Here is a 288,358-nt window from a genome sequence, read left to right as displayed (position 1 = left end):
GCCATTCCAGAACGTTGTACTTGTTCCTCTGCATAAATGACTTAGTGGATTTTGAGCAGTGTTTAGGGTCGTTGTCTTGTTGAAAGATCCAGACCCGGCACAGCTTCAGCTTTGTCACTGAATCCTGGACATTGGTCTCCAGAATCTGTTGATACTGAGTGAAATCCATGTGTCCCTCCACTTTGACAAGATTCCCAGTCCCTGCACTGGCCACACAGCCCCACAGCATGATGGAACCACCACCATATTTTACTGTAGGTAGCAGGTGTTTTTCTCGGAATGCTGTGTTCTTTTTCCTCCATGCATAATGCCCCTTGTTGTGGCCAAATAACTCAATTTTAGTTTCATCAGTCCACAGCACCTTATTCCAAAATGAAGCTGGCTTGTCCAAATGTGCTTTTGCCCATCTCAAGCAGCACTTTTTGTGCTGTGGGCGGAGAAAAGGCTTCCTCTACATCACTCTCGCATACAGCATCTCCTTGTGTAAAGTGCGCCGAATAGTTGAACGATGCACAGTGACTCTATCTGCAGCAAGATGATGTTGTAGGTCTTTGGTGCTGGTCTGTGGGTTGACTCTGACTGTTCTCACCATTCGTCGCTTCTGTCTATCCGAGATTTTTCTTGGTCTGCCACTTCGAGCCTTAACTTGAACTGAGCCTGTGGTCTTCCATTTCCTCAATATGTTCCTAACTGTGGAAACAGACGGCTGAAATCTCTGAGACAGCTTTCTGTATCCTTCCCCTAAACCATGATGGTGAACAATCTTTGTCTTCAGGTCATTTGAGAGTTGTTTTGAGACCCCCATGTTGCTACTCTTCAGAGAAAATTAAAAGAGGAGGGAAACTTGCAATTGACCCCCTTAAATACTCTTTCTCATAATTGGATTCAACTGTGTATGTAGGTCAGGGGTCACTGAGCTTACCAAGCCAATTTGAGTTCCAATAATTAGTTCTAAAGGTTTTGGAATCAATAAAATGACAACAACAACAGTGACCACATGTCTGCACCTGCCTAATTTTGTTTAAACAATTATAGCGCACGTTCTGTAAATCCAATAAACTTAATTTCACTTCTCAAATATCACTGTGTGCGTCTCCTATATGATATATTTAACTGACTTTTTTTTATCATAACAACCAATGATTTATACAGGAAAATCATGACGATTAACAAGGCTGCCCAAACTTTCGCATCCCACTGTATATATATATACTACTCTCAAAAAGTTAGAATAGTGTATATTTGGCTTTCAGGAGAAATTTATGGAAAACATAAAAAGTTCCGGTTACAGTGATATTATACCAGGAAAGTCGGGTATTTAAGTAGAAACAGTAATGGTGATTTCCTTATCTCAAAGAATTTCTTGAAACAAAAGCGGACCCCAGTGCTGGGTATACCCCACCAATTGTCAGTGTCTCAATAACTTGTCATGTGGCCTTGAGCATCAATCACAGCTTGACAACGATGTCTCCTTCTGTTCACAAGGCAACTTATTGTCTGCTGAAGCATGGCATCCAACTGTTCTTGAAGGGTGGCCCGCAGGTCATTGAGATTCTGGGGTACAGAGTTCTGAGCCTCTACACAGCGACTCAGCTGATTCCATAGGTTTTCAATGGGATTCAGGTCTGGAGAAAGTGCAGGCCACTCCATTTGAGGTCCCCCAGTCTCCAGCAGCCGTTCCCTAATGATGCGACCTCAATGGACTGGAGCATTATCCTCCATGAAGATGACATTAGGCCTGTGTTGTTCCTGCAGAAGCACAATGACTGGATTAATGATGTTATTCAAGTAGAATGGGCTTGTCACTGTACCATTCACAAAGTGTAGGACAGTTTTGTATTGACTAGACACACCTGCCCACACTGTAACACCACCACCGTCAAAGGTTCTTCTGGTGACAACAGTGGCGCATAGCGTTCTCCTTGACGTCTGAAACATCGCTGGTGGCCATCATTTCTGCTCAGCATGAATCGAATTTCATCAGTGAACAGCACCAATGCCCTCTGGTCCCTGGTCCAGAGTAGATGCTCCCTGGTCCATGCAAGATGATGACGCCTGTGCCTGGTGGTGTGGTCAGGTACCCTTGCAGGTCATCTAGCACGCAGACTGCGCTGATGTGAATGGTTTTGAATGATCTGCCTTGACACTTGGGTGCCTCTCACCTCCCTTAAATGTGCCTGCAGTTGGGCGGCATTCATCATTCGGTTCCGCAGGGCATTGTTCACAATAAAGCGGTCATTAGTGTGGGATGTGGCCAAAAGATGTCCACTTCTCTGCCTTTCTGTGACTCTTCCAGTCTCTCTGTATCTCTGATACAACCTACTTATGACACTCTGTGACATTCTGAGCTCAGTGACCACTTCTGTCTGAGAACATCCTGCTTTAAGCCTCGCAGTGGCGAGGTACTGTTCATCAATTGCCTTGGAAAATGTCTTTCTCCTGTTCAGCCTGCTGGGTTACCCTGGCTACCACCAAATCTTGAATATCTGCCTTCAGCATATCACGCCTATGCCGACGTCTTCGATAAGAAGGAGGCTGAGACGTTACCTCCACACAGGCCCTATGATTGTCCTATTGACCTGGTTCCTGACCTCCCCGTGGTCGTATTTATCCCCTGTCGCCAGCAGAGACACAAGCCATGTCTGATTATATTAAAGAAAATCTTGATAGAGGATTTATCCGGAAATCATCTTCTCCGGCTGGTGCTGGCTCGTGATGAGCGGGAGGTGCCATATTCAATTTCGCAATATTTCACGAATATTCGATTGAATATTCGTCTTATATTCGTTGAAATCGAATATTCGTCATTATTCTATTTACTGCAAATAATATAATTTAATTATTCGCGTATTGCGATTTTCTTTTAACTGTATAAGGCAACTTTCCTTTCCTATTGGTTGGCTATTTAGAATATACGCATTTTTTTTTCCAATCTATACAGTTGTTCGCATACTCCTCCCCGACAAGCGCCCCCGTCACCATGGGAACGCCTGTGGGTTAGAATATACCATCGGATCTGAGTTTTCACGATCTCAGGGAAAACTCAGATCTGATGGTATTTTCTAACCCACAGGTGTTTCCATGGTGACGGGGACGCTTGTCGAAGAGTAGTATGCGAACGACCGTACCGATTGGAAAAAAAAAGACGAATATTCTAAATAACGAATATATTCCCAATATTGCTATATATTAGGTTTTTTTAGAATATTGGTCATTTTATTTTCCATATAAAAAAACATGATTCCTTCCTGCTTAAGTTGCTTGTTGGCCAATGACTCATTGACCCACAAGAAAGAAGCAGGGAGGAATCATGTTTTCAGATGTTAAAAAATGACGAATATTCGATATAGCGAACATATAGCACTATATTCGTAATGTTTGCGAATTTGAGAAGTTGCGATATTCGCGATTAATATTCGCTATTTGAATATTCGCGCTCAACACTAGTGCTGGCTTCTTCTTTGTGAAGAAAAAAGACGGTTCTCTCCGGCGAAGCATCGATTATAGGGGTCTAAATAAGATCACAGTCAAGAACAAATACCCTCTTCCCCTTATTCCAGAGTTGTTAGACCATTTTAGAAGGGCCAAGATCTTCTCCAAATTAGATCTGCATGAGGCCTACAACTTGATCCGAATTCATCAAGGGGATGAATGAAAGACCGCCTTTAACACCTGTGACGGTCACTATGAATATCTAGTGATGCCGTTCGGGCTAAGCAATGCCCCAGCGGTATTTCAAGAATTCGTCCATGATATCCTCAGAGACTTACTCTATTCCAGTGTTGTGGTCTATCTTGACGATATTCTAATCTTGTCTCCGGATTTGTCTACCCACCGGAGGAAGGTTCGTCTGGTTCTTCAAAGGCTAAGAGAGAATAATCTGTACACCAAATTTGAAAAATGTATCTTCGAACAATCCTCGCTTCCATTTCTGGGGTACATAATATCTGATACTGGCCTGCAGATGGATCCTGAGAAGCTGTCCGTGATTTTGAAGTGGCCTCGTTATTCTGGTTTAAAGGCAATTCAACGTTTCCCGGGGTTCGCCAACTACTACTACCAGTTTGTGCCACACTTCTCTTCTTTGACAGCTCCCATCTCAGCCTTGAAGCGCAAAGGGGCAAATCTCAAAAGTTGGACTGCTGAGGCTTAATCAGCCCTTCAAGCCTTGAAGCAGGCCTTCTCTAAGGCTCCAGTATTCCATCGTCCTATTGCCAGAAAGCAATTTTTTCTGGAGGTGGATGCATCGTCTATTGGAGCTGGGGCGGTGCTTTCACAAAAGTCTCCCTCAAGAGACCTTTGTTGCAGAGTCTCTCAGAAAGCAGGTCTTACTATGGGGTCATTCATCTAAAGTGGTGGGTCATGCCGGTCAGCGAAAGACCTTTAGGTTCATTGCGCAGCGGTACTGGTGGCCGTCCATGCGATAAGACATCCAAGAATTTGTTGCTGCTTGCCTGTCCTGTGCACAAAATAAGACTTCCAAACAACGCCCAGCTGGCCTTCTGCTTCTTGTTCCTGAGGTTCCCTGGCAACAAATAGCCATGGACTTTATTAGGGATCTACCCACTTCCTCTGGTTGTTCTGTGATTTGGGTAGTGGTAGACCGCTTCTCTAAAATGGAGCATTTCCTTCCTCTGCCTGGACTCCCTTCTGCTCCCCAACTGGCCAAGAAATTTATTGAGCGCATTTTCCATCTCCATGGCTTCCCAGAAAATAGTGAACATGAATGCCTCTCTTCTTCTAAAATTAAGGCCAGGCTTCAGGAGAGGGGATGTAAGGGTGGGGGGGGTTACTCTTAGCCCAGCGGTCTGTGCCGGCGCTGCTGCCCCTACCCGCGGGCACGGCTCCCTCTTTCCCTCCTGCTGCCATGTTGACAAGTGCTGGCAGCTTAACTGTTGTATCTGTGCTCCATGCCAGAGTTTACTTTCTGCTGGAGACCTGTAGTGTTGTTAGGGCTTGTATGGGTGTGTGTCTCCTCACTTGTGAGGCAGCACGTACAAGCCCTCTGTCTCACCAGCCTATGGCTCGATTGCAGGAAGTATGTAAAGGCGCATCCTACCCCAGGAAGATGCCTAAGCAACTCATGGTCACTAACTTGTCTAGTTCTGCTTTGCTGTGTACCAGACCCTGCTTTTGGAACTATCGGATTTTGTCTGTTTGCCACCTGCCTCTGACTTCGTTTACAGACCTTGCTTATTTGCCGCCTACCTCTGACCTTGGACTTCGTTTAAAGACCTTGCTTGATCGCTGCCTGCCCTGATCCTGGACTTCCTAACCACGTACTTAACCTCGGTGCTTGCACCGGTATATCTGACCCCCCTCTCTAAAAGACAACTTTTCCAATTTTTTTATACAAAGTTGTCATTTGACAGAGATATTTATCTCACCCAGCATGGGTATATGTAAAAAGACACCCCAAAACACATAGCCCTACTTCTTCTGAGTACGGCGATACCACATGTGTGACACTTTTTTGCAGCCTAGGTGGGCAAAGGGGCACACATTCTAAAGAGCACCTTTAGGATTTCACAGGGCATTTTTAACACATTTGGATTTCAAACTACTTCTCACGCATTAGGGCCCCTAAAATGCCAGGGCAGTATAAATACCTCACAAGTGACCCCATTTTGGAAAGAAGACACCCCAAGGTATTCCGTGAGGGGCATGACGAGTTCCTAGAATATATTTTTTTTTTTGCACAAGTTAGCATAAAATGATGATTTATTTTTTTCTTACAAAGTCTCATATTCCACAAACTTGTGACAAAAAATAAAAACTTCCATGAACTCACTATGCCCATCACGAAATACCATGGGGTGTCTTCTTTTCAAAATGGGGTCACTTGTGTGGTAGTTATACTGCCCTGGCATTTTAGGGGCCCTAATGCGTGAGAAGTAGTTTGAAATCCAAATGTGTTAAAAATGCCCTGTAAAATCCGAAAGGTGCTCTTTAGAATTTGGGCCCCTTTGCCCACCTAGGCTGCAAAAAAGTGTCACACATGTGGTATCGCCGTACTCAGGAGAAGTAGGGCTATGTGTTTTGGGGTGTATTTTTACATATACCCATGCTGGATGAGAGAAATATCTCTCTAAAAGTCAACTTTTCCCATTTTTTTATACAAAGTTGTCATAGAGTGCAGAGAAAAAAGGGGGTCAGTCAGCACATCCCAAAGCGCAGGGGCACGTTGCTATGGCTGAGAACAAGACTGTTAAACAAAACAAGGAATGCAACAGCTCACTGCAAACCAAATAAAGTACAAAATTGCATCATAATATCAAATACTGAACTAATAAGTTAGAGATATTTGGCAAATCGTTTTGTACAAAATTATTTGAGCCCGTCTGCCGACCGTCAAGGCAATCTCTAGTTGTCATAGAGAGATATTTCTCTCACCCAGCATGGGTATATGTAAAAAGACACCCCAAAACACATTGCCCTACTTCTTCTGAGTACAGCGATACCACATGTGTGACACTTTTTTGCAGCCTAGGTGCGCAAAGAGGCCCCATTTTTAGACATTTGGATTCCAGACTTCTTCTCACGCTTTAGGGCCCCTAAAATGCCAGGGCAGTATAAATACCCCACATGTGACCGCATTTTGGAAAGAAGACACCCCAAGGTATTTCGTGAGGGGCATGGCGAGTTCATAGAAGTTTTTTTTTTTAGGCACAAGTTAGCGGAAATTTTTTATTTTATTTTTTTCTCACAAAGTCTCCCTTTCCGCTAACTTGTGACAAAAAGTTCAATCTTTCATGGACTCAATATGCCACTCAGCGAATACCCTGGGGTGTCTTCTTTCTGAAATGGGGTCACATGTGGGGTAGTTATACTGCCCTGGCATTTTAGGGGCCCTAAAGCGTGAGAAGAAGTCTGGAATATAAATGTCTAAAAAAATTTACGCATTTGGATTCCGTGAGAAGTATTGTGAGTTCATGTGAGATTTTATTTTTTGTCACAAGTTAGTGGAATATGAGACTTTGTAAGAAAAAAACAAAAAAAGAAATTCCGCTAACTTGTGCCAAAAAATCTTCTATGAACTCGCCATGCCCCTCAAAAGTGATCTTTTTATAGCGCCGCAGCGATTTTACAGTGTTTTTGCAGTGATCAGAAAAAAAAAATTCTGCCACTGCGGTGGGGCGGACTGAACGCAAGTGTGCGCACAAGATCAGGCCTGATCAGGCGAACACTGCATTTTTTGTAGAGCCTATACAACATGTCCCTATTCTTGTCTGCAATTGCGGACAAGAAAAGGCATTTTCTATATAGTTCTGGCAATGTGCGGATATGCAAAATGTGGAAAGCACATTGCCGGTGTCCGTGTTTTGAGCATCCGCGGTGTCCGTGTTTTGCGGATCCACAAAACACATACGGACGTCTGAATGGAGCCTTACAAAGGGGTGATCAATGACAAGGGGGTGATCAGGGAGTCCATATGGGGTGATCACCACCCTGTCATTGATCACCCCCTGTAAGGCTCCATTCAGACGTCCGTATGTGTTTTGCAGATCCGCGGTGTCCCTGTTTTGCGGATCCGCAAAACACATACGGACGTCTGAATGGATCCTTACAGGGGGGTGATCAATGACAGGGGGGTGATCACCCCATATAGACTCTCTGATCACCCCCCTGTCATTGATCACCCCCCTGTAAGGCTCCATTCAGACGTCCGTATGTGCTCTACGGATCCACGGATCCGCAAAACACATACGGACCTCTGAATGGAGCCTTACAGGGGGGTGATCAATGACAGGGGGGTGATCAGGGAGTCTATATGGGGTGATCACCCCCCTGTAAGGCTCCATTCAGACGATCCGCAAAACACGGACACAGTGGATCCGCAAAATACATACAGATGTCTGAATGGAGCCTTACAGGGGGCTGATCAATGACAGGGGGGTGATCAGGGAGTCTATATGGGGGTGATCTGGGGGTTAATAAGTGACAGGGGGGGGTGTAGTGTAGTGGTGTTTGGTGCTACTTTACAGAGCTGCCAGTGTCCTCTGGTGGTCGATCCAAGCAAAAGGGACCACCAGAGGACCAGGTAGCAGGTATATTAGATGCTGTTATCAAAACAGCGTCTAATATACCTTTTAGGGGTTAAAAAAAATTGCATCTACAGCCTGCCAGCGAATGATCGCCGCTGGCAGGCTGTAGATCCACTCGTTTACCTGCAGTTCCTGTGAACGCGTGCGCCTGTGTGCGCACATTCACGGGAAATCGCGCGTCTCGCGAAATGACGTGTCGGTGCGTCCAGGAGGAATAACAGGGCCGCCGCCAGGTTAAACCTTAAGGACCAGGCCATTTTTTGCAAATCTGACCAGTGTCAATTTAAGTGCTGATAACTTTAAAACACTTTGACTTATCCAGGCCATTCTGAGATTGTTTTTTCATCACATATTGTACTTCATGACACTGGTAAAATGAAGTAAAAAAAAAAAACATTTTTATTTATAAAAAAATACCAAATTTACCAAAACATTTAAAAAAATTGCAAATTTCTAAGTTTCAATTTCTCTACTTCTATAATACATAGTAATACCTCCAAAAATAGTTATTACTTTACATTCCCCATATGTCTACTTCATGTTTGGATCATTTTGGGAATGATATTTTATTTTTTTGGGGCTGTTACAAGGCTTAGAAGTTTAGAAGTAAATCTTGAAATTTTTCCGAAATTTTCTAAAACCCAATTTTTAGGGTCCAGTTCAGGTCTGAAGTCACTTTGCGAGGCTTACATAATAGAAACCACCCAAAAATGACCCCATTCTATAAACTACACCCTCAAGGTATTCAAAACTGATTTTACAAACTTTGTTAACCCTTTCGGTGTTCCACAAGAATTAATGGAAAATAGAGATACATTGTCAAAATATTACTATTTTGGCAGATTTTCCATTTTAATAATTTTTTTCCGGTTACAAATCAAGGGTTAACAGCCAAACCAAACTCAATATTTATAGCCCTGATTCTGTAGTTTAAAGAAACACCCCATATGTGGTCGTAAACCGCTGTACGGGCACACGGCAGGGCGCAGAAGGAAAGGAATGCCATACGGTTTTTGGAAGGCAGGTTTTGCTGGACTGTTTTTTTTGACACCATGTCCCATTTGAAGCCCCCCTGATGCACCCCTAGAGTAGAAACTCCATAAAAGTGACCCAAGCTAAGAAACTACACCCCTTAAGGTATTCAAAACAGATTTTACAAACGTCGTTAACCCTTTAGGTGTTCCACAAGAGTTATTGGCAAATGGAGATGAAATTTCAATTTTTTGGCAAATTTTCAATTTTAATCAATTTTTTCCAGTAACAAATCAAGGGTTAACAGCCAAACCAAACTCAATATTTATAGCCCTGATTCTGTAGTTTACAGAAACACCCCATATGTGGTCGTAAACCGCTGTACGGGCACACGGCAGGGCGCAGAAGGAAAGGAATGCCATACGGTTTTTGGAAGGCAGGTTTTGCTGGACTGTTTTTTTTGACACCATGTCCCATTTGAAGCCCCCCTGATGCACCCCTAGAGTAGAAACTCCATAAAAGTGACCCCATCTAAGAAACTACACCCCTTAAGGTATTCAAAACAGATTTTACAAACGTCGTTAACCCTTTAGGTGTTCCACAAGAGTTATTGGCAAATGGAGATGAAATTTCAATTTTTTGGCAAATTTTCCATTTTAATCCATTTTTTCCAGTAACAAAGCAAGGGTTAACAGCCAAACAAAACTCCATATTTATAGCCCCGATTCTGTAGTTTACAGAAACACCCCATATGTGGTCGTAAACCGCTGTACGGGCACACAGCAGGGCAAAGAAGGAAAGGAATGCCATACGGTTTTTGGAAGGCAGATTTTGCTGGACTGGTTTTTTTTGACACCATGTCCCATTTGAAGCCCCCCTGATGCACCCCTAGAGTAGAAACTCCCAAAAAGTGACCCCATTTTAGAAACTACGGGATAGGGTGGCAGTATTGTTGGTACTAGTTTAGGGTACATATGATTTGTGGTTGCTCTATATTACACTTTTTGTGAGGCAAGATAACAGGAAATAGCTGTTTTGGCCCCGTTTTTATTTTTTGCTTTTTAAAACATTCATCTGACAGGTTAGATCATGTGATATTTTTATAGACCAGGTTGTCACGGATGCGGCGATACCTAATATGTATACTTCTTTTTTATTTATGTAAGTTTTACACAATGATTTCATTTTTGAAGCAAAAAAATCATGTTTTAGTGTTTCCATAGTCTGAGAGCCATAATTTTTTCAGTTTTTGGGCGATTACCTTGGGTAGGGTATGATTTTTGCAGGATGAAATGACGGTTTTATTGGCACTATTTTGGGGTGCGTGTGACTTTTTGATCGCTTGCTATTACACTTTTTGTGATGTAAGGTGACAAAAAATGGTTTATTTAGCACAGTTTTTAAAATATATATTTTTTTTATAATTGTATATTTATTAAAGAGTGAAGAAATGACAAAGCATATCCACAACAGATCTATGCACACTAGTACAAAGTAAGAGGTATAACATGCGAAGCACCGAATTCACAGTAACTTAGGCAGTAATAACAGTCAGTATTATTCTACAATAGAAAGAGGAATGTCAATCATTAATATGACAATAAAGTGCACAGAAGAAAAATAAACTGTGTCTGTCTTTAATTAGTCCATTATAGGACCACCGAATAACAACGAAACAAGACAAACGACAAGAACAAAGACCCAAAAGGGAGGAGGGGGGATACACTATTCTCAGCAGCTCTCTAAGGATGTCTCGTAGCCCAGTAAACGTCCCAGGGATCCCATATGGCATTGAAGAGAGCAATTTTGTCCTGAAACATAGCTGTAGAGTATTCCAGGGTTCGGACTTCCGTCACCCTAGCATACAAATCAGAAACCCTTGGTGGTTCGGGGCTTTTCCAACATCGAGGTATTAGACAACGGGTTGCTGTAAGTATCATTAGTAGCAACTTAAGTGAGTGTTTTTTAACTTGACAAGGTACCACATTGAGCAGGAAGGACATAGGGTCAGGCTGGATCTCCACTGCAAAAATGTCACTTAGAAGGGTGCCCACTCCAGTAGGGGCGTATCTTGGGACAGTCCCAATAGTGTACCCCTATGTAACCCGCACCTCCAGCACTCACTCGGAACTACCGGATTCATTCTATGAAGGAGGTCAGGAGTGTGATACCAATGCATCAAAATTTTATACTGGTTCTCCTGATGCAGTACCGCCATTGAGGATTTCGCTGCCCTCCTCCATATAAGGTGCCACAGTGTGTCCGGTAGAGTCATCCCCAGATATTCCTCCCATCGAACCATGTAGGAGTGCTGTTGGACCCGATCAGGAAAGGGGGTCAGTAATATGGAATAGATTTCAGAAATCAAACCTTTCGTGTGTACCCCTTCCCTACAAAGGCGTTCATAGGCAGTCGGGAGAGAGACTGTAACCCCTGAGAAAATGGACCGGGCAAAGAGACTGATTTGGATATGAAAGTAATTGGAGGAGGGGGGCGGGGGGGAGATCATATTTAGTCTGGAAGGTCCCTAGTGAAGGGGTCTACAATATCTACAAACCTAAACACCCCTCGTTGGAACCATGGTCTCGTCGTGGATGCAGTAAGACTAGCGGGGAGGTTAGGGTGATATAGAAAGGAGGTCATGGCGGAGTGGGTAGACACTAGAGGGAACCGACCACTACATAGCTGCTGGATCTAGTGCAGGCCATGGGTCCTAAAAGATCCCTATTTGGCAGGGCGCCATTAAATCCTGACCATAGCATAGAGTTGGGATGAATCGGGCTAGCCAGAGTCTTTCTATCTGGACCCAGACTGAGTACGGGTGCAGAGAAGCCCAGGCCGTGACATAGCGTAATTGGGCTGCCCAATAATATTTGGACAGATCCGGTACCCCTAACCCACCCTGGTGCTTACTTGATAGGAGGACTGACCTTGGGATTCTATGACGTTTCCCCGCCCATATGAATCTAAAGAGCTGAGATTGGGTGGATCTCAGGTCCCTAAGGGGAACTTCAATCGGAAGAGTTTCAAAGAGGTATAGTAGCTTGGGCAAAATTGTCATTTTAGTCGCAGCAATGTGTCCCAGGAGAGATATCGGGAGAGAGTGTCACTTATCCAGTAGACCCCTGATTTCTGCGTACATGCGTAGGAAGTTGGCTTTATAAAGATCCCCATATCGGGGCGTAAGATCAACACCCAGGTATCGCAAGGAATCCCTCTTTCATTGGAACGGGAAGTTCATCTTAAGAGAGTTCAGGACCGCCTGAGGAACATTGAGGGGGAGAGCCTCAGTTTTATGGGTGTTGACCTTATACCCCGAGAGCCGACCGAATTCCTGTAAAATGGAGTGGAGATTTGGTAGGGAAACATGAAGTTTGGTGAGTGTAAGGAGGATGTCGTCCGCGTACAGAGACAATTTGAATTCCTTGTCCCTAACCTGAACCCCTCTAACATCCGGGCAGGATTTGATTTTGGCCGCCAGGGGCTCAATACACATAGCAAATAATAGAGGGGACAAGGGGCACCCTTGTCTCATCCCGTTGGCAATGCATATGGGGGGAGACTGGGCATGAGAAAGTTTGATTGTCGCTGTGGGGGAGGAGTATAAGCTACGTATGGCGTGAACGAAGGGGCCAGAAAGACCGTATGCTTGCAGTGTAGCAAAGAGGAATGGCCAGCCTAAATGGTCAAACGCTTTTTTGCGTCTAAACTAAGAAGGAGCACCTCCTCCCCCGAGTGAGATACAACATCTATCAGGTCAATGCTTCTGCGGGTGTTATCAGCTCCATGGCGGCCTGGGACAAACCCCACCTGGTCTTTATGGATCAGGGCGGGGAGGAAAACATTTAGTCGGGAAGCCAAGACTTTGGTATAGATCTTAAGGTCCGAGTTAAGCAGGGCAATAGGTCCTGGGGATTTAACTTCAGGCAATTGGTCTACTATTTCCCCTATCTCTTCAGGAGTGACCGGACCATTAAGGGTGGAGAGATCGGAGGCCGTCAGGGTAGGAAGGTGACAGGAGGCTAGATACAACTGGAGTGTACAGTGTCTGATTCCCTCATCTCAGGGGAGGTCGGAGGGTATATTGTACAGGGCAGTGTAGTAGGACGAGAATCTCTCTGCTATCACCCTAGGGTCATCACTTGAGGAGTGCGGTTCCTGAGTTGTCTGGCCAGCAGCGTGTGTGGTTTGTTCCCCCAGGCATAGTAACGCTGTTGTGTGAAAAGCAATAGCTTGTTGACACAACCTAAAGCTAGACTCTTCAGTTGGGGTCTAGTGTCTACAATTCGTCTGAGCGTGGAGCACGAGGGAGAAGCAGCCATCTTGCCCTCTAGGGTTCGCAGGCGGGAGGTAAGAGTCTTGACCAGGGCAACCGAATACCTCTTTAGTCTAGAGCTTATCCCAATACAGTGACCCCTCATGACCGCCTTATGGGCCTCCCACAGAGGACGAACATCACTCACTGACCCCTCATTCAAAGCAAAGTAGGACTTCAAATGCTCCCGAAGTTCCTCCCTTGTAATAGGCTGCTTCAAAAGGGAGTCGTTAAGTCTCCAGTGACATTGGCGAACATGACCCAATCCACTACTAATGTCAATTATCACTGGGGCATGATCGGACCAGGTGATTTGGCCCATATCTGCCCCTTCCAGTAACCGGAGGGTCGAGATTTTACCAAAAAAATAGTCGATACGGGTGTGGGATCCGTGTGGGGCAGAGTAAAAGGAGAAGGATCTGTCAGTTGGGTGGGAGAGACGCGAGAGGTCATACAGGGAATACTTCTGCACTAATTTACGAAAGTCCCTAGCCAAGCACTGCTGTGTAGCGGGCACCGGCCTACCCGGTAAAGCTAGGAGACCCATTGAGTCCGAGAAAACGGCATTAAAGTCCCCGCCCAGAAGTACCAAAGGCTCCGGAGAGTCCGCTCCTTCAACAAAAACCTTGCGGAAAATTCCGCAGAGAAAGCGGGTCTGCAAAGTATTTGGGGCATAAATGTTACATAAAGTGATGGGTTTATCTGCTAAGTGACCGCGGAGAATAATATAACGCCCCTGGGGGTCCAGCGTTGAAGATTCAACTCTGAGGGGACACTGCGTGGATATCAAGATGGCGACCCCCGCCTTCCTACAGCAATGAGTAGCCGAGTAAGCAATAGGGTACAAGTGAGAGGCAAAACGGAAGGCGGAGCCGCCCATCAAAGTGTGTTTCCTGTAGGAACACAACGTCTGCTTTAAGGGATTTCGGTTCCAAATGCCAGAGATTCCTCTTGGCATTGGAATTGAGCCCCTTGACATTGAGAGTTACGCACTTCACCATGAGGATATGTGATGGTATATATTATATGCAAGATACAGCTCACCAGAATATTCCGTGTGCGTCAGTGGTGTCACACTAGTGGAGCAACAGGTCACGGGTTAAATTGAGGTGTACGATCCCCACAGGCAAGGGAGTTCAGGCACCTATAATAGGAGAAAAATGGGAGAGACAAGAAGGAGGGGGAGGGAGACAGGACAAGACAACACAGAATCAGACAAATAAGTAACAGTAAAGACCTATTCCCAGGGAGGGAGTCCCTGCCAGGGGAAAACAAAAATCCCTCAGGGGGTAAGAGTGTCAGAGACCAGCAGGTCAAGGCCGATCAGACAGTAAATAAACAAAGAACTATAAGGGCCCTACGGAGAGCCCGCACCGTAAAGGAGCAGAAAAAAGTAGTCAGCAACTGGCCAAACAATACTGATAGACGACCCGTATACTGATTCATCAGAGTCCTATGTCCCTGTGAACCTAGAGGGGGTAAGAACATGGCTCAGGACAGCCATTGTCTCCAGTCCAGGAGCGGTCAGGCAGGCGGACGTTGTCCTGACGACAGAGGAGACTGCGGGGAAGAGGACGCACTTGAACTTGGTTTTCTTTACCCGGCGACAGGTGACCAAGTGCGTGGTGGCGGAGGCGCTGGGGACTCAAACTCCCAATCAGAGATGTCCGGTATAGGGATTCCCAACTACTTGAAAAAAGGGTGAAGATCCGTGAAGGAACGGAGAGTCTCTGTTCTTCCCTGATTCCGGACCACCAGGGCAAAAAGGGAATCCCCAGCGATAGGTGATCTGACGGTTCCTGAGTGATGCAAGAAGAGGTTGGAAATGTCGCCTTTTCTGGAGCGTAAACCAGGACAGGTCAGGAAACAGCTGCATAGGAGCGCCATAAAAGTCAAGGTTGCGCATGGATCGTGCTTTAGCCATGATGGCTTCTTTAAGGGCAAAATCGTGGACGCAGCAAATTACGTCCCTGGGATGGGCAGCGGAGCCCTTGGGCTTGAGTGCCCTGTGCGCCCTGTCCAGCTTGATCTTATGCGAGGGCGGGCGTCCCAGGACCATATTAAACATGGCTTCATGGTGTTCATCTGAGGGGTTAGGTCATGTGATATTTTTATAGAGCCGGTTGATACGGACGCGGCGATACCTAATATGTATACTTTTTTTTTATTTATGTAAGTTTTACACAATAATATAATTTTGAAACAAAAAAAAAATCATGTTTTAGTGTCTCCATATTATGAGAGCCATAGTTTTTTCAGTTTTTGGGCGATTATCTTAGGTAGGGTCTCATTTTTTGCGTGATGAGATGACGGTTTTATTGGCACTAATTTGGGGTGCGTGTGACTTTTTGATCACCTGCTATTACACTTTTTATGATGTAAGGTGACAAAAAATGGTTTATCTAGCACAGTTTTTATTTTTAACTTTTTACGGTGTTCATCTGAGAGGTTAGGTCATGTGATAATTTTAGAGAGCCGGTCAATACCAAATATTTATACTTTTTTTTTATTTATGTAAGTTTTACACAATAACAGCTTTTTTCAAACAAAAATAATGATGTTTTAGTGTCTCCATATTCTGAGCCATAGTTTTTTTTTTTTTTGGGTGATTGTCTCAGGTAGGGGCTCATTTTCTGCGGGATGAGGTGACGTTAGATTGGTACTATTTTGGTGGGCAAACGCCTTTTTGATCACTTGCTGTTGTACTTTTTGTGATGTAAGGTGACAAAAAAATTGTTTATTTAGCAGTTTTAATTTTTTACGGTGTTCATCTGAGTGGTTAGGTCATGTGATATGTTTATAGAGCCGGTCGATACGGATGCGGCGATACCCAATATGTATACTTTTTCTCCCCCCTATTTTTTACCAATTTTTTTAACTTTATTTGGGGAAAATGAAGTTTTTGTTCATTTTTACTTTAAACTTTTAATTTTTGGGGGGGAAAACTTTACTTTTTCAACTTTTTTTCTTCACTTAATTTTTTGTCCCACTTTGGGACTTGAACTTTTGGGGGTCTAATTCTATACAGTGCATTCCAATATTTCTGTATTGGAATGCATTGGCTGTATGAGTAATACTGTGTGTATTACTCATACAGCTTCCGGGGCCTGTGAGATCCAGGGGACTGGATCTCACAGACTTTTCACCGGAAGGCAGCGCCTTCCATGCCATCGGGTCCCCCCCACAGCCCCATGGGGACCCGATGGCACCGCCGCTGCACTATAGATAGCCACAATGACCTGCGGTTTGCGGCGATCTCCGTTATGGGGGGGAGGGGGAACAGCTGAGGCGGCGATCGCTGGGCGGCGGTGAGCGGAACAACACATGACGTATCGGTACATCATGTGTCCCTAAGGGGTTAAAGTGCAATAAAGTAAAGAGTTGATGACTTTGCATAGAGGAAACCGGGGAAAATGTCCACAAACGTCCAGACTACAAAGTCCCTCTGCTGGAGGCCTCTACCAACAGGTGTGTGATACTCCACCCAACAGCTGGTGCCAGGTGGCCTCCTCCCGAAGAATAAAGCACAGTTTAATCAATGATCTGCAGATGGTATTTTTTCTAGGGAAGGGACAGCCTTCTCGCTCCAGTCGCCCTCCTGATGTCCAACCCATTTAGGTTTCCTGTAGCAGGGAATAGTAAGGCCTGAGTGTAACAAGTAGACGCAGGGGTAGGCAACCCCCGGCACTCCAGCTGTTGGGAAACTACAACTCCCATCAGGCATACTTGCTCTGCTCTTCTAAGAACTCTCATCGAAATGAATGGAGCATGCTGGGAATTGTAGTTTCACAACAGCTGGAGTGCCGAAGGTTGCTGATCCCTGTAAAGAGGATAGCCGTCTACCGGAGAGACGGGAACATTCCGATTAAATAACTTTCTGTAAAAAAAACAACACAATTATTACACTGCTCCCCGAGCCAAGAGTTTCTTGCAGTTCTTTCTGATCTCAGCTATCAGAGCTACTGAAAACTCCCAGACCTCAGACTGACGGGGAGAAGGGGTCCGCCATCACACCTCTCTGGCAGATCTGAAGGCAGAGAGAGGCCGCCCCATATACCTGACAGCCGGCGGGAGGAGGCTGACCCTTCCCTCCAACAACTACCATCTGCAGATCATAGAGTCCTGCAAACTGCGCACGGCTGTATGATAGAGATCCGTCCTTCCCGCTCCTCCGCCTCTCATGTCACATGACCATCATCATAACCCTTTCCCCACCTCTCCTCCTCTCCACTGCTGAGCCCCGACCCCTGCACTGATCACATGATGGTGACGTCACCCCAGGTCCTTTCCCACCTCTCCACTGCTGAGCTCCGCCCCCTGCACTGATCACATGATGGTGACGTCACCTCAGGTCCTTCCCCCACCTCTCCACTGCTGAGCCCCGCCCCCTGCACTGATCACATGACAGTGACGTCACCCCAGGTCCTTCCCCCACCTCTCCGCCTCTCCACTGCTGAGCTCCGCCCCCTGCACTGATCACATGATGGTGACGTCACCTCAGGTCCTTCCCCCACCTCTCCACTGCTGAGCCCCGCCCCCTGCACTGATCACATGACAGTGACGTCACCCAGGTCCTTCCCCACCTCTCCTCCTCTCTACTGCTGAGCTCCGCCCCCTGCACTGATCACATGATGGTGACGTCACCCCAGGTCCTTCAGCTCTGGCATGCAGCAGATACTGGGCAGGTCCTGGTCGGTAGTCAGGGCTCTTGTTCTCTCTGGTATCAGCCATTCCTCCAGCCTGCAGGTAAGATGAGCTGTGAGGAGACAGTGTGGTGGAGAGCTCAGACATGTCACCTCTGGAGATTCTCCTCCATTACACACAAGGAATCCTTCTCTGCTCCTCAGCTTAGTATGATGGGGGGAGTAGTAGTGGGGAGAGTGGGGGTTGTCATCATTCTGTGCTGGATGAGAGAATCTGCTCCGTATGAATGAGGGAAACACTTCCAGGAGCTTAGATACACATGGAGCTCAGAGTCTCCTCCCTCCACACACCGCACTGCCAGGAGCTTAGATACACACTGCACTGCCAGGAGCTTAGATACACACTGCACTGCCAGGAGCTTAGATACACACTGCACTGCCAGGAGCTTAGATACACACTGCACTGCCAGGAGCTTAGATACACCCGGAGCTCAGGGTTTTTCCCGTCAGTGCAGCTTTATGAGGGTCTGAGATTTGCGGGATGAGTTGTACTTTTTCTCGGCCTTATTATCGGGGACATGGGACTCACTGATTAACCTGTATTCCTTTTATTTGGAGGGAGGATGAAGAAAACCAGCAATACGAGCCTTCTCCTGAATGAGCCACCAAGGATGGACAGGAAGGAGACCAGCAGAAGAATATTAGACCTCACCTTGGAGATCATCTCCCTGCTGAGCGGAGAGGTAAACTTTTCTAGATTTCTCTCCTCTTTATTGTATTCTGTAACAAGTCAGACATCGGGAAGGAGAATCCATCATAGGAAGTGGTAGGAAGAGTCCAGGGTCCTAACGGCCTCCAGACCTTCCAAGTGATGAACGGCCTCCAGACCTTCCAAGTGATGGAGACCCTGAAGATCAGCCCCCAGTATGGTGAGTGATGTCTCATGTGACCAGTGACCAATAGTCATGTTGTAGGACCCATGAGAAGGTAAGTAGGCACGTTGTACCAGGAGAGAAGGGCTGCTGTGTGCTGCTAGTGGCGTTACAAATACATTGTTAAAAGCAGGATTTAAAATCCTAAGAACAATTACTGTTCTCTGTTGTATCTGGGGTAATCGCCAGCAGGACTGGAGACTTTCTTCGGTGCACACAGTCATATGTTAAAGGTATACAGAACTGGAGCAGGAGGTCTGAATACCGCTGGGACAGGTGGGAGCATGCTGCCCATCTGAAAGTTCACATTAGAGTTCAGAATGAGAGAATTGGTAATCTGGAGAGGAGCATGCTGCTCATTGAGGAAGCATTCAGTGGAGTAGAAATGACAGCTGGAGATAAGGGTCAGGAGGAGCAGGTAGGTAGCTGGGTCAATGTATACAGGGGGAGTAGAAAGGGATCCAAGGAAAGAGAGGCTGATCCTATTACTGTGCATCTAAGCAAAATTGCCAGGTTGGGTAATGATACAAGGGTGTCGGTCCCAGAAATGGCAACCCTAGAGGATACTGCTCTAACATCCAGGATGGGGGAGGGGGGTGCAAGTACAGGTGGGCCTGTACAGTTAGGTCTTATAAGGGATTTTATTATCAGGACGGCGGATAGTATAACTGAATGGTTTGACATCTCCCTCGTGCCAGGGTTCGGCAAGTGGTGGAACAGGCGGATATGTTACTGGGAGGAACTGGTGATGACTCAACTGTCTTGGTTCATGTTGAAACCAGATTACATGGAATTTGAGAGAGGGTCCTTAAGAATAATTTTGAAGAAGTAGGTTGCAAACTTAAAGGGGTTCTGCACTTTCAATTAACTGATGATCTATCCTCTGGATAGATCATCAGCTTCTGATCGGCGGGGGTCCGACACCCGGGACCCCCGCCGATCAGCTGTTTGAGAAGGCATCGGCGCTCCAGCAGCGCCGCGGCCTTCTCACTGTTTACCGCCGGGCCGCCCGCCCACTGACGTCACGACTTGTATCAACTAGAGTGGGCGCGTCTAAGCTCCATTCAAGTGAACAGAGCTTAGCCGCGCCCACTCTAGTTGATACAAGTCGTGACGTCAGTGGGCGGGCGGCCCGGCGGTAAACAGTGAGAAGGCAGCGGCGCTGCTGGAGCGCCGATGCCTTCTCAAACAGCTGATCGGCGGGGGTCCCGGGTGTCGGACCCCCGCCGATCAGAAGCTGATGATCTATCCAGAGGATAGATCATCAGTTAATTGAAAGTGCAGAACCCCTTTAAGGGAAGGACCTGAAAGATGGTAATCTCTGGAATACTGCCTTTGCCATATGCAACACGGGAACCACAGCGGGTCCTCAGTGAGCTAAATGCATGGCTGAAGTCCGGGTGTAGGGCAGAAGGGTTTGGGTTCTTAGAGCACTGGGTCCACTTTTTATTTGGGTACAAACTGTATTCTATGTATAATATGCCCCTTATTGGAAGGGGGTCTGCTGTGCTGGGAGATCATTCCATAGACATGTGGGGGTGAGACAGAAAATGAAGTGATAGATCGGTGACAGAGGGGTCAGAATATATTGGAGGGTGGACAATCAATTATGGGGGATTATTAAGGCAGTGGACAGGGAGATCCACATGTTACCAACCACCAATAAAAAACAGAACCTGAATGTGGAACATTAAATAGTAACTTTAAATGTGTGTTCACAAATCCAAATCTACATGCATCCTTACTACATGCGAGTAAGGAGCTCTCTACATTTCATTGGTGCAGCCTCATCCGGAACATGCAGTTCAGTTCTGGGCATCAGTTTATAGAAAGGATGCCCTGGAGCTGGGAAAAGTACCTAAAACAGCAACTAAACTGATAAGGGGTATGGAGGGTCTTAGTCATGAGGTGTCGGGGATATAAAGCAAATGGCTTTATATAAAAGGATCAAAGAAAAAAATTCAAAGGCAGTTGATCCTTGAGGTGGACATATACAGGTCCTTCTAAAAAAATTAGCATATTGTGATAAAGTTCATTATTTTCTGTAATGTACTGATAAACATTAGACTTTCATATATTTTAGATTCATTACACACAACTGAAGTAGTTCAAGCCTTTTATTGTTTTAATATTGATGATTTTGGCATACAGCTCATGAAAACCCAAATTTCCTATCTAAAAAAATTAGCATATTTCATCCGACCAATAAAAGAAAAGTGTTTTTAATACAAAAAAAGTCAACCTTCAAATAATTATGTTCAGTTCTGCACTCAATACTTGGTCGGGAATCCTTTTGCAGAAATGACTGCATCAATGCGGCGTGGCATGGAGGCAATCAGCCTGTGGCACTGCTGAGGTGTTATGGAGGCCCAGGAGGCTTCACTGCGGCGTGGCATGGAGGCAATCAGCCTGTGGCACTGCGGAGGTGTTATGGAGGCCCAGGATGCTTCGATAGCGGCGTGGCATGGAGGCAATCAGCCTGTGGCACTGCTGAGGTGTTATGGAGGCCCAGGATGCTCCGATAGCGGCCTTAAGCTCATCCAGAGTGTTGGGTCTTGCGTCTCTCAACTTTCTCTTCCCAATATCCCACAGATTCTCTATGGGGTTCAGGTCAGGAGAGTTGGCAGGCCAATTGAGCACAGTAATACCATGGTCAGTAAACCAGTTACCAGTGGTGTTGGCACTGTGAGCAGGTGCCAGGTCGTGCTGAAAAATTAAATCTTCATCTCCATAAAGCTTTTCAGCAGATGGAAGCATGAAGTGCTCCAAAATCTCCTGATAGCGGCTGCATTGACCCTGCCCTTGATAAAACACAGTGGACCAACACCAGCAGCTGACATGGCACCCCTGACCATCACTGACTGTGGGGACTTGACACTGGACTTCAGGCATTTTGGCATTTCCCTCTCCCCAGTCTTCCTCCAGATTCTGGCACCTTGATTTCCGAATGACATGCAACAGTCCAGTGCTGCTTCTCTGTAGCCCAGGCCAGGCGCTTCTGCCGCTGTTTCTGGTTCAAAAGTGGCTTGACCTGGGGAATGCGGCACCTGTAGCCCATTTCCTGCACACGCCTGTACACGGGGGCTCTGGATGTTTCTACTCCAGACTCAGTCCACTGCTTCCGCAGGTCCCCCAAGGTCTGGAATCGGTCCTTCTCCACAATCTTCCTCAGGGTCCGGTCACCTCTTCTCGTTGTGCAGCGTTTTCTGCCACACTTTTTCCTTCCCACAGACTTCCCACTGAGGGGCCTTGATACAGCACTCTGGGAACAGCCTATTCCTTCAGAAATGTCTTTCTGTGTCTTACCCTCTTGCTTGTGGGTGTCAATGATGGCCTTCTGGACAGCAGTCAGGTCGGCAGTCTTACCCATGATTGCAGTTTGGAGTAATGAACCAGGCTGGGAGTTTTTAAAAGCCTCAGGAATCTTTTGCAGGTGTTTAGAGTTAATTAGTTGATTCAGATGATTAGGTTAATAGCTCGTTTAGAGAACCTTTTCATGATATGCTAATTTTTTGAGATAGGAATTTTGGGTTTTCATGAGCTGTATGCCAAAATCATCAATATTAAAACAATAAAAGGCTTGAACTACTTCAGTTGGTGTGTAATGAATCTAAAATATATGAAAGTCTAATGTTTATCAGTACATTACAGAAAATAATGAACTTTATCACAATATGCTAATTTTTTTAGAAGGACCTGTATAACACCTCAAAACGAGTTTAATCAGTTATTTAATTATATTGTGCAATCATAAAAACAAGGTACAGGCATCTGTGCAAAAATATAAATTATTTATTATACGATAATTTAAAATACAAAGGTTAATCAACTCAATAATCTGCAAAGATACACAATGATATGCAGTACCCAAAATTCACCACTAGATAGCATCACACAAATACCAGCATATACACAGTACCTCTCAGACAGAAGAATATAATACAATCCGCCTCGACCACAATTTTTAGATATAAAAACTCAATAACGTTAATATAAGATATGAATCCTTGCTCTGCACCCAACTATGACAAATCACGGATAATGGGGTAGCAATATAAATTATCAAGCCTGGTACTGACTATAGAATGAGATTATTCCAATCAGAGAGTTTCCTCTGAAATAAATATTTAGGTATTTTATTCAGTAATAATATAATATATATAATTTTATTTTATTCAGTAATATGCATTGATACTGAATAGTGACAATATTGATGTAGCACTTTTAACAACTATATATCCGCCAACATGATGCCCGCTCGCACGTGCAAGTCTCTGCTGTTTCAAACAGCAATGCAATAATGCCGATCATGGTAATTTAAATGCTTGAGATGCCGTGATCAAGTGAGATCACGGCACCTGAATGCGCAAAAATTTAGTACTGAAGCCCCTGTGCGTCCAATCAGGACTTTAGGATTTCAGTACATGCGCTGAATGCTCCGAGTCTCTATGAAGAAATTCGGAGCATTAATGCTGCAATTCTTATTTTGGCCAATATAAGAAATGCGCAAAAGGCAAAGAAATTGTCTTTTTTTTTTTTTGCCATTATATGTCAAAATGAAAAATGTAAAACATCATTTATAAGGTCATTTATGAGCCTTAAAATGATTATAAAAAAAGTTGCAAAATATATTTAAAAATATATAAAAGTTTAAATCACCCCCCATTCCGTATAATAACCCCCCCCCCCCCCACCTAAATAACAATAAATATAAACATCCTGGGTATCACTGAGACCGAAAACGCCTATAATATAAAAAATTCAATAAAATCCAATACGGCGAATGGTGTAACGGAAAAAAAGGGTCAAAATGGACGATTTGCCATTTTTTCATTGCTTCTCTTACCCAAAAAAATTAAATAAAATGAGATCCAAAAGTCATGCACACTCCAAAATGGTATCAATAAAAACTAAGAATTGTCCCACAAGAAATGAGCCTCTAAAGCTCAGTAGACATAAGTATAAAAAAGTTATGGGGGTCAGAATATGGTCATGTAAAAAAAAAAAAAAGTCTCAAAGTTTAAATGTATTTTTACACTATTTACATATAAAAAACCTATACATATGGGGTATCGTTGTAATCCTACTGACCCAGATAATGACGGGCATAGGTCAGTTTTGCCATAAACAAAACCCGTAAAACAGTGGAGGGATTGCGTTTTTTTTTCCATTTCCACCCTATTTGGAAATTTTTTTTTTATTCTAGCTTCCCACTACATTTTATGCCATAATTAATGGTGGCATTAGAAAGTACAACTTGTTCTGCAAAAAATAAGCCCTCATATATCTATCTGACTGGAAATATAAAAACGTTATGGCTCACGGAAAATAGGGAAGAAAAATGAAAACGCAAAAATGAAAAAAATAAATTCCGGTGTCTAAAGGGTTAATAATACGTAACAATATAAAACTATACATATGTCTTATTGATTTTCTTATACAAAACTAATGTCGATTATAAGCGTATATAGACATCACAGATTTTCGGCTTCATTAATAAACACCAAACTGTAGAGGTAATTAGCACCAGCTGCATCTAGAGACCACCCTTATCTCCTGTCATAAATCCATAAGGAGACAAGAAGGCCTCTGTTCAGACTGGTGCATCCATGAGAAGAAATCTTATTAACGGTGACTTTTCCATGAACTTCTCTCGGCCATCTTTAAAATACATACATATAACAATATGGCCTCTTATAGTTATATATAATCAAATCCACTATAACTAGGATACTTAGATAAATGTTTTATACACTTATGAAAAAGCACAACAGAGGAAAGATTTGAAAAAATAATGTTTTTTCATAATCTTGCATAGAGGCGTCTATGACGGGACATGTTTAACCTATATGTATAAATGTGCCACAAGCCAGGCACTCCCATTCTCAGCTCTGAGGATGGGAGTGGTAGTGATTCTGGCTGCAACAGTTGTTCACAATGGCAGTTCTCACACTGATGCTCCCTGGGGCCACGGCAGTGATAGGAGGGCTCACCCTTTGTTCCCTCAGGTCACACCCTGAGGTTGGGAGTCCTGCTTGATGGTAGTTGGGGTCCCCTTGCTATTGTGAGTTTGATGTGAGTGCATGACCGAATATGTAGGTGCAGTGGCCGGCGAATGGAGCAGGAATCAGTACCCGGGCCAGTTGTAGAAAATAAACAAGTCTCTCATTACTGAATTGTAAAATGAGGGTTCCAGTGCATCCAACGGTACCAAACAAAGTTCCCAACAATATGTAAAGCCTCATTCACACGTCAGGGTTCGGTCAGTGATTGTGAGCCAAAACCAGGTGCGGCTCTAAATACAGAACAGGCGCCGATCTTTCCCTTATACCTTATGTCTGTGGAGGCTCCAATCCTGGTTTTAGCTCAGAGGCAGAAAGAGAATTTGTGGGAAGCTTGGCTGCGAGTTGAATTATATCACCTTCAGACCGTGTTCACACCATAGTTAGAGCAGCGGTTAGGACCCCTTGCCATACTGAGAACCGTGACGTGGTGCATGATGGGCTCCGATATATCCATGACTGGAATATATTGGCTAAAGTCTCAGCTTTTAATACCTTTATTCATGTCTTGCCAGCATAGTCAGTGTTATATCTGTTTGGTGCATTCTCTCTGTGTGTTAGCTATGTAACTAGTTGACCAGCTATATAGACATCTAGAAGATGACAATAGGAGGAAAGCTCATGGCTACCTTATTAATCGGTCATACTGCCTGGTTGGGTTGATCCTGCTAATTAAAATGACTTCCCGCGTTCATGAGAACAAAGACGTTTATTATTTATGCAAACGAGGTCTTCAGTGCACAGAGGGGCGGAAATACTGCACTAAATTTTTCACAAGACAAGTATTATTTAAGTTAGCAGGGTCATCCCTACCAGCCAGTATACCTGGAGTAGTAGTATTGAGCCTGCTGACAGATCTTCTGTAAGGATTGTTTTCCTCTTCATCCACAGGAGTACACAATAGTGAAGAAGACATCGGGGGACTGTGTGACTCCCATCATCCATCTCCAGGAGTCAGGAGGGCGGAGCAGGACCCCTCACCCCATCACAGAGCCTCCCCCTCACCCCCTGATACATGAGCAGAAGATCCTAGAACTCACCCACAAGATGATGGAGCTGCTGACTGGAGAGGTGACACTGCTGGGAATGCTGGGAAATTCTCCAGTAACAGCACTGGAGGGGTCTGGGTGATGACGGTGTCATTGTGTTGTCAGGTTCCTATAAGGTGTCAGGATGTCACTGTCTATTTCTCCATGAAGGAGTGGGAGTATATAGAAGGACACAAGGATCTGTACAAGGAGGCCATGATGGAGGAGCACCAGCCTCTTATATCACAAGGTAAGAGCCGTCATGTGCAGTGTATACACGTGTGTGCAGTGACATGTAATGGAGGAGCACCAGCCTCTTATATCACAAGGTAAGAGCCGTCATGTGCAGTGTATACACGTGTGTGCAGTGACATGTAATGGAGGAGCACCAGCCTCTTATATTATAAGATAAGAGCTGTCATGCAGTATACACACACGTGTGCATGTAATAGAGGAGCTACACAAATCTACAGGCTCCTTTAACATCATGTTAGGGCCCTGCATTTGCCTTAGAAGTTAAACCTAATCATAGGGCTTTATTCACCTGACAGATAGTAAATAGGTGTCGTATTGGCACTGCAATATTCGTGTAGACTGCTTAATGATGACATCATGCACCAGACCACCGCAGCAGGACGCATGTGTTACTGTGAGCTTAGGCAATTGCAACTTATCAGGGACATGTGTCGAGTTCTCCGGCCTCTCAAAGCTACCGCCAGATGTGAGAGTAGAGAAAACATGGAGATCAACTAGGTCATCCCTGATCTTGATTTTGGAGCAAAAGCTCATACTGATTCCACAAGAGATGTTGAAAGTAGAACAGCTTACACCTCTTGATCACCGCCCTGTAGCTGTTGAGGACCCACATGGATGAAGTTGCATGGAGAAGGAAGGTGGAGGATGAGGAGCTACGACTGGTGGGGGAGGATGTTTAGGAGAAGTTTCTGGTGCAGGGGGAAAAGGAGATTTTTGTATAACTTACCAGTTAAATCTTTCTCTCTCTTTATTGGGGGACACAGGAACCCTGGGTATAGCTATGTCCTCTAGGAGGCTTTGACACTAGTAAAAGCTGTTAGCTCCTCCCCTGGGAGCTATACCACCTCCAGCCTGGAGAGAGAGCTGCAGTTTGTTTACAAGCAGTAGGAGAAGCAAGCCAACCAAAGAAAAACACGTGGAAAACCAACCATGTCAAAGAACCCAACGGGGTTCAAACCAGCAACAGCCACAACAGTGGCCGGACAATAATACTGGGTGGGTGCTGTGTCCCCCAATGAAGAGCGAGAAAGAGATTTTACTGGCAAGTTATACAAAAATCTCCTTTTCTCGCCCATATTCATTGGGCGACACAGGAACCGTGGGACGTCTAAAAGCAGTCCACAGGGAGGGAAAAATCACAGACCCATGGAATCAAGCGTCCCTGCAGGCATCTAGGAACTGTCGCCTGCAAGACCACGCGGCCCAAGGCAGGGACCGCCGATGCATAAGTATGCACCTGGTAAATTTTTGTGAACGTGTGTATGGAGGACCAGTAGCCTCCATACACAACTGAGCAGTCAAAGCATGATTCCCCCCGAGCCCAAGAAGCGCCCACCGCTCATTGGAGTGAGCCGTGACACCTAAGGGCGGAACCCTGCTCCGGGCGCGGTATGTTTCAGCAGTTGCAGAACGAATCCAACGTGCAATCACCACCTTGGAGGCCGACAATCCCTAGCGAGGACCCTTTGGAAGACAAAAAGGGGTTCCGTACGCCGGAAGAGACTGGAGGCTGCCAAATAATGATCGGAGCTCTGACAACGTCCAATAATCGAACTCCCTTCCCTAGGGTGTGAAGGGGAGGGACGGTGAAGGAAAGGCAATGTCCTCATTGATATGGAAGTCAGAGACCACCTTTGGGAGAAGAAGGAATGAGCCGGAGAACCGCCTTATCCTTGTGAAGAACCAGGAAGGGCTCTCTGCAAGAGAGCGCCCCCAACTCAGACACCCGTCAGATAGATGTGATAGCCACAAGAAAGGACTACCTTCTAGGACAGGAGCCGGAGTGAGATCTCCCGCAAGGGCTCAAAGGGAGAAGACTGGAACGCTGAGAAAACTATATTCGGATCCCAAGGCGGTAAAGGACGGTACGGAGGAACCTTATGTGCCACTCCCTGAGGAAGGTTTCCATGGCACCAGGGAAACAAGAGTACACTGGAAGCCGCCCCAGGATAGAAGCGCCAACACCTGACCCATCAAGGACTAAGGTCTAAACCGGGTCCAACCCTGATAGTAGAAAGGATAGGATGGCGGGGAGAGAAAAAACGGAGTGAGGGGATGTCCTGGCTTTCACAGAATAATAGATCCTGGGCGATGCAGGCTTCCTGGCCTGAACCATGGTGCGAATGACATCCGCCGAAAACCCTCTCCACGTCAGAATGGCGGTTTCAATAGCCACGCCGTCAAACAAGACCCTAAATGCTGGTGTAGGACCGCACCCTGTGAAGAAGGTCGTCTCTGAGCGGCAGTGACCAAGGGACGTCTCCTAGAAGGAGAACGAGGTTGGTGTACCACGTGCGACAGGGTCAATTCGGAGTGACTAGGATTTGTCGGAATGTCCTCCAGCTTGAGATTTCGTTGAACCCTGGGAAGGAGGGGAAGTAACACGTAAGGAGGGAGAACTCCCGCCAAGGAGAAATCAGGGTGTCCACGTCGCATGCTTCCGGAACACTGGCTCTGGAGAGAAGGTGGGAAGCTTCGTGTAGATACCGTTAGCACACCCAGACCAATGGAAGAGTCCCTGTAAAAGGAGGGATGTGGGGGGCGCCACAGCCCACCAGTCAGGACCGGTGCATGCCTGGAATGGAAGGCCACCAAACGAATACCCCATGCAAATGCAGATGAGGGAAGGTAGTAATGTAGGAACTACTAAGCCATGCGGGGTGGCTATGAACCATGAGCCAGAGGAGAAAAAGACAGGAGAAGGATAGGTTAGGTCTAAGCCCATTCCCTGTCTGAGACCGGCGCTATACAAAGTGGCCAGGATTAAGCAAAGGCACCCAGAGCCGTGGCCCCGCAGAATTGCAGCATCTGAGGATGTTTAGTTATTCCCCCGCTAATAATCCTTGTGGAAGGGGGTAATGCAACAGAAAAACACGGTGATGTGCAACACTCCGCCTATGGAAGGATAGCGCGACAATCGGAACCGTATTCAATGGTAGTGCAATTACCTACCTAAGGAAGGTGGAAGCATACGGCAAGTACTAGCCAGTGATAGGGAGAATACTCCTTCTATGCAGGGGGGCGAATGCCCACAGCGAGAACTAGTGCATAAGGCGAGTCCTGTACCCCGTGGGAGTGCAATTGTTGCACCTAAGTAAGGGGGTAATGCATACAGCACACAATATAACCAGTGATAATGTCATCGCGCCATCAATGGATATGGATATGCATATGGCAGGTCCCGAACCCCATGTCATTGTGCTTAGTCCACCTATGGCAGGGGACAATGTATGAGGCAGGTACTGTATCCCGAAGTAGTGCAGTTACTCCACCTAAGGAAGGGGTAATGCATAGGACAAGTACTGCTGGCCACCTTAGACGCAACCTCAGGAGATTGCTTCGGACTCATGTCAGGGTCTGAATCAGTGATTCCTCCCTCCTGATGGGTCCTCCCATGTGAGGGAGGATGTGTCTGAGCGTGACCCAGGGAGGAAGGGTGGGGGTGCGAGACATTCGAGGAGAAAGATGTCCTGCTGAGGTACGCTTGCGCGTAGGGCCACCCCTCAGAATTTTGCCCCTGGCAGTTATGGACTGCACAGGTGGGGACTTATCAACCGAACTACCCAGAGGGTAGAATGGGACCTTCTAGAGGTCTCTCCACCGGATCGCGAAGGCGGTGCATTATCAACCAAACAACCCCGGAGGGTGGATGGGAGGTTCCAGCGGACCCCCCACTTGATTGCGCAGGCGGAGAATTATCAACCAAACGACCCCAGAGGGTGGACTGGGAAGTTCCAGCTGTCCCCCACTGGATTGCGCAGATGGAGAATTATCAACCAACGACCCAGGAGGGTGGATTGGGAATGTCAGAGGTCCTCTATTGAATTGCGCAGGTGGAGAATTATCAACCAAAGACCCAGGAGGGTGGATTGGGAATTCCAGAGGTTCTCTACTGTATGGCACAGGCGGAGAATTATCAACCAAACGGCCCCAGAGGACGGATTGGAAATCCTGCAGAGGTCCTTCACTGGATTGCGCAACCAAACGACCCGGAGGGTGGATTGGGAATACTTCAGCTGTCGACCATGGGACTTGCGAAGGTCGGATTGGGAACTATGCGAGGTCCTCCTAATCCGAAAAAGGACACGGGCCCAGGCTGGGACCACACAGACAGGATGGCCTGCGGTGATGAGGGCTGAGGAGGGGGACCCGTATGAACGCACATTTCATTTTTATTTATTTATTTATTTATTTTAAAAAAACTAGGAAGCCGGCCTCAATGACAGGAGGCAGGAAGGGGTTAAATTTCTCCACAATTAAGGCGCACTGTACTAGAGGTAGAACCCAGGTAATCAGGTGCTGGCCCAAAGAGGTGGCTGGCCCTGAAGGGTTAAGGCTGTCTTGAGGACCTGGGGGCGGAGCTCAGCAGATGTCTCGGGGAGGGGGAGGTAGGGCAGGAAGAATTCACGCCAGAGTGCCCCCCCCGCCCCCTCCCCCAGGGACGAAGACTGCGGCTCAGCCGGCTGCTATTGGCGATCCAAAGAAAGTGACCCCCCTTCCTGCGCACAGCCTCAGGAGAGATTGCGCAGGAGGGGAGCCACCGAATTATGCGCCGGCTGGGACACATAGGGGCCGGAGCAGCGCGTGGGCCGGGACACATAGGGGCCGGCCGTACGGGTGCGCCCCGATATCAACGCGGTCCGGGCAGACAAAAAGCGCGGGCCGGAACATCACGCTGCTGTTAACCCCCTCTGGAGCGGTGTGCTCACACTGCAGCGCGTCTGCTCCTGAAAGGGGTGGATGATGGCGGTAGGTGTGGGGAGCGGGAGCCTCTTCCGCTCCCCCTCTGCATGCCTGACCGAGCGCCCCGGTCCACAGCGGTGCGCTCGGCCTCCCGCTGTAGAACAGAGGAATTAACCCCCTGTGTGCCTTGTAAGGAACTCTGCCTGAGGTGGGATGTTATGGCACACTGTACTTGCGACCTGATGGTGAGTCCAAGTGATGATGGTGAGTCCAAGGGCTGAGGAGGGCCTATTGATTTACACAGACGGCGTGTCCCACCAAGGCCAGGTCCAAGCCTGATTAAATTATGTAACCATTGACCATCATGGGGTCTTGAACCCCTGAGTATAGGCTGGCCCTGCTGACAATGATGATGATGAGGGAGGGGAGGGTTGAACATACTTACCTAGTCCCGTGTACTCACCTCATCTTCTGTCCTGCCGCCATCTTCACCCTTCCTCTGGTCCAGCAGGGTCACCCCTTCAGCTACTGGCACCGTAGTGGCAGGACGCTGGAAAGGGGGCTTGGATGGGTGACCCTTCTGCTGGCAGGATGCAGGGGGAGGAGGCAGCGTGGCGGACCAACAGGAGAACAGGGAGGCGAGGCGTCCACTGTTTCCTACCTTAAAGAAGGAAAACAAGAAAATAAAATAAAAAATCTTCTGGAGCTACCCTGTTAGCTACCTCCTATTGACACTAGAAAAAACGGAAGCTCTCTCTCCAGGCTGGAGGGGGTATAGCTGCCAGGGGAGGAGCTAACAGCTTTTACTAGTGTCAACACAGTTTCTGGGTCCCCCAATGAATATAAGCGATAAATTTTTCCAGAGACAGCTAGGGGATGAGGCTGATGATGATAATGACGATGACACTGGCCGTGACCAACCATCTCAATGCAGCTCGGAATATAAAATCTGTTTGCTTGGTTGCTGGCATACTCTCAAGTGTTTTGTTATCATCCAGTTAAATGATGACTACTGCTTTTAGACCCTCGCTATAGAAGTTAAACGGGGGAATGTTTTCCTGGTACTGAAAGAGGCTAAATTGTTGGATTACTAGGATATGCTCATTACCCAGCTTGCCACCGGTTTTTCTGAGCAGATGCCTCCCACCAGGAGGCCTCTTTCTGCTGACTTCCCACCGTCTTCAAGTAGCAGAAGCCACAGTAATTGTTTTTGAACAAAGCAGGTGATTAAATTGAACTAAAACCCCATTTATTGCCCCGATTCTGCAGATTGTAGAAATATCCCATATGTGACCCTAGAGTTCTACTTTACTCGAATACGAATCTCAGAATTGAAGGAGCACCTTGTAGATTTTAGGGGTCATTATTTTGTAGGACATTTTTCAGGCACCATTTCAGATTTGCACAGGCGTTGATGTGCTAAAGCCTAAAGAAACACCCCCTAAAGACCACATTTTGGAAACTATACCTCTTAAGGAATTAATATAGGGGTTTTGGTCGTTATTGGCTTTTCTCTTTGGCAACCGGCTTACTTTGTCCTGCCGATAATCCTTCTGGTAGTGCCTTTACTAGCGGTATTGTGGGAAGCGCAACTTGCTCCTTCTTTCCCTGAGTATTTTGTTTTATCGAGCTATTCCTTTTCTTTCTTTCTTTTTTTTTTTTTTGCACCAGGAATATATTTTACTGGTGCACTCCACTTGCAAGGCAGGGTGACGCTGGGCTGTGATAGGCGGTGGAATTGGTGCCTGATTCGGTGATGTTAGATGGACATTTGGGGTTTACTACATTTACTCTTTGATGTACTTTCTGGTCTGACTATTTTTCAGCTATCAAGGACTTTCAGACCGTTCCATGGAGCTGGATTCTTCTTACTACAGCAAGTTACTATTTCTAGGGTGACTTTATACTTTTGGGGGGCAGTGGTGGTTTCTTGCCATCCCGCTCTTGTTTACTTTCTGATGGTTTCCCCTATAAGGGATACTGCTGTTCCCAAATGAGGTGTGGGACCCACTACAGCCTTCTTTCTTTTTCTTTTATATTTTTTATTTTCCTTATATATATAGCTTTCCCACCTTTCCATGCCAAACTATCCAATATACTTCTCTTTATACAGAGCAGTTTGTTGTTGTTTTTTTCCCTTTCTTATTTATCATATATTTCTCATGGCACGGATCCGGATTCCATTATCTTCCCACGCCTAGGGCGTTTCAGGGCACGATATTAGCAAACTCTGTCTGATACGTGGCTCCAAACAGTATCTATGTTTATACTGTTTTTGTTTATTAGGATTGATGTTCCACTCCTATGACTGATTACATGAGTACTTTTATTTCCCTCTTGGCATGTGAAAGATTATCTTTCATAATGTTAGGAGGTTCAACTCTCCTCCTAAGAGGCAAAAAGCCTTCTTACAATATGACCGCCTCAACGTTCAGGAATCGTACTTTACCCACTGCTCTTGTCCTCGATACTTCCATAACAAGTATACGTTACTGGCTCATGCTCCACACCAGTTTACATACACTGCAAAACATAGCTGATTACTGGCAGAAGCCTGACACAGCGGGTCAATGGATGGAGAGGTACCTGCTCCGGAGTAGCAGGTGCGGACCAATACAACCAAGAGATAAGATCGTGGTCTTCAGCCAAGGTGGTGGAAGCAGCTAATGTAAAAGGAAGTGACGCATGCTGGCAACTCTCTTTTACTATGAGAGGAGGACCAGGAGTGGGTGGACTCGGGCCCAGCGGGCATTATGGTAGACTATATAACTGGCTATTAAGATAGCAATAAAACTTACTCCTGATATCAAGTAAACCATTACGACCACCAGATGGAGGTAGTGGCTCATGCTGGGAGATTGGAGGAGTTATAACATTGAGTGAATATGCTGGAGTCTGAGTCGGGAGACACCCATGCCCATATAAGACAGCTACAGTTGGATAACTCTGTGTTGAAGGACAAGCTGATTGGCCTTGAAAATAGGTCAAGAAGAAACAACATGAGAATTTTGGGGTTGCCTGAATATATTAAACTGCATTTGCTCCACAAGCATTGTGAGGAGAAAATACCAGAGACCTTAGCCTTACAAGGTACCAATAGGGTGGAACGGGTCCACCGGATAGGTCCCCTGCAGGGAAATAACAATATAGATATGGACAAAGCAGGGAGGCCTAGACAAGTGATTGTCTGGTATCTGGACAACAACCATAAGGAAGAGATTTTGCACAGTTTTCATGCAAGCAAATTGCCCTTACTCGTACGGGGAGCTGAGGATCTAATATTTGTGGATTACTACTTTGAGGTTACTCGAAGGCAGAGCATTCAGCTCTGTGTGCTCCACTCTGTATGCAAAGCGCATCAAGTTTAATTTACAATATGCTGCTATCCCCAGAATTTACTCAATCTACCAGAGCAGTGGTGACCTTTAGCTCCCCAGCAGAGACAGATTCTTACTTAGAAGATGAAGGTCTGATGCCGAGTAACTGGGAGACCCAGGCTCACTCTCCCAGGAGTGACCTTGGCAAGATTGCTGGGTGACATATTGTAGATAATTGTGAGAGGGTCCCCGGTCCATGGAATCAACCATCTCCAAGTTATGGGCTACAGTCGCTGTGCCCAACTGCAATACTTCTTTCCTGAAAGAGCAAAGGCACGAAAACAAGTCGTCATGAGATTGTCCAGACGAATGGCTGAACGGTTATGTAACATATCTTCTGGTTCTCTTTGATATCATAATAGACTTTTGATAGGCTGTTTGTCTTTCTTTGAATACTGGTTGGACTTCTCTTTAGGAATATTCAACCCCTAAGCTTTAAGTTTGCTATGCCAATCTGCACAGGTCTTTCTGCAGGGGCTTGACTAAATGAGCAATGTTACTTCTCCTTAGAGGTGAATGGAAAGGGGGCATCTACTCCCAGAAAAAAGGGAAGTCTTTTGGTACAATAAATGCAGTCCGAAATGGAGGGAGAGATGTGTACTGTGCTAGTTTTACCTCGTACATGTTTTTTTGTTTGGTTATTTTTATTTTCTTATGTTATATTTGAGATGTTGATTGCTGTATGCTGCGATAGAGCACTCGGACTTAGATTTTGAGGCAAATGTCCATTCCCCCTGATGGTCTCCTATGTTGGAATATATCTCCTCTATTGCACCGCCATTAGGCAAGTAATTTCTTGGAATGTTAAGGGAATTAGATCCCTTTTAAAGAGAAATAGCTGAAAACGGACATAGATTTGTTACAGGAGACTTATTTGTGTAAATTGTGGGTAGGCTCTGTTTATGGCTCACCAGCTTGCGGTAAAAAGGCAGTGGTGTTGATCCTGATTAACAAACCCCTGACACATGAGATACGACATTGATGGAAGATTGCTTCATATGCTCGTAAATACCCCCTGTGGTTTGCTAAGCTTCTATAATGTGTTTGGACCCAACTCTACTAATGATAACTTATTTTCTCTCCTGGAATCTCAAATCTTGGCAATGACCGTTTGTAAAGTAGTCAGGGGGACTTTAACTCTGTGATAGATCAAAAGGAAAGGCAGGAGACAAGGAGATATAGTGATGGGAACACCACCCCCTCGACTGCATAACAAGGTGTCCTCCTAGAAAATACACCTATTTGAGACCCCAGCGGTAAAACAAAGACCTCTGGGCAGCACCACCAAACCAACGTATAAACTGACTGCTAGCGGTTGGTGGCGTTGATCCTACCACCCATGCATCAATAAAAATAAGAGTACCGCGGCACATCCATCAAAGTGACATGTGCTTTATTCACAAAAATGCAACGTTTTGATTCACTCCATGGAACCTTGAAAAAAGTTCCATGGAGTGAACCGAAACGTCGCATTTTTGTGAATAAAGCACATGTCACTTTAATGGATGTGCCGCGGTACTCTTATTTTTATTGTATGTGAGACCCTAGAAGATATCATAATCCTGCAGTCGTGGCCAAAAGATTTGAGAATGACACAAATATTAGTTTTCACAAAGTTTGCTGCTAAACTGCTTTTAGATCTTTGTTTCAGTTGTTTCTGTGATGTAGTGAAATATAATTACACGCACTTCATTTCAAAGGCTTTTATCGACAATTACATGACATTTATGCAAAGAGTCAGTATTTGCAGTGTTGGCCCTTCTTTTTCAGGACCTCTGCAATTCGACTGGGCATGCTCTCAATCAACTTCTGGGCCAATTCCTCACTGATAGCAACTCATTCTTTCATAATCACTTCTTGGAGTTTGTCAGAATTAGTGGGTTTTTGTTTGTCCACCCGCCTCTTGAGGATTAACCACAAGTTCTCAATGGGATTAAGATCTGGGGAGTTTCCAGGCCATGGACCCAAAATGTCAACGTTTTGGTCCCCGAGCCACTTAGTTATCACTTTTGCCTTATGGCACGGTGCTCCATCGTGCTGGAAAATGCATTGTTCTTCACCAAACTATTGTTGGATTGTTGGAAGAAGTTGCTGTTGGAGGGTGTTTTGGTACCATTCTTTATTCATGGCTGTGTTTTGGGGCAAAATTGTGAGTGATCCCACTCCCTTGGATGAGAAGCAACCCCACACATGAATGGTCTCAGGATGCTTTACTGTTAGCATGACACAGGACTGATGGTAGCGCTCACCTTTTCTTCTCCGGACAACCCTTTTTCCTGATGCCCCAAACAATCGGAAAGAGGCTTCATCGGAGAATATGACTTTGCCCCAGTCCTCAGCAGTCCATTCACCATATTTTCTGCAGAAGATCAATCTGTCCCTGATGTTTTTTTTGGAGAGAAGTGGCTTCTTTGCTGCTCTTCTTGACACCAGGCTATCTTCCAAAAGTCTTTGCCTCACTGTGCGTGCAGATGCGCTCACACCTGCCTGCTGCCATTCCTGAGCAAGCTCTGGACTGGTGGCACTCCGATCCCGCAGCTGAATCCTCTTTAGGAGACGATCCTGGCGCTTGCTGGACTTTCTTGGAGGCCCTGAAGCCTTCTTAACAAGAATTGAACCTCTTTCCTTGAAGTTCTTGATGATCCTATAAATTGTTGATTTGAGGTGCAATCTTAGTAGCCACAATATCCTTGCCTGTGAAGCCATTTTTATGCAACGCAATGATGGCTGCACGCATTTCTTTGCAGGTCACCATGGTTAACAATCGAAGAACAATGATTTCAAGCATCACCCTCCTTTTAACAGGTCAAGTCTGCCATTTTAACCCAATCAGCCTGGCATAATGATCTCCAGCCTTGTGCTCGTCAACATTCTCACCTGAGTTAACAAGACGATTACTGAAATGATCTCAGCAGGTCCTTTAATGACAGCAATGAAATGCAGTGGAAAGGTTTTTTTGGGATTAAGTTAATTTTCATGGCAAAGAAGGACTATGCAATTCATCTGATCACTCTTCATAACATTCTGGAGTATATGCAAATTGCTATTTTAAAAACTTAAGCAGCAACTTTTCCAATTTCCAATATTTTATGCAATTCTCAAAACTTTTGACCACGACTGTACTAGTAGAGAGTTTACTTTTTATTTCTCTGCTCAAAAATCCTGGTCTAGCAGAGATTATTGCTTATAGTGATATCTACAATGGTAATTTAATACCACCCCCCAATCTCCTTGACACTGAGTCCTATGAGAAAGGCTCTGACGTTTTATGGTGGTTTCCCCCAAAATTGACCAATGATGAGACATTTGCTGGAGTACTGGTGGGAAGAATTTGCCTCCACTAATGAGGAACATCAGTGTCAGCCCTTGCTTTATTGGGACACCACTAAGGCTGTTCTACGGGGCCCATTATTGCATATGTCTCTGGTTGACCGAAAACATTGCTGGAGGGTTATATATCAGCCAGTCTGTTAGTCAGATCCATGATTAGAGATGTTCCTTCTCTTTTGAAGTTGACAGCATGGTGTGAAGCACAGCAGGCTTTTAATGACTGGACACTGCAACGCGAACCGCACTACAGCTCGGGCCTGAAGGCTTCCCTTTTCAGATATGGTAATAAGTCAGGCAAACTATTAGCGACCCTAGCACAAAGCAGATTTCAAACTACATACTTTAATAGTTTACTTTCTTGAATGTAGATGCAAAAATCCTCTCGCAGCTTATAGCAGATAGACTAGAGAATGTTATGCCTACCCTTCTTGGCCCAGAACAAGTAGGCTATCACACAGGGAAGGTCTGCTATCACAAACATCAGGATGGTGTTGTCTGTTCTCGACCTTGTTTACCATCAATGCTGAAAAGGCTTTTGACAATGTCCGATGGGTTAAAATAGCCCCGTTCACTGATGATATATTATTTCTGTTAGATCCAGAGAAGGGAGTCCCGGTGATATTGTAGGCACTCAGAGATTTTGGAATGTATTCTGGATATCGTGTCAATATCTCTAAATGCGAATTGCTGTGGATAGGGGGAAAACCTAAAGTATCCTCTGTTTCTGTTCATGATCTCGGTTTATCTGTAGTTCAGGAAAGCGGGACATACTTAGGGGTGAAGATAGGGGCCACTCTCTGTACCAACCGAATTACTCTCCTCTCATCCATAGGATACAATCTGACCTGTTGAGATGGTTAGGACTACCTCTGAATATAGAGGGTCGATGCCATCTGGTCAAAATGTCATGCTTTGCACAGCTTCTCTATCCCTTCTCTACTGATGAAGAACGCAGACGTGCAATATTTACACTCCAGTTTCACCAAGTTTATCTGGCCTAGGAGGAAGCCTAGGATAGGTTTATCTAAATTAATGTTGTCTAGAGAGGAGGGAGGTGTAAATTTCCCTAATCTCAGAGGGTACGACTTAGCCTGCTGATTTAGACACCTCCTTGACTGGACACATGGTACTTCCTTTTATTCCAACACCACGTTGGAGCAACAACTTGCCTTTTCCTGGGCTCTTATGGCCCTGGCTCATTCAAGGTTGGCAACTCTCCCTCTATAAAGGGTTCTGTCCTTAGGGATACCCTGGTGAAATGGAAAATCTCGCACCAACATTTTAAGTTTTCTTATCAATGCTCTAGACACTTACCTCTTTGAAACAATGCTGACTTTCAGGTTAAAATGAGAAGCATTTTGTTTAGGGATCGGAAGGCGAAAGGAAATTGCCGTCCTGGGAAGTTGAGGCATAATGTGGAGGCAGGAGTTGTGCACCCTAATTAATTTGCAAGGAGTTTACTTATACCTGTATCAGCAGGTCAGACACTTATCTCGTAATCTAAATGACATTACGGGGGAAGCCTGGACGAATCCCTATCCATATCTATTTCTCAAATATATGGACAATTATGGAAATCCATCTCTCCCATACGACCAGAAATGGCATTCAGAGGATGGGTTAAAAAATTGCAGTTCTCTGAGGTCCTTCCATGCATTCTCATTGGATGGGCTGATTTCCAAAAACACCTAACTAATGTGGGTTCGAGACACAACGCAAAATACTTCAGAGAGCAATATAGCATCTCCAACCTCCCCAGACAGGAAAACTTCTTGTCAGCGATGTGGGACGCCAGAAACAAATTTATATCATAGACTGTGGGACTGCCCTAAACTTGTGTCCTAGTGGGTGGAGGTTTTAGACCGGGTGCACCAAATCAGTAGATTTAAGGGAGCTCTAGGTCCAACGCAAGTACTATTCCACTCTTGGCAAAGGCCACTTATCTCTACCAGAAAACCCGCTCATCTACCTCCCATAGTTTATGCTGTTATTTTTCTAGCTAGAAGTGTCTGCTATCAGAGTGGTTGACATCTCGTTTCCCAAGTATGCAGCAGTTAATCTCCAGGCTCACCACTCTTTTTTTTATCTGGAGAGATTGGAGACAATGAGACAAAGAAAAGTGTTTACTTAAGGTCCATTCACATGGGATGATGTACAAGCAGATTGTCGGGAAGGAAGCGTTCCTTCCCGACAATCTGCTGATTGCTAGCAGTGCATTTACATGCATCGATCAACTACAGCTAATGCCACCACTCTTCCCCATACTGTCTCGTTGTTCCCTGGCAGCAGATCATGTTTACACAGCACAATCTACACCGGGAAACAAATATTTTTTTGTGCTGCACAAACAATCCAATTACCTGATCAACGAGCATTCCTCTCGTTCATCGGGTATTTAACGGTGCATTCACACCACCAGATCATCACTAACAAGCATTCACAGTAATGATCTGTTCAATTCTCGGCCCGTGTATAGGGTCCTTTAGACGCTCTATGGGAAGGTGGAAGTTTTTCCTAACTCACATTTTTTTCTAATACTGAGCTGGAGGAGGCGATGATACCCAGTGGTAACAGAGAAAGAGACAAATGTACGCTGGGACGTCTGACAGTGTCCTGACGGATGTAAACGGTTTACGCTTGACCTCTTTTACTACAAGGTTACAGTTCTTATATCTGGTAACGGAGGGGATATATTTTTGGAGGCTTCATTGTAGGCACATTGCTATTACTTTATAATTGTTACTTTCTGTATGTTGAATGAGGATGATATGAGTCCTCATTGCTTGCACCTTTTATTGAAAAATCCATTAAAATATTTTAGAAAAATCAAGAACATAATAAGGTTCAGAATGAAAACTATTCAGACTGGCACTAGCTAATCAAAGACAACCTTCACTATATCTCATTTAATCTTTTTGTGATTTTAAACTACAGCTGGATGCCACCCTCCTATACCGTTTTGAAAAGGCGCATGGATGGACCCAGGTGAAATTTTATAAATTAGCCAACAAACTGGATAAAATGCTTACAGTGCAGCTTTGCACCTGCCAGCAAATTAATATCTCTATCAAATTTGAGACGAGAGAGGTCAGGTCACATCCAATCCTGTCAAGATACGGTATATCACCAATTCCATGCATTTTGCCAAAAGCTGTATTCTGACCCTACGGATGCTCCTGTTTGAGGTGTCTTAAATTTTAGCTCATTTACCAATTCCAAAACTGTTGCCTTCGGACACTGCAACTCTTAGGCCTCTTCCGCACAAGTGCAAAACATTGTAGTGCGTTTTGCACTCGTGTGAGAAAAATCGCTTGGGATCGGTGTTCTGTAGATTGTATTATTTTCCCTTATAACATGGTTATAAGGGAAAATAATAGCTTTCTGAATACAGAATGCATAGTAAAATAGCGCTGGAGGGGTTAAATTTTTTTTAAAAAATAATAATAATTTAACTTGCCTTAATCCACTTGATCGCGCAGCCCGGCAACTCCTTCTGTCTTCATCTTAGCTCTGTGCAGCAACAGGACCTGTGGTGACATCACTCCGGTCATCACATGATCCATCGCATTATCTTTTACTATGGTGATGGATCATGTGATGACCGGAGTGACGTCACCACAGGTCATGTTCCTCCACACAGCACAGAAGACAGACAGAAGAGATGCCGGGCTTCACGATCAAGTGGATTAAGGGGAGTTAAATTATTTTTTATTATTTTTTAACCCCTCCAGCGCTATTGTACTATGCATTCTGTATTCAGACTGCTATTATTTTCCCTTATAACCATGTTATAAGGGAAAATAATAATGATCGGGTCTCCATCCCGATCGTCTCCTAGCAACCGTGCGTGAAAATTGCACCGCATCCGCACTTGCTTGCGGATGCTTGCCATTTTCACGGAACCCTATTCATTTCTATAGGGCCTGCGTTACGTGAAAAACGCAGAATATAGAGTATGCTGCGATTTTCACGCAACGCACAAGTGATGAGTGAAAATCACCGCTCATGTGAACAGCCCCATAGAAATGAATGGGTCGGTATTCATTGCGGGTGCAATGCGTTCAACTCGCGCATCGTATCCGCGCGGAATACTCGCCCATGTGAAAGGGGCCTAAATCTCCCCATCAGTGATGAGGAACTAGAATCAACCATACACTACGTGCAGAATTATTAGGCAAATGAGTATTTTGACCACATCATCCTCTTTATGCATGTTGTCTTACTCCAAGCTGTATAGGCTCGAAAGCCTACTACCAATTAAGCATATTAGGTGATGTGCATCTCTGTAATGAGAAGGGGTGTGGTCTAATGACATCAACACCCTATATCAGGTGTGCATAATTATTAGGCAACTTCCTTTCCTTTGGCAAAATGGGTCAAAAGAAGGACTTGACAGGCTCAGAAAAGTCAAAAATAGTGAGATATCTTGCAGAGGGATGCAGCACTCTTAAAATTGCAAAGCTTCTGAAGCGTGATCATCGAACAATCAAGCGTTTCATTCAAAATAGTCAACAGGGTCGCAAGAAGCGTGTGGAAAAACCAAGGCGCAAAATAACTGCCCATGAACTGAGAAAAGTTAAGCGTGCAGCTGCCAAGATGCCACTTGCCACCAGTTTGGCCATATTTCAGAGCTGCAACATCACTGGAGTGCCCAAAAGCACAAGGTGTGCAATACTCAGAGACATGGCCAAGGTAAGAAAGGCTGAAAGACGACCACCACTGAACAAGACACACAAGCTGAAACGTCAAGACTGGGCCAAGAAATATCTCAAGACTGATTTTTCTAAGGTTTTATGGACTGATGAAATGAGAGTGAGTCTTGATGGGCCAGATGGCTGGATTGGTAAAGGGCAGAGAGCTCCAGTCCGACTCAGACGCCAGCAAGGTGGAGGTGGAGTACTGGTTTGGGCTGGTATCATCAAAGATGAGCTTGTGGGGCCTTTTTGGGTTGAGGATGGAGTCAAGCTCAACTCCCAGTCCTACTGCCAGTTTCTGGAAGACACCTTCTTCAAGCAGTGGTACAGGAAGAAGTCTGCAAGGTAAGAAAAACATGATTTTCATGCAGGACAATGCTCCATCACACGTGTCCAAGTACTCCACAACGTGGCTGGCAAGAAAGGGTATAAAAGAAGAAAATCTAATGACATGGCCTCCTTGTTCACCTGATCTGAACCCCATTGAGAACCTGTGGTCCATCATCAAATGTGAGATTTACAAGGAGGGAAAACAGTGTCTGGGAGGCTGTGGTTGCTGCTGCACGCAATGTTGATGGTGAACAGATCAAAACACTGACAGAATCCATGGATGGCAGGCTTTTGAGTGTCCTTGCAAAGAAAGGTGGCTATATTGGTCACTGATTTGTTTTTGTTTTGTTTTTGAATGTCAGAAATGTATATTTGTGAATGTTGAGATGTTATATTGGTTTCACTGGTAAAAATAAATAATTGAAATGGGTATATATTAGTTTTTTGTTAAGTTGCCTAATAATTATGCACAGTAATAGTCACCTGCACACACAGATATCCCCCTAAACTAGCTAAAACTAAAAACAAACTAAAAACTACTTCCAAAAATATTCAGCTTTGATATTAATGAGTTTTTTGGGTTCATTGAGAACATGGTTGTTGTTCAATAATAAAATTAATCCTCAAAAATACAACTTGCCTAATAATTCTGCACTCCCTGTAATGTCCTTGAAAAGTGGGAAATCACTGGAAGAGGACGGGTTCTCTTCACTTTTTATTTAAAAAAATTTAAAGATTCTTTTGCCACATTTGAAGAGTTTCTATGATTATATGGTGCAGGGTGGTCCACTACTTTCAGATCTTTAAACTGCATTAATTACAGTAATTCCTAAACCTGACAAAGATCACTCACTCCCGGGAAATTATAGCTCAATATCCCTCCTTAATAGTGATGAGCGGCAGGGGCTATATTCAAATTCTCGATATTACAAATATTTTGTAGAATATTCGTCATATTATCGCGAATTTTGAGAATTCGAGATTATTTTATCGGATGCGATAAATCAGCAATGTAAAAATCGCGTAATGTGAATTCATAACATGAAATACAGGCGTGGGTTACTTTTGCTACATTTTTCAAGCTGGTATAAGTTTCCTGAGACTGGAGAAAATGGTTGGCACGGCAGAACATTATAATAGCTTTATATGCAGATAGTCAAGTGCTCCAATATATTCGCGATTGCGCTAATCGGCAGTGATTTGAATTTTTTTTCACACTACGTGCAACTTCACATTTTAGCAGGTCTGACTACAGATTACTGATTGGTGCACTAAGTATTGTTGTGAACTTGACATTGCTTCCTTCTCATTGGCCCGCAAGCAAGAAGCAGAGAGGAATTATGTGTTCCGATGGAAAGAAATGCTAAATATATGGCACTATATTCTAAATATTCGCGAATTCTCGAAGTGGCGATATTTGCGCTAAAAATTTGCTATTTCAATATTCGTGCTCAAAACTACTCCTTAACATTGATTTGAAAATCTTCACCTCCATATTGGCTACCCGCCTAAATCGTTTCCTCCCCTCTTTAATACACGCTGACCAGGTGGGATTCATCCCTGGTAGAAAAGCCCCTGATAATCGGAGGAAAATATGTAACGTTATCTAGTGGGCTAATACAAAGTCTAAAGCCTGTATTACACTGCCCGATTTTTCGGCAGATAATCGCTAACGAGAGTTTGCATGAAGTTAATCTTTTTGCGGATGACATGTTTACCGTTCCTAATCCAGTGACCACGTTACCCAACTTATTAGATAGGCTCACCGTTTTTGGTCATATGTCAGGACTACATATTCAAACTTCTAAATCTGAAGTTTTACACTGTAATAAGCCATCCCAGACACAAAGAGTTGATCGCTGTTCATTTTGGATTCAAAACTTAAGATGATTACTTAACATATTTGGGGGTAAATATACCTAACTCTCTTGATTCCATTTTTAAATGGAAATATGTTCGCCTTATACCAAAATTAGGTCAAAAATTTATTTCCTGGAATTTTCTTCTTGGTTGGGCAGAATCCATATTGTGAAGATGGTTACACTGCATTGTATCCTACATTATTTTAGAAACCTTCTGGTACCTGTTTCGGATTCTGCACTGAAGCTCCTTCAAAATGAGATTTTCTGGTTTAAATGGGCATACATTCGCCCCTGGATCTCCAGATGAATTATGCACCTCCATAAAAAAAATAGGAGGATTCTCTATGCCTCACCTCTACAGGTATTATTATAGCGGCTTGGTTATCTCAACTGGGGATGACACCTGCAACTTCTAATCCCCCACAATGGGTGCTTTTAGAGTCTGATCTCCTAGCACCAGTGAGTCCACTAACTTTGATGCGGGCCCCAGACATTCCCCTAGCGGGGCAGACATTCCATTTCAAATATAAAATAAAGGGTACAACATCAACGATGCTCCCTATATTCCAGAACTGCCTTTTTCTACCTAGATTATCTTTCTTTGGTGGAAGCATGCCAAACTACGCCAGATTGGAGATTTCATGCTCAACTCAAAACTCACATCCAGGGACTATTTTCTTTCTTGCTTTTCTCCCCCACCCAGTGAACTTTTCCATTTTTTTTAACATCCTTAGTTCCAAGAGATAAGATGGTTGAATATACCTCCTTTAGAGGTTTGGTCAGTATAGAGCAGTAGAAAAAGGATCCCTTTCTTTCATTTATTCCATGGTCAATTCAACTCTTTCTAAAACTTGTATGTATTGATGGAAATATGGGGGACACTCTTACTCTGGAACAATGGAATGAATGTTGTACAGTGATCAGCAATGGAGGTTGGCAGGTGATGTTGACGGAAACATTGCTGAAGGTACTTCATAGAGTGCAATTGGTACCTTCCAGATTGCATATTATATATCAGTCATTCTCTTCTTTATGTTTTAGAGCAGGCATGCTCAACCTGCGGCCTTCCAGCTGTTGAAAAACTACAACTCCCAGCATGCCTGAACAGCTATCGGCCTACAGCAGAGCATGGTGGGAGTTGTAGTTTTACAACAGCTGAAGGGCCGAAGGTTGAGCATCCCTGTTTTAGGGGATGCCAAGAGACAGGTAATACCCTTCACATATGATGGACCTGTCCTATAGTTCATTAATTTCGGGCCACTATTCAGAAAGGACTGTTTGAGGTCGTTCATATATGTCCCTCTGTCTGCTCCTGTCTACCTATTAGGTCTTATATATTAATGCAATGTATAAATTTTTACTATATATTTTGATGGTTGCGTGCATACATGTTGCTTCCAGATAGAGGCCCCCTATTTATCCATCTTAGAAGTTATCCAGAGAATTAACCAAATTATGAAAAGTGACCCTCTCGGAAACTAGAAAACAGTTCTCTAAGATATGGAATCTATGGATGATTTGTGCTATGTCCCCTACTTTTTGTCCCCATGACTGTAAGAAGGGGTGGAGTTTTTTTCTTCTTTCTCTCTCTTTTACATATATCCCTAGTCGCCGAGGGGTGGGAGGAGACAGCCCCTATCATTATTCTACAGATAACCCCTTTATTTGCTTTCTTTATTGTACTTTATTGCTTTATCCACTTGCATATTTATGTATTTCCGTTCAACATTACCAGTAAATACTTTTGAAACATAATTAGATTTTTTGGGAGGTGAGATGGGACAAAAATTGCAATTCTTTCAACCACCAAATGAAGCCTTAACTGGACACAGTTAAGAAAATATGTGCGGGGCTAACTAGCAATCAGTCTATAATGTTAGCGCCAACCACACAGAACATCTTCATGTTGGCCCCCGTGTCAGGACTGTAGAGGAGAAAAGATGTCATGGAGTGACATGGCAATGATAAGTCATACAGATTAAAGAGCCTACCACAGGCAGCAAATCATATAAATTACAGGGGCCACCAGAACTGGCAACTCACTTAAGTTCCAGACAACACAGCCCACTGGGAATTTGCTGCTGATATTTGACACATGCTCAGTACAGGCTGCAGGAAAATAAGCAGTAGATGGAATTAGAAGCTGCAATTCCAACTGAAATGGCTGCTGGAAATGGAGGATCTCAGTGCAGAACCAGGAAAAATGAAGCTTGTACTGAGCATGTGTGAAAGTTCAGTAGCAGCAGTGGAGTAGGTGCACTGAAAAGTGCTTGACAATTAAGCTCTAGGTGGGCATTATGACTTTTTTTTTTTTTTTTTAGCGAATCCACCTAAGAAATCTAGTCAATGCAGTTTGTGTTGAGGAATGTGGGGACTGATCAGAATCCTGAACTTTGTCAGTGTATAGAAAGCTTTATAAGGCTGAAATTACATGTGTATTTTTTTTTAACCTGTAGTAACTTCTGGATCTAATTCCAGCCTAATAGGAATGTTATATGTTTTTTTTGCAGTTTGGAAAAAAATATATATATTTTTTTATCTTAACAGAAAATCCCAGTAAGAATTCTGAAGAAAACATCATGTTATCACAAAATTATAAAGCAGAAGATGAAGATATCATGCAGGGCTCTTCAGGAGAAAACGTCAATGTACATTTAGGACTTCACAGTACAGATCTGTTATATAATCCCCCTAATCATGAGGAACCGTCTCCTGACCGATCACAGATTGTTACGCCAAGTACAGGTCAGAAAGGGGGTAAAAGGTTCCAGTGTGGTAAAGAGTTTTCAGAAAGCTCAGGCATTTATACATACAGAAGAATTCACACAAGCGAGAAACCATATTCATGTTCAGAATGTGGGAAGTGCTTTACGGAGAAATCAAATCTTCTTAGACATGAGAGAAGTCACACAGGAAAAAAACCGTATTCATGTTCAAAATGTGAGAAATGTTTTTATCAAAAATCAGATCTTGTTAAACATGAGAGAATTCACACAGGAGAGAAGCCATACTCATGTACAGAATGTGGGAAATGTTTTAATCAAAAATCAGATCTTGTTAAACATAAGAGAATTCACACAGGAGAGAAGCCATATTCATGTTCAAAATGCTGGGAAGCGCTTTACAGAGACGTCAAATCTTCTTAGACATGAGAGAAGTCACATAGGAGAAAAAACTTATTCATGTTCAGAATGTGCAAAATACTTTATGGATAAACCAAGTCTTCTTATTCATGAGAAAAGTCATATAGGAGAGAAACCACATTCATCTACACAATATGGGAAAAGTTTTACACAAACATCAGACCTTGTTGCCCAAGAGAGAATTCACACAGTAGAGAAGCCATATTCATGTTCAGAATGTGATAAGTGTTTTACAGAGAAATCAAATCTTCTTAGACATAAAAAAAGTCACACGGGAGAAAAACCATATTCATGTTCAGAATGTGGGAAATGTTTTGCACAAAAATCAGATCTTGTTAAACATGAGAGAGTTCACACAGGTGAGAAGCCGTATTCATGTTCAGAATGTGGGAAGTGCTTTACAGAGAAATCAAATCTTGTTAAACACGAGAGAATTCACACAGGTGAGAAACCATATTCATGTTCAGAATGTGGGAGATGCTTTAAAGATAAAGCAAGTCTTGTTATTCATACGAGAAGTCACATAGGAGAAAAACCATATTCATTTTCAGAATGTGGGAACAAAAAATCACAAACATCAGACCTTGTTGTCCATGAGAGAATCCACATAGGAGAGAAGCCTTATTCGTGTTCAGAATGTGATAAGTGCTTTACAGGGAAATCAAATCTTCTTAGACATACGAGATGTCACACAGGAGAAAAAACATATTCATGTTCAGAGTGTGGGAAATGTTTTGCACAAAAGTCAGATCTTGTTAAACATAAGAGAATTCACACAGGAGAGAAGCCATATTCATGTTCAAAATGTGGGAAGCGCTTTACAGAGACGTCAAATCTTCTTAGACATGAGAGAAGTCACATAGGAGAAAAACCGTATTCGTGTTCAGAAAGTGGAAAATACTTTATGGATAAACCAAGTCTTCTTATTCATGAGAAAAGTCACACAGGAGAGAAACCACATTCATCTACACAATATGGGAAAAGTTTTACACAAACATCAGACCTTGTTGCCCAAGAGAGAATTCACACAGTAGAGAAGCCATATTCGTGTTCAGAATGTGATAAGTGTTTTACAGAGAAATCAAATCTTCTTAGACATAAAAAATGTCACACGGGAGAAAAACCATATTCATGTTCAATATGTGGGAAATGTTTTACGCAGAAATCACATCTTGTTAAACATGACAGAAGTCACACAGGGGAGAAGCCATATTCATGTTCAGAATGTGGGAAATGTTTTAATCAAAAATCAGATCTTGTTAAACATGAGAGAATTCACACAGGAGAGAAGCCGTATTCCTGTTCAGAATGTGGGAAGTGCTTTGCAGAGAAATCAAATCTTCATAGACATGAGAGAAATCACACAGGTGAGAAACCATATTCATGTTCAGAATGTGGGAAATGCTTTATAGATAAACCAAGTCTTGTTATTCATGAGAGAATTCACACAGGAGAGAAGCCATATTCATGTTCAGAATGTGGAAAGTGCTTTACAGAGAAATCAAATCTTCGTAGGCATGAGAGAAGTCACACAGGAAAAAAACCATATTCATGTTCAGAATGTGAAAAATCTTTTACACAGAAATCTAGTCTTGTTAGTCATGAGAGAATTCACACAATGGAAATGCCATACTCTTGTTCAGAATGTAGGAAGTGCTTTTCAAATAAATCTCATCTTGTTACACACAAGAAACATCACACAGCAGAGAAAACATACTCGTGTTCAGAATGTGGGAAATGTTTTAAACAAAAATCATATCTTATTACACATGAGCGAAATCATACAGCTGAGAGGCCATTTTCATGTTCAGAATGTGGCAAATGTTTTAAACAAAAATCAAATCTTGTTACACATGAGAGAATTCATACAGGAGAGAAACCCTATTCATGTTCAGAATGTGGGAAAAGTTTTACAGATAAGTCAAATCTGGTTAGACATGAGAGAAGTCACACATGAGAGAAGCTATTTTCGTGCTCAGAATGTGGGAAATGTTTTATATCTAAAGCAGAACTTAAGGAACATCAGACAAGTCACACAGGAGAGAAGCAGATTTGATGTCACTTCCGTATGCCTCAAAGCTACTTGAACAACATGTCCATTCGAAACTGTCCTCTCACCTTTCCTCCTGCCCCCACCACTCGACTTCCTGCTCCCACCACTCGACTGAGACTGCCGTTACCAAAGTCATTAATGACCTACTAACAGCCAAAACCAAAAAACATTACTCTGTACTCCTTCTCCATGACCTGTCCTCTGTCTTTGACGCTGTCGACCACGCCCTTCTGTTGAAACTCTCTCATCTCTTGGCATCACTGACCTGGCCCTCTCCTGGATCACATCATACCACACATACTGGACGTTTAGCGTCTCCCACTCTCACACCACCTCCTCGCCTCATTCCCGCTTTGTTGGTGTCCCGCATGGCTTTGTCCTAGGACCCCTGCTCTTCTCTATTTACGCTTTTGGCCTGGGACATCTCATAGAGTCCTATGGCTTTCAGTATCACTCTTATGCTGACGACACACAAATCTACCTCTCTGGTCCAGACATCACCACCTTATTATCCAGAATCCCATAATGTCTATCTTCTATATCATCCTTCTTCTACTCTCACTTCCTAAAACTTAACACGGATAAAACAGAATTCATTGGATTCTGCCCTCTCATTCCAACTGCACATCCAAGCCCTTTCCACCACCTGCTGCCTCCAACTAAAAAACATCTCCCGCATCCGCGCTTTCCTTAACTTTGAATCTGCAACAGGGGTGTGGAAATTTTTAAAAAAACTACTTGTCGAAGGACTAAAGCGGGGTCTCAATCTACTTGTCCCTCATGACAATCTACTTGTCCTGATACAAAAAGTAATTTTAAATCAAAACCATATTTAAGTGAATCCCTTTAATGTACATGCCATACTGGGGCAGTGAATCCCTTTAATGTACATGCCATACTGGGCCAGTGAATCCCTTTAATGTACATGCCATACTGGGCCAGTGAATCCCTTTAATGTACATGCCATACTAGGCCAGTGAATCCCTTTAATGTACATGCCATACTGGGGCAGTGAATCCCTTTAATGTACATGCCATACTGGGCCAGTGAATCCCTTTAATGTACATGCCATACTGGGCCAGTGAATCCCTTTAATGTACATGCCATACTGGGGCAGTGAATCCCTTTAATGTACATGCCAGTATGGGGAAGTCTCCCCCCCCCCCCCTATTCATGGAGGGTGAGTGGCTGGAAGTTGGAACCTGGCAGCACTCCTATTGACACTTCAATGCCAGGGAGAAGAAGCAGAGCGGCAGCCTGACAGCAGAGCATAGCTGACCCAGAGCAGTCACCACACACACTACCTGCTGGGCTATCTATCACGGCACAGGCTGCCACCATGACAGGAGCTCCTACTACAGCCGCTGACTAACGTGTGCCTCCGCTGGGAGCTGACTTCCGGCCCGTGGCGCCCGACTTCCGACCTGCACAGGAGCGCTGATAACTAGTGATGGGAAGTTCGGATCTTTTAGGTGAATCGGTTCATTTGAATCAGCTCATTCAAATGAACCGATTCATGAATCGGATCTTCGGTTCACTTGCTGAGTCACTGACTGCAGAGCTGACTCGCAAGTGAACCGAAGACTCTAGGTGCCGATGCGCATGCGCAGATGCTATACAGTCGATTCACAATCACTTGCTGCTGCTGACTCAGTGCAGTCGGCTCTTCAGCTCTCTAATTAGTAATGAGCGAGTCAGGATCAGGAAGAGTGATTTATTATAGGGATAGTGAAGGGAAGCTGAGGCTGACGCTGGACAGGAGGACTCAGGAGTCAGAAGCTGTCACTGTGGTGTGCAATGTGCATTGTTACCCACAGTGACAACAGTCTGACACTGATATTAGTACAATGAACCAAGTGAAGTGATGTGAACCCACCCTTAGCTATATAGCTACTTAACTGAATGAGATGCCTTTAACATATATATCTCCTGACAAGCCAATTTGATCCTAAAGGGTTAATTTAATTCAACCTGTAATGTAAACTCTTGTGTCATCTGTCACTTCTCCTATCCCTTAATCTTATCACTGCTGCAACAAAAGCAGCCAGCCTCAGTGTAAACTGCTCTACACTCTGACTCACGGCTCTTGGCTCTTTTAACTCAAAGAATCGAATGAGTCACAAACTAAGTCGGATCTTTAGATTCTTTTAACTTGTGACTCATTCGATTCATTTCTATTCTTAGACTCCCCTGTGTGACTCAGACGACTCAGAGCTGCTAGTGTGCTTGCCCTGCCCCCTCAGCTCTGGTCGGTGATTGGTTGGTGGGCGGGGAGGGGAGGGGCTGGCAGAAGCCAGCTTCCACTCTAAGATCATATTACGCTCCTCCCCGTCCCTCCCTCAGGCTCCTCCCTGCTGCCAGCGTCTCTGCATTGTCTGTGTGACTGAGCTGAGCCGTTTCAAACGGATCGGATCAGTCAGCCCTGCTACTTGCCCGCAGGGCTAAGCTGCCTGCACAAACTACCTGCCCGGCGCCCGGAACTGCATGTCCCGGGCGTCGGGCGATAGGAATTCCACACCCCTGTGCAAAAATGTTTGTACATGCCCTCATCATCTCCCGCCTAGACTACTGCAACATAATCCTCTGTGGTCTTCCATCTAGCACTCTCGCGCCCCTCCAATCTATCCTTAAGGCCGAATGCACACGGCCGTTTTTCACGGCCGTGAGCGGTCCGTGGAACCGCGGCCTGGATTCCTGCTGAGAGCAGGAGCGCACGGCGTCATTGGTTGCTATGACGCCGTGCGCTCCCTGCTGCCGCCACAGTACAGTAATACACTGGTATAGATCATACCAGTGTATTAATGTAGTGCGGCGGCAGCAGGGAGCGCACGGCGTCATAGCAACCAATGACGCCGTGCACTCCTGCTCTCAGCAGGAATCCAGGCCGCGGTTCCACGGACCGCTCACGGCCGTGTGCATTCGGCCTAACTCTGCTGCCTGACTAATCCACCTTTCACCCTGTTACTCCTCTGCCAATCTCTTCACTGGCTCCCCACTGCCCACTGAATTCACTTCAAAATACTAACAAATACATACAAGGCCGTCCACAACCTGTCCCCTCCCTACATCTCTGAGCTACTTTCCCGATACATCCCCACATGCATATCCGATCCTCACAAGACCTCCTCCTCTCCTCTTATCACCTCTTCCCACAATCGCCTCCAAGATTTCTCCCTATGCATCCCCCCACACTCTGGAACTTGCTACTTCAACATATCAGACGCTCACCTAATGTGGAATCCTTTAAAAGAAACCTAAAAACCCACCTCTTCAGACAAGTCTACAACCAGTGACCCTGCTGCCTCTATACCGCCATGACCAACCTTACCCTCACCTACTGTGTCTTTCTCCCATTCCATGTAGATTGTAAGCCCTCATGGGCAGGGCTCTCTCTCCTTCTGTACCAGTTTGTGACTCGTCTTGTTTATGCTTAGTGCAATTGTCTGTATTATGTATGTCCATGCCCCTTATCATATGTACAGCGCTATGGGAATGAATGGCACTTTAATAATAAATAATAATAATATGGGAAAAATGTTTTGTAAGGAAATCAAATTCTAAAACTTAGATAAAAGGAAACCATGTTAGGGTACATTCACTTACGTTAAACTATTCCGGTATTGCGTTTCATCCTAGGGGCTCAATACCAGAAAAAAATGATCAGTTTTATCCTAATGCATTCTGAATGTAGAGCAATACGTTCAGTATGCATCAGGGATGTCTTCAGTTCAGTCACTGTACAGTTTTTGGATGGAGAAAATGCCACAGCATGCTGCAGGTTTTTTTCTCCTTCCAAAATTCCAGAACACTTGCCAGAATTCCGTATCCGGCAGTTATTATACATTGAAATGCATTAATGCCGGATCCGGCCACAAGTGTTCCGGTAAAACGGATCCAGTTTTGCGAAAAAGTTAAATACGGTATTGCAATGCATTTGTGAGACGGATCTGCTTCCGGGATCGTCTACAAATGGTATCAGTTTGCATACAGATTGCTGGAATCTGGGAAATGCTATAGGAGCAAAAACTAAATTTTAACTCCAGTTATTCACAGATATTCGGGTTTCATGGAATCGATCTATTCTCAGGATCTTCAGACTGGTAGGTGGTCTGATTCTTGACTCCCTTGGCATACTGAAAAAAGATCAACATACATAGTAATGTAGTAATATAGCTTGTAAGTCTGAAGAAAGACATATGTCCATCCACTTGAGTCAATTTTTTCTACAAAATGCATCTAGAGGAAGGCAAAAAAACATGGTAGAAGCCAATTTTTCTAATTTTAGGGGCTACAATCAGGCAGAATAACTTCCTTGATCAACTACCAATCACCAGAATACTAGTGTGTATAACCTATGATATTATTTAACTCCAGAAATACATCCAGGCCCCTCTTAAACTCTTTTAGTTTGTTCAAGCCCCCCTTCCCCCGTGGCAGAGAGCTCCATAGTCTCACTGCTCTTACAGTAGACATAGATAAGTCCCCTTGTCACAGCCATGGCATACAAATAGATGATAGGGGTGATCTCTGCATTGACCCCTGATATATTTATACATGGTTATTTGATCTCCTCTCTGGTATCTTTTAACCCTTTCAGTACCGGGCCACTTTTCACCTTAAATCCCAGGCTGATTTTTGCAAGTCTGACATATGTGACTTTATATGGTAATAACTTTAGAACGCTTTTACTTATCCAAGCCATTCTGAGATTTTTCTTGTGACACGTTGTATACTTCATGACAGTGGTAAATTTGAGTCGATATATTTTACCTTCCTTTATAAAATAATCCAAAATGCACAAAAAATCAGGAAAAAGTCAAAATTTACAAAATTTGTTTTTTTTTACTTTTAAGTTATACCTCCATAAAATGGTTATCAGTCAACATTGCCCATATGTCTGCTTTATGTTGGCATAATTTTGTAAATGTAATTTTCTTTTTTTAGGACGTTAGAAAGCTCGGAAATTTAGAAGCTTTTTTTTTTTTCATTTTCAACAAAATTTCCCAAACCATTTTTTTAAGCACCAATTCAATTATAAAGTGATTTTGAGGGGCTAACATAATGGAAACCACCCATAAATGACCTCATTTTAGAAACTAAACCCCTCAAATTATTCTAAACTGATGTTACAATCTTTAACCCTTGAGGTGTTCCACAACAATTAGGCTAGGTCTACACAACGACATTTGTCGCACGACAATTTTTATAATGATAGTCTATGGTGTCGCACTGCGACATGCTGCGACGCGACAGTCGCAAAAAATCTATTCGAGTGCGACACCATAGACTTTTATTATAAAAATTGTCACGCGACAAATGTTGCAGTGTAGTTCTGCCCTATCTGTCGTGCAGACCTAGCCTTAAAGGAAGATGGAGAGGAAATTAAAAATTTTTACTTTATTGGTAGATTTTTTTATGTTAATCAATTTTTTCTTGCAACACAGCAAGGGTTAACAACAAAATAAACGTCAATATATATCACGCTGATTCTGCAGTTTACAGAAATTCCCCATATGTGGTAGTAAACTGCTGTCGGGGCATATGTCAGTGGTCAGAAGGAAAGGCGCGCCATATGGATTTTGGAGGTAGATTTCGCTAGACTGTTTTTAGGCGACATTTTGTATTTGAAAAGAACCTGACGTACCCCTACAGTGGAAACCCTCAAAAAGTGATCCCAGTTTGAAAACTACACCCCTTATATAATATAATAGAATATATTAAGGGGGTACTAAGCACTTTGAACCCCTAAGCGGTTTACGGAATTTGGAAACTCTTGGCTGTAAAAATGAAAAGTTTTGTTTCTTCCAATAAAATGTTGCTTTAGCCCTAAATTTTTCATTTTCACAAGGGGTAACAGGAGAAAAAGCACCCCATGATTTGTTACCCATTTTCTCCTGAATACAGCAACACCCCATATGTGGTGGTAAACTGCTGTGGGGGCACATGGCAGGACTCAGAACGGAAGGAAAGCCATATGGCTTTTGCAGCGCAGATTTTGATGTATAGAATTGTTTTATGTGGGGCCCAGTTTTTTACGAGATGATATGACAGTTTGATTGGTACCATTGTGGGATACATAAGACTTTTTGATTGGTTGGTATCGCTAGGTGAAAAAAATTGCATAGTTTTTATGTTTATTTTTTACAGCATTTACCTGAGGGGGCATATAATGTGATATTTTTTATAGAGCAGGTTGTTACGCATGGGGTGATACCTAATATGTCTATCATTTTTATTTTTGTTAAGTTTTACACAGGGAAATCATTTTTGAACAGAATCAAATCTTGTTTGTGTTGATATTTTCTGAAAGTCCTATTTTTATTATTTTTTGGGCAATTGTCTTAAGTAGGGGCTCATTTTTTGTGGGATGTGATAACTGTTTGGTACCATTTTGGGGTACATAAGACTTTTTGATCACTTAGCATTACACTTTTTGTGGGGCAAGGTGACCAGAAAATGGCTTTTATGACACTGTTTTCATTTTATTTTTTTATGGCGTTCACCTGATGGGGTGGATCATGTGATATTTTTATAGAATCAGTCAATACGGACATGGCAATATCTAATATGTCTACTTTTCATTTTTTTTCCCTTTCTTTGACAATTTTTTTTTACTTTCTTTTGGAAAAAGGATGCTTTTTTTTTTTTACTTGAATTTTTTTGTAAAACTTTTTTTTTTTTTTACTTTTTTTCACCTTATTTTTGTCCCACTCTGGGATTTCAACTTTTGGGGGTCTGATCCCCTTTACAATGCATTACAATACTTCTGTATTGTAATGCATTGGCTGTAAGTGTATTACTCACTGTAATACACTTACAGATTCCTACCTGTGAGCTCCAGGGGGCTGAATCTCACAGGCTCTGACGGAAGGCAGCCACGATGCCTAAGGAAGGGTTAAGGTGCCGGCATTGGTGTTTTCACTGATGCCGGCGCATAAGCAGGTGTTCGGCTATCCGTGACTACCTAACTCCTGCAGCTGATCGGATCACCGTAGCTGTATGGCGCTGGGATTTCTGTCCCAGATTCCAGTGCCTTACATGTACAGGGCTGGTATCCTACGGGTTTAAGAGGTTTTGTCAGCATGATTAACCCTATTATACCTGGCACACTGCCTGGTAAGGGCCATTATGCTGATTAAAACAATACTTTTCTTTTGTCTGTACGCTAAACATAGATAAGATATCAGCATTTTTCTATTTATATGCAAATTAGTAACTTTGAGCACCAGAAGGCAGGGCTGAGTCCTTGGAGCACTGCTTTGTCACATTCCCTTTTGCTTTGCACACTTCCCCTCCTCTTTATCGACAGGGCTAGATATCAGCATGCGGAGGGCAGAGCTATCTCCTAGCATCTACATATCATATACACTATGTACTATTAGGGTAATTTACAATTATAAATATGTCCTAATTGTGGCACACAAAGATTGCGGCACAAAGGTTATTTGCACCGCAATCTGTGATTTTGTTTTTCCCCTACTCACACCAGGTCTAAAAAAGTTGGCGTGGTGTGGGTGGGGATGGGCAGTCCTGATTTTAGCATGTAGAGATCGTTGGATGGAATCTTGGGAGAGATTTTCAGATTTTTCTTTAGATAATTTTTCCCCCACATTTTACTCATAATAAATGTCTAGATTGTTATGATATTGAGAATAAATAAATATTGCCGGTTTCTTTATAATCATATATTGTCTGTAAATAAAGCAGTGATATGTAGATGAGCTTTCTGAGCAGATCTCAGTGTGGTAAGGTTAGTAGTATATATGATATGTAGATGCCAGGACACGGCTTTGCCCTTAGCATACTGATGTCAATCAAAGGGAGGGTAGAGTCTGCATAGCGCAGGGGTTGTTACGAAGCAGTGCTCCAAGATTATGTCCCCTGGTGCTCAAACCTACTGATTGCATATGAACAGATATCTCTGCAGCTATTTAGCATACAGACAAAAGAAATGTATAGTTTTAATCAGCATTATGAGCCCCACCAGGCAGTATCTGGTTTAATGGCATTGATCATGCTGTCAGAGCATCTTTAAACAATCCTAATTTTGATAGTCTCTGGGTCCTGTAGTCCACCTATTCCAGATATTACTTTAGTTGCCCTCCTCTGAACCCTCTCTAGCTTTGCTATGTTTGCCTTGTTCACAGGAGCCCAGGACTGTACACAGTCCCCCATGTGTGGTCTGACTAGTGATTTGTAAAGTGGTAGGACTATGTTCTCATCACTGCCATCTATGCCTCTTTTGATGCAACCCATTATCTTATTGGCCTTGGCAGCAGCTGCCTGACACTACAGCTTTGTGTGCTGTCTACTAAAATTCCTAAGTCCTTTTCCATGTCAGTGTTACCCAGTGTTTTACCATTTAGTATGTACGGGTGACTTGCATTATTCCTTCCCATGTACATAACCTTACATTTGTCAGTGTTAAACCTCATCTGCCACTTCTCTGCCCAAACCTCCAACATAGCCAGATCCATCTGTAGCAAGTATACTGTCCTCTGTAGTATATATACAGTATACTGTCTTCTGTAGTATATACAGTTGTATGAAAAAGTATGGTAATACTTTGGAATGATATGGATTTCTACACAAATTGGTCATAAAATGCGATCTGATCTTCATCTAAGTCACAACAATAGACAATCACAGTCTGCTTAACTAATAACACACAAAGAATTAAATGTTACAATGTTTTTATTGAACACACCATGTAAACATTCACAGTGCAGGTGGAAAATGTATGTGAACCCCTAGACTAATGACATCTCCAATAGCTAATTGGAGTGAGGTGTCAGCCAACTGGAGTCCAATCAATGAGATGAGATTGGAGGTGTTGGTTACAGCTGCCCTGCCCTATAAAAACACACACCAGTTCTGGGTTTTCTTTTCACAAGAAGCATTGCCTGATGTGAATGATGCCTCGCACAAAAGAGCTCTCAGAAGACCTACGATTAAGAATTGTTGACTTGCATAAAGCTGGAAAGGGTTATAAAAGTATCTCCAAAAGCCTTGCTGTTCATCGGTCCACGGTAAGACAAATTGTCTATAAATGGAGAAAGTTCAGCACTGCTGCTACTCTCCCCTATGAGTGGCCGTCCTATAAAGATGACTGCAAGAGCACAGCGCAGACTGCTCAATGAGGTGATGAAGAATCCTAAAGTGTCAGCTAAAGACTAACAAAAGTCTCTGGCATATGCTTATATCCCTGTTAGCGAATCTACGATACGTAAAAATCTCTAAACAAGAATGGATTTCATGGGAGGATACCACAGAGGAAGCCACTGCTGTCCAAAAAAAACATTGCTGCATGTTTATAGTTTGCACAAGAGCACCTGGATGTTCCACAGCAGTACTGGCAAAATATTCTGTGGACAGATGAAACCAAAGTTGAGTTGTTTGGAAGAAACACACAACACTATGTGTGGAGAAAAAGAGGCACAGCACACCAACATCAAAACCTCATCCCGACTGTGAAGTATGGTGGTGGGGGCATCATGGTTTGGAGCTGCTTTGCTGCGTCAGGGCCTGGACGGATTGCTATCATCGAAGGAAAAATGAATTCCCAAGTTTTCAAGACATTTTGCAGGAAAACTTAAGGCCATCTGTCCACCAGCTGAAGCTCAACAGAAGGAGGGAGTTGCAACAGGACAACGACCCAAAGCACAGAAGTAAATCAAAAACAGAATGGCTTAAACAGAAGAAAATACGCCTCCTGGAGCGGCCCAGTCAGAGTCCTGACCTTAACTCGATTGAGATGCTGTGGCATGACCTCAAGAAAGCGATTTCACACCAGACATCCCAAGAATATTGCTTAACTGAAACAGTTCTGTAAAGAGGAATGGTCAAGAATTACTCCTGACCGTTGTGCACGTCTGATCTGCAACTACAGGAAACGTTTGGTTGAAGTTATTGAGGCCAAAGGAGGTTCAACCAGTTATTAAATCCAAGGGTTCACATACTTTTTCCACCTGCACTGTGAATGTTTACATGGTGTGTTCAATAAAAACATGGTAACATGTAATTCTTTGTGTGTTATTAGGTTAAGCAGACTGTGATTGTCTATTGTTGTGACTTAGATGAAGATCAGATCACATTTTATGACCAATTTGTGCAGAAATCCATATCATTCCAAAGGGTTCAGATACTTTTTTTTGCAACTGTATACAGTATTGTGTCCTCTGTAGTATATATACTGTATATTGTCCTCGGTATTATATATATATATATATATATATTCACCAAATGAAGAGGCAGCACTTCCAGTTATTGGTGATAGGGTGACGACCCCAAACTTTATTCCCAGCAACGTTTCGGCCTTCTCACTGAGGCCTTTGTCAAGCCTCAGTGAGAAGGCCGAAACGTTGCTGGGAATAAAGTTTGGGGTCGTCACCCTATCACCAATAACTGGAAGTGCTGCCTCTTCATTTGGTGAATATATATGTTGGAGGATAAGCCAGCCTCTCTGAGGAATATTGCACCCAGTGCACAACGTCTGACTGTGCTGCTGCACCATTTGCGGTATTATATATATATATACAGACGTGGACAAAATTGTTGGTACCCTTTGGTCAATGAAAGAAAAAGTCACAATGGTCACAGAAATAACTTTAATCTGACAAAAGTAATAATAAATTAAAATTCTATAAATGTTAACCAATGAAAGTCAGACATTGTTTTTCAACCATGCTTCAACAGAATTATGTAAAAAAATAAACTCATGAAACAGGCATGGACAAAAATGATGGTACCCCTAACTTAATATTTTGTTGCGCAACCTTTTGAGGCAATCACTGCAATCAAACGCTTCCTGTAACTGTCAATGAGACATCTGCACCTCTCAGCAGGTATTTTGGCCCACTCCTCATGAGCAAACTGCTCCAGTTGTGTCCGGTTTGAAGGGTGCCTTTTCCAGACTGCATGTTTCAGCTCCTTCCAAAGATGCTCAATAGGATTGAGGTCAGGGCTCATAGAAGGCCACTTTAGAATAGTCCAATTTTTTCCTCTTAGCCATTCTTGGGTGTTTTTAGCGGTGTGTTTTGGGTCATTGTCCTGTTGCAAGACCCATGACCTGCGACTGAGACCAAGCTTTCTGACACTGGCTAGTACATTTCTCTCTAGAATTCCTTGATAGTCTTGAGATTTCATTGTACCCTGCACAGATTCAAGACACCCTGTGCCAGACGCAGCAAAGCAGCCCCAGAACATAACAGAGCCTCCTCCATGTTTCACAGTAGGGACAGTGTTCTTTTCTTGATATGCTTCATTTTTTCGTCTGTGAACATACAGCTGATGTGCCTTGGCAAAAACTTCGATTTTTGTCTCATCTGTCCACAGGACATTCTCCCAGAAGCTTTGTGGCTTGTCAACATGTAGTTTGGCATATTCCAGTCTTGCTTTTTTATGATTCGTTTTCAACAATGGTGTCCTCCTTGGTCGTCTCCCATGTAGTCCACTTTGGCTCAAACAACGACGGATGGTGCGATCTGACACTGATGTTCCTTGAGCATGAAGTTCACCTTGAATCTCTTTAGAAGTCTTTCTAGGCTCTTTTGTTACCATTCGGATTATCCGTCTCTTAGATTTGTCATCAATTTTCCTCCTGCGGCCACGTCCAGGGAGGTTGGCTACAGTCCCATGGATCTTAAACTTATGAATAATATGTGCAACTGTACTCACAGGAACATCTAGTTGCTTGGAGATGGTCTTATAGCCTTTACCTTTAACATGCTTGTCTATAATTTTCTTTCTGATCTCTTGAGACAGCTCTTTCCTTTGCTTCCTCTGGTCCATGTCGAGTGTGGTACACACCATATCACCAAACAACACAGTGATTACCTGGAGCCATATATATAGGCCCAATGGCTGATTACAAGGTTGTAGACACCTGTGATGCTAATTAGTGGACACACCTTGAATTAACATGTCCCTTTGGTCACATTATGTTCTGTGTTTTCTAGGGGTACCATCATTTTTGTCCATGCCTGTTTCATGAGTTTATTTTTTTACATAATTCTGTTGAAGCATGGTTGAAAAACAATGTCTGACTTTCATTGGTTAACATTTATAGAATTTTAATTTATTATTACTTTTGTCAGATTAAAGTTATTTCTGTGACCATTGTGACTTTTTCTTTCATTGACCAAAGGGTACCAACAATTTTGTCCACGTCTGTATATACAGTAAATTGTCCCCTGTAGTGTGTGTGTGTGTGTGTATGTATATATATATATATATATATATATATATATATATATATATATATATATATATATAATTCCAGGAAATCCACGGCACTTCCTTCGGTAAAAACGTAAGTGTTTATTCACCAGAAATACAACGTTTTGGTTCGCACACTGGAACCTTTTTCAAGTAGTGATGTTATACTGCTTGAAAAAGGTTCCAGTGTGCGAACCGAAACGTTGTATTTCTGCTGAATAAACACTTACGTTTTTACTGAAGGAAGTGCCATGGATTTCCTGGATTTATTAGTTTTTGAAGCCTGGATTGCTTTATCAGCCGCTGGCACCCGCCATTACAGACTAGTGCTGTGCTGTTCACAGCTACTGAACACTTGCTAGTAGACTGTGACAGGAAAGGTGAAACTACATAATAAATTAGTAATATTTCAGAACATAAATATCCATAGTACATGGCATGAATAAAGAATATATGTTATACACACAGTACATGAGGTAATAAAATAATATTGAGCTATCAAATACAAGAAACATATAATAAACTACAGTAAATGTCACATGTCGCTGCAAGATGCTGTGGTAGCCATGCTGGTTCAGTATGCCTTCAATTTTGAATAAATCCCCAACAGTGTCACCAGCAAAGCACCCCCACACCATCACACCTCCTCCTCCATGCTTCACGGTGGGAACCAGGCATGTAGAGTCCATCCGTTCACCTTTTCTGTGTCGCACAAAGACATGGTGGTTGGAACCAAAGATCTCAAATTTGGACTCATCAGACCAAAGCACAGATTTCCACTGGTCTAATGTCCATTCCTTGTGTTCTTTAGCCCAAACAAGTCTCTTCTGCTTGTTGCCTTAGCAGTGGTTTCCTAGCAGATATTCTACCATGAAGACCTGATTCACAGAGTCTCCTCTTAACAGTTCTTCTAGAGATGTGTCTGCTGCTAGAACTCTGTGTGGCATTGACCTGGTCTCTAATCTGAGCTGCTGTTAACCTGCGATTTCTGAGGCTGGTGACTCGGATGAACTTATCCTCCGCAGCAGAGGTGACTCTCGGTCTTCCTTTCCTGGGGCGGTCCGCATGTGAGCCAGTTTCTTTGTAGTGCTTGATGGTTTTTGTGACTGCACTTGGGGACACTTTCAAAGTTTTCCCAATTTTTCGGACTGACTGACCTTTATTTCTTAAAGTAATGATGGCCACTCGTTTTTCTTTACTTAGCTGCTTTTTTCTTGCCATAATACAAATTCTAACAGTCTATTCAGTAGGACTATCAGCTGTGTATCCACAACGCAACTGATGGTCCCAACCCCATTTACAAGGCACGAAATCCCACTTATTAAACCTGACAGGGCACACCTGTGAAGTAAAAACCATTTCAGGTGACTACCTCTTGAAGCTCATCAAGAGAATGCCAAGAGTGTGCAAAGCAGTAATCAAAGCAAAAGGTGGCTACTTTGAAGAACCTAGAATATGACATATTTTCAGTTGTTTCACACTTTTTTTTGTTATGTATATAATTCCACATGTGTTAATTCATAGTTTTGATGCCTTCAGTGTGAATCTACAATTTTCATAGTCATGAAAATAAAGAAAACTCTTTTAATGAGAAGTGTGCCGGCATACATACATAATTCCTCTGGGTAGCCATCTTATATGCTTCTGGCCTATGTAAAAAACCAGTGAACTCTCATCTTCTTGAAGCCTGGGTTACCTATGATATAGATGGACACTTTTATTACCACTACTCTGTAAGGCCAGCAATAAAAGGTCATAAAGGCTATACCAGGCCCAGCTCATCCTGTCCCTTGAGATAAGATAAGCTCGCTGTCAAGCCTGGCTGGAGCGTGACGTCATTAATTTCCAGGTCTGGTTTGAGGAGAGCTAATAGCCCTTAATTAGCTCTGGGCATAAAACCAGTCCACTTTCATATTTCATTTATGAATCAACTTATGCCCATTCTGACACCAGATCCAGGCTCTACAGACTATTGTGGTTAATTTGGTATCAAATATGACTAGAGGATGTGATTCCTTAGCTGACCTATGGGTGGTAGAAGAACTAAAGGTCCCAGCATTACCGTGTGTGGTCTCATTCTGTAGGTAAATAAATAAGGATCGCAAATATGTATTCTGTATAAAAATATGCCGATGTATCAAGGAGATACGGGCTTAAGTATAATCCTCATTGTAGGAACTGAACTTTGATGGGGTCATAAAACACTTGGGGGCAATCCCTAGGATTGACAGTCACTCTGCTGCCATTGGCTGACAGGAGTAAGTCTCCTGCCCATGGCAGAGTTCATAAAAATCAATGCACAAGGACAGAGGAGAGAGACCCATGGAACATCACCAGACACTTAATTGGACATTGACGGCATATCCCTGTATCAGAAGAACTTTGAGGGTCTCCCCTGATACATACTGCACAGGGTTTGCAAGGATTCAAAAAGGACATATGAACGACCATCTGAAACCCTCCAGAGAAACTAAGTATTCTTTCATCTTTTTCCCTTTCATTTGAACTGTCGTGATTATTTATATTGTTATTATTATTCTGTAGATTTATAGTCATTTTCATTAGACTTGTATGCACTGCTTTTTACCGCTTATTAAAGATTATAAAATCTAAATGGCCAAGTCTTCCATATTCTAAGCTTCTGAACAACGTACCTTGCCTTTGAAGAGACGTTACCAGGTAGTTAGTTAAATTGCATTTAGGAATTGTACTTGGGGGTGATTGACTGCGGTTGGTCAGTAAGTGATATCCGGTTCATCCACTGATCTGTGTGATAGTGAATGACCCGGATAGTCGGCTCGTGGACCGGGAACCCACGTGGTGGCAGTTACCGAAGTGTAGTGGGGGGTGTTAGCCGAATGGTAATACCCCGGTCACGTGAAGTCTCTGTGTGTGCGCAGACTCCGTCACAGACCACTACGTCACAGCTGTGGGATCCGGAGCGGTCGGATCCATAGATCGTGACATTTTCTGGTGGCAGCTTACGGGATTCTGTATGCTTAGAATATTAGTGCATGAAGTTATGTCCATAACTCTGTACTAAAGGATTGAAAAATTCTGGAAGACGAAGCACAGTGCATTAGTTTTGATAGAATAATAATTCACGACAGTACCCTCCCCTCTCTCTTGTTTTCTGTCCTATCTTTTATTTGGCAATAATGTCCGAATCCGTGAATTATGACGTCCTGAGTGTGGCTGATATCACAGCTCTGTGTGAGCACAAAGGCATCCAAGTATATGGGAAAAATAAGACTGTCCTCATCCAGGAGTTATGTGCACGGAGGAGTCAAGAGTCATCCCTGCAGGATTCAGAGAATGGAGGAGACTCTGGGGCCCCTGAGCCAGGTGACCCCTTCCAGAATGAGGATGATGAACTGGGAGGAGGACAGCCTGCTGGGGCTTGCAGTCCTCTAGCTGGACATAACTCTGTCTCTATGCCATCCCAAAATGGTCTGGACCAACTAATGCTCAGTAACCCGGACTTATATTTTCGGCTGCTGGAGGCACGTCGTGCAGAGCGTAAGGCTGAGCTCGAGGCTGCAGAGCGCAAGGCTGAGCTCGAGGCTGCAGAGCGCAAGGCTGAGCGCGAGGCTGCAGAACGAGAACGGGAAGCTGTCCGCAGGCATGAACTGGACCTGGCCCGAGTACAGCTTCAGGGGTCCGACCGGCATGCCACATCCACAGGTCCATCCCTGATGGTCAAGCCAAAACTGCCTGTGATGGAGTCTGAGAACTGTGACATTGATCTTTTCCTGCATGCTTTTGAAACCTCATGCCAGCCGTACCAGGTGCCAGAGCCACAGTGGGCGGGACATCTAATGTCCGCACTGAAGGGCAAAGCTATGGAGGCCCTGGTCGGACTACCATTAGCAGAGCGTACCAGTTACGCGGTCATCAAAAAGGCTATTCTGGTCAAGTACCAGCTGACTCCAGAGACTTACCGTTTACGGTTCCGGTCCCTGCGGAGAGGGCCCGGAGATACTTTTATGGACCATCTGGGCAAGTTGCAGACCACCTTCCAACAGTGGTCTGATCCCCTCACAGAGGACACCAAGCAGTCCCTGGCAGATCTGATGGTCCGAGAACAGTTTGTCTCCAATTGCCCCACAGATGTGCAAAAATATGTATGTGAGCACAAGCCGAAGAGTGCGCGAGAGGCGGCTGAGCTAGCCGATGAATACATCGCCATGCCCAGCACTCGGGCATTCAAAGACACTCTGTCCCGTCTGGGAGGAACCTCTTCATCTGCTTCTTCCTCCCGGCCAGCTTTGTCGATTCCTGTCCAGCGACCCTTTCACAGGCCTGCACAAAGACCGGAAGGAGTCAAGCCAGCACCGACAGACGTGCGCAAGTGCTATGCGTGCGGCAAGCCAGGACACCTCAGCCACTCGTGCCCGGAGAAGAAGACAGCACCCCCTGGCAAGCTTGCCCGCAACCCATCATCTGTGCTGTTCGTGAATGGAGCTGCAAGACACACCGCAGACAACCTACAGTCGGTTACTGTGGGCAACCGATGCACCACAGGCTTCCGCGATACAGGAGCCGAAGTCACACTAGTTCGGCCTGAACTAGTGGATGACACAGACCTTATTCCCGGCAAAAGCCTCACCATCACGGGAGTTGGGGGGGTGAGCCCTAATGTTCCCCTAGCTCGTGTTTTCCTTGATTGGGGGGCTGGGAGTGGAGTAAGGGAGGTGGGAGTCTCTGCGGAGATCCCCACAAATGTTTTATTAGGCACTGACCTAGGACGATTGGTCTCGTGCTACGTGCCCCCTGGAAGCACACAGGACTCACCCGTCCCTATGGAGGTCCCTGGACATTCCGAGGTACTGTGCAAGGATGTTTGCGTAACATCAGATAACCTTGGGGATGGACCGCGGGAGGTGGGGTGTGTGGGAGCAGTTCTCCTATGACAGGGGATGTAGAGGGGATGGCGGGTGTATGTACACAGGTAGCAAACATGTGTTTAACTGATTCAAGTTGTGCAAATGTTAAATGTGATGACATTATTGTGCCTGTGTTGCCCGTCACTCGCAGGGCTGCAAAAGCCGCAGCGGAACGCTCCATTGGGGAAGAGCAAGTGGAAGTGTCCCCTTCCACCGGTTCGGACCCCGTGGACTTAACCGCGTCAGAGCCTCAGCCACTGTCCCTGTTCGCCACAGGACAGCTGGCTGGGACTTGTAGTGCCGCCTTTGAGAAGGCCCTGCGAGATGACCTTACCTTGGAGCAGCTAAGAGGGTTAGCTGCCAGCCCTCCCACTGAGGGAGACAAATACCGAGTGTGTTGGGACAATGGGAAACTGTATAAGGAGGACATCTCCCACAGTGACAGTAGGGTGGGGCCACTCAAGAGGCAGCTCATTGTACCTGTGCAGTTCAGGGAACAATTACTGCAAGTGGCTCATGAGATCCCCTTAGCTGGTCACCTGGGAATAACCAAAACAAAGTCCCGGGTGATGCAGAATTTTTTCTGGCCTGGCCTCGGGGCAGATGTCGCCAAGTACTGCAGGTCCTGCGACATCTGTCAGCGAGCTGGCAAAGCAGGAGACCGTCACCGAGCTCCATTGAATCCCTTACCAATAATTGATGAACCCTTCAGGAGGGTGGCCGTGGACATCATTGGTCCACTGGCCATCCCCAGCAGTTCGGGTAAACGGTTCATATTAACCCTGGTGGATTACGCGACGCGCTACCCGGAAGCAGTGGCGTTATCCTCCATTAGGGCGGACAAGGTTGCAGACGCCCTGCTGGGGATCTTCACGAGAGTGGGGTTCCCAGCTGAGCTTCTCAGCGACCAAGGACCTCAGTTCATGTCTGAACTAATGCAGGGGCTCTGTAGGAAAATACAGGTGAACCATATCGTAGCCAGCCCTTACCACCCACAAACAAACGGCCTCTGTGAGCGCTTCAACGGGACGTTGAAGCAGATGCTGAAGACGTTTGTGGAGGCGCAAGGGAAGGACTGGGAACGATATCTACCTCACCTGCTATTTGCCTACAGAGAGGTTCCCCAGGAGTCAACCGGGTTTTCGCCCTTCGAACTCCTGTATGGTCGACGAGTAAGAGGTCCCCTAGACCTAATCAGAGAGTCTTGGGAAGGCAAGGTTGCCGGAACTGAAGTCTCTGTAGTAGACTATGTCCTCAGGTTCCGAGACAAAATGGAGTCGCTGGTAGGTCTGGTACAGGAGAATATGGTGCAGGCCCAAAGCAAACAGAAGCAGTGGTATAACCGCACTGCCCGAGAGAGAATCTACCAGGAGGGGCAGAAGGTCTATGTCCTGCTGCCAATGCGGCAAAACAAACTGCAAGCTGCATGGGAAGGGCCGTACCCCATTGTCAAATGTCTGAGTAAGGTAAATTATGTGGTGGGCCTTGGAGAGGGAGGTAGGAGACAGAAGACGTTTCACGTCAACATGCTCAAGGAGCATCACGAGAGAACGCCACATGTTATGCCGGTTTGCAGCCTGCCCGAAAGGGAGGAGGCCGACCCCCTACTAGATCTGCTAGCTGACACTCGAGAGTTGGAGGTGGACTTAACCCTCAACTCTCGTCCCAGCAGAGATCTCAGCTCTTAGAAGTGTTGACGGCTCACCGTGACACTTTTACAGGGAAACCCGGGAGAACTCACCTTGCAGTCCATCATGTGGACACAGGTACACATGCTCCCACAAAGCAGTCCGCCTACCGTGTCTCACTGGAGGTCCAGGCAGACCTCAGGAGAGAGATCGAGGAGATGAAGCAGCTCGGGGTCATTCAGAAATCCCACAGCGCTTGGGCCTCACCGGTGGTTCTGGTCCCGAAGAAAGATCAGACAACCAGGTTCTGTGTGGATTATCGGAAACTGAATGCCATCACAACCTCGGATGCTTACCCCATGCCCAGGATTGATGAACTGTTAGATAAGTTGGCAGGAGCCAGCTACCTGACAATCATGGACCTGAGCAGGGGGTATTGGCAGATTCCCCTGACCTCGGAGGCTCAGGAGAAGTCGGCCTTCATCACCCCTTTCGGCTTATACGAATTTACTGTAATGCCGTTTGGGATGAAGAATGCTCCAGCCACCTTTCAAAGGCTTGTGAATGACTTGCTGGAAGGACTAGAAGAATGTGCTGTCGCCTATTTAGACGACATTGCCGTGTATAGCCCCACGTGGAAGGAGCATCTGGTGCACCTGTCGCAAGTACTGGACAAACTTGCTGCGGCTGGACTAACTGTTAAGCCTAGCAAGTGCCAGCTGGGCATGAATGAGGTCACTTACTTAGGCCACAGAGTAGGAGGAGGCACACTGAGGCCTGAAATAGAGAAGGTGAAAGCCATTACGAGATGGCCAACACCTCTCACCAAGAAGCAGGTCATGTCTTTCTTGGGAACGGCCGGGTACTATAGGAAGTTCATCCCGAACTATAGCGCCCTGGCCAAGCCTCTGACAGACTTGACCAAGAAGAAGCTGCCCAGGACGGTGTCATGGACGCCGGAATGCGAGCAAGGCTTCCAGGCCCTGAAGGATGCACTAGCCAGTGCTCCTGTGCTTCAGGCCCCAGATTTCACTCGGAAGTTTGTGGTCCACACGGATGCTTCCGCCTTTGGTCTGGGTGCAGTCCTGAGTCAGGTGAACCAGGCCGGGGAGGAGCATCCTGTACTATACCTGAGCCGTAAGTTACTGGCCAGGGAGACCAGCTACTCCACAATAGAGAAGGAGTGTTTAGCTATTGTGTGGTCCCTGCAAAAGCTACAACACTACCTGTATGGACGCAATTTCACAGTGATCACTGATCACAATCCCCTCAGCTGGTTGGCACGTCTCGCAGGAGACAATGCGAAACTGCTGAGATGGAGCCTGATTTTGCAGCAGTACAACTTCACCGTGCAGCACAGAAAAGGTAGCTTACATGGAAATGCCGACGGGTTGTCGCGGCAGGGAGAATCGGCCGGAGACGGCTGGGTTGCTGTGGAATAGGCTTGTGGCCATTTCCCCAGGTAACCTTTTAAAAGAGGGAGGTGTGCCGGCATACATACATAATTCCTCTGGGTAGCCATCTTATATGCTTCTGGCCTATGTAAAAAAACAGTGAACTCTCATCTTCTTGAAGCCTGGGTTACCTATGATATAGATGGACACTTTTATTACCACTACTCTGTAAGGCCAGCAATAAAAGGTCATAAAGGCTATACCAGGCCCAGCTCATCCTGTCCCTTGAGATAAGATAAGCTCGCTGTCAAGCCTGGCTGGAGCGTGACGTCATTAATTTCCAGGTCTGGTTTGAGGAGAGCTAATAGCCCTTAATTAGCTCTGGGCATAAAACCAGTCCACTTTCATATTTCATTTATGAATCAACTTATGCCCATTCTGACACCAGATCCAGGCTCTACAGACTATTGTGGTTAATTTGGTATCAAATATGACTAGAGGATGTGATTCCTTAGCTGACCTATGGGTGGTAGAAGAACTAAAGGTCCCAGCATTACCGTGTGTGGTCTCATTCTGTAGGTAAATAAATAAGGATCGCAAATATGTATTCTGTATAAAAATATGCCGATGTATCAAGGAGATACGGGCTTAAGTATAATCCTCATTGTAGGAACTGAACTTTGATGGGGTCATAAAACACTTGGGGGCAATCCCTAGGATTGACAGTCACTCTGCTGCCATTGGCTGACAGGAGTAAGTCTCCTGCCCATGGTAGAGTTCATAAAAATCAATGCACAAGGACAGAGGAGAGAGACCCATGGAACATCACCAGACACTTAATTGGACATTGACGGCATATCCCTGTATTAGAAGAACTTTGAGGGTCTCCCCTGATACATACTGCACAGGGTTTGCAAGGATTCAAAAAGGACATATGAACGACCATCTGAAACCCTCCAGAGAAACTAAGTATTCTTTCATCTTTTTCCCTTTCATTTGAACTGTCGTGATTATTTATATTGTTATTATTATTCTGTAGATTTATAGTCATTTTCATTAGACTTGTATGCACTGCTTTTTACCGCTTATTAAAGATTATAAAATCTAAATGGCCAAGTCTTCCATATTCTAAGCTTCTGAACAACGTACCTTGCCTTTGAAGAGACGTTACCAGGTAGTTAGTTAAATTGCATTTAGGAATTGTAGTTGGGGGTGATTGACTGCGGTTGGTCAGTAAGTGATATCCGGTTCATCCACTGATCTGTGTGATAGTGAATGACCCGGATAGTCGGCTCGTGGACCGGGAACCCACGTGGTGGCAGTTACCGAAGTGTAGTGGGGGGTGTTAGCCGAATGGTAATACCCCGGTCACGTGAAGTCTCTGTGTGTGCGCAGACTCCGTCACAGACCACTACGTCACAGCTGTGGGATCCGGAGCGGTCGGATCCATAGATCGTGACAAGAAGGTATGTCCAAACTTTTGGTCTGTACTGTATATATTTATATGAGGAAAATCGAACAGCACTCCATTTTTGTTCACCCATGTGGCAAAAAAGAAGCACCATTTCGGCTCAACAAAAGAGCCTTTCTCAAGCATTGAACACAACTGCAAAGTGAAATATATATAGGTCAAACAAGTAATCAAATCAGTGAACATTATGCAAAAAAGCCACGTGCAATTAATGACATAATTGTTCAATATATAAATAAAAATATTATATACTGATAAAAACAGTGATCGATATCATATCATATAATAAGGTGATAAAACAATGTAATAAAAAATAGCAGTGCTACATAGTATACAAAATTCATGAATGTATAGATAATAAAGTGCATATGTGCTTAATAACAAAGTATGTAACCCAATTAAAAACACCAATAAAAGCATGATCAAGGTGCGGAGAACCAAACATATAGCCATACCCAACAGGTGAATCAGATGTATCGTATATTGTAGCGCCGTTAGTGCCATACGCATTGAGTGAGTATGCCAAGTGGTTGTCACGGCGGGAATGGGGAAAACCCCCCACGGTGCAAAAGCAGAGACTGCAATGCCAGATAGGAAGGAACAGGGAGCAAGTCACCACCTAGTGCAACCCTGAACTCACCTTAGACTCCTACCGCATGAGCCGCCTCAGAAGGTAAGGGGGCTCATGCTCACCAACCTTTGACCCTGCTATCCCTACAAAGCCTTAGGCCTAATGACAGGGCAGAGACCACCCATTCATCCAACACCACGGATGAATGCTGTCTCAAACGGCCCAGTGGCAAGCAGGATAGAAGGCCATGGACTAAACAGTACGGCAGGTAAGTTACACAGTAACATATCTATGCAATCCTCATGATGGAAGGTGGCTCCAAGCTGGAAAAGCCCACAGGCGAGTCTTCGCTTAAACCCCTCTGGGAAAGCACGCCCCTTGCGGAGCCTCATACAACAATCAAACCTCCCAGCAAAACCTGCACCATAACTACATACACCAGGTGGGGGAGAAATGACAGAAACACACCGGAGGGGACAACAGACAAAGCAATAAATACAAAATAACAAATAAGGATAGCTCACACAGACAGTATCATTCAGCCCAGGAGCAGAGCTCCACACCAAGCTGACAAACAAGCCAAACTGACACTCAGGCTCCACCACACCAACATATAGGAGGCCTGAGGTCACACCCACCACACCTACCAAGCAAACTTTAACTCCGTGCACACCAAAGCAGGGAAAGGAAACATCCTAAAAGGGAAAGCACACACACATGCATAAAAACAAGTTGCCACCGGCAACCAGCATGCACGGCGAAAATGTCGCGGCACACACTGAGGCCGTGACATTCCCACCCCTCAAAGCCCCTCGAACAAAAAAGGGGAAGTTGGTGGGGCACAACAAACAATGGGAGGGGGGGTAGGGAATGAAGGGTCAGTGTTAGCATGTCCCTCCTAGACTGTCGCCAGCAAGCCAGGACCATCACCTAGGTCCCTGGCCACCAGCCAGCAAAGCAGTCAGAAGGACACACTAAACACCGCGTCCGACTCAGAAAACGCTCCCACTCCAGGTCACTGCCAGCAGCCACTCCCCAACCATCACACAGCCAGAACACTAAAGGAATGCTGCCAGCAAGCGACCATAGATAGGAACATAGAGAGGGACGAGGGGGCACGGACACGGTTAACAAGGTGGCGGGGAAAAAGCCACCAACCACGCCGTTAACGGTGAACCCCTTAACACTCTCCGGAAAACGTGCATGTATGCCGAAACGGCTGGCAATACATGCTGCACCCTCTTTCGAAGGCACCGCGGCTGCGGAGCTGTTATTTGTTATTATGTCACGGCGTGGAATGGGGAAAACCCCCCACCGTGCAAAAGCAGAGACTGCAATGCCAGATAGGAAGGAACAGGTCACCACCTAGCGCAACCCTGAACTCACCTTAGACTCCTACCGCATGAGCCGCCTCAGAAGGTAAGGGGGCTCATGCTCACCAACCTTTGACCCTGCTATCCCTACAAAGCAGTAGGCCTAATGACAGGGCAGAGACCACCCATTCATCCAACACCACGGATGAATGGTGTCTTAAACGGCCCAGTGGGCCAGCGCTGCTGCCCCTACCCGCGGGCACGGGCTCCCTCTTGCTGCCATGTTGACAAGTGCTGGCAGCTTAACTGCTGTATCTATGCTCCATGCCAGGGTTTACTTCCTGCTGGAGACCTGTAGTGCTGTTAGGGCTTGTATGGGTGTGTCTCCTCCCTTGTCTCACCAGCCTATAGCTGGATTGGAGGAAGTATTTAAAGGCGCTTCCTACCCCAGGACGATGCCTGAGAACTAGCTTGTCTAGTTCCTAGTCTGAAGGTGGGTTTTGAGTTCTGCTTTGCTGTGTACCGGACCCTGCTTTTGGAACTATCGGATTTTGCCTGTTTGCCGCCTGCCACTGACTTTGTTTACAGACCTTGCTTATTTGCCACCTGCCTCTGACCTTGGACTTCATTTACAGACCTTGCTTGATCGCTGCCTGCCCTGACCCTGGACTTCCTAACCACGTACTTCCTCTTGGTGCTTGCACGGGTATATCTGACCCCCTGGTCAGCTGCCACTGACTGGGGGACTGTTCTGGAGTGACACATGGCTACTACCCTAACAGCCCAAGCCTATCCTCTCCATCAGAGGCTCTAGTGAAGACCAGGTAGTTGCTTAGTCACACCCCTCCAGAGTATACCCAGTCAGAGGCGCAGTGGGTTCACACCCGCTTGCATAACAACATGCTCTTCTTTAACCCTTATGGTAACTGTGGAATATTATTAGCGTCTCGTTATTAGCTAGAAAGTCTAAAAAGTCTCTCAGTATTCATTAAATAAAGAGGATATATATCGTTAGCTAGGCCAGTGTTCTGTGTCCACTCCAGTCCTCAAAGACTCATCTAATTTGCTGTAAGGACAGCGTCCTGACAGCACCCCAAAAAGCCCTTTTTAGGGCTAGTACATCAGTCTGCTTTTTTTTTTCTTCTCTGTAATATAATTGCAGTTGCCTGCCAGCGTGTGTGTCAGGTCCACAGTGTTGGGGCAAGGGTCCATCTGACCACTGATACCTGGTCTGCAAAGCATGGTCAGGGCAGGTATCTCACGTACACTGCGCATTGGGTAAACCTGCTGACAGCTGCCAAGCATGGAATGCGTGGCTCTGCAGAGGAGTTGGTGACACTGCCACGACTTGCAGGCAGGCCTGCTGCCACTTCCTCTACTCCTCCTACTCCATCCTCTTCGCTAACCTCCTTGGCTGAGTCCTCTTCTGCTGCTGCGTCTTGCTCCACATCAACTGCACCCCCCCAGCTCCCCAGGGGCTATTCCACATCCCGGATACGACAGTGTCACGCCGTCTTGGGGTTGACTTGCCTGAAAGCAGAGAGTCACACCGGACCAGCACTCCACCAGCGTACCAGGTGGATCAGTGGCTGACTCCGCACCAACTGGAGATCGGCAAAGTGGTGTGTGACAACAGAAGCAATTTGTTGGCAGCATTGAATTTGGGCAAGTTGACACATGTGCCGTGCATGGCAAATGTGTTGAATCTGATTGTACAACGCTTTGTGCATAAGTACCCAGGCTTACAGGATGTACTCAAGCAGGCCAGGAAGGTGTGTGGCCATTTCATGCGTTCCTACACGGCCATGGCGCACTTTTCAGATATTCAGCGGCGAAACAACATGCCAGTGAGGCGCTTGATTTGCGACAGCGCGACACGTTGGAATTCAACACTCCAACAAGAAAAAGCCGTCAACGAGTATTTGTATGAGTATGTATGCTAGGACAGACTCTGCGGAGCTGCATATTTTTTTGCCACGTTACTGGACGCTCATGCGCAATGCCTGTAGGCTCATGCGTCGTTTTGAGGAGGTGACAAACCTAGTCAGTCGCACCAAAGGCACCATCAGCGACATCATCCCATTTCTTTTCTTCCTGGAGCGTGCCCTACGAAGAGTGCTGGATCAGGCCGTAGATGAGCGTGAAGAGGAAGAGATGTGGTCACCATCACCACCAGAAACAGCCTTATCAGCTTTGCTTGCTGGACCTGCGGCAACGCCGGAAGAGGAGTGTGAGGAAGAGGAGTCAGAGGAGGAATGTGGCTTTGAGGAGGAGGAAGACCAACCACATCAGGCATCCCAAGATGCTCGTTGTCACCTATTTGGTACCCGTGGTGTTGTACGTGGCTGGGAGAAGAACAGACCTTCAATGAGATCAGCGAGGACGAGGAACGGGACATGAGTAGCTCGGCATCCAACCTTGTGCAAATGGGGTCTTTCATGCTGTCAGGCCTGTTGAGGGACCCTCGTATAAAAAGGCTGAAGGAGAACGACCTGTACTGGGTGGCCGCGCTACTAAACCCCCGGTAAAAGCAGAAAGTGCCTGAAATGTTACTGAATTACCGGAAGTCGGAAAGGATGCAGCAGTTCCAAACAAGTTAAAAAGTATGCTTTAAACAGCGTATAAGGGGGATGTCACAGCACAACGGGAATCTAACAGGGGAAGAGGTGAAAATAATCCTCCTCCTACCACGACCACGTCGGCAAGGACAGGACGCTTTACAGACGTGTTGTTGATGGAGGACATGCAGAGCTTTTTAAGTCCTACGCATCGCCACAGTCCTTCGGGGTTAACCCTCAGAGAACGACTCGACCGACAGGTAGCACTACCTCGCCTTAACTGCAGATATCGACACTCTGAGGAGCGATGAACCCCTTGACTACTGGGTGTGCAGGCTTCACCTGTGGCCTGAACTAACCCAATTTGCGATAGAACTTCTGGCCTGCCCCGCTTCAAGTGTCCTGTCAGAAAGGACCTTCAGTGCAGCAGGAGGTATTGTCACTGAGAAGAGAAGTCGCCTAGGTCAAAAAAGTCTAGATTACCTCACCTTTATTAAGATGAATGAGGCATGGATCCCGATGCGACTGACAGTGGGGGGGGGGTGCATTTGACTAAAAAAGGCCTAATGAGATGCCTTGGGCTAAAAATGGTCCACACACTGCTATATTTAATCTCTGCATGCCGGATGACTTGCGTGACTTCTCCGCCACCAACTAGGGTTCAAGCTGCAATGTTTTAGTGCACTTTCTGCCTGGAAAACATCAATTTTTTCGTCCGCTGCTACAGCAGCGGCTGCAACAATGCCAGATTTTTCAGGCATGTGTACATGCCTAATTTTTCTGGCCTTTGGTGCTGCACTGTGGCTGCAAAAACAAAACAAAACGGCACATACATGTGTCAATTCCCCTTCGTGATCGTTACCTTGTTGTGGTGAAGGGGCTTGCATATCACAATGAAGCGACCACCTCTATGAGTGTGTTGGCAATGGCAATGTTGGCACACCCCAGATGATATGGTCGTTGCTTCATTGTGAACAGACCAAAAGCGATCGGCTGGATAATTTTGCATAGAAAAAACATTAATTTTCTTTGTGATCATCTAAGGTGATCATTAAAGCCTACTAGGCCAACAATGGGCCCACACTGCAGAATCATTGTTTTCTGGGTCACTTAACTGTCACTGAACTAACTCAGCACGACCATAGGCTTTGAAAAACCCCATCGCCGGCAATCTCCCAAACGTGCGCACAAGCACAGTCATCACTACACCAAGATTGACGCATAGAGGAATAAAATTTATGTCATGAGTGTGTCAACTATTGACAACTCTTTGCGGTTGTCTAAAATCTATTCCATACACGTCCCCTGATATGGGACGTAACAGGGATTAAACTGATAGGAATAGTACTACTTAACACACCACACATATAGGGTAGCACAGTACATTGCACAGCTCACGCTCAGTGCCCCAAATTGGAAGTAAAGGAACCAACCAAGCATCTTTTTCTATCTCCCGATTCCTAAAATCTATTCCATACACCGGCTCCTGATAGGGGACAAAACAGAGATTAAACTGGTAAGAACAGATTTTTTTAATTTAAAAAAAAGAGGACAGCCTCTGCAGAGCTGGGTATTTTTTGGCCGCGTTACTGAAAGCTCATGCACAATGGCTGTAGGCTGATGCGTCCTTTTGCGGAGGTGACAAACCTGGTCAGTCAAACCCAAGGCAACATCATCGACCTCATCCCATAGGCGTTTTTTCTGGAGCGTGCCCTGCGAAGAGTGCTGGATCAGGCCGTAGAAGTGCATGAAGAGGAAGAGTTGTGGTCACCATCACCACCAGAAGCAGCCTTGTCGTCGTCGATTGCTGGACCTGCGGCAACGCAGAGAGAGGAGTCTGAAGAAGAGGATTCAGAGGAGGAAGGTGGCTTTGAGGAGGTGGAAGACCAACCACAGCAGGCGTCCCAGGGGGCTAGTTGTCACCTTTCAGGGACCCTTGGTGTTGTACGTGGCTGGGTGGAGGAAAAGACCTTCAATGACGTCAGTGAGGACAAGGAACGGGACATGGCTAGCTTGGTTTCCAACCTTGTGCAAATGGGGAGTTTGCGGTTGTGCAAATGGACTGTTTGCGGTTGTTTGCGGTGCGTTAAACGGGGAGTTTGTGAAGTCACTGTGAAGCGGGAGTAACCCTTACACTACCTGATCGATACAACATCATACCTGATGTTTTAAAGCACGTTATTCTAAACAATTTAGGAATGTTAGGTGATTTATGCCCTTTATGGATTAAACCCCGACTCTGCGTCAACTGTGTAATTTTCCATGGGAGTTTTGCCATGGATCCCCCTGCCGGCATGCCACAGTCCAGGTGTTAGTCCCCTTGAAACAACTTTTCCATCACTATTGTGGCCAGAAAGAGTCCCTGTGGGTTTTAAAATTCGCCTGCCTATAGAAGTCTATGGCGGTTCTCGAACACTTGCGGAAATTCGCGTTCGCTGTTCGCGAACGGAAAATTTTATGTTCGCGACATCTCTAGCAGGGAATAGTAAGGCCTGAGTGTTACAAGTAGAGAATAGCTGTCTACCAGAGAGACGGGAACATTCCGATTAAATAACTTTCTTTTCAGCGTCAGATAGAGAAAACTTTATTTCTCCCTGAGCCAACAGTTTCTTGCAGTTCTTTCTGATCTCAGCTATCAAAGCTACTGAAAACTCCCAGACCTCAGGCTGACGGGGAGAAGGGATCCGCCATCACACCTCTCTGGGAGATCTGAAGGCAGAGAGAGGCTGCCCCATATACCTGACAGCCGGCGGGAGGAGGCTGACCCTTCCCTCCAACAACTACCATCTGCAGATCATAGATTCCTGCAAACTGTGCTGCACGGCTGTATGATAGAGATCCGTCCTTCCCGCTCTTCCGCCTCTCATGTCACATGACCATCATCATAACCCTTTCCTCACCTCTCCTCCTCTCCACTGCTGAGCCCCGCCCCCTGCACTGATCACATGATGGTGACATCATCACAGGTCCTTCCCCACCTCGCCTCCTCTCCACTGCTGACCCCGCCCCCTGCACTGATCACATGACGGTGATGTCACCGCAGGTCCTTCAGCTCTGGCAGTGCAGCAGATACTGGGCAGTTCCTGGTCGGTAGTCAGGGCTCTTGTTCTCTCTGGTATCAGCCATTCCTCCAGCCTGCAGGTAAGATGAGCTGTGAGGAGACAGTGTGGTGGAGAGCTCAGACATGTCACCTCTGGAGATTCTCCTCCATTACACACAAGGAATCCTTCTCCGCTCCTCAGCTTTGTATGATGGGGGGAGTAGTAGTAGTGGGGGTTGTCATCATTCTGTGCTGGATGAGGGAATCTGCTCTGTGTGAATGAGGTAAACACTTCCAGGAGCTTAGATACACTGCACTGCCAGGAGCCTAGATACACTGCACTGCCAGGAGCTTAGATACACACAGAGTTCTCTTACCCCTATAAATACCCCATTGGACAGTGACTGCAGTCATTACCTGAAGGAGCAGTGAAGTAGCCGGGGGTTATGCTAGCAGTCTGTAGTGGGCTGTCCGTCACAAAGGGCGACGCAGATGAAAACACCATCAATGTAAACCATCAGTCTACCGGAGCCCAGTACACAGGATATATACAGATCTACACGTCATGTATGTACACAGCGACATCTCTATTTATATACGTATCACATCACAGGTGGACACTGGAGTGAAGACACATGCGTTGGTGACACATATTAAAGAGGACCTTTCATGGGTCCAAAGAATATGAACTTAGTAGCAGGCTGCATAGAGCGGCGCCCAGGGATCTAAGTGCACTTACTATTATTCCTGGGCGCCGCTCCGTACGTACGCTGTGGCCCCCGGTAATTTTTTTTTCTCCTTGGCTCTGAGCTCTGCGCTGTGATTGGACAGCGCTGCTGTCAGGGAGAAGGAGAGACACTGGCGTCTCCTCCTACTTGCACCGAATCTTGAGAAATTACCGGGGGCTACAGCGGGCGAACAGAGCGGCGCCCAGGAATAATAGTAAGTGCACTTAGATCCCTGGGCGCCGCTCTATGCAGCCTGCTACTAAGTTCATATTCTCTGGACCCATGAAAGGTCCTCTTTAATACAAAGTCTTGGTAAAGTTGCAGCAGATGGCAGCAATATCACTTACTGCTTTATATGTTGGCCGCCCCATGGCTCAGAGAAAAGTCTATTTGTTAGGTCCCACCGAGTTCTAGTCATATGTCGCTCAAACTACTGCACTGACCAGAGGCGGAGGAGGAGCATAGCAAGGTGAAAGGCGGCGGCTGCGAAGCACCAGACCTGTGCGGCAGTATATGACAGGTTTATATAAAGTGAAGAAAGAAAATAAATAAAGCCTGCTCGTCCCTGCAGCCAGGTTCAGCCCTCCGCGTGCTAGTAGTAATGCAGGAGGCAGAGGCCAGTGACCGGGGAACATAAGCAGGTGGAATCGGACATTTTAGAAGTAGGTCAGCACACATGCGACCACTCCTATGATGTCATTAAATACCAAGGTTTTTCGGAAACGGTGATATCACCATATCGCCGTGTTTTAATATCGTGGATACCGGTATATCGCTCAACCCTAGTCTGAGTTTTGCAGGATGAGTTGTACTTTTTATCGGCCTCCTTATCGGGGACATAGGACTCAGAGCTGAACCCGGACATACCTCCATTTTCACCCCGGCAGCCCCCGTGACTTGAGCATCGGAGCAGTTTATGCTCCGATGCTCTCCTTTGCCCTGCGCTAAATCGCGCAGGGCAAAGGCATTTTTCGGAGATCCGGTGATGTACCGGAGCTCTCCATGGGGCTGCCAGGAAGCCCGGTGATGTCACCGGCACTGATGGGCGGGGTTTAGTGCTGCCCTAGCCAGTAAAACGGCTAGGTCAGCACTAAAGCCCGCCCATCAGAGCCTGTGACGTCACCGAACACACTGACGGATGGAAGTTTCCGCCCGGCAGTGTGTTATTAAAAACAAAAGAGACCTAGCCCTGCACGATTTAGCGCAGGGCAAGGGAGAGCATCGGAGCATGAGATGCTTCGATGCTAGCCTCAGGGGGGCTGGCTGGGTGAAAATAAGGGTATGTCCGGGTTCAGCTTTGAAGAAGGATGGAGGGAGGATGAAGAAAACCAGCAATACGACCCTTTCCCGTCAGTGCAGCTTTCTGAGGGTCTGAGTTTTGCAGGATGAGTTGTACTTTCTCTCGGCCTTATTATCGGGGACATAGGACTCACTGATTAACCTTTATTCTTTTTTTGGAGGTGTCATGAAGAAAACCAGCAATACGACCCTTCTCCTGAATGAGTCACCAAGGATGGACAGGAAGGAGATCAGCAGAAGAATATTAGACCTCACCTTGGAGATCATCTCCCTGCTGAGCGGAGAGGTAAACTTTTCTAGATTTCTCTCCTCTTTATTGTATTCTGTAACAAGTCAGACATCGGGAAGGAGAATCCATCATAGGAAGTGATGGGAAGAGTTCAGGGTCCTGGAGAACGGCCTCCAGACCTTCTAAGTGACGGAGAACCTGAAGATCAGCCCCTAATATGGTGAGAGATGTATCATGTGACCATGTTGTAGGAGCCATGAGAAGGTAAGTAGGCACGTTGTACCCAGGAGGGAAGGGCTGCTGTGTGCTGCTAGTGGCGTTACAAATACATTGTTAAAAGCAGGATTTAAAATCCTAAGAAAAATTACTGTTCTCTGTTGTATCTGGGGTAATCGCTAGCAGGACTGGAGACTTTCTTCGGTGCACACAGTCATATGTTAAAGGTATACAGAACTGGAGCCGGAGGTCTGAATACTGCTGTGACAGGTGGGAGCGTGCTGCCCATCTGAAAGTTCACATTACAGTTCAGAATGAGAAAATTGGTAATCTGGAGAGGAGCATGCTTCTCATTGAGCAAATATTCAGTGGAGTAGAAATGGCAGCTGGAGATAAGGGTCAGGAGGAGCAGGTAGGTAGCTGGGTCAATGTATACAAGGGGAGTAGAAAGGGATCCAAGAAAAGAGAGGCTGATCCTATTACTGTGCATCTAATCAAAATTGCCAGGTTGGGTAATGATACAAGGGTGTCGGTCCCAGAAATGGCAACCCTAGAGGATACTGCTCTAACAGCCAGGATGGGGGAGAGGGGTGCAAGTACAGGTAGGCCTGTACAGTTAGGTCTTATAAGGGATTTTATTATCAGGACGGCAGATAGTATAACTGAATGGTTTGCCATCTCCCTCGTACCAGGGTTCGGCATGTGGTGGAACAGGTGGATATGTTACTGGGAGGAACTGGTGATGACTCAACTGTCTTAGTTCATGGAATTTGAGAGAGGGTCCTTAAGAATAATTTCGAAGAAGTAGGTTGCAAACTTAAGGGAAGGACCTCAAAGATGGTAATCTCTGGAATACTGCCTTTGCCATATGCAACACGGGAACCACAGCGGGTCCTCAGTGAGCTAAATGCATGGCTGAAGTCCGGGTGTAGGGCAGAATGGTTTGGGTTCTTAGAGCACTGAGTCCACTTTCTATTTGGGTACAAACTGTATTCTATGTATAATATGCCCCTTATTGAAAGGGGGTCTGCTGTGCTGGGAGATCATTCCATAGAGATGTGGGGGTGAGACAGAAAATGAAGTGGTAGATAGGTGACAGAGGGGTTAGGATTAGAGTTGAGCGGACACCTGGATGTTCGGGTTCGAGAAGTTCGGCCGAACTTCCCGAAAATGTTCGGGTTCGGGATCCGAACCCGATCCGAACTTCGTCCCGAACCCGAACCCCATTGAAGTCAATGCACTAAAAAGGCTGTAAAACAGCCCAGGAAAGAGCTAGAAGGCTGCAAAAGGCAGCAACATGTAGGTAAATCCCCTGCAAACAAATGTGGATAGGGAAATGAATTAAAATAAAAATTAAATAAATAAAAATTAACCAAAATCAATTGGAGAGAGGTCCCATAGCAGAGAATCTGGCTTCACCTCACCCACCACTGGAACAGTCCATTCTCAGATATTTAGGCCCCGGCACCCAGGCAGAGGAGAGAGGTCCCGTAACAGAGAATCTGGCTTCATGTCAGCAGAGAATCAGTCTTCATGTCATAGCAGAGAATCAGGCTTCACGTCACCCACCACTGCAACAGTCCATTTTCATAAATTTAGGCCCAGCACCCAGGCAGAGGAGAGAGGTCCCGTAACAGACAATCTGGCTTCATGTCAGCAGAGAATCAGTCTGCATGTCATAGTAGAGAATCAGGCTTCACGTCACCCAACATTGGAACAGTCCATTGGCATATATTTAGGCCCAGCACCCAGGCAGAGGAGAGAGGTCCCGTAACAGACAATCTGGCTTCATGTCAGCAGAGAATCAGTCTGCATGTCATAGCAGAGAATCAGGCTTCACGTCACCCACCACTGTAACAGTCCATTTTCATAAATTTAGGCCCAGCACCCAGGCAGAGGAGGGAGGTCCCGTAACAGACAATCTGGCTTCATGTCAGCAGAGAATCAGTCTGCATGTCATAGCAGAGAATCAGGCTTCACGTCACCCACCACTGTAACAGTCCATTTTCATAAATTTAGGCCCAGCACCCAGGCAGAGGAGGGAGGTCCCGTAACAGACAATCTGGCTTCATGTCAGCAGAGAATCAGTCTGCATGTCATAGCAGAGAATCAGGCTTCACGTCACCCACCACTGCAACAGTCCATTTTCATAAATTTAGGCCCAGCACCCAGGCAGAGGAGAGAGGTCCCGTAACAGAGGATCTGGCTTCATGTCAGCAGAGAATTAGTCTGCATGTCATAGCAGAAAATCAGGCTTCACGTCAGCCACCACTGCAACAGTCCATTGTCAGATATTTAGGCCCAGCACACAGGCAGAGGAGAGAGGTCCCGTAACAGACAATCTGGCTTCATGTCAGCAGAGAATCAGTCTGCATGTCATAGCAGAGAATCAGGCTTCACGTCAGCCACCAATGCAACAGTCCATTTTCATAAATTTAGGCCCAGCACCCAGGCAGAGGAGAGAGGTCCCGTAACAGACAATCTGGCTTCATGTCAGCAGAGAATCAGTCTGCATGTCATAGCAGAGAATCAGGCTTCACGTCAGCCACCAATGCAACAGTCCATTTTCATAAATTTAGGCCCAGCACCCAGGCAGAGGAGAGAGGTCCCGTAACAGAGAATCTGGCTTCATGTCAGCAGAGAATTAGTCTGCATGTCATAGCAGAAAATCAGGCTTCACGTCAGCCACCACTGCAACAGTCCATTGTCAGATATTTAGGCCCAGCACCCAGGCAGAGGAGAGAGGTCCCGTAACAGACAATCTGGCTTCATGTTAGCAGAGAATTAGTCTGCATGTCATAGCAGAGAATCAGGCTTCACGTCACCCACCACTGCAACAGTCCATTGGCATATATTTAGGCCCAGCACCCAGGCAGAGGAGAGAGGTCCCGTAACAGACAATCTGGCTTCATGTCAGCAGAGAATCAGTCTGCATGTCATAGCAGAGAATGAGGCTTCACGTCAGCCACCACTGCAACAGTCCATTGTCAGATATTTAGGCCCAGCACCCAGGCAGAGGAGAGAGGTCCCGTAACAGACAATCTGGCTTCATGTCACCAGAGAATCAGTCTGCATGTCATAGCAGAGAATGAGGCTTCACGTCACCCACCACTGCAACAGTCCATTGTCAGATATTTAGGCCCAGCACCCAGGCAGAGGAGAGAGGTCCCGTAACAGAGGATCTGGCTTCATGTCAGCAGAGAATTAGTCTGCATGTCATAGCAGAGAATCAGGCTTCACGTCACCCAACATTGGAACAGTCCATTGGCATATATTTAGGCCCCGGCACCCAGACAGAGGAGAGGTTCATTCAACTTTGGGTAGCCTCGCAATATAATGGTAAAATGAAAATAAAAATAGGATTGAATGAGGAAGTGCCCTGGAGTACAATAATATATGGTTATGGGGAGGTAGTTAATGTCTAATCTGGACAAGGGACGGACAGGTCCTGTGGGATCCATGCCTGGTTCATTTTTATGAACGTCAGCTTGTCCACATTGGCTGTAGACAGGCGGCTGCGTTTGTCTGTAATGACGCCCCCTGCCGTGCTGAATACACGTTCAGACAAAACGCTGGCCGCCGGGCAGGCCAGCACCTCCAAGGCATAAAAGGCTAGCTCTGGCCACGTGGACAATTTAGAGACCCAGAAGTTGAATGGGGCCGAACCATCAGTCATTACGTGGAGGGGTGTGCACACGTACTGTTCCACCATGTTAGTGAAATGTTGCCTCCTGCTAACACGTTGCGTATCAGGTGGTGGTGCAGTTAGCTGTGGCGTGTTGACAAAACTTTTCCACATCTCTGCCATGCTAACCCTGCCCTCAGAGGAGCTGGCCGTGACACAGCTGCCTTGGCGACCTCTTGCTCCTCCTCTGCCTTGGCCTTGGGCTTCCACTTGTTCCCCTGTGACATTTGGGAATTCTCTCAGTAGCGCGTCTACCAACGTGCGCTTGTACTCGCGCATCTTCCTATCACGCTCCAGTGCAGGAAGTAAGGTGGGCACATTGTCTTTGTAGCGTGGATCCAGCAGGGTGGCAACCCAGTAGTCCGCACACGTTAAAATGTGGGCAACTCTGCTGTCATTGCGCAGGCACTGCAGCATGTAGTCGCTCATGTGTGCCAGGCTGCCCAGGGGTAAGGACAAGCTGTCCTCTCTGGGAGGCGTATCGTCATCGTCCTGCCTTTCCCCCCAGCCACGCACCAGTGATGGGCCCGAGCTGCGTTGGGTGCCACCCTGCTGTGACCATGCTTCATCCTCATCCTCCTCCACCTCCTCCTCATCCTCGTCCTCCTCGTCCTCCAGTAGTGGGCCCTGGCTGGCCACATTTGTACCTGGCCTCTGCTGTTGCAAAAAACCTCCCTCTGAGTCACTTCAAAGAGACTGGCCTGAAAGTGCTAAAAATGACCCCTCTTCCTCCTCTTCCTCCTCCTCCTCCTCCTCCTCCTGGGCCACCTCCTCTTCCATCATCGCCCTAAGTGTTTTCTGAAGGAGACATAGAAGTGGTATTGTAACGCTGATAACGGCGTCATCGCCACTGGCCATGTTGGTGGAGTACTCGAAACAGCGCAACAGGGCACACAGGTCTCGCATGGAGGCCCAGTCATTGGTGGTGAAGTGGTGCTGTTCCGTAGTGCGACTGACCCGTGCGTGCTGCAGCTGAAACTCCACTATGGCCTGCTGCTGCTCGCACAGTCTGTCCAGCATGTGCAAGGTGGAGTTCCACCTGGTGGGCACGTCGCATATGAGGCGGTGAGCGGGAAGGCCGAAGTTACGCTGTAGCGCAGACAGGCGAGCAGCGGCAGGATGTGAACGCTGGAAGCGCGAACAGACGGCCCGCACTTTATGCAGCAGCTCTGACATGTCGGGGTAGTTGTGAATGAACTTCTGCACCACCAAATTCAGCACATGCGCCAGGCAGGGGATGTGCGTCAAACCGGCTAGTCCCAGAGCTGCAACGAGATTTCGCCCATTATCGCACACCACCAGGCCAGGCTTGAGGCTCACCGGCAGCAACCACTCGTCGGTCTGTTGTTCTATACCCCGCCACAACTCCTGTGCGGTGTGGGGCCTGTCCCCCAAACATATGAGTTTCAGAATGGCCTGCTGACGTTTACCCCTGTGCTGAAGTTGGTGGTGAAGGTGTGTGGCTGACTGGATGAGCAGGTGGAAGAAGAGGAGGAGGAAGCCGAGAAGGAGGAGGTGGCAACAGGAGGCAAAGAATGTTGCCCTGCGATCCTTGGCGGCGGAAGGACGTGCGCCAAACAGCTCTCCGCCTGGGGCCCAGCTGCCACTACATTTACCCAGTGTGCAGTTAGGGAGATATAGCGTCCCTGGCCGTGCTTACTGGTCCACGTATCTGTGGTTAGGTGGACCTTGCTACAGATGGCGTTGCGCAGTGCACACTTGATTTTATCGGATACTTGGTTGTGCAGGGAAGGCACGGCTCTCTTGGGGAAGTAGTGGCGGCTGGGAACAACATACTGTGGGACAGCAAGCGACATGAGCTGTTTGAAGCTGTCTGTGTCCACCAGCCTAAATGACAGCATTTCATAGGCCAGTAGTTTAGAAATGCTGGCATTCAGGGCCAGGGATCGAGGGTGGCTAGGTGGGAATTTACGCTTTCTCTCAAATGTTTGTGAGATGGAGAGCTGAACGCTGCCGTGTGACATGGTTGAGACGCTTGGTGACGGAGGTGGTGGTGGTGTTGGTGGTACATCCCCTGTTTGCTGGGCGGCAGGTGCCAACGTTCCTCCAGAGGCGGAGGAAGAGGCCGAGGCGGCAGCAGCAGAAGAGGCCGAGGCGGCAGCAGCAGAAGAGGTAGCAGGGGGAGCCTGAGCGACTTCCTTGTTTTTAAGGTGTTTACTCCACTGCAGTTCATGCTTTGCATGCAGGTGCCTGGTCATGCAGGTTGTGCTAAGGTTCAGAACGTTAATGCCTCGCTTCAGGCTCTGATGGCTCTCGGGTCTTGTCGTCAGCACATTGTTTGAAGAAGTGCCATGCCAGGGAACTCCTTGAAGCTGCCTTTGGGGTGCTCGGTCCAAGATGGCGGCGGTCAGTAGCAGGCGGAGTCTCTTGGCGGCGGGTGTTCTGCTTTTGCCCACTGCTCCCTCTTTTGCTACGCTGTTGGCTCGGTCTCACCACTGCCTCTTCCTCCGAACTGTAAAAGTCAGTGGCACGACCTTCATTCCATGTGGGGTCTAGGACCTCATCGTCCCCTGCATCGTCTTCCACCCAGTCTTGATCCCTGACCTCCTGTTCAGTCTGCACACTGCAGAAAGACGCAGCAGTTGGCACCTGTGTTTCGTCATCATCAGAGACATGCTGAGGTGGTATTCCCATGTCCTCATCATCAGGAAACATAAGTGGTTGTGCGTCAGTGCATTCTATGTCTTTCACCGCTGGGGAAGGGCTAGGTGGATGCCCTTGGGAAACCCTGCCAGCGGAGTCTTCAAACAGCATAAGAGACTGCTGCATAACTTGAGGCTGAGACAGTTTCCCTGGTATGCATGGGGGTGATGTGACAGACTGATGGGCTTGGTTTTCAGGCGCCATCTGTGCGCTTTCTGCAGAAGACTGGGTGGGAGATAATGTGAACGTGCTGGATCCACTGTCGGCCACCCAATTGACTAATGCCTGTACCTGCTCAGGCCTTACCATCCTTAGAACGGCATTGGGCCCCACCATATATCGCTGTAAATTCTGGCGGCTACTGGGACCTGAGGTAGTTGGTACACTAGGACGTGTGGATGTGGCAGAACGGCCACGTCCTCTCCCAGCACCAGAGGGTCCACTAACACCACCACGACCATGTCCACGTCCGCGTCCCTTACTAGATGTTTTCCTCATTGTTATCGTTCACCACAACAACAAAAATATTATTTGGCCCAATGTATTATATTCAAATTCAGCTGAATATAAATTTGAGGCCTAGTATTTAGGCGCTGGGTGACCGGTATGGATTTACTAACAGAATTAGACTTGGAAATGCACAGTAGCGTGTGTGTGAAGTTATTCTGAATGACCCTATGTGCACCTTGAATATTATATACCCTTTTAGGGATAGATTTCAAATAGCTCTGATATAGCAGAAACCACTAAATTAGGAAATTGCTAAATTGGGAATTGTATTTCAACCCAGAACAAAAAATGTGCTTTGACGGACACTAAATAACTTGCCCAGCCAGAACAGTACAGCGGTAACGACAGATTTAGCGGGATATAAATTTGAGGCCTAGTATTTAGGCGCTGGGTGACAGGTATAGATTTACTGACAGAATTAGACTGAGATATGGCCAAAAAATAACCACACTATTGCTGGTTAAATGCACTTGGTGTGACAGCTTGACCAACCACACTACTGAGGGTTAAATGCACTTGGTGACGGGCGCAGCTTGCCCCTGATGTAGTATATGGCCAAAAAATGAACAGACTATTGCTGGTTAAATGCACTTAGTGTGACAGATTGACCAACCACACTACTGAGGGTTAAATGCACTTGGTGACGGGCGCAGCTTGCCCCTGATGTAGTATATGGCCAAAAAATAAACAGACTATTGCTGGTTAAATGCACTTGGTGTGACAGCTTCACCCTGATGTAGGCTTTAGCCAAAAAACAACCACACCATTGAGGGTTAAATGCACTTGGTGACAGGCGCAGCTTGCCCCTGATGTAGTATATGGCCAAAAAATAAACAGACTATTGCTGGCTAAATGCACTTGGTGTGACAGCTTCACCCTGATGTAGGCTTTAGCCAAAAAACAACCACACCATTGAGGGTTAAATGCACTTGGTCGCAGCTTGTGCTGGGGCACCACAAGACACAAAATGGCCGCCGATCACCCCAGAAAAAAGTGACTGACAAACGGTCTGGGCAGCCTAAAAACAGTGAGCAATTGAGTATCAGCAGCTCAATGACCCACAGCTGCAGATCGATCAATAATCAAGTCCTTTGGAGGAGTTAATCTGCCTAATCTCGCCCTACTGTCGCAGCCGCAACCTCTCCCTACGCTAATCAGAGCAGAGTGACGGGCGGCGCTATGTGACTCCAGCTTAAATAGAGGCTGGGTCACATGGTGCTCTGGCCAATCACAGCCATGCCAATAGTAGGCATGGCTGTGATGGCCTCTTGGGGCAAGTAGTATGACGCTTGTTGATTGGCTGCTTTACAGCCTTTCAAAAAGCACCAAGAAAGCGTCAAAAAGCGCCAAGAAAGCGACGAACACCGAACCCGAACCCGGACTTTTACGAAAATGTCCGGGTTCGGGTCCGTGTCACGGACACCCCAAAATTCGGTACGAACCCGAACTATACAGTTCGAGTTCGCTCATCCCTAGTTAGGATATATTGGAGGGTGGAGAATCAATTATGGGGGATTATTAAGCCAGTGGACAGGGAGATCCACATGTTACCAACCAACAATAAAAACCGTAACCTGAATGTGGAACATTAAATAGTAACTTCAATGTATTGTCACCACCAGACATCTGAGAAGCTCTGACAGACGTCCTTCAGAACCTCCTCCTTGAGGTTCCTTTTGTTTTGCTTTCATTTTCTCATCTCGTTAGCCTCTCTCAGCTGTCATGTAGTTGCACTGATTGCATCCCTTTAAATCCCTCCCCATACTGCATCACTTTGCGGTTTATAGAATTTCCTGGAGTGTGTGCATGTTGGATGCTACTACTGAGTCTTCTACAGATAAGTTTTGTTCATTCATTTGTATTTTCCTGTTTGCTGGATCCCAGGTGACCCTGACTCCCTCCGTATCAAGTGTAGGGAGCCGGTGGTCGTGTCCCCTCACTATTATAGGGTGTTCAGGTGTTATACAGTCGAGGAACGAGGATATGCGATCATCTACCATTGAGATTTTTGCATAGGCTGAGCAGTTAGGGAGAGAGCCAGGTCTGTTGCAGGGCTATCCCTTTGGTTCCTTAGTTTTGGATCCAGTCAGTCGGATCTTCATTTTGTGTCTTCTAGTTTTCTGTACACCTTCCGTGACATGTATGTTCACAAATCCAAATCTACATGCATCCTTACTACATGCGAGTAAGGACCTCTTTACATATCATTGGTGCAGCCTCATCTGGAATATGCAGTTCAGTTCTGGGCATCAGTTTATAGAAAGGATGCACTGGAGCTGGAAAAAAGTACCAAAAACAGAAACTAAACTGATAAGGGCATGGAGGGTCTTAGTTATGAGGAAAGATTTGAAAAAATGCTATTTTTATAGTCTTGCAAAGAGGCGTCTAAGATTGGACATGATTAACCTATATGTATAAATAAATGTGCCACAAGCCAGGCACTCTCATTCTCAGCTCTGAGGAGCTGAGGATGGGAGTGCTAGTGCTTCTGGCTGCAACTGTTGTTCACATTGGCAGTTTTTACAATGATGTTCCCTGGGGCCACGGCAGTGATAGGAGGTCGCACCCTTTGTTTCCTCAGGTCACACCCTGAGGTTGGGAGTCCTGCTTGATGGTAGTTGGGGTGCCTTTGCTATTGTGAGTTTGATGTGAGTGCATGACAGGAGATGTAGGTGCAGTGGCCGGCGAATGGTGCTGGAATCAGTACCCTGGCCGGTTGTAGAAAATAAACAAGTCTCTCATTACTGAATTGCAAAATGAGGGTTGTAGTACATCCAACGGTACCAAAGTTCCCAAAATTTTCAGTACAAATCTTCCCAGATATCGATGTATGGATATAAGCAGGAATGGGGATTGTAGTACTCATTCCCTCTATCTCTACAATGTTTCCATCTCTGCAGAATCTAAGGCTGGCAATAACGTTGTTGACTGGCACAGGATTAAGATACAGTGGGCCAAGACCTTGTTAAGTGAAGGGTGTTTTAGCAATATCTCACTCTCTGCAGTAAAGGCTCTATCAGGCTTAAACAACAAACACCTTACTGACTGACTCCAGTGCTCTGCTGTGCAGACTCTGGATCTGCTGGTTCCTTTCTTTCTGCAGTACTGTGTAGTACTGATAGCTTTCTTTTGATGCAGATGCCTCAGATATAGTCATTCTCTGGGATGTAGCACATGTAGCTTCCTCTCACTTCCTCAAGTAACACACAGGGGAAGAGTCAGGACTGTTAACCTCAGATCCATACAAAACTATACTGGGTTGTACAAAGCATTAAATAACATTACATAACAATGACTATTTCCAAGAACCCTATTCTGGGATCCTGCAAATGTCCTGTACAAAAATATGTTGAAAAGCTGTTCCATGTAAAATACCCTCAAAAGACAAGGGGGCATTTGGAGAAGAAAAAGTTAAGTCTCCAGAGGCGACAAAGCTTCTTCGCCGTAAGAACTGTGAATCTGTGGAGTAGTCAACCTCAGGAACAGTGGATGGTTTTAAAAAGGTCTTAGATGTAGTTACAATAGTGATTCCTGGCCTCCGCCGCCCGCTGTCACGGCTGAGGATGGGGAAAACCCTCAGCCGTGCAATGCCAGAAGATAAGGTCGCTGCAAGGCCAGGACAGAGATCAGGGAGCAGGTCACCTCCTATCATATCCCTAACTCTGACCCTGACTCCTAGCTGTGTGAGCCGACCCTGATGGTAGGAGGGCTCATACTCCGGAACCTTTAAGTCCCTACTAGCCCTCAGGGTTGCCCTCAACTAGGTGCAGGGTAAGACGACCTGTTCCTCCTAGGCACGGAGGAACAGGAGTCTCACAGGCCAGGCTACAATAAAGGGGAAACATAAACAACTTATGGCAATGGCAGGTAAATGCAACAAGTATAGCACCTACCTGCCACAGACACAAAGCCTGGAACCCATGCAGACGCGCTGCTGTCCAAAGAACACACACGGACACAGCACACACCACACAACACACAGGAACACAGGACCATAAGCTACAATAAACAAGCATACCAAAAACACACCTTCATAACATCATGTGTGACATAACTTATGACCACAAGGGAGGCCCCCACTGGCAGATGGTGAATTACCAGGAGGATGTCTCCAGCAAAGCATGGCTGAAGAACCCTTCAGCTTCAGGTCTCCAAAGAGGCTTTATAGCCCAAAGTGGCCACACCCACACAGGAAAGGGAATTAACCCTTCCAACACCAACCATGGAAGTGAAACCACTTAAAGGGGAATACACACACAAACACACTGGAGCTGTTACCGCGGCAACGACAAGCGTGGCAACCATGTCCTGGGAGTCAGCCAAAAGGCCGAGACACTGTACAATATAGAACACGTTGACACGGGCAGCCACCAGTGAAGGGAAGTGTCACAGTGCACACACCTAAACCTCGTGCACACCAAACACATAAAAGTCACATCTACAAAGACAGGTAGCCAGGTGCAACCGCATACACAAACAGCAAGCTGCCACATAAAAATGTTGCCAGTGGCAACCACAGGTGAGGCAACATACTTCAGCCCTCACCTGTGAGGCAACTGCATGCGGTTACAGGAGTCACGACCATGACCATGGTCGTGACACCCGCTTCCTGTGTGTGAATAAGGGCACGGCTACACTGGTCACGCTACAGCTTCCACAGCCATGATGACCGAGTAACTGTGATCCTATAGAAATGAATGGGATCGCCATGCCAGTCGCAAGAAATCCAGAAGTGTTGGATTTCATGAAACTGCCGTGCAATCCCATTAATGTCTATGGTATCACCGCTACTCTGCGATACTGGCTGCGACAGCTGACCAGCGTAGCCGTACCCTTAAGGCTATTCATTGTATCTCACCTCAGTTGCAGTACTGCAAGGGTTAAAGGGGTTATCCGGGAACAAATATTCATGACCTATCCCCAGGATCAGATCAGTCCCACAGCCTCTTCCTATTCCATATGACATCGAGCTGTAATACCATACACAGCTCCTGTAATAACGCTGTGCTTGGAAAACTACCGGGAGGCAGCTGCACTCTCCAGAGCTACGGGGAGTGCGACTGCCTCCTGTAACAGCTGATCGGCGGGGGGCCGGGACCTGAGGATAGGTCATCATTATCCTTTACTGCAGGCATGCTCAACCTGCGGCCCGCCAGCTGTTGTAAAACTACAACTCCCACAATGTCCTGCTGTAGGCTGATAGCTGTATGCTTTTCGGGCATGCTGGGTGTTGTAGTTTTGCAACAGCTGGAGGGCCGCAGGTTGAGCATGCCTGCTTTACTGGATAACCCGTTTAACCTTTTCTTGATCTGTAAGCTGCTGTGAGGCGGTTTCCAGTTGCTCTTCAGCCCAGGCTATATATACAGGGCTTGTTGTTCCATCCCTTGCCTGAGCTATAGATCTCATTAGATCTCGCTAGGTCTCTAACTTGCTAGAAGCTGTTCAAGAACTATAATCTGTTTTGTTTCTGCCTGAGTACTGACTTCTGCCTGATTCCTGTATTCTGACTCTCTTCTGCCTCATACTCAAAGCAAAACGCCCGATGTAAAGCTGTCTGTTAAGACATTAGCAATATACCCCAAAGCAAAAGAAAACAGAACAGCCATTGTATATTATAAAGGATAACAAACTTTATTAGACATATAGTTTAAAATAGAGTTTCATATACGTTAGCAGCTTTACATTTACAGGTAAAGCACTGGACTGTGAGACTTTGTCCAAATGACGGCACACCATTGTAGGGAACTATGGCCGAAAGAGATAATTATGTGGGGGTATTCAGGTGAAGAAAAGCTATATAAATAAATAAATAAATACGGTGAAGGGTGTAATCAAAAGAATAAAATTAAAGGTGACAAAACACGCCAGGTGAAAAAAGTGTAAGTGCAAACCAAAGAAAAAGTGACAATAGGTGAAACAAAGGTAATTAGAATAAATTCAATTGTTGTATCCTACAAGGTAAGATATCCTAATTTTACACCTCAGATTATCAAATGTACAGTAAAACTTCCATAAACACATCCCACAAGGTAGACACAGATATTTTCCATCCTCCTATAGATGCAAACATTTTCATCCTCATATACCAAGGACTCCTCCTTGATGTTTGAATGATCCTACACCAGTTACTTTATTAATGCACATAGAATGTATATCCATGTAGATTGGAAGGACAACCTAATGAAACAAAACTAAAAAATATATTGAAGCCAACATAAAAACTGTTTAAAAAGGTCAAAACAGATGATAACACCACTAAGACCAGTAGAGGATGGAAAATGCAGAGACCTATCTAAGAAAAGGGGGAAAACTGAGGGCCTCATTCATACCCAATGGCATTACCCTATTCAGTACAAAAATCCACTTGACTTCCTTCTGTGCTAGAAGCTTTTTCCAGTCCCCACCCCTCCCCCCTATCAGAACTATATCGATCCCCCTTACCTTAAGGAGTTAACCGTTACAGTTAAAGTGCCGGGGGTGGTTTTCAGAATCAAGAGGTCTTCTTCATCTTTCGCTCCAATGATGCCGAAGATATGTTCTCTCGTACGTCTTTTCAGTTGTCTTGTAGTCATGCCTACGTAGAGAAGATTACAGGGACAGCTTGCTACATATATTACACCTATCATTGTGCAGGATATTGTGTGTGTGATCTCATAAGATAATATCTGATTGAGACTATTGGTGAAAACAGTCCCACTGATATTTCAAGATTAACAAAGCTCTGAGTGGCCCACAATATAAGAATTGTGGGGAAATATCCTTATTTAAAAATTAGCTTTTATACGATATACGTTAAAATATACACCTAAGGATGTATCACAAAACAAAACATGTAATCAAGGGGTTCTATGGTGTCGACCCCACTGCTGGCAGAAAAGAAAAGGTACTCGTTTACACTATTGCACCTGTGAGTGCACTAAAGTGTTACCCAGCTAACACACACAAACGACAATGTATTGAGGTTCAATGGTAGGTACCCCACTTCTGGTTGAACAAGAATAAATGTTACTGCTGCGCCACTATGGACGCAAGCAGTCTTACCTTACCCACCAGGTAACAGGGATCAGCGCAGCAATGGACCAGGCCTGATGGAGGGGAGTGTAGACAGGGGATGTAGTCATGAAAATATCAGTTCTGTGCCCTGTAACACCCTATATTCTTGGTAGGAGTGGGGGCCTATTTTCATGCTACCTGTCTAAACAGAGCACTCGCCCTAAGAAGGGCGACCCCGTCCGGATGCCTGTCCCTAGTTCGGACCTGAACCCTATAATACAAAACAAAACAAAAATAGATACTATAGTGACTACAAGCCTCCCGACGTGGCACGTTTCTGTCGTGTCGACTCCTCAGGGGGATTTAGAACATGTAGAGACAAAAAAGCAAAAAACCGGGCTATGACCACAGGTAACAGGTGAGTATACACTGCGGTTATGCGGTTATATGAAATACTAGACTAACACAATATTGATAGAGGTCAAAGTCTAGGGGCAGGCATCCGTGGTGCTGGATCGCCATGCTGCAGAGGAATAGATGCTTCTCCGCTTCTTAGTGTGAGAGGATATGGTGGTCCTCAGTACGGTGGTGTCCCTATCATTAAGGGGGTTCCTCAACCTATACCAGCCACCCTGACACATACCTTAGTGGGATTTAAATACATCCCCAGCGCGCCTCTTCTTGTGAGACCGCCCTGTCAGCACCTGCGTCGGCGTGTGACGTCACGCGCATGCGCCACGACGCACAACACGCCGCTGCCTGTGCCACATGATTACGGCGGCCAATCAGATCCGGAGGCGGAACGGGATGGCGGTTACCTAGGAGAGTATGTCAACAGGAAGTAACCTCACAGTACGTCCCCTGATGGAGGCGTCCGTGACAGCGCTGCGATATAAAGTCGCAACAAAGTAAGACCGATATTTCTTGCACAATACCAGCGACATGAATACAACACAGAGAACTGGACGCGAAACAAAGCATTTTATAAGTATTTTGGAGTGGAAAAACGTCTCATATATTAGCGTATTATCCAAGGGGAGAAAATGCCATCAATGATGTAGGCACAGACTCCAGTGGAGGAGAATATAGATTGCCATCACCACTGTGGGAATAATCACTATTATTGGAGAGAACATTCCACACATTTATATGAAGCACCCAAAATCCAGCCTTTCATTTAGGCCTAAGGGTGCAGATGTTTTGAGTTGGAAAATCCATCGAGATTCCTGTTGCAGCAGGCACCTGTCCCAATTGCCCCCTCTCACAGGCGGTTTGACCAGGTCAAAACCCAAAAATTTCAAGGAGGCTTTACCATTGTGTACAGTATGTACATGTTTCGAGATTGGGGTATCTCGTTTATGAGAGATATCCCCCAAGTGCTCCCCTATCCGCCTCCTAAATTCACGTATTGTTTTACCAACATATTCAATCCCACATTCACACCGGATCCGATAGATGACCCCTCTAGATTTGCAATTAATGAAATGTGGGATTGAATATGTTTTGTTGGTGACATTGCTCACAAACGTCTTGGTGACGTCTATACGTTTGCATGCAATACAGTTTCCACATCTATAGCATCCCACACTCCTAGATCGCAACCAGGTGGTGTTGGTGCGACCCGGTGCGTAGTGACTATGTACTAACTTATCGCGTATGTTCGATCCTCTACGGTAAGTGATTTGTGGTTGGTCACCCAGGACGTCTTGTAGGTCAGGATCCATTTTGAGAATTTGCCAATGGCGTCCTAAAATCTGTCTCACTTGTTTGGACCCCCTATCGAAATTGGCAATCATTCTCATGACCCTAGTTGGTGGAACAGAGGTTTGATTCGGAGTGAGCAATGGGCCTCTTGGTCGGGACAGAGCTGTCTGATATGCCGATCTCAAAACATGGTCAGGGTATCCCCTGGACAAGAATCTACTCCTCATATCCGCTGCTTGATGACAAAATCACGTTTATCAGAGCAATTTCGTCTAAGACGCAGGTATTGGCCTCTAGGAATTCCTGTCCTGAGTGGGAGAGGGTGGTTGCTCTCCCATCTCAGGAGGGAATTCGTAGAGGTGGCCTTCCTGTAAATAGAGGTGTCTAGCTCCCCCCTCCCATTCTTAGAGATTTTTATATCAAGGAATGGTAGAGTGGTGGGGTGGGACTCACTAGTGAAGCACATACCAATATTGTTACGATTGAGATGCTGGACAAAGGCTTCAAAAGTCCCCCGATCACCATTCCAAAGAATGAAAATGTCGTCGATGTATCGCGCCCACAGACCAATCTCGTAGGTGTCCAGAGCTTCATCCTCCTTAAATACGATGGTCTCCTCCCACCAGCCCAGGAATAGGTTAGCATACGATGGGGCACAAGGGCTCCCCATCGCTGTACCCCTGAGCTGGTGGTAGGTCCTCCCATCGAAGGTGAAAAAATTACGTGTGAGCGTAAACTCAAGTAGACGCAGGACAAATTGGCTGTGGGCGCGATACTGACAACCCCGTGATCGGAGAAAGTGTTCAACTGCGTTGAGACCCAAATTGTGTGGTATAGATGAATAGAGGGCCTCAACGTCAATACTGGACAAGAGACATGTCTCCTCCAATGTCAGCCCCTCAATAGGTCTGCACTACCTCTGTGTGTTCTGTGAGTTTCTGACTAAGGGTGGCTAGGTTAGCTCTCTCCTCAACCTGATGAGGCTTCTGTTGGATGAGGAGAGAGCTAACCTAGCCACCCTTAGTCAGAAACTCACAGAACACACAGAGGTAGTGCAGACTTTTTCACAAGAAGCGGAATTTCAGAACAAAGAAAAGCAGCTCCATCTCACTTTAGAAAAATACCAATACCATCTTAAAGAAAGGAAACATCGACAGTTTATTAGAGATCTCTCAGACTTCAAAGAAAACCGTATATATTCCTCTCTTGGTAACACCAGAAGAGACACTGTACCAAGCAATTCTGAGAGATCTTCTACTGAAACTGATTTATCCGACTCTGAGAGAGAAACTGCCCCTAAAACGAGTCAACACCCCAACAGGGGTAGGTATAGGAGGGGTAGACGTCGGGGCGCTTATAGAGGCCAGGATAATCGTTTTTTAGGCCAGTTCAACCAGAACGTGGAATATCCACTACGCAATCGCATACAGAAACCTCCGAATTAGTCTTGGGACCACAAATCCTAAACCTTTCCTCACGTGTCCTCAACACTGATGAGATTAAAGCCCTTGAATTAGGTCTGAGCTTTGTGCCTACCCCAAAATTTGATAGATTTTCGTCTGTTAAAGACGTCAATCTATTTATTCGCAAATTAAGGTGGCACAAACACTTTAGACTGATGGACCGTCGCCAATGCCTTGAGTTAGGGATCCCGATTGAACTACTTAGGGATGTAGAACTTCTGCAGTCCCTAGATTCCAATAGGGACAACCCTCAGGGTAACGGTCCCTTTACAAACTTAAAAGTAAAGAGTACAAAGATGCCACCCACTGCGAATGAACTGTCATGCTTAGATGTATTCCTTAATATGGTCACTAAGGACCTGGAGGATCTCCAGGTGTCCACACATCATTCCAACTGCGCCGAGTCTGTGACCACTGCTATTTCATCACTAGCCGACGACCACCAAATCGTCATCAAACCCGCTGACAAGGGGGGGAATGTCGTGGTCATGGACTCGGAACAGTATGTGAATATGTGTAGGAATATACTATCTGACTCAGGAACGTATGAAGTACTATATAGTGACCCCACTGAGGGTTATAGGCGTGAACTTAAAAATATTTTGGAAGAAGCGAAAACCAATAATATCATTTCCGCTGAGGAATTTGCCTTCCTTTTCCCTCTGCATCCTCGGAAATCTACCTTCTATAGTCTCCCCAAGGTGCATAAGGGGGTTAGTCCCCTAAAGGGGAGACCCATTGTATCGGGGGTGGACAACCTTAACCAGAATCTGGGAATTTATATTGACCGGGTACTGGCACCGTTTGTCACGGCTCTCCCCTCCCATGTCAGAGATACCACTGATCTCCTCAAGCGTATTGAGGGGCTGACATTGGAGGAGACATGTCTCTTGTCCAGTATTGACGTTGAGGCCCTCTATTCATCTATACCACACAATTTGGGTCTCAACGCAGTTGAACACTTTCTCCGATCACGGGGTTGTCAGTATCGCGCCCACAGCCAATTTGTCCTGCGTCTACTTGAGTTTACGCTCACACGTAATTTTTTCACCTTCGATGGGAGGACCTACCACCAGCTCAGGGGTACAGCGATGGGGAGCCCTTGTGCCCCATCGTATGCTAACCTATTCCTGGGCTGGTGGGAGGAGACCATCGTATTTAAGGAGGATGAAGCTCTGGACACCTACGAGATTGGTCTGTGGGCGCGATACATCGACGACATTTTCATTCTTTGGAATGGTGATCGGGGGACTTTTGAAGCCTTTGTCCAGCATCTCAATCGTAACAATATTGGTATGTGCTTCACTAGTGAGTCCCACCCCACCACTCTACCATTCCTTGATATAAAAATCTCTAAGAATGGGAGGGGGGAGCTAGACACCTCTATTTACAGGAAGGCCACCTCTACGAATTCCCTCCTGAGATGGGAGAGCAACCACCCTCTCCCACTCAGGACAGGAATTCCTAGAGGCCAATACCTGCGTCTTAGACGAAATTGCTCTGATAAACGTGATTTTGTCATCCAAGCAGCGGATATGAGGAGTAGATTCTTGTCCAGGGGATACCCTGACCATGTTTTGAGATCGGCATATCAGACAGCTCTGTCCCGACCAAGAGGCCCATTGCTCACTCCGAATCAAACCTCTGTTCCACCAACTAGGGTCATGAGAATGATTGCCAATTTCGATAGGGGGTCCAAACAAGTGAGACAGATTTTAGGACGCCATTGGCAAATTCTCAAAATGGATCCTGACCTACAAGACGTCCTGGGTGACCAACCACAAATCACTTACCGTAGAGGATCGAACATACGCGATAAGTTAGTACATAGTCACTACGCACCGGGTCGCACCAACACCACCTGGTTGCGATCTAGGAGTGTGGGATGCTATAGATGTGGAAACTGTATTGCATGCAAACGTATAGACGTCACCAAGACGTTTGTGAGCAATGTCACCAACAAAACATATTCAATCCCACATTTCATTAATTGCAAATCTAGAGGGGTCATCTATCGGATCCGGTGTGAATGTGGGATTGAATATGTTGGTAAAACAATACGTGAATTTAGGAGGCGGATAGGGGAGCACTTGGGGGATATCTCTCATAAACGAGATACCCCAATCTCGAAACATGTACATACTGTACACAATGGTAAAGCCTCCTTGAAATTTTTGGGTTTTGACCTTGGTCAAACCGCCTGTGAGAGGGGGCAATTGGGACAGGTGCCTGCTGCAACAGGAATCTCGATGGATTTTCCAACTCAAAACATCTGCACCCTTAGGCCTAAATGAAAGGCTGGATTTTGGGTGCTTCATATAAATGTGTGGAATGTTCTCTCCAATAATAGTGATTATTCCCACAGTGGTGATGGCAATCTATATTCTCCTCCACTGGAGTCTGTGCCTACATCATTGATGGCATTTTCTCCCCTTGGATAATACGCTAATATATGAGACGTTTTTCCACTCCAAAATACTTATAAAATGCTTTGTTTCGCGTCCAGTTCTCTGTGTTGTATTCATGTCGCTGGTATTGTGCAAGAAATATCGGTCTTACTTTGTTGCGACTTTATATCGCAGCGCTGTCACGGACGCCTCCATCAGGGGACGTACTGTGAGGTTACTTCCTGTTGACATACTCTCCTAGGTAACCGCCATCCCGTTCCGCCTCCGGATCTGATTGGCCGCCGTAATCATGTGGCACAGGCAGCGGCGTGTTGTGCGTCGTGGCGCATGCGCGTGACGTCACACGCCGACGCAGGTGCTGACAGGGCGGTCTCACAAGAAGAGGCGCGCTGGGGATGTATTTAAATCCCACTAAGGTATGTGTCAGGGTGGCTGGTATAGGTTGAGGAACCCCCTTAATGATAGGGACACCACCGTACTGAGGACCACCATATCCTCTCACACTAAGAAGCGGAGAAGCATCTATTCCTCTGCAGCATGGCGATCCAGCACCACGGATGCCTGCCCCTAGACTTTGACCTCTATCAATATTGTGTTAGTCTAGTATTTCATATAACCGCATAACCGCAGTGTATACTCACCTGTTACCTGTGGTCATAGCCCGGTTTTTTGCTTTTTTGTCTCTACATGTTCTAAATCCCCCTGAGGAGTCGACACGACAGAAACGTGCCACGTCGGGAGGCCTGTAGTCACTACAGTATCTATTTTTTGTTTTGTTTTGTATTATAGGGTTCAGGTCCGAACTAGGGACAGGCATCCGGACGGGGTCGCCCTTCTTAGGGCGAGTGCTCTGTATAGACAGGTAGCATGAAAATAGGCCCCCACTCCTACCAAGAATATAGGGTGTTACAGGGCACAGAACTGATATTTTCATGACTACATCTCCTGTCTACACTCCCCTCCATCAGGCCTGGTCCATTGCTGCGCTGATCCCTGTTACCTGGTGGGTAAGGTAAGACTGCTTGCGTCCATAGTGGCGCAGCAGTAACATTTATTCTTGTTCAACCAGAAGTGGGGTACCTACCATTGAACCTCAATACATTGTCGTTTGTGTGTGTTAGCTGGGTAACACTTTAGTGCACTCACAGGTGCAATAGTGTAAACGAGTACCTTTTCTTTTCTGCCAGCAGTGGGGTCGACACCATAGAACCCCTTGATTACATGTTTTGTTTTGTGATACATCCTTAGGTGTATATTTTAACGTATATCGTATAAAAGCTAATTTTTAAATAAGGATATTTCCCCACAATTCTTATATTGTGGGCCACTCAGAGCTTTGATCTCATAAGATCTCTGACCTGTGTAATCTGTAAAAGTAGTCGTTCTCAGAATGTTCGGACAAGCTACGCATTCGCCACCAGGGCGACAGCCCCATTTTGGGCCTTTGGAACCGAATAATTTGTTAGGGTTTTTTCCTTCATAGTGACTGTGGACCAGGATGTCTTTGAGATTTTTTTCCCATCTGAATGTTAAAGAAGGATACATAGGCAGGTAGCGTCACAGAGTGTGGTCCATTTGTAAGATGTTCCAATGCTTCCAGAGTATGGAAACAACTTCTCCGTGCCCGGAGTTATATAAGGTAATCTATCTCACTACTTTGTCGTCTTCCTTATGTCTGATCTGATTTTGTAACAGTTTGTCTCTCTTCGACTGTTTGGCACGTAGATAACCTCGTCTTACCGATCGATCACTGTAGCCACGATTTTTAAATCTCTTATTTAGATAGTTGGCCCACCTCTCTAAATCATCATCTCTAGAACGGATTCTTCTCAGTCTCAGGAATTGTCCAATAGGAATTCCGTCAAGCAATTTTTTGGGATGGAAGGAGTTGGCGCGGAGGAGACTGTTCACCGCAGTAGGTTTTCGGAAAAGATCTGTGTGGACAAGGCCGTCCTTATCTACGTGTAGAGAAACATCCCGAAAATCCATCTTTTCCCTTCCCATCTTATATGTGAGATGAATGTTCATGTTGTTCTTATTAAGAGATGCCATGAACAAACTCAAATCCTCTACACTGCCCTGCCATATCATGAGAACATCATCTATGTAACGGCACCATAGATGAACTTTCTCAATCTGGTTAATGGGGTCAGTTAGAAAGATCCTCCTCTCCCACATCCCCAGGAAAATATTTGCGTATGAGGGCGCACAAGATGCCCCCATCGCAGTTCCCTGGAGCTGTAGGTAATACAACCCTCTAAAGATAAAGAAGTTATGCCGTAATGTGAAATCAAGAATTTCAAGAATGAATGACCCATACTCACTTTGTATATTGGAGGTCATCAGGAAGTGTGTTGCGGCCAGAATGCCGTCCTCATGACGGATGGATGTATAGAGTGATTCGACATCACATGTAACGATGAGCATGTCTTCATCCAGCTGGAGTCCATTCAGTTTCGGTAATAGGTCGCCCATATCTTTGATATAATGGGAGGATTTCAACCAATGGTCTCAATACATGATCAATTAACTTGCTGATTATACATATGGGTAGGCCAAAGGATGACATTGCCCCCTTTATCAGAGGGTTTAATTACTATGTTTTCCATTTTATTAAGTTGTTTCAACGCTAAGCGTTGTCGTCTGTTAAGGTTGTCCCCTGACGTAAACTTCTGGACTGACCTCAAATCCTCCGTCACTACTTTGCCAAAGATGTAGATGTTAGCAAATAGTGACGTTGGTGGAAATTTTTGGGATTTGGGTACCAACGTTTTTGGTAATCTACTCACCGATGTCTTGTCCACTTGTTACTCCATGAGTTCATTTAAAGTCTGTATTGCTTCCAATTCTACCGCCGTGAACAGTGACTCCTCCGCACTCTCCTTGTGATACAGTTTCTTAAAAATTAAATTGCGTGCAAACATCTGTAGATCCTTTACCGCTGTGAAGAGATTAAAGCCAGTTTTGGGGATAAAGTTTAGACCCAAACTCAACACTTCAAGTTGTTCGTCACTCAGCGTCTGATCAGATAAATTATTTACCTGTAGGCTTTGACCATTGGAGTCACCCGTACCCTGAAATCTCTTGGTTGGGGGGGGCGGTTCCTCACTGTCTCCTTCCGTTTCCTCCCATGCCGTGAGGTATACGATCTTGTATTGGTATCAGAATTTTTCCCTTACCCTGTTGAGAAGAGCGAAGATACCGAAGTGCTTCTACTACGTGTTTCATGTTTCTTCTGTTTCCACTTGTACTTCCTACTCAGTTTAATGTCCTGTAGATCTCTTTCGTCTTTCGTTCCTTTATTTGTTTCTCCAATACTTTATAGGCTTCATCAATTTTACCCTTAAACTTATCACGTTCGGTGTCCTTCAATACTTGATTCAACTGTTCATCTAAAATTCTAAACTCCTAATCAACTTCAGAAAGCATCATATCATTAGTGGGGATGAGTACCTGAATAAATGTCATGGAGCAGAGGTTGCAGGCTTCCTTCCATTTTGTGTTTAGCTGTTCCATACCCAAATTATGTGAGGGAAAAACCTGCACCCTCAAACCACGAGGGATCAAATTCCTCAAAATATATTGCTCCAGTGAGGTCCTGTTCCACCAAATCTTTAGACGTATGTGTAAAAGATTCTTAAATTTCACCTTAATTTCCCGTGAATTCCTCTGTTCCACATCCTGTGAACTACTGCTGCCTCCATTGAAAATGGCTTCCGTCTGGGACTTCCACGAGGCCTCCCGGGCTAAAAAATCCATGATTATGGAATCTACACTTTTGCAAAAAGAAACAAATCTTCTTAGGCAGGTAAACACACACCCAATACTCAAAGCAAAACGCCCGATGTAAAGCTGTCTGTTAAGACATTAACAATATACCCCAAACCTAAAGAAAACAGAACAGCAATTGTATAATACGAAGGATAACAAACTTTATTAGACATATAGTTTACAATAGAGTTTCATATACGTTAGCAGCATTACATTCACAGGATAAATGCCCACAGGACCACTATTCATGATACATACAGGTTAAAATTTCTCCTATTGATAGGGGATATCAATAAACCCCAACCATAAATAAAGTACAAAGTGCCATAGAATGGCTCAATACATACAGGAGACCTGACCTGACCCAAGCCTGCTGTCACCGCCAGTTCTGTGAGAAGGTCTGCCAGACGTCCTTCTATACCTCTTGCATGATGTGGTTTCACTTTGTCATCTCCTTTCCTTCTCCCAGGTGTCACCTATTTAGACTAATTGTCTCCCTTTACATTCCCTCTCATACTGCCTCACTTTGCGGTTTATACTACTTCCTGGATGAAGTGTTCACTGCTGGAGGCTGCTGCTGTGTACTCAGATAAGTCTTTTTATGTATTGTGTTTCCTTGCTGACTTGATTCTAGGTGACCCTGACTCCGTCCGTATTAAGTGCAGGGAGTCGGTGGTCGTGTCCCCTCACTATTATAGGGTGTTCAGGTGTCACACAGTCTTAGGTACGTGGGCATGCAATCGTCTACCATTGAGACACTTGCATGGGTATAGCAGTCAGGGAGAGCTCTTAGGGTTTTATAGGACTCACCTATATGCTCCTTAGTTTGGGATCAAGCCAGTCGGACGTTTATTCATAAGTTCCAGCAATCTGCAACATCATCCATGACACCTGCTTACCGTACTGACCCTGTGCCTTCTGCCCTGACCTGTGGACTGTCTCATGGATTCACACATAGACTGCCCACTCTGACCTCAGTCTGTTATTGACTAGAAGATTTGCCTGTTCGCATATTGTCTATGATCTTTGTTGGTCAGCAGCCAACCACATTGAGACTACTCCATGAGGTAGCAGCCCGGTGCATTCTCTGCAACGAAGAACAGATCCCTGTATAGAGGTTAAAGTGTGAATACCAGGGAGCCGCCAGGATAATGCCCTTAGGTTCAGCCCTAAGTCACGTCCATTGGTTTGAACAGCGGTTCCACAACTATTTTTTGTAACACATTAACGCTTATGTAAAGCCTCATTCACATGTCAGGGTTCGGTCTGTGATTTCCATCAGTGATTGTGAGCCAAAACCAGGTGCGGCTCTAAATACAGAACAGGCGCCGATCTTTCCTTTATACCTTATGTCTGTGGAGGCTCCAATCCTGGTTTTAGCTCACAATCACTGATGGAAATCACTGACCAAACACTGACGTGTAAATGAGGCTTATCTGTGTAAACTGTGTAGAAGTCTGGTTCTCACTCCTCTTTCCTAAAATTCAGTTCTCAACCCATCCCTTGGTTGAACTTCAGGGACTTATGCTGTTTTTTTTTTTTTTTACCATACTAGCTATGTAACTAGTTGACCAGCTATATAGACATCTAGAAGATGACAATAGGAGGAAAGACCATGGCTACCTTATTAATGTCACCGCCAGATCTTTGAGAAGCTCTGACAAATGTTCTTCAGTACCTCTTGCTTGAGGTTCTTTTGTTTTGGTTTAGTTTTGTCATCTCGTTTCCCTCTCTCAGCTGTCATCTAGTTGCACTGATTGCATCCCTTTATATCCCCTCCCATACTGCATCACTTTGCGGTTTATACAACTTCCTGGATTGTGCTCACTGCTAGATGCTGCAACTGCTGTTTCCTGAGATAAGTCTTTTCCTTTATAGACTGGATAGAACCGGCACTCAAAACAATTGGATTGCACGTGGGAATTGAATAAAAAGTTTATTAAACCATCAACGCTATATACTGAGTGCACCAAGATAAAATTCATAAAATATAAAACAAATAAAAAGCATATAATCTCAGTGTCAGCCAAACGAGTAGAATTTTCTTAGGGCACAGAGGTCTGAATGCTACGCACAGAGGGCTGCATCCGTGTCCCCCCGATTGGGTAGGCTATTGGATCACAGTCGTCTGTGACGGAGCAATACAGAGCTGGTTGAATATTGTGCTTCAAGTATATTCGCAGGTAGTATTCACATATAGGTTTCACATAATCTTAAATGCATATAAATATAATCTTATGCCACCGTGTAGGGTATGGGAAAAGATATTTGAAGATGAACTGTGTTCATTTATCCATCACCTATAGTGGTCTCGAATTCTTAGTGAACTGTAGGTGAGAAAGTCACTAGTCCAGCACGTCTAATGTCACCGTGCTTATACCGCCTTGCGTGCAGCGGTTCGGTATAATTCCACTTGAGTTAGTATTACTCACTGTGTCCCGTGTGAATTCACTCGGTTAGGTCTGCGGGAGGTTTTCTGTCGTGGCGTCCCACGCTTCAGTCTTTCTCCGCTGTATTTGTATCGGGTCCGGTTATCTGTTTGGATCCCGTCTGTACTCTCGTGGGAGACCTATGTCAGCTGTTTCACTTCCGTGAATTTTACAGCGCTTCTTGGTCTTACGTGAGTAAGTGGATAAGCTTTAGTACATGGCCATGCACCGCTGCGGTGGTTCTTTCACAGGTAATACGCCCAGACGCGTTTCGAGATATCTTATCTCTTCTTCAGTGGGTATGACCTGTGAGCACTGGTCTCGCATTTTATATGTTCTCATCTCAATTGGCTAATTGATTTCACCTGTTTCAAAGCTTGTATGGGAAAATGGAGCCTTGCTTTTCGTTGACCTTTGTTTTTTCCATATGTTGTTTCTACCTAGATCCCCTCTTTCGGTGGCAATTTAGCGATACCTTTCTGATAGTGTCAAGTCTCTCTGTATACATATACGCATACATGTATCAGCTATATAATTGAATATGAGAGATATATGACTACATAAAATACATAAAGCTAAATAGAATACATAAAATAAGGATGTGTCAAAAAAAGGGGACACCTCTTTCCAAGTCTTTTCCTTTATTTGTGTTTTCCTGTTGGCTTGATTCTAGGTAACCCTGACTCCCTCCGTGTCCCCTCACTATTATAGGGTTTTCAGGTGTCACTCATGCATGCAATTTTCTATCATTGGGATCTTTGCATGGGCTGAGTAGTCAGGGAGAGCTCTAGGGCTTTTATAGGGCTTACCCATATGTTCCTTGGTTTGGAATCAAGTCAGTTGGATCTTTATTTGTGACTTCTAGTTTCCTGTAACACCATCCGTGACAATAAATCAGTCATACTGCCTGGTTGGGTTGATCCTGCTAATTAAAATGATGTTTGTCTTGTGAAAATCACTTCCCGCGTTCCTGAGAACAAAGACGTTTATTCTTTATGCAAACAAGGTCTTCAGTGCACAGAGGGGCGGAAATACTGCACTCGATTTTCACAAGACAGGTATCATTTTAGTTAGCAGAGTCATCCCTACCAGCCAGTATACCTGGAGTAGTAGTATTGAGCCTGCTGACAGATCTTCTGTAAGGATTGTTTCCCTCTCCATCCACAGGAGTACACAATAGTGAAGAAGATATCGGGGGACTGTGTGACTCCCATCATCCATCTCCAGGAGTCAGGAGGGCGGAGCAGGACCCCTCACCCCATCACAGAGCCTCCCCCTCACCCCCTGATACATGAGCAGAAGATCCTAGAACTCACCCACAGGATGATGGAGCTGCTAACTGGAGAGGTGACACTGCTGGGAATGCTGGGAAATTCTCCAGTAACAGCACTGGAGGGGTCTGGGTGATGACGGTGTCATTGTGTTGTCAGGTTCCTATAAGGTGTCAGGATGTCACTGTCTATTTCTCCATGGAGGAGTGGGAGTATATAGAAGGACACAAGGATCTGTACAAGGAGGCCATGATGGAGGAGCACCAGCCTCTTATATCACAAGGTAAGAGCCGCCATGTGCAGTGTATACACGTGTGTGCAGTGACATGTAATGGAGGAGCACCAGCCTCTTATATCACAAGGTAAGAGCCGTCATGTGCAGTGTGTACACGTGTGCGCAGTGACATGTAATGGAGGACCACCAGCCTCTTATATCACAAGGTAAGAGCCGTCATGTGCAGTGTATACACGTGTGTGCAGTGACATGTAATGGAGGAGCACCAGCCTCTTATATCACAGGGTAAGAGCCGTCATGTGCAGTGTGTACACGTGTGTGCAGTGACATGTAATGGAGGAGCACCAGCCTCTTATATCACAAGGTAAGAGCCGTCATGTGCAGTGTATACACGTGTGTGCAGTGACATGTAATGGAGGAGCACCAGCCTCTTATATCACAGGGTAAGAGCCGTCATGTGCAGTGTATACACGTGTGTGCAGTGACATGTAATGGAGGAGCACCAGCCTCTTATATCACAAGGTAAGAGCCGTCATGTGCAGTGTATACACGTGTGTGCAGTGACATGTAATGGAGGAGCACCAGCCTCTTATATCACAGGGTAAGAGCCGTCATGTGCAGTGTATACACGTGTGTGCAGTGACATGTAATGGAGGAGCACCAGCCTCTTATATCACAAGGTAAGAGCCGTCATGTGCAGTGTATAATGATTGTAGTGGATGGCACTCCTGTTTATGGTAGTCGGTGCTCAGCGGAAGAGGTCTGTCAGAATATACTTATATAAACCACGGCACTCGATATATTGCAAAATAAGATTCTTTTTTATTTATTGTCCATCCCAAAAGGATCTTTTTGTAAATGCACTGGCCAACGTTTCGGTCTGTTATGACCTTGATCACGGCCTGAAAAATATATAGGTACAACATTTTTTAGTACCTCATAGGTACAATATTAATGGACAATAAGTGGTACAGAAATTGTCAGAGCAAAATAATAGAAAAGTTATATTACAACTTCAGTAGATGTCTATCACAAGTATATAGAATCAATAGAATAAACGAATTAAGTGCGCCATATGGGGCAGGTTGGATAGTGCTTGGCAGAACGTAGAAGTTGTCCGTGTCTTCTTTGTGAGAATTATTGTGGGACCTGTATATAAAAGGGTCATAGAGTATGTAAGTACAGGTTACTCTAATACTGCAATCGACGATGTTGGTTAAAGCAGAACATACTTGTATGGTCATTGACTAGCCTATGAGGGAAATTCACAGAATAATCATGTCAAGGAGGTTTGCAAGTATACAAATGTCATAGGTTTGACATTAAATAGGTAGATATAAATTCTTGTTGTGGGGAACAGTGCAATCGAGCCATATTAATGTAGCTACATATTAGTGTGCCTTGTGGTCAGGATTCACAGAGATAGGTAATAGGGATCAGCGACAAAGCAAAGTATAATTTATCCAGGAAAACACTAATATTGAGCATATATATATATACACAGAGAACGGCTAACAGCGGTGCGTCTGGCATAATGATATAGTATAATATGAGATGTCATGGAGACAGACCTTAGTGCAGGAGACCGGAGATATCAGGGAGGACCTGGTGTGTCCGTGCTCATGTGCAGTGTATACACGTGTGTGCAGTGACATGTAATGGAGGAGCACCAGCTTCTTATATCACAGGGTAAGACCCGTCATGTGCAGTGTATACACGTGTGTGCAGTGACATGTAATGGAGGAGCACCAGCCTCTTATATCACAGGGTAAGACCTGTCATGCAGTATACACACGTGTGCATGTAATAGAGGAGCTACGCAAATCTACAGGCACCTTTAACATCATGTTAGGGCCCTGCATTTGCCTTACAAGTTAAACATAATCATAGGGCTTTATTCACCTGACAGATAGTAAATAGGTGTCGTATTAGCACTGCGATATTCGTGTAAACTGCTTAATGATGACATCATGCACCAGACCACCGCAGCAGGACGCATGTGTTACTGTGAGCTTAGGCAATTGCAACTTATCAGGGACATGTGTCGAGTTCTCCGGCCTCTCAAAGCTACCGCCAGATGTGAGAGTAGAGAAAACATCGAGATCAACTAGGTCATCCCTGATCGCAAAAGCTCATACTGATTCCACAAGAGATGTTGAAAGTGGAACAGCTTACACCTCTTGATCACCGCCCTGTAGCTGTTGAGGACCCACATGGATGAAGTTGCATGGAGAAGGAAGGTGGAGGATGAGGAGCTACGACTGGTGGGGAGGATGTTTAGGAGAAGTTGCTGGTGCAGGGGGAAATGGAGTTTTCCCAGGGACAGCTAGGGGATGAGGCCGATGATGATGATGATGATGATGATAATGACGATGACACTGGCCGTGACCAACCATCTCAATGCAGCTCAGAACATGAAAGCTGTTTGCTTGGTTGCTGACATACTCTCAAGTGTATTGTCATCATCCAGCACAATGATGACTACTGATTTTAGACCCTCACTATAGAAGTTGAACGAGGGAAAGTTTTTCTGATACTGAAAGAGGCTAAATTGTTGGATTACTAGGATATGCTCATTACCCAGCTTGCAGGGCCGGCGCTTCCATAGAGGCAAGGGGGGCAATTGCCCCCGGGCCCCTGAATCCTTAGGGGCCCCCAAGCCCACCACCCGATACCGGCAGGTCACAGGGAGATGAACGCTTCCATTGTGGAAGCGTTCATCTCCATAGTCATCTCCATCCACAGGACAGCGCTACAGATGCCTGGGGAGGGAGAGGCGTCTCCGTTCCCTGTTCCTCTGACCCGCAGCCTATCAGAGGCCGATGCAGGCGGCGCGATGAAGCCTGAGCCGTACAGCGCGGGACATAGGCCGGAAGAGGCCTGCATCGCATCGCTGTGTGATGGAGGTAGGTATAAGTGTTTTTTTTTTTTTTTTGTTTCGCTTTTTTAATACTGGACTTTTACTGCCACATGGGGGGAGCGGAAGTCACTTGATCCTGGCACATAGGTCTGGGGGGTTTGGCACTTGATCCTGGCACATGGATGTGGGGGGTTTGGCACTTGATCCTGGCACATGGGGGGGGGGGGTTTGGCACTTGATCCTGGCACATGGGGGGGTTTGGCACTTGATCCTGGCACATGGATGTGGGGGGTTTGGCACTTGATCCTGGCACATGGGGGGGTTTGGCACTTGTTACTGCCACATTATTATCCTACTCAGGCCACAAAGAAGGGGTATTTTATAAGGGGTACTCTGTGTGGTACTAGTATTATCAGGGGTATTATCTCTTTCTGCAGTATAGTATTGGGGAGCACAGCGGCACAGTATTGGTGGTAGTAGGATGATTTGTCCAGAAGATGGGAGGATGATGGAAAAGTAGTAAACTAAGATATTTTTTTTGTCAAAAATGGCGACAAAATGGTGGTGTGGTCTGAAAGGAGAAGACGAGGACAGAGAACATCTACATCAAAGGAGACGTCACTGGATATAAGATGTATGAGGCACTGTATTTCTGTATTGATAGGGGGGGACGTTAAAGTCAGCAAGTGTCGTGTGCGGGGGCCTTATTGTTTTTTCGCCCCAGGGCCCCATTTCACCTAGAACCGGCCCTGCCAGCTTGCCACCGATTTTGCTGAGCAGACGTCTCCCACCAGGAGGCCTCTTTCTGCTGACTTCCCGCCTTCTTCAAGTAGCGGAAGCCTCATCAATTTTTTGGAACAAAGCAGGTGATAAAATAGAACTAAAACCCCATATTTATTACCCTGATTCTGCAGATTGTAGAATTATCCCATATGTGACCCTAGAGTTCTACTTGAGTCCAATACGAATCTCAGAATTGAAGGAGCACCTTGTAGATTTTAGGGGTCATTATTTTGTAGGACATTTTTCAGGCACCGTTTCAGATTTGCACAGGTGTTGAGGAGCTAAAGCCTAAGCAAAACACCCCTAAAAACCACATTTTGTAAACTATTCCTCTCAAGGAATTAGAATAGTGGGGGATTCCTACCACAGTGGACACCTGAAGCCTATCTACACTACTGGGAGTAGCTATTAGCACAACAGTACTGCTGGACCAGTATTTGGACATTCTCCTTTCCCAACACCCGAAATCGCCCTCCGCTAATAAGAGAATAAGGAAGGAAAACGAGCCCTTATAGCTACTGACTCGGATTCAGCTTGTTTCGGTTGGCCTTTTGTTTTTCTTGGCCATCCTTTGGAAGCTCCAGTTTCAGTGGAAATAGTGCAAAAAAAGTCTGTGTCCCCAAAGGTCTTTTATGGACCTTTTGGGGACAAATTATGTGGCAAATATACCATATTTTTCGCGCTATAAAACCCACCCCCCCCCCCCAAAGTGGGGGGAAAAATAGCAGTGCGTCTTATGGGGCGATTGCTGCGACGGTCCTGTGAATATGCTGAGAGGGAGGAGGGGCTGGGGGCCGGCATCTGTTTCTGTAATGGCAGCGGGGCCCGATGCAGTCACTGTATTCTACTACACCGGGCCCCGCTCACTGTAGTACAGGGGTGTCAAACTCAAATTCATCGGGGGCCGCATCAGCAGTTTGGTCACCCTCAAAGGGCCGGTTGTATCTGTAGGACTATGTGTCCACTCTTTATTATCATAAATTATTGTCACTGCATTCAATTATTACAGTTTTTTTGTAATAATGTAAGTAATAACTAGCTCTGAAAGCCTGACCTGCAAGCGCTGACTGGGGTCACATAGCATTATACTGATTTATGATGCTATGTAACCCTTACAGTTCTGGAATGTGTTGGATAACACTGACATAATGCTGTCAGTGTTATCCAACACATTCCAGAACTGTAAGGGTTACCGTATTTTTCGCCCTATAAGACGCACCGGCCCATAAGACGCACCTAGGTTTTTGAGGAGGAAAGTAAGAAAAAATATATTTTGAACCAAAAGGTGTGCTTTTGGTGGGTTTTGAACTAATTGTGGTCTGTGGGTGGCACTGTTATGGGGGATCTGTGGATGGCACTGTTATGGGGGATCTGTGGGTGACGCACTGTTATGGGGGATTTGTGGGTGACGCACTGTTATGGGGGATCTGTGGGTGACACTTATGGAGGATCTGAGGGTGACACTTATGGGGGATCTGTGGGTGACACTTATGGGGGATCTGTGGGTGACACTTATGGGGGATCTGTGGGTGACACTTATGGGGGATCTGTGGGTGACACTTATGGGGGATCTGTGGGTGACACATATATAGCATCTTATGTTATGTGTCATCCACAGATCCCCTCCATAAGTGTCCCTGTAGTAGGCATCTGCTTTTATAATGACAGCGGGGCCCGTGCAGTGACTATTCTACTACACGGGCCCCGCTCACTGTATAATCGTATCTCTAATAGTTAATGGTTATCGTATGTATATAATCGCATAAGGAGCGCTGTGTATTACCGGTACTTACAACTACAAGCGCTCGCCGAGAGGAGGGAGGAGGCAGGCCGGGAGGACAGGCGCTGGCAGCGTCAGTCATACGTCATGCGCCCACACCGCCTGCTTCATTCATAAAGTGGGAGGCACAGGCGCGTGACGTATGACTCACACTGCCAGCGCCCGTCCTCCCAGCCTGCCTCCTCCCTCCTCTCGGCGAGCGCTTGTAGTTGTAAGTACCGGTAATACACAGCGCTCCTTATTATGCAATTTATTATCACTTCCTGCAGGAAGTGATAATTATTATTATTATTATTATTATTTATTATTATTTAAGCGCCATTCATTCCATAGCGCTGTACATATGATAAGCGGTGCACATACATAACAGACAATTGTACTAATCATAAACAAGATGAGTTACAAACTGGTACAGAAGGAGAGAGGACTCTGCCCGTGAGGGCTTACAATCTACATGGTATGGGAGAAGGACACAGTAGGTGCGGGTTGAGTTGGTCATGGCGGTATAGGGGCAGCAGGGTCACTGGTTGGAGGCTTGTCTGAAGAGGTGGGTTTTCAGGTTTCTTTTGAAGGATTCCACTGTAGGTGAGAGTCTGATATGTTGGGGTAGCGAGTTCCAGAGTATGGGGGATGCACGGGAGAAATCTTGGAGTCGATAATAAAAGGCGAAGGCTGGCGGCGGCCACACGGGCTACGCGGGCCTTGTGTTTGACACCCGTGCTATAATATAATCATATCTAACTTGTGGCTATTGTTAAAGTATTCCAATCATCTTAAATCTTGCGCTGTACTACTTACAACAGACTTCTTGGCAGTCAGGAGGCCGGGCGGGCGGGCACTCGTAGCATAGCTCACTACGCTCACTGCGCCGCCATTTTTTGAATGAAGCAGGCGGTGCAGGCGCAGTGAGCTACGCTACGAGCGCCCGCCCGGCCTCATGGCTGCCAAGAAGTTCGTTGTAAGTAGTACAGCGCTAGATTTAAGATGATTGGAATACTTTAACAATAGCCACAAGTTAGATATGATTATACTACAGTGAGCGGGGCCCGGTGTAGTAGAATACAGTGACTGCACCGGGCCCCGCTGCCATTACAGAAACAGATGCCGGCCCCCATTCACTACACAGGGACACTTATGGGGGATCTGTGGATGACACATAAGATGCTATATATGTGTCATCCACAGATGCCCCCATAACAGTGCCATCCACAGATGCCCCCACAATGATCCCCCATAACAGTGCCATCCACATATGCCCCCATAACGGTGCCATCCACAGATCCACCCATAACGGTGCCATCCACAGATCCCCCCCATAACGGTGCCATCCACAGATCCCCCCATAACGGTGCCATCCACAGATCCCCCCCATAACGGTGCCATCCACAGATCCCCCCATAACGGTGCCATCCACAGATCCCCCCATAACAGTGCCATTTACAGATCCCCCCTATAACAGTGCCATCCACAGATTCCCCCATAACCGTGCCATCCACAGATTCCCCCATAACCGTGCCATCCACAGGTGCCCCATAACAGTGCCATCCACAGACCACCATTACGGTAGTTCAAAACCCACCAAAAGCACACCTTTTGGTAAAAAATTTTTTTTCTTATTCTCCTCCTCAAAAACCCAGGTTCGTCTTATGGGCAGGTGCATCTTATAGGGCAAAAAATACGGTATATATTAAAAGGAAAAAAAAAATCTAACACAATAAAAAATAAATACAAATAAAAGGGAAAGAAAGTGTAAAATATAAATAAAAAAACAAGTCAGTGTCCCCCAGAGGTCTTTTAAAGACCTCTTGGGGGACATATAGTGCTGCAAAAATATATTACATTTTCTTTTTTTTTTCTTTTTTAGCAAAAACATAAATAAATAAATAAAATGCAAGTAAAAAAAAAAACTATAAAAAGGAAACAGTGCAAAATGAAATTGTTCACTGTTATACAGGTCCTTCTAAAAAAATAGCATATTGTGATAAAGTTCATTATTTTCTGTAATGTACTGATAAACATTAGACTTTCATATATTTTAGATTCATTACACACCAACTGAAGTAGTTCAAGCCTTTTATTGTTTTAATATTGATGATTTTGGCATACAGCTCATGAAAACCCAAAATTCCTATCTCAAAAAATTAGCATATCATGAAAAGGTTCTCTAAACGAGCTATTAACCTAATCATCTGAATCAACTAATTAACTCTAAACACCTGCAAAAGATTCCTGAGGCTTTTAAAAACTCCCAGCCTGGTTCAAACGGCAATCATGGGTAAGACTGCCGACCTGACTGCTGTCCAGAAGGCCATCATTGGCACCCTCAAGCAAGAGGGTAAGACACAGAAAGACATTTCTGAAGGAATAGGCTGTTCCCAGAGTGCTGTATCAAGGCCCCTCAGTGGGAAGTCTGTGGGAAGGAAAAAGTGTGGCAGAAAACGCTGCACGACGAGAAGAGGTGACCGGACCCTGAGGAAGATTGTGGAGAAGGACCGATTCCAGACCTTGGGGGACCTGCGGAAGCAGTGGACTGAGTCTGGAGTAGAAACATCCAGAGCCCCCGTGTACAGGCGTGTGCAGGAAATGGGCTACAGGTGCCGCATTCCCCAGAAACAGCGGCAGAAGCGCCTGACCTGGGCTACAGAGAAGCAGCACTGGACTGTTGCATGTCATTCGGAAATCAAGGTGCCAGAGTCTGGAGGAAGACTGGGGAGAGGGAAATGCCAAAATGCCTGAAGTCCAGTGTCAAGTACCCACAGTCGGTGATGGTCTGGGGTGCCATGTCAGCTGCTGGTGTTGGTCCACTGTGTTTTATCAAGGGCAGGGTCAATGCAGCCGCTATCAGGAGATTTTGGAGCACTTCATGCTTCCATCTGCTGAAAAGCTTTATGGAGATGAAGACTTCATTTTTCAGCACGACCTGGCACCTGCTCACAGCGCCAACACCACTGGTAAATGGTTTACTGACCATGGTATTACTGTGCTCAATTGGCCTGCCAACTCTCCTGACCTGAACCCCATAGAGAATCTGTGGGATATTGGGAAGAGAAAGTTGAGAGACGCAAGACCCAACACTCTGGATGAGCTTAAAAGGCTTCTGTCACCCCACAACAGTCTTTTTTTTTTTTTGGCTAGTTACATTCGTTATAGTGCGATATATGAGAATATAATCTTGTCACTTACTTTCATGCGGCCGTTTCTTGAGAAAACAAAGTTTTATAATATGCAAATCCGGTCTCTCAAATGCTGGTAGCCGCCGCACAAAACCGCCCCCTCGTCGTGTTGATTGACAGGGCCAGCCGTGATCTCCTCCTCCGGCCGGCCCTGTCAGTATTTCAAAAATCGCGCGCCTCTGTTCATTCGGCGCAGGCGCTCTGAGATGAGGAGGCTCGTCTCCTCAGAACTCCCTCACTGCGCCTGCGCCGATGACATCACCGAAAGAGAAGACGTCATCGGCGCAGGCGCAGTGAGGGAGTTCTGAGGAGACGAGCCTCCTCATCTCAGAGCGCCTGCGCCGAATGAACAGAGGCGCGCAATTTTTACCAATCATTCCCTTGCCGATTTTTTCAAGAAAAAGAAATCGTGCATTTTCGAATATGACCCCTGCCGCTCATCACTACTCCTAAAGTCAAGTATATTGCAGCCTTCTTATTGGCCCACAAGCTAGAAGCAGGAAGGGATCATGTGTACTGATTTAAAAAAATTAAAAAAAATCGGAAAGAAAAAAAAATCTAATATTCGAAATTGCGAATATATATTTATATATATATATATATATATATAACTATATTCGAAATATTTGCAAATTTTCGAAGTGCCTATATTCGCGATAAAAATTCGAAATTCGAATATTCGTGATTAACACTATAAAAGAAAAAAAAAATGTTAAAAATCCCTGTGTTATGTAATGAAAAGCTGCAAAAGTTATTTTGGTAGTTGAAAAAATAAAAAAGTTACAAGTGTTTGAACCACGTGCTCTAAATCGCAAAAAGTGACTGGTCATTAAGGCCTTTTCAGTCCTGGTCATTAAAGGGTTAATCAATAAGTGCTTTCCCGGCTAGAAAGGCCTCATACACACGCCCGTACCTTTTCTTTCGGTCCGCAGGACACCAGCCATGTGTGTTCTGCATTTTGCAGAACGGAGTAACGGATGCGGACAGCACACGGAGTTCTGTCCGCATCTTTTGCGGCCCCGTTGAAGTGAATGGGTCCGCACCCGACCTGCATAAAAAAATGTGGCTCAGATGCGGACTAAAACAATGGCCGTTTGCGTGAGCCCTCAGGAAAAGTGCTTACTGGTTATTGCAGGGACCTGGGGGTGCAGGAGGTGGTAATAACCAGTAAGTGCCGTCCTCGGCAGTGTAAAGCACTCATTAGTGAGTAGGAGGCAGGAAGGAAACGTCGCCACTTAAAGGGGTTCTGTCACTTAAAAAATGGTTATTAACCTGGCTGACACTAGCGATGTGCTAATGTCAGCTGAACATAACTATATTAGCGCCATCTCACTGCCTGAAGCCTTTATTGAGAAAAACAAACTTTTATAATATGCTAATTAGCCTCTACTTGCAGGGGGGGGACGTTGCCCCTGCTCCTAAAGGCTCCGTTCTCCCACCTCTGGCCATGCACTGCTACGCTAGAATGGCAGGGCCAGGCAGCGTTGGTCTCCTAACTCCGGCCCTGTCTGCAGTGTAAATCTCGCGCCTGCGCCGTCCCGTTCAGTATACGGAACAGGCGCAGTGAGTGAAGGGCGCTCGCCGGCTGCCAGCTTATTCACTGTGCCTGCGCTGAATACCGAACGGCGCAAGATCTCCCCAGTGCACAGGGCCGGCACAGGAGGAGGTAAAGGCTGCCTGGCCCTGTCAATCTAGTGTAGCAGGGCGTGGCCAGAGGTGGGAGAACGGCAACGCCCCCCTGCTCCTAGAGGCTAATTAGCATATTATACAAGTTAGTTTTTCTCAATAACGGCGGCAGGCAGTGAGATGGCACTAATATACAGTTGCAAGAAAAAGTATGTGAACCCTTTGGAATGATATGGATTTCTGCACAAATTGGTCATAAAATGTGATCTGATCTTCATCTAAGTCACAGCAATAGACAATCACAGTCTGCTTAACTAATAACACACAAAGAATTACATGTTACCATGTTTTTATTGAATACACCATGTAAACATTCACAGTGCAGGTGAAAAAGTATGTGAACCCTTGGATTTAATAACTGGTTGAACCTCCTTTGGCAGCAATAACTTCAACCAAACGTTTCCTGCAGTTGCAGATCAGACGTGCACAACGGTCAGGAGTAATTCTTCACCATTCCTCTTTACAGAACTGTTTCGGTTCAGCAATATTCTTGGGATGTCTGGTGTGAATGGCTTTCTTGAGGTCATGCCACAGCATCTCAATCGGGTTGAGGTCGGACTCTGACTGGGCCACTCCAGAAGGTGTATTTTCTTCTGTTTAAGCCATTCTGTTGTTAATTTACTTCTATGCTTTGGGTCGTTGTCCTGTTGCAACACCCATCTTCTGTTGAGCTTCAGCTGGTGGACAGATGGCTTTCAGATCTCCTGCAAAATGTCTTGATAAACTTGGGAATTCATTTTTCCTTCGATGATAGCAATCCGTCCAGGCCCTGACACAGCAAAGCAGCCCCAAACCATGATGCCCCCACCACCATACTTCACAGTTGGGATGAGGTTTTGAGGTTGGTGTACTGTGCCTCATTTTCTCCACACATAGTGTTGTGTGTTTCTTCCAAACAACTCAACTTTGGTTTCATCTGTCCACAGAATATTTTGCCAGTACTGCTGTGGAACATCCAGGTGCTCTTGTGCAAACTGTAAACGTGCAGCAATGTTTTTTTTGGACAGCAGTGACTTCCTCTGTGGTATCCTCCCATGAAATCCATTCTTGTTTAGTGTTTTACGTATTGTAGATTTGCTAACAGAGATGTTAGCATATGCCAGAGACCTTTGTAAGTCTTTAGCTGACACTCTAGGATTCTTCTTCACCTCATTGAGCAGTCTGCGCTGTGCTCCTGCAGTCATCTTTACAGGACGACCACTCCTTAGGAGAGTAGCAGCAGTGCTGAACTTTCTCCATTTATAGACAATTTGTCTTACCGTGGACTGATGAACAGCAAGGCTTTTGGAGATAGTTTTATAACCCTTTCCAGCTTTATGCAAGTCAACAATTCTTAATCATAGGTCTTCTGAAAGCATTTTTGTGCGAGGCATCATTCACATCAGGCAATGCTTCTTGTGAAAAGCAAACCCAGAACTGGTGTGTGTGTTTTTATAGGGCAGCTGTAACCAACACCTCCAATCTAATCTCATTGATTGGACTCCAGTTGGCTGACACCTCACTCCAATTAGCTCTTGGATCTTGGAGATGTCATTAGTCTAGGGGTTCACATACTTTTTCCACCTGCACTGTGAATGTTTACATGGTGTGTTCAATAAAAACATGGTAACATTTAATTATTTGTGTGTTATTAGTTAAGCAGATTGTGATTGTCTATTGTTGTGACTTAGATGAAGATCAGATCACATTTTATGACCAATTTGTGCAGAAATCCATATCATTCCAAAGGGTTCACATACCTTTTCTTGCAACTGTAGTTATGTTCAGCTGACATTAACACATCGCTAATACCCATTTTCAGGTGACAGAAACCCTTTAAAGGAGTTTCCTAGTTAAAATGATTTTTACCTAGTTCCTGCATCATGGTCCCTGACACAGAAGATTCCTACTTTCCTGCTCTATGCTGCTCTCGCTGTCTCCATCCTCCGGTCTCGGAGCACCTCTCCGGCAAATGACTGACTTTAGCGGTGACACGCTGCTTGTGGCCACATCACCACTGAAGCCAGTCATTGGCTAGAGAGGTACAAGTGACTATGCCCATAACCAGCCGGATGTAAACAGAGCCGGGAGCAGGAAAGTATGCATCTTCTGTTTCAGGCCCATGCTGCAGGAACGTGTTAAAAATCATTTTTTACCAGGAAATCTCTAAGCCCCTGTTACACGGGACAATTACTGGGAACAAGTGTTCATAGGAGCGCTCATTCCTGATATCTGATGGTATAATCAGCTGCTGATCAGCCGAGAAACAAGGAATCACTCATTTGTTGACTGATTTGCCTATTTTATCAGGATGAAAGATGTACAATTATCATCGGCACATCCACCTGTGTAGTCAGGAATAGGCTACCGATAATCGATAGAAGTGAATGAGGGAGGAATGACTGTGGTAGCGATCATTCCTCCCCAGTCACTTTGCAGTAGCCTGTGTAATAGGTTGATGCAAACAAGCGCTGATTAACAGGTTTTTTTTGTGGCCCCTTGAAATAGTGCAATGTGACAATGCGGCCCCCAGACCAAAAAAGGTTGTGCACTTATGATCTAGAGTCACAAGTACACTGCTCCTTTCCCTTACTGGGAACTGCTTCCATCTAATGCTCATATGCCATATATCAGCTCAGTGGTCTACTTGGAATGTTTTTCCTTTGACAGCTTCCTGTCACGGAAGGTGTACAGGAAACAAGACAATACAAAATGAATATATGACTCACTGGATCCAAAACTAAGTAACAAAAAGGGAGACCCCTGCATAAGACCTGGCACTCTCCCTGACTGCTCAGCCTATGCGAACATCCCAATGGTGGATGATCGCATATCCTCGTACCTCGACTGTATAACACCTGAACACCCTATAATAGTGAGGGGACACGACCACCGGCTCCCTACACTAGACACGGAGGGAGTCAGGGTCACCTGGGATCCAGCAAACAGAAAATCACAAATGAATGTACAAAACTTATCTTGTAGAAGACTGGGAAATAGGATCAGCATGCACACACACTCCAGGAAGTTGTATTACCCGCCCACTAATGCATTATGGGGAGGAATTTAAAGGGATGCAATCAGTCCAACTACATGACAGCTGAGAGAGGCTAACGAGATGAGGAACTGAAAACCAAAACAAAGGAAGCTCAAGGAGGAGGTTCTGAAAGGCATCTGTCAGAGCTTCTCAGATGTCTGGTGGTGACAGTACCCCTCCCTCTACGAGTGGACTCCGGACACTCAGAGCCCACTTTCTCAGGATGGGACCTATGGAAAGCCCTGATGAGACGAGTGGCCTTAATGTTCGTCACTGGGACCCACATCCTCTCCTCAGGACCATAACCCTCCCAGTGAACGAGGTACTGGAGAGAACCGCGGACAACAAGAGAATCCACAATCCTAGAGACCTGAAATTCAAGATTACCATCAACCATAATCGGAGGAGGAGGCAAAGGCGAGGGTACAATGGGTTGAACATAAGGTTTTAATAAGGACTTATGAAAAACATTATGGATCTTCCAAGTCTGAGGAAGATCAAGACGGTAGGCAACAGGATTGATGACAGACAGGATTTTGTAAGGCCCAATAAACTTAGGACCCAACTTCCAGGAGGGAACCTTCAATTTGATATTCTTGGTAGACAACCACACCAGATCGCCAACATTCAGGTTCGGACCAGGCACACGTCTCTTATCTGCCACACGCTTATATCTCTCACTCATGCTCTTTAGATTATCCTGAATCTTTTGCCAAATAGATGACAAAGACGAGGAGAATCTGTCCTCATCAGGTAAACCAGAAGACTCCTCTCCCCAGAATGTCCCAAACTGCGGATGAAACCCATATGCACCAAAAAATGGTGACTTATCAGAGGACTCCTGACGACGGTTATTTAAAGCAAACTCAGCAAGGGACATAAAAGAACACCAATCCTCCTGATTCTCCGCCACAAAACAGCGCAGATATGTCTCCAGATTCTGATTGACGCACTCTGTCTGGCCATTCGACTGCGGGTGGAAAGCAGAAGAGAATGACAACCGAACCCCCAAGCGAGAACAGAAAGCCTTCCAGAATCTGGAAACAAACTGCGTGCCCCTATGAGAGACTATGTCTGAAGGAATACCATGCAATTTGACAATGTGATCAATAAATGCCTGCGCCAGCGTCTTAGCATTGGGCAAACCAGGAAAAGGGATGAAATGCACCATTTTGCTAAAACGGTCCACCACCACCAGAATCACAGTCTTCCCCGAGGAACGAGGCAGGTCCGTTATGAAGTCCATGGACAGATGTGTCCAAGGACGGGAAGGAATGGGTAAGGGAAGGAGAGGACCTGATGGCCGTGAATGAGGGACTTTGGCACGAGCGCAAGTCTCGCAGGCTGCCACAAAACCCTCAACCGACTTACGAAGCGCAGGCCACCAGAATCTCCGAGCGATGAGATCCACTGTGGCTCTTGCCCCCGGGTGCCCAGCAAGGACAGTATCGTGGTGTTCCTTTAAAATCTTGTGTCTTAAAGTGAGAGGCACAAACAACCTCCCAGGAGGACAAAGATCAGGAGCCTCTGACTGGGCTACCTGCACCTCTGCCTCCAATTCAGGATAAAGAGCAGAGACCACCACACCTTCAGCCAAAATGGGACCCGGGTCTTCAAAATTCCCACCTCCCGGAAAACAACGTGACAGGGCATCTGCCTTCACATTCTTAACCCCAGGGCGGAACGTGACAACAAAATTAAACCTTGAAAAGAACAAAGACCATCTGGCCTGTCTCGGGTTCAGACGCTTGGCTGACTCCAAGTAGGCCAGATTTTTATGGTCAGTAAACACGGTAATAGGGTGTCTGGCTCCCTCTAGCCAATGGCGCCATTCCTCAAAAGCCAACTTGATGGCCAACAACTCCCTATCTCCCACATCGTAATTTCTCCCTGCGGAGGAGAGTTTCTTCGAGAAAAAGGCACACGGTCGCCATTTGGCAGGAGAGGAACCCTGAGACAAGACCGCACCCACACCCACCTCAGAAGCATCAACCTCAACTATGAAGGGTAGAGAAATATCAGGTTGTACCAAGATGGGAGCGGAAGCAAAACTTTCCTTGATATTAGAAAAGGCCAGGAAGAAAAATCTACCCCCTTTCTGGTCATATCAGTGAGTGGTTTAACAACAGAGGAATAATTCAAAATAAACTTCCTGTAATAATAGGCAAAGCCCAAAAAACGCTTCAGCGCCTTCTGATTCCCAGGAAGCTCCCACTCAAGCACAGCGCGGACCTTCTCGGGGTCCATGCGAAAACCAGAAGCGGAGAGAAGAAACCCCAGAAATTGCATTTCTGGAACCGCAAACACACATTTTTCCAGTTTCGCGTATAATTTATTCTCCCGCAGGATGAGCAAGACCTGACATAGTGTTCCTTATGAGTTTTGAAATCGGGAGAAAAAATCTAAATGTCATCCAAATACACTAATACAAATTTTCCCATTAAATGATAAAAAATGCTGTTCACGAAATGCTGAAAAACGGCTGGGGCATTCATCAAACCAAAAGGCATAACCAAATTCTCAAAATGGCCCTCAGGGGTATTGAAGGCCGTCTTCCATTCGTCTCCTTCTCTGACCCTGACCAGGTTGTATGCCCCTCTTAGATCTAATTTGGAAAATACTTTAGCCCCAACAATCTGGTTAAACAGGTCCGGGATCAGAGGAAGCGGATAAGGTTCACGAATAGTGATACTGTTCAGCTCCCTGAAATCCAGACAAGGTCTTTAAAGAACCATCTTTTTTCTTAACAAAGAAAAAACCAGTGGCAACAGGTGACTTCGAGGGTCGTATGTGTCCTTTTCTCAGAGTCTCAGAGAGATTGTATAAACGAGATTTAGGCATCTTGGCGCCTGGGATGAGATTAATAGGGCACTCGTACTCCCTGTGCGGCGGCAAATCCTGAACTCCACTCTCAGAGAAGACATCCGAAAATTGAGAGAGAAAAGGTGGTACAGTCTTAGAAGAAACCTCAGAAACAGATGTCGTGAGGCAATTCTCTCTGCAAAAGTCACTCCAACCATTTATTTGCCTCGCTTGCCAATCAATGGTGGGGTTATGTTTAGTGAGCCAGGGTAGCCCCAACACAAGAGGAGTAGGCAATCCGCTAAGGACGAAACATGACACATCCTCAACATGAGCATCACTCACAATTAAACGGATATTGTGAACTATGCCGTTTAATGATTTCTGAGAAAGTGGAGCGGAATCAATAGCAAAAACAGGAATATCCTTTCCCAAAGTGCATACCTGGAAACCATGAGTTATTGCAAATTGATTATCAATGAGATTGACAGCTGCTCCACTATCTACAAAAATCTCACAAAAAATGTTCTTGCTCTCTAGCGCCACCCTGGCAGGCAGGACAAAGCACGAACTACAAGCAAACGGATAACCTTCAATTTCCGCCTCAACCCTGCCAATAGTAACAGATGGAACATTTTTAAAAGATTTTTTCCTTTTTGTTTCTTTATTACTCCCAAAAAACTGGCCGAATCTCCTAGAGGGACAAACATTTGCCAAATGATTTATACCTCCACAACAAAAACAAACCTTCCCATGCAGGCTGAATCTTCTATTGTCAGAGGCAATCAACCCCAGCTGCATGGGCTCCTCCTCAGAAGGGGCTGACAGCGACTGAAACCCCTGCGCACAAAATGAGACCGCTGCACTGTCCTGGGATTGAGCATGACAGGAAGGAGAGATCTCTCCTCTCTCTCTAAGACGCCTGTCAATACGAACGGCCTGAGACATAGCAGAGTCCAATTAGATAGGCCTCTCATGAAAGGCAAATGCATCTTTCAATCCCTCTGAACGACCATGGCAAAATTGACTTCGGAGTGCAGCATCATTCCAACCAGTATCAGCTGCCCATCTCCGAAATTCTGAGCAGTATATCTCTGCGGATTGTTTACCCTGGCATAACAGACGTAGTCTAGACTCAGCCAAAGCAATACGATCCGGATCATCATATATCTGACCCAGGGCTAAAAAGAATTCATCCACTGAACGGAGGGGCCGTGCCCCCACCGGCAGCGAAAAGGCCCAGGACTGAGCGTTATCCCTGAGCAGCGATATAATGATCCCCACCCTCCGTTCCTCATCACCAGAGGAATGGGGAAGAAGGCGAAAATGGAGTTTGCAAGCCTCTCTAAAACGCACAAAATTCTCACTACCCCCGGAGAACGTATCCGGGAGCGAGATCTTAGGCTCAGAACAAACTCCATGAACGCAAGCTGAACCGGTCACTTGAAACTGAGAAAGAGTCTTACGGAGTTCTGCTATCTCCAATGAAAGACCCTGCAAGCGTTCAGTCAAAGGTGAAACCGGATCCATGCTTGAGACGGTTTTGGCGGTTTATAATGTCACGGAAGGTGTACAGGAAACAAGACAATACAAAATGAATATATGACTCACTGGATCCAAAACTAAGGAACAAAAAGGGAGACCCCTGCATAAGACCTGGCACTCTCCCTGACTGCTCAGCCTATGCGAACATCCCAATGGTGGATGATCGCATATCCTCGTACCTCGACTGTAACAAAAAATCACAAATGAATGTACAACACTTATCTTGTAGAAGACTGGGAAATAGGATCAGCATGCAAACACACTCCAGGAAGTTGTATAAACCGCCCACTAATGCATTATGGGGAGGAATTTAAAGGGATGCAATCAGTCCAACTACATGACAGCTGAGAGAGGCTAACGAGATGAGGAACTGAAAACCAAAACAAAGGAAGCTCAAGGAGGAGGTTCTGAAAGGCATCTGTCAGAGCTTCTCAGATGTCTGGTGGTGACACCTCCTATCCATTGTGTATTATAGAGCCTAAGCCTTCTGCGGCATCGGGCCCTTTTTGTCAACCAGTCTGGCTTAATTGCGTAATTGTTTCTATTACGTAGCCTACAAAGTTGCAAAGAAGAAACTCAAGGAGAAGTCTCCTTCATGGCAAACTGTACCTAAGCTTTTCCGTAGACCTCAACCACCTGAAATGGAACAACCAGACTCTCCCAGCGGGAGTTCGAGTTCTTTGATACCATCTGAGCCTGACCCAGCTATAGGGTCCCTCGCACCAGCATTTGACCCTACTAAACTATATGCTAATATTAAAACGCTTTTCACTTCGGAGTTATCCAATGCCGTTGGGAACTTTACCATGCAAATGCAGGAATTGGGTACCTGAGTATCTGATCTAGAGGATAGGATGAATTCAGTGGCAGATGCCATGGAAGAAGATAAGTCTCGCCTGCAGGATCATGTTTATAGCCTGGAAGCCCTTGAGTATAAACGGGAGGACTTGAGAAATCGTAACCGGAGAGCTAACATTAGGATTAGGGGTATGCCTGAATTTATTATGGCATTGCGACCCACTGTTTTTAACCTCTTTCAAACTCTATTGCACCAGGCAGACCCTAATATGTTCAGAATTAATCACGTGCATAGAGTACTTGAAATCTTAATGTTCCTCGGGATATTGTGCTTTGGCTACACTACCCTTAAATGAAGGATCAACTCTTACCAGTGGCTCGAAATTTGCAACCCCTCCCCTGTGTGGCTCCATCTGTACAACTGTTCGCAGACCTGGCTCCTGCTACCCTAGAACGTCATAGAGCAATGAGTCCTGTTGCTATGGGTCTGCAACGAGCTCAAATCCGCTATCAATGAGACTTCCCTTTCCATGTGGTGTGTAGATTGGAAACCATCACTTCATGATCAAGGATCTTATGGAAGGCTATGAGATTCTGCTACAGGAAAGAGTCTCTTTTGAACCACCAGTTGATCCTGCTCCACTGCTGCAGAGACCAGCCAGATCGTGGCAGGTTTAGAAGAAAGAATATTCCTGCCCTTCTGGAATCCCCAGGGTGAGCCTAATGGAGATCTTATAGTTAGACCCCGTACCACAGAGGACTTGGCTTGATGAAACGGTATGTTTCTGCTGTCTATCTCATGATCTTTGAGGCTCTTTACTTCTGAGGCTTCCATTTTTTCTATTTTACTTTGTTCTGATGGTGCTCCCTACTGACTGCTGGGATGGTTTTGGTCATTATTGGCTTTTCTCTTTGGCAACCGGCTTACTCTGTCCTGCCGATAATCCTTCTGGTAGTGCCTTTACTAGCGGTATTGTCGGAAGAGCAAACCTCCTCCGTCTTCCCATGAGTATTTTTCTTTTTTTTTACCAGGAATATATTTTACTGGTGCTCTCCACTTACAAGGCAGGGTGACGCTGGGCTGTGATAGGCGCTGGAATTGGTGCCTGATCCGGTAATGTTAGATGGACATTTGGGGTTTACTACATTTACTCTTTGATGTATTTTCTGGTCTGACTATTTTTCAGCTATCAAGGACTTTCAGACAGTTCCATGGAGCTGGATTATTCTTACTACAGCAAGTTACTATTTCTAGGGTTGGGCTGGTGACTTTATACTTTTGGGGGGCTGTGGTGGTTTCTTGCCATCCCGCTCTTGTTTACTTTCTGATGGTTTCCCCTATTTGGGATACTGCTGTTCCCAAATGCGGTGCAGGACCCATCACAGCCTTCTTTCTTTTTCTTTTATATTTTTTATTTTCGTTATATATAGCTTTTCCCTCCTTTCCATGCCAAACTATCTAATATACTTCTCTTTATACAGAGCAGTGTGTTTGTTTGTTTTTCCTTTCTTTTTTATCATATATTTCTCATGACACGGATCTGGATTCCATGATCTTCCCAAGCCTAGGGCGTTTCAGGGCACGATATTAGCAAGTTGTGTCCGATACGTGGCTCCTGATTGTTTTAGTATCTATGTTTATACTGTTTTTGTTTATTAGGATTGATGTTCCACTCCTATTACTGATTACATGAGTACTTTTATTTCCCTCTTGGCATGTGAAAGATTATCTTTCATAATGTTAGGAGGTTCAACTCTCGCAAAAAGCCTTCTTACAATATGACCGCTTCAAAGTTCAGGAATCACACTTTACCCACTCCTTTTGTCCTCGATACTTCTATGACAAGTATACATTACTGGCTCATGCTCCACACCAGTTTACATACACTGCAAAACATAGCAGCTGCAACTGGCAGAAGCCTGACACAGCGGGTCAATGGATGGAGAGGTACCTGCTCCGGAGTAGCAGGTGCAGACCAGTACAACCAGGAGATACGATTGTGGTCTTCAGCCAAGGTGTTGGAAGCAGCTAATGTAAAAGAAAGTAACGCATGCTGGCAACTCTCCTTTACTACGAGAGGAGGACCAGGAGTGGGTAGACTCGGGCCAAGCGGGCATTATGAGAGACTATGCAACTGGCTATTGAGATAGCAATAAAACTTGCTCCTGATATCAAGTAAACCATCACGACCACCATTTCAGCCTCACTGCAGTTACTACAGATGGAGGTAGTGGCTCATGCTGGGAGATTGGAGGAGTTATAACATTGAGTGAATATGCTGGAGTCTGAGTCGGGAGACACCCATGCCCATATAAGACAGCTACAGTTGGATAACTCTGTGTTAAAGGACAAGCTGGATGGCCTTGAAAATAAGTCCAGAAGAGACAACCTGAGAATCTTGGGGTTGCCAGAATACAATAAACAGCATTTGCTCCACAAGCATTGCGAGGAGAAAATACCAGAGGCCTTAGCCTTACAAGGTACCAATAGGATGGAACGGGTCCACCGGATAGGTCCCCTGTAGGCAAATAACAATATAGATATGGACAAAGCAGGGAGGCCTAGACAAGTGATTGTCTGGTATTTGGACAACAACCATAAGGAAGAGATTTTGCACAGTTTTCGTGCTAGCAAATTGCCCTTACTCATAGCTGAGATTCTAATATTTGCGGATTACTACTTTGAGGTTACTCGAAGGCAGAGCATTCAGCTCTGTGTGCTCCACTCTGTATGCAAAGTGCATCAAATTTCATTTACAATATGCTTCTATCCTTAGAATTTACTCAATCTACCAGAGCAGTGGTGACCTTTAGCTCCCCAGCAGAGACAGCTTCTCACTTAGAAGCTGAAGGTCTGAGGCCGAGTAACTGGGAGACCCAGGCGCACTCTCCCAGGAGTGACCTTGGCAAGATTGCTGGGCAACATATCAGTAGATAATTCCGAGAAGGTCCCCGGTCCATGGAATCAACCATCTCCAACTCATGGGCTACAGTCGCTGTGCCCAACTGCAATACTTCTTTCCTGAAGGAGCAAAGGCATCTGAAAACAAGTCACCATGAGATTGTCCAGACAGACGGCTGAACGGTTATGTAAGATATCTGCCGGTTCTCTTTGATATCATAATAGACTCTTGAAAGGCTGTTTGTCTTTCTTTGAATACTGGTTGGACTTCTCTTTAGGAATAGTCAACCCCTAAGCTTTAAGTTTGCTATTCCAATCTGCACTGGTCTTTCTACAGGGGCTTGACTAAATGAGCAATATTACTTCTCCTTAGAGGTGAATGGGGAGGGGGCATCTACTCCCAGAAAAAAGGGAAGTCTCTTGGTGCTGTCCGAAATGGAGGGAGAGATGTGTACTGTGCTAGTTTTACCTCGTACATGTTTTTTTGTTTGGTTATTTTTATTTTCTTATGTTATATTTGAGATGTTGATTGCTGTATGCCTGCGATGGAGTACTCAGACTTAGAAACTGATTTTGAGGCAAATGTCCGTTCCCCCTGATGGTCTCCTATGTTGGAATATATCTCCTCTATTGCACCGCCATTATGCAAGTAATTTCTTGGAATGTTAAGGGAATTAGATTTCCCTTTAAAGAGAAATAGCTGAAAACGGACATAGATTTGTTACAGGAGACTAATTTGTGTAAATTGTGGGTAGGATCTGTTTATGGCTCACCAGCTTGCGGTAAAAAGGCAGTGGTGTTGATCCTGATTAATAAACCCCTGACACATGAGATATGACGATGAGGGAAGATTGCTTCATATGCTTGTATATACCCCCTGTGGTTTGCTGAGCTTCTAATGATAACTTATTTTCTCTCCTGGAATCTCAAATCTTGGCAATGACAGTTTGTAAAGTAGTCAGGGGGACTTTAACTCTGTGATAGATCATAGGGAAGACAGGAGACATGACGATATAGTGATGGGAACACCACCCCCTCGACTGCATAACAAGGTGTTGGGTCCTCCTAGAAAATACGCCTATATGAGAGCCTAGGACAGTGATGGCGAACCTATGGCACGGGTGCCAGAGGCGGCACTCAGAGCTCTCTCTGTGGGCACCCGCACCCTGGAAAAAGTCTGATGTCCTAATATACTCTGGACTTTACCAGCCATTCATCAGCGCTGGGCGCACTATGAACAGCACGGACAGCACATTAAATGTAGGCAGGACATTAGACTTAAATGATAAAGTACATGGAAAATATACTATACTGGACTGGAGTATTCCGGTTACATTGCTGTGTTGGCACTTTGCGATAAATAAGTGGGTTTTGGGCTGCAGTTTGGCCACCCGGTCTCTAACAGGTTCACCATCACTGGCCTAGGAGATATCATAATCCTACTAGTAGAGAGTTTACGTTTTATTTGCCTGCTCATAAATCCTGGTCTAGCATATATTATTGCTGAGAGTGATATCTACAATGGTAATTTAATACCACTCCCCCACTAGCTGAGTTCTATAAGAAAGGCTCTGACATTTTATGGTGTTTTCCCTCAAACTTGACCAATGATGAGACATTTGCTGCAGTCCTGGTGGGAAGAATTTACCTCCACTAATGAGGAACATCAGTGTTGACCCTCGCTTATTGGGACACCACTAAGGCTGTTCTACGGGGCCCATCATTGCATATGTCTCAGGTTGATGGAAAGCCATTGCTGGAGTGTTATATATCAGCCAGTCTGTTAGTCAGATCCATGATTAGAGATGCTCCTTCTCCTTTGAAGTTGACAGTATGGCGTGAAGCACAGCAGGCTTTTAATGGCCGGACACTGCAGCGCAACCCGCACTACTGCTCGGGCCTGGAGGCTACCCTTTTCAGATATAGTAATAAGTCAAGCAAACTATAAGCGACCCTAGCACAAATCAGATTTCAAACTACACACTTAACTTTCTTGAATGTAGATGCGAAAATCCTCTTGATGCTTATAGCAGATAGACTAGCGAATGTTATGCCTACCCTTCTTGGCCCAGAACAAGTAGGCTTCACACAGGGAGGTCTACTATCACAAACATCAGGATGGTGTTGTCTGTTCTCGACCAAACCTGGCGCCGGTCCCAGCCTGGGCCCTACTCTGCCTTATTTACCATCAATGCCGAAAAGGCTTTTTGACAATGTCCGATGGGTTAAAATAGCCCTGTTCACCGATGATATATTATTTCTATTAGATCTGGAGAAGGGAGTCCCGGTGATATTGTAGGCACTCAGAGATTTTGGAATGTATTCTGGATATCGTGTCAATATCTCTAAATGTGAATTGCTGTGGATAGGGGGTTTATTTGTAGTTCAGGACAGCGTGACATATTTAGGGGTGAAGATAGGGGCTCACCTCTGTACCAGCTGAATTACTCTCCTCTCATCCATAGGATACAATCTGATCTGATGAAATGGTTAGGACTACCTCTGAATATGGAGGGTCGATGCCATCTGGTCAAAATGTCATACTTTGCACGGCTTCTCTATCCCTTCTCAACTGATTAAGAACGCAGACGTGCAATGTTTACACTCCAGTTTCACCAAGTTTATCTGGCCAAGGAGGAAACCTAGGATATGCTTATCTAAATGAATATTGTCTAGAGAGGAGGGAGGTGTACATTTCCCTATTCTCAGAGGGTATGACTTAGCCTGCCGATTTAGACACCTCCCTTGACTGGACACATGGTACCTCCTTTTATTCCAACACCACGTTGGAACAACAACTTGCCTATCCCTGAGCTCTTATGGCCGTGGCTTATTTAATGTTGACAACTTTCCCTCTCTCTATAAAGGCGTCTGTCCTTCTTAGGGATACTCTGGTGACGTGGAAAATCTCACATCAACATTTTAAGCTCTCTTATCAATGCTCCAAACACTTACCTCTTTGAAACAATCCTGACTTCCAGGTTGGAATGAGAAGCATTTTGTTTAGGGATCGAAAGGCAAAATTAATTTATTGTCCTGGGGAGTTGAGGCATAATGTTGAGGCAGGAGTTGTGCACCCTAATTAATTTGCAATGAGATCACTCATACCTGTATCGGCAGATCAGACACTTCTCTCGTAAATGAAATGACATTATGGGGGAAGCCTGGACCAATCCCTTTGACGGCCTTTTGGGGGTTGCCTCTAGAAAATCTATTTCTCAAATATACGGACAATTATGGAAATCCATCTTTCCAATGCGACCAGAAATAGCATTCAGAGGATGGGTTAAAAAATTGCAGTTTCCTGAGGTCCTTCCATGCATTCTCATTGGATGGGCTGATTTCCGAAAACACCTAACTAATGTGGGTTCGAGACACAATGCAAAACACTTCAGAGAGCAATATATCATCCCCAACCCCAGACAGGAAAATTTATTGTCAGCGATGTGGTTCGCCACAAACAAATTTATATCATAGACTGTGGGACTGCCCTAAACTTGGGTCCTAGTGGGTGGAGGTTTAAGACCATGTGCACCAAATCAGTAAATTTAAGGAAGCTCTAGGTCCAACGGAAGTACTATTCCACGCTTAGCAAAGGCCACTTATCTCTCCCAGAAAACCCGCTCATCTACCTCCTATAGTTTATGCTGTTATTTTTCTAGCTAGAAGTGTCTGCTATCAGAGTGGTTGACATCTCATATCCAAAGTATGCAGCAGTTAATCTCCAGGCTTACCACTCTTTTATCTGGAGAGATTGGAGACAATCAGACAAAGAAAAGCATTTACTTAAGGTCCCTTTACATGGGATGATGTACAAGCAGATTGTCGGGAAGGAAGCGTTCCTTCCCAACAATCTGCTGATCGCTAGCAGTGGAGACCGGGGCATGTACACGCATCGATCTCCTCCAGCTAATGCCACCGCTCTTCCTCATACTGTCCCGTTGTTTCCTGGCAGCAGATCGTGTTTACACAGCACGATCTACCAACAAAGATTGTTTTGTGCTGCACAAACGATCTAATTACCTGATCAATGAGCATTCCTCTCGTTCATCGCTAACAAGCGTTCACAGTAATGATCTGTTCAATTCTCGGCCCGTGTATAGGGTCCATTAGATGCTCTATGGGAAGGTGGAAGTTTTTCCTAACTCACTTTTTTTCTGATACTGAGCTGGAGGAGGCAATGAAACCCAGTGGTAACAGAGAGAGAGACAAAGGTACGCTGGGACGTCTGACAGTGTCCTGACGGATGTAAACGGTTTACGCTTGACCTCTTTTACTACGAGGTTACAGTTCTTATATCTGGCCACGGAGGGGATACATTTTTGGAGGCTTCATTGTAGTCACATTTCTATTACTTTATAATTCTTTTTTTCTGTATGTGGAATGAGGATGATATTATAAAAAATCCAATAAAATGTAAAAAAAATAATAATAAGGTTCAGAATATAAACTATTCCGACTGGAAATAGCTAGCGTAATCAAAGACACCCTTCACTGTATCTCATTTAAGCTATTTGTGATGTTAAACTACAGCTGAATGTCCTCCTCTTATACCGTACCGATATACTGAAAAGGCACTGGGATGGACCCAGGCGAAGTTTTATAAATTAGCCAACAAACTGGATAAAATGCTTACAGTGCAGCTTTGCACCTGCCAGCAAAGTAATATCTTGTATATATCTAAAATTATATCAAATTTGGAAAGCAAGAGGTCAGGTCACATCCAATCCTGTCAAGATACAGTATATCACCAATTCCATGCCTTTTTCCAAAAGCTGTATTCTGACCCCACGGATGCTCCTGTTTCTGAGGTGTCTTCCATTTTAGCTCATTTACCAATTCCAAAACTGTTGCCTTTGGAATACTGCCACTCTTAATCTCCCCATCAGTAATGAGGAACTAGACTCAACCATAATGTCCTTGAAAAGTGGGAAATCACTGGAAGAGGACGGGTTCTCTGCGCTTTATTTAAAAAAATGTAGATTCATATGCCACATTTGAAGAGTTTCTATGATTATATGGTGCAGGGTGGTCCACTACTTTTAGATCTCTTAACTGCATTAGTTACAGTAATCTCTAAACCTGATAAAGATCACTCACGCCCAGGAAAATATAACTCGATATCCCTCCTTAATAGTGATGAGCGGCAGGGGCTATATTTGAATTTGCGATATTTCACAAATATTTTGTAGAAAATTCGGCATATATTTGCAAATTTCGAGAATTCGAGATTATTTTATCGAATGCGATAAATCGGCAATGTAAAAATCGCGTAATGCGAATTCGGAACGTGAAATACAGGCGTGGGTCACTTTGGCTACATTTTTCAAGCTGTTATAAGTTTCCAGAGACTGGAGAAAATGGTTGGCACGGCAGAACATTAGAATAGCTTTATATGCAAATAGAGTCAAGTGCTCAAATATATTCATGATTGTGCTAATCAGCAATGATTCGAATATTTATTCGCACTACGTGCAACTTCCCATTTTAGCAGGTCTGACTACAGATTACTGATTGGTGCACTAAGTATTGTTGTGAACTTGACATTGCTTCCTTCTCATTGGCCCGCAAGCAAGAAGCAGAGAGGAATCATGTGTTCAGATGGAAAAAAATGCAGAATATTCGATATAAGTTGGTAAGACTGATTAGTCAGCCTGCATTTGTGGGAGGGGCGGAGGCTCTTCATATACGAGCCACACCCTCACTCACAGGTGTGTGTTTTCAGGTGCCCCACTAACCTCCGACTCCCTACAACCACGGTGAATCGGATTTTGGACAAGGTCCAGCATTTTCTCACGGTAGAAGATTCAGATAGTAGGTCGGTCTTCACGTCTCAAGCGTTAAAACAATTCTCAGGGGCGCACAGTAGAACAAAGCGCGGATAGCTGTTGTCTGGGTAACTATTCAAGGATTCTCTTCCTATCTACATGGTTCTTTTTGGCCCTCATTCCTGCATAGTCTAGGCAGTTAGACTTTGGTCCCACGATCTCCTGACGCTAGGGCATTGCCAGTACTCGCACTAGAACCAAACTTTACAAGTTTCAGTTGGTTTTATGATCCATTTCACAACGTATTCTCGGTCCTCCATTCCGCTTTGGTGCAGTATCCGCAATATTGAGCATCATGTCTCTGGCCTTGTCATCCACAAGATGGGTTGTAGGTTTCCTACTGGTCTTGCCTCACATACCCTGAATTTTCGCTCTAGATCCCGGATGCCTTGCAGTTGGCTTGGGGATTAGTTTGTACATGCCATTCAAATTCCTTTTCTATCCTACTTGGCTTGGTTTTTGCCCACTTATAGGCCTACCCACGATCATGGCTTAGGGCACACAACAAGCCATTTAGTCAGGTCAGCTAAAACACACCTAGCTGGGTTAGGTTGTTCCTGTCGTTTTCTCCCTAGGGTTTTTCGGATACCTCTTGGCCGTAGCCATGACCACAAGTTGGTAAGGCTGATTAGTCAGCCTGCATTTGTGAGAGGGGCGGAGGCTCTTCATATACGAGCCACACCCTCACTCACAGGTGTGTGTTTTCAGGTGCCCCACCCTCCCTCCCTTATCTTCTCATTTCCACAGGGTATGCCCACTTATAGGCCTACCCACGATCATGGCTTAGGGCACACAACAAGCCATTTAGTCAGGTCAGCTAAAACACGCCTAGCTGGGTTAGGTTGTTCCTGTTGTTTTCTCCCTAGGGTTTTTCGGATACCTCTTGGCCGTAGCCATGACCACAACTAATATATCGCACTATATTCTAAATATTTGCAAATTCTCGAAGTGGCGATATTTGCAATAAAATTTCGCTATTCGAATATTCGTGCTCAACACTACTCCTTAACATTGATTTGAAAATCTTCACCTCCATATTGGCCTCCCGCCTAAATCGTTTCCTCCCCTCTTTAATACACGCTGACCAGGTGGGAATTCATTCCCTGGTAGAGAAGCCCCTGACAATGTGAGGAAAATATGTAACGTTATCCAGTGGGCTAATACGAAGTCTAATGTATTACAGATAATCGCTAACGAGCGTTCGCATGAAGTTAATCTTTTTGCGGATGACATGTTTACCGTTCCTAATCCAGTGACCACGTTACCCACCTTATTAGATAGGCTCACCGTTTTTGGTCATATGTCAGGACTACATATTAAAACTTCTAAATCTGAAGTTTTACACTGTAATAAGCCATTCCAGATACAAAGAGTTGATCGCTGTTAATTTTGGATTCAAAACTTAAGATGATTACTTACCATATTTGGGGGTAAATATACCTAAATCTCTTGATTCCATTTTTAAATGGAACTATGTCCGCCGTATCCCAAAATTATGTCAATAATTGATTTCCTGGAATTTTCTGCTTGGTTGGGCAGAATCCATACTGTGAAGATGGTTACACTGCATTGTATCCTACGTTATTTTAGAAACCTTATGGTACCTGTTTCGGGATCTGCACTGAAGCTCCTTCAAAATGAGATTTTCTGGTTTTAATGGGCATACAATCACCCCTGGATCTCCAGATCAATTATGTACCTCCATAAAAAAGTAGGAGGATTCTCTGTGCCTCACCTCTACAGGTATTATAGCAGCTTGGTTATCTCAACTGGTGATGAAACCTGCAACTTCTAATCCCCCACAATGGGTGTTTTTAGGGTCTGATCTCCTAATACCAGTGAGTCCACTCACTTTGATTTGGGCCCAAGACATTCCCCTAGCGGATATAGACCCTTCTGTGAAAGTCTGTTTCTTTATGCTTCAGCTATGGCAGACAGTCCATTTCAAATATAAAATACAGGGTACAACATCACTGATGCTCCCTATATTCCAGAAATGCCTTTTTCCACCTGGATTATCTTTCTTTGGTGGAAGCATGCCAAACTACGCCAGATTGGAGATTTTCTGCTAAACTCAAAACTCACGTCCAGGGACTATTTTCTTTCTGGCTTTTCTGCCCCACCCACTGAACTATTCAGAGTCAATCAGGTTTTCCATTTAAAAGGTTTCCAGGTTAAAAATCCTCCTTAGTTCCGATAAGATGGTTGTATATACCTCATATAGAGCAGTAGAAAAAGGATCCCTTTCTTTCATTTATTCCATGGTCAATGCCACTCTTTCTGATACTTTTATGTATTGATGGGAATCGGATATGGGGGACACTCTTACTCTGAAACAATGGAATGAATGTTGTACGGTGATCAGCAATGGAAGTTGGCAGGTGACGTTGACGGAAACTTTACTGAAGGTACTTTATAGGGTGCAATTGGTACCTTCCAGATTACATATTATATATCAGTCATTCTCTTCTTTATGTTTTAGGGCAGGCATGCTCAACCTGCGGCCTTCCAGCTGTTGGAAAAACTACAACTCCCAGCATGCCTGAACAGCATACAGCTATCAGCCTACAGCAGGGCATGGTGGGAGTTGTAGTTTTACAACAGCTGGTAGGTGTCACGACCATGGTCATGGTCGTGACTCCTGAACCGCAGGCTGTTGCCTGCGGTTTGGTTTGGTTGTTCAACCACAGGTGAGGGCCGCTAGTATGTTGCCTCACTTGTGGTTGCCGCGGGCAACAAGTTGTTTTGTATTGTCGCAGTATAGCAGCCTGAGCTGGTGCTAGGCAGCATGCTGCAATGTGCATGCGGTTGCACCTGGCAACCTGTCTTTGTTAGGTGTGTCTTTTGTTTGTCTGGTGTGCACAGGGTTTTAGTTATGTGTGCACTTTCCCCTTTAAGTGGCTGTCTTCTCTTCCCTGGTGTCAGAAGGGTTAATTCCCTTCCTAGTCTGTGAGCACTGGGTGTGTTTGCGTGGGTGTGGCTACATGGGCTATTTAACCTCAGTTAAGACCTGATGTTTGAGGGGTACTCCAGCCTTGTAGTAAGCTGGAGGCACCCTCCTGGTCTCTAATACCATCTGCCAGTGAGGGCCACCCTTGTGGTCATAAAAATGTTATATGTTATGTTCAGTTGATGTTCTTTTCTCTTTCATATTTTATGCACCTATGGATCTGGGTTCCTGTGTGTTTGTGTGTGTGCTGTGTCCATTTATGTTTGGGTGTGGACACTAGCTTGTATTGCACGGGATCCAGTCTGTGTGTCTGTGGCAGGTAGGTGTGGAAGTACTTTTCATCCTCCTGCCATATCCATAGGCTGTTCATGTTCCTATCCCCTTGCAGCTTGGCCACTTTAGACTCCTGTTTCTCCGCGTCCAGGAGGAACGGGCTGTCTACCGAGCTCCTAGCTCAGCGATCTGCGGAGGGTGAGTAGGGATCCGAGGTTCCTGAGCATGAGCCCTCCTACCTTCAAGGTCGGCTCATGTAGCTAGGAGTCAGGGTCAGATTTGGGATGCGTTAGGAGGTGACCTGCTCCCTAATGCTGTGGTCCTGGCCAAGTAGCGACCTACCATCTTCTGGCATCGCAAGGCTGAGTGTTTTCCCCATCCTCAGCCAGTGACGGTAGGGCCGAAGGTTGAGCATCCCTGTATTAGGGGATGCCAAGAGACAGGTAATACCCTTCACATATGATAGACCTATCTGATAGTTCACCAATTTTGGGCCAGTATTCAGAAAGGACTGTTTGAGGTCGTTCATAGATGTCCCTCTGTCAGCTCCTGTCTACCTATTAGGTCTTATATACTAATGCAACGTATACATTTTTACTATATATTTTGATGGTCGCGTGCATACATGTTGCTTCCAGATAGAGGCCCCCCTATTTATCCATCTTAGAAGTTATCCAGAGAATTAACCAAATTATGAAAAGTGACCCTCTCGGATACTAGAAAACAGTTCTCTAAGATATGGAATCTATGGATGAATTGTGCTACGTCCCCTACATTTTGTCCCCATGACTGTAAGAGGGGGTGGAGTTTATTTTCTTCTTTTTCTCTCTTCGCTCTCTCTTTTACCTATATCCCTAGGTGGCCGAGGGGTGGGAGAGCACAGCCCCTATCATTGTTCTACAGATAACTCCTTTATTTGCTTTCTTTATTGAATTTTTTGGTTTTATCCACTTGCATATTTATGTATTTCCGTTCAACATTACCAGTAAATACTTTTGAAACATAATTGGATTTTTTGGGAGGTGAGACAGGACAAAAATTGCAATTCTTTCAACCACCAAATGAAGCCTTAACTGGACACAGTTAAGAAAATATGGGCGGGGCTAACTAGCAACCAGTCTGTAATGTTAGCGCTACCCACACAGAACATGCTGATGTTGGCCCCTGTGTCAGGACTGTAGAGGAGAAAAGATGTCATGGAGTGACATGGCAATGGTAAGTCCTACAGATTAAAGGGCCTACCACAGGCAGCAAATCATATAAATTACAGGGGCCACCAGAACTGGCAACTCACTTAAGTTCCAGACAACACAGCCCACTGGGAATCTGCTGCTGATATCTGACACATGCTCAGTACAGGCTGCAGGAAAATAAGTAGTCGATGGAATTAGAAGCTGCAATTCCAACTGAAATGGCTGCTGGAAAATGGAGGATCTCAGTGCGGAACCAGGGAAAATGCAGCTTTTGCTGAGCATGTGTGAAAGTTCAGCAGCAGCAGTGGAGGAGGTGCACTGAAAAGTGCTTGACAATTAAGCTATAGGTGGGCATTATGACATTTTTTGTTAGGTGAATCCACCTAAGAGATCTAGTCAATAAAGCAGTTTGTGTTGAGGGAATGTGGGGACTGATCAGAATCCTGAACTTTGTCAGTGTATAGAAAGCTTTATAAGGCTGAAATTATATTTGTAGTTTTTTTAACCTGCAGTTACTGCTGGATCTAATTCCAGCCTGATAGGAATGTTATATGTTTTCTCTGCGATTTGGAAAAAAAAATTTATATTTTTTATCTTAACAGAAAATCCTAGTAAGAATTCTGATGAAAACATCATGTTATCACAAATTTATAAAGCAGAAGATGAAGATATCATGCAGCGCTCTTCAGAAGAAAACGTCAATGTACATTTAGGACTTCACAGTACAGATCTGTTATATAATCCCCCTAATCATGAGGAACCTTCTCCTGACCGATCACTGATTGTTACCACAAGTACAGGTTTAGAAGGGGGTAAAAGGTTCCAGTGTGGTAAAGAGTTTTCAGAAATATCAGGCATTTCTACATACAGAAGAATTTACAGACGTGAGAAACCATATTCATGTTCAGAATGTGAGAAGTGCTTTACGGAGAAATCAAATCTTTATAGACATAAGAGAAGTCACACAGGAAAAAATACTTATTCATGTTCAAAATGTGAGAAATTTTTTAATAATAATTCAGATCTTGTTAAACATGAGAGAATTCACACAGGAGAGAAGCCATATTCATGTTCAGAATGTGGGAAGTGCTTTACAGTGAAATCAAATCTTCATACACATAAAAGAATTCACACGGGAGAAAAACCATATTCATGTTTAGAATGTGGGAAATGTTTTGCACAAAAATCAGATCTTATTAAACATGAGAGAGTTCACACAGGTGAGAAGCCGTATTCATGTTCAGAATGTGGGAGGTGCTTTACAGAGAAATCAAATCTTGTTAAACATAAGAGAATTCACACAGGTGAGAAACCATATTCATGTTCAGAATGTGGGAGATGCTTTAAAGATAAAGCAAGTCTTGTTATTCATGAGAGAAGTCACAAAGGAGAAAAACCATATTCATGTTCAGAATGTGGGAGATGCTTTAAAGATAAAGCTAGTCTTATTATTCATGATAGAATTCACACAGGAGAGAAGCCATATTCATGCTCAGAATGTGGGAAGTGCTTTACAGTGAAATCAAATCTTCGTACACATGAGAGAAGTCACAGATTAATGAGTGGAGTAGAGGTGGACTTTTTAAAGGCACAGTAACAGGTCTTTGAGAGCCAGAATTCTTGCTGTTTCTCAGGGGTTCAAATACTTATGTTCAGCAGTGCAAGACAAATAAATTCTTAAAAAATCATACAATGTGATTTCCTGAATCTTTTTTTTTTTATTCTGTCTCTCAGAGTGGGAATGCCTGACCTGAGACCACCTTGGCGCTTGGTAGGCGGGCTCCGATGTGTTTTGATCAAAATATATTGGCTAAGTGTCTCAGATATTATCATATCAGAGTGAGGACTTTGTCCATATATAATGCCTGCATCAACTTTACTAAGTGCATTATTATCTTATTTCTGTGATTTTCTGTGAGTGGGGATGCACCTACAATGTGAATTTCAGACCCCTCCATGATTTCTAAGTGAGAGGCCTTGCCAAATCACCAGGTGTTCAAATACTTCTGTTCCTCACTCTATATATATATATATATATATACAGTACAGACCAAAAGTTTGGACACACCTTCTCATTCAAAGAGTTTTCTTTATTTTCATGACTATGAAAATTGTAGATTCACACTGAAGGCATCAAAACTATGAATTAACACATGTGGAATTATATACATAACAAAAAAAGTGTGAAACAACTGAAAATATGTCATATTCTAGGTTCTTCAAAGTAGCCACCTTTTGCTTTGATTACTGCTTTGCACACTCTTGGCATTCTCTTGATGAGCTTCAAGAGGTAGTCACCTGAAATGGTTTTCACTTCACAGGTGTGCCCTGTCAGGTTTAATAAGTGGGATTTCTTGCCTTATAAATGGGGTTGGGACCATCAGTTGCGTTGTGGTGAAGTCAGGTGGATACACAGCTGATAGTCCCACAGCATCTCGCAGCGGCATGCTATTCCATCCGGTTTGCGTTTAGTTGGACCATCATTTATTTTTCAACAGGACAATGACCCCAAACACACCTCCAGGCTGTGTAAGGGCTATTTGACCATGAAAGAGAGTGATGGGGTGCTGCGCCAGATGACCTGGCCTCCACAGTCACCGGAACTGAACCCAATCGAGATGGTTTGGGGTGAGCTGGACCGCAGAGTGAAGGCAAAAGGGCCAACAAGTGCTAAGCATCTCTGGGAACTCCTTCAAGACTGTTGAAAGACCATTTCAGGTGACTTCCTCTTGAAACTTATCAAGAGAATGCCAAGAGTGTGCAAAGCAGTAATCAAAGTAACAGGTGGCTACTTTGAAGAACCTAGAATATGACATATTTTCAGTTGTTTCACACTTTTTTGTTATGTATATAATTCCACGTGTTAATTCATAGTTTTGATGCCTTCAGTGTGAATCTACAATTTTCATAGTCATGAAAATAAAGAAAACTCTTTGAATGAGAAGGTGTGTCCAAACTTTTGGTCTGTACTGTATATATATATATATATATATATATATATAATGAAAAAAAAAACTATCGGCAGCACCACCGGAATAAATAATATACCCAAACGAGGAGAAGGGCGGGTGCAAAGTCCATGTATGGTAACTGGTGCTTGTAGATAGCAAAAAAATCGGACTGCACTCCAAACGGTTCTTCAGTAAAACAGTGTAAGTTTTATTCACCCATATGGTGGCAAAAGCGACGTTTCGGCTCGTACATGAGCCTTTCTCAAGCATTGATAAAGAGTGCACAACATACATATATAGGTGTACCAATCAGAGCAATCAATAAGTCTACATAATTCGAGCATTTACAAAAGTCCGTGCAAAAATATCCAAATATTCATAAAAAGACCGTAGTCATAATGATTAATAAAGTGACAAGTGCTACAAGAGTGTAAAGTGCAAAATGCAATAAAATATCATATAATATTACAGCAGATACATAATTATACACAGCTGTTACATGTGCATCAATGATTAGTGCTAAAACATTTAATCATAAACACGTGTATAGGGGATAAGCTAATGAGTTAGTACCTGGTGGAGTGATGGTGCCCACATATACTATCGCGCTGTTCAGCGCGTCCCTGGGTTGTTACAGCGCATGTCCAGACTGCACACACATCATCGGCAGGCATCCGAGCGGTGGTGCACGTGACCAGCAACGTCTCTCGTTAGTGACGCAACCGGCGCACACTGCAGTCACCAGCTGCGTCCATCCGCCGATGGCAGAGGAAGGTGGTGCATGCGCAAAGCCATCAAAGGGCTAGCAACCGCCATCTTGAAAAAGGGAAACATACCCAGGTCTTGTGTAGGATCATTATATTAGAAGCTGACAACCTGCATCGTTCTACATACTGTCACTATGGGTAAATCCCACTATTAGCAGTGCAGGGGAGGTCCCCTCTTTTCCAAGATGAGAACCCCTCCTTCAATTGTCCCCAATGCTGCCGGCACGTCAGTGCCATCCGCACCGTGGGTGACATTCCTGCTATATTACGTGACTTTAGAGGGTTCTCCTCAATTGGATGTAACAGAACGGTGACCTACAATAAGTCAAAAGTCAGCCATATAAGCTAAATCATTATCCTATAAAGAAACATCCTCCATTATATACTATCGGGACATCCGCACAAACCCCCAGAGAGTAAATATAAAATCTTCACGATAAGACAAAAAAGTTCATTGTGGGCTCCTTATCCACCATCCAGGCTCATCAGTTTTTCATAATGTCTTCCCCCAAAGTTCAAGTGTTCCTGAAATGATACACAAATATTAGTGATAAACATAACACTAAAAAAGACCTTATACCCTAGTTTTACTTGTTTTCAATTTTTCTTAATATTTTTTCATTTGCGTTTTCTTTGTAATATTTTTTTATCAATGAACCTTTCCCCTGCAGGAGGAAATGCTTCACATACCATCCACAGCAATCCAGGGCAGACGTGCCTCTCACATACCCCCCCCCCCCCCATATTTATAGTCTATATTCAGTCCATTCGGATGTAGGCTGTTGAGAGTCTGAATCCAAAATGATTCTCTCTTTTTGAGTAAAGCTATACGGTCACCGCCCCCGCGGGGCATTTGAATCTGGTCTATGATCCAGCACCTTAGATCATCCTCATTATGCTTTTATAATGAAAAATGTCTTGGTACTGGAAGGTCTGTACGGCCCTTTCTAATAGTGGATCGGTGATTGTTAAGTCTGGTCTTTAGATCCGTTGAGGTTTCGCCTACGTATAGTAGCTGGCAAGGACATGATAGAACATACACTACAAAAGCGGAGTCACATGACAGATGGAACTTGATAGGGTGTTAATGTTAATCCCGTATTTGGGTGTATAAATGTCCTGGCTCTACAGATAAAACGACAGTTGACACAATGTAGGCACGGAAAACAACCCGTGCCTGATGGTGCCAACGTGGTTTGTCTAGTGACTGTTTTGGGTCCAACATCAGCTCTCACTACCTGGTCTCTAATATTTTTGCCTCTACGGTAGGCGCACAGGGGAGGTGTCCTGAATTCCGGCACCACCTTTTTGCAGCCACTCAATATTGGCTAATGTCTCCTCAGGATTTTGTTAATATCCTTGCTGTACTCAGAAAAGGTAGATACAAATGTAACTCTGCTCTCCTTCTTCCTATTGTTATTCGCCTGCAATAGGGAATCTCTGTCTAGGGCTAGCACTTTTTGTTTCTGTGCCACCAATAATGTGGTAGGGTACCCTCGTTGCTTAAATTTGGAAATCATATCATCGACGGTCTTATCAAGGGTATTACTTTCTGTGACGATCCAATTTGCCCTCAAGAATTGTGAGTATGGTAAATGTCTCACCATACTGCGGGGATGGCAGCTCTCATATCTCAACGTCATATTCCTGTCTGTTGGTTTTGTGTAAAGCTGCGTAATTAAGGCCCCATTAGACACGACAACGTTGGTGTCAAGGAATTGGACAGCGACATCTGAATAGGTGACAGTGAACTGTAGTTCATCGTCTACACTGTTCAGATATCGATGGAAGTCCTGTAACTGTGATTCAGTTCCAGACCAGACCTGATGTACTGGGCATGGTGGGAGCCATAGACGACATCCTCCTCAAATCGGCGCATATAAATGTTGGCGTACGTAGGGGCCACATTTGACCCCCTCGCCATGCCCCGTTTCTGGACATAGTAGGTGTCCTGAAAAAGAAAATAATTAAACTCAAGTACAATAGTGAGGAGTCTAAAAATAAATGAACAAGCCTCAGATGTCATTGATGACAAGTCCAGCATACTCTGAACCGCAGAGATGCCTTTTTGGTGGTCAATTGAGGTATATAGCGATATGACATCAAATGAGACCAAAATAACAGACCCAATCTCTTCCAGATTAATTTGCTTCAGTTTCATCAAAAAATCTGATGTGTCCCTGATGTAGGACTGCCCCCAGTAGAAAAGTCACGCAGCACCTTATCCAAGAAGATTGCTACGTGCCCAAACACTGAGTCGGTCCCGGAGAGAATGGGGCGCCCCGGTGGGTCCACCAATGTTTTGTGGACCTTAGGCAATACATATATCACCGGGGTAATGGGGTGAGAAACAGTCAAGTACTCACAAAGTCCCTGATCTATAATGCCTGCATTCAAAGCGTCGGATACACATTGTTCAATCAATCGGATAATCTGGAATTTGGGATCATGTGGGACCTCACTGTAAACTTTGACGTCACCTAGTTGTCTTAAAATCTCTTGGATGTATTTAGCAGTGTCCATTACTACAACTGCACCGCCTTTGTCGGCGGGTTTTATGGTTAAATCAGTATCCCTTTTTAGTTCAGTTAATGCGTATGCCTCCGCTGCAGTGAGATTTGGGTATCTGAAGCTCTCAGGACGGGAGAGAGACCTCAGCTCCCCAAACTCTGATTTGACAGCCGAGACGTACGCATCAATTGCTGGTTCATTTAACACTGGAATAAAACAGCTTGGATTATATAAATTGAACATTTGACATGAGAACTCGTTAGATCTCTTCACCTGCTCCCCACTGGTTCCATGGAAACCAGACCTTGAGTTTCAAAGTACGAAAAAAATTATTTAAATCAGACTCCAAATCTAACCTATTTACCTGTGAATTGGGACAAAAGGATAACCCTTTAGACAAGACGGTTAACTGTGCAGGGGATAACACTTTGGAGGACAAATTGATGACAACTATTTCTTCCCCTCGTTTGGGTATATTATTTATTCCGGTGGTGCTGCCAATAGTTTTTTTCATCATATTTTTGTGATATTTGTGTATCACACTGGTACATTTTTGCATCTTTTTTCTTCAACCTATTGGCTTGTGTAACGGTCTTTTGCCACATTGAAAATGGCGCATTTGGATACACCCGGTGGCTGTGTCTTCACGCAGGAGGACGTGGAACGTATCATTTGCGGCATAGAGGGAGATTCGGCCTTTCTCACCACCCCATCCCCAAAAGAATTAAAAAGAAAATACGAAAATTTATCCAGGCAAATATTATCTTTAAAGCTACACATGACCACCCTCGGGCACTATTATAAGGAACAAAGGATTCCTAGAGGGATGTGATCACACTTGCGCCCAAATCTTTTCTCCAACAGCGACCTTTTCTGAAAACGGTTTGAAGCCTTGTCCAATAAATACTCTATGGACTTCTTTTTATTAAAGGGCTTCTGTCACCCCATTAAACCGTTTTTTTTTTTTCTTTACTAATAATCACTACACTGCGATCTCATCATACATAAGCTAATTAATGATTTTGGTTCAGTAGAATTTCTTAAAAATCGATTTTTATAATATGTAAATTACCTTGCTACCAGCAAGTAGGTCGGCTACTTGCTGGTAGCCGCCGCATCCTCCGATGGTAATGACGCCCCCTCTGCTTGTTGATTGACAGGGCCAGGGAACGGAATAGTTCTCTGCTGGCCCTGCCTGTTTTGATTCAATATCTGGCGCCTGTGCCGCGGCCGTACCTCTCTTCAATCTGCGCAGGCGCACTGAGAGGCGGCCACTCACTCGGCCGCTCGCTCCTCAATGCGCCTGCGCCGGGTGTAGATGTGACGTCATCGGCGCAGGCGCATTGAGGATGGAGCGGCCGAGTGAGTGGCCGCCTCTCAGTGCGCCTGCGCAGATTGAAGAGAGGTACGGCCGCGGCGCAGGCGCCAGATATTGAATCAAAACAGGCAGGGCCAGCAGAGAACTATTCCGTTCCCTGGCCCTGTCAATCAACAAGCAGAGGGGGCGTCATTACCATCGGAGGATGCGGCTGCTACCAGCAAGTAGCCGCCCTACTTGCTGGTAGCAAGGTAATTTACATATTATAAAAATCGATTTTTAAGAAATTCTACTGAACCAAAATCATTAATTAGCTTATGTATGATGAGATCGCAGTGTAGGGATTATTAGTAAAGAAAAAAAAAAAACGGTTTAATGGGGTGACAGAAGCCCTTTAAACATTGAGTTTCTGCAAGAAACTCAATGTTTCGACTTGGCACAGATAGAACAACGGCTGCGTCGACATGGCACAGATAGAACAACGGCTGCGTACGCATATGCCGAGGATGAATATTCACAATTTAATGAAGCATTGCAATTACAGCTACAACAGTTACAGACTGAACTAGAAGATGGTAAAAGAACCAAATGGGACATTGAGGATTATAAAAAGGGCGACATCTATAATTGGCAACCTGGTAATTTGCTATATACCAACACAAGGGATAATAAAAAACCAAGAAGGAATATCCAGTCGCATAAAGGCGAAACAGAACCTTTTTTAGGGAAGAAAGTGGACTCAAATACAGTAAAAGGAAACGCATCAGGAGAGGTGGTCGTCGATACAGACGAAAGCAAAAAAACTCGCAACATGAAAACACGGACACAACATCTAAAATTGAAGAAATAGCTGTCATCAATTTGTCCTCCAAAGTGTTATCCCCTGCACAGCTAACCGTCTTGTCTAAAGGGTTATCCTTTTGTCCCAATTCACAGGTAAATTGGTTAGATTTGGAGTCTGATTTAAATAATTTTTTTCGGACTTTGAAACTCAAGGTCTGGTTCCATGGAACCAGTGGGGAGCCGGTGAAGAGATCTAGCGAGTTCTCATGTCAAATGTTCAATTTATATAATCCAAGCCGTTTTATTCCAGTGTTAAATGAACCAGCAATTGATGCGTACGTCTCGGCTGTCAAATCAGAGTTTGGGGAGCTGAGGTCTCTCTCCCGTCCTGAGAGCTTCAGATACCCAAATCTCACTGCGGCGGAGGCATACGCATTAACTGAACAAAAAAGGGATACTGATTTAACCATAAAACCGCCGACAAAGGCGGTGCAGTTGTAGTAATGGACACTGCTAAATACATCCAAGAGATTTTAAGACAACTAGGTGACGTCAAAGTTTACAGTCAGGTCCCACATGATCCAGATTATCCGATTGATTGAATGTGTATCTGCTGCTTTGAATGCCGGCATTATAGATCAGGGACTTTGTGAGTACTTGACTGTTTCTCACCCCATTACCCCGGTGATATATGTATTACCTAAGGTCCACGAAAAATTCTCTCCGGGACCGGCATGTAGCAATCTTCTTGGATAAGGTGCTGCGTGACTTTTCTACTGGGGGCAGTCCTACATCAGGGACACATCAGATTTTTTTATGAAACTGAAGCAAATTAATCTGGAAGAGATTGGGTCTGTTATTTTGGTCTCATTTGATGTCATATCACTATACAGGTCCTTCTCAAAAAATTAGCATATTGTGATAAAGTTCATTATTTTCTGTAATGTACTGATAAACATTAGACTTTCATATATTTTGGATTCATTACACACCAACTGAAGTAGTTCAAGCCTTTTATTGTTTTAATATTGATGATTTTGGCATACAGCTCATGAAAACCCAAAATTCCTATCTAAAAAAATTAGCATATCATGAAAAGGTTCTCTAAACGAGCTATTAACCTAATCATCTGAATCAACTAATTAACTCTAAACACCTGCAAAAGATTCCTGAGGCTTTTAAAAACTCCCAGCCTGGTTCATTACTCAAAACCGCAATCATGGGTAAGACTGCCGACCTGACTGCTGTCCAGAAGGCCATCATTGACACCCTCAAGCAAGAGGGTAAGACACAGAAAGAAATTTCTGAAGGAATAGGCTGTTCCCAGAGTGCTGTATCAAGGCACCTCAGTGGGAAGTCTGTGGGAAGGAAAAAGTGTGGCAGAAAACGCTGCACAACGAGAAGAGGTGACCGGACCCTGAGGAAGATTGTGGAGAAGGACCGATTCCAGACCTTGGGGGACCTGCGGAAGCAGTGGACTGAGTCTGGAGTAGAAACATCCAGAGCCACCGTGTACAGGCGTGTGCAGGAAATGGGCTACAGGTGCCGCATTCCCCAGAAACAGCGGCAGAAGCGCCTGACCTGGGCTACAGAGAAGCAGCACTGGACTGTTGCTCAGTGGTCCAAAGTACTTTTTTCGGATGAAAGCAAATTCTGCATGTCATTCGGAAATCAAGGTGCCAGAGTCTGGAGGAAGACTGGGGAGAGGGAAATGCCAAAATGCCTGAAGTCCAGTGTCAAGTACCCACAGTCAGTGATGGTCTGGGGTGCCATGTCAGCTGCTGGTGTTGGTCCACTGTGTTTTATCAAGGGCAGGGTCAATGCAGCTAGCTATCAGGAGATTTTGGAGCACTTCATGCTTCCATCTGCTGAAAAGCTTTATGGAGATGAAGATTTCATTTTTCAGCACGACCTGGCACCTGCTCACAGTGCCAACACCACTGGTAAATGGTTTACTGACCATGGTATTACTGGGCTCAATTGGCCTGCAAACTCTCCTGACCTGAACCCCATAGAGAATCTGTGGGATATTGGGAAGAGAAAGTTGAGAGACGCAAGACCCAACACTCTGGATGAACTTAAGGCCGCTATCGAAGCATCCTGTGCCTCCATAACACCTCAACAGTGCCACAGGCTGGGCCTCCATGCCACGCCGCAGTGAAGCCGTCATTTCTGCAAAAGGATTCCCGACCAAGTATTGAGTGCAGAACTGAACATAATTATTTGAAGGTTGACTTTTTTTGTATTAAAAACACTTTTCTTTTATTGGTCAGGTGAAATATGCTAATTTTTTTAGATAGGAAATTTGGGTTTTCATGAGCTGTATGCCAAAATCATCAATATTAAAACAATAAAAGGCTTGAACTACTTCAGTTGGTGTGTAATGAATCTAAAATATATGAAAGTCTAATGTTTATCAGTACATTACAGAAAATAATGAACTTTATCACAATATGCTAATTTTTTTAGAAGGACCTGTATACCTCAATTGACCACCAAAAAGGGATCTCTGCGGTTCAGAGTATGCTGGACTTGTCATCAATGACATCTGAGGCTTGTTCATTTATTGTTAGACTCCTCACTATTGTACTTGAGTTTAATTATTTTCTTTTTCAGGACACCTACTATGTCCAGAAACGGGGCGTGGCGATGGGGTCAAATGTGGTCCCTACGTACGCCAACATTTATATGCGCCGATTTGAGGAGGATGTCGTCTATGGCTCCCACCATGCCCAGTACATCAGGGGGTGGTGGAGATACATAGACAACATCTTCCTCATCTGGTCTGGAACTGAATCACAGTTACAGGACTTCCATCGATATCTGAACAGTGTAGACGCTGTCCAATTCCTTGACACCAACGTTGTCGTGTCTAATGGGGCCTTAATTACGCAGCTTTACACAAAACCAACAGACAGGAATATGACGTTGAGATATGAGAGCTGCCATCGCCGCGGTATGGTGAGACATTTACCATACTCACAATTCTTTAGGGCAACGAGGATCGTCACAGAAAGTAATACCCTTGATAAGACCGTCGATTATATGATTTCCAAATTTAAGCAACGAGGGTACCCTACCACATTATTGGCGGCACAGAAACAAAAAGTGCTAGCCCTAGACAGAGATTCCATATTGCAGGCGAATAACAATAGGAAGAAGGAGAGCAGAGTTACATTTGTATCTACCTTTTCTGAGTACAGCAAGGATATTAACAAAATCCTAAGGAGACATTAGCCAATATTGAGTGGCTGCAAAAAGGTGGTGCCGGAATTCAGGACACCTCCCCTGTGCGCCTAACGTAGAGGCAAAAATATTAGAGACCAGGTAGTAAGAGCTGATGTTGGACCCAAAACAGTCACTAGACAAACCACGTTGGCACCATCAGGCACGGGTTGTTTTCCGTGCCTACATTGTGTCAACTGCCGTTTTAGCTGTAGAGCCAGGACATTTATACACCCAAATACGGGATTAACATTAACACCCTATCAAGTTCCATCTGTCATGTGACTCCGCTTTTGTAGTGTATGTTCTATCATGTCCTTGCCAGCTACTATACGTAGGCGAAACCTCAACGGATCTAAAGACCAGACTTAACAATCACCGATCCACTATTAGAAAGGGCCGTACAGACCTTCCAGTACCAAGACATTTTTCATTAAAAGAGCATAATGAGAAAGATCTAAGGTGCTGGATCATAGACCAGATTCAAATGCCCCGCAGGGGCGGTGACCGTATAGCTTTACTCAAAAAGAGAGAATCGGTTTGGATTCAGACTCTCAACAGCCTACATCCGAATGGACTGAATATAGACTATAAATATGGGGGGGGGGGGGGGGGTATGTGAGAGGCACGTCTGCCCTGGATTGCTGTGGATGGTATGTAAAGCATTTCCTCCTGCAGGGGACAGGTTCATTGATAAAAAAAAAAGAAGAAAAAAACGCAAATGAAAAAATATTAAGAAAAATTAAAACAAGTAAAACTAGGGTATAAGGTCTTTTTTAGTGTTATGTTTATCACTAATATTTGTGTATCATTTCAGGAACACTTGAACTTTGGGGGAAGACATTATGAAAAACTGATGAGCCTGGATGGTGGATAAGGAGCCCACAATGAACTTTTTTGTCTTATCGTGAAGATTTTATATTTACTCTCTGGGGGTTTGTGCGGATGTCCCGATTGTATATAATGGAGGATGTTTCTTTATAGGATAATGATTTAGCTTATATGGCTGACTTTTGACTTATTGTAGGTCACCGTTCTGTTACATCCAATTGAGGAGAACCCTCTAAAGTCACGTAATATAGCAGGAATGTCACCCACGGTGCGGATGGCACTGACGTGCCGGCAGCATTGGGGACAATTGAAGGAGGGGTTCTCATCTTGGAAAAGAGGGGACCTCCCCTGCACTGCTAATAGTGGGATTTACCCATAGTGACAGTATGTAGAACGATGCAGGTTGTCAGCTTCTAATATAATGATCCTACACAAGACCTGGGTATGTTTCCCTTTTTTAAGATGGCGGTTGCTAGCCCTTTGATGGCTGTGTGCATGCGCCACCTTCCTCTGCCATCGGCGTATGGACGCAGCTGGTGACTGCAGTGTGCGTCGGTTGCGTCACTAACGAGAGACGTTGCTGGTCACTTGCGCCACCGCTCGGCTGCCTGCCGATGATGTGTGTGCAGTCTGGACATGCGCTGTAACAACCCAGGGATGCGCTGATAGTATATGTGGGCACCATCACTCCACCAGGTACTAACTCATTAGCTTATCCCCTATACACGTGTTTATGATTAAATGTTTATGATATGATGTTTTGTAAAGAGGAATGGTCCAAAATACCTTCAACCAGAATCCAGACTCTCATTGGAACCTACAGGAAGCGTTTAGAGGCAGTAATTTCTCTGAAAGGAGGATCTACTAAATATTGATTTCATTTCTTTTTTGTGGTGCCCAAATTTATGCACCTGCCTAATTTTGTTTAAACAATTATAGCGCACTTTCTGCAAATCCAATAAACTTGATTTCACTTCTCAGATATCACTGTGTGTGTCTCCGATATGATATATTTAACTGACATTTTTTATCGTAATAACCAACGATTTATACAGGAAAATCATGACGATTAACAAGGTTGCCCAAACTTTCGCATCCCACTGTATATTATATTCTGTGGTGATGTGTACAGTATAAGTGCTGGGAGGCTGTGTATATCCCACCCAGATACCTCAGCTGGGTGAGATAACTGAAATCCAGAAAGCTGCAGTGGTTTCAGCAAAGTGTAGTTTGCTGAGACAGTTTTGTCTAGATGTTGTTCTGGGCTGGATTTCATGTGGACTGGGGGATAGGTTTGGTAGTGGGATCTGCCAGTCCACACCCTTCCACTACATGTATTGTCTTTTGCCAGAGGTGATCGCAGGTCAGGCCTGCTGCTATAATCAAGGAGGGATAAAACAACCCTCTGTATATAACTTGGAGGGAGAAAGGCTGAGGAAGCCTGAGAGGCTCTGTGTGGCCTCAGCCAGGAGGCTTTGTAAAGCCTGAAGTTTGGGGAGGCCCATCAATGCCTACGGAAAGAGGGTCGCGCGGTCAGAGTCGGAAAGACTTCTGGACCATCTCCCCCCAAGGGTGCTGGTGTGGTCACAGCCTGGAGACTGCTGGACCTTATATGGCTGAGAAAGCCGGATCTAGTCCCGTGTGTGAACTGCACTCTATAGGTGAGGTAGAGACAACACGTGTATTAGGTAGAGCCCAGAAGGGCAGGTGTTTATTTTCGATGTTTATGTGTTTGATGGTGCTGAAGTGCAAAAATAAAGCACCTTTTGGAATTGAACCCCATTGTCAGAGAAGTCTGTGATTGCGACCCCATGAGAGAGAGCGATCCCTTAATATGCTTTGTGTGTGTATATATATATATATTTATTAGGAAAATCGGACAGCACTCAAAGTAGAAAACAAAATTTATTCACCCATGTGGCAAAAAAGAAGCACCGTTTCGGCTCAACAATAGAGCCTTCCTCAAGCATTGAACACAAGTGCAAAGTGAAATATATATAGGTCAAGCAATTCATCAAATCAGTGAACATTATGCAAAAAAGCCACGTGCAATTAATGACATAATTGTTCAATATATAAATAAAACTATTATATACTGATAAAAAACTGTGATCGATATCATATCATATACATAAGGTGATACAACAATGTCATAAAAAATAGCAGTGCTACATAGTATACAAAATTCATGAATGTATAGATAATAAAGTGCATATGTGCTTAATAACAAAGTATGTAACCCAATTAAAAACACCAATAAAAGCATGATCAAGGTGCGGAGAACCAAACATATAGCCATACCCAACAGGTGAATCAGATGTATCGTATATTGTAGCGCCATACTCTGCGTGTGGTGAGTCACAGTGCGCATGCTCCAGGTTACGGCAAGCAGGAAGTGACACTGCAGCGAGAAACAGCGCATGCGCACCACATACCTGCTCCACATACAACCATCCCTTAAGTGTGGTTTCTGTAAAGTAGTAGTAAGCGCACAAGCACAATGAAATTACACCGCCATATTCGAATCTAGGCGGACTGCCCAAATAGTAAGTACGAGCCAATATGGAACTCATATTGGCTCAAGAAAAACTGCTAACATTTCTACCATATAAAGGAGAGGACACACCTCTTCAGAGGGGTGAAAGCTCCCCAAGGTAGGCACCTCAGACTAACGTGTACAGCACGTTAGTGCCATACGCATTGAGTGAGTATGCCAAGTGGTATCAGTATATCGCAGCTAAATCAGGGGATCTCCTGCTGGACAGAACACTTATGTGCGCAATAAAATCCACTATAACCACACCTGGAATAAAAGCATAGTGACCAATAGAAGTGAAAATTAAAAAAAGTTAAAGAATCTACCTATACATCCTTTGATTATACCGACCAGGAGGAGGAGCCCCTATATTTAATCGATCCCGCTAAAATCTCGGCCTGTCCTGTCAAGCTATCTGAGATTCCTTCTGGAAAGACCTTTGTTGCAGAGTCTCAGAAAGCAGGTCTTACTATGGGGTCATTCATCTAAAGTGGTGGGTCATGCCGGTCAGCGAAAGACCTTCAGGTTCATTGCGCAGCGGTACTGGTGGCCGTCCATGCGACAAGACATCCAAGAATTTGTCCGTCCTGTGCACAAAATAAGACTTCCAAACAACAGTCCAGCTGGCCTTCTGCTTCTTTTTCCTGAGGTTCCCTGGCAACAAATAGCCATGGACTTTATTAGGGATCTACCCACTTCCTCTAGTTGTTCTGTGATTTGGGTAGTGGTAGACCGCTTCTCTAAAATGGAGCATTTCGTTCCTCTGCCTGGACTCCCTTCTGCTCAACTGGCCAAGAAATGTATCGAGCGCATTTTCCGTCACCATAGCTTCCCAGAACCTAGAGTGAACATCAATGCCCCTCTTCTTCCAAAATTGTTTTTGTCTAGGGCCAGGCCTTCAGGAGAGGGGGTGTAAGGGGGAAGGGGTTACTGTTAGCCCAGCGGTCCGTGCCGGCGCTGCTGACCCTACCCGCGGGCACGGGCGCCAGGCTCCCTCTTTCCCTCCTGCTGCCATGTGCCATGCTGAGAACCTGGCAGCTTAACTTTTGTATCTGTGCTTCATGCCTGAGTTTACTTCCTGCTGGAGACCTGTAGTGTTGTTAGGGCTTGTATGGGTGTTGTCTCCACAGCCCTCTGTCTCACCAGCCTATGGCTGGATTGCAGGAAGTATTTAAAGGCGCTTCCTACCCCAGGACGATGCCTGAGCACTAGCTTGTCTAGTTCCTAGTATGAAGGTGGGTTTAACGTTCTGCTTTGCTGTGTACCGGACCCTGCTTTTAGAACTATCGGATTTTGCCTGTTTGCCGCCTGCCTCTGACTTTGTTTACAGACCTTGCTTATTTGCCACCTGCCTCTGACCTTGGACTTCATTTACGGACCTTGCTTGATCACTGCCTGCCCTGACCCTGGACTTCCTAACCAGGTACTTCCCCTTGGTGCTTGCATCGGTATCTCTGACCCCTCCAGAGTATAGCCAGTCAGAGGCGCAGTGGGGCCACACCCACTTGCATAACAACATGTGCAATGAGCAGGACCGTGGTACGGTTACACGGACGCCAAATTATGAAGTGGGTCCAGATATGGGTATAGAAGTCTATTGTTTTTGTTCGTGACGCCAATTGCAGCGTGCGCAGGTTACAGTCTCAGGGCCCTTTAAGGTGTTGCAATTCACGTACCAGGCTAGGAATGCCAGAGTGGTGTAATGTCTCTGTGTAGCAGTAGTAATAGTGTCAACGGTGTCTCCTACCTTGGTACGGCTGGACTCCTGGATCCTGGCTCACTTGCAATAAATGAGTGTGTTGCTAGTAGGAGTAATTGAGGAACTTGGTAGTAATGAATGAGATCCAGACTTGGAATATAATTCAACTTGTCTTTACTGGAGGCAGCATCAATCCATATGAGTTACAGCAATAGTCTTGGGTCCCAGAAGGTATTTGGCAATGTATGGCAGGGATCAATATCTCCTCTGCTTCTATCATGTGCCTGGAGAATATGGCAGGAATCTGTCTTCTGCTCTGTCTATCTTCTGCTGTGTTGGGGACTGACTAGCTGAGGAGGAATTTGGCTTCTCCTGGTCTCTGGACGGTACTCACAGTTATGCTCACAGGGAATGGCTATTTCTGGAGATCTGGAGGTGGCTGCTTGCTTGTCACCAGCCGAGGCTGAAGGCTCAGGCTGGGAATGAAGTTCTTTGGTCTCAACCAAGACAAGATCCTGGCTTGAGATCCCTGGAACTGGGAGCTCCTACTAGCACAGCATTCCCTTAGCTGGGATGGCTGGCACACTAACACTAACTTCCTTTCCTCCCCATGAGACAGGACATGGGCCAGCCCAATTCTGCTCATAGAGGGGGAGCTAAACTGGAATGTACTATTCCAGTTTAGAAACACTAAACACTAAACTGACACTAAGGCCCTGCTGACACCTGCTGGTGTACATGGAAATTACAGCAAATATATGTAACAAGCTTAGAAAATGCACATTTGTGAGGAACATCAAATAAAATCACATTAGATGACAAGACACATGTTACCAACAAATAGTAGCGGGGGAAAAAGAGTTTAGTAACATAACTCTGGGATGTTACACATGCTCTTCTTTAACCCTTATGGTAACTGTGGAAAATTATTAGCTAGAAAGTCTAAAAAGTCTCTCAGTATTCATTAAATGAAGAGGATATATATCACAACAACCATATACAATGCAGTTACACAGTGTTAAACACTGCAAGTTAACCCTTTAAAGTGCAATAAAGTAAAGAGTTGATGACTTTGCATAGAGGAAACAGGGGCAAATGTCCACAAACATCCAGACTACAAAGTCCCTCTGCTGGAGGCCTCTACCAACAGGTGTGTGATACTCCACCCAACAGCTGGTGCCAGGTGGCCTCCTCCCGAAGAATAAAGCACAGTTTAATCAATGATCTGCAGATGGTATTTTTTCTAGGGAAGGGACAGCCTCCTCGCTCCAGCCGCCCTCCTGATGTCCAACCCATTTAGGTTTCCTGTAGCAGGGAATAGTAAGGCCTGAGTGTACAAGTAGAGGATAGCCGTCTACCGGAGACACGGGAACATTCCGATTAAATAACTTTCTTTTCAGCGTCAGATCAAGAAAACGTTATTTCTGTAAAAAAAACACAAAAAAACACAATTATTACACTGCTCCCCGAGCCAAGAGTTTCTTGCAGTTCTTTCTGATCTCGGCTATCAAAGCTACTGAAAACTCCCAGACCTCAGGCTGACGGGGAGAAGGGATCCGCCATCACATCTCTCTGGGAGATCTCGCTGAAGCAGAGAGAGGCCGCCCCATATACCTGACAGCTGGCGGGAGGAGGCTGACCCTTCTCTACAACAAATACTGCAGCACGCCAGACCTGCAGGGTATAGCGATTGTGAGGTCACGGCTTATGGGCAAGCGAGGGTTACTCACAGTTCTGTAGGAAAACCCTGGGCAGGCATGCGGCAGTGAAGGAGAGGCTGGCACAGGGGTCCTCTGGGGACCAGGCCTGATGGTGGGTGAGGTGCCCTGGATGTTGCAGGTGTTTTGATGTGCCTGTGGCAAGGTCCCTTTAAGAAACGTGACGCCAGTGCCTGTAACGGTGGCACACCGATTTATAGTTGTAGTAATGGAGGAACACGGTAGGTATGGTAAACCAAACTTTGCTTTACTGGAACAACAGTTCAACTTTGTACAGTTCAGTTTCAGTTCCACATTGAAGCAATAACAATCAGCAGGCTCTTTATAAATGGCAGACAAAGGTTCTTTGCAAGATACTCAGAGGGTAACAATCAACACTTCCCAGACCAGGCTGCACTATTCCTCAGTTATTCTGGCTGGCTGTATTCCAAGGCCTGTATGCCCAAATGCTGGCTTTTATCCTTGGTAGCAATCTTCCTCGGGTATATATCACTTGCCTTAGCTCAATGTCCCTTCTGCCCTTCAGCTTACTTGTTTAGCTGGTACTCTGGCTTTGCTCTGCTTGTGGGAACTGCAGGTTTCTCCCAGGAGGAAAACTCTTCTCATGGGGTGACTCTTCTGAGCTAACATAGACTCAGGAACTTCAGGCTGGCCATACTACACTACTAGCCACCTGGCTGGACTGCACTAACTCTCCCCTGTCTGGGCCTACCTATATATACTCAGGGCTCTCTAGCTCCCTCTAACGTCTAGGAGGCTGAACTACACCCTAACAGGCCTGATACCCAGATAACACAGGCAAATGAACATAAAACATCATATTAATGCATTAGACATATTAACCCTTGTGTAGTGCCCACCTTCACCTAGTGGGACACTACAATACCATCTGCAGATCATAGAGTCCTGCAAACTGCGCTGCACGGCTGTATGATAGAGATCCGTACTTCCCGCTCCTGCGCCTCTCATGTCACATGACCATCATCATAACCCTTTCCTCACCTCTCCTCCTCTCCACTGCTGAGCCACACCCCTTGCACTGATCACATGATGGTGACATCATCACAGGTCCTTCCTCCACCTCTCCTCCTCTCCAATGCTGAGCTCCGCCCCCTTGCACTGATCACATGACAGTGACGTCATCACAGGTCCTTCAGCTCTGGCAGTGCAGCAGATACTGGGCAGGTCCTGGTCGGTAGTCAGGGCTCTTGTTCTCTCTGGTATCAGCCATTCCTCCAGCCTGCAGGTAAGATGAGCTGTGAGGAGACAGTGTGGTGGAGAGCTCAGACATGTCACCTCTGGAGATTCTCCTCCATTACACACAAGGAATCCTTCTCCGCTCCTCAGCTTAGTATGATGGGGGGAGATAGTAGTGGGGAGAGTGGGGGTTGTCATCATTCTGTGCTGGATGAGGGAATCTGCTCAGTGTGAATGAGGTAAACACTTCCAGGAGCTTAGATACACTGCCAGGAGCTTAGATACACCCGGAGTTCTCCTACCCCTATAAATACCCCAATGGACAGTGACTGCAGTCATTACCTGAAGGAGCAGTGAAGTAGCCTGGGGTTATGCTAGCAGTCTGTAGTGGGCTGTCCGTCACAAAGGGCGACGCAGATGAAAACACCATCAATGTAAACCATCAGTCTACCGGAGCCCAGTACACAGGATATATACAGATATACACGTCATGTATGTACACAGCGACATCTCTATTTATATACGTATCACAGGTGGACACTGGAGTGAAGACACATATTAAAGAGGACCTTTCATGGGTCCAGAGAATATGAACTTAGTAGCAGGCTGCATAGAGCGGCGCCCAGGGATCTAAGTGCCTCTTACTATTATTCCTGGGCGCCGCTCCGTACGTCCGCTGTGGCCCCCGGTAATTTTTTCTTTCTCCCTGGCTCTGAGCTCTGCGCTGTGATTGGACAGCGCTGCTGTCAGGGAGAAGGAGAGACACTGGCGTCTCCTCCTACTTGCACCGAATGCTGAGAAATTACCGGGGGCCACAGCGGACGTACGGAGCGGCGCCCAGGAATAATAGTAAGTGCACTTAGATCCCTGGGCGTCGCTCTATGCAGCCTGCTACTAAGTTCATATTCTCTGGACCCATGAAAGGTCCTCTTTAATACAAAGTCTTGGTAAAGTTGCAGCAGATGGCAGCAATATCACTTACTGCTTTATATGTTGGCCGCCCCATGGCTCAGAGAAAAGTCTATTTGTTAGGTCCCACCGAGTTCTAGTCATATGGCGCTCAAACTACTGCACTGACCAGAGGCGGAGGAGGAGCATAGCAAGGTGAAAGGCGGCGGCTGCGAAGCACCAGACCTGTGCGGCAGTATATGACAGGTTTATATAAAGTGAAGAAAGAAATAAATAAAGCCTGCTCGTCCCTGCAGCCAGGTTCAGCCCTCCGCGTGCTAGTAGTAATGCAGGAGGCAGAGGCCAGTGACCGGGGAACATAAGCAGGTGGAATCGGACATTTTAGAAGTAGGTCAGCACACATGCGACCACTCCTATGACGTCATTAAATACCGAGGTTTTTCGGAAACGGTGATATCGCCATATCGTTGTGTTTTAATATCGCGGTATATCGTGGGTGGGGCACTGATGGGCGGGGCTTAGCGCTGCCCTAGCCAGTAAAACGGCTAGGGCAGCGCTAAGGCCCGCCCATCAGAGCCTGTGACATCACCGAACACACTGCCGGATGGAAGTTTCCGCCCGGCAGTGTGTTATTAAAAACAAAAGAGACTTTGCCCTGCACGATTTAGCGCAGGGCAAGGGAGAGCATCAGAGCATGAGATGCTTCGATGCTAGCTTTAGGGGGGCTGGCTGGGTGAAAATAAGGGTATGTCCGGGTTCAGCTTTGAACCCGGACAACCCCTTTAACGTTTATTACTTTTTTTTTTTGGAGGGAGGATAAAGAGTTTTGCGGGATGAGTTGTACTTTTTCTCGCTCTCATTATCGGGGACATGGGACTCACTGATTAACCTTTATTCTTTTTTTGGAGGTGTCATAAAGAAAACCAGCAATACGACCCTTCTCCTGAATGAGCCACCAAGGATGGACAGGAAGGAGATCAGCAGAAGAATATTAGACCTCACTTTGGAGATCATCTCCCTGCTGAGCGGAGAGGTAAACTTTTCTAGATTTCTCTCCTCTTTATTGTATTCTGTAACAAGTCAGACATCGGGAAGGAGAATCCATCATAGGAAGTGATAGGAAGAGTCCAGGGTCCTGGAGAACGGCCTCCAGACCTTCCAAGTGACTGGAGAACCTGAAGATCAGCCGCCAGTATGGTGAGTGATGTATCATGTGACCAGTGACCAATAGTCATGTTGTAGGAGCCATGAGAAGGTAAGTAGGCACGTTGTACCAGGAGGAAAGGGCTGCTGTGTGCTGCTAGTGGCGTTACAAATACCTTGTTGAAAGCAGGATTTAAAATCCTAAGAACAATTACTGTTCTCTGTTGTATCTGGGGTAATCGCTAGCAGGACTGGAGACTTTCTTCGGTGCACACAGTCATATGTTAAAGGTATACAGAACTGGAGCAGGAGGTCTGAATACCGCTGTGACAGGTGGGAGCATGCTGCCCATCTGAAAGTCCACATTAGAGTTCAGAATGAGAGAATTGGTAATCTGGAGAGGAGCATGCTGCTCATTGAGGCAAGTATCAGTGGAGTAGAAATGGCAGCTGGAGATAAGGGTCAGGAGGAGCAGGTAGGTAGCTGGGTCAACGTATACAAGGGGAGTAGAAAGGGATCCAAGAAAAGAGATGCTGATCCTATTACTGTGCATCTAAGCAAAATTGCCAATTTGGGTAATGATACAAGGGTGTCGGTCCCAGAAATGGCAACCCTAGAGGATACTGCTCTAACAGCCAGGATGGGGGAGAGGGGTGCAAGTACAGGTAGGCCTGTACAGTTAGGTCTTATAAGGGATTTTATTATCAGGACGGCTGATAGTGTAACCGAATGGTTTGTCATCTCCCTCGTGCCACGGTTCGGTATGTGGTGGAACAGGTGGATATGTTACTGGGAGGAACTGGTGACTCAATTGTCTTAGTTCATGTGGAAACCAATGACAGAATACATGGAATTTGAGAGCGGGTCCTTAAGAATAATTTCGAAGAAGTAGGTTGCAAACTTAAGGGAAGGACCTCAAAGATGGTAATCTCTGGAATACTGCCTTTGCCATATGCAACATGGGAACCACAGCGGGTCCTCAGTGAGCTAAATGCATGGCTGAAGTCCGGGTGTAGGGCAGAAGGGTTTGGGTTCTTAGAGCACTGGGCCCACTTTTTATTTGGGTACAAACTGTATTCTATGTATAATATGCCCCTTATTGGAAGGGGGTCTGCTGTGCTGGGAGATCATTCCATAGAGATGTGAGGGTGAGACAGAAAATGAAGTGATAGATAGGTGACAGAGGGGTCAGAATATATTGGAGGGTGGAGAATCAATTATGGGGGATTATTAAGGCAGTGGACAGGGAGATCCACATGTTACCAAACAACAATAAAAACCGGAACCTGAATGTGGAACATTAAATAGTACCTTCAAAGTATGTTCACAAATCCAAATCTACATGCATCCTTACTACATGCGAGTAAGGACCTCTTTACATATCATTGGTGCAGCCTCATCCGGAACATGCAGTTCAGTTCTGGGCATCAGTTTATAGAAAGGATGCCCTGGAGCTGGGAAAAGTACCTAAAACAGCAACTAAACTGATAAGGGCATGGAGGGTCTTAGTCATGAGGAAATCTTTGAAAAAAAATTTTTTTTATAGTCTTGCAAAGAGGCGTCTAAGACGGGACATGATTAACCTATATGTATAAATAAATGTGCCTCAAGCCAGGCACTCCCATTCTCAGCTCTGAGGAGCTGAGGATGGGAGTGGTAGTCAGCGATGGCCAGTTCGGGCTGCCATCTTTTTTCACAAGTTCGGCGAGGCACAGGTAAGCCCTTACCTGTGCCTGTGCGCGAGCCGGTCTGAAAACAAGTGTGGTCAGCGGGAGCAGGTAGTTCCGAGAACAGCCACCGGAAGCCTTCATCGGGCTGTTCTCGGAACTGCCTGCTCCCGGTGACCGCATTTGTTTTCAGACCGGCTCGCGGCACAGGTAAGGGCTTACCTGTGCCTCGCCGGACTTGTGAAAAAAGATGGCAGCCCGCATATGTTCGCGGGCGAACAATGCGAACTGGCCATCACTGGTGGTAGTCACTCTGGCTGCAACTGTTGTTCACAATGACAGTTCTCACACTGATGCTTCCTGGGGCCACGGCAGTGATAGGAGGGCGCACCCTTTGTTCCCTCAGGTCACACCCTGAGGTTGGGAGTCCTGCTTGATGGTAGTTGGGGTGCCTTTGCTATTGTGAGTTGATGTGAGTGCATGACAGGAGATGTAGGTGCAGTGGCCGGCAAATGGTGCTGGAATCAGTACCCTGGCCGGTTGTAAAAAATAAACAAGTCTCTCATTATTGAATTGCAAAATGAGGGTTGTAGTACATCCAATGGTACCAAAGTTCCCAAAATTTTCAATCCAAATATTCCCAGATATCGATTTGTGGATATAAGCCAGAATGGGGATTGTAGTACTCATTCCCTCTATCTCTACAATGTTTCTATTATCTCTGCAGAATCTAAGGCTGGCAATAACGTTGTTGACTGGCACAGGATTAAGGAGTGCGACTGCTCCCTGTAACAGCTGATCGGCGGGGGGGCCGGGACCTGAGGATAGGTCATCATTATCCTTTTCTGCAGGCATTCTCAACCTGCGGCCCTCCAGCTGTTGTAAAGCTACAACTCCCACAATGTCCTGCTGTAAGCTGATAGCTTTATGCTTTTCGGGCATGCTGGGAGTTGTAGTTTTGCAACAGCTGGAGGGCCGCAGGTTGAGCATGCCTGCTTTACTGGATAATCCGTTTAACCTTCTCTTGATCTGTAAGCTGCTGCGAGGCGGTTTCCAGTTGCTCTTCAGCCTAGGCTATATATACAGGGCTTGTTGTTCCATCCCTTGCCTGAGCTATAGATCTCATTAGATCTCGCTAGGTCTCTAACTTGCTAGAGGCTGTTCAAGAACTATAATCTGTTTTGTTTCTGCCTTAGTACTGACTTCTGCCTGATTCCTGTATTCTGACTCTCTTCTGCCTCATACTCAAAGCAAAACGCCCGATGTAAAGCTGTCTGTTAAGACATTAACAATATACCCCAAAGCAAAAGAAAACAGAACAGCAATTGTATAATACGAAGGATAACAAACTTTATTAGACATATAGTTTACAATAGAGTTTCATATACGTTAGCAGCATTACATTCACAGGAAAAATGCCCACAGGACCACTATTCATGATACATACAGGTTAAAATTTCTCCTATAGATAGGGGATATCAATAAACCCCAACCATAAATAAAGTACAAAGTGCCATAGAATGGATTAATACATGACCTGACCCAAGCCTGCTGTCACCGCCATTTCTGTGAGAAGGTCTGGCAGACGTCCTTCTCTACCTCTTGCATGATGTTCTTTGTTTTGGTTTCACTTTGTCATCTCCTTTCCTTCTCCCTGGTGTCACCTATTTAGACTAATTGTCTCCCTTTATATTCCCTCCCATACTGCCTCACTTTGCGGTTTATACTACTTCCTGGATGAAGTGTTCACTGCTGGAGGCTGCTGCTGTGTACTCAGATAAGTCTTTTTATTTATTGTGTTTCCTTGCTGGCTTGATTCTAGGTGACCCTGACTCTGTCCGTATTAAGTGCAGGGAGTCGGTGGTCGTGTCCCCTCACTATTATAGGGTTTTCAGGTGTCACACAGTCTTAGGTACGTGGGCATGCAATCGTCTACCATTGAGACCCTTGCAAGGGTATAGCAGTCAGGGAGAGCTCTTAGGGTTTTATAGGACTCACCTATATGCTCCTTAGTTTGGGATCAAGCCAGTCGGACGTTTATTCATAAGTTCCAGCTATATGCAACATCATCCGTGACACCTGCTTACCGTACTGACCCTGTGCCGCCTGCCCTGACCTGTGGACTGTCTCATGGATTCACACATAGACTGCCCACTCTGACCTCAGCCTGTTATTGACTACAAGATTTGCCTGTTCGCATATTGTCTATGATCTTTGTTGGTTAGCAGCCAACCACATGGAGACTACTCCATGAGGTAGCAGCCCGGTGCGTTCTCTGCAACGAAGAACAGATCCCTGTATAGAGGTTAAAGTGTGAATACCAGGGAGCCGCCAGGATAATGCCCTTAGGTTCAGCCCTAAGTCACGTCCATTGGTTTGAACAGCGGTTCCACAACTACAGGGAGTGCAGAATTATTAGGCAAGTTGTATTTTTGAGGATTAATTTTATTATTGAACAACAACCATGTTCTCAATGAACCCAAAAAACTCATTAATATCAAAGCTGAATATTTTTGGAAGTAGTTTTTAGCTTGTTTTTAATTTTAGCTATTTTAGGGGGATATCTGTGTGTGCAGGTGACTATTACTGTGCATAATTATTAGGCAACTTAACAAAAAACTAATATATACCCATTTCAATTATTTATTTTTATCAGTGAAACCAATATAACATCTCAACATTCACAAATATACATTTCTGACATTTAAAAACAAAACAAAAACAAATCAGTGACCAATATAGCCACCTTTCTTTGCAAGGACACTCAAAAGCCTGCCATCCATGGATTCTGTCAGTGTTTTGATCTGTTCACCATCAACATTGCGTGCAGCAGCAACCACAGCCTCCCAGACACTGTTCAGAGAGGTGTACTGTTTTCCCTCCTTGTAAATCTCACATTTGATGATGGACCACAGGTTCTCAATGGGGTTCAGATCAGGTGAACAAGGAGGCCATGTCATTAGATTTTCTTCTTTTATACCCTTTCTTGCCAGCCACGCTGTGGAGTACTTGGACGCGTGTGATGGAGCATTGTCCTGCATGAAAATCATGTTTTTCTTGAAGGATGCAGACTTCTTCCTGTACCACTGCTTGAAGAAGGTGTCTTCCAGAAACTGGCAGTAGGACTGGGAGTTGAGCTTGACTCCATCCTCAACCCGAAAAGGCCCCACAAGCTCATCTTTGATGATACCAGCCCAAACCAGTACTCCACCTCCACCTTGCTGGCGTCTGAGTCGAACTGGAGCTCTCTGCCCTTTACCAATCCAGCCATGGGCCCATCCATCTGGCCCATCAAGACTCACTCTCATTTCATCAGTCCATAAAACCTTAGAAAAATCAGTCTTGAGATATTTCTTGGCCCAGTCTTGACGTTTCAGCTTGTGTGTCTTGTTCAGTGGTGGTCGTCTTTCAGCCTTTCTTACCTTGGCCATGTCTCTGAGTATTGCACACCTTGTGCTTTTGGGCACTCCAGTGATGTTGCAGCTCTGAAATATGGCCAAACTGGTGGCAAGTGGCATCTTGGCAGCTGCACGCTTGACTTTTCTCAGTTCATGGGCAGTTATTTTGCGCCTTGGTTTTTCCACACGCTTCTTGCGACCCTGTTGACTATTTTGAATGAAACGCTTGATTGTTCGATGATCACACTTCAGAAGCTTTGCAATTTTAAGAGTGCTGCATCCCTCTGCAAGATATCTCACTATTTTTGACTTTTCTGAGCCTGTCAAGTCCTTCTTTTGACCCATTTTGCCAAAGGAAAGGAAGTTGCCTAATAATTATGCACACCTGATATAGGGTGTTGATGTCATTAGACCACACCCCTTCTCATTACAGAGATGCACATCACCTAATATGCTTAATTGGTAGTAGGCTTTCGAGCCTATACAGCTTGGAGTAAGACAACATGCATAAAGAGGATGATGTGGTCAAAATACTCATTTGCCTAATAATTCTGCACTCCCTGTATTTTTTGTAACACATTAACGCTTATGTAAAGCCTCATTCACACGTCAGGGTTCGGTCAGTGATTTGTGAGCCAAAACCAGGTGCGGCTCTAAATACAGAACAGGCGCCGATCTTTCCCTTATACCTTATGTCTGTGGAGGCTCCAATCCTGGTTTTAGCTCACAATCACTGATGGAAATCACTGACCAAACACTGACGTGTGAATGAGGCTTATCTGTGTAAACTGTGTAGAAGTCTGGTTCTCACTCCGCTTTCCTAAAATTCAGTTCTCAACCCATCCCTTGGTTGAACTTTAGGGACCTATGCTGTTTTTTAACCATACAAGCTATGTAACTAGTTGACCAGCTATATAGACATCTAGAAGATGACAATAGGAGGAAAGACTCATGTCTACCTTATTAATCAGTCATACTGCCTGGTTGGGTTGATCCTGCTAATTAAAATGATGTTTGTCTTGTGAAAATGACTTCCCGCGTTCCTGAGAACAAAGACGTTTATTCTTTATGCAAACGAGGTCTTCAGTGCACAGAGGGGCGGAAATACTGCACTCGATTTTCACAAGACAGGTATTATTTATAGCTAGCAGGGTCTTCCCTACCAGCCAGTATACCTGGAGTAGTAGTATTGAGCCTGCTGACAGATCTTCTGTAAGGATTGTTTCCCTCTTCATTCATAGGAGTACACAATAGTGAAGAAGACTTCGGGGGACTGTGTGACTCCCATCATCCATCTCCAGGAGTCAGGAGGGCGGAGCAGGACCCCTCACCCCATCACAGTGCCTCCCCCTCACCCCCTGATACATGAGCAGAAGATCCTAGAACTCACCCACAAGATGATGGAGCTGCTGACTGGAGAGGTGACACTGCTGGGAATGCTGGGAAATTCTCCAGTAAAAGCACTGGAGGGTCTGGGTGATGACGGTGTCATTGTGTTGTCAGGTTCCTATAAGGTGTCAGGATGTCACTGTCTATTTCTCCATGGAGGAGTGGGAGTATATAGAAGGCCACAAGGATCTGTACAAGGAGGCCATGATGGAGGAACACCAGCCTCTTATATCACAAGGTAAGAGCCGTCATGTGCAGTGTATACACGTGTGTGCAGTGACATGTAATGGAGGAGCACCAGCCTCTTATATCACACGGTAAGAGCCGTCATGTGCAGTGTATACACGTGTGTGCAGTGACATGTAATGGAGGAGCACCAGCCTCTTATATCACAAGGTAAGACCCGTCATGTGCAGTGTATACACGTGTGTGCAGTGACATGTAATGGAGGAGCACCAGCCTCTTATATCACAGGGTAAGAGCCGTCATGTGCAGTGTATACACGTGTGTGCAGTGACATGTAATGGAGGAGCACCAGCCTCTCATATCACAGGGTAAGACCCGTCATGTGCAGTGTGTACACGTGTGTGCAGTGACATGTAATGGAGGAGCACCAGCCTCTTATATCACAAGGTAAGAGCCGTCATGTGCAGTGTATACACGTGTGTGCATTGACATGTAATGGAGGAGCACCAGCCTCTTATATCACAAGGTAAGAGCCGTCATGTGCAGTGTGTACACGTGTGTGCATGTAATAGAGGAGCTACGCAAATCTACAGGCTCCTTTAACATCATGTTAGGACCCTGCATTTGCCTTAGAAGTTAAACATAATCATAGGGCTTTATTCACCTGACAGATAGTAAATAGGTGTCGTATTAGCACTGCGATATTCGTGTAGACTGCTTAATGATGACATCATGCACCAGACCACCGCAGCAGGACGCATGTGTTACTGTGAGCTTAGGCAATTGCAACTTATCAGGGACATGTGTCGAGTTCTCCGGCCTCTCCAAGCTACTGCCAGATGTGAGATCAACTAGGTCATCCCTGATCTTGATATTGGAGCAAAAGCTCATACTGATTCCACAAGAGATGTTGAAAGTAGAACAGCTTACACCTCTTGATCACCGCCCTGTAGCTGGTGAGGACCCACATGGATGAAGTTGCATGGAGAAGGAAGGTGGAGGATGAGGAGCTACGACTGGTGGGGAGGATGTTTAGGAGAAGTTGCTGGTGCAGGGGGAAATGGAGTTTTCCCAAGGACAGCTAGGGGATGAGGCTGATGATGATGATGATGATGATGATAATGACGATGACACTGGCCGTGACCAACCATCTCAATGCAGCTCAGAACATGAAAGCTGTTTGCTTGGTTGCTGACATACTCTCAAGTGTATTGTCATCATCCAGCAAAATGATGACTACTGCTTTTAGACCCTCGCTATAGAAGTTGAACGGGGGAATGTTTTTCTGATACTGAAAGAGGCTAAATTATTGGATTACTACGATATGCTCATTACCCAGCTTCATTGCCACCGATTTTGCTGAGCAGATGCCTCCCACTAGGAGGACTCTTTCTGCTGACTTCCCGCCAGTCTTCAAGTAGCAGAAGCCACATCAATTTTTTTGAACAAAGCAGGTGATAAAATAAAACTAAAACCCCATATTTATTACCCTGATTCTGCAGATTGTAGAAATATCCCATATGTGACCCTAGAGTTCTACTTGAGTCCAATACTAATCTCAGAATTGAAGGAGCACCTTGTAGATTTTAGGGGTCATTATTTTGTAGGACATTTTTCAGGCACCATTTCAGATTTGCGCAGGTGTTGAGGAGCTAAAGTCTAAACAAAACACCCCTAAAAAACACATTTTGTAAACTATTCCTCTCAAGGAATTAATATAGTGGGGGATTCCTACCACAGTGGACACCTGAAGCCTATCTACACTACTGGGAGTAGCTATTAGCACAACAGTACTGCTGGACCAGTATTTGGACATTCTCCTTTCCCAACGCCCGAAATCACCCTCCGCTAATAAGAGAATAAGGAAGGAAAACGAGCCCTCATAGCTACTGACTCGGATTCAGCTTGTTTCAGTTGGCCTTTTGTTTTTCTTGGCCATCTTTTTTCTTCTATGTTGCCGTCTTGCTTCTCCTGAGTTGCATCTAGAGCAGAGGGTGCACAACCTGTGGGCCGCATGCGGCCTCCAGATGCCATGGTTTTCGCCCCCCATCCTGCTGGGCAGAAACACAGCAGATTGTTCCTTTTGTCATCCGCATCCTCCTCATCATCATCGGATGACGATAAGCCACCAAGGCGGCGGAGACGCCGCCAGGCGGAGCCAGGGGCCCCACATGCTAGGGATCCTGTGGCCCACCCTAGTACGAGCCGCCCTGGGGTTCGTACTGGTTTCCCGGCCCACCAAATAAGCCCACCGGAGCCCCCTGCCGATGAACTTAGTTGGTGTCCCCCAGTGGACTTTGAGCCTGAGATTCCGGATTTTGCTGGCAATCCTGGAATCCAGATTCCCACAGTGGGGTTTACTGAAATAGACTATTTTAGTTTTTTTTTCAGTAACCCACTGGTGAATCTGATGGTGGAGCAGACGAATCTGTACGCCCAGTTCGTCGCTCAAAACCCAGGCTCATTTTTGGCTAGACCCGGTGGCTGGACGCCGGTCAGTGCAGCCGAGATGAGGACATTTTGGGGCCTCGTGCTGCATATGGGTCTAGTAAAAAACCCAGTGTCAGGCAATACTGGAATGGGGACGTCCTATACCAGACCCCACTGTACAGTATGGTCATGACACGTCCCCGGTTTGAGGCCATCCAGAAATGTCTGCATTATTCCGATAATGCAGCATGTCCACCCCGAGGTGATCCTGCCTATGACCGTCTGTATAAGATACGGCCGGTCATCGATCACTTTGGGGCCAAATTCATGGAGGCCTACGTACCTGGAAGGGAGGTCGCGGTTGATGAGTCTCTCGTTGCGTTCAAGGGGAGACTCAGTTTCCGCCAATATATTCCCACAAAGCGGGCGAGGTATGGCGTGAAGCTATACAAAATTTGTGAGAGTACCTCAGGGTACACTTACAAATTTCGTGTGTACGAGGGGCGAGATTCCCGTATTCAACCCCCAGAATGTCCCCCAACTCTGGGTGTTAGCTGGAAACTTGTGTGGGACCTTATGTACCCACTGCTGGATAGCGGTTACCACTTGTACGTGGATAACTTTTATACCAGCATTCCCTTGTTCAGGTCCCTTGCCGCCAGATCCACGTTCGTTTGTGGGACTGTGCGGAAAAATCAACGCGGCCTCCCTGCCTACCCCCTCCAGGTACCTATCCCCAGGGGTGAGACCCGTGCCCTTACCAGTGGAAACCTGTTGCTGGTCAGGTATAAGGACAGGAGGGATGTCCTTATGCTGTCCACAATCCACGGTAACAGCACCACCCCCGTCTCTGTGCGAGGTACCGCTGGCAACGGTCCTCAAGCCCGATTGTATCGTCGACTACAATCGGTATATGGGAGGAGTTGATCTCTCTGATCAAGTCCTCAAGCCATATAACGCCATGCGCAAAACCCGGGCATGGTACAAAAAAGTTGCGGTCTACTTGGTACAGGTTGCCATGTACAACTCTTTTGTACTATCCCGAAGCGCTGGCAGCACAGGGACATTCCTCCAATTCTTTGAGGCAGTCCTCAAGGCCCTGATCTTTTCGGACCGGGAAAGAGCAGGCCGGAGTACCTCGGGAACTGGAGGCGCCCGGATCGTCCCTGGCCAACACTTTCCAGGTGTGGTCCCCCATACTGGAAAGAAGGGACGAACCCAAAAAAGGTGCAGAGTGTGTCACAGGAGGGGGATACGGAAGGACACCACCACTCAAGTGCGACACGTGCCCCGATCATCCGGGCCTCTGCGTTATCGATTGCTTCAGGGAGTATCACACTTCCATGGAGTACTAAATTTTTATAATCCCCAACAGTCCACTAGAGAACATAAAAAACTATGGCTCTCAGACTTTGGAGACACGGAAACAATTTTTTTTCCCCAAAAAATATTCGTTTTAGTGCAGGCATCCTCAAACTGCGGCCCTCCAGATGTTGTAAAACTATAACTCCCAGCATGCCCAGACAACCTACAGCCATCAGCAGGGCATGGTGGGAATTGTAGTTTTACAACATCTGGAGGGCCGCAGTTTTAGGATGCCTGCTTAGTGTCTCCAAAGTCTGAGAGCCATACATATTGGGCATCGTCGCGTGCGTAAAAGTCGTCGCTATAAAAATAATTTTTGACCAAACGCCTCGGATTAACGGTGTTAAAAATATAAAATAAAAACGGTGCCAAAACACCCATTTTTGGGCAAAATTTCCATTTGAATCCTTTTTTCCGGTAATAAAGCAAGGGTTAACAGCCAAACAAAACTAAATATTTATTGCCCCGATTCTGTAGTTTGCAGAAACACCCCATATGTGGTCGTAAATGGCTATATAGCCGCACGGCAGGGCATAGAACGAAGGGAACTCCATACGGTTTCTGGAAGGCAGATTTTGATGGACAGTTTTTTTTATTTATTTTTTACACCATGTCCCATTAGAAGCCCCCCCCTGATGTAGCCTAGACTAGAAACTCCCAAAAAGTGACCCTATCTAAGAAACTACACCCCTCAAGGTATTCAAAAGTTACTTTACAAACTATGTTAACCCTTTAGGTGTTCCACAAAACTAAATAGCGAATGTAGAAACTATTTTTGAATTTTCATTTTTTGTTACATTGCCTCAAAAAAGACTAATATAGAGCAACCAAAAATCATATTTACCCCTAAAATGGTCCCAAAACAACAACCACCTTATCCCGTAGTTTCCTAGATGGGGTCACTTTTATGGAGTTTCTACTTTAGGGGTGCAGCAGGGGGCTTGAAAGGGTACATGGTGTAAATAAACCAGTCCAGCAAAATCTGCCTTCCAAAAACCGTATGACGTTCCCCTTCTTCTATGTCCTGCCGTTTAGCCTAATAGTGGTTTACGACCACATATGGGGTGTTTCTGCAAACTACAGAATCAGGGCAACCCATTTTGAGTTTTGTTTGGCTGTTAACCCATTTTTTCCAGTAATAAAGTAAGGGTTAAAATGGAACATTTTCCAAGAAATAGAAATTTCGAAATTGTTTCTCCATCTGCCATTAACTCTTGTGGAACACCTAAAGGGTTAACAAAGTTTGTAAACCCAGTTTTGAATACCTTGAGGGGTGTACTTTCTTAGATGGAGTCACTTTTTTGAAATTTCTATTCTAGGGGTGCAACAGGGGGCTTTAAATGGGACATGGTATAAACAAAACTAGTCCTGCAAAATCTGCCTTCCAAAACCCATATGGTGTTCCCCTTCTTCTATGTGCTCAAGTTTGGCCAAACAGTAGTTTACGACCACATATGGGGTGTTTTTGCAAACTACAGAATCAGGGCAACCCATATTGAGTTTTGTTTGGCAGTTAACCCTTGTTTTACTCCTGGAAAAAATTTATTATATTGGAAAATTTTCCAAAAAAATAGAAATTTCTAAATTGTTTCTCCATCTGCCATTAACTCTTGTGGAAGACTTAAAGGGTTAATAAAGTTTGAAAAAACTGTTTTGAATACCTTGAGGGGTGTAGTTTCTAGAATGGGGTCATTTTTGGGAGGTTTCTATTATCTAAGCCTCACAATATGACTTCAAACCTGAAGATTTTGAAGATTTCCGAAAAATTTCAAAATTTGCTTCTAAACTTCTAAGCCTTGTAACATCCCCAAAAAATAAAATATAATTCCCAAAATGCTACAAACATGAAGTACACATATGGGTAATGTAAAGCCATCAGAATTTTTGGGGGTATTACTATGTATTACAGAAGTAGAGAAACTGAAAATTTTCAAATTTTTCGATTTTTTTTTTGTAAATATTGTAGTTTTTTTATGGAAAAAAATTAACTTTTTTGACCCAATTTTAGCAGTGTCATGAAGTACAATATGTGACGAAAAAACATTCTCAGAACGGCCTGGGTAAGTCAAAGCGTTTTAAAGTTATGAGCACTTAAAGTGACACTGGTCAGATTTGAAAAAAATGGCCAAGTCCTTAAGGTGAAATAGGGCTGAGTCCTTAAGGGGTTAAACATTCAAAGTGCAGGTGGAAAAAGTATGTGAACCCTTGGATTTAATAACTGGTTGAACCTCCTTTGGCAGCAATAACTTCAACCAAACGTTTCCTGCACAACGGTCAGGAGTAATTCTTGACCATTCCTCTTTACAGAACTGTTTCAGTTCAGCAATATTCTTGGGATGTCTGGTGTGAATGGCTTTCTTGAGGTCCTGCCACAGCATCTCAATCGGGTTGAGGACAGGACTCTGACTGGGCCACTCCAGAAGGCGTATTTTCTTCTGTTTAAGCCATTCTGTTGTTAATTTACTTCTATGCTTTGGGTCGTTGTCCTGTTGCAACACCCATCTTCTGTTGAGCTTCAGCTGGTGGACAGATGGCCTTAAGTTCTCCTGCAAAATGTCTTGATAAACTTGGGAATTTATTTTTCCTTCGATGATAGCAATCCGTCCAGGCCCTGACGCAGCAAAGCAGCCCTAAACCATGATGCCTCCACCACCATACTTCACAGTTGGGATGAGGTTTTGATGTTGGTGTGCTGTGCCTCATTTTCTCCACACATAGTGTTGTGTGTTTCTTCCAAACAACTCAACTTTGGTTTCATCTGTCCGCAGAATATTTTGCCAGTACTGCTGTGGAACATCCATGTGCTCTTGTGCAAACTGTCAACGTGCAGCAATGTTTTTTTTGGACAGCAGTGGCTTCCTCTGTGGTATCCTCCCATGAAATCCATTCTTGTTTAGTGTTTTACGTATTGTAGATTCGCTAACAGGGATGTTGGCATATGCCAGACACTTTTGTTAGTCTTTAGCTGACACTCTAGGATTCTTCCTCACCTCATTGAGCAGTCTGCGCTATGCTCCTGCAGTCATCTTTACAGGACGGCCACTCCTAGGGAGAGTAGCAGCAGTGCTGAACTTTCTCTATTTATAGACCATTTGTCTTACCGTGGACTGATGAACAGCAAGGCTTTTGGAAATACTTTTATAACCCTTTCCAGCTTTATGCAAGTCAACAATTCTTAATCGTAGGTCTTCTGAGAGCTCTTTTGCGCAAGGCATCATTCACATTAGGCAATGCTTCTTGTGAAAAGCAAACCCAGAACTGGTGTGTTTTTTATAGGGCAGGGCAGCTGTAACCAACACCTCCAATCTCATCTCATTTATTGGACTCCAGTTGGCTGACACCTCACTCCAATTAGCTCTTGGAGATGTCATTAGTCTAGGGGTTCACATACTTTTTCCACCTGCGCTGTGAATGTTTACATGGTGTGTTCAATAAAAACATGGTAACATTTAATTCTTTGTGTGTTATTAGTTAAGCAGACTGTGATTGTCTATTGTTGTGACTTAGATGAAGATCAGATCACATTTTATGACCAATTTGTGCAAAAAAAAACAATTTAATCATTCCAAAGGGTTCACATGCCTTTTCTTCTTTCTTCTGTAGTTATGTTCAGCTGACATTAACACATCGCTAAAGTCAGCCAGCTTAATACACATTTTTCTGGTTTTTCAGGTGACAGAAACCCTTTAAAGGAGTTTCCTAGTTAAAATGATTTTTACTTAGTTCCTGCAGCATGCTCCCTGACACAGAAGATTCCTACTTTCCTGCTCTATGCTGCTCTTGCTGTCTCCATCCTCCGGTCTCGGAGCACCTCTCCAGCAAATGACTGACTTTAGCGGTGACACGCTGCTGAAGCCAGTCATTGGCTGGAGAGGTACAAGTGACTATGCCCATAACCAGCCGGATGTAAACAGAGCCGGGAGCAGGAAAGTATGCATCTTCTGTTTCAGGCCCATGCTGCAGGAACGTGTTAAAAATAATTTTTTACCAGAAAATCTCTAAGCCCCTGTTACACGGGACAATTACTGGGAACAAGTGTTCATAAGAGCGCTCATTCCTGATATCTGATGGTATAATCAGCTGCTGATCAGCTGAGAAACAAGGAATCACTCATTTGTCGACTGATTTGCCTATTTTATCAGGATGAAAGATGTACAATTATCATCGGCACATCCACCCGTGTAATCAGGAATCGGCTACCGATAATCGATAGAAGTGAATGAGGGAGGAATGACTGTGGTAGCGATCATTCCTCCCCAGTCACTTTGCAGTAGCCTGTGTAATAGGCTGATGCAACCAAGCGCTGATTAACTGTTTTTTTTTTTTTTGTGGCCCCTTGAAATAGTGCAATGTGACAATGCAGCCCCGAGACCAAAAAAGGTTGTGTACTCCTGATCTAGAGTCACAAGTACACTGCTCCTTTCCCTTACTGGGAACTGCTGCCATCTAATGCTCATATAACATATATCAGCTCAGTGGTCTACTTGGAATGTTTTTCCTTTGACAGCCTCCTATCCATTGTGTATTATAGAGCCTAACCCTTCTGCGGCATCGGGCCCTTTTTGTCAACCAGTCTGGCTTAATTGTGTAATTGTTTCTATTACGTAGCCTACAAAGTCGTAAAGAAGAAACTCAAGGAGAAGTCTCCTTCATGGCAAACTCTACCTAAGCTTTTCCGTAGACCTCAACCACCTGAAATGGAACAACCAGACTCCCAGCGGGAGTTCGAGTTCTTTGATACCATCTGAGCCTGACCCAGCTATAGAGTCCCACGCACCAGCATTTGACCCTACTAAACTATATGCTAATATTAAAATGATTTTCACTTCAGAGTTATCCAAGGCTGTTGGGAACTTTACCAAGCAAATGCAGGAATTGGGTACCTGAGTATCTGATCTAGAGGATAGGATGAATGAAGTGGCAGATGCCATGGAAGAAGATAAGTCTCGCCTGCATGATCATGTTTATCGCCTGGAAGCCCTTGAGTATAAATGGGAGGACTTGAGAAATCATAACCGGAGAGCTAACATTAGGATTAGGGGTAAGCCTGAATTTATTATGGCATTGCAACCCACAGTTTTTAGCCTCTTTCAAGCTCTATTGCACCAGGCAGACCCTAATATGTTCAGAATGGATCGCGTGCATAGAGTACTTGGTCATACTAGAAATCTTAATGTTCCTCGGGATATTGTGCTTTGGCTACACTACCCTGAAAGGAAGGATCAACTCTTACCAGCGGCTCGAAATTTGCAACCTCTCCCCGGTGTGGCTCCATCTGTACAACTGTTCGCAGACCTGGCTCCTGCTACCCTAGAACGTCATAGAGCAATGAGTCCTGTTGCTATGGGTCTGCAACGAGCTCAAATCCGCTATCAATGAGACTTCCCTTTCCATGTGGTGTGTAGATTGGAAACCATCACTTCATGATCAAGGATCTTATGGAAGGCTATGAGATTCTGCAACAGGAAAGAGTCTCTTTTGAACCACCAGTTGATCCTGCTCCACTGCTGCAGAGACCGGCCAGATCGTGGCAGGTTTTGAAAAAAGAATATTCCTGCCCTTCTAGAATCCCCAGAGTGAGCCTAATGGAGATCTTATAGTTGAACCCCTACCACAGAGGACTTGGCTTGATGAAACGGTATGTTTCTGCTGTCTATCTCATGATCTTTGAGGCTCTTTACTTCTGAGGCTTCCATTTTTTCTATTTTACTTTGTTCTGATGGTGCTCCCTACTGACTGCTGGGATGGTTTTGGTCATTATTGGCTTTTCTCTTTGGCAACCGGCTTACTCTGTCCTGCCGATAATCCTTTTGGTAGTGCCTTTACTAGCGGTATTGCCAGAAGCGCAAACTTGCTCCTTCTTTCCATGAGTATTTTGTTTTATCAAGCTATTCCTTTTTTTTTTTTTGTACCAGGAATTTATTTTACTGGTGCACTCCACTTACAAGGCAGGGTGACGCTGGGATGTGATGGGCGCGGAATTGGTGCCTGATCCGGTAATGTTAGATGGACATTTGGGGTTTACTACATTTACTCTTTGATGTATTTTCTGGTCTGACTATTTTTCAGCTATCAAGGACTTTCAGACCGTTCCATGGAGCTGGTTTCTTCTTACTACAGCAAGTTACTATTTCTAGGGTTGGGCTGGTGACTTTATACTTTTGGGGGGCTGTGGTGGTTTCTTGCCATCCCGCTCTTGTTTACTTTCTGATGGTTTCCCCTATTTGGGATACTGCTGTTCCCAAATGAGGTGCGGGACCCACCACAGCCTTCTTTCTTTTTATTTTATATTTTTTCTTTTCCTTATATATAGCTTTTCCCACCTTTCCATGCCAAACTATCCAATACTCCAATCTTTATACAGAGCAGTGTGTTGTTGTTTTTTTTCTTTTCTTTTTTATAATATATTTCTCATGACACGGATCTGGATTCCATGATCTTCCCATGCCTAGGGCGTTTCAGGGCACGATATTAGCATGTTCTGTCCGATACGTGGCTCCTGATTGTGTTTGTATCTATGTTTATACTGTTTTTGTTTATTAGGATTGATGTTCCACTCCTATTACTGATTACATGAGTACTTTTATTTCCCTCTTGGCATGTTAAAGATTTTCTTTCATAATGTTAGGAGGTTCAACTCTCCTCCTAAGAGGCAAAAAGCCTTCTTACAATATGACCGCCTCAACGTTCAGGAATCACACTTTACCCACTCCTCTTGTCCTCGATACTTCTATGACAAGTATACGTTACTGGCTCATGCTCCACACCAGTTTACATACACTGCAAAACATAGCAGCTGATTACTGGCAGAAGCCTGACACAGCGGGTCAATGGATGGAGAGGTACCTGCTCCGGAGTAGCAGGTGCAGACCAGTACAACCAGGAGATAAGATCGTGGTCTTCAGCCAAGGTGTTGGAAGCAGCTAATGTTAAAGGAAGTGACGCATGCTGGCAACTCTCCTTTACTACGAGAGGAGGACCAGGAGTGGGTGGACTCGGGCCCAGCGGGCATTATGAGAGACTATGCAACTGGCTATTGAGATAGCAATAAAACTTGCCCCTGATATCAAGTAAACCCTCACAACCACCATTTCAGCCTCACTGCAGTTACTACAGATGGAGGTAGTGACTCAGGCTGGGAGATTGGAGGAGTTATAACATTGAGTGAATATGCTGGAGTCTGAGTCGGGAGACACCTATGCCCATATAAGACAGCTACAGTTGGATAACTCTGTGTTAAAGGACAAGCTAGATGGCCTTGAAAATAAGTCCAGAGGAGACAACCTGAGAATCGTGGGGTTGTCAGAATACATTAAACTGCATTTGCTCCACAAGCATTGTGAGGAGAAAATACCAGAGGCCTTACAAGGTACCAATAGGGGGTGCGGCGGGCGACTCCCACATCTAGTTATTCCCTGCTATCACGTGGCGCGCAATAAGGCGTGCCATTTTCCCTGTATGTACGAGGGTACTTCCTCCTGGGGTTGCATTCTCTGTTCCACTCCAATAACCCCTCACCACGCCCGCTCTTTCTCCCCCTTGCATTTAATATGCTCAAATTCTTTTACTCTGTAAATTTGTCTTTCCCATTCAGGTAATGTGGGGGCCCTATCCATCATTCAATGCCTCAAAATTAATACCTTAGCCACCAAGAGTCCCCTCAACCAACCTCTCTGAACATTTTAAGCTACTTTAGATTTAAACTCCGGAGTGATTATCCCGAGTATGGCAAATTCACTGGTTAACGGGGGGCTATTCTCAGCTTCTAAATCCATGCTCTGAAGTATACCTTGCCAAAAGGTTTTTATAGCCGGGCAGTTCCACAACATGTAGACATATCCGGCTGCGGGGTATTTACATTTCAGGCAGCAAAGTACTTTTTCTTTTTCTCCATACATTTTGGAGAGAAGGCCCGGCGTAAGGAATAAACAATGTACTATTTTAAATTGTGTCAACCGGTGGTGACGGGAGAAAGAAGCCTTTTTTAATATATTGATATACCTCTCGCCACTGTAGTGGGTTCCCTACCCCTAGATCCGCTTCCCATTTACCAACACTCTTGAATTTAAGGACATTGCTTAATTCTTTTCTAAATCGAACATACATTTGTGAAACCCTGACTTTTTTCCCATAAGAAGTATAACAAAAGCCTAATAGTGCCTGCGTGGCGGGTGTTTGAGAAATTTTACTTCGCATGTATGCACATGCATGTTTAAGTTGAGCATATCTATAATGGCATAAAGCCGTGATAGGTGTCTCGTGAAATATTTCCCCTATAGGTTTTAATTTACCGAAAGTGCAAATGTAATTCCTCTTCGGGTCCAATAGTTATTATCGTTTAAAGCGACAAATTATTTTAAGAGAGGTAAAATCCTGGGCATATGTTACCCGCAGAATGGTTTTGGTCTTATTCCATACTTTCTGTAACATTGAACTTATAGGGCAGGTATTTTCACTGCGACCTAAAAGTCCAGTCTCTAATGTGCTAAATACATTCAATATAGGGCACTTCTGTTGTTTAGTGAGGTAGGATATCAGCATACCGTCCCCCACATTAATACACCATTGTAGTTGGGAAGATAAATAATAAGACGATTTCAGGTATTTTTCCATTCTGGCCTGTGGGCTACTTCCACCCCCGTCCTTGGGTGATCCTGTACCCACTGATTTCTTACTGATGTATTTAGCCGGCATGTTGTCTACTACTTAATCCTGCTAATAATAATGTAATAGAGACCCGAAAAATAGTGAGGATTGCAAGACCTCCCCAGGATATACTACCTCACATTGACTCAGCCCAGTATACCGGTCCCCCCTAGTCATGCAGCTTATTAGCTTATTTACAATGCGGCGGGTACAACAAATTTCAGTCAGTTAGTTAGTGGGTTAGTGGGGTTATATGTCAATCCCCTAATGGTTTTTCCAGTTTTCCCGGGAGACCAATATGTGTATAAGTATAGACTTTAAACTTGCCACTTCCCCCGGCCAAGCTGGAAACCCAGAACATCAAAACATTCAGCCCCTCATTCAACGTATACCGATATTCTTGTATATAGTTTTATATATTTATATAATAGTATCTGAAATTGGATATTCTCCTAGATGTCCCATATAGACAATTGTTGCGGGTACTAGTAGCGGTCGTCTGCACCACCATCCCCGTAGTAATACGAGTCGTGCCACCACGTAGTCCAGCAAAGCAATAGATTTGGGGGGGTGGAAAGCAAAAATGTTGAGTCCCCTACACCATACGACACCTTCCCCCTTATTGCGCCAGGGGCCCCAACATTTGCTTTCGTCCAGTATATAGCCCAGACGGTGCTAGGGGGTAATGTTCTGTCTCCAGATCAGCGCCCTGGGCCTGTGGTCGGTGAGCTGCCCATAGCCCCCCTTACATTCTGTTGACCCTAATAATCTGGGGTTGCTGCCACAGAGAGTTGGTAAATGGTGCACTGGTAGAATGTTAATCTCGCCCGTAGGCGGACGCAATCTCACCGGTCTTCAGCCTTTCGGTCAGGAGTGAACAGGGCCCAACCAGTCAAGGTTACGAGCCTATACCTTCACCTGGGGTAGGGGTGCAAAAAACAACGATCACCTAGGGATATAAATCTTTAGTGTTAGGTTAATTTCTACGATCAGTACATATGCAGTGTCCCAGGGGGTCAGTAGTGTATGCTGGGCTTTGTAGTGCAGATTACCCACTAACCTGGGATCCACTGTCGTCTTCAAATCGGGGCAAATACTGGAACAGGCAGGTGATTAAAAGTTCGTGTCGCCAGTGTCAATTAAACGGTGACACGCCGTGTATGGTATTGTAGAAGAATGAAGCAAGCACAGGATAGCCAACCAAAAACTGGAACTTTACTGAATATCAGTGATAATCATACATGGACGCAGTTGGAAGCGTCGTTCCGTGAAAGACAGTTGGTTTTACATATGAATACAGGTGGTTCTTAGAAGTACAGACTGGCCGGTTATAGCAATGTTCTTTACAGAGTGTTAATTACAGGAGATGCAGTACAGGCGGCTTGCACACTATTCCTGACTGGTCCTGAAACATGTGACTTATTCTCCAAGGTCTAATGCCCTATATCTGGCGTATCCTTGAAGCTGTCCTTATCTAGTACCTCCTCTGTTATCTTGAGTACCTCTTGCTTTATCAGATTGGCCTCGGTTGTATTCTGTGTCTTCAGGCTGTTTAACTATGCCCTTCTTGCTTCTATGAATACGGACTCAGGAGGGGAACCTTCTCCTCAGAACTGGAATCCGGTTACAGGGCTTTCTCTATCCTCTCCTAGTCGGCAGGCTTCAGGCCTGCGCTCCTCTCACAGGCCCATAGCCTTGACTTTACTCAGACACAGGATCATCTCTGACTCCTTTTCCCACTGTCTGACTGCTTACTACTTCCTGACTGGGCCTTATATAAACTAGGGCTCCCTAGCTCCCTCTAGTGACTCAGAGCTGGAATAACACCCTAGCCGGCCTGCACATGCACGTTTCACAGTAACAGGAAAATATATATCAGTACATTGACAAGATGTTCTATACCAACCTCCCCTTAAATACAGGGGGAACGACAATACCCAAGTGACCCTTCTGTAGTGACGGGGTATTACTCTCCCGTACACTACATACCCCGCTGCTTTAAGCTGAGTACGACCTCGTACTCCATCAGGGCCCGCCCAACTGGAATCATGACCTGAAATAGAGAAAGACACATGCTTGCATACATATATGTCATTTACACTCTTATCAGACCCAATTGGCAAAGGTGAAGTGCGGTGACAAGGGGCGTCGTTCTCTTCTTCTCAGGATAGTGAGTGGAACGGGGGCGCTGACCTGGCACAGCGTGATGTTTAAAGAACCAGGATAGTCCATGACAATAAATAAGTCCATAGTAAAATCAACCTCTCAGAGGCTTGCACATAGGAAGTCCTTCTCTGGGCACATAGACGTGAATAAAAACCGGTTATTAAATACTGTCAGCAGCACATATATAAAATGACAATACAGGACTCTGACAATACCAGGGCCATGTTATCCTGGCAAGTCCTGTTTACCCTTTAAAATAGTGCTGACATAAAAATGTCTTTTCAACCTGAAATGGGGGTAAAAAGGGGTAAAATGGTGCAAAACTAAAGGCACAACCGGGATTTTAGCAGCAGGCCGGGTGTCTCACAAACAACATGGGCAGGCTGGGAGCTGTGGTTCACAGTGGCACTATCATTCGGTTAGAATGCCACCGGCCGTGTATAACTGGCAGCGAGCTACACCAGCTCTGCCAACTGGAGGGACAAAACGGCCATTAGGGAGACATACATGAAGAAAGGCCTACTCACAGGCGAGTGTCATATTCTTCCTCTGATGAAGAGTCGATGAACGGAACTTGCAGCAACTGTTCCGGCCTAGCCGGCCATATCTGGAAACCATCCCCTCTGACGATCTTTAAAGGGGGAGGCTTGTCCTTCATTGCCTCCATCTCGGCATCCGTCCTGGGAAACGGGATACATTGCACGCATCCTGCGTACCCGAGGTCCTCTACCCAGTACACTCTTTTGCGTAGAGCCTCTATGTCAGCCTTGGTGCAGGTCATCGGGGCTACCGGAGGTCCGGTGACAGTGGTCTCTGGGGTACCGGTGGCAGCCGCTGCTAGACGTCGGGCCTCAGCGCATTCTTCTGCCCGCTGGCAGCTATCTAGCCGCTCTCTCTCCTCTTCTCGCCTCACCGCCTCAGGAGGGGGATATCGTTCCTCCAGCCCCTGCAAAACGATGGGCTCCCAGAAGACATCGGGGCTTAGATAAACCTGGCTATGCAGGTGGGTGGTTCGGGCTGATTCAACTCTCACTTCCTTTGCCTCACTCGGGTCTATCTCCTCTTGCTTTAGGTCCCAGGTCTCAGCCGGCGCCTTCGGGCGAGTGACTGCGGTAGCGTAGGGGCCCCGTAAGCTTTCGGCGGGGGTATACTCCACTATTTCTCCCATGGTCAAATTATGGAGATGCTCCGGGAGGTAGTGCCGCTTCACCGACCGCCGGTTCACATAAAAGTCCCGGCCAGTTCCCAACTCCTGGATGAACCCGTATCCTTTTTCTTTATCAAAGGACACCACGATCCCGCGGCGCCTTTCTAGCTGGGGCTTACCCGGAAAGGAGTCCCCTTGGATGGACTTGGCCATTTCCTCGAACCTCTTTTTCCGGCTGGTGTTTTTCTTGGCCACAGCGGCTTTCAATTCGGCCATGATGGTCGGCCATTGCGCGTGCCGGCGACGGATCGGTGGGGACTGAGGACGAGTTATACTCAAATCCATGGCTTGTCCCCAGGGGGTGGCCGTCCAGGCTAGAGGGTCCCATGGCCCCAACTCGGGATAGTCCGGTGGAGTGGCGCCCCACTCACACGTGGTCTCCACTTCAAGCTCCTCAGCACACGCCATCTCTTCTCTCACTGGGTGCAGAGACGACACTGGCTCCTCCCACACACTGGGCCGGTCTACCTCCATCTGAGGCCCGCCTCCCAGGCGTAACTCTTCAGGGAAGTCAGCCGCATCCTCCCTTCTCAAGGTGGGTGGCGCTCCAGGACAATCTCCTCCTTCTTCTTGGAGGGTAAAGGCGCCAAATATTCGCGCCTCTGTACATCTTGATGGCGCAGTAAAAAGCCTCATGGCGTCGGCGGCCATTTTAGATGTCCTGATGCTACAATTCAATGACAGCAAGCAGGTTGATGAAAAGTCCAATAAATCACAGTCCATAAATACGATTTTCTCTCTGGGGGTAGCGCAACACAGTACAGCGTCTCTGATTCCTCCCAGGCACAATTGTAATCCACAGATTTTAGAAATAAAGGTTACAGTCCTCGCAATACGGTGGTGGAATAGTTAAAGCACACAGTTCACACTTCTCTGCACTTCAGAAGTATGCGTATCCTGTTCGTGACGCCAAAAAGAGCGATGCAGTGTCCCAGGGGGTCAGTAGTGTATGCTGGGCTTTGTAGTGCAGATTACCCACTAACCTGGGATCCACTGTCGTCTTCAAATCGGGGCAAATACTGGAACAGGCAGGTGATTAAAAGTTCGTGACGCCAGTGTCAATTAAACGGTGACACGCCGTGTATGGTATTGTAGAAGAATGAAGCAAGCACAGGATAGCCAACCAAAAACTGGAACTTTACTGAATATCAGTGATAATCATACATGGACGCAGTTGGAAGCGTCGTTCCGTGAAAGACAGTTGGTTTTACATATGAATACAGGTGGTTCTTAGAAGTACAGACTGGCCGGTTGTAGCAATGTTCTTTACAGAGTGTTAATTACAGGAGATGCAGTACAGGCGGCTTGCACACTATTCCTGACTGGTCCTGAAACATGTGACTTATTCTCCAAGGTCTAATGCCCTATATCTGGCGTATCCTTGAAGCTGTCCTTATCTAGTACCTCCTCTGTTATCTTGAGTACCTCTTGCTTTATCAGATTGGCCTCGGTTGTATTCTGTGTCTTCAGGCTGTTTAACTATGCCCTTCTTGCTTCTATGAATACGGACTCAGGAGGGGAACCTTCTCCTCAGAACTGGAATCCGGTTACAGGGCTTTCTCTATCCTCTCCTAGTCGGCAGGCTTCAGGCCTGCGCTCCTCTCACAGGCCCATAGCCTTGACTTTACTCAGACACAGGATCATCTCTGACTCCTTTTCCCACTGTCTGACTGCTTACTACTTCCTGACTGGGCCTTATATAAACTAGGGCTCCCTAGCTCCCTCTAGTGACTCAGAGCTGGAATAACACCCTAGCCGGCCTGCACATGCACGTTTCACAGTAACAGGAAAATATATATCAGTACATTGACAAGATGTTCTATACCAACCTCCCCTTAAATACAGGGGGAACGACAATACCCAAGTGACCCTTCAGTAGTGACGGGGTATTACTCTCCCGTACACTACACATATATATAGAGAGCAGACGGTGAAGTATGGGAGATCCCCACGGTCCGCAGCGCCTCTCACTCGGTTGACCTAGTGGCCCGCACATTCATATTTCGACCAGTGTTCCACCCGGGAAAGTTAACAGTGTTATTGTGTCGCCATGCCAGTGGGATAGGCCGCTATTTTCCAAGTCGGCTGGTATAATGTCCATGGCCCGCAATAAACCACCTACCCTCTTTTTTTTTCCACTTGTATCAACCCACATAGGGTAAGGTTTTTCAGTCAAGCTGTTAGTATATTATAAATGTTAGTAATAATAAATTAGCGGTAGCCATAACTGAGCGCTATCTCACCAATCTTCAGCCAGCCGGCCAGAAGCAGACTTGCGGTCACAGCAAGTAGCAACTTCCCCTGGTACACTGCTGCGGCCGCTTGAGAGATCCAGGTATGGTGGCTTGTGCAGCCCGATTCCCTGCTGATGCCGCTCTGAGTATCGTGGTGACGTCCATGTGCTGCAATTCCCAGCACGCCGCGCTCACTCAGTCCTGCTCCAGCTATGTCCGGGCGCCCAGTCTCCACATCTCTGAAGCCTGCCAATAGCCTCCCAGATAGCTCGCAGATTCAGCACGCCATTCTCCAGCCCGGCCTGCGGGCCGACCGAACGCAAAGGGGAGGGGAGCAGGTGAGTAGGCACAGGGGCAGTTACAAATCAATTGCTCAGGACGCGCTTCGGGGGCCCATCCATGTCGGGTCCACAGTACTTCAGAGCTTCAGCGTTTTCGCCGGAGGAGCGATGCCGATGCGAGGGAAGGAAGGCGGGTAGAGGAGGGGGGGGGGCGGTGCCCAAGCGGTAGTGCGGCACGACCACGTAGCTACATCGCTACGTCATGCCGCTACCCCCTGATTAACAATCCTGCCTTAACCCCTTGTAGGAGGCTGGGTTACTCCTTAATTGTGTCCTGGCGGTGGCCCTGCTCTTCTGGGTGGACGCAAATACGCGTCCTCCCGCGATAGCCGAGATTTCCTGTGAACGCGCGCACACAGGCGCGCGCGTTCACAGGAACGGAGGGTAAGCGAGTGGATCTCCAGCCTGCCAGCGGCGATCGTTCGCTGGCAGGCTGGAGATGCGATTTTTTTAACCCCTAACAGGTATATTAGACACTGTTTTGATAACAGCGTCTAATATACCTGCTACCTGGTCCTCTGGTGGTCCCTTTTGCTTGCATCGACCACCAGAGGACACAGGTAGCTCAGTAAAGTAGCACCAAATACCACTACACTACACCCCCCCTGTCACTTATTAACCCCTTATGAGCCACTGATCACCCCATATAGACTCCCTGATCACCCCCCTGTCATTGATCCCCCCCCTGTAAGGCTCCATTCAGACGTCCGTATGATTTTTACGGATCCACGGATACATGGATCGGATCCGCAAAACACATACGGACGTCTGAATGGAGCCTTACAGGGGGGTGATCAATGACAAGGGGTGATCACCTCATATACACTCCCTGATCAATGACAGGGGGGTGATCAATGACAGGGGGTGATCAGGGAGTGTATATGAGGTGATCACCCACCTGTAAGGCTCCATTCAGACGTCCGTATGTGTTTTGCGGATCCGATCCATGTATCCGTGGATCCGTAAAAATCATACGGACGTCTGAATGAAGCCTTACAGGGGGGTGATCAATGACAGGGGGTGATCACCCCCCTGTAAGGCTCCAATCAGGCGTCCGTATGATTTTTACGGATCCACGGATACATGGATCGTATCCGCAAAACACATACGGACGTCTGAATGGAGCCTTACAGGGGGGTGATCACCTCATATACATTCCCTGATCTCCCCCTGTCATTGATCACCCCCCTGTAAGGCTCCATTCAGACGTCCGTATGATTTTTACGGATCCACGGATACATGGATCGTATCCGCAAAACACATACGGACGTCTGAATGGAGCCTTACAGGGGGGTTATCACCCCATATAGACTCCATGATCACCCCCCTGTCATTAATCACCCCCCTGTAAGGCTCCATTCAGACGTCCGTATGTGTTTTGCGGATCCGATCCATGTATCCGTGGATCCGTAAAAATCATACGGACGTCTGAATGGAGCCTTACAGGGGGGTGATCAGTGACAGGGGGTGATCACCTCATATACACTCCCTGATCACCCCCTGTCATTGATCACCCCCCTGTCATTGATCACCCCCCCTGTAAGGCTCCATTCAGACGTCCTTATGATTTTTACGGATCCACGGATACATGGATCGGATCCGCAAAACACATACGGACGTCTGAATGGAGCCTTACAGGGGGGTGATCACCTCATATACACTCCCTGATCTCCCCCTGTCATTGATCACCCCCCTGTAAGGCTCCATTCAGACGTCCGTATGATTTTTACGGATCCACGGATACATGGATCGTATCCGCAAAACACATACGGACGTCTGAATGGAGCCTTACAGGGGGGTGATCAATGACAGGGGGGTTATCACCCCATATAGACTCCCTGATCACCCCCTGTCATTGATCACCCCCCTGTAAGGCTCCATTCAGACGTCCGTATGTGTTTTGCGGACCCGATCCATGTATCCGTGGATCCGTAAAAATCATACAGACGTCTGAATGGAGCCTTACAGGGGGGTGATCAATGACAGGGGGGGTGATCAGGGAGTCTATATGGGTGATCACCCCCCTGTCATTGATCACCCCCCTGTAAGGCTCCATTCAGACATTTTTTTGGCCCAAGTTAGCGGAAATATTTTTTATTTATTTATTTTTTCTTACAAAGTCTCATATTCCACTAACTTGTGTCAAAAAATAAAATCTCACATGAACTCACCATACCCCTCACGGAATCCAAATGCGTAAAAAATTTTAGACATTTGTATTCCAGACTTCTTCTCACGCTTTAGGGCCCCTAAAATGCCAGGGCAGTATAAATACCCCACATGTGACCCCATTTCGGAAAGAAGACACCCCAAGGTATTCCGTGAGGGGCATATTGAGTCCATGAAAGATTTAAATTTTTGTCCCAAGTTAGCGAAAAGGGAGACTTTGTGAGAAAATACAAAAAAAAACTATTTCCACTAACTTGTGCCAAAAATACCTTGGGGTGTCTTCTTTCCAAAATGGGGTCACATGTGGGGTATTTATACTGCCCTGGCATTTTAGGGGCCCGAAAGCGTGAGAAGAAGTCGGGGATCCAAATGTCTGAAAATGCCCTCCTAAAAGGAATTTGGGCCGCTTTGCGCATCTAGGCTGCAAAAAAGTGTCACACATGTGGTATCGCCGTACTCAGGAGAAGTTGGGGAATGTGTTTTGGGGTGTCATTTTACATATACCCATGCTGGGTGAGAGAAATATCTTGGCAAAAGACATTTCCCATTTTTGTATACAAAGTTGGCATTTGACCAAGATATTTATCTCACCCAGCATGGGTATATGTAAAATGACACCCCAAAACACATTCCCCAACTTCTCCTGAGTACGGCGATACCAGATGTGTGACACTTTTTTGCAGCCTAGGTGGGCAAAGGGGCACACATTCCAAAGAGCACCTTTCGGATTTCACCGGTCATTTTTTACAGATTTTGATTTCAAACTACTTCTCACGCATATGGGCCCCTAAAATGCCAGGGCAGCATAACTACCCCACAAGTGACCCCATTTTGGAAAGAAGACACCTCAGGGTATTCCGTGAGGGGCATGGCGAGTTCCTAGAATTTTTAATTTTTTGTCACAAGTTAGTGGAATATGAGACTTTGTAAGAAAAAAATAAAAGAAAAAAATAAATCATCATTTTCCGCTAACTTGTGACACAAAATAAAAAGTTCTATGAACTCACTATGCCCATCAGTGAATACCTTAGGGTGTCTACTTTTCGAAATGGGGTCATTTGTGGGGTGTTTGTACTGTCTGGGCATTGTAGAACCTCAGGAAACATGACAGGTGCTCAGAAAGTCAGAGCTGTTTCAAAAAGCGGAAATTAACATTTTTGTACCATAGTTTGTAAACGCTATAACTTTTACCCAAACCATTATTTTTTTTACCCAAACATTTTTTTTTTATCAAAGGCATGTAGAACAATAAATTTAGCGAAAAATTTATATATGGATGTCGTTTTTTTTGCAAAATTTTATAACTGAAAGTGAAAATCGTAATTTTTTTGCAAAAAAATCGTTAAATTTCGATTAATAACAAAAAATGTAAAAATGTCAGCAGCAATGAAATACCACCAAATGAAAGCTCTATTAGTGAGAAGAAAAGGAGGTAAAATTAATTTGGGTGGTAAGTTGCATGACCGAGCAATAAACGGTGAAAGTAGTGTAGTGCAGAATTGTAAAAAGTGGCCTGGTCATTAAGGGGTTTCAGCTAGGGGGGTTGAAGTGGTTAATATTGATTTGAAAATCTTCACCTCCATATTGGCCTCCCGCCTAAATCGTTTCCTCCCCTTTTTAATACACGCTGACCAGGTGGAATTCATCCCTGGTAGAGAAGCCCCTGACAATGTGAGGAAAATATGTAACGTTATCCAGTGGGCTAATACGAAGTCTAATGTATTACAGATAATCGCTAACGAGCGTTCGCATGAAGTTAATCTTTTTGCGGATGACATGTTTACCGTTCCTAATCCAGTGACCACGTTACCCAACTTATTAGATAGGCTCACCGTTTTTGGTCATATGTCAGGACTACATATTAAAACTTCTAAATCTGAAGTTTTACACTGTAACAAGCCAAGCCAAAGAGTTAATCGCTGTTAATTTTGGATTCAAAACTTAAGATGATTACTTACCATATTTGGGGGTAAATATACCTAAATCTCTTGATTCCATTTTTAAATGGAACTATGTCCGCCGTATCCCAAAATTATGTCAATAATTGATTTCCTGGAATTTTCTGCTTGGTTGGGCAGAATCCATACTGTGAAGATGGTTACACTGCATTGTATCCTACGTTATTTTAGAAACCTTCTGGTACCTGTTTCGGGATCTGCACTGAAGCTCCTTCAAAATGAGATTTTCTGTTTTAAATGGGCATACAATCACCCCTGGATCTCCAGATCAATTATGCACCTCCATAAAAAAGTAGGAGGATTCTCTGTGCCTCACCTCTACAGGTATTATAGCAGCTTGGTTATCTCAACTGGTGACAACACCTGCAACTTCTAATCCCCCACAATGGGTGCTTTTAGAGTCTGATCTCCTAGCACCAGTGAGTCCCCTCACTTTGATTTGGGCCCCAGACATTCCCCTAGCGGATATGGACCCTTCTGTGAAAGTCTGTTTCTTTATGCTTCAGCTATGGCAGACAGTCCATTTCAAATATAAAATACAGGGTACAACATCACCGATGCTCCCTATATTCCGGAAACGCCTTTTTCCACCTGGATTATCTTTCTTTGGTGGAAGCATGCCAAACTACACCAGGTTGGAGATTTCCTGCTAAACTCAAAACTCACGTCCAGGGACTATTTTCTTTCTGGCTTTTCTCCCCCACCCACTGAACTATTCAGAGTCAATCAGGTTTTCCATTTAAAAGGTTTCCAGATTAAAAAACCTCCTTTGAGAGGTTTTGTCAGTATAGAACAGTAGAAAAAGGATCCCTTTCTTTCATTTATTCCATGGTCAATTCCACTCTTTCTGATACTTTTATGTATTGATGGGAATCGGATTTTGGGGACACTTGATTAGGTGGTACACAGGGGTGTGCTTGCTCCTCCTCCCATTGGTTGCTTGATGCACATGGAGGTGACTAGGAGCAGCACACCATATGTGCGGCATCTGCGCTCCTGAACATAGAAGCCCAATGGCTTAGGTAGGTTTAACGTAGGACCCGCCTGACCTGAGACCACCTTGGCGCTTGGTAGGTGGGCTCAGATGTGTTTTAATCAAAATCTATTGGCTAAATTATCATATCAGAGTGAGGAATTTGTCCATATATAATGCTTGCATCTACTTTACTAAGTGCATTATTATCTTATTTCTGGGACACTCTTACTCTGGAACAATGGAATGAATGTTGTACGGTGATCAGCAATGGAGGTTGGCAGGTGACGGTGATGGAAACAATGCTGATGGTACTTCATAGGGTGCAATTGGTACCTTCCAGATTGCATATTATATATCAGTCATTCTCTTCTTTATGTTTTAGGACAGGCATGCTCAACCTGCGGCCTTTCAGCTGTTGGAAAAACTACAACTCCCAGCATGCCTGAACAGTATACAGCTATCGGCCTACAGCAGGGCATGGTGGGAGTTGTAGTTTTACAACAGCTGAAGGGCCGAAGGTTGAGCATCCCTGTTTTAGGGGATGCCAAAAGACAGGTAATACCCTTCACATATGATAGACCTATCCGATAGTTCACCAATTTTGGGCCAGTATTCAGAAAGAATTGTTTGAGGTTGTTCATATATGTCCCTCTGTCAGCTCCTATCTACCTATTAGGTCTTATATACTAATGCAACGTATACATTTTAACTATATATTTTGATGGTCGCGTGCATACATGTTGCTTCCAGATAGAGACCCCCTATTTATCCATCTTAGAAGTTATCCAGAGAATTAGCCAAATTATGAAAAGTGACCCTCTCAGATACTAGAAAACAGTTCTCTAAGATATGGAATCTATGGATGAATTGTGCTACGTCCCCTACATTTTGTCCCCATGACGGTAAGAGGGGGTGGTGTTTATTTTCTTCTTTTTCTCTCTTCGCTCTCTCTTTTACCTATATCCCTAGTTGGCCGAGGGGTGGGAGGACACAGCCCCTATCATTGTTTTACAGATAATTCCTTTATTTGCTTTCTTTATTTAATTTTTTTGTTTTATCCATTTGCATATTTATGTATTTCCGTTCAACATTACCAGTAAATACTTTTAAAACATAATTAGATTTTTTGGGAGGTGAGACGGGACAAAAATTGCAATTCTTTCAACCACCAAATGAAGCATTAACTGGACACAGTTAAGAAAAGATGGGCGGGGCTAACTAGCAACCAGTCTGTAATGTTAGCGCCAACCACACAGAACATCCTGATGTTGGCCCCTGTGTCAGGACTGTAGAGGAGAAAAGATGTCATGGAGTGACATGGCAATGGTAAGTCATAAAGATTAAAGGGCCTACCACAGGCAGCAAATCATATAAATTACAGGGGCCACCAGAACTGGCAACTCACTTAAGTTCCAGACAACACAGCCCACTGGGAATTTGCTGCTGATATCTGACACATGCTCAGTACAGGCTGCAGGAAAATAAGCAGTAGATGGAATTAGAAGCTGCAATTCCAACTGAAATGGCTGCTTGAAAATGGAGGATCTCAGTCCGGAACCAGGGAAAATGCAGATTCTGCTGAGCATGTGTGAAAGTTCAGCAGCAGTGGAGGAGGTGCACTGAAAAGTGCTTGACAATTAAGCTCTAGGTGGGCATTATGAATTAGTTTTTTTTGTGAATCCACCTAAGAGATCTAGTCAATAAAGCAGTTTGTGTTGAGGAATGTGGGGACTGATCAGAATCCTGAACTTTGTCAGTGTATAGAAAGCTTTATAAGGCTGAAATTATATTTGTAGTTTTTTCAACCTGGAGTTACTGCTGGATCTAATTCCAGCCTAAAAGGAATGTTATATGTTTTCTCTGCGGTTTGGAAAAAAAATGTTTTTTTTTTTATCTTAACAGAAAATCCCAGTAAGAATTCTGATGAGAACATCATGTTATCACAAATTTATAAAGCAGAAGATGAAGATATCATGCAGCGCTCTTCAGAAGAAAATGTCAATGTACATTTAGGACTTCACAGTACAGATCTGTTATATAATCCCCCTAATCATGAGGAACCTTCTCCTGACCGATCACTGATTGTTACCACAAGTACAGGTTTAGAAGGGGGTAAAAGGTTCCAGTGTGGTAAAGAGTTTTCAGAAATCTCAGGCATTTCTACATACAGAAGAATTCACAGACGTGAGAAACCATATTCATGTTCAGAATGTGGGAAGTGCTTTACAGAGACGTCAAATCTTCTTAGACATGAGAGAAGTCACATAGGAAAAAAAACGTATTCATGTTCAGAATGTGGAAAATACTTTATGGATAAACCAAGTCTTTTTATTCATGAGAAAAGTCACACAAGAGAGAAACCACATTCATCTACACAATATGGGAAAAGTTTTACACAAACATCAGACCTTGTTGCCCAGGAGAGAATTCACACAGTAGAGAAGCCATATTCATGTTCAGAATGTGATAAGTGTTTTACAGTGAAATCAAATCTTCTTAGACATAAAAAAATTCACACGGGAGAAAAACCATATTCATGTTCAGAATGTGGGAAATGTTTTGCACAAAAATCAGATCTTGTTAAACATGAGAGAGTTCACACAGGTGAGAAGCCGTATTCATGTTCAGTATGTGGGAAGCGCTTTACAGAGAAATCAAATCTTGTTACACATGAGAAAATTCACACAGGAGAAAAGCTGTATTCATGTCCAGATTGTGGGAAGTGCTTCATAGAGAAATCAAATCTCCATAGACATGAGAGAAGTCACACATGTGAGAAACCATATTCATGTTCAGAATGTGGAAAATGCTTTATAGATAAACCAAGTCTTGTTATTCATGATAGAATTCACACAGGAGAGAAGCCATATTCTTGTTCAGAATGTGGGAAGGGCTTTACAGTGAAATCAAATCTTCGTACACATGAGAGAAGTCACACAGGAAAAAAAACGTATTCATGTTGAGAATGTGAAAAATCTTTTACACATAAATGCAGTCTTGTTAGTCATGAGAGAATTCACACAATGGAAAAGCCATACTCTTGCTCAGAATGTAGGAAGTGCTTTACAAATAAATCTCATCTTGTTACACACGAGAAACATCACACAACAGAGAAAACATACTCCTGTTCAGAATGTGGGAAATGTTTTAAACAAAAATCAAATCTTGTTACGCATGAGAGAATTCACACAGGAGAGAAGCCCTATTCATGTTCAGAATGTGGGAAAAGTTTTACAGATAAGTCAAATCTGGCTATACATGAGAGAAGTCTCACACACGAGAGAAGCTATTTTCGTGCTCCGAATGTGGGAAATGTTTTATATCTAAAGCAGGGTGGATTTGATTTAAATCAAACCGATTTTAAATCACGATTAAGGTCAGGATTAAGATCTTTTTCTCAACTCTTTTCATGTTATAAATTCAGTTTTGAGAACTCCAAAATTAAACCAAGCATCTGTGATAATATCTTGTAGGCAGAGAAACTACCCAGTAATCTTACAAAAACCTCTGGAAGAGCATGACATTGTGAATGGATTAATGGAATTTAACAAAAAATTCAACATATACAGCCTTATTCTACATAATTAAAAAAGTAATCTTTATTTCATAATAAAATAACCTTTGGATGGTAATATATTTTACTCAAAAAGCATTTTATATAAAAATAATCAGATTTAAATAAAAAAAATCTGATTTTTTCAATTTTTTAAAAAAAATCATAGATTTTTATCCACCCTGATCTAAAGCAGAACTTAAGGAACATCGGACAAGTCACACAGGATCGAAGCTGATTTGATGTCACTTCTTATTGAAGCTACTTGAACAACATGTCCATTCGGAACTGTCCTCTCACCTCTCCTGCTGCTCCCTCTTTGACCAGCTACAATCTGGCTTCCGACCCCACCTCTCGACTTAGACTGCCCTTACCAAAGTCACCAATGATCTACTAACAGCCAAAACCAAAAAACATTACTCTGTACTCCTTCTCCTTGACCTGTCCTCTGTCTTTGACACTGTCGACCACTCCCTTTTGTTGCAAACTCTCTCATCTCTTGGCATCACTGACCTGGCCCTCTCCTGGATCACATCATACCACACAGACTGGACGTTTAGCATCTCTCACACCCCCTCCTTGCCTCATTCCCTCTCTGTTGGTGTCCCGCAAGGCTCTGTCCTAGGACCCGTGCTCTTCTCTATTTACACTTTTGCACTTTTGGCCTGGGACATCTCATAGAGTCCCATGGCTTTCAGTATCACTCTTAGGGCTGTTTCACACGAGCGGATGCCGAGCGTGACATCCGCTGCGTGAAAGAGTGCCAAGACCCGATGCAGACTGCAGAGGCACGGAGCATTAACATGATTGATAATGCTCCGTGCCTCTCTGTGATCTCTTTACTACGAAATCACAGTGAGATAAATTTGTCACTGTGATTTCGTAGTAAAGAGATCACAGAGAGGCACGGAGCATTATCAGTCATGTTAATGCTCCGTGCTTCTGCTGTCCGCATCGGGTCTTGCCACTCTTTCACACAGCGGATGTCACGCTTGGCATCCGCTCGTGTGAAACAGCCCTTATGCTGACGATACACAAATGTACCTCTCTGGTCCAGACATCTCCACCTTATTATCCAGAATCCCACAATGTCTATTTTCTATATCATCCTTCTCCTCTCACTTTCTAAAACTAACATGGATAAAACAGGATTCACCCATCTTGCTCAACCCTCCCCCCTCCCCCTAACAGTCCTATCTATCACGATCAATGGCTGCACACTCTCCCTGGTCAACTAAGTCCGCTGCCTTGGAGTGACCTTGGATTCTGCCCTCTCCTTCCAACTGCACATCCAAGCCCTTTCCACCACCTCCAACTCAAACACATCTCCCTCATCCGCTCTTTCCTTAACTTTGAATCTGCGAAAATGCTTGTACATGCCCTCATCGTCTCCTGCCTAGACTACTGCAACATTCTCCTCTGTGGTCTTCCATCTAGCACTCTCGCACCCATCCAATTCTCAACTCTGCTGCACGACTAATCCACCTCTCACCCTGTTACACCTCTGCCAATCCCTTCACTAGCTCCCCACTGCCCAGCGAATTCAGTTAAAAATACTAACAAATACATACATAGACCAGCCACAACCTGTCCCCTCCCTACATCTCTGAGCTACTTTCCCGATACATCCCCACATGCAATCTCCGATCCTCACAAGACCTCCTTCTCTCCTCTTATCACTTCTTCCCACAATCGCCTCCAAGATTTCTCCTGTACATCCCCCACACTCTGGAACTTGCTACCCCAACTCTGACCTAATGTGGAATCCTTCAAAAGAAACCTAAAAACCCACCTCTTCAGACAAGCCTACAACCAGTGACCCTGCTGCCTTTATACTGCCATGACCAACTTCACTCTCACCTACTGTGTCCTTCTCCCATTCCATGTAGATTGTAAGCCCTCATGGGCAGGGCCCTCTCTCCTTCTGTACCAGTTTGTAACTCGTCTTGTTTATGCTTAGTGCAATTATCTGTATTATGTATGTATACCCCTTTTCATATGTACAGCGCTATGGAATGAATGGAAATCAAATTCTAAAACTTATCAGATGAAAAGAAACCATGTTAGGGTACTTTCACACTTACGTTAAACTTTTCCGGTATTGAGTCCCGTCCTAGGGGCTCAATACCAGAAAAAAATGATCAGTTTTATCCTAAAGCTGTCACAACCAGACAGCTGAGAAGCTCTGACAGAAGCCTTTCAGAACCTCCTCCTTGAGTTTTCTTTGTTTTGAATTTCAGTTCCTCATCTCGTTAGCCTCTCTCAGCTGTCATGTAGTTGGACTTATTGCATCCCTTTAAATTCCTCCCCATAATGCATTAGTGTGCGGCTTATACAACTTCCTGGAGTGTGTGTGCATGCTGATCCTATTTTCCAGCCTTCTACAAGATAAGTGCTGTACATTTATTTGTGATTTTCTGTTTGCTGGATCCAAGATGACCCTGACTCCCTCCGTGTCTAGTGTAGGGAGCCGGTGGTCATGTCCCCTCACTATTGTAGGGTGTTCAGGTGGTATATAGTCGAGGTACGTGGATATGCGATCATCCACCATTGGGATTTTCGCATAGGCTGAGCAGTCAGGGAGAGTGCCAGGTCTTATGCAGGGGTCTCCCTTTTGTTCCTTAGTTTTGGATCCAGTGAGTCATATATTCATTTTGCATTGTCTTGTTTCCTGTACACCTTCCGTGACAAAAGCATTCTGAATGGAGAGCAATCCATTCAGTATGCATCAGGATGTCTTCAGTTCAATCACTGTATAGTTTTTGGATGGAGAAAATACTGCAGCATGCTGCAATATTTTCTCCGTCTGAAATTCCGGAACACTTGCCGGAATTCCGAATCCGGCATTATTATACATTAACATGCATTAATGCCAGATCCCGCCCCAAGTGTTCTGGAAAAACAGATCCAGTTTTGCGGTGTGCGCATGCACAGACCTTTAAAAATGTGAAAAAGTTAAATACGGTATTGCAATGCATTTGTGAGACGGATCTGCATCCGGATCGTCTACAAATGGTATCAGTTTGCATACAGATTGCCGGAATCCAGCAACGCAAGTGTGAAAGTGCTTTTAGGTTTTGTAATATTATCTCCAGTTATTCACAGATATTAAAGGTATATTCTGGTTTCATAGGAATCAATCTATTCTCAGGATCTTCAGACTGGTGGTGGTCTGACTCTTGACTCCCTTGGCATCCCTGAAAAAACATACATAGTAATGTAGTAATATAGCTTGTAAGTCTGAAGAAAGACATATGTCCATCCACTTCAGTCTATTTCCCTACAAAGTAGCATCCAGAGGAAGGCAAAAAAAAACGTGGTAGAAGCCAATTTTTTCTAGTTTTAGGGGAAAAATACCTTCCCAGCTACAATCAGGCAGAATAACTTCCTTGATCAACTACCAATCTCCAGAATAAAAGTGTGTATAACCTGTGATATTATTTAACTCCAGAAATACATCCAGGCCCCTCTTAAACTCTTTTAGTGAGTTCAAGCCCCCCTTCCCCCGTGGCAGAGAGCTCCATAGTCTCACTGCTCTTACAGTAAAGAACCTTTTCTATGTTGGTGTAGAAATATTCTTTCCTCTAGACATAGATGAGTCCCCTTGTCACAGTCACAGCCCTGGCGTATAAATAGATTATAGGGGTGATCTCTGGATTGACCCCTGATATATTTATACATGGGTATTAGATCTCCTCTCTGGTATGTTTTAACCCTTTCAGTACCGGTCCACTTTTCACCTTAAATCCCAGGTCGATTTTTGCAAATCTGACATATGTGACTTTATGTGGTAATAATTTTAGAACGCTTTTACTTATCCAAGCCATTCTGAGATTGTTTTCTTGTGACTCATTGTACTTCACCTTCATTTATAAAATAATCCAAAATGTACCAAAAATGTTGAAGAATTCACAATTTTCTAAATTTGAATTTCTTTACTTTTAAGTTATACCTCATAAACTGGTTATCAGTCAACATTGCCCATATGTCTGCTTTATGTTGCCATAATTTTGTAAATGTCATTTTATTTTTTTAGGACGTTAGAAGGCTTGGAAGTTTAGAAGCTTTTTTCAAATTTTCAACAAAATTTCCCAAACCATTTTTTTAAGCACCAATTCAGTTATAAGGTGATTTTGAGGGGCTTACATAATGGAAACCACCCATAAATTACCCCATTTTAGAAACTAACCCCCTCAAATTATTCAAAACTGATGTTACAAACTTTGTTAATCCTTGAGGTGTTCCACAAGAATTAGGCTAGGTATACACGACGACATTTGTCGCACAACAATTTTTATAATGATAGTCTATGGTGTCGAACTGCAACATGCTGCGACGCAAAAAGTCAATTTTTTAGACTATCATTATAAAAATTGTCGCGCGTCATTGGTGCGACAAAATGTCACGCAACAAATGTTGCAGTGTGGTTGTGCCCTATCTGTCGTGCGACTTATTGTCGTCGTGTAGACCTAGCCTTAAAGGAAGATTTTCCAAATTTTACTTTTTTGGTCGATTTTTTTTATGTTGATCAATTACGCTGATTCTGCAGTTTACAGAAATACCCATATGTGGTAGTAAACTGCTGTCGGGGCATAAGGCTGTGGTCATAAGGAAAGGAGCGCCATATGGATTTTGGAGACAGATTTTGCTAGAATGTTTTTTAGGCACCATTTTGTATTTGAAGAGAACCTGACGTACCCCAACAGTGGAAACCCTCAAAAAGTGATCCCAGTTCGGAAACTACACCCCTTAAAGAATATATTAAGGGGGTACTAAGCACTTTGACCCCCTAAGCGGTTTACAGAATTTGAAAACTCTTGGCTGTAAAAATGAAAAGTTTTGTTTCTTCCAATAAAATGTTGCTTTAGCCCAAAATTTTTCATTTTCACAAGGGGTAACAGTAGAAAAAGCACCCCAGAATTTGTTACTCATTTTCTCCTGAATACAGCAACACCCCATATGTGGTGGTAAACTGCTGTGGGGACACATGGCATTACTCAAAACGGAAGGAGCGCCATATGGCCAAAAAGGCCAAAACCAAAAAACGGCCAAATTGACCTGCGGTTTGCGGCAATCGCCGACATGGGGGGGGGGTCACTGAACCCCCCGCGCATTGACCCAAGGTGCCTGCTCAATGATTTGAGCAGGCGCCTTGTCCCGATCCTCGCCCGCCGTGCAGCGGTGATCGTAAATACACATGACATACCGGTACGTCATGTGTCCTTAAGTACCAGGACATCATGCCGTACCGATATTTCATGTGTCTGCAAGAGGTTAAGGCTAGGTCTACATGACGACAATAAGTCGCACGACAGATAGGGCACAACTACACTGCAACTTTTGTTGCGCAACAATTTTTATAATGATAGTCTATGATGTCGCACTGCGACATGCTGCGACATACTGCGACGTGACAGTCTCAGAAACATCCATCTCGAATTGATTTTTTGTGACTGTCGAGTCGCAGCATGTCGCAGTGCGACACCATAGAATGTCATAAAATTTGTCGCGCGACAAATGTCGTCGTGTAGACCTAGCCTAATTCTTGTGGAACACCTCAAGGGTTAACAAAGTTTGTAACATCAGTTTTGAATAATTTGAGGGTTTTAGTTTCTAAAATGGGGTCATTTATGGGTGGTTTCTATTATGTAGCCCCTCAAAATAACTTTTATAACTGAATTGGTGCTTAAAAAACATGGTTTGGGAAATTTTGTTGAAAATGTGAAAAAAAGGTTCTACATTTCCAAGCCTTCTAACGTCCTAAAAAAATAAAATGACATTTACAAAATGATGCTAACATAAAGCAGACATATGGGCAATGTTGACTGATAACAATTTTATGAGGTATAACTTAAAAGTTAAGAAATTCAAATTTAGAAAATTGTAAATTTTTCCAAATGTTTGGTGCATTTTGGATTATTTTATAAATGAAGGTGAAATATATTGACTCAAATTTACCACTGTCATGAAGTATACAATGTGTCACAAGAAAACAATCTCAGAATGTCTTGGATAAGTAAAAGTGTTCAAAAGTTATTACCACAGAAAGTCACATATGTCAGACTTGCAAAAATCAGCCTGGGATTTAAGATGAAAAGTGGCCCGGTACTGAAAGGGTTAAAAGATACCAGAGAGGAGATCTAATAACCATGTATAAATAGATCAGGGGCCAATACAGAGATCACCCCTATCATCTATTTATACGCCATGGCTGTGACAAGGGGACTTGTCTACTATAAGAGCAGTGAGACTATGGAGCTCTCTGCCACGGGGGAAGGGGGGCTTGAACAAACTAAAAGAGTTTAAGAGGGGCCTGGATGTATTTCTGGAGTTAAATAATATCACAGGTTATATACACTTAGTATTCTGGTGATTGGTAGTTGATCAAGGAAGTTATTCTGCCTGATTGTAGCTGGGAAGGAAATTTTTCCCCTAAAATTAGAAAAATTGGCTTCTACAACGGTTTCTTTTTTTTTTTTTTGCCTTCCTCTAGATGTACTTTGTAGGAAAAAAAGACTGAAGTGGTTGGACATATGTCTTTCTTCAGACTTACAAGCTATATATGTTGATCTTTTTCAGTATGCCAAGGGAGTCAAGAGTCAGACCACCACCAGTCTGAAGATCCTGAGAATAGATCAATTCCTTGAAACCTGAATATACCTTTAATATCTGTGAATAACTGGAGTTAAAATCTAGTTTTTGCTCCTATAGCATTTCCCAGATTCGAGCAATCTGTATGCAAACTTATACCATTTGTAGACGACCCCGAAGCAGATCCGTCTCACAAATGCATTGCAATACCGTATTTAACTTTTTCGCAAAAAGTGGATCAGTTTTTCCAGAACACTTGGGGCCGGATCCGGCATTAATGCATTTCAATATATAATAATGATGGATCCGGAATTCCCGCAAGTGTTCCGGAATTGTGGACGGAGAAAAAAACGCAGCATGCTGTACAGTGACTGAACTGAAGACATCCCTGATGCATACTGAATGGATTGCTCTCCATTCAGACTGCATTAGGATAAAACTGATCATTTTTTTCTGGTATTGAGCCCCTAGGACGGAACTCGATACCGGAAAAGTTTAACACAAGTGTGAAAGTACCCTAACATGGTTTATTTTCATCTGATAAGTTTTAGAATTTGATTTCCCTACAAAACATTTTTCCCATATTATTATTATTTATTATTAAAGCGTCATTCATCCCATAGCGCTGTACATATGAAAAGGGTTATACATACATAATACAGATAATTGCACTAAGCATAAACAAGATGAGTTACAAACTGGTACAGAAGGAGAGAGAGCCCTGCCCATGAGGGCTTACAATCTACATGGAATGGGAGAAGGACACAGTAGGTGCGGGTGAAGTTGGTCATGGCGGTATAGAGGCCGCAGGGTCACTGGTTGTAGGCTTGTCTGAAGAGGTGGGTTTTTAGGTTTCTTTTAAAGGATTCGACATTAGGTGAGAGTCTGATATGTTCGGGTAGCAAGTTCCAAAGTGTGAGGGATGCACGGGAGAAATCTTGGAGGCGATTGTGGTAAGAGGTGATTGTGATTGTGGTAAGAGGAAAGGAGGAGGTCTTGTGAGGATCGGAGATTGCGTGTGGGGGTGTATCGGGAAAGTAGCTCAGAGATGTAGGGAGGGGACAGGTTGTGGATGGCCTTGTATGTATTTGTTAGTATTTTTAACTGAATTTGCTGGACAGTGGAGAGCCAGTGAAGGGATTGGCATAGGCGAGAGGCAGATGAGTGACAGGGTGAGAGGTGGATTAGTCGGGCAGAAGAGTTGAGGATAGATTGGAGGGGCGCGAGAGTGCTAGATGGAAGACCACAGAGGAGAATGTTGCAGTAGTCTAGGCGGGAGATGATGAGGGCATGTACAAGCATTTTTGTAGAGTCAAAGTTAAGGAAAGCGCGGATGCTGGGAGATGTTTTTGAGTTGGAGGCGGCAGGTGGTGGAAAGGGCTTGGATGTGCGGTCGGAAGGAGAGGGCAGAATCCAAGGTCACTCCAAGGCAGCAGACTTGGTTGACCGGGGAGAGTGTGCAGCCATTGATCGTGATAGATAGGTCAGTTGGGGAGGGTTGAGCAAGATGGGGGAAAGATGATGAATTCTGTTTTATCCATGTTAAGTTTTAGGAAGTGAAAGGAGAAGAAGGATGATATAGAAGATAGACATTGTGGGATTCTGGATAATAAGGTGGTGATGTCTGGACCAGAGAGGTAGATTTGTGTGTCGTCAGCATAAGAGTGATAGTAGCGAGACAATCGCCCAAAAAGTAAAAAAAAAAAACTATGGTTCAGAATATGGACACTAAAACATCATTTTTTTTGTTTTAAAAAAAGCTGTTATTGTGTAAAATTTACATTAAAAAAATATACATATTAGGTATGGCCGTGTCCGTAATAATCTGCTCTATAAAAGTATCACATGACCTAACCCCTCAGGCGAACACCGTAAAAAAAAACTGCGTTAAAAAAAAGCCATTTTTTGTCACCTTACATCACAAAAAGTGTAATAGCAAGCAATCAAAAAGTCATATGCACCCCAAAATAGTGGCAATCAAACCGTCATCTCATCCCACAAAAAATGAGACCCTACCTAAGAGATTCGCCCAAAAAAACTGAAAAAACTATGGCTCTCATAATATGGAGACACTAAAATTTGATTATTTTGGGGGGTTTAAATTTTTTTTATTATTGTGTAAAACTTGCTCTATAAAAATATCACATGACCTAACCCCTCAGGTGAACACTGTAAAAAAAAAAAAAAAAAAAAGATGTAAAAAAACCTTACATCACAAAAAGTGTAATAGCAAGCGATCAAAAAGTCATACGCACCCCAAAATAGTGCCAATAAAACCGTCATCTCATCCAGCAAAAATCATACCCTACCCAAGATAATCGCCCAAAAACTGAAAAAACTATTGCTCTCAGACTATGGAAATGCTAAAACATGATTTTTTTTGTTTCAAAAATGAAATCATTGTGTAAAACTTAAATAAAATAAACAAATATATATAAGGTATCGCCACGTCCGTGACAACCTGGTCTATAAAAATACCACATAATCTAACCTGTCAGATGAATGTTGTAAATAACACAAAATAAAAACTGTGCCAAAACAGCTATTTCTTGTTACCTTGCCTCACAAAAAGTGTAATATAGAGCAACCAAAAATCATATGTACCCTAAACTAGTACCAACAAAACTGCCACCCTATCCCGTAGTTTCTAAAATGGGGTAATTTTTTGGGTGTTTCTACTCTAGGGGTGCATCAGGGGGGCTTCAAATGGGACATGGTGTCAAAAAACCAGTCCAGCAAAATCTGGCTTCCAAAAACCATATGGCATTCCTTTCCTTCTGCGCCCTGCCGTGTGCCCGTACAGCAGTTTACGACCACATATGGGGCGTTTCTGTAAACTACAGAATCAGAGCCATAAATATTGAGTTTTGTTTGGCTGTTAACCCTTGCTTTGTAACTGGAAAAAAAATTATTAAAATGGAAAATCTGCCAAAAAAGTGAAATTTTTAAATTGTATCTCTATTTTCCATTAATTCTTGTGGAACACCCAAAGGGTTAACAAAGTTTATAAAATCATTTTAAATACCTTGAGGGGTATAGTTTCTAGAATGGGGTCATTTTTGGGTGGTGTCTATTATGTAAGCCTCACAAAGTGACTTCAGACCTGAACTGGTCCTTAAAAAGTGGGTTTTTGAAAATTTCTTAAAAATTTCAAGATTTGCTTCTAAACTTCTAAGCCTTGTAACATCCCCAAAAAATAAAATGTCATTCCCAAAATGATCCAAACATGAAGTATACATATGGGGAATGTAAAGTTATAACTATTTTTATAGGTATTACTATGTATTATAGAAGTAGAGAATTGAAACTTGGAAATTTTCCAAATTTTTTGCAAATTTAGTATTTTTTTATTTATTTTTTATACATTTTTTTGACTTGATTTTACCAGTGTCATGAAGTACAATATGTGATGAAAAAACAATCTCAGAATGACCTGGATAAGTCAAAGCATTTTAAACTGACACTGGTCAGATTTGCAAAAAATGGTCTTGTCCTTAAGGTGAAAATTAGCCTGGTCCTTAACCCCTTCCCGACCGCAATCTGTATATATACGTGATAGCTGCACATACCCTGTGCAGCTACCACGTGTATAGACGTCAAGCCAGCTCTTTAATCCAAGCGCAGCATACAGTCTAGTAATGCCAGCAAGGGACCAATCAGAGTGGCCCCTTCCGGCAATTGATCCGATTGGTTAGTCTGCACAGACTAACCAACCAGATCGCGGCAGTGTTAAAATGCCGGTTTCAGGCTCTGATCTGCTCTCTGCAGATCAGAGCCTGAAATCAAGTAATGTGTAATGAAGCCCCCCCATCTGTGCCCCCGATCTTTGCCCCCTTCCTGTGCGTCTCCAACCTCCCCTTGCCCCCTTCCTGTGAGCCTGGCCTCTGATGCGATCCCCCCTATCCATTTTTTGTACCCCTGATGCGGTCCGCCTCCTCCTCTCATGCATGCATCAGACCCCCAAATGTGCCCCCTCCTGCTGGCCATGCCCCCCTTTACAGCGCTGCCCCCTATCTGTGCCTTCTGCCCCCGATGCGGTCCCCCTGCTTTACTTGAACCCTGTTGTCAGAGGAGAAGTCTGTGATTGCGACCCTCTGAGAGAGAGCGATCCCTTAATTAATATATATATATATTACTATCAAAAAGTTAGAATAGTGTATATTTGGCTTTCAGGAGAAATTTATGGAAAACATAAAAAGTTCCGGCTCCAGTGATATTCTACCAGGAAAGTCGGGTATTTAAGTAGAAGCAGTAATGGGGATTTCCTTATCTCAAAGAATTTATTGAAACAAAAGCCAACCCCAGTGCTGGGTATACCCCACCAAATGTCAGTGTCTCAATAACTTGTTATGTGGCCTTGAGCATCAATCACAGCTTGACAACGACATCTCCTGTTCACAAGGTGACTTATTGTCTGCTGAGGTACGGCATCCCACTGTTCTTGAATGGTAGCCCTGAGGTCATTGAGATTCTGGGGTACAGAGTTATGAGCCTCTACACGGTGACTCAGCTGATTCCATAGGTTTTCAATGGAATTTTAGGTCTGGAGAAAGTGCAGGCCACTCCATTTGAGGTCCCCAGTCTCCAGCAGCCGTTCCCTAATGATGTGACCTCAATGGACTGGAGAATTATTCTCCATGAAGATCACATTAGGCCTGTGTTGTTCCTGCAGAGGCACAATGACTGGATTAATGATGTTATTTAAGTAGAATGGGTTTGTCACTGTACCATTCACAAAGTGTAGGACAGTTCTGTATTAAATAGACACACCTGCCCACACTGTAACACCACCACAGTCAAAGGCTCGTCTGGTGACAACAGTGGCGCATATCGCTCTCCTTGATGTCTGCAACATCGCTGGTGGCCATCATTTCTGCTCAGCATTAATCGAATTTCATCAGTGACTAGCACCAAGGCCCACTGGTCCCTCGTCCAGAGTAGATGCTCCCTGGTCCATGCAAGATGATGACGCCTATGCCTGGTGGTGTGGTCAGGTACGCTTGCAGGTCATCTAGCACGCAGACCGCGCTGATGTTAATGGTTTCGAATGATCTGCCATGACACTTGGGTGCCTCTCACCTCCCTTAAATGTGCCTGGAGGGGTGTGGCATTCATCATTCGGTTCTGCAGGGCATTGTTCACAATACTGCAGTCATCAGTGTGGGATGTGGCCAAAGGATGTCCACTTCTCTGCCTTTCTATGACTCTTCCAGTCTCTCTGTATCTCTGATACAACCTACTGATGACACTCTGTGACATTCTGAGCTCAGTGACCACTTCTGTCTGAGAACATCCTGCTTTAAGCCTCGCAGTGGCGAGGTACTGTTCATCAATTGCCTTGGAAAATGTCTTTCTCCTGTTCAGCCTGCTGGGTTACCCCAGGTACCATCAAATCTTGAAGATCTGCCTTCAGCATATCACGCCTATGCCGACGTCTTCGATAAGAAGGAGGCTGAGACGTTACCTCCACATAGGGCCTATGATTGTCTTATTGACCTGGTTCCTGACCGTCCCCGTGGTCATATTTATCCCCTGTCGCCATCAGAGACACAAGCCATGTCTGATTATATTAAAGAAAATCTTGATAGAGGATTTATCTGGAAATCATCTTCTCCGGCTGGTGCTGGCTTCTTTTTTGTGAAGAAAAAAGACGGTTCTCTCCGGCCATGCATCAATTATAGGGATCTAAAAAAGATCACAGTGCAAGAACAAATACCCTCTTCCCCTTATTCCAGAGTTGTTTGACCACCTCAGAAGGGCTAAGATCGTCTTCAAATTAGATCTGCATGAGGCCTACACTTGATCCGAATTTGTCAATGGGATGAGTGGAAGACCGCCTGTGACGGTCACTATGAATATCTAGTGATGCCCTTCGGGCTAAGCAATGCCCCGACAGTATTTAAAGAAGTCGTCCATGATATCTTTAGAGACTTACTCTATTCCAGTGTTGTGGTCTATCTTGACGATATTCTAATCTTGTCTCCCGATTTGGCTACTCACCGGAGGAAGGTTCGTCTGGTTCTTCAAAGGCTAAGAGAGAATAATCTGTACACCAAATTTGAAAAATGTATCTTCGAACAATCCTCGCTTCCATTTCTGGGGTACATAATATCTGATACTGGCCTGCAGATGGATCCTGAGAAGCTGTCCATGATTTTGAAGTGGCCTCCTTCTGGTTTAAAGGTAATTAAACGTTTCCTGGGGTTTGTAAACTATCAGTTTGTGCCACACTTCTCTTCTTTGACAGCTCCCATCTCAACCTTGATGCGCAAAGGGGCGAATCCCAAAAGTTGGACTGCTGAGGCTGAATCAGCCTTTCAAGCCTTGAAGCAGGCCTTCTCTAAGGCTCCAGTACTCCATCGTCCTGATGCCAGTAAGCAATTTTTTTTGGAGGTGGATGCATCGTCTATTGGAGCTGGGGCGGTGCTTCCACAAAAGTATCCCTCAGGTAAGATGATTACCTGTGCCTTCTTCTCCGGGGCCTTCTCCGCTCCTGAGTGCAACTACTCGATTGGGGACAGAGAGTTGTTGACCATCAAAATGGCATTGGAGAAATGGTGATACCTTCTGGAGGGAGCCAGTCATCCTGTGGTAATCTATACTGACCACAAGAACCTCACCTATCTGCAGTCTGCACAGAGACTTAATCCTCGACAAGCTATATGGTCCCTGTTCTTTGCCCATTTTGATTTTGTTCTTTACTTTTGTGCTGCAGATACGAACATCAAAGCAGATGCTCTCTCGAGATCCTTTGATTCTACCACCCAGGAGGAGGAGCCCCTATATTTAATCAATCCCGCTAAAATCTCGGCCTGTCCTGTCAAGCTATCTGAGATTCCTTCTGGAAAGACCTTTGTTGCAGAGTCTCTCAGAAAGCAGGTCTTACTATGGGGTCATTCATTTAAAGTGGTGGGTCATGCCGGTCAGCGAAAGACCTTCAGGTTTATTGTACAGCGGTACTGGTGGCTGTCCATGCGACAAGACATCCAAGAATTTGTCACTGCTTGTCCGTCCTGTGCACATAATAAGACTTCCAAACAACGTCCAGCTGGCCTTCTGCTTCTTGTTCCTGAGGTTCCGTGGCAACAAATAGCCATGGACTTTATTAGGGATCTACCCACTTCCTCTGATTGTTCTGTGATTTGGGTAGTGGTAGACCGCTTCTCTAACATGGAGCATTTCGTTCCTCTGCCTGGACTCCCTTCTGCTTCCCAACTAGTCAATAAATGTATTTCCATCTCCATGGCTTCCCAGAAAATAGAGTGAACATCAATGCCCCTCTTCTTTTAAAAAAAAATTTTTGTCTAGAGCCAGGCCTCAGGAGAGGGAGTGTAAGAGGGGGGGGTTACTGTTAGCCCAGCGGTCTGTGCCGGCACTGCTGCCCCTACCCACTGGCACAGGTGCCGGGCTCCCTCTTTCTCTCCTGCTGCCATGTGCCATGCTGACATGCGCTGGTAGCTTAACTGTTGTATCTATGCTCCATGCCAGAGTTTACTTTCTGCTGGAGACCTGTAGTGTTGTTAGGGCTTGTATGGGTGTGTGTCTCCTCACTTGTGAGGCAGCACATACAAGCCCTCTGTCTCACCAGCCTATGGCTCGATTGCAGGAAGTATTTAAAGGCGCTTCCTACCCCAGGAACATGCCTGAGCAACTCATGGTCACTAGCTTGTTTAGTTCTGCTTTGCTCTGTACCGGACCCTGCTTTTGGAACTATCTGATTTTGTCTGTTTGCCACCTGCCTCTGACTTCGTTTACAGACCTTGCTTATTTGCCGCCTGCTTCTGACCTTGGACTTCATTTACGGACCTTGCTTGATCGCTGCCTGCCCTAATCCTGGACTTCCAAACCACGTACTTCCCCTCGGTGCTTGCACCGGTATCTCTGACCCCCTGGTCAGCTCCCACTGACCTGGGGACTGCTCTGAAGCGACACATGGCTACTACCCTAACGGCCCAAGCCTATCCTCACCATCAGAGGCTCTAGTGAAGACCAGGTAGTTGCTTAGTCACACCCCTCCAGGGTATAGCCAGTCAGTGGCGCAGCATCTTATTATTAGTTAGAAAGTCTAAAAAGTCTCTCAGTATTCATTAAATGAAGAGGATATATATCACAACAACCATATACAATGCAGTTACACAGTGTTAAACAGTGCAAATTAACCCTTTAAAGTGCAATAAAGTAAAGAGTTGATGACTTTGCATAGAGGAAACAGGGGCAAATGTCCACAAACATCCAGACTACAAAGTCCCTCTTCTGGAGGCCTCTACCAACAGGTGTGTGATACTCCACCCAACAGCTGGTGCCAGGTGGCCTCCTCCCGAAGAATAAAGCACAGTTTAATCAATGATCTGCAGATGGTATTTTTTCTAGGGAAGGGACAGCCTCCTCGCTCCAGCCACCCTCCTGATGTCCAACCCATTTAGGTTTCCTGTAGCAGGGAATAGTAAGGCCTGAGTGTTTCAGGTAGAGGATAGCCGTCTACCGGAGACACGGGAACATTCCGATTAAATAACTTTCTTTTCAGCTTCAGATCAAGAAAACTTTATTTCTGTAAAAACAAAACAAAAAAAAAAACACAATTATTACACTGCTCCCCGAGCCAACAGTTTCTTGCAGTTCTTTCTGATCTCAGCTATCAAAGCTACTGAAAACTCCCAGACCTCAGGCTGACGGGGAGAAGGGATCCGCCATCACACCTCTCTGGGAGATCTCGCTGAAGGCAGAGAGAGGCCGCCCCATCAGGGCTCCAGATGGCGACCAAAATGGTTGCCAATGCGACTTAGAATTTACAAATGGCGACAAGACTTTTTAGTCTTGTCGCCATTTGCGACTAGACCCGCCGCCGCAGCTCTGCAGTTGAATACAGCGTTGGGCACAGGAGCTGATAGTTCTCTGCCCCGCTGCCGATGTTCTTCTCAGCAGCGCAGTGGAGAAGGAGTCTCTCCCCCCTGTGCTGCTGCCGCCTCCGCCGATAAGAAGAGATGGGAGGAGGAGGGGAGGGGCTGTGGCCACTGCGCCACCAATGAAGAAAACTGACCTGTAATACAAATACAGGAGGCGGATACCGGAATCAAATAGCCGGCACCCGACCTTTGTAACAGGGAGCTGCGATCAGCAGCAGTTGAGTTAACCCTTCAGGTGCGGTACCTAAGGGGTTAACTGCCGCTGATCGCAGCTCCCTGTCACAAAGGTCGGGTGCCGGCTATTTGATTCCGGCACCCGCCTCCTGTATTTGTATAATAAACATTGGTGGCACAGTGCCCCCCCCCCAACACCCCAGTATAAGAAACATTGGTGGCACAGTGCACCCCCCAACACCCCAGTATAAGAAACATTGGTGGCTCAGTGGGAAGTGCCAATGAGGGTTAAAAAATAATTTAAAAAAATTAACTTACCTCCTCCAGTTGATCGCTTAGCTGGCAGTCTTCTGTTCTTTCTGCAGGACCTGTGGTGACGTCACTTGAGCTCATCACATGGTCCATGTGATGTATCATGTGATGAGCACAGTGATGTCACCACAGGTCCTTTGACAGGTCCTAAAGAAAGAACAGGAGACGATCAATTGGAGGAGGTGAGTTAATTTTATTTAAATTTTTTAACCCTCATTGGCACTGCCCACTGCGCCACCAATGTTTATTATATTGGGGGGGGGGGGCAACAACAATGTTTATTATGTTGAGGGTGGGCGCACTGCGCCTCCAGTGTTTATTATATTGACCTACTATGCATTCTCTATTAAAGAATGCTATTAATTTCCCTTATAACCATGTCATAAGGGAAAATAATACAGTGAATAGACTGTCTCCTAGCAACCATGCGTGAAAATCGCACCGCATCCGCACTTGCTTGCGATTTTCATGCAGTACCATTAGCTTCTATGGGGCCTGTGTTGCGTGAAAAACGCTGAATATAGAGCATGCTGCGATTTTCATGCAACGCACTAAGTGATGTGTGAAAATCACCGCTCATGTGCACAGCCCCATAGAAGTGAATGGGTCCGGATTTAGTGCGGGTGCATTCCGGTATTCTGAATGCCAGATCTGGCACTAATACATTCCTATGGGGAAAAACGCTGGATCCGGCATTCAGGCAAATCTTCAGTTTTTTTCGCCGGAGATAAAACCGTAGCATGCTGCAGTTTTATCTTTTGCCTGATCAGTCAAAATGACTGAACTGAAGACATCCTGATGCATCCTGAACGGATCGCTCTCCATTCAGAATGCATGGGGATATGCCTGATCAGTTCTTTTCCGGTATTGAACCCCTAGGACGGAACTCTATGCCTGAAAAGAAAACCGCTAATGTGAAAGTACCCTAAAATATTAAGTTTAAATCCCCCCTTTCCCAATTTTACATATAAAATAAATAAACATATTACACAGAGCTGTCAAAACTATTAAAAAATATCTCCTATGCGATGAGCATTCGCCATTTTTTAGTCACCTTGTCACCCCAAAAAATAGGATAGGACTGTTCTATTATGGGCCGAATGTTTAATAAAATGCGAAATACACGCGGCTTTTCTGCTGTTTTTTTTTTTTTTTTGCGCGGTATTGAGTATCGCAATACTTTTTTATGGGGACGAAAGCGAATCAAAATTTTGGTATCAAAACAACACTACGCAGATCTGATCGGAGTAGCGTTGTCACGATACAAAATTTTGATTCGGTTTCGATTTGACGACTAAAAATTTCAGTTCAGGAGCCAATGGCTACTAGGTATTTTTTTTTGTCTGGGGCACTGCCCATATACCTGACAGCCGGCAGGAGGAGGCTGACCCTTCCCTACAACAAAAACCATCTGCAGATCATAGATTCCTGCAAACTGTGCTGCACGGCTGTATGATAGAGATCCGTCCTTCCCACTCCTCCGCCTCTCATGTCACATGACCATCCAATGCTGAGCTCCGTCCCCTGCACTGATCACATGATGGTGACATCATCACAGGTCCTTCCCCACCTCTCCTCCTCTCCAATGCTGAGCCCCGCCCCCTGCACTGATCACATGACGGTGACATCACCCCAGGTCCTTCCCCAACCTCTCCACTGCTGAGCCCCACCCCCTGCACTGATCACATGATGGTGACATCATCACAGGTCCTTCCCCCACCTCTCCTCTCCACTGCTGAGCCCCGCCCCCTGCACTGATCACATGACGGTGACGTCACCCCAGGTCCTTCAGCTCTGGCAGTGCAGCAGATACTGGGCAGGTCCTGGTCGGTAGTCAGGGCTCTTGTTCTCTCTGGTATCAGCCATTCCTCCAGCCTGCAGGTAAGATGAGCTGTGAGGAGACAGTGTGGTGGAGAGCTCAGACATGTCACCTCTGGAGATTCTCCTCCATTACACACAAGGAATCCTTCTCCGCTCCTCAGCTTAGTGTGATGGGGGAGGAGTAAGGATAGTGGGGGTTGTCATCATTCTGTGCTGGATGAGGGAATCTGCTCCGTATGAATGAGGGAAACACTGCCAGGAGCTCAGATACACACAGAACTTAGGGTCTCCTGCCTCCACACACTGCACTGCCAGGAGCTTAGATACACCCTGCACTGCCAGGAGCTTAGATACACACAGAGCTCAGAGTCTCCTGCCTCCACACACTGCACTGCCAGGAGCTTAGATACACACGGAGCTCACGGTTTTCCCGTCAGTGCAGCTTTATGAGGGTCTGAGTTTTGCGGGATGAGTTGTACTTTTTCTCGCTCTCATTATCGGGGACATGGGACTCACTGATTAACCTTTATTCTTTTTTTGGAGGTGTCATGAAGAAAACCAGCAATACGAGCCTTCTCCTGAATGAGCCACCAAGGATGGACAGGAAGGAGATCAGCAGAAGAATATTAGACCTCACCTTGGAGATCATCTCCCTGCTGAGCGGAGAGGTAAACTTTTCTAGATTTCTCTCCTCTTTATTGTATTCTGTAACAAGTCAGACATCGGGAAGGAGAATCCATCATAGGAAGTGATAGGAAGAGTCCAGGGTCCTGGAGAACGGCCTCCAGACCTTCCAAGTGACGGAGAACCTGAAGATCAGCCCCCAGTATGGTGAGAGATGTATCATGTGACCAGTGACCAATAGTCATGTTGTAGGAGCCATGAGAAGGTAAGTAGGCACGTTGTACCAGGAGAGGAAGGGCTGCTGTGTGCTGCTAGTGGCGTTACAAATACATTGTTAAAAGCAGGATTTAAAATCCTAAGAACAATTACTGTTCTCTGTTGTATCTGGGGTAATCGCCAGCAGGACTGGAGACTTTCTTCGGTGCACACTGTCATATGTTAAAGGTATACAGAACTGGAGCAGGAGGTCTGAATACCGCTGGGACAGGTGGGAGCATGCTGCCCATCTGAAAGTTCACATTAGAGTTCAGAATGAGAGAATTGGTAATCTGGAGAGGAGCATGCTGCTCATTGAGGAAGCATTCAGTGGAGTAGAAATGGCAGCTGGAGATAAGGGTCAGGAGGAGCAGGTAGGTAGCTGGGTCAACGTATACAAGGGGAGTAGAAAGGGATCCAAGAAAAGAGAGGCTGATCCTATTACTGTGCATCTAAGCAAAATTGCCAAGTTGGGTAAAGATACAAGGGTGTCGGTCCCAGAAATGGCAACACTAGAGGATACTGCTCTAACAGCCAGGATGGGGGTGAGGGGGGGGGGGGTTGGAAGTACAGGTGGGCCTGTACAGTTAGGTCTTATAAGGGATTTTATTATCAGGACGGCGGATAGTATAACCGAATGGTTTGCCATCTCCCTCGTGCCAGGGTTCGGTATGTGGTGGAACAGGCGGATATGTTACTGGGAGAAACTGGTGATGACTCAACTGTCTTGGTTCATGTTGAAACCAATGACAGAATACATGGAATTTGAGAGAGGGCCCTTAAGAATAATTTCGAAGAAGTAGGTTGCAAACTTAAGGGAAGGACCTGAAAGATGGTAATCTCTGGAATACTGCCTTTGCCATATGCAACACGGGAACCACAGCGGGTCCTCAGTGAGCTAAATGCATGGCTGAAGTCCGGGTGTAGGGCAGAAGGGTTTGGGTTCTTAGAGCACTGGGCCCACTTTTTATTTGGGTACAAACTGTATTCTATGTATAATATGCCCCTTATTGGAAGGGGGTCTGCTGTGCTGGGAGATCATTCCATAGAGATGTGAGGGTGAGACAGAAAATGAAGTGGTAGATAGGTGACAGAGGGGTTAGGATATATTGGAGGGTGGAGAATCAATTATGGGGGATTATTAAGGCAGTGGACAGGGAGAGCCACATGTTACCAACCAACAATAAAAACCGGAACCTGAATGTGGAACATTAAATAGTAACTTTAAATGTATGTTCACAAATCCAAATCTACAGTCGTGGCCAAAAGTTTGAGAATTACATAAATATTGGAAATTGGAAAAGTTGCTGCTTAAGTTTTTATAATAGCAATTTGCATATACTCCAGAATGTTATGAAGAGTGATCAGATGAATTGCATAGTCCTTCTTTGCCATGAAAATTAACTTAATCCCCCAAAAAAACTTTCCACTGCATTTCATTGCTGTCATTAAAGGACCTGCTGAGATCATTTCAGTAATCGTCTTGTTAACTCAGGTGAGAATGATGACGAGCACAAGGCTGGAGATCATTATGTCAGGCTGATTGGGTTAAAATGGCAGACTCGACCTGTTAAAAGGAGGGTGATGCTTGAATTCATTGTTCTTCCATTGTTAACCATGGTGACCTGCAAAGAAACGCGTGCAGCCATCATTGCGTTGCATAAAAATGGCTTCACAGGCAAGGATATTGTGGCTACTAAGATTGCACCTCAATCAACAATTTATAGGATCATCAAGAACTTCAAGGAAAGAGGTTCAATTCTTGTTAAGAAGGCTTAAGGGCGTCCAAGAAAGTCCAGCAAGCGCCAGGATCGTCTCCTAAAGAGGATTCAGCTGCGGGGTCGGAGTGCCACCAGTGCAGAGCTTGCTCAGGAATGGCAGCAGGCAGGTGTGAGCGCATCTGCACGCACAGTGAGGCGAAGACTTTTGGAAGATGGTCTGGTGTCAAGAAGGGCAGCAAAGAAGCCACTTCTCTCCACAAAAAAACATCAGGGGCAGATCTTCTGCTGAAAATATGGTGAATGGACTGCTGAGGACTGGGGCAAAGTCATATTCTCCGATAAAGCCTCTTTCCGATTGTTTGGGGCATCAGGAAAAAGGCTTGTCCGGAGAAGAAAAGGTGATCACTACCATCAGTCCTGTGTCATGCCAACAGTAAAGCTGTCACAACCAGACAGCTGAAAAGCTCTGACAGAGGCCTTTCAGAACCTCCTCCTTGAGTTTTCTTTGTTGTGCTGTTCAGTTCCTCATCTCGTTGGCCTCTCTCAGCTGTCATGTGGTTGGACTGATTGCTTCCCTTTAAATTCCTCCCCATGGTGCATTACTGGGCGGCTTATACTACTTCCTGGAGTGTGTGTGCATGCTGATCTTGTTTTCCAGTCTGCTACAAAGTTAAGTACTGAACATTTATCTGTTATTTTCTGTTTGCTGGATCCCAGGTGACCCTGACTCCCTCCGTGTCTGGTGTAGGGAGCCGGTGGTCGTGTCCCCTCACTATTGTAGGGTGTTCAGGGGTTATATAGTCGAGGTACGTGGATATGCAACCATCCACCTCTGGGATCTTTGCATAGGCTGAGCAGCCAGGGAAAGTCTCAGGTCTTGTACAGGGGTCTCGCTTTTGGTTCCTTAGCTTTGGATCCCCTCAGTCATATATGCATGTTGCTTTGTCTTGTTTCCTGTACACCGTCCTTGACATTATAAGCCGCCAAAACCGTCTCAAGCATGGATCCGGTTTCACTTTTGGCTGAACGCTTCCAGGGTCTTTCATTGGAGGTAGCTGATCTCCGTAAGACTTTTTCTCAGCTTCAAGTGACCGGTTCAGCTTGCGTTCATGGAGTTTGTTCTGAGCCTAAGATCTCGCTCCCGGATACGTTCTCCTGGGGTAGTGAGAATTTTGTGCGTTTTAGAGAGGCTTGCAAACTCCATTTTTGCCTTCTTCCCCATTCCTCTGGTGATGAGGAACAGAGGGTGGGGATCATTATATCGCTGCTCAGGGGTAATGCTCAGTCCTGGGCCTTTTCGCTGCCGGAGGGGGCACGGCCTCTCCGTTCAGTGGATGAATTCTTTTTAGCCCTGGGTCAGATATATGATGATCCGGATCGTATTGCTTTGGCGGAGTCTAGACTACGTCTATTATGCCAGGGTAAACAATCCGCAGAGATATACTGCTCAGAATTTCGGAGATGGTCAATTTTGCCATGGTCTTTCAGAGGGATTGAAAGATGCATTTGCCTTTCATGAAAGGCCTATTTCTTTGGACTCTGCTATGTCTCAAGCCGTTCGTATTGACAGGCGTCTTAGAGAGAGAGGAGAGATGTCCCCTTCCTGTCATACTCAGTCCCAGGACAGTGCAGTGGTCTCATTCTGTGCGCAGGGGTCTCGGTCGCTGTCAGCCCCTTCTGAGCAGGAGCCCATGCAGCTGGGGTTGATTGCTTCTGACAATAGAAGATTCAGCTTGCATTGGAGGGTTTGTTTTTGTTGTGGAGGTATAAATCATTTGGCAAATATTTGTCCCTCTAGGAGATTCAGGCAGTTTTCTGGGAGTAATAAAGAAACAAACAGGAAATCAAGGAGAGTTTTGCTTCCGCTCCCATCTTGGTGCAACCTGATGTTTCTTTACCCTTCATAGTTGAGGTTGATGCTTCTGAGGTGGGTGTGGGGGCGGTCTTGTCTCAGGGTTCCTCTCCTGCCAAATGGAGACCGTGTGCCTTTTTCTCGAAAAAACTCTCCTCCGCAGAGAGAAATTACGATGTGGGAGATAGGGAATTGTTGGCCATCAAGTTGGCTTTTGAGGAATGGCGCCATTGGCTAGAGGGAGCCAGACACCCTATTACCGTATTTACTGACCATAAAAATCTGGCCTACTTGGAGTCAGCCAAGCGTCTGAACCCGAGACAGGCCAGATGGTCTTTGTTCTTTTCTAGGTTTAATTTTGTTGTCACGTTCCGCCCTGGAGTTAAGAATGTGAAGGCAGATGCCCTGTCACGTTGTTTTCCGGGAGGCGGGAATTTTGAAGACCCGGGTCCCATTTTGGCTGAAGGTGTGGTGGTCTCTGCTCTTTTTTCTGAATTGGAGGCAGAGGTGCAGGCAGCCCTGTCAGAGGCTCCTGATCTTTGTCCTCCTGTGAGGTTGTTTGTGCCTCTCGCTTTAAGACACAAGATTTTTAAGGAACACCACGATACGGTCCTTGCTGGGCACCCGGGGGCAAGAGCCACAGTGGATCTCATCGCTCGGAGATTCTGGTGGCCTGCGCTTCGTAAGTCGGTTGAGGGTTTTGTGGCAGCCTGCGAGACTTGCGCTCGTGCCAAAGTCCCTCATTCACGGCCATCAGGTCCTCTCCTTCCCTTACCCATTCCTTCCCGTCCTTGGACACATCTGTCCATGGACTTTATAACGGACCTGCCTCGTTCCTCGGGGAAGACTGTGATTCTGGTGGTGGTGGACCGTTTTAGCAAAATGGTGCATTTCATCCCTTTTCCTGGTTTGCCCAATGCTAAGACGCTGGCGCAGGCATTTATTGATCACATTGTCAAATTGCACGGTATTCCTGCAGACATAGTCTCTGATAGGGGCACGCAGTTTGTTTCCAGATTCTGGAAGGCTTTCTGTTCTCGCTTGGGGGTTCGGTTGTCATTCTCTTCTGCTTTCCACACGCAGTCGAATGGCCAGACAGAGCGCGTCAATCAGAATCTGGAGACATATCTGCGCTGTTTTGTGGCGGAGAATCAAGAGGATTGGTGTTCTTTATTGTCCCTTGCTGAGTTTGCTTTAAATAACCGTCATCAGGAGTCCTCTGATAAGTCACCATTTTTTGGTGCATATGGGTTTCATCCGCAGTTTGGGACTTTCTCGGGAGAGGGGTCTTCTGGTTTACCTGATGAGGACAGATTCTCCTCGTCTTTGTCATCTATTTGGCAAAAGATTCAGGATAATCTAAAGAGCATGAGTGAGAGATATAAGCGTGTGGCAGATAAGAGACGTGTGCTTGGTCCGGACCTGAATGTTGGTGATCTGGTGTGGTTGTCTACCAAGAATATCAAATTGAAGGTTCCCTCCTGGAAGTTGGGTCCTAGGTTTATTGGGCCTTACAAAATCCTGTCTGTCATCAATCCTGTTGCCTACCGTCTTGATCTTCCTCAGACTTGGAAGATCCATAATGTTTTTCATAAGTCCTTATTGAAACCTTATGTTCAACCCATTGTACCCTCGCCTTTGCCTCCTCCTCCAATAATGGTTGATGGTAATCTTGAATTTCAGGTCTCTAGGATTGTGGATTCTCGTCTTGTCCGCGGTTCTCTTCAGTACCTTGTTCATTGGGAGGGTTATGGTCCTGAGGAGAGGATGTGGGTCCCAGTGACGGACATTAAGGCCACTCGTCTCATCAGGGCTTTCCATAGGTCCCATCCTAAGAAGGTGGGCTCTGAGTGTCCGGAGTCCACTCGTAGAGGGAGGGGTACTGTCACAACCAGACAGCTGAGAAGCTCTGACAGAAGCCTTTCAGAACCTCCTCCTTGAGTTCTCTTTGTTGTGCTGTTCAGTTCCTCATCTCGTTGGCCTCTCTCAGCTGTCATGTGGTTGCACTGATTGCTTCCCTTTAAATTCCTCCCCATGGTACATTACTGGGCGGCTTATACTACTTCCTGGAGTGTGTGTGCACGCTGATCTTGTTTTCCAGTCTGCTACAAAGTTAAGTGCTGAACATTTATCTGTTATTTTCTGTTTGCTGGATCCCAGGTGACCCTGACTCCCTCCGTGTCTGGTGTAGGGAGCGGGTGGTCGTGTCCCCTCACTATTATAGGGTGTTCAGGGGTTATATAGTCGAGGTACGTGGATATGCAACCATTCATGAGACCATTCATGTGTGGGGTTGCTTCTCATCCAAGGGAGTGGGCTCAATCACAATTTTGCCCAAAAACACAGCCATGAATAAAGAATGGTACCAAAACACCCTCCAACAGCAACTTCTTCCAACAATCCAACAGTTTGGTGAAGAACAATGCATTTTCCAGCACGATGGAAAAGTGATAACTAAGAGGCTCGGGGACCAAAACATTGACATTTTGGGTCCATGGCCTGGAAACTCCCCAGATCTTAATCCCATTGAGAACTTGTGGTCAATCCTCAAGAGGCGGGTGGACAAGCAAAAACCCACTAATTCTGACAAACTCCAAGAAGTGATTATGAAAGAATGGGTTGCTATCAGTCAGGAATTGGCCCAGAAGTTGATTGAGAGCATGCCCAGTCGAATTGCAGAGGTCCTGAAAAAGAAGGGCCAACACTGCAAATACTGACTCTTTGCATAAATGTCATGTAATTGTCGATAAAAGCCTTTGAAACGTATGAAGTGCGTGTAATTATATTTCACTACATCACAGAAACAACTGAAACAAAGATCTAAAAGCAGTTTAGCAGCAAACTTTGTGAAAATGAATATTTGTGTCATTCTCAAAACTTTTGGCCACGACTGTATATGCATCCTTATTACATGCGAGTAAGGACCACTTTATAAAGCATTGGTGCAGCCTCATCCGGAATATTCAGTTCAGTTCTGGGCATCAGTTTATAGAAAGGATGCCCTGGAGCTGGAAAAAGTACCAAAAAGAGCAACTAAACTGATAAGGGGTATGGAGGGTCTTAGTTACGAGGTGACGGGGATATAATGCAAATGGCTTTATATAAAAAGATCAAAGAAAAAATTTCAAAGGCAGTTGAGCCTCGAGGTGGACATATATAACACCTCAAAAAGAGTTTGATCGGTTATTTAGTTATATTGTGCAATCATAAAAACAAGGTACAAGCATCTATGCAAAAATATAAATGATTTATTATATGATAATTTAAAATACAAAAATTAATCAATAGGAAACTCAATAATCTGCAAAGATACACAATGATATGCAGTAGCCAAAATTCCCCACTAGATGGCACCAGACAAATACCAGCATATACACAGTACCTCTCAGACAGAAGAATATAATACAATCCGCCTCGACCACAATTTTTTTTATATAAAAACTCAATAACGTTAATAAAAGATATTAATCCTTGCTCTGCACCCAACTATGACAAATCACGGATAATGGGGTAGCAAAATAAATTATCAAGCCTGGGTACTGACTATAGAATGAGATTATTCCAATCGGAGAGTTACCTCCTGAAATAAATATTTAGGTCTTTTATTCAGATATAATATACAGTATGTGTGTGTGTATATATATATATATATATATTTATTTTATTCAGTAATATGCATTCTTACTGAATAGTGACAATATTGATGTAGCACTTTTAACAACTATACATCCGCCAACAGCAGGGAGTTTGCTAAATATCAGGCTGATTAATTTATATCCATACTAAACAAAATAAATGTATACATTACCGAGAATACAGATGATGTGCAGAGACTAAGGGAAGTCGTCTCTAAGGTACGATCTGGTCATTAGAATCTTTCTCCTGGGTTTTCTTTGTTTCTCTGTGTTTTCTCTTTTTTCTTGTTGGTGGTGGTGGCGGTGGTCCCTTTCCTCGTGTGTGTGTGTGAGTGGTTTATAATCGCAAGCTTATCAGTTAGACACACCTTCCTAGCTTGAAGTTTTCCAATCATTGTCGGCTAGGCGTGTACATATAATAAGGACTGTGATGTAATTGTATTACCCAAAATGCACTTCTGCACCTGAATGCGCAAAAACTTAGTACTGAAGCCCCTGTGCGGCCAATCAGGACTTCAGTACATGCGTTGAATGCTCCGAGTCTCTATGAAGAAATTCAGAGCATTAATGCTGCAATTCTTATTTTGGCCACCAGATGGCAGGCCAATATAAGAAATGAGCAAAATGCAAAGAAATTGTCATTTATTTTTATACATTATAGGTCAAAATTAAAAATTTAAAACATCATTTATAAGGTCATTTATGAGCCTTAAAATGATTATAAAAAAATAAAAAAAGTTACAAAATATATAAAAAAGAAAAAATATATAAAAGTTTAAATCACCCCCCATTCCGTATAATTAAAAAAAACACCTAAATAACAATAAATATAAACATCCTGGGTATCACTGTGACCGAAAACGCTAATAATATTAAAATAAAAAAATAAAATCCAATACGGCGAATGGCGTAACGGAAAAAAGTGTCAAAATGGCCGATTTGCAATTTTTTCATTGCTTCTCTTACCCAAAAAAATGAAATAAAATGTGATCCAAAAGTCATGCACACGCCAAAATGGTATCAATAAAAACTATGAATTGTCCCACAAGAAATAACCCTCTAAACAGTTCAGTAGACATAAGTATAAAAAAGTTATGGGGGTCAGAATATGGTCATGTACAAAAAAAAGAGTCTCAAAGTTTAAATATATTTTTACACTATTTACACATAAAAAAATATACATAGGGGGTATCGTTGTAATCGTACTGACCCAGAGAATGAACGGCATAGGTCAGTTTGGCCGTAAACAATACACCCTGGGAACAAAACCTGCAAAACAGTGGAGGGATTGCGTTTTTTTTTTCCATTTCCACCCTATTTGGAATTTGTTTCTAGCTTCCCACTACATTTTATGCCATAATTTATGGTGGCATTAGAAAGTAAAACTTGTCCTGCAAAAAATAAGCCCTCATACAGCTATGTGACTGGAAATATAAAAAAGTTATGGCTCACGGAAAATAGGGAAGAAAAATGAAAGCGCAAAAATGAAACAAAAATAAAATAAACTTCGGTGTCCAAAGGGTTAATATTACGTAACAATATAAAACGATACATATGTCTTATTGATTTTCTCATAACCAAAAAAAGAAAAAAACTGTTAACCCCATAAAAAATGAGGAGAAAACTGAAATTTATTAAGACATGAAATAAACATACAGTAACGAAAGGCACAAGGTACTGGGAGGATGGGGCGCCACGTGTAACGGAGCAACAAACCCTCACCCTCACTACCGTACTGACAGGGGAACGTGCCAAGAATACTGGGTGCTGAATCACATAAACATGGGTGAGATGTATCCTCACCCAGAGTAACATATAGGTGCATGCAACTCACAGATGTACCAAATATCCCCAATCATGCACGCCATAGCTGCCAGCCTCAAGAGCGTCCGGGGCCCGTCCTAAGGCTTCGTCAGGAGGTAAGGAATACACACCGGTGTCCACCTTATATAGTGAGATCCACATCCGGCATTGTTGTTGCGCATACGCCCAGTGATTGGGGATCTGACATCATAGGGGCGCGCCACCGGTCACCCGATGTTGACGTGCCACACGCCCAGCGCGCCGCACGACCAAGGTAGGAGGAGAGAGTCACGCAGATACATTCGTAGCCCAACCCACTCCAGCCCGGCCGCACGGTAACGGAGTGCGCGTCACCCGGTTACCATGGATACCAGAAAAAGGAGCGCCCCCACGATATTGCACCCCAGCGCACCAGTGCGATGCGCAAATGCCGGGTATAGATAGTATACTGTTTATGGAGAGCACGTATGGGATAGATACCATGATATTTTCACAACAATGGAGCAAAACAAAACTGTATTCATGTAGGCTCATGTAACAATCTGCACAACAGTAGGATTAATCCAATACATACTAAAAACAATAACACAGTAGTGCAAGAAAATTCAATACATGTACACCGTGTGATACAATACAAATACTCATATTCCAATGTGACTACAGCAGACAATTAGGTATATATAAAAATATATAACAAATATCTGAAAAAATAATGAATTTACATAAGAAAAATATATATTTATACATTTCATAAAACGGTGCCAATTAATCGGCAGACCATGATGAATCAATATGTGTAAAAAGTGCCAAGTGCATGTAATAAAGCGCTACAGTGTTACAATATGCATAGATATTAATACATAATGACCAGAATGGTATAAAGCCATATTGATAGTGTGTATATATGCAAAAAATATATATATAAAAAAGAGGGTGATAAACATATACCAAAACCATATACTAAAGTGCAATATAGACAACGACACTGAGTGTTTGACCAAACAACTACCCACCCATATAAAGTGCTAAATACATGATCATTCATAGGTACAATCATCAGTAGTGCATCCTAAAGTCACCACAGTATGCCAACATGATATGCAGACAGTATGTATAGGTACTCAAATAATACTGGTAAGTTCCTATTGTTCCATTGTTAATATTTGTTCCGAGAATCCAGATCTCCCATATTTCATAGTTGGATCTCAGAATGTCACAGATGATTTAGATGTACTATAAAAAGACAAATTGACATACAGTAAATATAATACATAGGGACAACAAAAATAAAAACATTGATTTTCTTATCCAAAACTAATGTCGTTTATAAGCGTATATAGATATCACAGATTTTCTGCTTCATTAATAAACGCCAAACTGTAGAGGTAATTAGCACCAGCTGCGTCTAGAGACCACCCTTATCTCCTGTCATAAATCCATAAGGAGACAAGAAGGCCTCTGTTTAGACTGGTACATCCATGAGAAGAAATCTTATTAACGGTGACTTTTCCATGAACTTCTCTCGGCCATCTTTAAAATACATACATATAACAATATGGCCTCTTATAGGTATATATAATCAAATCCACTATAACTAGGATACTTAGATAAATGTTTTATACACTTATGAAAAAGCACAACATAGGAAAGATTTGAAAAAAAATATTTGTTTTAGTCTTGCATAGAGGCGTCTAAGACGGGACATGATTAACCTATATGTATAAATAAATGTGCCACAAGCCAGGCACTCCCATTCTCAGCTCTGAGGAGCTGAGGATGGGAGTGGTAGTGATTCTGGCTGCAACAGTTGTTCACAATGGCAGTTCTCAGACTGATGCTCCCTGGGGCCACGGCAGTGATAGGAGGGCGCACCCTTTGTTCCCTCAGGTCACACCCTGAGGTTGGGAGTCCTGCTTGATGGTAGTTGGGGTCCCCTTGCTATTGTGAGTTTGATGAGGGTTCGGTCAGTGATTGTGAGCCAAAACCAGGTGCGGCTCTAAATACAGAACAGGCGCCGATCTTTCCTTTATACCTCATGTCTGTGGAGGCTCCAATCCTGGTTTTAGCTCACAATCACTGATGGAAATCACTGACCAAACACTGACGTGTGAATGAGGCTTATCTGTGTAAACTGTGTAGAAGTCTGGTTCTCACTCCTCTTCCTAAAATTCAGTTCTCAACCCATCCCTTGGTTGAACTTCAGGGACTTATGCTGTTTTTTAACCATACAAGCTATGTAACTAGTTGACCAGCTATATAGACATCTAGAAGATGACAATAGGAGGAAAGCTCATGGCTACCTTATTAATCAGGTCATACTGCCTGGTTGGGTTGATCCTGCTAATTAAAATGACTTCCCGCGTTCATGAGAACAAAGATGTTTATTCTTTATGCAAACGAGGTCTTCAGTGCACAGAGGGGCGGAAATACTGCACTCGATTTTCACAAGACAGGTATTATTTTAGTTAGCAGGGTCTTCCCTACCAGCCAGTATACCTGGAGTAGTAGTATTGAGCCTGCTGACAGATCTTCTGTAAGGATTGTTTCCCTCTTCAACCACAGGAGTACACAATAGTGAAGAAGACATCGGGGGACTGTGTGACTCCCATCATCCATCTCCAGGAGTCAGGAGGGCGGAGCAGGACCCCTCACCCCATCACAGAGCCTCCCCCTCACCCCCTGATACATGAGCAGAAGATCCTAGAACTCACCCACAAGATGATGGAGCTGCTGACTGGAGAGGTGACACTGCTGGGAATGCTGGGAAATTCTCCAGTAACAGCACTGGAGGGGTCTGGGTGATGACGGTGTCATTGTGTTGTCAGGTTCCTCTAAGGTGTCAGGATGTCACTGTCTATTTCTCCATGGAGGAGTGGGAGTATATAGAAGGACACAAGGATCTGTACAAGGAGGCCATGATGGAGGAGCACCAGCCTCTTATATCACAGGGTAAGACCCGTCATGTGCAGTGTATACACGTGTGTGCAGTGACATGTAATGGAGGAGCACCAGCCTCTTATATCACAAGGTAAGAGCCGTCATGTGCAGTGTATACACGTGTGTGCAGTGACATGTAATGGAGGAGCACCGGCCTCTTATATCACAGGGTAAGAGCCGTCATGTGCAGTGTATACACGTGTGTGCAGTGACATGTAATGGAGGAGCACCAGCCTCTTATATCACAAGGTAAGACCCGTCATGTGCAGTGTATACACGTGTGTGCAGTGACATGTAATGGAGGAGCACCAGCCTCTTATATCACAGGGTAAGAGCCGTCATGTGCAGTGTGTACACGTGTGTGCAGTGACATGTAATGGAGGACCACCAGCCTCTTATATCACAAGGTAAGACCCGTCATGTGCAGTGTGTACACGTGTGTGCAGTGACATGTAATGGAGGAGCACCAGCCTCTTATATCACAAGGTAAGAGCCGTCATGTGCAGTGTATACACGTGTGTGCAGTGACATGTAATGGAGGAGCACCAGCCTCTTATATCACAAGGTAAGACCCGTCATGTGCAGTGTATACACGTGTGTGCAGTGACATGTAATGGAGGAGCACCAGGCCTCTTATATCACAAGGGTAAGACCCGTCATGTGCAGTGTATACACGTGTGTGCAGTGACATGTAATGGAGGAGCACCAGCCTCTTATATCACAGGGTAAGAGCCGTCATGTGCAGTGTATACACGTGTGTGCAGTGACATGTAATGGAGGAGCACCAGCCTCTTATATCACAAGGTAAGAGCCGTCATGTGCAGTGTATACACGTGTGTGCAGTGACATGTAATGGAGGAGCACCAGCCTCTTATATCACAAGGTAAGAGCCGTCATGTGCAGTGTATACACGTGTGTGCAGTGACATGTAATGGAGGAGCACCAGCCTCTTATATCACAAGGTAAGACCCGTCATGTGCAGTGTGTACACGTGTGTGCAGTGACATGTAATGGAGGAGCACCAGCCTCTTATATCACAAGGTAAGAGCCGTCATGTGCAGTGTATACACGTGTGTGCAGTGACATGTAAGGGAGGAGCTCCAGCCTCTTATATCACAAGGTAAGAGCCGTCATGTGCAGTGTATACACGTGTGTGCAGTGACATGTAATGGAGGAGCACCAGCCTCTTATATCACAAGGTAAGAGCCGTCATGTGCAGTGTATACACGTGTGTGCAGTGACATGTAATGGAGGAGCACCAGCCTCTTATATCACAAGGGTAAGAGCCGTCATGTGCAGTGTGTACACGTGTGTGCAGTGACATGTAATGGAGGAGCACCAGCCTCTTATATCACAGGGTAAGAGCCGTCATGTGCAGTGTATACACGTGTGTGCAGTGACATGTAATGGAGGAGCACCAGCCTTCTATATCACAGGGTAAGAGCCGTCATGTGCAGTGTATACACGTGTGTGCAGTGACATGTAATGGAGGAGCACCAGCCTCTTATATCACAAGGTGAGACCCGTCATGTGCAGTGTATACACGTGTGTGCAGTGACATGTAATGGAGGAGCACCAGCCTCTTATATCACAAGGTAAGACCCGTCATGTGCAGTGTATACACGTGTGTGCAGTAACATGTAATGGAGGAGCACCAGCCTCTTATATCGCAAGGTAAGAGCCGTCATGTGCAGTGTATACACGTGTGTGCAGTGACATGTAATGGAGGAGCACCAGCCTCTTATATCACAGGGTAAGAGCCATCATGTGCAGTGTATACACGTGTGTGCAGTGACATGTAATGGAGGAGCGCCAGCCTCTTATATCACAAGGTAAGAGCCGTCATGTGCAGTGTATACACGTGTGTGCAGTGACATGTAATGGAGGAGCACCAGCCTCTTATATTACAAGGTAAGAGCCGTCATGTGCAGTATACACACGTGTGCATGTAATAGAGGAGCTACACAAATCTACAGGGTCCTTTAACATCATGTTAGGGCCCTGCATTTGCCTTACAAGTTAAACATAATCATAGGGCTTTATTCACCTGACAGATAGTAAATAGGTGTCGTATTGGCACTGCGATATTCGTGTAGACTGCTTAATGATGACATCATGCACCAGACCACCGCAGCAGGACGCATGTGTTACTGTGAGCTTAGGCAATTGCAACTTATCAGGGACATGTGTCGAGTTCTCCGGCCTCTCAAAGCTACCGCCAGATGTGAGAGTAGAGAAAACATCGAGATCAACTAGGTCATCCCTGATCTTGATATTGGAGAAAAGCTCATACTGATTCCACAAGAGATGTTGAAAGTAGAACAGCTTACACCTCTTGATCACCGCCCTGTAGCTGTTGAGGACCCACATGGATGAAGTTGCATGGAGAAGGAAGGTGGAGGATGAGGAGCTACGACTGGTGGGGAGGATGTTTAGGAGAAGTTGCTGGTGCAGGGGGAAATGGAGTTTTCCCAGAGACAGCTAGGGGATGATGATGATGATGATGATAATGACGATGACACTGGCCGTGACCAACCATCTCAATGCAGCTCAGAACATGAAAGCTGTTTGCTTGGTTGCTGACATAATCTCAAGTGTATTGTTATCATCCAGCACAATGATGACTACTGCTTTTAGACCCTCACTATAGAAGTTGAACAGGGGAATGTTTTTCTGATACCGAAAGAGGCTTAATTGTTGGATTACTAGGATATGCTCATTACTCAGCTTGCCACCAGGAGGCCTCTTTCTGCTGACTTCCCGCCATCCAAGTAGCAGAAGCCACAGCAATTTCTTTTGAAAAAAGCAGGTGATAAAATAGAACTAAAACCCCATATTTATTACCCTGATTCTGCAGATTGTAGAAATATCCCATATGTGACTCTAGAGTTCTACTTGACTCCAATACGAATCTCAGAATTGAAGGAGCACCTTGTAGATCTTAGGGGTCATTATTTTTTGGGACATTTTTCAGGCATCATTTCTAGTGATGAGTGAGCATGCTCGGCCGAGTACCGGTTGGGCTCGAGCATCGCTATGCTTGGCACGTGGTAGTACTCGGCCGAATTCTACTTGTGATCGTTGTATTGCTCGAGTCTCCTCCCCGCATGTTTGGCGCCTCCTAAGCAGCCAATCAACGTTCAGGTAGAGGTGGGCGATATGGCCTAAAATCTATATTGCGATATAATTTGAATCATGTGCGATATGCGATTATATATTGCGATATATTTTTTTCTTCTGTATGTATGCAAAAAATACAAATTACAAAACTGCCATCAGACATGTGCCCCAGAGCCAGTGCATCAGCCCCAAGCCCCATGCCATTTGCCATCATCTGCCATTAGACATGTGCCCCAGAGCCAGTGCCGTCAGCTCCAAGCCCCATGGCAGTTGCCATCATCTGCCATCAGACATGTCCTTGTCCCCCAGAACCAGTGCCATCAGCCCCATGGCCATCCTTTGCAAATAGATCCCCCCCCTATCCTCCAGCCCCCCCCTCCCCAGAATAATCGCTATACTTACCTTTCCTGCAGGGTGCTCGGCAGTCCGCAGGTGTCGCGTCTTCTTCCCAGCATGCATTGGGCGGGACCTGACGTCACACACAGGCCCCGGCCACGGAGCGGTGAGAAGCTTCTTCAATTCACTACCGCTCCGTGGTCATATTGCGGTCCGGTGATATATGCGATATGGACAAAATCTGTATCGTTGCACAGATTCATATCGTGCATATCGCATATATCGCCCACACCTACGCTCAGGTAAGTAATTCCCTTCAGTGTAATGCCATAGCCATGTTAGCTATTAGCCTTACACTGGTTGGCTGGCCGGAACACGTGATACCAGTTTATATAGGAGCCAATGTCCCGCGCTCGGATCATTCAGTGTCAGGAAGAGCGGACAGTAGGCAGGGACAGATAGCATTTTGCTGGAAATTCACAGAATTAACTCCCAAAAAACTATTGAAAGACCAAACAGTCCTCTTAAGGACCACAGTGTGTGTTCAACAGCAGTGCAGCACCATTGAAAAATTATTTTTTTTACCAAGTTTTGCATTCAGCGGTATCAGGGACAGGCGTCTTCAGGAAGGGACAGATAGTGCAGGGCTGGAAAATCGCTTTTTTAAGTACCCAAAAGCTTTTATAAGACAGAAAGATTTGATATTAGTGAGATCTACAGTACGCCAGTGTGTTTAGCAGACATTATAAAAAGGGGCTTATTCACTAGATTGTGCCTACTAGTGAGATATACACCGCGCCATCAGAGAAATGTTTTTTTTCTGAGGAAATTAACCTAATTTGTGCCACATCTGTTTGTGCGTTCAATCTGCAACCGTTATATTCAGTACTCCAGCAGAGAATTATTTATAATTTGGGCTAATTTAACTAGTTTTGGGCACATCTGTGTGTGTGTGTGTTTAGGCCGCAACCGTATATACAGTATTCCAGAAGAGAATTTTTGTATTTGGGACAAATTTAACTACTTTTGTGCACATCTATGTGTGCGTTCAATCCACAAACGTTATATACAGCATTCCAGCAGAGAATTATTTTGCTGGGGGAAAATTTAAATAAGTTGTCCAATATCTATTGAATAAACCTTTTAATATGAAGAAGGCGAGCACTAAGAGACGGGGAAGTGGGCGTGTTGCTGACGGTTCAGGCAGAGGCCGTGGCCCTGGGCGCAATGAAACTGTGCCAGCTGCCGGTTAAACTGGAAAAAAGAAAAAATCCACCATACCCAGTTTCATTTTACAGTTAACTGGGCATCGCAGGACAACACTGTCCAAGTCGGACCAGTGCGACCGGGTGGTCGGTTGGATGGCAGAAGATAATTGTTCCACCAAGACCAGTCTCATTAGCAAAGAGTCTGGTCCACAGAATCCTCACCCTGATCCTCCATCCTCCCACCATGTAGAGTCATCACTAGATGTGCCCTGATTCACAACCTCTTGACCTATTACAGGGTCAAGAAGATGAGGGTGGTGAATGTCAATTATTTGTTCACGAGGTGGATGAGGATGAGATTGTGGTTAGGTCAAGTCAGGAGGATGAGGAAGTGGAAGAGGAGGTGATGGACGATGAGGTCACTGACCCAACTTGGGAACGTGGAAAGCTGAGAGGAGGGATCTGCAGCACCGCAACAAGCTGTAAGAGGCAGTGGTGTGGCAAAAGGGAGAAGTCGGCCAACACCAAACAGGCCCGGAACCGTTACACGGAGCACCCACATGTGTAAATCTCCCTTGCCAAGTGTTCTGCTGTATGGCGCTTTTTTGCGGAAAGTGCAGACGACAAAAGAGTGGTAGTTTTCAACCTGTGCCACTGCTGTCCAATCCCATGTCAAAGGCGCAGGGCCGGATGCCCCTTGCCCTGCACCTGGGCCTTCGTATGCACCATCAGCAACTACATCCACTTCCCTGTCCCAGCGCAGCGTCCAATTGTCCTTACCCCAGGCATTTGAACGCAAGCGAAAATACCCAAAAACCCACTGCCCATAGCACTAAATGCACAACTTTCAAAATGACTGGCTCTTGAAATGTTGCCATATAGACTTGTGGAGACTGAGGCCTTCCGCAGCCTAATGTCGGCGGCCGTCCCTCGGTACGCAGTCCCCAGCTGCCACTATTTTTCACTGTGTGCCGTGCCAGCTTTACTTTAACATGTGTCCCAGAACATCACACGTGCCCTGACCAACGCAGTTACTGGGAAGGTCCACTTGACCACGGACACATGGGCAAGTGCTGGCCCTCCTTTATGTGATATACAGGTTGTATCGGAGTGCTTCTTCCTTGTAATTTTTGGCAGCACTTACACTGTATATACAATTGAATATACAGGAAAGAATGTTTCCTAACAATTTTTCCTCTAAAAAGGTTTAAAAATATATATTAAAAAGCCCTGTGTTGTGTAATAAAAAGCTGCAAAAGTTATTTCGGTAGACCATAAAATAAAAAAGCTACAAGTGTTTGAACCATGTGCTCTATATCACAAAAAAGTGACTGGTCATTAAAGGGTTAACCAATAAGTGCTTTCCCGGCTAGTAATGCCTCATACACACGACCGTACCTTTTCTTTTGGTCTGCAGGACACCAGCCATGTGTGGAGTAACGGATGCGGACAGCACATGGAGTCAATGGGTCCACATCCAAGCCACATAAAAAAATGCTGCTCAGATGCGGACTAAAACAATGGCCATGTGCGTGAGCCTTCAGGGAAAGTGCTTACTGGTTATTGCACGGACCTGCAGTATATCTGCAGTATACCCTCCCTCTATAAAGGGGTCTGTCCTTCTTACGGATACCATGGTGATGTGGAAAATCTTGCACCAACATTTTAGGCTCTCTTATCAATGCTCCAAACACTTACCTCTTTGAAACAATCCTGACTTCCAGGTTGAAATGAGAAGCATTTTGTTTAGGGACACATAAGGTCAGGTCACATCCAATCCTGTCAAGATACGGTATATCACCAATTCCATGCATTTTGCCAAAAGCTGTATTCTGACCCTACGGATGCTCCTGTTTCTGAGGTGTCTTCCATTTTAGCTTGTTTACTAATTCCAAAACTGTTCCCTTTGGATACTGCCACTCTTAATGTCCCCATCAGTGATGAGCAACTAGACTCAACCATAATGTCCTTGAAAAATGGGAAATCACTGGAAGAGGACGGGTTCTCTGCGATTTATTTAAAAACAAAATTAAAGATTCTTTTGCCACATTTGAAGAGTTTCTATGATTATATGGTGCAGGGTGGTCCACTACTTTCAGATCTCTTAACTGCATTAATTACAGTAATCCCTAAACCTGACAAAGATCACTCACTCCCGGGAAATTATACTGTAGCTCGATATCCCTCCTTAAAGCGTTTCTGCCATCATAAATAACGTTATGTAGCTGACTGATATTAGCGATGTGCTACTGTTAGCAGTACATAACCGTGTGCTTTATAACTCCCTGCCGCCGTTCTCTTAAAATAAAGACTTTTAAAATATACTAATGAGCCTCCAGGTGCTAGTGGGGTGTTGCTTCAGCACGTAGAGGCTCCGTCTACGCACCCTTTGGCACGCCCAGGTCCTGTTGATTGACTGTTGCGCTCTCCTTATCGTCACGTAAATCCTGCTCCTGTGCCGTCCCGTTTAGTATTTGGCGCAGGCGCAGTGAGTGAAGGACGCGCTCCTGCTGCCAGCTTCCTTTAGTGCAGGTGCAGTGAGGAAGCCGGCAGCAGGAGCGCGTCCTTCACTCACTGCGCCTGCGCCGAATACTAAACGGGACGGCGCAGGCGTGGGATTTACATGACTATGAGGAGAACTCGACAGTCAATCAACAGGACCTGGGCGTGCCAAAGGGTGAGTAGACCGAGCCTCTAAGTGCTGAAGCAACGCCCCAGTAGCACCTAGAGGCTCATTAGCATATTTTAAAAGTCTTCATTTTAAGAGTCAATCAGGTTTTCAATTTTTTTTAACCTCCTTAGTTCCGATACGATGGTTGAATATACCTCCTTTGAGAGGTTTTGTCAGTATAGAGCAGTAGATCCCTTTCTTTCATTTATTCCATGGTCAATTCCACTTTTTCTGATACTTTTATGTATTGATGGGAATCGGATTTGGGAGACACTCTTACTCTGGAACAATGAAATAGGGTTGTTTCGATACCAAAGTTTTGCATCGGTTTCGATACCACAAAAAAGTATTGCGATACTAGATACCATTCGATACCACGCAAAAAAAAAAAAAAAAAGCAGCATGCATTCCGCATTTTATGGAACGTCTGGCCCATAATAGATCAGTCCGATTTATAGCGTTTCCTGCATAGGACATTTTTTAGCATTTTGGACGTGGCGATATGTAATATGTTTATTTATTGTTTATATATTTTATATGTAAAATTGGGAAAGGGGGTGATTTATACTTAATATTTTTTTTTTTTTTTTTTTTTACTTTTTTGATTTAATAACTATTCCCCCCCCTTAGGGGCTAGAACCTGGGATCTTTTAATCTCTTGTCCTATTCCCCCTGATAGAGCTCTATTAGTGTCACGACCGCTATCCCAGCAGCAGTCGTGTCGCACCAGACGGAGGGGAAGGGGGACCCTTATCTACGGATGGGAAATAGAACGGTCACCCCTGACTAACCCTAAGCTGGCACCTGTCTGTCCTGATACCCTAGACGGGGTGTGAACCCGTGCGGCGAGCAGGATGCCTAAACCCTCAGTCACCCTAACAAGACTAGACTGGGGAAAGGCAGATGGGAGCACTAGTCACCATCACTCACGTCTAGGAGAACAACAGGGGAAGACAGCAACAAACAAACAAACAATCAATCAAACATAGATCGACTTATCCAGTCACGAGCAGAGAAGGTGATCCCAGTCACGACGGTCCACACCGGACGAGAGCTCCACAGCAATACCATCAAACGATCTCCTTCAAAGGTCAGAATAGCACTGGAAGTAAGGACTATATCTGGCAATGACTGCAAGTGAAACTGAAACTAATATAGTAGCTGGGAGTGGCAGACAGGACTCACCTGAGAAGGATGCCTACAAACTCCCAGTCAGGACAAAAAGGTTCACAAGGCAAAACCCTGATGACATACCCTGAACCACAGAGCAAACTCACAAGCTATCGCGAGCAGCAAGTCGCTGCGACCTTCTCCTCCCAGACCTGTCTGGATCAGTCACAGTCGTGACAGTACCCCCCTTTCTACGAGGGGCCACCGGACCCTCAAGACCCGGCCTCTCCGGATGGGACCTATGAAAAGCTTGAATAAGTCTGTCCGCCTTTATCTCTGATGCTGGCACCCACATTCTCTCTTCGGGACCATAACCTCTCCAGTGCACCAGGTACTGAAGAGAGCGGCGAACATATCGTGAATCAACAATCTTTTCTACCTGAAACTCAAGACTGCCATCAACAACCACCGGTGGAGGCGGTAGTGGCAATGGTTCAGGAGGTTCTACATATCTCTTAAGCAGAGATCTGTGGAAGACATTATGGATCCTTAGAGTCTGAGGTAGCTCCAGACGAAAAGCCACCGGGTTAATGACCTTAATTACCCTATAAGGACCAATAAATCTCGGACCTAATTTCCACGAGGGAACCTTCAACTTGATATTTCTGGTAGACAACCACACCAAGTCATTCACCCCAAGGTCCGGACCTTCAGAGCGCTTCTTATCAGCCGCACGTTTGTATCTACCACCAATTCTCTTCAAACTTTCTTGCACACTCTGCCACACTGATGAAAGTGAAGATGCAAATCGTTCCTCCTCGGGAATCCCAGACGGCCCCCCCTCACTAAACGTACAAAACTGAGGATGGAAACCATACGCACCAAAAAATTGTGACTTATCTGTGGATTCTTGACGACGATTATTAATGGCAAACTCGGCTAACGGTAAATAAGATGACCATTCCTCCTGATTTTCGGAAACAAAGCATCTCAAATATGTCTCTAGGTTTTGATTGGTACGTTCAGTCTGACCGTTGGACTGTGGATGAAAAGATGAAGAAAACGACAGATGAACCCCTAAACGATAACAAAAAGCTTTCCAAAATTTAGAAACAAATTGGGTACCACGATCCGAAACAATATCGGAAGGGACCCCGTGAAGCTTCACGATGTGGTCAATAAAAACCTGAGCCAGTGTATTAGCATTAGGCAATGCGGTAAGAGCAATAAAGTGCACCATTTTACTGAATCTGTCAACAACTACAAGAATAACAGTCTTCCCAGCTGATACTGGTAGATCCGTAATGAAATCCATTGATAGGTGCGTCCAAGGCCTGTTGGGGATGGCCAGAGGAAAAAGACGCCCTGCTGGACGAGTATGATCTACCTTAGAACGAGCACAGGTAGCACATGCAGACACAAAATTAAACACCTCCTGGCGCCACTTAGGCCACCAGAACCGACTAGACACTAATTCAGAGGTTGCCTTACTACCTGGGTGTCCTGCCAGTGTGGAGTTATGGTGTTCTTTTAGTATCTCCAGGCGTAAATTTTCTGGCACAAACAGTTTACCCGAGGGGCAGGAGGCCGGGGCGTCCCCCTGAGCTTCCAACACCCTTCCCTCTAAACCTGAGTGTAATGCAGAGACCACCACCCCCTTTTGCAACATAGGCTCTGGTACCTCAACATCACCCCCTCCAGGAAAACTTCGAGACAATGCATCCGCCTTAGTATTTTTTGCCCCCGGGCGATAGGTTATTACAAAATTAAACCTAGTAAAAAATAACGACCATCGAGCCTGTCTAGGGTTGAGACGTTTAGCAGACTCCAGATATAATAAGTTTTTGTGATCAGTAATCACTGTGACGGGATGAACCGCCCCCTCCAAAAAATGACGCCACTCCTCAAAGGCCAACTTAATAGCCAAAAGTTCCCTGTTGCCAATATCATAGTTCCTTTCTGCAGTGGACAATTTCTTCGAAAAGAAAGCACACGGACGCCATTCATCAGGGGACGGGCCCTGAGAAAGTACCGCTCCCACCCCCACCTCTGATGCATCAACCTCTACAATAAAAGGAAGCGAGACATCTGGCTGTACGAGAATAGGGGCCGAGGTGAATCTCTCCTTCAGAGATGTAAAGGCAGTTTTGGCTGCATGTGACCATTTGGAAAAATCGGATCCCTTTCGGGTCATGTCAGTCAGTGGTTTGACCACCAAGGAATAGTTCTTTATAAACTTTCTATAAAAATTGGCAAACCCCAGGAAACGTTGCAATGCCTTCAGGTTCTCAGGCAGATCCCAGTCCATAATCGCCCGGACTTTCTCTGGATCCATGCGGAAACCTGAATCTGACAACACATACCCCAGAAATTGCAGTTCTTTTACGGCGAACACACATTTCTCTAATTTAGCAAACAATTTGTTGGCCCTTAATATCTGCAGCACTTGTCTCACATGGATCTTATGTGTCTCCAAATCCGGAGAATAGACCAGGATGTCATCAAGATATATCACAACAAATCTCCCGATAAGGTGACTAAAAATATAGTTGACAAAATGTTGGAACACCGCAGGCGCATTAGTAAGACCAAATGGCATGACCAGATTTTCATAATGCCCTTCTGGAGTATTAAAAGCCGTCTTCCACTCATCCCCCTCTTTGATGCGAACCAGGTTATAGGCTCCTCTGAGATCCATTTTAGAGAACCATTTAGCACCAGCAACCTGATTAAAGAGGTCGGGAATGAGAGGAAGAGGATAGGGATCTTGGATAGTTATCCGGTTTAACTCCCGGAAATCCAGGCAAGGACGCAGGCCCCCATCTTTCTTTTTAACGAAAAAGAACCCTGCAGCCACGGGTGAAGAAGAGGGTCTGATGTGTCCCTTAGCCAAACTCTCCGAAATATAATCTTTCATAGCCTTCCTCTCCGGGCCGGAAAGATTGTATAACCGGGTTTTAGGTAGTTTTGCCCCAGGCACAAGATTAATCGGGCAATCATATGGACGATGAGGTGGTAACCCCTGACAACCCTTCTCAGAAAACACATCCATAAAATCTGACAGAAAGGCAGGTAGAGATGTTACAGAGAGTGTAGAGAACCTACTACTCAAACAGTTGTCCTTACAATGTTCACTCCACTCCACAATCTCCCCGGCCTGCCAATCCACCACTGGATTGTGGGTCACCAGCCAGGGAAGCCCCAATACCATAGGAGCCGGAAGACCGTCCAGGACATAACAAGAGATATGTTCTTTATGGAGGTCCCCTACCTGTAGATGGATATTATGGATGATCTGAGTTAACTCTCTCTGAGTAAGAGGGGAGGAGTCGATGGCAAAAACAGGAATAGCTCTGCGTACCGGTTCCGGAGTAAAACCCAGAGCCTGAGCAAACCGTGAATCCACCAAGTTGACCCCTGCCCCACTGTCCAAAAAGACGGAACAGATCTCAGTCTTATTGCCCGCCTCAACGGTAGCGGACAACAAAAACTGAGACATGCGTATGGAGGAAAGAAATACGCCCAGACTGTTATCCTCCGCACAATCTGGGGACTCTAGTTTTCCGGCGGCTCCCTTGTTTGTGGTCTCTTGGGTTCTGAGGGACATACCTTTACAAAATGACCCCTCCCCCCACAACGAAAACAAACCTCTGACCTACGGCGGACCTTAGAAGGATTCACCCGTCTAGTGGCGCCCCCAATTTGCATTGGTTCGACTGGATCATAACAAACCGATCCCTGCCCTATAGAAGCCTCTGTAGAATTTAATAGTCTCTCCCTGAGTCGTCTGTCGATTCTTATGGACAGTGACATAGCAGCCTCAAGAGACCCAGGGACCTCGTATACCGCCAGCGCGTCTTTTAATTTTTCAGACAACCCCTGGCAGAACTGACTCCTAAGGGCCGAGTCGTTCCATAATGTATCAGTAGCCCACCTACGGAATTCGGAACAATATAGTTCAGCAGACCGGTTCTCTTGCCGAAGTCTACGTAGCTTAGACTCAGCCAGTGAGACCCTGTCCGGGTCATCATATACGAGACCCAGGGCTTTAAAAAACTCCTCCACTGATCGTAAGGCCGGAGAGTCTGATGGTAGGGAGAAAGCCCAAGCCTGCGGATCTCCTTGCAGGAGCGAAATTACAATGCCCACCCGTTGTTCCTCACCGCCGGAGGACCTAGGGCGTAACCTGAAGAACAATTTACAAGCTTCTCTGAAGGTTACAAATTGGTCTCTTCCTCCTGAGAACCGATCAGGTAAAACCACTTTTGGCTCAGGAGTACCTTGGTTTCCCGTAGCAACGGTGGAACCCAAGGATTGCTGCTGCTGCACTGTTGCTTTTAATCCTGCCACTTCCAGGGATAACCCCTGTAATTCTTTTGCCAAAACCGTAACCGGATCCATAGTGGAACAGAAAAATACAAAGCAAAACAGCAAGCAAAAAAAAAAAAAAAAAAAAAAAAGGTCATTTATTTTATTTTTTTTAAATGGCCAGATATACTGTCACGACCGCTATCCCAGCAGCAGTCGTGTCGCACCAGACGGAGGGGAAGGGGGACCCTTATCTATGGATGGGAAATAGAACGGTCACCCCTGACTAACCCTAAGCTGGCACCTGTCTGTCCTGATACCCTAGACGGGGTGTGAACCCGTGCGGCGAGCAGGATGCCTAAACCCTCAGTCACCCTAACAAGACTAGACTGGGGAAAGGCAGATGGGAGCACTAGTCACCATCACTCACGTCTAGGAGAACAACAGGGGAAGACAGCAACAAACAAACAAACAAACAATCAAACATAGATCGACTTATCCAGTCACGAGCAGAGAAGGTGATCCCAGTCACGACGGTCCACACCGGACGAGAGCTCCACAGCAATACCATCAAACGATCTCCTTCAAAGGTCAGAATAGCACTGGAAGTAAGGACTATATCTGGCAATGACTGCAAGTGAAACTGAAACTAATATAGTAGCTGGGAGTGGCAGACAGGACTCACCTGAGAAGGATGCCTACAAACTCCCAGTCAGGACAAAAAGGTTCACAAGGCAAAACCCTGATGACATACCCTGAACCACAGAGCAAACTCACAAGCTATCGCGAGCAGCAAGTCGCTGCGACCTTCTCCTCCCAGACCTGTCTGGATCAGTCACAGTCGTGACAATTAGGGTGAATAGGACTTCACACTCTCCCTGCTGTCCTGGGCTTTGTGCACACGGCAGCAGGGAGCTTACCATGGCAGCCAGGGCTTCAGTACCGTCCTGGCTGCTATGGTAACTAATCGGAGCCCCAGGATTACACTGCTGGTGCTCTGATCAGAATCTGCCACTGCACCACCAATGACAGAGGAGGGGAGGGGACCCTGTGGCCACTGCCACCAATGATTTTAATACTGGGGAGGAGGGGGGTGCAGCACTGCGCCACCAATGATCATTAACATTTAATAGAGGAGGCGGGTGCGGCACCTGAGGAGTTAACTGCCGCTGATCGCAGCTCCCCGCCAGCACCAGCCTCCTGGATTTGTATTAAACGTTTACTTTTATTGGTGGTGCAGTGCGCCCTCTCTCCTCATTGGTGGCAGTGGCACAGGGGGGAGGGAGAGACTGCTTCCTTCTCCCATGTGCTGCTGAGAAGAACACGGAGCGCGCTGAGAGCAGCGCTCTCCATGTTCTCTAATACTAGACTGTGCAATAGCGAAGCCTAGTATTGAAAAAAAGGCAAATGCCGGTATCGAGGTCGATACCAGGCAAAAGTATCAATTGGGTATCGAAAATTCGACAACCCTACAATGGAATGAATGTTGTACGGTGATCAGCAATGGAAGTTGGCAGGTGAAGTTGATGGAAACATTGCTGAAGGTACTTCATAGGGTGCAATTGGTACCTTCCAGATTGCATATTATATATCAGTCATTCTCTTCTTTATGTTTTAGGGCAGGAATGCTTAACCTGCGGCCCTCCAGCTGTTGAAAAACCACAACTCCCATCATGCCTGAACAGCCTACAGCAGGGTATGGTGGGAGTTGTAGTTTTACAACAGCTGGAGGGCTGCAGGTTGAGCATCCCTGTTTTAGGGAATGCCAAGAGACAGGTAAAACCCTTCACATATAATGCACCTGTCCGATAGTTAACCAATTTTGGGCCAGTATTCAGAAGGGACTGTTTGTGGTCGTTCATAGATGTCCCTCTGTCACCTCCTGTCTACCCATTAGGTCCTATATACTAATGCAACTTATAAATCTGTACTATATATTTTGATGGTCGCGTGCATACATGTTGCTTCCAGATAGAGCCCCCCCCCCTCCCCCTATTTATCCATCTTAGCAGTTATCCAGAGAATTAACCAAATTATGAAAAGTGACCCTCTCAGATACTAGAAAACTGTTCTCTAAGATATGGAATCTATGGATGAATTGTGCTACGTCCCCTACTTTTTGTCCCTATGACTTTAAGAAGGGGTGGAGTTTTTTTCTTCTTTCTCTCTCTTCGCTCTCTCTTTTACCTATATACCTAGTTGGCCGAGGGGTGGGAGGACACAGCCCCTATCATTATTCTGCAGATAACTCCTTTATTTACTTTCTTTATTGTACTTTTTTGTACTTTTTATTGTACTTTTTTTTATCCACTTGCATATTTATGTATTTCCGTTCAACATTACCAGTAAATACTTTGGAAACATAATTTGATTTTTTGGGGAGGTGAGACGGGACAAAAATTGCAATTCTTTCCACCACCAAATGAAGCCTTAACTGGACACAGTTAAGAAAAGATGGGCGGGGCTAACTAGCAACCAGTCTGTAATGTTAGCGCCACCCACACAGAACATCCTCTTGTTGGCCCCTGTGTCAGGACTGTAGAGGAGAAAAGATGTCATGGAGTGACATAGCAATGGTAAGTCATAAAGATTAAAGGGCCTACCGCAGGCAGCAAATCATATAAATTGCAGGGGCCACCAGAACTGGCAACTCACTTAAGTTCGAGACAACACAGCCCACTGGGAATCTGCTGCTGATATCTGACACATGCTCAGTACAGGCTGCAGGAAAATAAGCAGTAGATGGAATTAGAAGCTGCAATTCCAACTGAAACGTCTGCTGGAAAATGGAGGATCTCAGTGTGGAACCAGGGAAAATGCAGCTTGTGCTGAGCATGAAAGTTAATGTGAAAGTTCAGCAGCAGCAGTGGAGGAGGTGCACTGAAACGTGCTTGACAATTAAGCTCTAGGTAGGCATTATGACTTTTTTTTTTTTAGTGTGTGAATCCACCAGCTTTATCAGGTCTAAGATCTAGTCAATAATGCAGTTTGTGTTGAGGAATGTGGGAACTGATCAGAATCCTGAACTTTGTCAGTGTATAGAAAGCTTTATAAGGCCAAATGCACACGGCCGTGTTCCGCGGCCGAGAGCGGTCCGTGGTAACATGGCCTGGAATCCTGTTGTGAGCAGGCGCGCATGGTGCAATTGGTTGCTATGACCCCGAGCGCTTCATGCCGCCGCTGCACTACAGTAATACACTATACGAGTGTATTACTGTTGTGCAGCGGTGGCATGAAGCTCACGGCGTCATAGCAACCAATGACGCCGTGCGCTCCTGCTGCTCTCAACAGGATTCCAGGCTGTGTTACCACGGACCCCTCTCGGCCTCGGAACACGGCCGTGTGCATTTGGCATAAGGCTGAAATTACAGGTGTAGTTTTTTCAACCTGTAGTTACGGCTGGATCTAATTCCAGCCTAATAGGATTGTTATATGTATTCTCTGCGGTTTGGAAAAAAAAATACATTTTTATCTTAACAGAAAATCCCAGTAAGAATTCTGATGAAGACATCATGTTATCACTAAATTATAAAGCAGAAGATGAAGATATCATGCAGAGCTCTTCAGAAGAAAACATCAATGTACATTTAGGACTTTACAGTACAGATCTGTTATGTAATCCCCCTAATCATGAGGAACCTTCTCCTGACCGATCACAGATTGTTACCACAAGTACAGGTCAGAAAGGGGGTAAAAGGTTCCAGTGTGGTAAAGAGTTTTCAGAAATCTCAGCTTTTTCTACATACAGGAGAATTCACACAACTGAGAAACCATATTCATGTTCAGAATGTGGGAAGTGCTTTACGGAGAAATCAAATCTTCTTAGACATGTGAGAAGTCACACAGGAGAAAAAACATATTCATGTTCAGAGTGTGGGAAATGTTTTGCACAAAAGTCAGATCTTGTTAAACATAAGAGAATTCACACAGGAGAGAAGCCATATTCATGTTCAAAATGTGGGAAGCGCTTTACAGAGACATCAAATCTTCTTAGACATGAGAGAAGTCACACAGGAAAAAAAACATATTCATGTTCAGAATGTGGAAAATACTTTATGGATAAACCCAGTCTTCTTATTCATGAGAAAAGTCACACAGGAGAGAAACCACATTCATCTACACAATATGGGAAAAGTTTTACACAAACATCAGACCTTGTTGCCCAAGAGAGAATTCACACAGTAGAGAAGCCATATTCATGTATAGAATGTGATAAATGTTTTACAGAGAAATCAAATCTTTTTAGACATAAAAAAAGTCATACGGGAGAAAAACCATATTCATGTTTAGAATGTGGGAAATGTTTTACACAAAAATCATATCTTGTTAAACATGAGAGAGTTCACACAGGTGAGAAGCCATATTCATGTTCAAAATGTTGGAAGTGCTTTACAGAGAAATCAAATCTTGTTAGACATGAGAGAATTCATACAGGTGAGAAACCATATTCATGTTCAGAATGTGGGAAATGTTTTACACAAAAATCTGATCTTGTTAAACATGAGAGAGTTCACACAGGTGAGAAACCATATTCATGTTCAGAATGTGAGAGATGCTTTAAAGATAAACCAAGTCTAGTTATTCATGAGAGAAGTCACATAGGAGAAAAATCATATTCATTTTCAGAATGTGGGAAAAAAAAATCACAAACATCAGACCTTGTTGCCCATGAGAGAATTCACATAGGAGAGAAGCCTTATTCGTGTTCAGAATGTGGGAAGTGCTTTACAGAGAAATCAAATCTTCTTAGACATGCGAGAAGTCACACAGGAGAAAAAACATATTCATGTTCAGAGTGTGGGAAATGTTTTGCACAAAAGTCAGATCTTGTTAAACATAAGAGAATTCACACAGGAGAGAAACCGTATTCATGTTCAGAATGTGGGAAGTGCTTTACAGAGAAATCAAATCTTCTTAGACATGCGAGAAGTCACACAGGAAAAAAACCGTATTCATGTTCAGAATGTGGGAAATGTTTTGCACAAAAGTCAGATCTTGTTAAACATGAGAGAAGTCACACAGGTGATAAACCATATTCATGTTCAGAATGTGAGAAATGCTTTATAGATAAACCAAGTCTTGTTATTCATGAGAGAATTCACACAGGAGAGAAACCATATTTATGTTCAGAATGTGGGAAGTGCTTTACAGAGAAATCAAATCTTAATAGACATAAGAGAATTCACACAGGAAAAAAAACGTATTCATGTTCAGAATGCGAAAAATCTTTTACACAGAAATCAAGTCTTGTTACTCATGAGAGAATTCACACAATGGAAAAGCCATACTCTTGATCAGAATGTAGGAAGTGTTTTACAAATAAATCCCATCTTGTTACAGACTAGAAACATCTCACAGCAAAGAAAACATACTCATGTTCAGTATGTGGGAAATGTTTTAAACAGAAATCAAATCTTTTTACACATGAGAGAATTCACATAGGAGAGAAGCCCTATTCATGTTCAGAATGTGGGAAAATTTGTATAGATAAGTCAAATCTGGTTAAACATGAGAGAAGTCACACACGAGAGAAGCTATTTTCGTGCTCAGAATGTGGGAAATGTTTTATATCCAAAGCAGAACTTAGGGAACATCAGACAAGTCACGCAGAAGAGAAGCTGATTTGTTGTTTTATATGGGAAAAATGTTTTGTAAGGAAATCAAATTCTATATCTTATCAGATAAAAACAAACCATGTTAGGTTTTGTAATATGGGAAATGCTATAGGAGCAAAAAATTTAACTCCAGTTATTCACAGATATTAAAGGTATATTCAGGTTTCATGGAATCAATCTATTCTCAGGATCTTTAGACTGTTGGTGGTCTGACTCTTGACTCCCTTGGCATCCTGAAAAAAGATCAACATACATAGTAATGTAGTAATATAGCTTGTAAGTCTGAAAAAGACATATGTCCATCCACTTCAGTCTATTTTCCTACAAAGTGCATCCAGTGGAAGGCAAAAAAAAAAATTTTTTTATTTTAGGGGAAAAATTTCCTTCCTAGTCAATCAGGCAGAATAACTTCCTTGATCAACTACCAATTTCCAGAATACTAGTTTTTATAACCTGTGATATTATTTAACTCAAGAAATACATCCAGGCCCCTCTTAAACTCTTTTAGTGAGTTCAAGCCCCCCTTCCCCCGTGGCAGAGAGCTTCATAGTCTCACTGCTCTTACAGTAAAGAACCATTTTCTATGTTGGTGTAGAACCTGCGGCCTGCGTTCCGGACTAATAAGGCCCCACAGGTAAGTTGCCCAAATATAGATCTTACCCCCTCAGTGAGTCCCCAAGCGCTACTCGGGACTCCTGGGATCTCTCGCCGCGGGACTTGACATGCTGCGGTTTTATCTTCGTCCAAAATGCCGGATCCGGATTTTTTCCCATTAAAATGCATTAAGGCCAGATCCGTCCCCGAGTGTTCTGGCAAAACGGATCCTTTTTTGCGGTCTGCGCATGCTCAGACCGCAAAAAAAGTGAATAAAAAATAAATGCCGGATCCGTTTTTTTCCTGATGACACCGGAGAGACGGATCCGGCATTTCAATGCATTTGTCATATGGATCAGTATCCTGATCCGTCTGACAAATGCCATCAGTTTGCATACATTTAGACTGATCTGGCAGGAAGTTCCAGCAACGGTTGCCAGAATCCTCTGCCGCAAGTGTGAAAGTACCCTAATTTGTTTCTGTTAGTTCTGCCATAGTTGAGAGAAAATGGAGAACCGCACTCTGAAAGTTTCGGTGCCAATCAAAGGCTAGAATAGCCACATTCATGCAGTAGAAATTGAGGCACTCAGGTTTTGGTTGCATTTAAGAATTTTTTTATTCATGCATTATTTTCATGTTCCAGTTGCCCAATTTATGCCGAAATCAGAAAATTGAAAAAGCTGACCGGACGTTTCGGTCTCAAACGGTTTAGAACTAGTACATACCCCCATTCGAGGAGGGGATTTCATTGCCTTAATAAATAAAAAAGAGGTGGAATGGATGTTCCTTTTGGGCACCATCCAACCGCAAGGGTTAAATATTGAATGCGACGTTAATGCCTGCTTATTCTAATGTTTATTTTAATATCTATTCTAATGTGATTATCGCCAGTCTTTTAGGTTCTGTCTTTTTGCTGCATTTTATTTGTTCAATTTTAGTCTGTCTACTTATGTTTGTTCCAGGCCCAGTTTTTTGGATGCTCATGACGTGGGATGGGGGAGGTTTTCCTGCTAATTTAAAACCCAGCGGTATCTTGTTACCTATCAATGCCCCAGACGAAGCAGCATTGCGAAACCCGGGTCGGGCTTTTTAGAGATTTTTTAAAAACAGTTTTAGCTGTAATTTTGTTCTTATCAAATACATTAAATATTTTTCATCTGACCCCTTGGTGCGTATTACATCTGCGATCCCTCTACTGAGATCTTTCTGAAAGCTGTGGTCTGATACCATCCAGGTTTAGGAGTATTCAATCTGTTGATTTCCTATACTGACGCCCCTGGACCTCTGTCCGTTCGATCTGCTCAGCTGCCTGTGAAGATTTTGCCAGGATCCTACATGCATTTTTCCAGTGGAGCTCTGTTTAGGAGTATTCAATCTGCTGATTTCCTATACTGATGCCCCTGGACCTCTGTCCGTTCGATCTGCTCAGCTGCCTGTGAAGATTTTGCCAGGATCCTACATGCATTTTTCCAGTGGAGCTCTGTAAGTACAATTGTCTTGCAGGCGTGCACTGTGTCTTTGCATACTACACTATAGTTTTCTCCTTTCAGCAGAGCTCTATAGGAGACATTTTAGATCTCTACGTGCACTTACCTATCTGGAATCCTGTGAGTATATCCTGTTCACATGGTGTGTTAGATGTTTGAACTCGCTACACCATAGAGTGTTTTTTCTATACCACAGATTTCCATACCAGTGAAGGTTTGTAAAGTTGGTCTGTGATCCCATTGGTATAAGACTTTCAAAAGGGAACTTATATTTACAAGAAGATTCCTTTCCTGCAGCGCAATCCTCCTTTATATTTATCTACAAAGAGTTCTGCCATAGTTGACATTAAACTGCCTTGGAACAAAGTTATTGGGATTTTTTATGATGGGGCACCTGCCATGGCTGGTAAACGAAGTGGATTATCAACCCTAGTCTGTAACAAGGTGATCGAAGAAGGAGGCAAAGCTATTAAACTTCATTGTATCATACATCAACAAGTTCTCTGTGCTAAACATCTCAAATATGAATCCGGTGCTAAAGACCATTAATTTTATTCGCTCTAGAGCCCTGTGCCACCGCCAGTTTAAACAGTTTCTACTGGATATCCAGGCTGAATACAAAGATGTTTTATATCATAACGATGTAAGATGGATCAGTCGGGGGTCTGCACTGCAGCATTTCTGCTCTCTCTGAAAGGAAATGTCACCACCAGACATCTGAGAAGCTCTGTCAGACGTTCTTCAGAACCTCCTGCTTGAGGTTTCTTTTTGTTTTGCTTTCGTTTTCTCATCTCGTTAGCCTCTCTCAGCTGTCATGTAGTTGCACTGATTGGGAAGGGATTTAAATCCCTTCCCATACTGCATCACTTTGCGGGTTATACAACTTCCTGGAGTGTGTGCATGCTACTACGGAGTCTTTTACAGATAAGTTTTGTTCATTCATTTGTGTTTTCCTGTTTGCTGGATCCCAGGTGACCCTGACTCCCTCCGTATCGAGTGTAGGGAGCTGGTGGTCGTGTCCCCTCACTATTATAGGGTGTTCAGGTGTCATACAGTCGAGAAACGAGGATATGCAATCATCTACCATAGAGATTTTTGCATAGGCTGAGCAGTAAGGGAGAGAGCCAGGTCTGTCGGATCTTCATTTTGTGTCTTCTAGTTTCTGTACACCTTCCGTGACAGGAAATTAGAGAATTCTTGGAAACAAAGGGACAACTGATACGAGAACTATCTGATCTTATTTGGCTGGCTGATTTGGGGTTTCTAGTCGACATAACAAAGCATCTGAATGTACTGAACACAAGTCTTCAGGGCAAAGATGCAGCAGTGAACCAGCTTTATTCACACCTCAAAGCCTTTGGAACAAAGCTGCAACTTTTCCAAAGGCATCTGTCACAAACACAGCCCAATACCATTCATTTTTCAGCGTTGCAGGAAATAATGAACAGTTTTCCACAGGATGATATCAGTGCGCAAACGAGCAGGTATGCAGCAGACATTGCATCTCTGGCTGGGAGTTTAAACTGCGCTTTCAAGATTTTGCAGCTATTGAAAAGGAGATCAGTCTTTCCTCTTCATTCTCTGTTGAGGCCGACGATGCTCCAGATCAGCTGCAGCTCGAGCTCATTGACCTGCATTGTGACAGCGAGTTACGCAGTCACCAACAGCTCTCTCTTGTGAACTTTTACGGCCAACTGGATAAGAGCCGGTTTCAAGAGATTCGAACATTGGATAAGAAAATGCTGAGCTTGTTTAGCTCAACATATTGGTATGTTCTGAACCTTAAAGGGGTTGTCCGGGATTGGGGACATTGTTCTAAGTGTACAACAGTGACACAAATATTACATACATGCCTATCCTACCTTTGCCACACATGTCTGATGCCCTGTTTTCATATAGCAAATTCTCAGCCGGAAGTGCCTATTTTCTCATAGACAGTGACGTACCGGGTCCCTTGCTGCAGAGCGAAGCCTCTTCTTCTGCTTCGCAGGGAGCCCGGTGACGTCACCAACAGCCTCAGTAATTATTCAGATCGCAGGGAGGGGCGGTAACTAAGCTGGAAGACCTTGCGCTAAGCCACGCCCCCCTCTGGCCCAGTGACTCACTATCAGCCTCAGTAATTATGCAGATTGCAGCGAGGGGCGGTGACTTGGCTGGAAGACATTGTGCTAAGCCACGCCCCCTCCGGTGACGTCACCGGGCATGGCACTTTTTAATGAATGATAGAGGTGGAATATTAATGAGAGGGCGGAGATGATAGTCAGCTGTAGCCACGTGATGCTGCGCTGGGATCCACAGGGCAGTGCGGCAGGAAATTAGGCAAAGATAAACCTAGATGTAAACAATGCGTGGGGGACCGTCGGAGCCCTGTAGAAGTGGCGAAAATACATAAAAACATTGGGGAAACTTTAATCAGCTCTTAATAGTGAGTACTCTTTAAAAAAAATTAAAATTTGATCCTGGACAACCCCTTTAACAAGAACCGCGTGAGGACAAGACTAAGTGACTCTAACCTGCGTGACATTTTGCGCATCAAAACCACGGCCTTTGAACCAGACCTAGTCTATGTGCTGAATCCAGATCTCAGTTTCACCCTTCACATTAGTGCAGGCAAGTTTTTTTTTTTTCAATTGAGATGAATACATATCTCAGTTAATGTCAAGTGGTCTGAATCAGTTATAAATATATTTGAACACATGTATACTTGGTGTTATGGTCCTGTTCACACTTTTTTAACTTAAAAGTTCACAGACAACCTTTATTACTTTGTGTAATGTACTTTTCAAGGTTCCTGATATATTTTAGCTTCCTGTTTTTTGTTTTTTTATATTAAAGGCAGAGTGATTTAACACCTGTTTAGATTTGTCATCCAAGTCACAAAATGAAAGGTATGCCGTTTTCAATAAACTTTGCATAAAATTAAGTTAATTTGCATTTAATTTTAAGAGTTCAAAGAATGTCAGGCAAAATGGTCGACCCTAGCACATGTTCACTTCATGAAATCTGTCACTCTTCGAAAAAAGTTTGGATATCCCTGCCTTAAACATTTAACAAGCCCCCCCCCCCCGCCTTAAACAAGCGCTTTACAAATGTTTTGTTGTTGTAAAGAAAATATTAAGGAGGGTACTAAGCATTTTGGCTGTAAAAATTTTAAGTTTTGTTTCTTCCAATAAAATGTTGCTTTATCCCCAAATTTTTCATTTTCACAAGGGGTAATGGGAGAAAAAGCACCCAATAATTTGTTACCTATTTTTTCCTGAATACGGTAACACCCCATATGTGGTGGTAAACTGCTGTGGGGGCACATGGCAGGACTCAGAACGGAAGGAGCGCCATATGGCTTTTGCAGCGCAGATTTTGATGGATAGGTTTATGGGTACCATTGGTTTTTATTTTTTAAGTGATTGTCTTATGTAGGGGCTGATTTTTTGTGGGATGATGTGACCGTTTGGGGTACATAAGACTTTTTGATCGCTTGGTATTACACTTTTTGTGAGGCAAGGTGAAAAAAAAAAAGTCTGTTTTGGCATAGTTATTTTTTTTAATTCTTTTTACAGCATTCACCTGAGGGAGCATATAATATGATATTTTTATAGAGCAGGTTGTTACAGATGCGGTGATACCAAATATATCTATCATTTTTCTTTTTGTTAAGTTTTACACAGTGAAATCATTTTTTAACACAATAAAATCTTGTTTTTGTGTTGACATTTTCTGAGAGTCCTATTTTTTTATTTTTTGGGCGATTGTCTTAGGTAGGGGCTCATTTTTTGCGGGATGAGATGACTGTTTGGTACCATTTTGAGGTACATAAGACTTTTTGATCATTTGGCATTACACTTTTTGTGAGGCAAGGTGACCAGAAAATAGCTTTTTTGGCACCGTTTTTTTTTTTTTTTTACAGCCTTCATCTGATGGGGTGGATCATGTGATATTTTTATAGAGCCGTTCGATACAGAAGTAGCGATACCTAATACATCTACTTTACTTTATTTTGGGAGAAGGACACTTTTTTAAACTTATTTATTTATTTTATGCACTTATATAGCGCTACTATAATCCGCAGCGCTTCACAAATATTAGCATCTAACTGTCCCCAGTGGGGCTCACAATCTACTTGAAACTTTTTTTTTTTAAATAAAACTTTATTTATTTTTTTACTACTTTTTTAACTTAAATTTTTGTCCCACTCTGGGACTTCTACTTGTGTATTGTAATGCATTGGCTATAAGGCCCCTTTCACACGGGCGAGTATTCCGCGCGGATGCGATGCGTGAGTTAAACGCATTGAACACGCACTGAATCCGGACCCATTCATTTCTATGGGGCTGTGCACATGAGCTGTGATTTTCACAGCATCACTTGTGCGTTGCGTGAAAATCGCAGCATGCTCTATATTCTGCGTTTTTCACGTTCAACGCAGGCCCAAAAGAAGTGAATGGGGCCGTGTGAAAATCGCAAGCATCCGCAAGCAAGTGCGGATGCGGTGCGATTTTCACGCATGGTTGCTAGGTGACGATCGGGCTGGGGACCCGATCTGTATTATTTTCCCTTATAACATGGTAATAAGGGAAAATAATAGCATTCTAAATACAGAATGCAAAGTAAAAAAGTGATGGAGGGGGGGGGGGGTTAAAAATAAAAAAAAGTTAACTCACCGAGTCCACTTGATCGCGTAGTTGCGGATCTCTGTCTTCTTCTGTAATGTTGAGCTACCGGCTAAGGACCTGTGGTGACGTCACATCACATGATCCAATCACGTGGTCCCTCACGATGGTGATGAACCATGTGATTGGACCATAGTGACGTCACCACAGGTTTTTTGCCAGGTCCTGAAGATAGAACAGAGACTGGCAGCTATGGAGCAGGTAAGTTAACTTTTTTTTCTTTTAACCCCTCCATCCCTAATTTACTTTGCATTCTGTATCAAGAATGCTATTATTTTCCCTTATAACCATGTTATAAGGGAAAATAATATCTACACAACACCTAACCCAAACCCGAACTTCAGTGATGAAGTCCGGGTTTGGGTCTGGGTACCAAACATGGCGATTTTTCTCACGCGGGTGCAAAACGCATTAAAACGCTTTGCACTCACGTGGAAAAATTGCGCATTTTACCGCAACACACCTGCATCTTATCGGGCCCTCACACGCCACGTTCGTGTGAGAGAGGCCTAAGTGTATTACTCACTGTAATACACTTACAGCTTCCTGCCTGTGATATCCAGGGGGCTGGATCTCACAGGCTCTCACGGTAGGCAGCCACGATGCCTAAGGAAGGGTTAAGGCGCCTATATAGCAGGGGTCCCGGCTATCAGTGACTGCCAGACCCCTGCAGCTGATCGGGTGGGCGCAGCTCCTGCGCTCGCCCGATCAGAGCACCGTAGCTGTATGGCGCTGGGATTTCTGTCCCAGTTTCCAGTGCCATACATGTACGGAGTTTGTATCCTACAGGTTAAAGATGTTTTGTCAGCATGATTAACCCTATTATACCTGGCACACTGCCTGGTAGGGGCCATCATGCTGATTAAAACAATACTTTTCTTTTGTCTGTACGCTAAACATAGATAAGATAATAGATCAGCGTTTTTCTATTCATATGCAAATTAGTAACTTTGAGCACCAGAAGGCAGGGCTGAGTCCTTGGAGCACTGCTTTGTCACATTCTCTTTGCTTTGCACACTTCCCCTCCTCTTTATCGACAGGGCTAGATATCAGCATGCGGAGGGCAGAGCTATCTCCTAGCATCTACATATCATATACACTATGTACTATGAGGGTAATTTACGATCAGAAATATGTCATATTTGTGGCACAGATTGCGGCACAAAAGGTTATTTGCACCGCAATCTGTGATTTTTTTTTTCCCCCCCTACTCACACCAGGTCTAAAAAAGTGGATGTGGTGTGGGTGGGGATGGGCTGGCCTGTTTTTAGCATGTAGAGATCCTTGGATTGAATCTTGGGAGAGATTTTCAGATTTTTCTTCAGATTTTTTTTTAGTATACAGTCAGGTCCATAAATATTGGGACATTGACACAATTGTAACGTTTCTGGCTCTATACACCACCACAATGGATTTGAAATGAAACGAACAAGATGTGCTTTACCTGCAGACTGTCAGCTTTAATTTGAGGGTATTTACATCCAAATCAGGTGAACGGTGCAGGAATTACAGCAGTTTGCATATGTGCCTCCCACTTGTTAAGGGACCAAAAGTAATGGGACAGAATAATAATCAGAAATCAAACTTTTACTTTTTAATACTTGGTTGCAAATCCTTTGCAGTCAATTACAGCCTGAAGTCTGGAATGCATAGACATCACCAGATGCTGGGTTTTATCCCTGGTGATGCTCTGCCAGGCCTCTACAGCAACTGTCTTCAGTTCCTGCTTGTTAGAATTGTGTCGATGTCCCAATATTTATGGCCTGACTGTATATACAGTATACTGTCCTCTGTAGTGTGTGTATATATATATATATATATATATATATATATATACAGTTTATTGTCCTATTTAGTATATACAGTACAGACCAAAAGTTTGGACACACCTTCTCATTCAAAGAGTTTTCTAAATTTTCATGACTATGAAAATTGTAGATTCACACTGAAGGCATCAAAACTATGAATTAACACATGTGGAATTAAATACATAACAAAAAAGTGTAAAACAACTGAAAATATGTCATATTCTAGGTTCTTCAAAGTAGCCACCTTTTGCTTTGATTACTGCTTTGCACACTCTTGGCATTCTCTTGATGAGCTTCAAGAGGTAGTCACCTGAAATGGTCTTCCAACAGTCTTGAAGGAGTTCCCAGAGATGCTTAGCATCTCGATTGGGTTCAGGTCCGGTGACTGCACCCCATCACTCTCCTTCATGGTCAAATAGCCCTTACACAGCCTGGAGGTGTGTTTGGGGTCATTGTCCTGTTGAAAAATAAATGATGGTCCAACTAAACGCAAACTGGATGGAATAGCATGCCGCTGCAAGATGCTGTGGTAGCCATGCTGGTTCAGTATGCCTTCAATTTTGAATAAATCCCCAACAGTGTCACCAGCAAAGCACCCCCACACCATCACACCTCCTCTTCCATGCTTCACGGTGGGAACCAGGCATGTAGAGTCCATCCTTTCACCTTTTCTGCGTCGCACAAAGACACGGTGGTTGGAACCAAAGATCTCAAATTTGGACTCATCAGACCAAACACAGATTTCCACTGGTCTAATGTCCATTCCTTGTGTTCTTTAGCCCAAACAAGTCTCGTCTGCTTGTTGCCTGTCCTTAGCAGTGGTTTCCTAGCAGATATTCTACCATGAAGGTCTGATTCACACAGTCTCCTCTTAACAGTTGTTTAGAGATGTGTCTGCTGCTAGAACTCTGTGTGGCATTGACCTGGTCTCTAATCTGAGCTGCTGTTAACCTGCGATTTCTGAGGCTGGTGACTCGGATGAACTTATCCTCCGCAGCAGAGGTGACTCTTGGTCTTCCTTTCCTGGGGCGGTCCGCATGTGAGCCAGTTTCTTTGTAGCGCTTGATGGTTTTTGTGACTGCACTTGGGGACACTTTCAAAGTTTTCCCAATTTTTCGGACTGACTGACCTTCATTTCTTAAAGTAATGATGGGCACTCGTTTTTCTTTACTTAGCTGCTTTTTTCTTGCCATAATAACAATTCTAACAGTCTATTCAGTAGGACTATCAGCTGTGTATCCACCTGACTTCTCCACAAGGCAACTGATGGTCCCAACCCCATTTATAAGGCAAGAAATCCCACTTATTAAACCTGACAGGGCACACCTGTGAAGTTAAGACCATTTCAGGTGACTACCTCTTGAAGCTCATCAAGAGAATGCCAAGAGTGTGCAAAGCAGTAATCAAAGCAAAAGGTGGCTACTTTGAAGAACCTAGAATATGACATATTTTCAGTTGTTTCACACTTTTTTGTTATGTATATAATTCCACATGTGTTAATTCATAGTTTTGATGCCTTCAGTGTGAATCTACAATTTTCATAGTCATGAAAATAAAGAAAACTCTTTGAATGAGAAGGTGTGTCCAAACTTTTGGTCTGTACTGTGTATATATATATATATGATACATACTACTCTCAAAAAGTTAGAATAGTGTATATTTGGCTTTCAGGAGAAATTTATAAAAAACATAAAAAGTTCCGGCTCCAGTGATATTATACCAGGAAAGTCGGGTATTTAAGTAGAAGCAGTAATGGTGATTTCCTCATCTCAAAGAATTTATTGAAACAAAAGCCGACCCCAGTGCTGGGTATACCCCACCAAATGTCAGTGTCTCAATAACTTGTTATGTGGCCTTGAGCATCAATCACAGCTTGACAACGACGTCTCCTGTTCACAAGGCAGCCTTATTGTCTGCTGAGGCATGGCATCCCACTGTTCTTGAAGGGTGGCCTTCAGGTCATTAAGGTTCTGGGGTACAGAGTTATGAGGCTCTACACGGCGACTCAGCTGATTCCATAGGTTTTCAATGGAATTCAGGTCTGGAGAAAGTGTAGGCCACTCCATTTGAGGTACCCCAGTCTCCAGCAGCCGTTCCCTAATGATGCGACCTCGATGGGCTGGAGCATTATCCTCCATGAAGATGACATTAGGTCTGTGTTGTTCCTGCAGAGGCACAATGAATGGATTAATGATGTTATTCAAGTAGAATGGGCTTGTCACTGTACCATTCACAAAGTGTAGGACAGTTCTGCATTGACTAGACACACCTGCCCACACTGTAACACCACCACTGCCAAAGGCTCATCTGGTGACAACAGTTGCTGATGCATAGTGCTCTCCTTGATGTCTGCAACATCGCTGGTGGCCATCATTTCTGCTCAGCATGAATCGACTTTCATCAGTGAACAGCACCAAGGCCCACTGGTCCCTCAACCAGAGTAGATGCTCCCTGGTCCATGCAAGATGATGACGCCTGTGCCTAGTGGTGTGGTCAGGTACCCTTGCAGGTCATCTAGCACGCAGACTGCTCTGATGTAAATGGTTTTGAATGGTCTGACATGACACTTGGGTGCCTCTCACCTCCCTTAAATGTGCCTGCAGTTGGGTGGCATTCATCATTCGGTTCCGCAGGGCATTGTTCACAATAAAGCGGTCATCAGTGTGGGATGTGGCCAAAGGACGTCCACTTCTCTGCCTTTCTGTGACTCTTCCAGTCTCTCTGTATCTCTGATACAACCTACTGATGACACTCTGTGACATTCTGAGCTTAATGACCACTTCTGTCTGAGAATATCCTCCTTTAAGCCTCGCGTTGGGGAAGTACTGTTCATCAATTGTTAGGTGTCGTCTTGATCTCATGATGTGAAAATGTGAACAGCATGATGAGGAGGACTGTTTAATACCAATTCTAATTGAACCAGGAGATCTAGGACTCAGAATACACATTACCATGACAGTATAGCTAGAGGAAAAGAATTACAGAAGTTTATGGGGTAGAGGGAAATTTTATGAGGGGAAAGATCCAGAACACATTGGGGCACATTTATTAAGACCCGCGTTTGAGACGCTGATATTGATAAGTCCCTGCCCCTATATAGGTGCTGGCCTCTATATAATTTTGGCGCATCTAGAGCCGATTCTTAATGTAAGACAGCTTCCTTGCTGTCTTAGATTTAGACCATTTTCTATGCCTTAACCAGGCGTAGAAAATCATGAATGAGACAGACCTGCCGGCCCTTCCCTGCCCACACCATGCTCCCTTTTTTAGACCTTACGTGAGCATGAAAGAAGTCATAGATTCAGCCACAAGATGTTGTGTGACGGAATCTGTGCCTGATATACGCCAAACAAAAGTGACGTATATATATGTAAATGATCCTCATTAAGTACAGCATAGACAGGTCAAGGACTATGTAAATTGAAACAGAGTCCATCCAATTAGGGATGCTGACTAATAAGCTGAGACCAACACTTGCAGAAGCACACATGCACTTCATTAATGGAGTAAGAAATGCACCTACTATGCACTGGAGAGAAGATGTGGCTGTTATACACAGAAAGCAGCAGTCCGAGGTGCTGGTCATTCTGCAGTGTTCAAGCTCTGAGCCCTGGATGAGGAAGGGGCCTCTGCACTGAGCTCCAGATCCAGCCAGTGAAGAAAGACGCGCCCATGTCCATCAGTCCATCTGTGCTGCCAAGGATGAGATTCACTGAGCAACAGGGAGTGGACAGCAAAATTGCTAGAAGGGAGAGCCCTAGTGACAGAGATTTCAGAAGTATTTTTAGGGTGGATAACAAAATTTTTTAATCAATGTTATTTACAAATTTGTTCAGGTTCATCTAAAGTGACCTCTCAGAAGTTGTTTGAAAAGTACATCTTCTTATACATAGTGATATCGAGCATGCTGGAAGAACCTGGGCATCTTCTGTATATAAGTATATACAGTTGTGTTCAAAATAATAGCAGTCAGACATCACTAACTTGATCATTCACTGTTTTTGGTAGAAATGATTTTTTTACATGGCAAATAATTTACTAGCAGGTGTAATAGAGTAATAGAAATCCAAAAGTCATAGCATGCATGCTGCTGATTCTGTGTAATTGAATCACTAATTAAAAAAGGCATGTTCAAAATAATAGCAGTGTGGGGTTCAATTAGGTGCCAATTATTGCCCTTATTTAAGGAAGGAAGGCAGCAAATGTTGTACATGCTGGTTACAGTGCATTTCTCTCTGAAATTCTGAGGAATATGGGTTGTTCCAGACATTGTTCAGAAGAACAGCGTACCTTGATTAAAAAGTTGATTGGAGACGGGAAAACATATAAAGAAGTGCAGAAAATGATAGGCTGCTCAGCTAAAATGATTGCAAATGCATTAAAATGGCAACCAAAACCTGAAAGACGTGGAAGTAAGCGAAAAACTGTCATTCAAATAGATAGAAGAATAGCCAAAATGGCAAGGACTCAGCCAACAATCAGCTCCAGGAAGATCAAAGAAGGTCTAAAGTTACCTGTGAGGACTGTTACAATTAGAAGAGGCCTCTGTGAAGCTGAGCGATCTGCAAGAAGCCCCCGCAAAGTCCCACTGTTGAAAAAAAGACATGTGCTGAAGAGGTTACAATCTGCCAAAGAGCACATTGACGGCCTAAAGAGACATTGTGTGGACTGATGAAGGTAAGGTTGTTCTTTTTGGGTCTAGTGGCCGGAGACAGTTCGTCAGGCGACCCCCAAACACTGAATTCAGCCCCAGTACACTGTGAAGACAGTGAAGCATGGTGGACAAGCATCATGATATGGGGATGTGTCTCATACTACGGTGTTGGGCCTATTTATCACAGACCAGGGATCATGGATCAGTGTGAATCCATCAGAATACTAGAAGAGGTCCTGCTGCCTTATGCTGAAGAGGAAATGCCCTTGAAGTGGGTGTTCCAACAAGACAACGACCCCAAACACACCAGTAAACGGGCAACATCTTGGTTCCAGACCAACAAGATCTTAATCCAATAGAAAACTTGTGGGTGACATCAAAAATGCAGTTTCTGAGGCAAAACCAAGAAATAGAGAAGAACTAAATGATTTTCCTATTTCATGACGTAAAGTCATAGTTTTATTAAAGACACGGAGGCGAGTATTGCTATCTCCTTCTTTACTTTCCACCAATAGCAGCAAAGAAGAAATTTACATAATCATAACAATAAAGGATCCACCCCTCTCAGATCCTATAATAAGCAGTGTCCTCTTAGTAACTTCCTCTTTCTTTGGAACCGAAACACCAACTTCATAACCGGAACTGGAACCGAAACCGGAAACTGGAACTGGACCCGAGAATGATAAACAACCGGTCCATCACGCCGTAGAACTCAAGCCAACATGGCTAACACCTCCGGAAACCGGGAGCAACGCAGAAGTCCATACTTCGTGGAACCTTCAACCTGAAACAAAGCAAATAATATAGCCAGTGTAAGAGGCAGGCAAAAATTGAACAAAAACCGACCCAGGAAACGGTCGTACATTATAAGGTCGCTGAAAACAGAACCATAAACAGTCAGCAATACAACTATGCAAGTATACGTAATAAATAACCAGAATCGACAATGTAAACAGTCCAACAAATTAAAACCACAAAAGGGCGGGCAGGAACAACCCAGGGCGGGCAATACTCGCCTCCGTGTCTTTAATAAAACTATGACTTTACGTCATGAAATAGGAAAATCATTTAGTTTTACCTCAAGACACGGAGGCTCATATTGCAAGTTCAAAGCTGATCAATAATCGACGAAAACACATGAGGGGGCGGACGAAAATAAAATTCTCTGAACGTCGCGGCCGTAGACCAGTCAGCCAAGCGCAAGATGTCCTCCAAACGAGCCCCCGAAACGGCCAGGGCAGTGGCAGCCGCGCCCCTGGCCGAATGAGCGGTAAAGACCGCCGTATCAATCCCAGACAGGGACATGACCCACTTCATCCAACGCGCCAACGTGGGACTAGACACCGGGCCAAAAGGATGGCGGATGGAGAGGAACAGTTGCGGAACGTCCGCAGAGCGGTGAGTCCTAGTACGCGACTCATACTCCCGCAAACAGGCTACCGGACAGAGCGCCGGGGAAGACGGGAAACAGGGATAAGAGACAGACCGAATATTAGTCTTAGTGCGCCGCGTAATGTTAAACGTGACGCCCTCGGGAGAAAAGGACCTAGCGTCATGATCCAAAGCCCTGACATCGGAAACCCTCTTACAAGAAATGAGACAAAAGAGGGTCAACAACTTGGCAGACAGTTGCCGGAGAGAAAGAGCCGCGTTCTCAGGCCACGCAGAGAGAAAAGAGAGGACCAGGGAAACGTCCCACGTAGTGGTGAAGCGAGGCCGAGGAGGCCGAGCCAAGCGCGATCCACGTAGCAGGCGTGACACCGAAGGGTGTTGACCCGCCGGAACGCCATCAAAACCCTGATGAGTCGAAGAAATCGCTGAACGGAACAAATTAATGGTCCGATAAGCCTTTCCCGCCTCAAAAAGGGATGTAAGGAACTGCAGCAAATGGGTCACAGGCGCCGAAACGGGATCAAGGTTCCGTTCCACGCACCAGCTAACCCAAGCTCCCCAAGCTGCCCGGTAAGATTTTCGGGTGCCGGGAGCCCAAGCGTTGTCCAGGAGGCGTCTAGTTGCCTCCGAAATGCCTGCGACCTCTCCGGGAGTCCGGAGATCCGGCACGCCAGGAGCTGAAGGGAGCCGTCGAGCAGCAGGGGGTGAGGAGCACCCAGAGGGCCCTGGAGGAGATCCGTCCGACCCGGAAGGAGGAGAGGCACGTCCGTCAGGAGTTCCAGGAGAACCGGGTACCATGCTTGAGTCCCCCAGAAGGGGATCACCACCACCAACTCCGCAACCTGACGACGAACCTGCAGCAGCATCCTCGGGATCATGGCGAAAGGAGGAAACGCGTATTGCAGAGCCGAAGACCAGTCCTGAAGGAACGCATCCACCGCCTCCGCCTCCGGATCCGGGCGCCAGCTGAAGAACCTGGGAAGGTGAGTATTGAGCCGTGACGCGAAGAGGTCCACGGCGCAAGGGCCCCAGGTATCTGAGATCGTGGAGAACATCTCCGGCGCTAGCCTCCAGTCGCTGCCGTCCGTGAAGCAGCGGGAACTCCGATCCGCCCGGACGTTGTGTAGACCCGGAAGGTACTCCGCCTGCACCATGATGTCCCTGGAGAGACAGTAGGACCAAAACTCCTTCGCCAGTCGCGCCAAGGTAGCCGACTGGGTGCCGCCCAGGTGATTGACATAGCGGACCGCCGACACATTGTCCATACGTAATCGGATGCAGGCATGCGCCATGCCATTGGAGAAACTGCGGATGGCAAACGAGCCCGCCAGGAGTTCCAGAGCGTTGATGTGAAGATGGCTCTCGGCCTCCGACCACCGACCCCCGGTGGAGACACCTTCGCAGTGGGCACCCCAGCCCAGGAGACTCGCGTCCGACTCTATCGTGAATTCCGGTTGAAATCCGAAGATCGCTCTGCCGTTCCAGGCTTCCAAGTTGTCTAACCACCAACGAAGTTCCTCCCGAGCCTCCTGATCCAGAACCACCATGTCCGCGAACGAGGCCCCGGAACGAAGGTGAGCAATCTTCAGGCGCTGAAGGGCCCGATAATGGAGGGGGGCTGGAAACACCGCCTGGATGGAGGAGGCCAACAGGCCAATAATGCGAGCCAGGTGACGCAGGGACAGGGACGACGCTGAAAGGGCATGTCTCAATTCCTTGCGGATCGTCCGCAATTTCTCTGACGGGAGACTGAGAGATTCCGCAACAGAGTCCACCGTGAAGCCCAGGAATTCCATCCGTCGAGACGGCGTGAGGCAGGACTTCTCGGGGTTCAGTAGAAAACCAAGAGCCGAAAGGAGGTCCGACGTCCATTGAAGGTGCCGAAGCAGGGCCGCCTGACATTGATGCATAATGAGGATGTCGTCCAGATAGATGACTAGACGTACACCCCGACTCCGCAGCCAGGCAACGACCGGATGCAGGAGTTTGGTAAAGCACCATGGCGCCGAAGAAAGGCCGAACGGGAGGCAAGTGAAGCGCCACACTTCGCCCTTCCACAAGAAGCGCAGGAGATCCCTGGACGAAGCGGCTATCGGGACCGTCAGATAGGCATCTTTGAGGTCCAGTTTCACCATCCAGTCCCCTGGGATCAGTAAGTCCCGAAGGAGGTGAATACCCTCCATCTTGAAGTGGCGGTAGCGCACCACGGAGTTCAGGGCCCGGAGATTTATAACCGGACGCATTTGCCCACCTTTCTTCTGAACTAGGAAGATGTTGCTGAGCACGCCCCTCGGGGCGGAAGGGGCCCTCTCTATCGCCCTCTTTTGAAAAAGGGAAAACAGCTCTAAGTCCACGAGCTCTCTGTTTGGTGGGGCTAGGGGAAGTGGTGGGGGAGAAGGAATGAGGTTCGGTGAACCCGTGAGCTCTATGTGGAACCCCTGTACAGTGGTCAAAACCCACGGGTCTGATGTAATGCTGGACCAAACGTGGAAACAAAGACGGAGTCTGCCCCCTACACAAGGAACCAAAGAAGCCCCCACTGGGGGAAGACTTACCGAAGGACTTTCGGAAATTGGGATTTCCCCGGACAGACCTCGAACGCCATTGGCCGCCTCTGGCCGGAAAGAACGGAGGAGGATTCCTTTGGTCCTGGAAGGGCGGTCTTTGATTGAAGGAGCCTCTGCCCGAGCTGCGGGCCTGGAAACTGGAGCGGCCGGACAGACGGCCCCTACTACTGCCGGCCCTAGTGGAGACCCGTCCCTGAAAGACCCTTCTCATGGAGGACTGGGCCTTGTCCAGGGCGGTAAATGCCCCTACGTATCTGCTGAGGTCCTTAATAAAGGAATCCCCGAACAGCAGACCCTGAGCATCCCTTCCTGACTCAGTGAGTGCCAGGTTGGCCAATTTCGGGTAAATTTTAAACAAAATGGCTTTACGCCGTTCAATGGCCAGGGAGGAGTTTGTGCTGCCCGCGATACAAATGGCCCTCTGTATCCAGCCAGTAAGCTCCTCCGGATCTATCGGAGAGCCGTCCGCTCTGGCCGATTCGGCCATCTCAAAAATTTTGGCGAGGGGGCCAAAGATGTCAAGGAGTTTATCCTGACAACTCCTAATTGCGGAATCTAACCCCTTGCGGGGGTTCCAGCCGGTTTTAGCCAAGAACTGGGTCATCTTTGGATCCACAGATGGCGTATCACAGACCTTGTTGGGGATCAATGGTCTGGGGCATTCCGCTCGGAGCTTGCTGCGCGCCTCTTTGCTAAGAGGACGGCGCACCCAATGTTCCAGGTAATCGCTCACATGAGCCACTGGCAGCCACTCCGCCGACCTAGGGTGGTGGAGGGAATCAGGATCAAATAATGGGATGCCTGAGGGGTCCACCAGGGTAGAAACCGTGTTAGGGGCAGTGGCGGAGGCGCCCACGGACCCAGAGGTGGAAGGCCTAGGGCCAGCATCATCTGGAAATTCAGATTCCATCTCCCCTTCAGATTGGCCGCTTGCCTCCGCATAAGCCTCCATATCAGATTCTACATCCGAATCTATATCATCAGTTTGTGCTCTAGCACATTTCCACTTTCGCGTCCGTTCTGCCTGACGCGGCAAGGCTCTTTTGCGCGATCTAAGCGCGCTATCATGGGTGGCTTGAATCACACCAGTCAAGGTCTCCTGGGCAGGAGGTTCAATGGTAGGCTGCGGGTTAGTGAGTACAGGCAACTGAGTAGAGGGGCCAGGGGCATGGGCAGCTAGGGCCTGAGAGATGGTTTGGGATATCATAGAAGACATGGATCCCATTGCCTCAATAATAGCACTAGACACTGAGCGTTGTAGCTCCAGGGCCTGTGCACTAGTAGTTGGTAAGCTGGGATCCCCAGCAGATGGGGGGGGATTAGGCCCAGCAGGAGAGCGGTCAGAAGACATATTAGGAGTTTATTTAAAGCTACTAAAGTGGCAGACAATCTAACTGGCAGATGCCTGATATATTAGGGGTCACTAAGACCGAGGAGGTGGGTACCTAAAGAGGGGTTAGTCACCCCAAGCGCCGCAGAGCAGGAGCCGAACCGGAGCCGAGCGACAGACGTGCACGGCAGAAAACTCCGAAATCCCGCGAGAGGACGGGCGGGAGTTCCCAAAATGGCCGCCGAGATCCCGCGAGACCTCGGAGTCGCGGGAAACCAAGCGCAAGCTGCCGCCGAAACCTAGAGCGCCGGGAACCAGCGGGGCGGAATCGGCGCAGAGGATGAAGGTAGGGAGGAAGGAGGAGAGGCGCAGAGCGCCTCCCAAGTAAAACGGAGCGAAAATTTGAATAAAAACGCGGTGGTTGAGGCAAGGATAGGATGGGGAAAAAAAAGGAGGGGGCACCCCCAAACGAAAAACACAATAGGCGCAGGGGATTACAGGTGACAAGGAAGCAACTAGCCCAAAACTAGGGGAATGATAAAAACCTGGCAAAGGGCAGAGACTATGAATAATAGACAAGCCCTAAGCCACACAGGGTAATGAAATACAGGCATCATACATGCAAAAATACCACATGAAACACAGAATCAACTTATCTTTGGTGGAGCAGCAAAGAAAGAGGAAGTTACTAAGAGGACACTGCTTATTATAGGATCTGAGAGGGGTGGATCCAATTTTTGTTATGATTATGTAAATTTCTTCTTTGCTGCTATTGGTGGAAAGTAAAGAAGGAGATAGCAATATGAGCCTCCGTGTCTTGAGGTAAAACTGTGGAATGTAGTCCAATCATCCTGGGCTGGAATACCTGTTCACAGGGGCCAGAAGGTGGGTGACTCCGAGCAACACAGACGTCCAGCAGTTCTCAGAAACAGCGGTTATACAACTAAATATTGGTGAAGTGATTCAAAGGAAAGCAAAATCCTCAAACATTTTTCGGTTTATATAGTGAAACCTTTGAGTTTGTAAAGAAGAAAACAAACACTGCTATTTTTTTTGAACAGTCTAATATTCACTTTTCTTCAATATTTTTAGAGGAACAACACAAATTTCATATATTTTTCTTCATGTTTTGATTTGGAATAGAATGTGTAGTGTTCCCAATGCATTTGTGTGTATGGAAATAAAAGCTACTAGAAGAATTTTGAGCTTTATTCACTTTTTAAAACACAACTGTACGTACAGCTGGTATAAGTTATACATCTTCTTGTATACAGTGATATGGAGCATGCTGGTATAACCTGGGTATCTCCTGTATATAATTATATATGTACAGCTGGTATAAGTTATACATCTTCTTGTATATAGTGATATGGAGCATGCTGGTATAACCTGGGCATCTCCTGTATATAGTTATATATGTACAGCTGGTATAAGTTATACATCTTCTTGTATACAGTGATATGGAGCATGCTGGTATAACCTGGGTATCTCCTGTATATAATTATATATGTACAGCTGGTATAAGTTATACATCTTCTTATATATAGTGATATGGAGCATGCTGGTATAACCTGGGCATCTCCTGTATATAATTATATATGTACAGCTGGTATAAGTTATACATCTTCTTGTATATAGTGATATGGACCATGCTGGTATAACTAGGTGATTTTCCTAGTCTATGACGGAAAGTCATGGTTTTATTAAAGACACGGAGGCGAGTATTGCTATCTCCTTCTTTACTGTCCACCAATAGCAGCAAAGAAAAATTTTTTACATCACATAACATAACCATAGTAACATCACCCTCCCCTCACAGTCCATATAACAGACGGCTCCTCCTCTCAATCCTCCTCTTTCTTTACGATCCTGACACCATGACCGGAACCACCGAACACGAAACCGGAACCTGGAAACGGGAAACGACCAGCACGGAACCACCGGAACATCCCAACGAAAACCAGCAACTTGGATCACCGGATCTTCTTTTCAACGAAAGCCAACATGGCTATAACTGGAATAGGTCAATGGAGACCCGAAGCGAATCAACTTCCTCCTGAAAGCAATAGACAGGTTAAGAAATGGGCAGAATAAAACATCGCAAGTCAAACGCGATTCCGCCAGAATAAACATCTCGAATTGACACAGCATACATAGCATGCAAATCATACTGTAAACCACCGAAATACATAGTAAGGGAGGGAACCCCAGGGCGGGCAATACTCGCCTCCGTGTCTTTAATAAAACCATGACTTTCCGTCATAGACTAGGAAAATCACCTAGTTTTACAGCAAGACACGGAGGCTCCTATTGCTAAGTTTAAAGTTGAGCAATAACCGCAGAAAACAAATGAGGAGGCGGCCTAAAATAATACTCCCTGAATGTTGACGCCGAAGACCAGTCCGCCAGACGTAGGATATCCTCCAAACGAGCACCCGAAACAGCCAAAGCGGTAGCCGACGCGCCTCTAGCGGAATGAGCAGTAAATATGGAAGTATCAATTCCTGCCAACGACATAACCCACTTCATCCAGCGAGCCAAAGTAGGGCTGGAGACAGGACCAAACGGATGCCGAATGGACAAGAAAAGCTGAGGAACCGAAGACGACCGGTAAGCACGCGTCCGGGACTCGTACTCCTTCAAACAAGCCACCGGGCAAAGAGCCGGCGAAGAAGGAAAAGACGGATAAGACACCGACCTAATGTTGGTCTTCGTACGTCTGGAAATATTGAAGGTGACCCCCTCCGGAGTAAAGGACCTGGCGTCGTGATCAAGCGCTCGAACATCGGAAACCCGCTTGCAGGAAACAAGGCAAAAAAGAACCAATAACTTGGCCGACAACTGCCTCAAAGTGAGATCAGGGTTACCCGGCCAGTTGGACAAAAAGGACAAGACGACCGACACGTCCCAGGTCGTGGTGAAGCGAGGCCGGGGAGGACGAGACATGCGGGAACCGCGAAGCAAACGGCACACAGAAGGATGCTGTCCCGCAGGGACGCCCTCAAAACCCCGATGCGTGGACGAAATCGCGGACCTGAATAAATTAATCGTCCGATAGGCCTTCCCCGCCTCGAAAAGAGAAGTAAGAAAGTCCAAAAGATGAATCACAGGGGCCGAAACGGGATCCAAGTCCCGTTCCACGCACCAAACAGCCCAAGATCGCCAGGCTGCCCGATAAGATTTTCTGGTGCCGGGAGCCCACGCGTTGTCCAAAAGGCGTCTAGTTGCTTCAGAAATATCGACGACCTCTCCAGGCGTCCTGAGATTCGGCATGCTACCAGGCGCAGGGACCCGTCCGACAGAAGAGGGTGGTGAAAACCCTGAGGGTCCTGGAGGAGATCCGCCCGAGACGGAAGAAGAAGAGGAACATCGATCAGGAGACCCAGGAGAGACGGGAACCAAGCCTGAGTCCCCCAAAAGGGGACCACCACCACCAACTCGGCCAGCTGACGACGCACCTGCAACAGCATCCTCGGGATCATCGCGAACGGGGGAAATGCGTACATCAGGAACCCGGACCAGGACTGGAGAAACGCGTCCACTGCCTCCGCCGCCGGATCCGGACGCCAGCTGAAAAAACGCGGGAGTTGGGTATTGAGGCGTGAGGCAAACAGGTCGATCCCAAACGGACCCCAGTATCCGGACAACACGGAGAAGGTCTCTGGCGCCAGCATCCAATCGCTGCTGTCCTTCAGGTATCGAGAGCCCCAATCGGCTCGGCCGTTGTGAAGGCCAGGGAGATATTCCGCCTGAACCATGACCTCCCGGGAGAGACAAAACGACCAGAAGTCCTTCGCCAACCGGGCCAAAGTCGCCGAGCGTGTTCCTCCCAATCGGTTGATGTATCGCACGGCAGAGACATTGTCCATCCGCAACCGAATGCACGCGTGAGCCATACCACTGGTGAAACTCCGAATGGCAAACGAACCGGCCAGGAGCTCCAACGCGTTGATATGCAGCCGAGTCTCGTCCACAGACCACCGACCGCCCGTGGAGATTCCATTGCAGTGGGCCCCCCAGCCGTGGAGACTGGCGTCTGACTCGATCGTGAGTTCTGGCTGGAGACCGAAAATCGCCCTGCCGTTCCACGCCCTCAGGTTGTCGATCCACCACACGAGCTCCTCCCTTGATTCTGGGTCCAGGATCAGAGTGTCTGCGAAGGAAGCGCCAGCACGGAGGTGTGCGATCTTCAACCGTTGAAGAGCCCTGTAATGAAGAGGGGCCGGGAACACCGCTTGGATCGAGGAGGCAAGGAGGCCGATGATCCTGGCCAAATGGCGTAGGGATAATTGCGGTATGGCGAGGGCACGTCTGAGTTCCTTGCGAATGGAGACTAATTTCGACGTGGGTAGAGAGAGGGAGGTCAGTACGGAGTCCACCGTAAAGCCCAAGAACTCCATCCTCTGAGACGGGGTCAAACACGATTTCTCGTGGTTGATCAGGAACCCAAGACGGGAGAGCAGGTCCGTCGTCCAGCGCAGATGGACCAGCAAGGTCGGGGCCGATTGATGCATGAGAAGCATGTCGTCCAGGTAGATTATGAGGCGGACCCCGCGACTGCGGAGCCATGCCACTACCGGACGCATCAACTTCGTAAAACACCACGGGGCCGAGGACAGGCCAAACGGGAGACACGTGAATCGCCAGATCTCCCCGTTCCACAGGAAACGCAGTAAGTCCCTGGAAGGAGCGGCAATAGGAACCGTCAAGTAAGCGTCCTTGAGGTCCAGCTTCACAAACCAGTCGCCCGGCAGGAGAAGATCCCGAAGTAGATGGATGCCCTCCATCTTGAAGTGGCGATACCGGACAATCGCATTCAGAGCCCGCAGGTTGATGACCGGGCGCATCTGACCCCCCTTCTTCTGGACCAAGAACATGGAGCTGAGCACCCCCCGTGAACCCCGCGGGGCCCTTTCGATGGCCCGCTTGTGGTAGAGGGAAAGGAGCTCCAGATCCACCTGGGCGGTGCCGGGGTGGGAGAAACGGGAGGTGGGAGGTGGGGCAATGAGGTCTGGAGATCCCACCAGTTCCACGTGGAAACCTTCCACCGTGGACAACACCCAAGGGTCGGACGTTATCTCCGCCCAAGCGGGGGAAAAACGACGGAGTCTGCCCCCTATGCAATGAACCAAAGAATCCCCCGAGGGGGGAGGACTTACCGTAAGGGCGTCGTGAAGATTGATTTCCTCGATAGGATCTGCCACGCCCTTGTCCACCTCTGGCCGGGAAGAAAGGGGATGGGAACTTCTGTTCCTGAAATGCGGGACGTTGATGGTAGGAGCCTCTGCCCGCATTACGGGCTTGGAAATTGGAACGGCCGGACAGACGGCCCCTAGTACTGCCGGCCCTGGTGGAGACCCATCCCTGAAACACTCTCCTAATGGAGGACTGGGCCTTATCTAGGGCCGTAAAAGCACCTACGAAGCGGCTCAGATCCTTAATAAAGGAGTCGCCGAACAAATGACCCTGGGCGTCTGCGCCGGACTCAGTAAGAGCCAGGTTGGCCAATTTGGGATCCACCTTAAAAAGGATAGACTTGCGTCTCTCTATTGACAGAGATGTGTTGGTATTCCCAGCGATGCAGATCGCACGCTGAACCCAGCCCCTCATCTCTTCCGGGTCAATCTGGGACCCATCCGATCTGGCGCTCTCCGCCAATTCAAACAACTTGGCCAGGGGACCAAAGATATCCAGGAGCTTATCTTGACAGCTACGGAGAGCTGAGTCCAGACCCTTGCGGGGGTTCCAACCCGACTTGGCCAGAAATTGGGTGACTTTGGGGTCAACCACGGGTGTGTCACACACCTTGTTAGGCACGATAGGCCTGGGGCATTCAGCCCTCATCTTATTGCGCGCCTCCTTACTAAGGGGGCGGCGGACCCAATACTCCAGATATTTCCCCACGTGATCTGCAGGAAGCCATTCCGCCGATCTGGGATGGTGGAGGACGTCAGGGTCAAACATGGGTTCTCCCAACGGGTCAATAAGGGAAGATGCAGGAACGGTTACAGAAGAGACATCCTTCACTTGGGAAGTAGAAGGGGTGGGGCAAGGGGCGTTACTGGGCCCCGAATGAGCCTCTTCCTCTGAACCTGCACTAGCTCCAGCAAATGCCTCCTCATCTGACCCAAGCTCGGCGTCAGAATCACTCATCAAATGCGCTCTAGCGCTTTTCCAAGACCGCGCCCGTTCTGCCTGGCGTGGATAGGCCCTTTTACGCGATCTATGCGCGTGTTCATGGGTGGCCGGAGGCGCACCAGTCAATTGGTCCTGTGACACAGGAGGGTTCACAACTGGAGGTTGCTGAGCTAAAGGAGCCGCAGGCTGCACAGGCCCTGAAGCAGGGTGGCCAGCCAGTGCCTGTGCTATCGACTGCGACAGCACAGAGGACATTGAGTCCATCGCAGCAGAAATTGCGGCAGAGACAGAGCGCTGCAGCGCTACTGCCTGGGTGTCATCCATAATCTGAAGATCCCTCACAGGGGATGAAGGAGCTGCAGCCTCAGGGGTAGGGTCTGAGAGCGGCATGGTAGGGATGTAGTAATATATATAGGGTAACTGCAGGGACCGCTAACTAGCCTCAGGGTCTAGGAGGGAGCAGGGGCAAGAAGCTGAGGGCAGGCAAGCTAATGGGCCGACAGCAGGGCAAGGAAGCAGGGTTAGTCACCCGTCAAACCGAAGCTCCGGAACGATGCGACCGCACAGCCGGAGGAATGCGACGAAAGAAAATGGCCGCCGAAGTCTCGCGAGACCCTGCGGCAAGCACTGAACTAAAACCAAAATGGCCGCCGAAATCCCGCGAGAACAAGCGGGAGGCGGCCGAAAAGGGGTACCAAGATGGCCGCCGAGATCTCGCGAGATCTCGCGGCCATAGAGAAGACGGTAGCGCGGGAACGAAGCGCCCGAACAGGTAAAAAATCCACTGGAAGGGGGACAGAGGGAGAACGGAGACACCGCAAGCGGCACAAAAAAGGGGGGAGACCGAGGGATCAAACCATAAACCACAAATAAGATAAATAAGAGAAATACCCCCAGAAATGAAAACGGCCCCAGGGTAAGAAAACCCCCATGAGGCCACAACACAATAACTGCACAGGGAACGTGCAGAAAATCCCAAACACGTTAAAATAAGCCAAATCTATAGAACAAACAAAAAAGAGTGGTAGGACAGCACCACTTACTTGAATTCATTCAAGAGGCTTTGCGGCGGTGCTCGTGACGTCAGGTCCCGGCCTCATGGACCCCACAAATACCAGAAAAAGCAAAGAAGGTCACGGCACTCCAAAGGCTATTCAGTGTTTTTTATTTACACCACAAAATCAGCAGCAACGTTTCGACAATAGTCTTTTTCAAGCTACCTAGCTTGAAAAAGACTATTGTCGAAACGTTGCTGCTGATTTTGTGGTGTAAATAAAAAACACTGAATAGCCTTTGGAGTGCCGTGACCTTCTTTGCTTTTTCTCAAATCTATAGAACAGGCACAATTAGATTTAACATAAATGAGCTGCCATAAAAAACATGTACTTATCTTGGTGGCAGCAGCAAAGAAAGAGGAGGATTGAGAGGAGGAGCCGTCTGTTATATGGACTGTGAGGGGAGGGTGATGTTACTATGGTTACGTTATGTGATGTAAAAAATTTTTCTTTGCTGCTATTGGTGGACAGTAAAGAAGGAGATAGCAATAGGAGCCTCCGTGTCTTGCTGTAAAACCTGGGCATCTCCTGTATATAATTATATATGTACAGCTGGTATAAGTTATACATCTTCTTGTATATAGTGATATGGACCATGCTGGTATAACCTGGGTATCTCCTGTATATAATTATACATGTACAGCTGGTATAAGTTATACATCTTCTTGTATATAGTGATATGGAGCATGCTGGTATAACCTGGGCATCTCCTGTATATAATTATATATGTACAGCTGGTGTAAGTTATACATCTTCTTGTATACAGTGATATGGACCATGCTGGTATAACCTGGGCATCTCCTGTATATAATTATATATGTACAGCTGGTATAAGTTATACATCTTCTTGCATATAGTGATATGGAGCATGCTGGTATAACCCGGGCATCTCCTGTATATAATTATATATGTACAGCTGGTATAAGTTATACATCTTCTTGTATATAGTGATATGGAGCATGCTGGTATAACCCGGGCATCTCCTGTATATAATTATATATGTACAGCTGGTATAACTTATACACCTTCTTGTATATAGTGATATGGACCGTGCTGGTATAACCTGGGCATCTCCTGTATATAATTATATATGTACAGCTGGTATAAGTTATACATCTTCTTGTATATAGTGATATGGATGTTGCTGGTATAACCTGGGCATCTCCTGTATATAATTATATATGTACAGCTGGTATAAGTTATACATCTTCTTGTATATAGTGATATGGACCATGCTGGTATAACCCGGGTATCTCCTGTATATAATTATATATGTACAGCTGGTATAAGTTATACATCTTCTTGTATATAGTGATATGGACCATGCTGGTATAACCTGGGCATCTCCTGTATATAATTATATATGTACAGCTGGTATAAGTTATACATCTTCTTGTATATAGTGATATGGACCATGCTGGTATAACCTGGGTATCTCCTGTATATAATTATATATGTACAGCTGGTATAAGTTATACATCTTCTTGTATATAGTGATATGGACCATGCTGGTATAACCTGGGCATCTCCTGTATATAATTATATATGTACAGCTGGTATAAGTTATACATCTTCTTGCATATAGTGATATGGAGCATGCTGGTATAACCCGGGCATCTCCTGTATATAATTATATATGTACAGCTGGTATAAGTTATACATCTTCTTGTATATAGTGATATGGAGCATGCTGGTATAACCCGGGCATCTCCTGTATATAATTATATATGTACAGCTGGTATAACTTATACACCTTCTTGTATATAGTGATATGGACCGTGCTGGTATAACCTGGGCATCTCCTGTATATAATTATATATGTACAGCTGGTATAAGTTATACATCTTCTTGTATATAGTGATATGGATGTTGCTGGTATAACCTGGGCATCTCCTGTATATAATTATATATGTACAGCTGGTATAAGTTATACATCTTCTTGTATATAGTGATATGGACCATGCTGGTATAACCCGGGTATCTCCTGTATATAATTATATATGTACAGCTGGTATAAGTTATACATCTTCTTGTATATAGTGATATGGACTATGCTGGTATAACCCGGGCATCTCCTGTATATAATTATATATGTACAGCTGGTATAAGTTATACATCTTCTTGCATATAGTGATATGGAGCATGCTGGTATAACCTGGGCATCTCCTGTATATAATTATATATGTACAGCTGGTATAAGATATACATCTTCTTGTATATAGTGATATGGACCATGCTGGTATAACCTGGGCATCTCCTGTATATAATTATATATGTACAGCTGGTATAAGTTATACATCTTCTTGTATATAGTGACATGGAGCATGCTGGTATAACCTGGGTATCTCCTGTATATAATTATACATGTACAGCTGGTATAACCTGGGCATCTCTTGTATATAATTATATATGTACAGCTGGTATAAGTTATACATCTTCTTGTATATAGTGATATGGAGCATGCTGGTATAACCCGGGTATCTCCTGTATATAATTATATATGTACAGCTGGTATAACCTGGGCATCTCCTGTATATAATTACATATGTACAGCTGGTATAACCTGGGCATCTCCTGTATATAATTATATATGCACAGCTGGTATAAGTTATACATCTTCTGTATATAGTGATATGGAGCATGCTGGTATAACCTGGGCATCTCCTGTATATAATTATATATGTACAGCTGGTATAAGTTATACATCTTCTGTATATAGTGATATGGAGCATGCTGGTATAACCCGGGTATCTCCTGTATATAATTATATATGTATAACCGATTGAAGGAGTAAGGTAGGTAAAACGTAATTTAATATAAAGAAAATATACTGCAATAGTACAAAAATACTCAATTTTATTAAGAAAATCACAGAAGACACATGATCAGCACTGGTCACAAATAAAACAATACATACAGGTTACAGTACATGTTAAAAACCAAGTGAACCGATGGTGGGCTGCCAATACATATATCTAGGGTAAAGTGCAAGTGCAAGATTTTATCCAAATGGTCATTGGTAGTGGACATATAGTATCCCAAAGCTATAGCTATTAGACACCACAATTATCCACATGTATATATGTGTCAGAATTTGCCACAAGCTGGTGTGAAGATATACACCAAGGTTATCAAAATTAGGGCAATAACAATAATCAAAATTATATTTGACACATGATGGAAACCATTATATATACTGACCAATTGATTCGATTGTATCGTGCAGCAATACCACCGGTCCACTCCCCAACGCACGTTTCGCATACAGCTTTTTCAAGGGGTGTTGGTTGGCAGAGAGGAGGGTCATCCATAAATAGGTCAGGTAAATACATTTGATTGGTTATTGGACTAGTGTTTATTTGCTTTTAGGGCTCACCTGGGTATTATCACATGGCGGGGATTACTGGCGCCTGGCCTCTCAGCCGCATGCCGCCACATCCGGTGACGCCGCGCCGGTCCAGAGGAAGGCAGTCACGCACATCCTGTGCGACACGCGTCACTCTGGAGCGGCCGGCGGCACACGAGCGCGGAGCATGCGCAGATCACCAAGCACACCAGATCCGCCATATTAGATGAGGGCGCATGACATAACATGGGGATGTATCAGAAAAATCAAATTACTTTGCATGAGATGATAGTGTCTTATCATATATAAACCACACTATGATAAACACAGTTGCTATTCTGAGGCATGAACATATATATACTGACGTCCACATCCAATATTGGTCAGTCTATCAAAGTGTGTATACACGTGCACAGAACCTCATCACAGTTCAACTTCAATGTATATGCATATATATATATATATGTTTGTCAGGTGACAGTACCCGAAGTGCACTTGCACTAGATAGATATTGTACAACCGACAGCCACAAAAGTCATGCACATCGAATAACAATTAATTCGATATGCGATACTAGGGTGGTGACGCATGCGCAGGAAAGGGCAAGGACCAAGCCTATGCCAAATGCTGTGAAAATTAAGTGATAAAAGATTATTATTACATTTGAAGACAGGAATTACAAGCTAATTAACATAATAATCAGTTTTATAATATACTGAGGCCATAGATTTGACCAAAATGTGTTATCACTCGACCTCTGTGGGGGGCCTTAAACTACAAATTAGGAGGATATTAAGCGTTATTATTACTATCGACCTCTTTTCCTCCTGACATGCACAATTAGCCATGGCAGGAGTAAGTAGTAATAAAGTCTCCCGAAACAGAGGCCTGGAGGTGCACAGTGAAGTACTAAAAAGAAGAATAGATAATTGCATAAAAAAGGGAAACAAGAGCAAAATCAAAGTGAATAAATAACTATTTAAATTGCATCGATTCTACACATTGATAATATATAGAATGTCACAATTGCATATAATTGGCTATATATACCGTGAGCCAAAAATATATATATATAAACATCCTAAATTGTTCGAACATAAAGAAAGACCAAATGAGGATGTACCCTACCCAGCCGTGAATATTTCGCATACACCCCTATCCAAACGCCAATCATCTGTACACCGATGGAACCGATAATTATATATGCACAGCTGGTAAAAGTTATACATCTTCTTGTATATAGTGATATGGAGCATGCTGGTATAACCTGGGCATCTCCTGTATATAATTATATATGTACAGCTGGCATAAGTTATACATCTTCTTGTATATAGTGATATGGACCATGCTGGTATAACCCGGGTATCTCCTGTATATAATTATATATGCACAGCTGGTATAAGTTATACATCTTCTGTATATAGTGATATGGAGCATGCTGGTATAACCTGGGCATCTCCTGTATATAATTATATATGCACAGCTGGTATAAGTTATACATCTTCTTGTATATAGTGATATGGACCATGCTGGTATAACCTGGGCATCTCCTGTATATAATTATATATGTACAGCTGGTATAAGTTATACATCTTCTGTATATAGTGATATGGACCATGCTGGTATAACCCGGGTATCTCCTGTATATAATTATATATGTACAGCTGGTATAAGTTATACATCTTCTTGTATATAGTGATATGGAGCATGCTGGTATAACTAGGTGATTTTCCTAGTCTATGACGGAAAGTCATGGTTTTATTAAAGACACGGAGGCTCCTATTGCTTTCTCCTTCTTTACTGTCCACCAATAGCAGCAAAGAAAAAATTTACATCACATCACGTAACCATAGTAACATCACCCTCCCCTCACAGTCCATATAACAGACGGCTCCTCCTATCAATCCTCCTCTTTCTTTACGAGCCTGACACCACGACCGGAACCACCGAACACGAAACCGGAACCTGGAATCGGGAAACGACCAGCACGGAACCACCGGAACATCCCAACGAACACCAGCAACACGGATCACTGGAACTTTTCTTCAACGAAAGCCAACATGGCTACAACTGGAACAGAGCAACGGAAACCCGAAGCGAATCAACTTCCTCCTGAAAGTAATAAACAGGTTAAGTAATGGGCAGAAGAGAACATCGCAAGTCAAACGCGATCCTGCCAGAACAAACATCTTAAGTCGACACAGCAGACATAGTATGCAAATCAGACTGAAAACCACAGAAAACACATCGCAAGGGAGGGAACCCTAGGGCGGGCAATACTCGCCTCCGTGTCTTTAATAAAACCATGACTTTCCGTCATAGACTAGGAAAATCACCTAGTTTTACAGCAAGACACGGAGGCTCCTATTGCTAAGTTTAAAGTTGAGCAATAACAGCAGAAAACAAATGTGGAGGCGGTCTAAAATAATACTCCCTGAACGTTGACGCCGAAGACCAGTCCGCCAGACGTAGAATATCCTCCAACCGAGCACCCGAAACAGCCAAAGCGGTAGCCGATGCGCCTCTAGCGGAATGAGCAGTAAATATGGAAGTATCAATACCTGCCAACGACAGAACCCACTTCATCCAGCGCGCCAAAGTAGGGCTGGACACAGGACCAAATGGATGCCGAATGGACAAGAAAAGCTGAGGAACCGAAGACGACCGGTAAGCACTCGTCCGGGACTCATACTCCCTCAAACAAGCCACCGGGCAAAGAGCCGGCGAAGAAGGAAAAGACGGATAAGACACCGACCTAATGTTGGTCTTCGTACGTCTGGATATATTGAAGGTGACCCCGTCCGGAGTAAAGGACCTGGCATCGTGATCAAGCGCCCGAACATCTGAGACCCGCTTGCAGGAAATAAGGCAAAAAAGAACCAATAACTTGGCCGACAACTGCCTCAAGGTGAGATCCGGGTTACCAGGCCAGTTGGACAAAAAAGACAAGACAACAGACACGTCCCAAGTCGTGGTAAAGCGAGGCGGGGGAGGACGAGACATGCGGGAACCGCGAAGCAAACGACACACGGAAGGATGTTGCCCCGCAGGGACGCCATCAAAACCCTGATGCGTAGACGAAATCGCGGACCTGAACAAATTAATCGTCCGATAGGCCTTCCCCGCCTCGAAAAGAGAAGTAAGAAAGTCCAAAAGATGAATCACAGGGGCCGAAACTGGATCCAAGTCCCGTTCCACGCACCAAACAGCCCAAGATCGCCAGGCTGCCCGATAAGATTTTCTGGTGCCGGGAGCCCACGCGTTGTCCAAAAGGCGTCTAGTTGCCTCCGAAATATCGACGACCTCTCCAGGCGTCCTGAGATCCGGCATGCAACCAGGCGCAGGGATCCGTCCGACAGAAGAGGGTGGTGTAAACCCTGAGGGTCCCGGAGGAGATCCGCACGAGTCGGAAGAAGAAGAGGAACATCGATCAGGAGACCCAGGAGAGACGGGAACCAAGCCTGAGTCCCCTAAAAGGGGACCACCACCACCAACTCGGCCAGCTGACGACGAACTTGCAACAGCATCCTCGGAATCATCGCGAATGGAGGGAATGCGTACATCAGGAACCCGGACCAGGATTGGAGAAACGCGTCCACTGCCTCCGCCGCCGGATCCGGACGCCAGCTGAAAAAACGTGGAAGTTGGGTATTGAGACGCGAGGCAAACAGGTCGATCCCAAATGGACCCCAGCACTCGGACAACACGGAGAAGGCCTCTGGCGCCAGCATCCAATCGCTGCTGTCCTTCAGGTAGCGAGAGCCCCAATCGGCTCGACTGTTGTGAAGGCCAGGAAGATATTCCGCCTGAACCATGACCTCCCTGGAGAGACAAAACGACCAGAAGTCCTTCGCCAATCGGGCCAAAGTCGCCGAGCGTGTTCCTCCCAATCGGTTGATGTATCGCACGGCAGAGACATTGTCCATCCGTAAACGAATGCACGCCTGAGCCATACCACTGGTGAAACTCCGAATGGCAAACGAACCGGCCAGGAGCTCCAACGCGTTGATATGCAGCCGAGTCTCGTCCACGGACCACCGACCGCCTGTGGAGATCCCATTGCAGTGGGCCCCCAGCCGTGGAGACTGGCGTCCGACTCGATCGTGAGTTCGGGCTGGAGACCGAAAATTGCCCTGCCGTTCCACGCCCTCAGGTTGTCAATCCACCACACGAGCTCCTCCCTCGATTCTGGGTCCAGGATCAGAGTGTCTGCGAAGGAAGCGCCAGCGCGGAGGTGCGCAATCTTCAATCGCTGAAGAGCCCTGTAATGAAGAGGGGCCGGAAACACCGCTTGGATCGAGGAGGCGAGGAGGTCGATGATCCTGGCTAAGTGGCGGAGGTATAATTGCGGCATGGCGAGGGCACGTCTGAGTTCCTTGCGAATGGAAATTAACTTTGACGTGGGTAGAGAGAGGGATGCCAGTACGGAGTCCACTGTAAAGCCCAAGAACTCCATCCTCTGAGACGGGGTCAAACACGATTTCTCGTGGTTGATCAGGAACCCAAGACGGGAGAGCAGGTATGTCGTCCAGCGCAGGTGGACCAGTAAGGTCGGGGCCGATTGATGCATGAGAAGCATGTCGTCCAGGTATATTATGAGGCGGACTCCGCGACTGCGGAGCCATGCCACCACCGGACGCATCAACTTCGTAAAACACCACGGGGCCGAGGACAGGCCGAACGGGAGACACGTGAATCGCCAGATCTCCCCGTTCCACAGGAAGTGCAGTAAGTCCCTGGAGGGAGCGGCAATAGGAACCGTCAAGTAAGCGTCCTTGAGGTCCAGTTTCACAAACCAGTCGCCCGGCAGGAGAAGATCCCGAAGTAGATGGATGCCCTCCATCTTGAAGTGGCGATATCGGACAATCGCATTCAGAGCCCGCAGATTGATGACTGGGCGCATCTGGCCCCCTTTCTTCTGGACCAAGAATATGGAGCTGACCACCCCCCCCCCCGAGCCCAGCGGGGCCCTCTCGATGGCCCGCTTGTGGCAGAGGGAAAAGAGCTCCCGATCCACCTGTGCGGTGTCGGGGCGGGAGAGACGGGAGGTGGGAGGGGGGGCAATGAGGTCTGGAGGCCCCACTAGCTCCACGTGGAAACCCTCCACCGTGGACAACACCCAAGGGTCGGACGTTATTGCCGCCCAAGCGGAGAAAAAATGTAGGAGTCTGCCCCCTATGCAATGATCCAAAGAAGCCCCCATCGGGGGAGGACTTACCGAAAGGGCGTCGCGAAGATGGATTTCCTCTGTAGGATCTGCCACGCCACTGTCCACCTCTGGCCGGGAAGAAGGGGAATGGGAACTTCTGTTCCTGGAATGCGGGACGTTGATGGAAGGAGCCTCTGCCCGCATTGCGAGCTTGGAAATTGGAACGGCCGGACAGACGGCCCCTAGTACTGCCAGCCCTGGTGGAGACCCGTCCCTGAAACACTCTCCTAATGGAGGATTGGGCCTTATCTAGGGCCGTAAAAGCACCCACAAAGCGACTCAGGTCCTTGATAAAGGAGTCGCCGAATAGATGACCCTGGGCATCTGCGCCGGACTCCGTCAGAGCCAGGTTGGCCAATTTGGGATCTATCTTAAATAGAATGGCCTTGCGTCTTTCTATCGCTAGAGAGGTATTGGTATTCCCAGCGATGCAGATCGCACGCTGAATCCAGCCCCTCATCTCCTCCGGGTCAATCTGGGACCCATCCGATCTGGTGTTCTCTGCCAATTCAAACAACTTGGCCAGGGGACCAAATATATCCAGGAGCTTATCCTGACAGCTACGGAGAGCTGAGTCAAGACCTTTGCGGGGGTTCCAGCCCGACTTGGCCAGAAATTGGGTGACTTTGGGGTCAACCACGGGTGTGTCACAAACCTTGTTAGGCACGATAGGCCTGGGGCATTCAGCCTTCATTTTATTGCGCGCCTCCTTACTAAGGGGGCGGCGGACCCAATATTCCAGATACTTTCCTACATGATCAGCAGGAAGCCACTCCGCCGATCTGGGATGGTGGAGGGCGTCAGGGTCAAACATGGGTTCTCCCAACGGGTCAATAAGGGAAGAAGCAGGAATAGCCACGGAAGAGGTATCCTTCACTTGAGAAGTAGAAGGGGTGGGACAAGGGGCGTTACTGGGCCCCGAATGAACCTCTTCCTCAGAACCTGCACTAGCTACAGCAAATGCCTCCTCATCTGACCCAATCTCGGCGTCAGAATCACTCATCAATTGCGCTCTAGCGCATTTCCAGGACCGCGCCCGTTCTGCCTGGCGTGGAAAGGCTCTTTTACCCGATCTATGCGCGTGTTCATGGGTGGCCGGAGGCGCACCAGTCAATAGATCCTGTGGCACAGGAGGATTCACAACAGGAGGTTGCTGAGCTAAAGAGGCCGCAGGCTGCACAGGCCCTGAAGCAGGGTGGCCAGCCAGTGCCTGTGCTATCGTCTGAGACAGCACAGAGGACATTGAGTCCATCGCAGCAGAAATTGCAGCAGAGACAGAGCGCTGCAGCGCTACTGCCTGGGACTCATCCCTAATCTGAATCTCCCTCACAGGGGAGGAAGGAGCTGCAGCCTCAGGGGTAGGATCTGAGAGCGGCATAGTAGGGATGTAATATGAAGATAAGCTAGGGAAAAGCCAAACTAACTAGCCTCAGGGTCTGGGAGGGAGCAGGGGCAAAGCGGAGAATAAGGCAAACCTAATAGGCCGACAGCGAAGTGAAGGTAAATCGGGTTAGTCACCCGGTAAAGCAGAGCTCCGGATGATGCGACCGCACAGCCGAACGGAAGATGACAAATAAAATGGCCGCCGAAGTCTCACGAGACCCGGCGGGAAGCGCAGAAGAAAATCCAAAATGGCCGCCGAAATCCCGCGAGAACAAGCGGGAGGCGGCCGAAAAGGAGTACCAAGATGGCCGCCGAGATCTCGCGGCCCTAGAGAAGACGGCAGCGCGGGAAACGATGCGCCCGAAGAGGTAATAAGCAACTGAAAGGGGGGATAGAGGGAGAACAGGAGACACCGCGAGCGGCACAAAGGGGGGGAGACAAAAGAATCAAATCAACAAACAATAAACACCCCCAGCAAATGAAACGGCCCCAGGGTAAAAAACCCCAAGAGGCCACAACACAGTAACTGCACTGGGAACGTGCAGAGAACCCTAAAAGCACTAAAATAAGCAAAATCCTAAGAATAGGCACAATCAGATTAAACACAAATGAGCTGCCATAAAAAACGTGTACTTATCTTGGTGGCAGCAGCAAAGAAAGAGGAGGATCTATAGGAGGAGCCGTCTGTTATATGGACTGTGAGGGGAGGGTGATGTTACTATGGTTACGTGATGTGATGTAAATTTTTTCTTTGCTGCTATTGGTGGACAGTAAAGAAGGAGAAAGCAATATGAGCCTCCGTGTCTTGCTGTAAAACCTGGGCATCTCCTGTATATAATTATATATGTACAGCTGGTATATGTTATACATCTTCTTGTATATAGTGATATGGAGCATGCTGGTATAACCCGGGCATCTCCTGTATATAATTATACATGTACAGCTGGTATAACCTGGGCATCTCCTGTATATAATTATATATGTACAGCTGGTATAAGTTATACATCTTCTTGTATATAGTGATATGGACCATGCTGGTATAACCTGGGCATCTCCTGTATATAATTATATATGTACAGCTGGTATAAGTTATACATCTTCTTGTATATAGTGATATGGAGCATGCTGGTATAACCTGGGTATCTCCTGTATATAATTATATATGTACAGCTGGTATAAGTTATACATCTTCTTGTATATAGTGATATGGAGCATGCTGGTATAACCTGGGCATCTCCTGTATATAATTATATATGTACAGCTGGTATAAGTTATACATCTTCTTGTATATAGTGATATGGACCATGCTGGTATAACCTGGGTATCTCCTGTATATAATTATATATGTACAGCTGGTATAAGTTATACATCTTCTTGTATACAGTGATATGGAGCATGCTGGTATAACCTGGGTATCTCCAGTATATAATTATATATGTACAGCTGGTATAAGTTATGCATCTTCTTGTATATAGTTATATGGACCATGCTGGTATAACCTGGGCATCTCCTGTATATAATTATATATGTACAGCTGGTATAAGTTATACATCTTCTTGTATATAGTGATATGGAACATGCTGGTATAACCTGGGCATCTCCTGTATATAATTATATATGTACAGCTGGTATAAGTTATACATCTTCTTGTATATAGTGATATGGACCATGCTGGTATAACCCGGGTATCTCCTGTATATAATTATATATGTACAGCTGGTATAAGTTATACATCTTCTTGTATATAGTGATATGGAGCATGCTGGTAAAACCCGGGCATCTCCTGTATATAATTATATATGTACAGCTGGTATAAGTTATACATCTTCTTGTATATAGTGATATGGAACATGCTGGTATAACCTGGGCATCTCCTGTATATAATTATATATGTACAGCTGGTATAAGTTATACATCTTCTGTATATAGTGATATGGACCATGCTGGTATAACCTGGGCATCTCCTGTATATAATTATATATGTACAGCTGGTATAAGTTATACATCTTCTTGTATATAGTGATATGGAGCATGCTGGTATAACCTGGGCATCTCCTGTATATAATTATATATGTACAGCTGGTATAAGTTATACATCTTCTGTATATAGTGATATGGACCATGCTGGTATAACCTGGGCATCTCCTGTATATAATTATATATGTACAGCTGGTATAAGTTATACATCTTCTTGTATATAGTGATATGGAGCATGCTGGTATAACCTGGGCATCTCCTGTATATAATTATATATGTACAGCTGGTATAAGTTATATATCTTCTTGTATATAGTGATATGGACCATGCTGGTATAACCCGGGCATCTCCTGTATGTAATTATATATGTACAGCTGGTATAAGTTATACATCTTCTTGTATATAGTGATATGGAGCATGCTGGTATAACCTGGGCATCTCCTGTATATAATTATATATGTACAGCCGGTATAAGTTATACATCTTCTTGTATATAGTGATATGGAGCATGCTGGTATAACCTGGGCATCTCCTGTATATAATTATATATGTACAGCTGGTATAAGTTATACATCTTCTTGTATACAGTGATATGGAGCATGCTGGTATAACCTGGGCATCTCCTGTATATAATTATATATGTACAGCTGGTATAAGTTATACATCTTCTTGTATATAGTGATATGGACCATGCTGGTATAACCCGGGTATCTCCTGTATATAATTATATATGTACAGCTGGTGTAAGTTATACATCTTCTTGTATATAGTTATATGGACCATGCTGGTATAACCTGGGCATCTCCTGTATATAATTATATATGTACAGCTGGTGTAAGTTATACATCTTCTTGTATATAGTGATATGGAGCATGCTGGTATAACCCGGGTATCTCCTGTATATAATTATATATGTACAGCTGGTGTAAGTTATACATCTTCTTGTATATAGTTATATGGACCATGCTGGTATAACCTGGGCATCTCCTGTATATAATTATATATGTACAGCTGGTATAACCTGGGCATCTCCTGTATATAATTATATATGTACAGCTGGTGTAAGTTATACATCTTCTTGTATATAGTTATATGGACCATGCTGGTATAACCTGGGCATCTCCTGTATATAATTATATATGTACAGCTGGTGTAAGTTATACATCTTCTTGTATATAGTTATATGGACCATGCTGGTATAACCTGGGCATCAACTGTATATAATTATACTAGCAGAAGGACCCGGCTTCGCACAGGTATATCTCATCTATTTTATTTCCTGTTTCTGTGTGTCATAAAAAGATGTCAACTGTATCCCCCATAACAGTGACCTCCACAGTGCCCGTCCCTTTAACAGTGCCCTCCACAATGCCCGCCCCTTTAACAGTGCCCTCCACAGTGCCCACCCCTTTAACAAAAAAATACGGGTTAATTGGTCGGTTGGACCTAAGCGTGGCTATTGCATCCTCTCAGTAGACATATGATAACATCTTTATTATTCAATCTTTCTATAACACTTATCACTCGGGAACTAACAGGTTACAATTCCTCAGGGAGGTCAGGATTCGGGATCACACTTGCACTTGTTAGATTGTACGTCTCTGTATTAGACTTATCAGGGGGAAAACACCCTTTGTGTCCTAACCGCTCACAGGAGACACTTGATCTCGCACTGTCTGATTACAATTTCCCACTCGCGGGTCCCCGCCTGACCGTCCCTGAACTAAAGCCATTAATCCTGCATCCCGACATGTTTCACGTGTACTCGGCGTCTTCAGGGGGTGACATGCAGGTATTAAATGTGGGGGGCGGGGATCAAGCTATGATTGGCGGGCACAGCGGCTCCGTCCAATCACTGCATCCCCCCCAATTCATAGACAATATCCTAGCCAATAGATTCTGGGCACAGATCCCACCCTTTCAGCATTACTGAGGTGAAATCAGTGACGTCATCCAGGGTCTGGCACCTCGCATACGCTAATACTCCGAGGGCATTCATCATTCACAACTTTTGTCTTTGCGCATGCGCCGACGCTTAGATTTTTAGGGCGCTCGCAGTATTATTTAGCTGCGCATGCGCCGACACTTAGAGAAAATTCTCACATATCAGACTCCTGTCTTTGTACATGCGCCTGCACTTAGAGAAATTCTCTCACATTAGACTCCTGTCTTTGCGCATGCGCCGACGCTTAATCTCAAAGAGCAAGGAAACATGGCTTAAAACGGTGGGATCAAACCCCTGTGGAGCCCGCAGCTTCTGCAAGTTTATGTCCCCTAAGAAGGAATTTATGAATCCGTATGATCAGAGAATACATTGATTGCGGGAGCACCGGGGTTGTATATGGAATCCAATGTAATTGTAGCAAACTATACATTGGTAAAACTATTCAAGAGTTACGGAGGAGGATTTCCAAACACTTTAGTATTTTGAATACAAATACAGAAACACGTTCTATCAAGACATTTACAGAACTACCATGGTGGTAAAACCACAGGGGATACAGAAAATTCAGGGAGGCCCTAGACTGGTCAGTGTAGGATGTAAACTACAACAGGAAGAGACAAAATGCATCTACCGTCTCCATTCTCTCGCACCGAATGGCATTAATGAGGGTTTTACCTTTTTCCTCATTCTTATAAAATTTTAATTACTTTAAAGTATAACTGTCGTATTTTTTATTTATAACTGTCGTATTTTTTGAGTATTGGATTGTGGTGATTAATATCTCCTTGGTGGCCCTATTTCAACTTTTCACTGTGTATTCAATTACCCCTTAATTCCACAGTTTTGTTCCCTGTACTGCCTACTTTTACCTCTGCTTAAAATCAGGTTGCTAGGCAGGTCCGTCTATGTGTTGAAGGATGGAGGACGCAGCGTGCAAGGTCAGATTACAGACAGCCAGGGACTGTAAGTAAATGATTAGAGCCAGGTCCTCCCCAGCAGCTGATGACAGTGCCTGGGCTGTGTGCACTTCTCCCTGTCCCTGCGCTTGGCAGACGCTCCCTCACTCAGCAGAGCTGGACAATGCAGAGTTGGAGCAGCGCAGACCAGGGAAGGGAGATCTGCCGTCTGCTCAGTGTATAAATGAAAGCAACACGTGGTAAGAGGACCTCTCTGTGCTGCAGGAGATTAACCCTTTAGGCGGGAGGGCTCTGGTTACTGACCCTTTTGGGGGGCTATTGTTACTGGCGAGTGAGGGCAGGCGGGATTAGCCTCAGGGTGAGGGCAGTGGCGGCCATCTTAACTGAATAGTGAAATTGCAGTTTTATGCAGACTGGTTGCTAAGGGCTGAATCTTATTATATATGGGGTAAGTCAGTCTAATAGTAACCGATTCTGGAATATCATGTTATTAGTAACTACATATCTGAAAATTGAAATTAGGGTCTAAGTGTGACAGTTATCCTTTAAAAATTGAAAACAGCAATTCCAAACCCGATATCACTTTATACTTAGGATGACAACATGGAAAAACCGGAACGTGATTTGAGGGGGGGGGGGGGGGGGTTCAAAAAAAGCTAAGTCATTCTACAATCCATATAAGACTTACCACTGTATGGTGGGCATCTTTTTGGGCGACTCTGCCCTCCGGGTGATTGTTCGCACAACAATGGCACCTGTCAACAAAAGAAAGAAAAAATGTAAGAACAGAAAATACCTGGATGTTGTTTCATACTATTCTATCCTTACAGCGCCGATAACAGTATTCAGCAACGTTTACACATGAATACTCCGTAATAGTGATAGCGCCAGAAAGAACGGAGCCAATGGTTGATACATATTAGATATCAGTTGAGTTCTAAGTGCCAGCACACGCGCAAAAACAGAGGCTCTAAGTGAATTTTTTTTTCTCTAAGTGCAGACGCGTGCGCAGATAGAGTTTCTGGACAGAAACACTGTGGTTTTCTAAGTGCCAGCGCAAGTGCAGAGATCTAAACCTGAAGTGAGAAAAACTCTCTAAGTGCCAGCGCATGCGCAAATAGATGAACGGCACTGTTAGATTCAAAGTACGAGCACATGCGCAAAGACAAAGCCTGAAATGTGAGAATATTCTCTAAGTGTCGGCGCATGTGCATCAAAATAATACTGCGAGCACTGAAAAATCTAAGTGTCGGCGCATGCGCAAAGACAGGAGTCTAATGTGAGAGAATTTCTCTAAGTGTAGGCGCATGCGCAAAGACAAGAGTCTGATATGTGAGAATTTTCTCTAAGTGTCGGCTGCACCTTTAACATTGACCACCTCTTTAACAGTGACCTTCATAGTGGCCGCCCCTTTAACAGTGATCTCCACAGTACCCTCACCTTTAACAGTGACCTCCACAGCCCCCGCCCTGTTAACAGTGACCTCCACAGTGCCCACCCCTTTAACAGTGACCTCCAAAGTGACCGCCCCTTTAATAGTGACCTCCATAGTGATCTCCGCATTGCCCATCCCTTTAACCCCTTAAGGACTCAGCCCTATTTCACCTTAAGGACTTGGCCATTTTTTGAATATCTGACCAGTGTCACTTTATGTGTGAATAACTTTAAAACGCCTTTACTTATCCAGGCCGTTCTGAGATAGTTTTTTCGTCACATATTGTATTTCATGACACTACTAAAATTGGGTCAAAAAAGTTAATTTTTTTGCATAAAAAATACCAAATTTAACCAAAATGTTGAAAAAATTGCAAATTTCAAAGTTTCAGTTTCTCTACTTCTGTAATACATAGTAATACCCCTAAAAATTGTGATGACTTTACATTCCCCATATGTCTACTTCATGTTTGTATCATTCTGGGAATGCCATTTTATTTTTTGGGGATGTTACATAGCTTAGAAGTTTAGAAGCAAATTTTGCAATTTTTCAAAAATTTTCCAAATCCCACTTTTTATGGACCAGTCCAGGTCTGAAGTCACTTTGTGAGGCTTACGTACTAGAAACCACCCAAAAATGACCCCATTTTAGAAACTACACCCCTCAAGGTATTTAAAATTGATTTTTACAAACTTTGTTAACCCTTTAGGTCTTCTACAAGAGTTCATGGCAAATGGACATAAAATTTAAGAATTTAGATTTTTTGGGGAAAATTTTCCAATATAATCAATTTTTTTCCAGGAACAAAGCAAGGGTTAACTGCCAAACAAAACTCAATATGGGTTGCCCTGATTCTGTAGTTTGCAGAAACACCCCATATGTGGTCCTAAACTACTGTTTGGCCGAACGGGAGGACATAGAAGGAGGGGAACGCCATATGGGTTTTGGAAGGCAGATTTTGCAGGACTGGTTTTGTTTATACCATGTCCCATTTGAAGCCCCCCGTTGCACCCCTAGAATATTAATTCCAAAAAAGTGACTCCATCTAAGAAAGTACACCCCTCAAAGTATTCAAAACTGGGTTTACAAACTTTGTTAAACCTTTAGGTGTTCCACAAGAGTTAATGGCAGATGAAGATTTCATTTTAGAATTTCGATATTTTGGAAAATTTGCAATTTTAATCAATTTTTTACAGTAATAAAGTAAGGGTTAACAGCCAAACAAAACTCAATATGGATCAGATATAAATCACAAATTGCAACTCCAACAACATGACTTTATACAAAATCAATTGTTTTTATTGGTACATACAGAGTTGCAACCATTTCTGGCCACACAGACATTAAGAACACTTAGGGCTCTTTCACACTTGCGTTGTTCTGTTCCGGCATAGAGTTCCGCCGTCGGGGCTCTATGCCGGAAGAATCCTGATCAGTTTTATCCTAATGCATTCAGAATGGAGAGAAATCCGTTCAGGATGCATCAGGATGTCTTCAGTTCCGGACGGAACGTTTTTTGGCCGGAGAAAATACTGCAGCATGCTGCGCTTTTTGCTCCGGCCAAAAAAACTGAACACTTTCCGCAAGGCCGGATCCGGAATGATTGCCCATTGAAAGGCATTGATCCGGATCCGGCCTTAAGCTAAACGTCGTTTCGGCGCATTGCCGGATCCAACGTTTAGCTTTTTCTGAATGGTTACCATGGCTGCTGGGACGCTAAAGTCCTGGCAGCCATGGTAAAGTGTAGCGGGGGAGCAGCATACTTACCATCCGTGCGGCTCCCGGGGCGCTTCAGAGTGACGTCAGGGCGCCTCACGCGCATGGATCACGTGATCGCATGGCACGTCATCCATGCGCATGGGGCGCTCTGACGTCACTCTGGAGCGCCCCGGGAGCCGCGCGGACTGTAAGTATACCGCTCCCCCGCTCCCCGCTCCTACTATGGCAACCAGGACTTTAATAGCGTCCTGGCTGCCATAGTAACACTGAAAGCATTATGAAGACGGATCCGTCTTCAAATGCTTTCAGTACACTTGCGTTTTTCCGGATCCGGCGTGTAATTCCGGCAAGTGGAGTACACGCCGGATCCGGACAACGCAAGTGTGAAAGAGGCCTTAAAATGTCACTCAGACTGCAGATGTGGGGTAATTACAGTACATATTGGTAAAGTGCAAGTGCCTACATACAGTT

The 288,358-nt window shown here is 45.1% G+C and overlaps 5 protein-coding genes and 4 long non-coding RNA genes across 9 annotated transcripts; 8 read left to right on the top strand and 1 right to left on the bottom strand.

Moving 5' to 3' along the window:
- Positions 1–18,020: 18,020 nt before the first annotated feature.
- Positions 18,021–25,901, top strand: LOC122938320. The gene is made up of 3 exons (XR_006390003.1): positions 18,021–18,078; positions 18,594–18,718; positions 25,861–25,901. It is a non-coding gene; the product is annotated as an uncharacterized LOC122938320 (long non-coding RNA).
- Positions 25,902–48,043: 22,142 nt separating this feature from the next.
- Positions 48,044–50,402, top strand: LOC122938314 (gastrula zinc finger protein XlCGF17.1-like). The gene has a single exon (XM_044293742.1). It carries the CDS (start codon positions 48,576–48,578, stop codon positions 49,626–49,628), a length of 1,053 nt encoding a protein of 350 aa, XP_044149677.1. The 5' UTR covers positions 48,044–48,575; the 3' UTR covers positions 49,629–50,402.
- Positions 50,403–78,840: 28,438 nt separating this feature from the next.
- Positions 78,841–108,119, top strand: LOC122938309. Its single transcript, XR_006390002.1, has 3 exons — positions 78,841–78,902; positions 80,990–81,114; positions 108,068–108,119. It is a non-coding gene; the product is annotated as an uncharacterized LOC122938309 (long non-coding RNA).
- A 281-nt stretch (positions 108,120–108,400) lies between these two features.
- LOC122938303 (gastrula zinc finger protein XlCGF17.1-like) lies at positions 108,401–141,653 on the top strand. Its single transcript, XM_044293723.1, has 2 exons — positions 108,401–108,454; positions 140,598–141,653. The coding sequence occupies exons 1-2, from the start codon at positions 108,421–108,423 to the stop codon at positions 141,590–141,592; spliced, it is 1,029 nt and encodes a 342-aa protein (XP_044149658.1). The 5' UTR covers positions 108,401–108,420; the 3' UTR covers positions 141,593–141,653.
- Positions 141,654–159,519: 17,866 nt separating this feature from the next.
- LOC122938299 lies at positions 159,520–167,939 on the top strand. Its single transcript, XR_006390001.1, has 3 exons — positions 159,520–159,580; positions 161,349–161,473; positions 167,890–167,939. It is a non-coding gene; the product is annotated as an uncharacterized LOC122938299 (long non-coding RNA).
- Positions 167,940–168,240: 301 nt separating this feature from the next.
- LOC122938291 (gastrula zinc finger protein XlCGF17.1-like) lies at positions 168,241–195,130 on the top strand. The gene is made up of 2 exons (XM_044293700.1): positions 168,241–168,275; positions 193,618–195,130. The coding sequence occupies exons 1-2, from the start codon at positions 168,242–168,244 to the stop codon at positions 194,676–194,678; spliced, it is 1,095 nt and encodes a 364-aa protein (XP_044149635.1). The 5' UTR covers position 168,241; the 3' UTR covers positions 194,679–195,130.
- A 17,938-nt stretch (positions 195,131–213,068) lies between these two features.
- Positions 213,069–225,573, top strand: LOC122938284. Its single transcript, XR_006389999.1, has 3 exons — positions 213,069–213,129; positions 213,613–213,737; positions 225,522–225,573. It is a non-coding gene; the product is annotated as an uncharacterized LOC122938284 (long non-coding RNA).
- A 277-nt stretch (positions 225,574–225,850) lies between these two features.
- Positions 225,851–245,081, top strand: LOC122925194 (zinc finger protein 260-like). The gene is made up of 2 exons (XM_044276710.1): positions 225,851–225,908; positions 242,130–245,081. Exons 1-2 carry the CDS (start codon positions 225,875–225,877, stop codon positions 243,941–243,943), a joined length of 1,848 nt encoding a protein of 615 aa, XP_044132645.1. The 5' UTR covers positions 225,851–225,874; the 3' UTR covers positions 243,944–245,081.
- A 12,882-nt stretch (positions 245,082–257,963) lies between these two features.
- LOC122930766 lies at positions 257,964–269,291 on the bottom strand. Its single transcript, XM_044284352.1, has 3 exons — positions 268,185–269,291; positions 264,732–268,063; positions 257,964–258,258 (listed from the first exon to the last, which is right to left on the bottom strand). The coding sequence occupies exons 1-2, from the start codon at positions 269,289–269,291 to the stop codon at positions 265,868–265,870; spliced, it is 3,303 nt and encodes a 1,100-aa protein (XP_044140287.1). The 3' UTR covers positions 257,964–258,258; positions 264,732–265,867.
- Positions 269,292–288,358: the final 19,067 nt, after the last annotated feature.

The sequence above is a fragment of the Bufo gargarizans genome, chromosome 1, assembly GCF_014858855.1.
Source record: "Bufo gargarizans isolate SCDJY-AF-19 chromosome 1, ASM1485885v1, whole genome shotgun sequence".
NCBI lineage: Eukaryota > Metazoa > Chordata > Amphibia > Anura > Bufonidae > Bufo > Bufo gargarizans.
The sequence above is the reverse complement of the archived record's forward strand: the minus strand, read 5'-3'. Positions and strand labels throughout refer to the sequence as shown.

Bases quoted from the DNA above. Each gene is read 5' to 3' on its own strand.
- LOC122938314 (XM_044293742.1), top strand. From the start codon at position 48,576: ATGGATAAACCAAGTCTTCTTATTCATGAGAAAAGTCACACAGGAGAG.
- LOC122938303 (XM_044293723.1), top strand. From the start codon at position 108,421: ATGATGGAGGAGCACCAGCCTCTTATATCACAAG. The intron at 108,455-140,597 runs GTAAGAGCCGCC...TTATCTTAACAG, and splicing joins CCAGCCTCTTATATCACAAG to AAAATCCTAGTAAGAATTCT.
- LOC122938291 (XM_044293700.1), top strand. From the start codon at position 168,242: ATGATGGAGGAACACCAGCCTCTTATATCACAAG. The intron at 168,276-193,617 runs GTAAGAGCCGTC...TTATCTTAACAG, and splicing joins CCAGCCTCTTATATCACAAG to AAAATCCCAGTAAGAATTCT.
- LOC122925194 (XM_044276710.1), top strand. From the start codon at position 225,875: ATGATGGAGGAGCACCAGCCTCTTATATCACAGG. The intron at 225,909-242,129 runs GTAAGACCCGTC...TTATCTTAACAG, and splicing joins CCAGCCTCTTATATCACAGG to AAAATCCCAGTAAGAATTCT.
- LOC122930766 (XM_044284352.1), bottom strand. From the start codon at position 269,291: ATGCCGCTCTCAGACCCTACCCCTGAGGCTGCAGCTCCTTCATCCCCT. The intron at 268,064-268,184 runs GTAGGTGCTTTT...CCAATTTCCAAG, and splicing joins TTAAGGATCTGAGCCGCTTC to CCCGTAATGCGGGCAGAGGC.